This window comes from Oncorhynchus mykiss, chromosome 2 (assembly GCF_013265735.2).
Source record: "Oncorhynchus mykiss isolate Arlee chromosome 2, USDA_OmykA_1.1, whole genome shotgun sequence".
Taxonomy (NCBI): Eukaryota; Metazoa; Chordata; class Actinopteri; order Salmoniformes; family Salmonidae; genus Oncorhynchus; species Oncorhynchus mykiss.
This window is the reverse complement of record NC_048566.1, coordinates 101943670-102182833: the sequence shown is the minus strand read 5'-3', so window position 1 is coordinate 102182833 and position 239164 is coordinate 101943670. Positions and strand designations below refer to the sequence as shown.

Genomic DNA, 239164 nt, shown 5'->3' with positions numbered 1-239164 from the left:
TGGTTTATCACACGGAGCCCTGCTGATCCGTCCGCTGATGTAACTGTACGAGGGGGGCACAACAGATGTGTCATTTCAATAAGCATTTCTCTCCGTCGCGTCATCCCTCTAAGGCCTTTCTGTTAGCCTGCTAGCCCCATGCCGCTAGCTGCTTGAAGCCACGCCCTGGACTTGTATGATCACCCGGCTACGAATGCCTTTCCCAAACGTCACCATGCCGTGTTGATTGCTGTTCTGGTTTGTAACTATTGTTTTATTTCACTGTAGAGCCTCTAACACTGCTCAACAAGCCTCAGCTAACTATTTAGATCCACCCCCCACACACGCAGTGACATCACCTGGTTTAAATGCTATTTCTAGAGACAATATTCCTTTCATTATCACTATATGCACAGGTTTACCCCCACTGTATTCACATCCTACTATACCTTTGTCTGTACATAATGCCTTGAATATGTTCTACCGTGCCCAGAAATCTGCTCCTTTTACTCTCTGTTCTGAACATACTAGGCGTCCAGTTCTGTTAGCCTTTAGCCGTACCCTTATCGTACTCCTCCTCTGTTCCTCCGGTGATGTAAAGGTTAATCCAGGCCCTGCAGTGTCTACCTCCACTCCCATCCCCCAGGCTCTCTCATTTGTTGACTTCTGCAACCGCAAAAGCCTTGGTTTCATGCATGTTAACATTAGAAGCCTCCTCCCTAAGTTTGTTTTATTCACTGCCGTAGCACACTCCACCAATCCGGATGTCCTAGCCGTGTCTGAATCCTGGCTTAGGAAGACCACCAAAAACGTTGAAATTTCCATTCCTAACTATAACATTTTCCGACAAGATGGGACTGCCAAAGGGGGCGGTGTTGCAATTTACTGCATAGATAACCTGCAGAGTTCTGTCTTACTATCCAGGTCTGTACCTAAACAATTTGAGCTTCTACTTCTAAAAATGTACCTTTCCAGAAACAAGTCTCTCACCGTTGCCGCTTCCTATAGACCACCCTCTGCCCCCAGCTGTGCCCTCGACACCATATGTGATTTGATTGCCCCCCATCTATCTTCTGAGCTCGTGCTGCTAGGTGACCTAAACTGGGACATGCTTAACACCCCGGTCATCCTAAATTCTAAGCTTGATGCCCTCAATCTCACACAATTTATCAATGAACCTACCAAATATAAACCCAAATCCGTAAACACGGGCACCCTCATAGATATGATCCTAACTAACTCACCCTCCAAATACACCTCTGCTGTTTTCAACCAAGATCTCAGCGATCACTGACTCATTTCCTGCATCCCTAATTGGTCTGCGAGCAAACGACCACCCCTCATCACTGTCAAATGCTCCCTAAAACACTTCTGCGAGCAGGCCTTTCTAATCAACCTGGCCGGGGCATCCTGGAACGACATTGACCTCATCCCAACAGTAGAGGATGCCTGGTTATTCTTTAAAAGTGTATTCCTCACCATCTTAAATAGGTATGCCCCATTCAAAAAATGTAGAACCAGAAATAGATATAGCCCTTGGTTCACTCCAGACCTGTCAGCCCTTCCCCAGCACAAAAACATCCTGTGGCGTTCTGCATTAGCATCGAATAGCCCCCGTGATATGTAACTTTTCAGGGAAGTTAGGAACCAATATACACAGGCAGTTAGGAAAGCGAAGGCTAGCATTTTTAAACAGAAATTTGCATCATGCAGTACAAACTCAAAGTTCTGGGACACTGTAAAGTCCATGGAGAATAAGAGCACCTTATCCCAGCTACCCACTCCTCTGAGGCTAGGAAACGCTGTTTCAATAAGTATTTCTCTACGGCTGGCCATGCTTTACACCTGGCTACCCCTACCCCGGTCAATTGCCCAGCACCCTCCACAGCAACCCGCACAAGCCCCCACCATATCTCCTTCGCCCATATCCAGATAGCTGATGTTCTGAAAGAACTGCAAAATCTGGACCCCTACAAATCAGCCGGGCTAGACAATCTGGACCCTCTCTTTCTTAAATTATCTGCCGAAATTTTTGCAACCCCTATTACTAGCCTGTTCAACCTCTCTTTTGTATCGTCTGAGATTCCCAAAGATTGGAAAGCTGCCGCGGTCATCCCCCTCTTCAAAGGGGGAGACACTCTAGACCCAAACTGCTACAGACCTATATCTATCCTACCCTGCATCTCTAAGGTCTTCGAAAGCCAAATTAACAAACAGATTACTGACCATTTTGAATCACATCGTACCTTCTCTGCTATGCAATCTGGTTTCCGAGCTGGTCATGGGTGCACCTCAGCCACGCTCAACAAGGTCCTTAACGATATCATAACCGCCATCGATAAGAGACATTGCTCTGCAGCTGTATTCATCGACCTGGCCAAGGCTTTCGACTCTGTCAATCACCACATTCTTATTGGCAGACTCAAAAGCCTTGGTTTCTCAAATGATTGCCTCGCCTGGTTCACCAACTACTTCTCTGATAGAGCTCAGTGTGTCAAATCGGAGGGCCTGTTGTCCGGACCTCTGGCAGTCTCTATGGGGGTGCCACGGGGTTCAATTCTCGGGCCGACTCTCTTCTCTGGATACATCAATGATGTCGCTCTTGCTGATAGTGATTCTCTAATCCACCTCTACGCAGACGACACCATTCTGTATACTTCTTGCCCTTCTTTGGACACTGTGTTAACTAACCTCCAGACGAATTTCAATGCCATACAACTCTCCTTCCGTGGCCTCCAACTGCTCTTAAATGCAAATAAAACTAAATGCATGCTATTCAACCGATCATTCAAATCAAATCAAATTTTATTTGTCACATACACATGGTTAGCAGATGTTAATGCGAGTGTAGCGAAATGCTTGTGCTTCTAGTTCCGACAATGCAGTAATAACCAACAAGTAATCTAACTAACAATTCCAAAACTACTGTCTTGTACACAGTGTAAGGGGATAAAGAATATGTACATAAGGATATATGAATGAGTGATGGTACAGAGCAGCATAGGCAAGATACAGTAGATGGTATCGAGTACAGTATGTACAAATGAGATGAGTATGTAAACAAAGTGGCATAGTTTAAAGTGGCTAGTGATACATGTATTACATAAGGATACAGTCGATGATATAGAGTACAGTATATACGTATGCATATGAGATGAATAATGTAGGGTAAGTAACATTATATAAGGTAGCATTGTTTAAAGTGGCTAGTGATATATTTACATCATTTCCCATCAATTCCCATTATTAAAGTGGCTGGAGTTGAGTCAGTGTCAGTGTGTTGGCAGCAGCCACTCAATGTTAGTGGTGGCTGTTTAACAGTCTGATGGCCTTGAGATAGAAGCTGTTTTTCAGTCTCTCGGTCCCAGCTTTGATGCACCTGTACTGACCTCGCCTTCTGGATGATAGCGGGGTGAACAGGCAGTGGCTCGGGTGGTTGATGTCCTTGATGATCTTTATGGCCTTCCTGTGACATCGGGTGGTGTAGGTGTCCTGGAGGGCAGGTAGTTTGCCCCCGGTGATGCGTTGTGCAGACCTCACCACCCTCTGGAGAGCCTTACGGTTGAGGGCGGAGCAGTTGCCGTACCAGGCGGTGATACAGCCCGCCAGGATGCTCTCGATTGTGCATCTGTAGAAGTTTGTGAGTGCTTTTGGTGACAAGCCGAATTTCTTCAGCCTCCTGAAGTTGAAGAGGCGCTGCTGCGCCTTCTTCACAATGCTGTCTGTGTGAGTGGACCAATTCAGTTTGTCTGTGATGTGTATGCCGAGGAACTTAAAACTTGCTACCCTCTCCACTACTGTTCCATCGATGTTGATAGGGGGGTGTTCCCTCTGCTGTTTCCTGAAGTCCACAATCATCTCCTTAGTTTTGTTGACGTTGAGTGTGAGGTTATTTTCCTGACACCACACTCCGAGGGCCCTCACCTCCTCCCTGTAGGCCGTCTCGTCGTTGTTGGTAATCAAGCCTACCACTGTTGTGTCGTCCGCAAACTTGATGATTGAGTTGGAGGCGTGCGTGGCCACGCAGTCGTGGGTGAACAGGGAGTACAGGAGAGGGCTCAGAACGCACCCTTGTGGGGCCCCAGTGTTGAGGATCAGCGGGGAGGAGATGTTGTTGCCTACCCTCACCACCTGGGGGCGGCCCGTCAGGAAGTCCAGTACCCAGTTGCACAGGGCGGGGTCGAGACCCAGGGTCTCGGGCTTGATGACGAGCTTGGAGGGTACTATGGTGTTGAATGCCGAGCTGTAGTCAATGAACAGCATTCTCACATAGGTATTCCTCTTGTCCAGATGGGTTAGGGCGGTGTGCAGTGTGGTTGAGATTGCATCGTCTGTGGACCTATTTGGGCGGTAAGCAAATTGGAGTGGGTCTAGGGTGTCAGGTAGGGTGGAGGTGATATGCAGTGAAGGAAGGACCGCATGTTTTCGTTGCAGGCCATGTCAGTGGCACTGTATTGTCCTCAAAGCGGGCAAAAAAGTTATTTAGTCTGCCTGGGAGCAGGACATCCTGGTCCGTGACTGGGCTGGATTTCTTCCTGTAGTCCGTGATTGACTGTAGACCCTGCCACATGCCTCTTGTGTCTGAGCCGTTGAATTGAGATTCTACTTTGTCTCTGTACTGACGCTTAGCTTGTTTGATAGCCTTGCGGAGGGAATAGCTGCACTGTTTGTATTCGGTCATGTTACCAGACACCTTGCCCTGATTAAAAGCAGTGGTTTGCGCTTTCAGTTTCACGCGAATGCTGCCATCAATCCACGGTTTCTGGTTAGGGAATGTTTTAATCGTTGCTATGGGAACGACATCTTCAACGCACGTTCTAATGAACTCACACACCGAATCAGCGTATTCGTCAATGTTGTTGTCTGACGCAATACGAAACATGTCCCAGTCCACGTGGTGGAAGCAGTCTTGGAGTGTGGAGTCAGCTTGGTCGGACCAGCTTTGGACAGACCTCAGCGTGGGAGCCTCTTGTTTTAGTTTCTGTCTGTAGGCAGGGATCAACAAAATGGAGTCGTGGTCAGCTTTTCCGAAAGGGGGGCGGGGCAGGGCCTTATATGCGTCGCGGAAGTTAGAGTAACAATGATCCAAGGTCTTTCCACCCCTGGTTGCGCAATCGATATGCTGATAAAATTTAGGGAGTCTTGTTTTCAGATTAGCCTTGTTAAAATCCCCAGCTACAATGAATGCAGCCTCCGGATGAATGGTTTCCAGTTTGCAAAGAGTTAAATAAAGTTCGTTCAGAGCCATCGATGTGTCTGCTTGGGGGGGTATATATACGGCTGTGATTATAATCGAAGAGAATTCTCTTGGTAGATAATGCGGTCTACATTTGATTGTGAGGAATTCTAAATCAGGTGAACAGAAGGATTTGAGTTCCTGTATGTTTCTTTCATCACACCATGTCACGTTAGTCATAAGGCATACGCCCCCGCCCCTCTTCTTACCAGAAAGTTGTTTGTTTCTGTCTGCGCGATGTGTGGAGAAACCCGTTGGCTGCACCGCTTCGGATAGAGTCTCTCCAGTGAGCCACGTTTCCGTGAAGCAAAGAACGTTACAGTCTCTGATGTCCCTCTGGAATTCTACCCTTGCTCGGATTTCATCAACCTTGTTGTCAAGAGACTGGACATTGGCAAGAAGAATGCTAGGGAGTGGTGCACGGTGTGCCCGTCTCCGGAGTCTGACCAGAAGACCGCCTCGTTTCCCTCTTTTTCGGAGTTGTTTTCTTTTGGGGTCGCTGCATGGAATCCACTCAGTTGTCCTGTTTGTAAGGCAGAACACAGGATCCGCGTCGCGAAAAACATATTCTTGGTAGTACTGATGGTGAGTTGATGCTGATCTTATATTCAGTAGTTCTTATCGACTGTATGTAATGAAACCTAAGATGACCTGGGGTACTAATGTAAGAAATAACACGTAAAAAAACAAAAAACTGCATAGTTTCCTAGGAACGCGAAGCGAGGCGGCCATCTCTGCCCGCACCTGCCCGCCCATCCAGCATCACTACTCTGGACGGCTCTGACTTAGAATACGTGGATAACTTCAAATACCTAGGTGTCTAGCTAGACTGTAAACTCTCCTTCCAGACTCACATTAAAACCTTCTGCGACTCTAGGGGCAGTATTTTCATTTTTGGAAAAAAAAACGTTCCCATTTTAAACGGGATATTTTGTCAGGACAAGATGCTAGAATATGCATATAATTGACAGCTTTGGATAGAAAACACTAACATTTCCAAAACTGTAAAGATATTGTCTGTGAGTATAACATAACTGATGTTGCAGGCGAAAGCCTGAGAAAAATCCAATCCGGAAGTGCCCCATATTTTGAAAGCGCTGCGTGCCAATGAGTCCCCACTGAGTTGTGAATGTGCTATGAACCAGCTTACGCTTTCTACATATTCCCCAAGGTGTCTACAGCATTGTGACATAGTTTTATGCATTTATGTTGAAGAATACCCGTAGGGAGCTACATTGCGCAAGTGTTCACATGATGCTCCCGGAGAAAATCTTGCGTAAAGTACAGAGGTAGCCATTATTCCAATCGCTTCTACTGAGAAACCAATTGTCCCGGTGGATATATTATCGAATCGATATTTGAAAAACACCTTGAGGATTGATTCTAAACAACGTTTGCCATGTTTCTGAAGATATTATGGCGCTAATTTGGAATATTTTTCGGCATTGTCGTGACGTCAATTTCCGGTCGATTTCTCAGCCAAACGTGAAGAACAAACGGATCTATTTCGCCTACAAAAATAATATTTTGGGAAAAATGAACTTTGGCTACCTATCTGGGAGTCTCGTGAGTGAAAACATCCAAAGTTCATCAAAGGTAAACAATTTAATTTGATTGCTTTTATGATTTTCGTGACATGGTTGCCTGCTGCTAGCAAGGCATAATGCTATGCTAGGCTATCGATAAACTTACACAAAGGCTTGTCTAGCTTTGGCTGTAAAGCATATTTTGAAAATCTGAGATGACAGGGTGATTAACAAAAGGCTAAGCTGTGTTCCAATATATTTCACTTGTGATTTTCATGAATAGGAATATTTTCTCGGAAGATTTATGTCCGTTGCGTTATGCTAATTAGTGTCAGATGATGACAACGGTCCCGTTCACGGAATGGGGTGTCACTAGAGGTTAAGCATCTCCAATCCAAAACTAAATCTAGAATCTGCTTCCTATTTCGCAACAAAGCTTCCTTCACCTTTCCTTTCAGTTCTCTGCTGCCACTGACTGGAACGAACTGCAAAAATCACTGAAGCTGGAGATTCCCATCTCCCTCACTAGCTTTAAGAACCAGCTAGCTGTCAGAGCAGCTCACAGATCACTGCACCTGTTCATAGCCCATCTGTATAAAGCCCATCAATCTACCTCATTCCCATACCTTATTTATTTTGCTCCTTTTGAAACACATTATCTCTACTTGCACATCCATCTTTTGCACATCTACCATTCCAGTGTTTAATTGCCATATTGTAATTACTTTGCCACCATGGCCTATTTATTGCCTTAACTCACTTATTTGACCTTATTTGCACTCAATGTATATAGACTTTGTTTTCTTTTTTTATTGACTATGTTTTGTTCATTCCAACAACTCTGTGTTGTTGTATGTGTCGAACTTCTATGCTTTATCTTGGCCAGGTCGCAGTTGCAAATTAGAACTTGTTCTCAAATAGCTTACCTGGTTAAATAAAGGTGAAATAAAAAATAAAATAAAATACAAATTTTGAAGGCGAACCGCAAATTCCACTGTTGTGGCTAATCCTTATTGTGGCTAGCTTCGTACAGTTCAAGACTTTTGGGCATCATCTTTGACAGAGTCAGGTCACAGAGTTTCTGAATCCTGAGGGTCAACATCTAGAGACTTCCGGGAACGCTTGCGAAACAGACCTGACAGACCAGTTTGGGGTTTAAGAAGTGAAAAAATATTCCTTATAGTTGTTAATTTTCTCAATCTAAAGGCAAAACCTAGATTTGAGACAATGTCTTAAGTAGTTGGACACGCTATTACTCCAATCTTGTGAAAGTGACAAACTGACACGGTTCAGAAACAACTTTATGTCGAAGGACTGCCTTTGATTTGACGTGCGCAGTTTGGATCGGGACTACCGTTAGACCCGATGACGTGTTACTAGGCATGACATCGCCATGACATCGCCAACAAGTGTGATCGAGGAAATCTATTGGAATTTTAGCCTGTCTTCATACTGTCTTTGGTCAAGTCAATGTTTTTGATTTTGCAAACACAATGTATTGTAGTTTGCTTCGATTATGACTGAGTAGCTACATATGCAGATTCCGTTGTAGTTCCGACAAATGTCCACATAGACATTGTTAGCCACATGCTATGCTAGAACCCTAACTAGCAAGCTGCACTCTGCACGGGCAAGCAAGCGTAACTTACCGTCATATATTTTCTAGGATCTCTATTTCTTCTGTGATACAGTCGTCAGCTGTCCTGCAAATAAAGGACTGATGACAATTTCAATCAAAAACCCAAATAAATCACTATTGCGTTCTACAGTCTGTTCAGTACAGTTCATGAGCTAACTAACCTAGCTATAGAAGGATGGATTCAAAGAGAGACATGAAATATCAAGGTAAGTTCATAGCTATATGGATGGATGGCTTGTTGCTAGTGAAAAATAACAGCAACAGCAGTAGCCTCGAAGAAACTCTGTGGTAGCCTACTGTCCATCCACTTGCTAACGTTGTGCTACTGCACCATCATCAGATAAGCCAAGCAATCTAAGGTATTTTGTTTACATTAGCTAGCTATTGTACATTTGCTGAACCATCACAGACTTAAAACAACATGTTCTTGGTTAGTTTTAGTTCAAAATTATGCCATGAGTAATGACTCAGACAGAAGCCGAAACTCAGCCTCATGCTGCTGCTACTACTGCAGTAATGACTCAGACCGAAGCCTCGGTTCCCAGGAATCTCAGCCTCATGCTGCTACTACTGCAGTAATGACTCAGACCGAAGCCTCGGTTCCCAGGAATCTCAGCCTCATGCTGCTACTACTGCAGTAATGACTCAGACCGAAGCCTCGGTTCCCAGGAATCTCAGCCTCATGCTGCTACTACTGCAGTAATGACTCAGACCGAAGCCTCGGTTCCCAGGAATCTCAGCCTCATGCTGCTACTACTGCAGTAATGACTCAGACCGAAGCCTCGGTTCCCAGGAATCTCAGCCTCATGCTGCTACTACTGCAGTAGTGACTCAGACCGAAGCCTCGGTTCCCAGGAATCTCAGCCTCATGCTGTTACTACTGCAGTAATGACTCAGACCGAAGCCTCGGTTCCCAGGAATCTCAGCCTCATGCTGCTACTACTGCAGTAATGAACCACTCACTGGCTTCCTCCCAAATGACACCCTATTCCCTAAGGGCCCTGGTCAAAAGTAGTGCACTATTAAGAGAACAGGGTGTCATTTGGGACACAGCCGATGGGTTAGTTAGGGGGATAACTATGGTTGGGCGGTATACAGACATCCATACCTTCCTACCGTGCCTGTGCCATCACAGGATATACGGTATTACTGGTGGTGCACACAAGGGGCGATTTTTTTTTACAAAACTTTTTATTGCTGCAGGGGCAGTATTGAGTAGCTTGGATGAAAAGGTGCCCATTGTAAACGGCCAGCTCCTCAGTCTCAGTTGCTAATATATGCATATATATATATATATGCACATTATTAGTAGTATTGGATAGAAAACACTCTGAAGTTTCTAAAACTATTTGAATTATGTCTGTGAGTATTACAGAACTCATATTGCAGGCAAAAACCTGAGAAATTCCCCTTCCTGTTTGTATTTTTCTGGGGGTGGCAGATTTTCAACCAAGCTCTAATTGAAATTACAGCAAGATATGGATGAGTTTTCACTTCCTACACCTTCCACTAGATTTCAGCAGTCAATAGAACTTTGTCTGATGACGCTAATGTGAAGGGGAGTCGAATGAGACAGGAAATAGTCACCAGTGCCACGAGTTGACCATTCTTTCACCATGCGCGTTCACAGGGGAAGGACCTGCGATCCACCGGTCATCTGAAGTTATTCTAATTGTCCGGTTGGAACGTTATTCAAGATATATGTAAACAACATTCTAAAGATTGATTCAGTACATCGTTTGACATGTTTCTACTGACTGTTACGGAACTTTTGGACATTTCGTCACGTTATAGTGGACGCACTTTGTGACTTTGGAACTGTTTACCAAACGTGCTAACCAAGGTAGCTAATTGGACATAAATAACGGACATTTCCGAACAAATCAAGTATTTATTGTGGACCTGGGATTCCTAGGACTGCATTCTGATGAAGTTCATCAAAGGTAAGGAAACATTTATCATGTATTTTCTGGTTTCTGTTGACCCCAACATGGTGCCTAATTTGGCTACTGTTCTGAGCTCCGTCTAAGATTATTGCATGGGTAGCTTTTTCCGTAAACTTTTTTTGTAATCTGACACAGTGGTTGCATTAAGGAGAGGTATATCTATAATTCCATGTGTATAACTTGTATTATCATCTACATTTATGATGAGTATTTCTGTTGAAACAATGTGGCTATGCAAAATCACTTGATGTTTTTGGAACTAGTGAATGTTTGTTGTGTAACTGGGAGTCTCTTGAGTGAAAACATCCGAAGATCAAAGGAAAACGATTAATTTGATTGCTTTTCTGATTTTCATGACCAAGCTTCCTGATGCTAAGTGTACTTAATGTTTTGTTGTGCGATCGATAAACTTACACAAACGCTTGGATTGCTTTTGCTGTAAAGCATAATTTCAAAATCTGACACGACAGGTGGATTAACAAAAGGCTAGGAGGCTGTTTTCCTATCTTGCACTTGTGATTTCATGACTATAAATATTTATTGAATGTAGCACTATGCTATTCAGCAGTTGTTGATGACACTTATCCCGTTGGTGGGATTGCAGCCATAACAAGTTAAGAACACATTCTTAATTTCAATGACAGCCTACCAGGAAACAGTGGGTTAACTGCGTTGTTCAGGGGCAGAACAACAGATTTTTACCTTGTCAGCTTGGGGATTTGATCCAGCAACCTTTCAGTTACTTGTCCGATGCTCTAACCACTAGGCTACCTGCCGCCCTGGACTTGGAACCAGCAGCACAATCTTGTGTATAGGGCGTTTTGTAAGTACAGTCATTGTAAATAATGTGTACATCTTTATTTTTTTTAAACTTTGTGTTTGTGGTGTGTTCACTTATGACATTAGATCAGTGTTGGCTGCTAACTTGGCCCTTATCTTAAATATTTCACCTCTGTGTTTGGAGACATTGGATCAGCATTCTTGTCGGGTCTCCTGTTAGTACATTTTATGTAGGAAAGCTAATGATCCATAATGTATGACACTTCTGGGAGTGTGTAAAGTTTTATTTTTTATTAGAATAGCATTTTTGTATGTTTTCTATAGTTATGTTCTTGAAAATGTATCAATTTAACCATTTGGAAACTTGGGTACATTTGGCCAAATCGTGAAGGACACCTGGGTGACTTCATACTAAATGTCATGTAACTTGCTCATTCTTCAAGTTATCAGTCTGAAACTTTGCACATACACTGTTGCCCTCTTGTGGACACCATCGCATTTACATCCAGCTTCATGGCTAAATGTGCCATCTTTGTCTTCCATTTCAGAGATGATGGTACAACAAAATACAAAAATACATTTTTTTTGTTTTACCAGATCTATTTTGTTATATTATCCTACATTAATTTCACATTTCCACAAACTTCCAAGTGTTTCCTTTCAAATGGTACCAAGAATATGCATATCCTGTTACGCCGAGTGGAACCGGGGAACTCAAGAGCAGACTCAGAAATTAGGATGAAGTAAGAGGTATTTATTGCAACACAGGGGGAAGACGAAGCATCACCGGGGGGAAACTACCTGCCCTCCAGGACACCTACACCACCCGATGTCACAGGAAGGCCATAAAGATCATCAAAGACAACAACCACCCGAGCCACTGCCTGTTCACCCCGCTATCATCCAGAAGGCGAGGTCAGTACAGGTGCATCAAAGCTGGGACCGAGAGACTGAAAAACAGCTTCTATCTCAAGGCCATCAGACTGTTAAACAGCCACCTCTAATATTGAGTGGCTGCTGCCAACACACTGACTCAACTCCAGCCACTTTAATAATGGGAATTGATGGGAATTTATGTAAAACATATCACTAGCCACTTTAAACAATGCTACTTAATATAATGTTTACTTACCCTACATTATTCATCTCATATGTATACGTATATACTGTACTCTATCATCTACTGCATCTTTATGTAATACATGTATCACTAGCCACTTTAAACTATGCCACTTTGTTTACATACTCATCTCATATGTATATACTGTACTCGATACCATCTACGACATCTTGCCTATGCCGCTCTGTACCATCACTCGTTCATATATCTTTATGTACATATTCTTTATCCCTTCACACTTGTGTGTATAAGGTAGAGGTTTTGGAATTGTTAGTTAGATTACTCGTTGGTTATTACTGCATTGTCGGAACTAGAAGCACAAGCATTTCGCTACACTCGCATTAACATCTGCTAACCATGTGTATGTGACAAATACATTTGATTTGATTTGAAGTGCAGGCCAGGGGAAGCTCAGGTGGGAGTAGCAGGATGACGAGACTTTGAACTGGAGACAGGGACCAGAGTCAGAGCGGGCAGAATGAGCAGAGATTATGATCTGGCATTGTGGAAGTGGCAGGACTGAGTATTTGTAGAGGTCTTGATTATGGAACAGGTTGCAGCTGGTGGGGATCTGCTCTGACTCCAGCACACCTGTCTCTGCCCACACAATCACACACACACACACACACACACACACACACACACACACACACACACACACAGAGAGAGAGGAGGGGGAGAGAGTACTGGGGGAGTGGCGGGAGGTCAAGGAGGCACAGGATGAGCAGTAGAGGGCGTTGCCTTAGCAGATGTGACATATCCTTGCTTCAGGCCCTGAGCTACAGGCAGTTAGATTTGGGTATGTTATTTTAGGCAAAATTAAAAAAATGTGGCTAATCTCTAACAAGCTAGCTAAAAGCAAGCTTTAACTAGCAATACAAACCGATTGTCATAGCTAGCTAAAGTTAACCAAATAGGTTCAATGTTAGCTAGTTAGCTAGCTAACATTAGGATATAACTAGCAATGCGAAATGGCATTCTGAGAAAACATTTAAAAAAATGTTTTTACGTAAATTCTGGATTTCCTCATCGTCTGTTTCATTTTCAGTCAGAACGAGTCAGCATGGCACGATTGTCCTCCAGAAAGTAGTCCATCACAACTTTTTCCCACTGACCTTTGTTGAATGCGCCTGATAAATTCAGGATGCTATTGAGAGCAGTAGCAACATATTTGCAGGTCTCCATGGCTAACATATCTTTCGAAAAAACGGCAGCAGAATGGATTATCTAAACATCAGCTCATTTTATAGACACAATATTTTACCCCGCAGACCAATTCAAACTCATCTCACGGCATGTCCGGCCCACTCATTATCTCAGCCAATCATGGCTAGCGGGAAGATTGCAACTTTTTCTGTGGCTAAACCAACTAGGCTCGTACTTTAACAATTGTATTCGTATTTAAAGATGGCATACAAGTTTGTTATTAAGGCACATGAAAGGTCACATTTTCGAGAAGGCATTTCTGTCAAAAAGCGCATTTTGTTTAAAACATTTTTTTCATTTAAACGGCTCTCCTGTGAAGTCGTGACTTGCGACATATGCCTAGTTTCCTGAATCGGTCACATATTACCACGACTAACCGGTGCCTCCGCCCATTGACTCTGTACTGGTACCCCCTGTATATAGCCTCGCTATTGTTATTTTACTGCTGTTGTGTAATTATTTGTTACTTTTCTTTTCTATTTTTTTATTTTCTATGTTTTACTTAACACTATTTTTTCTCTTTAAACTTTTAAAGCTTACTAGGGCTATACAGACCACTAACAAAGACCTCTACCCACAACTAAGGTGGAAAAACAGACTGCCTAAGTATGATTCCCAATCAGAGACAACGATAGACAACTGTCCCTGATTGAGAACCATACTCTGCCAAAACATAGAAACAGGAAACATAGAAATAAAGAAATTAGAATGCCCACCCGAGTCACACCCTGGCCTAATCAACATAGAGAATAAAAGTCTCTCTATGGCCAGGGCGTGACAGCTTGCAAGTAAGCATTTCACTGGAAAGTCTACACCTGTTGGATTCGCTGCATGTGACAAATAAAATCACATTACTACCCTGCATGAATATGCTGGGAGCTAACCAACCAGGTTCAATGTTAGCTAGCTAACATTAGGCTCTGACTAGAAAAGCAAACGACTCTGGGATGCAAATAACTTCAGCTAGGGAGTCATCCAGCTAACGTTAGCAAGCTAGCTAACATCACACTTTAGCTTGAAATGAAACCACTTTCTGTCAAATTTAGAAATGTGTAATATCTGAAAATGTAGCTAGCTAACGCTAGACTATCTTACCTATATACATCATCATGCATGATGGACGTGTCTCCCTGTCACGGACACCATACCACGGTTGCCCTTAGTTTGAAGATGTCATCCGGAGACAGGTGTTACCTCCATCTCATTAACTATCATACTCTATTTCCACCGATTTCAGAACTTGATCCTCCAGATAGTGGAGATTATGCAGGTCCACTACACAATATATATTTTTTTTAAAGTCACGTTTCACAGGATTACCAAAACAGACTGACCAGCTCCAATAGACAGAAGCCTTTTATATACCAATTCCAACTCCTCTCTTGGCATGTCCAGCCCACTCATTATCTCAGCCAATTGTGGCTAGTGGGAAGGTTGCTGTGTTTTTCAGTGGCTTATCCAACAAGGCTGGTAATTTAACAATTTTATTTGTATTTACAGATGGCATACAAGTTTGTTATTAAGGCACATGAAAGTTCACATTTTCCAGAAGACATTTCTGCCAAAAAACGCATTTGGATAAAAAATATAAAAAATAAAAAGTAAAAATGGCTCTCCTGTGAAGTCGTGACTTGCCTAGTTTCCTGAAACGAGTCACAAATATCTGATGACTGAAGGAGTGGGAAGATTTTTATGTGATAATTTGTATTATATACAGTATATATACTGTATATATTTTTTTAATTCATGTAATTTTTTGCCCCTTCCTGTAATGGAATTGACTTTCCATTTGTGAATTTATTCATCCCGTCCAGTTGGTGGCAGCGTTTGTTTCCAGACCGCCATAATACCATAGCAGAAGAAGCTTATATGTAACAGCTGGTCTTTCGTTTTATAGCCCGTATAATGTTTTGTCAAACTATCTAAGTGCTATTTTGCATAGTTTGTATCTACATTTAGCTATTGGTTTTGCTAGATACCAGTTGTTTATGGATAGCTAACCTATCTGTGTTTCAGTCTGTCTATGTAGTCAGCTAGCTGCTTTGTTAATTGTTTTATGAAGTATTGAATACAATGAAATTACACTGTATTGACAACTCCTGAAGCTGATGCAGTAAAACAATCCAAACATGATCATGCTTTCCTGTCAATTAATTTCAAGCCACATTCCTGGTGCCTGTAACATATAGGCCTATACTTGGTAGCACGAGACATACAAACAATTGAATGACCAAACACTGGAATTGCTCGACCCAGATGACAAAGGTCAGAGGTCAGAACCTGGAGAAGGTGAGCTACCTGCCTCGTGGTACACAGACAACACCTGTCCTGTCTGGAGCTGGTTGGTAGGTCTAGGAGCCCAGACATAGTGAAGGGTTTTCAGTAGTCTGACTAACTGGTTTGGTAACAATATTTCCAGGTAACAGTCAGTTAAATGGTTGTGTTTTAATGCTCAGGTAGAGGATGATAGCTAGTACCAGTCATAAGGCAAGCAGTTCAGAGTGTGGTGATGTGAATGCAGCTTCACAAAGGAAGTGGACTAAATGGCAATAGATTATTTATTTTATTCTAATTTTGTAGGTATTACAATGATGTAGTTTTTATTTTTAATCCCCACAATACTATATAGGGAAAATCATTTATTCTGGGAGGTTGATTAGTGAAAAAAGTATTATTGTTGTAGGACAGTTTACATTTGACCGGGACAACAAGTGTTCAGCCGGAGTGCTGGATGATTCTGGAGTATTAGACAGTGGTCCAGTTGTGGATGATTCTGGAGTATTTGACAGTGGTCCAGTGGTGGATGATTCTGGAGTATTTGACAGTGGTCCAGTGGTGGATGGTTCTGGAGTATTTGACAGTGGTCCAGTGGTGAATGGTTCTGGAGTATTTGACAGTGGTCCAGTGCTGGATGATTCTGGAGTATTTGACAGTGGTCCAGTGGTGGATGATTCTGGAGTATTTGACAGTGGTCCAGTGGTGGATGGTTCTGGAGTATTTGACAGTGGTCCAGTGCTGGATGATTCTGGAGTATTTGACAGTGGTCCAGTGGTGAATGGTTCTGGAGTATTTGACAGTGGTCCAGTGGTAGATGGTTCTGGAGTATTTGACAGTGGTCCAGTGGTGGATGGTTCTGGAGTATTTGACAGTGGTCCAGTGGTGGATGGTTCTGGAGTATTTGACAGTGGTCCAGTGGTAGATGGTTCTGGAGTATTTGACAGTGGTCCAGTGGTGGATGGTTCTGGAGTTTTTGACAGTGGTCCAATGGTGGATGATCCTGGAGTGTTTGACAGTGGTCTTTGTCACTGCTAGTGGCTCTTGGTTTCTCTATGCTCTATCCCAGGCTCTTCCCTTCCGGTTGCTGGCGTTCCAGCCCTTAGACCTTAGGGAGAACATCCTCTTCTTCTCAGCCATCAGCAGGTAGCCTTGACTGGGCCAGTAGCCTGCCATACCTGGGTGGGGTCCTCCTCAGTCTGTATGGATGGAATAACTAGTTCAATCTCTATAGCTGGAATAACTAGTTTGTCTCTATTGTTGAAATTACTAATTCAGTCTCAATGGTTGGAATAAATAGTTCAACCTCTTTGGTCTCTATTTTTGGAATAACTAGTTCAACCTCTTTGGTTAGAATAACTAGTTCAGTCTCTATAATAGGAATCACAAATTCAGTCTCACTGGTTGAAATAACAAGATTTTGCAACACTTTCAGAACATCAGCTGTCTGGATTTGGGTGAAGGAGAAATGGGGAAGGCTTGGGCAAGTTGCTGTGGGGGTGAAGGAAATAGTTATTCTATGTTTGGAATAACTATTTAGGTCTATATGGTTGAAACAACTACTTCAGTCTATATAGATAGAATAACTATTTAAATTGCTATTGTTGGAGTAAGGAGATCATTCACTATAGCAAGTTCGGCTAACCTAGTTCGGTCTCTATGGTTGGAATAATGTTTCAGTCTCTGTTGTTTGAGGAACTAGGGCTGGCCTATGCTTCATATTCATCGCCAAACCCATTGGCGCCAGGTCATCTATAAATATTTGCTAGGTAAAGCCCCGCCTTATCTGGCTACCCCTACCCCAGTCAACAGCCCTTCACCCCCACAGCAACTTGCCCAAGCCTCCCCCATTTCTCCTTCACCCAAATCCAGACAGCTGATGTTCTGAAAGAGCTGCAAAATCTGGACCCCTACAAATCAGCTGGGCTAGACAATCTGGACTCTCTCTAAAATTATCCGCCAAAATTGTTGCAACCCCTATTACTGGCCTGTTAAACCTCTATTTTGTATCGTCTGAGATCCCCAAAGATTGGAAAGCTGCCGCGTTCATCCCCCTCTTTAACGGGGGAGACACTCTAGACCCAAACTACTACAGACCTATATCTATCCTGCCCTGCCATTCTAAAGTCTTCGAAAGCCAAGTTAACAAACAGATCACTGACCATTTAGAATCCCACTGTACCTTCTCCGCTATGCAATCTGGTTTCCGAACTGGTCATGGGTACACCTCAGCACACTCAAGGTCCTAAACGAAATCATAACCACCATCGATAAGAGACAATACTGTGCAGATGTATTCATCGACCTGGCCAAGGCTTTCGACTGTCAATCACCGCATTCTTATCGACAGACTCAAAAGCCTTGGTTTCTCAAATGACTGCCTTGCCTGGTTCACCATCTACTTTTCAGACAGTTCAGTATGTCAAATCGGAGGGCCTGTTGTCCAGACCTCTGGCAGTCTCTTTGGGGGTGCCACAGGGTTCAATTCTCGGGCCGACACTTTTCTCTGTATATATCAATGATGTTCCTCTTGCTGCTGGTGATTCTCTGATCCACCTCTATGCAGATGACTCCATTCTGTATACATCTGGCCCTTTTTGGACACTGTGTTAACTAACCTCCAAATGAGCTTCAATGCCATACAACTCACCTTCCTTGGCCTCCAACTGCTCTTAAATGCAAGTAAAACTAGATGCATGCTTTTCAAACGATCGCTGCCCGCACCTGCCCGCTCGTCCAGGATCACTACTCTGGACGTTTCTGACTTAGTATATGTGGACAACTACACATATCTAGTTGTCTAGTTAGACTGTAAACTGTCCTTCCAAACTCACATTAAGCCTATCCAATCATAAACTAAATCTAGAATCAGCTCCCGATTTTGCAACAAAGCATCCTTCACTCATGCTGCCAAACATACCATCGTAAAACTGACCATCCTACCAATCCTTTACTTGGGCGATGTCATCTACAAAATAGCCTCCAACAATCTACTCAGCAAATTGGATGCAGTCTATCACAGTGCCATCCGTTTTGTCACCAATGCCCCATATACTACCCATCACTGCGACCTGTATGCTCTTGTTGGCTGGCCTTCGCTTCATACTCGTTGCCAAACCCACTGGCTCCAGGTCATCTATAAGTCTTTGCTAGGTAAAGCCCCGCCTTATCTCAGCTCACTGGTCACCATAGCAGCACCCACCCGTAGCAAAAATAAATAAAGTGTCTATGGTTGGAATAACTAGCTCAGTCTGTTGTTTGGAATAACTAGTTAAGTCTCTATGGTTGGAATAACTAGTTAACTACTTCAGTCTCTATTGCCGGAGGAACTTTTTCAGTCTCTATGGTTGGAATAACTAGATCAGTCTCTACGGTTAGAATAACTAATTCAATCACTTTGGTAGTAATATGTAGTTCAGTCACTATAGCTGGAATAACTAGTTCAGCCTTTTTGCTTGGAATAACTAGTTCAGTCTCTACAGTTGGAATAACTACTTCAGTCTCTATTGTAGGAATAACTAGTTCAGTCTCAATGGTTGAAATAACTAATTAAGTCTATGTTTGGAATAACTAGTTGTCTCTATGGTTTAAATAACTAGATCAGTTTCTATAGTTGAAATAACTAGTTCAGTCTCAATGGTTGGGGTGATTAGTTCAGTCTCAATGGCTGAAATCGCTTTTTCAGTCTCTATGGTTGGAATAACTAGTTCATTCTCTATGGTTGGAATAATTAGTTCAGTGTCTGTGATTGGAATAGCTAGTTTATTCTAAATGGTTGAAATAACTAATTATATCTCTATTGTTGGATGAACTACTTCAATTTCTATGGTTGGAAAAACTTGTTCAATCTCTATTGTTGGGATAACTAGTTCAGTCTGTAAAGCTGGAATGATTAGTTCAGTCTGTAAAGCTGGAATGATTAGTTCAGTGTATGTAGCTGAAATAACTTGTTCAGTCTTTATATTTGGAATATGTTCAGTCTTTACAGCTGGAATAGCTAATTCAGTCTCTATATGTGGAAAAAATAGTTCAGTCTCTATGGTTGGAAGAACTCGTTCAGTCTATATAGTAGAATAACTAGTTCAGTCCCCATGGTTGAATTAACTCATTCGGTCTCTATAACTGGAATAACTTGTTCAGTATCTATGGTTAGAATAACTAGTTCAGTCTTAATGGTTGGAGGAACTAGTTCAGTCTATGGTTGGAATAACTAGTTCAGTATCTATTGTTGGAATAACTGTTTCATCTCTGTAATTAGAATAAATAGTTCATTTTTAATGGTTGGAATAACTTCATCAGTATATTTTTTTAGAGGAACTATTTCAGTGTCTATTGTATGGAATAACTAATTCAGTGACTATTATTGGAATAACTAATTCAGTGACTATTATTGGAATAACTACTTCAGTATCTATAGCAGGAATAGCTAGTTCAGTCTCTATTGCTGATATAGCTAGTTCAGCTTCATAGTTGGAATAACTAGTTCAGTCACTATGGTTCTAATAACTTTTCAGTCTCTATGGTTGGAATAACTGGTTATGTCTCTAAAATTTGAACAACTAGTTCAGTTTAAATTGTTGGAAAATTAGTTCAGTATCTCTTGCTGGAGGAACTATTTCAATGTATATTGTTGACATAAATAGTTCAGTTTTTATTGTTGGAATAACTAGTTCTGTCTCCATGGTTTGAAACACTAGTTCAGTGATATGGTTGGAATAGTTAGTTCAGCCCCTGTAGCTGGAATAACTAGTTCAGTCTGTATGATTGAAGGAACTAGTGCAGTCTGTAAGGTTGGAATAATTTGCTCAGTCTCTTTGGTTGGAAAAACGTATTCAGTCTCTATTGTTCGAGGAACTAGTTCAGTCAGTATATGTTTGAAATATCTAGTTCAGTCTCTATGATTGAAATAACTAGTTCAGTCTGTATAGCTGGAATAACTAGATCAATCTCTATGACTGGAAACATTATTTAATTTTCTGTGGTTGGAATAACTAGTGCAGTCTCTATAGTTGGAATACTTCAGTCTGTATGGTTGGGGGAACTACTTCAGTCTCTAAGTTTGGAATAACTAGTTTAGTCTCCATGGGTTTTAATAACTAATTCAGTCTATATGGTTGGAGGAACTAGTTCAGTCTTCAGTTTGAATAAGAAGTTCCGTCTCTGGTTGGAATAAGCAGTTCAGTCTTTATGGTTGGAATTTGTAGTTCAGCCTCTATGCTTGGAATATGTAGTTCACTCTCTATACCTGGAATAAGTAGTTCAGTCTCTATGGTTGGTATAACTAATCCAGTGTATATGGTTGGAATACCTAGTTCAGTCTCTATGGTTGGACTAACTTGTTTAGTCTCGGTATCTGGAATACCTAGTTCAGTATCTATAGCTGGAATAACTACTTCAGTATCTATAGCTGGAATAACTACTTCAGTATCTATAGCTGGAACAACTAGTTCAGTCTCTATAGCTGGAATAACTACTTCAGTATCTATAGCTGTAATAAATACTAATGTCTCTATAGCTGGAATAGCTAGTTTGGTCTTTATGGTTGGAATAACTGGTTATATCTCTAAAATTTGAATAACTAGTTCAGTCTTATGGTTGCAATAATTTGTTTAGTATCTCTTGCTGGAGGAACAATTTCAATGTATATTGTTGACATAAATAGTTCCGTTTCTATTGTTGGAATAACTAGTTATTTCTTTATGGCTGGAATAACTAGTTCAAAGTCTATGGCTGGAATAGCTAGTTCAGTCTCTCTTTGAAAAACTAGTTCAGACTCTATAGCTGGAATAACTAGTTCAGTCTGTATGATTGAAGGAACTAGTTCAGTCTCTAATGTTGGAATAACTTTCTCAAGCTCTTTGGTTGGAAAAACATGTTCAGTCTCTTATGGTTCGAGGAACTAGTTCAGCATATATTTGAAATAACTATTTCAGTCTCTGTTATTGGAATAAGTAGTTTAGTTGAAATAACTAGTTCAGTCTGTACAGCTGGAATAACTCAATTTTTCTCTATGACTGGAACATTTATTTCATTCTCTATGGTTGGAATAACTAGTTCAGTCTCTGTTGTTTGAGGAACTAGTTATGTGTATATTGTTGAAATAACTAGTTCAGTCTGTGTGGTTGAAATAACTAGTTCAGTCTCTATGGTTGTTATCACTGGTTCCATCTCCATAATTGCAATAACTATTTCAGTCTTAATGGTTGGAATAACTATGTAAGTATTTACTATTGGAGGAACTAGTTCAGCGTATATTGGTGAAATAACTAGTTCAGTGTATATTATTGGAACAACTAGTTTAGTCTGTATGGCTAGAATAACTAGTTCTGTAGCTATAGTTGGAATAACTACTTCAGTCTTTATGATTGGATGAACTAGTTCAGTATATATTTGGCATAACTATTTAACTCTCTATTGTTAGAATAACTTGTTCAGTCTCAACTTGAAATAAGTAGTTCAGTCTGTATAGCTGGAATAACTAGCTCAGTCTATGTCTCTGGAATAATTAGTTCAGTCTATGTTATTTGAGGAACTAGTTCAGTGTCTATTGTTAGAATAACTAGTTCAGTCCCTGTGGTTGGAATAACTATTTCAGTCTGTATGGTTGGAATAACTAGTTCAGTTTGTTTATTTGGAATAACTAGTTTAGTCTATGGTTAGAATAACCAATTCAGTTTCTGTAGCTGGAATAACTACTTCAGTCTCTATAGCTGGAATAGCTAGTTTAATCTTTATGGTTGTAATATCTAGTTAATTCTCTGTGGTTTGAATACTTAGTTCAGTCTCTATAGCTGGGATAACTAGTTCAGTGTTTATGGTTGGAATTACTAGTTCAGTCTCTATGGTTGGAGGAATTAGTTTAGTTTATGGTTAGAATAGGTAGTTCAGTCTCTACAGCTGGAATAACTATTTTAGTCTCTGGTTGGAATAAGAAGTTCAGTCTCTTTGTTTGGAATTTGTAGTTCAGTCTCTATGGTCGGAAAAAGTTGTTCAGTCTCTATGGTTGGAATACATAGTTCAGTCTCTATGATTGGAATACATAGTTCAGTCTCTATAGATGGAATAAGTAGTTCACTCTCCATAGACGGAATAAGTAATTCACTCTCTATAGATGGAATAAGTAGCTCACTCTCTATGGTTGGAATAAGTAGCTCACTCTCTATGGTTGGAATAATGAATCCAGTGTATGTGGTTGGACCATCTTGTTCAGTCTCTGTAGCTGGAATAACTAGTGCAGTATCTATAGCTGGAACAACTAGTTCAGTCTCTATAGCTGGAATAACTAGTTCCCTCTCTATGGTTTGAGGTACCAGGTGTGTTTTTATGGTTGGAAGAACCAGGTATGTTGCTATAGTTGGAGGACCCAGTGGAAGAACTCGTGGAACCAACTCAGTCTCTGAAGGATCCAGCTCAGTCGGAGGAGGAGGTGACAACTTAATGTCTGGAGGAACCAGCAAAGCCTCTGGTGGAACCAGCAAAGCATCTTGTTGAACCATGTCAGAATGCTGTTTAAGTAGTTCAGTCTCTACAGCTGGTGGAATCAGAGGAACCATGTTAGACTCCAGTTTTTCAGGCTCAGGTTCAGAGAATCTCTGTGTGTCAGGTAGCTGGCCATGAGGCCTGACCACAGAGACCTTGGGCTGTTGTCCGATGTGGATGTGGTGGACCTTGTACTCCCAGCAGGCTGGCAACTGGCCTGGAGCATCGGATACCTGGTCTATCACAGATCTGTAGTCTGCAGCCCAGAGGGCCTCACTCTCATCCCCTGCGGTGGTTGGGGAGATGTTGCTTTTAGCCCTGGTCCTAGTGGATCGAGGGGTAAACGGAGGTGTGGTGTGGTAGTATGGGATAGGATGGATAAACTTCGCCAATGGGGAGGACATGGTTGCCACCAGCTTGGACTTCTCTCTTGGCAGACCTTCTTTAGCTAATGCACTATCCAGAGGATCTCTACTGTCTGGGGATTCCTGTTTAGTATTGTAGTCTGCAACCCAGAGGGCCTCGCAATTGGCAGCAGTTTGGTCGTAGAGGATAGTGCTCTTAGCCCTGCTTCTAGTGGTAATGCAGTGATCCACAGGGTTGCTGGGATAGCATTTAACAGATCTAGACTTCTCCAGCTTGGTCTTCTCTCTTGGTAGACCTGCTTTAGCTAATGCAGCATCCAGTGGATCTGTGGGGTCTGGTACTTTGTCTTTAGGTATGTCAGACTTGTTTTCTCCTCCATCTGTCTCCCCTTCAGCCCTTTGTTCACATGGGGAGATCAGGATGTCCACATAGGAGCTGGGCCGTGTCCTGTCTGCTCTGTCCATGTCTAATGGCTGGCCGTAGTCCTTGGAAACTCTGGTTTGTAGGCTGCCATGTCGCTCCCGGCCTACAGTCAGGGTAGATGCGCTAGACAATTTCTGTAGACTGCCCTGTCTCTCCGGACCTACAGACAGGTTGGATGTTCTGCTGACACTGCCCTGTCTGTCAGACCCTAGACGAGACAGTACGCTGCCCTGTCTTTCAGACCCTAGACGAGACAGCACACTGCCCTGCCTCTCAGACCCTAGGCGAGACCGTACACTGCCCTGCCTCTCAGTGCCAAGCTGGGCTTTCCTCTCAGCCTCCTCCACGTCCATCTGGAAGCGGTACATGCTGTACCCGTCAGCGCTGTTGATGGAGCTGGCTCGGAGCAGGGAGGACGGGTCGCAGTAGGAGGAGTGTGTGGAGTGGGAGCGTTTAAGCTCTGAATGGTCGACCCCAGCCAGCTTCTCTAGGGCGTTCATCATGCGGCTGTGGATGTCTTCCAGCTGAGCCAGGCGAAGGTCCACCGTCTGCAGGGACGCCTTCATGGTGTTCTCCCGCTCATTCACCTCCTCCAGACGCATGGACATGTTCTCCACCCTGGGGAGAGGAATGTGAGACAATACTTTAATATTAGACAAGCTCCTAGAACAACATATTTCTATTCACCCTGAAGGAACAACAGGAGCTTTAGGAACAGACTTACTAATACTAATACTTCACACTTATAAAACACCAGACTCAAAAACACTTTTGGACATGGTCATTTTAATTTAATGAAGCTTCTGTCCCATCTTCAGCAGATGTTTTAATTGGGTGGGAGTGTTTTGCAGTGGGCAATGGGATTGTGTGGGATTGTCTTACCGTTCTGATGTGACCTTGATCCTCTGGTCACTGGATGAATGGTGCTCGTCTTCCTTCTCTCTGAAGTATTCCTCCACACACTGCTCCTCAAACTCAAATAGAGCCTTCAGCTCCTCAGGGTTTAGCCGTAGCTCTGGAGGGAGAAGGCAGGATATCAATATTAGGTGCATTTCTGAAAACTAACATGGACACAGGATATCTATGCTCTAGTCAGTGGAAGTGGAGTGCTTGTACAGACCCATGAATGAATGAATGATTGTTAATAACACTCTAGAGTCTAAGCCCTGTCTAAGCCGGAGGAGGGAGTGGGTGGGGTTCTAAGCTAACACATGGAATTGTTTTAGGATGGTCATACTGAGCATTAATTAGTTATTTGATTTAGAATTTTAAAACCCCTTAAGACATCAAAAATACATTAAAAAAAATAGGATGAAACACTGAATTTGACATTACTGCTATTAGCCAAAAGAAACGCATTGAATAACAGATTCACTAGATGGAAGAACAGATAGTCCCACCAAAAATCAAAAGGAGGTTTGTTCTGAAGTGTCTGTCCTATATCTGAGAGATATAAGAAAGATCAGGAAACTATTTGAATTGTTTTAACATGTATTCTTACCCTTATTTTAGGCACTAAACTACTGTATACAAAAGTATGTGGACACCCCTTCAAATTAATGGATTTGGCTATTTCAGCCACACCCGTTGCTGACAGGTGTATAAACTTCAGCACACAGCCATGCAATCTCCACAGAGAAACACTGGCAGCAGAATGGACTACTGAAGAGCTCAGTGACTTTCAATATGGCACCGTCATAGAGCTGCCCGGTCAAATGTAAGTACTGTTATTGTGAAGAGGAAACGTCTAGGAGCAACAACGGCTCAGCCGCAAAGTGGTATACCACACAAGCACACAGAACGGGACAGCCGGTACTGAAGCACGTAACGCGTAAAAATTGTCTGTCCTCGGTTGCAACACTCACTACCAAGTTCAAAACTGCCTCTGGAACCAACATCAGCACAAACACTGTTCGCCGGGAGCGTCATGAAATGGGTTTCCATGTCCGAACAGCCGCACACAAGACTAAGATCACCATGTGCAATGCCAAGCGTTGGCTGGAGCTGTGTAAAGCTCGCCACCATTGGACTCTGAAGCAGTGGAAATATGGTCTCTGGAGTGATTGATCACGCTTCACTATCCGACAGTCCGACAGATGAATCTGGTTTTGGCGGATGCCAGGAGAACTCTACCTGCCCCCATGCATAGCTCCAACTGTAAAGTTTGGTGGAGGATGAATAATGGTCTGGGGCTTTTTCATGGTTCGGGCTAGGCCCCTTAGTTCCAGTGAAGGGAGATCTTAATGCCACAGCAACCAATGACAATCTAGAGGATTCTGTGCTTCCAACTTTGGCACCAGTTTGGGGAAGGCCCTTTCCTGTTTCAGCATCACAATTCCCCCGTGCACAAAGCAAGGTTCATAAAGAAATGGTTTATTGAAATCAATGTGGAAGAACTTGACAGGCCTACACAGAGCCCTGACCTCAACCCCATTGAATACCTTTGGGATGAATTGGAACGCCAACCGCGAGCTAGGCCTAATCTTCCAACATCAATACCAGACCTCACTAATGGTCTTGTGGCTGAATGGGAAGCAAGTCCCGAATGCAATATTCCAACATCTAGTCGAAAGCCTTACCAGAAGATTGGAGGCTGTTATAGCAGCATGTGAATCAGCCCCAGTGGATTTATTTACATTTATCTTCAATAAGGGACTTAGTACATTATAGACATCAAGTGATTGAAATGATAAAGAGGAATGTGTATCTGGGAATGTATAGTTGTCTGCAACCTGGCTCAAGGTGAGTATAGGACTCCTCTCAGAGTTTTCAGAAGCTATTCTATCAAATAGGTGGCCCTCTGTGGCAAAGTGGTTATTAAAAGCATCACACATTTCCATCTTATCTGTTATGGGAACAGAGGCTGTCATAACATGCTCGGGTAATGGAGTTGTGTTTCAGAGATGTGACCACCTTCCATTAAGCAGCTGGATTCCCACCATTCTCAGATACACAGTTCAAAAAGCCTGTTTATTTTGCTTGTATAACCAGGGATAGACATCTATTTCTCAAGCGTCTGAAGAACTGCCAGTCAGTGGTATAATCAGTCAGCCTTAGCCCAGAAGTAGAATCAGTCAGCCTTAGCCCAGAAGTAGAATCAGTCAGCCTTAGCCCAGACATAGAATCAGTCAGCCTTAGCCCAGATGTAGAATCAGTCAGCCTTAGCCCAGACATAGAATCAGTCAGCCTTAGCCCAGATGTAGAATCAGTCAGCCTTAGCCCAGACATAGAATCAGTCAGCCTTAGCCCAGAAGTAGAATCAGTCAGCCTTAGCCCAGAAGTAGAATCAGTCAGCCTTAGCCCAGACATAGAATCAGTCAGCCTTAGCCCAGATGTAGAATCAGTCAGCCTTAGCCCAAGCTAAATTTCTCTCCGGAGGTTTCTCTGATAGTTCATGCATGCACCATGGATTATCTCTATGTTTTAGCTTCTTGAACGGTGCATGCTTATCAGTAATAGAGTTGAGCAAATGAGCCAACAACGAGCCAGCCTATAGGGAGGAGGTGAGGGCACTCGGAGTGTTGTGTCAGGAAAACAACCTCTCACTCAACGTCAACAAAACAAAGGAGATGATCGTGGACTTCAGGAAACAGCAGTGGGAGCACCTCCATATCCACATCGACGGGACAACAGTGGAGAGGGTGGAACGTTTTAAGTTCCTCGGTGTACACATCACAGACAAACTGAAATGGTTCACGCACACCTCAGGAGGTTGAGGAGGCTGAAGAAATTTGGCTTGTCAACTAAAACCCTCACAAACTTTTACAGATGTACAATTGAGAGCAAACCTGTCGGGTTGTATCACAGCCTGGTACTGCAATGCCCACAACAGCAGGGCTCTCCAGAGGGTGGTGCGGTCTGCACAACGCATCACTGGTGGCAAACTACCTGCCCTGCAGGACGCCTATAGCAACTGATGTCACAGGAAAGCCAAAAAGATCATCAAGGACAACAACCACCCGAGCCACTGCCTGTTCACCCCACTACCATCCAGAAGGCGAGGTCAGTACAGGTGCATCAAAGCTGGGACCCGAGAGACTGAAAATAGCTTCTATCTCAAGGCCATCAGACTGTTAAACAGCCATCATTAACACAGAGAGGCTGCTGCCTACATACAGACTTGAAATCATTGGCCATTTTAATAAATGGATGTTACGTTCCCCAGTTTCTGTGTTGTTGTGGGTTTCTATGTGTTTATGTGTGTATTTCAGGAAATGGCTTTCTGAAGTCCAAAGTAGCTGACTGGTCATCCCCATTGCTAATTGGAGCTCTGACCCCACCCTCTCGTCACGGGATACAGCTGTCTTCAATTACAGACTCCTTCTGCAGCTGGATAAAAGCCAGTGTTTCTTTGTTAGGATGGAGAGAGCTTCTTTGATGTCCTGCGTTGGTTGTTGCTCAGAGAGAGCTTCTTTGATGTCCTGCATTGGTTGTTGCTCAGAGAGAGCTTCTTTGATGTCCTGCATTGGTTGTTGCTCAGAGAGAGCTTCTTTGATGTCCTGTGTAGGTTGTTGCTCAGAGAGAGCTTATTTGATGTCCTGTGTTGGTTGTTGCTCAGAGAGAGCTTCTTTGATGTCCTGTGTTGGTTGTTGCTCAGAGAGAGCTTCTTTGATGTCCTGTGTTGGTTGTTGCTCAGAGAGAGCTTCTTTGATGTCCTGTGTTGGTTGTTGCTCAGAGAGAGCTTCTTTGATGTCCTGTGTTGGTTGTTGCTCAGACAGTTTTTGTAAAGTATTTTGTAGCCGGTCCTGCTGAGGTATGTTTATGTAAAAAAAAAAACTGTTTTTGTTCCCAGGGGGAAGGGGAAGGCACCTTGGGAGTGCTTAGGCAAGAGGCCTGTGGGCCATAACACAACATACATACACCCTTAGGCTCTAACCAATAGTGCAAAAACGGTGTTAGGTGAACAATAGGTATGGAAAGAAATAAAAATAACAGTAGCAAGGCTATATACAGTAGAGGCTACATACAGACACCGGTTAGTCGGGCTGATTTGAGGTAGTATGTAGATATGGTTAGTGGCTATGCAGTTAGCGCTAAGAATAGGTAGATAGTGGGTAGGTAAGAATAAGTGGGTAGGTAAGAATAGGTGGGTAGGTAAGAATAGGTGGGTAGTGGGTAGGTGGGAGAGGGGGCTCTAACTTTAACTTTCTTTGCTTTGGTTCCGTCCAGCCCCTTTTCCCCAAATTAACGTGCAAAGGAAATAAATTCCCTGTAAATGGTAAAATTCTGTCTCTGTCGTCCTTACCAGCACCTGCAATCCCATACCTCTTTCACTCCACGGGGAGGAGTGTATCAGGGTGTTGCGTTGCCCCCTCCAAGAGGCATGCGTAACAATGGATCACTAGTCACTTTAATAATGCCACTTTAATAATGTTTACATATCTGCCATTACTCATCTCATATGTATATACTGTATTTTACATTATCTATTGCATCTTGCCTATGCTGCTCTGTCATTACTCATCTCATATGTGTATATATTCTAACTAATTCTATTCCTTTACTTTGTGTGTATTAGGTAGTTGTTATGGAATTGTTAGATTACTTGTTAGATTTTGCAGCCCTGTCAGAACTAGAAGCACATGCATATCGCTACACTTGCAACAACATCTGCTAACCATGTGTATGTGACCTATAAATTTGATTTGGTCACTGAACTCATTAGCAAACATTTCATTGGCTGTATACTTATGAGGGGAGTTGCTCAAAATAATATCTGAAAGTGTAAGATTTTCAGGGTGTTTGAAGTTGGGGCAGGTTGGTTCAGTTGCGTTAGATTTAGCTCAATGCAGATATATTTCGGAAGCTGGCATCAACCAATTATAATTAAGATCGTCCAAAATGTATAATTCAGGTGTAATATAGTTAGCAAGTCAGACAATCAGCTACGAGCACATATTGAGGGAGGAAGGGAGGGTGATACATTCCTACTAGAGTAAGTTGGGCATTATTACCAAGGCCCAAATTCATGACATTCAAATTGCTTAGGGACAGTGAGATACAGAAACATTTATTAAGTTGTACTTTGTAAATATGGCAACACCTCCAACTCTGTCAGATCAAAAAACATTATAACCAGTCAAAGACTCATCCATGTCCGGCACTGTCACTGGTGTAGAGAGGACTAGGCAGGAGGCAGTCACACGTTTAGATTTACTGAGTTTAAGTACCATAGATCAAAGCGGGACTAAACCCAAATGCTGTTGTGCTCAAATATATCTTCATAAACAAAAAGGCAGAGGGCGAACCGAAAATGCTAAATATAAAGTTATAAAGTACTCAGGAAATATTTGGAGAGATTCCTCTCAGGAAAACAAGTAACTTTGCAATGACCGACAATGGCAGAGGGAGTATACTGTATATACAGTGATAGAGTGAGGATTGGAACCAGGTGTGTGTAATGATGACAAGTCCGGGGTTGAGAGATGCATGAGATGAGGGTGAGATACGGTAATTGGCGGGGAGATGTAATCTGTACGACACCTCATTGACTTTCCTCCAGACTTTGAATGGCCCCACAAACTGTGGGCACAGCTTCCGGCAGGGCATGCGGAGGGTCAGGTCCTTCGTAGAAAGCCAGACCCTGTCACTGGGGTGAAAGACCGGGGCCACACTGCGGTGACGATTGGCCTGACATCGGCCACCGCAGGAGCCTCGATCTGACTCCGGTGCCAGGGCCGGCTGATAGCCAAGAACACACTGAAAGGGTGTGCGGTTAGTGGAGGATTGGCGGAGGGAGTTTTGTGCGTATTCTGCCTAAGGCAGAAATGCAACTCACTCCCCAGTCGGTCCTGACAGTAACTACGAAGGTACCTACCCAGTTCCTGATTTACCCTTTCCACCTGCCCATTTGATTGGGGACGGTACTCGGAGGTGAGACTGACGGTGACAACCAGTCGTTCCATTAAGGCCTTCCAGACACGGGAGGTGAACTGAGGACCACGGTCAGACACAATGTCGTCTGGGATCCTGTAGTGAAGAGAGCCTCTGTAGTCTGCAGGGCTGTAGGGACACCAGGTAGAGGAATCAAATGACAGGCTTTGGAAAACCAGTCCACAACAACCAGGATGGTGGTGTGCCCCTCAGAGGGGGAAGGTCTGTGACATAGTCCACGGAGAGATGGGACCAGGGTCATTGTGGAACCTGCAGCGGGTGGAGTTTGCCATAGAGGAGGTGTCTAGGTGTCTTGCTCTGTGCGCAGGTGGAGCAGGAAGAAATGCAAACCCGGACATCCCGGGCCAAGTTGATTCACCAGTGCTTGGTGGAGAGACAATCGATAGTACGAGTTATACCCGGGTGCCCCGACACAGGTGCTGTGTGTGCCCAGGTGAGTCAGAGGGCACTTAGATACGCCCCTCAGGATGGTGTGCAGTTGAGGGCTCAGTGTCGCAGGGCTCGATGGATGTCCTTGTCCACATTCCACACGACAGGAGCCACAATGTGGGACAGGGGAATAATGGGTGTCAATTTCTCCCTCTACTCCTCTGTGTCATGCACCCGGGACAACACATTGGCTTTATCATTCTTTGATCCCGGGCCGGTAGAAGAGGGTAAAGTCAAACCTGGGGAAAAATAGGGCCCATCTGGCCTGACGCGGTTTCAGCCTCTTCGCTGCTCGAATGCAGTCCAAGTTCCTGTTTTCCATCCAGACAAGGAATGGGTGTTAAGCATCCTCCAGCCTGTGCCGCTATGCTTTCAGCGCCTTCTTGACGGCCAACAACTCACAATCCCCCACGTCGTAATTCCACTCTGTGGGAGACAGCTTCTGTGAGTAGAAGGTGCATGGATGGAGTTTAGGTGGTGATTCAGTGCGTTGGGAGAGAACAGCCCCTACTCCAAACTTGGAGGCGTCCATCTCCACAATGAAGGGCAGAGATGGGTCAGGTTGAGCCAGAACAGGTTCATTAGTAAAACGTTCCTTGAGCGCATAGGTTTTGTTGGCCTCCCCAGTCCAGAGCAGCTGTCAAGGACCTCCCTTCAGGAGGGAGGTGAGAGGGGCCACCACTGTGCTGAAACCCCTAATGAAGTGCCTGAAATATTTGGCAAAACCAAGGAAGCGCTGCACCGCCTTGATGTTGGGTGGAACAGGCCACAACCGTACTACACTGACCCTCTGCTCTTCCATCTCCACTCCCACGGTGGATATCCAATAGCCTAGGAAGGAGAACAACTGCTGGAAGAAAAGGCACTTCTCCACCTTGGCGTACAGGTCAACCTATCAACCTTTCCAAAACGGACCTGACATGAGAGACATGTTGCTCGCTTGTAGTGGAGCACACCAAGATGTTGTCTATGTACACCACTACTACCACTACAGCGACCCACAGCGACTGAACATGTCTCTAAACACCTCGTTAATGAAACACAGAGGGTGCATTTGTCAGGCCGTAGGGCATTACCCTGTATTCGCAGTACCCGTTCTTCCATTCACCCCCCTCTCTGATGGGCACCAGGTTGTAGGCACCTCGTAAATCCAATTTGGTAAAGTACTGAGTACCATGCATCTGTTTGATCATAGTGGGTATGAGAAGCAGGGGATAACTGAATTTAACAGTAGCCTTATTCAGTGTCTGGTAATCGATACAGGGCGGAGACCTCCCTCCTTCTACTTCTTCACGAAACAGAAGCTGGAGATGTGCCATGGCATCAGTTTATGGCACCGGAACATGGAGGTGTGACATGGCTGCGGTGTATGGTGCCGGGTCATGGAGGTGTGGCTATAAGCTAGGCGTTCAGCAGCTTAAGTGGTGGAACATAACCGGTTGCTCCCAGACGAGGATGAAATGGTAATCAAGGCCATCTTGTGGTGAACAAACTCCCTACTGTCATCTTTGTATGCTGGAGCTGAGTAACCAGTAGCAGGTTCAAAGTAGATTGGTGACGGGGGAGGTTCTGAGGGGCAGAGTGACCATCCTCTGGAAGGGCACACCTTAGCCGAGTCGTGACTGTCCTAGGTAGGTCCCACTGATGTGGTGGGGGGCAGACCGGGAGCAGACCCTGTCCAGGCATGGGCGTAGAGGTCCACATGGTCTGAAAGGGTTGCTCGTACCAGTATCTAGGCAGAGTCTTCTGAGGATTGGGGATTGAACAGTGCTTGGAGCTGTTCACAATTGGTCATTTCTCCAGGGTAATTGTCTCTAACCCATCTCAAAGGACCATGAAAAAGAGCACCACCTGGTGGTTGGAGAACTCTGAGAAGTTTACACTAGAGACAATCGACATGTGTCCCCGGTCACGAAACATTCTCAAGTCACTATTTTATTGCAACTAGCAAACACACAGCCGTGAATTGTAGTACTAGGGTTGGTAATGGTGGAAAGGATAATGATAGTCATTTTGGCGCCAGAGGAGACTGCCATTTTACGGTCTCCTAACAAATTGTGCTATTGTGTTTTTTCCCGTTATTTGTAATGTATTTTGTACATAATGTTTCTGCCACCGTTGCTTATGACCGAAAAGAGCTTCTAGATATTAGGACGGTGATTACTCACCTCGTACTGGACAAAGATTTTTCTTTAATGAGTCAGACACAAAATATTTATTTCAGATACCCGATTAAGCCCACATTCCAGTCATTGTTAGGAGAATGAGATGGAGATATCAGGGACGTAGGTCAGAGTGCCTTGTAAGACTCCGATGGCAAGTGGGTAATCTGCCTCTACCATTTGTCCTATTAGCCAACATACAATCATTGGATAACAAAATAGACGAGACACGATCACGAATATCCTACCTACCAACGGGACATTCAAAACTGTAATATGTTGGACAGAGTCGTGGCTGAACGACGACATGAATAACATACAGCTGGCTGAGTTGTCGGTCCATCGGCAAGATAGAACAGGGTGGCGTCTGTGTATATTTGTAAACAACAGCTGGTGCATGAAATCTAATATTAAGGAAGTCTTAAGTTTTTGCTCACCTGAGGTAGAGTATCTCATGATAAGCTATTTTAACAAGAGTTTTCATCTATATTTTTCGTAGCTGTCTGTTTACCACCACAAACTGATGTTGGCACTAAAAGTGCACTCAATGAGCTGTGTAAGGACGTAAGCAAACAGGAAATGCTCATCCTTAGGCGGCGCTCCTAGTGGCCGGGGACATTAAGGAAGGGAAACATTAATACATTTGACCTTTTACGTAACTTCTACCAACATGTTAAATGTACAACCAGAATCTAATGCAGGAAGCACCAATGAAGAAGTCGTCAGATGACGCAGATGCTAAGCTACAGGACTGTATTGCTAGCACAGACTCGAATATGTTCCAGGATTCTTCCGATGGCATTGAGTACACATCTGTCACTGGCTTCATCAATGCATCAATGACATCGTCCCCACAGTGACTGTACGTACATACCGCAAGCCATGGTTAACAGGCAATACTCTCACTGAGCTTAAGGGCAGAGCTGCCGCTTTCAAGGAGCGGAATTCTAACCCAGATGCTTATAAGAAATCCCGCTATGCACTCTGAGAATGAATCGCTAAGAATGAATCGTAGTACACCGGCTCTGACGCTTGTCAAATGTGGCAGGGCTTACAAACTATTAGACTACAAAGGGAAGCACAGTCGCACGCTGCCCAGTGACACGAGCCTACCAGACAAGCTAAATAACTTCTATGCTTGCTTCGAGGCAAGCAAAACTGACGCATGCATGAGAGCATCAGATGTTCAGGATGACTGTGTGATCATGCTCTCCATAGACGATGTGAGTTAAACCTTTCAACAGGTCAACCTTCACAAGAACGCAGGGCCAGACGGATTACCAGGACGTGTACTCTGAGCATGCGTTGACCAACTGCTGTTAGAGATTTTCCAGTCATCTGGTGATTTTTCAGTACATATACTGTTCTCTTTGAAGTAGAAAGAGGAATCTATATAAGTTTAAATATTAGACATGTGTAAGCATAATTAAGGCTGAGGCCATGTGAGTGTACAAAGCTAGATCAACATCGGATTAACCATTAGACATGTAAGAAACAGAACGTAAGCTAAATCTGTATGGATGAGGCAAGGTAGACCAACAAGGTGTGACTGGTCTGAGCCATATCTGATCTTGGACATGCACATGGGTTAATCATACATAGATAACATTGGCCTGAACTTGTGAAGACCTTTGGACAGGAACTTTAGCTAATCAGTTATATGCACCAGTAGGAGTGTGCATGTTACGCCACCAATATAATCTATACCCCAATGTCTGAGCCAAGAAGAGAATGGAAACTAAGCAAGACAACAGATTAATAAAGTGGAGTGACGATGTTAAAAGGATATCAACAAGATTCCTTTTTCTATGGCTTCAGGCTTTTATTTTGAAAAATGAGCGTGAAGGATCACATTGCGTAAGTGGAGAGGTGGGGGCTCTCAAAGTGAGTTGGTGCGCAATTGAGTAAACAGGCCATTGTTCCTCCCGCTGTTATGGAAAAATCTACACACTCGGTTGATATATTATCGAATATATATTTTAAAAACTACCTGAGGAGTGATTATAAAAAACGTTTGACATGTTTCTGTGGACATTATGAAGACTATTTGGAATTTCCGTCTGCGTTGTCGTGACCGCTCTTTCCTGTGGATTTCTGAACATAACGCAACAAACAAACGTCGGTATTTTGGGTATAAAAATAATCTTTATGGAACAAAAGGAACATTTGCTGTGTAACTGGGAGTCTCGTGAGTGAAAACCGAAGATCATCAAAGATCATCAAAGGTAAACGGTTAATTAGATTGCTTTTCTGATTTTCGTGACCAAGCTTCCTGATGCTTAGTGTACATAATGCTATGCTAGGCTATCGATAAACTTACACAAACGCTTGGATTGCTTTCGCTGTAAAGCATAATTTCAAAATCTGAGACGACAGGGTGACTAACAAAAGGCTAAGCTGTGTTTCAAAATATTGCACTTGTGATTTCATGAATATGAATATTTTCTAGTAATATTATTTGACTGTTGCGCTATGCTATTCAGCGGTTTCAGACGGAAAGTATCCCGCTACAGGTTTTGGTAGCGTCAAGAAAATAAGTAAAAAATAGATAAGTAGAAAAATGTAAAATAAAAGTAACATAATTCAACAGCAGCAGTAAAATAACAATAGCGAGGTTATATACAGGGGGTACCAGTACAGAGTCAATGTGCAGGGACACCGGTTAGTCGAGGTAATTGAGGTAATATGTACATGTAGGTAGCATTAAAATGACCATGTATAGATAATGAACAGAGAGTAGCAACAGCATGAAAGAAGGGTCTGGGTAACCCTTTGATTAGCTGTTCAGGGTAGAAGCTGTTAATAACACATTTTTTTTTTACTTCTTAAATAATTGTTGGCTTGTAAGTAAGCATTTCAATGTAAGGTCTGCACATGTGACAAATAACATTTGATTTGAAATTAGACAAACTTTTATGCCTGTTTGCTTCTAAAAATGTGTGCACAGACTCCAACCAGGCAGTGTTGCAGCGTGAAGTGGGATAGGCTATATAGGATTCATAGTTTTTTTGACATTGTGCGATTACTTTACCAGCTAGGAAACAAAACAGCAGAAATACTTTATTTTACTATAAATGTGATCATACTTGACTTATTATTTGCAAACGAGAGTAAAATGCTCGCACTGTGGAGCCCTTATGTGGTCTTGACGTGCATAGGGAAATAAACATCTTACACACCAACATCTACCCACATTTTGCAGGTGGCGGGTGTTCTTTTTAAGTCCTAAACATATTCTATTCTTATTTAAAATAAACGTGACCCAAAAATAATCCCAAAACGGTCATTTTAGATTATGTAGAAATGCAGGAAACAAGCTTTAGATGCCCAGAAAATTCTAAGGGAAGACCTTCAGAAGCCCTGCCAGGTTATGTCCACCCCACTTCTAAAACCAAAGTTGCACCCCTGAGCATGACAATGGTTGGCTGGAACAGGCAACTTACTTCGCATTGATGCACTAGCACCACACTATGATGGCAAAAGTGTTCAGAGTTTGCCGTCCAGTATGCACTCTTCTTTGTAATTCACTTGACTGAAAATATCTACATCACTCTTTAAAGAACTATGCACTAAGGATCATTGGTGGAACTTTTAGTAAACATCCCTGACTAGGAGTTTTTTCAATGCTACTCTAGTTACTTTAATGAAAAATACACTCACTGAGTCCTCTGTCCTTCTCATTCAGATCTCCATCATTCTTCTTGGTGCAGCGAAAGCTTCTGAACAGGAGGTAGAGGTGACTGAACACGATGAGGGGCGGAGGGAGGATTGGACGGTCATGGAAGATCATAATCAGCTGATATCTCTGGAACTTCCAGATCTGGTTGGAGATGGCCTTCACCTCCATAAAAGTGTTGCTGTGGGAGAGGAGGTACAGGTCAGTAGAGTTATAGCTAACCCTGACTCTAACTAATCCTAACCCTGGCCCTAACTAACACTAACCTTGGCGCTAACTAACCCTGACCCTAACTTAACTTAACCCTGACCCTAACTAACCCTGACTAACACTAACTCTGACCCTAACTCTACCTAACCTTGCAAGATGGGGGGGAATAAGACAGATGTCTTATTTTAGATACTATTTGAAGAGGTTTTTGACGATGGCCAGAGACGAGCGACCCACGTGACTAAACAGTGAGCTGTGACTCACTGGTCTGATAACTCAGGCTTGTAAAAGTGGAAGTTAGCTCAAATTTTTTGCAACTTTTTGTCTGGTTCTCATATGCACGCTATTTGCATGCTAGGCCCCCACTAGAGAGGTAAACAAGCCAAGCTAAAGATAGGCTAGCTATTCTAGCGAACTAAAACTGTGGGAAGAAAAACTCTGGACCTTTTCTGAAACGGTGATCGAGACGACACTGCCACATTGTAATGACCAATTTCGGGATTTAATTGAAATAGGAGCAACTTGAAGCATTTCAAGCCTTTGTGTGAGGGGAGGATGTATAGCTAGCTAATTATAGTCTTCAAGAAGCTAGGAAAACAGTCACAGTGGTGTCCCCGCTAAAGGCTGCAAAGGACAGAGGACCACATCCGTGAGGCAATAGCTCTGGGTCTCAGAGCGGTGGTTGTGGAGGAAGACAAAAACACTATATGGGAGGGTTCATGCAACTTTGTCTTCAGAAGTCCAGAGAGCTGGTTGGGGAAGACATTTTACATTTACATTTTAGGCATTTAGCAGATGCTCTTATCCAGAGAGACTTAGTGCATTTATCTTGATAGGATCGGACCCGTTTTTAGAATGTTCTCCTAAAATGACATACAAATGCATATTATTGATACCATGGCTTTCCATACCAACCATACCATGGTTTTCACACATTAGATCTGGTAAAAGATATTCCAAAGAAAAAAACATACATTTAATTTTTTTAATAACCATCTTTGAAATGCAAGAGAAAGGACACAATGTATTATTCCAGTTAAGGGGCAATTTAGATTTTGGCCACTAGATGGCAGTAGTGTGCGCGCAAAGTTTTAGACTGATGCAATGAACCATTATATGTATGTTCAAAATGTTGTATCAAGACTGCCCAAATGTGCTTAATTGGTTTATTAATAAATGTTCATAACTGTGCACCTTCCTCAAACAATAACATGGTATTATTTCACTATAATAGCGACTGTAAATTGGACAGTGCAGTTAGATGAACACTTACACTTACTTACTTACAACCTCATGCTAATCGCATTAGCCTATGTCAGCTCAACCATCCAGCCGGGGGACACCGATCCCGTAGAGGTTTTAAGATAGCTAGGTGGGACAACCACATATCACAGTCATAGTAAGTACATTTTTCCTCAAAGTAGCTATCAGCAGAGTCCGTGCTAGTAGACAGCGAGTTAGTCTCAGTCCTATACAGTTCTAAAATCATTTGAATCTTTGTGGATGAAGTCCATATGTCCTATCTACCTAAACCTTAATTTGATCTATGTCAGGTCCTGACCTTAGTTCCTTTTTTTATGTCTCTATTTTAGGTTGGTCAGGTTGTGAGTTGGGGTGGGCATTCTATGTTTGTATTTCTATGTGTTTGGCCCGTATTGGTTCCCAATCAGAGGCAGCTGTCAATCGTTGTCTCTGATTGAGAACCAAACTTAGGTAGCCTGTTCCCACCTGTGTTTGTGGGTAGTTGTTTTCTGTCTCTGTCCCTGACAGGACTGTTTTGTTTGTTCCGTTTTGATATTTTTGTTCTAGTGTTCAGTGTAATTAAAAGATAATGAAAACGTACCACGCTGCACCTTGGTCCTCTCCTTCTTCCACCTACGATGATCAATGCAATCTACCTACGGTACAATGACCTAGAACTGTACTTTGACAGTAAAGAATGGCACTGAGATGGATACATGTAATGTCAGAATGGAAATTATGGTGACGGTTGCAACAGTGAATTATTGATTGAAAGTTTTGTATCTGTATAAATGTAAGAAGTGTTTGTTTGCATGAGGTATTCGCATGATAGGCCTATAAGACATTGATTAACCTAAATAAAGTGATATAACTGCATCAGAAATGACTGGGGACAGGCAGCATGAGGGCTGAAAGAGGCATTAGAGAAAGTACTTTGGGAACCCCACACGTAACATTGTCTTATGCTAGAACTGCTACTGTAGCATAGTATTCAAATATATTGTTACCAACTATACATGTATTCTGAGTGAGGATGGGAATTACAAGTCTATAGCCTACTTTTTATCACAGTCTGCACTCTAACAATAGTATCTTTCTGTAGAGGTCACAACTCAAAATGATATTGGTCACATGAGTCGAATACAACAAGAGTAGACTTTACAGTGGAATGCTTCCTTACGAGCCCATGGGCAACAGTGTAGCATTAAAAAGTAAGACAAATATAAAAAATAAACAAGTAAAACCATTAAAAAAAATAACATGGCTATATAGAGGAAGTACCAGGTAATAACATGGCTATATACAAGGCATACCAGGTAATAACATGGCTATACACAAGGAGAACCAGGTAATAACATGGCTATATACAGGGAGTACCAGGTAATAACATGGTTATATACAAGGAGTACCAGGTAATAACATGGTTATATACAGGGAGTACCAGGTAATAACATGGCTATATAGAGGAAGTACCAGGTAATAACATGGCTATATACAAGGCATACCAGGTAATAACATGGCTATATACAAGGCATACCAGGTAATAACATGGCTATACACAAGGAGAACCAGGTAATAACATGGCTATATACAGGGAGTACCAGGTAATAAAATTGTTATATACAGGGAGTACCAGGTAATAACATGTTTATATACAGGGAGTACCAGGTAATAACATGGCTATACACAAGGAGAACCAGGTAATAACATGTCTATATACAAGGAGAACCAGGTAATAACATGTCTATATACAAGGAGTACCAGGTAATAACATGGCTATATACAGGGAGTACCAGGTAATAACATGGCTATATACAGGGAGTCCCAGGTAATAACATGGCTATATACAGGGAGTACCAGGTAATAACATGGCTATATACATGGAGTAACAGGTAATAACATGGCTATATACAGGGAGTACCAGGTAATAACATGGCTATATACAGGGAGTACCAGGTAATAACATGGCTATATACAGGGAGTACCAGGTAATAACATGGCTATATACAGGGAGTACCCGGTAATAAGATGGCTATATACAGGGAGTACCAGGTAATAACATGGCTATATACATGGAGTACCAGGTAATAACATGGCTATATACAGGGAGTACCAGGTAATAACATGGCTATATACAGGGAGTCCCAGGTAATAACATGGCTATATACAGGGAGTACCAGGTAATAACATGGCTATACACAAGGAGTACCAGTACTAAGTCAATCTGCAGAGGTACGAGGTAATTGAGGTAATACAGTACGTGGGTAGGGCTATAAAAGACTAGTCAATAAGGAACACAATAAGCAGAGCAGCATGTGTGAGTGTGTGTGGCATTAATATGAGTGTTTCTGTGTGTGTGTGTGTGTGTGTGTGTGTGTGAGCACAGTCGTGGCAAAAGGTTTTGAGAATGACACAAATATTAATTTCCACAAAGTTTGCTGCTTCAGTGTCTTTAGATATTTTTGTCAATGATACTATGGAATACTGAAGTATAATTACAAGCATTTCATAAGTGTCAAAGGCTTTTATTGACAATTACATGAAGTTGATGCAAAGAGTCAATATTTGCAGTGTTGACCCTTCTATTTCAAGACCTCTGCAATCCGCCCTGGCATGCTGTCAATTAACTTCTGGGCCACATCCTGACTGATGGCAGCCCATTCTAGCATAATCAATGCTTGGAGTTTGTCAGAATTTGTGGGTTTTGTTTGTCCACCAGCCTCTTGAGGATTGACCACAAGTTCTTAATGGGATTAAGTTCTGGTTAGTTTCCTGGCCATGAACCCAAAATATAAATGTTTTGTTCCCTGAGCCATTTAGTTATCACTTTTGCCTTATGGCAAGGTGCTCCATCATGCTGGAAAATGCATTGTTCGTCACCAAATTGTTTCTGGATGGTTGGGAGAAGTTGCTCTCAGAGGATGTGTTTTCATGGCTGTGTTCTTTTTTCCGGATGCCCCAAACAATCGGAAAGGGTATTCATCAGAGAAAATGACTTTACCCCAGTCCTCAGCAGTCCAATCCCTGTGCCTTTTGCAGAATATCAGTCTGTCCCCAATGTTTTTGCTGGAGAGAAGTGGCTTCTTTGCTGCCCTTCTTGACACCAGGCCATCCTCCAAAAGTCTTCGACCTCACTGTGCATGCAGATGCACTCACACCTGCCTGCTGCCATTCCTGAGCAAGCTCTGTACTGGTGGTGCCCCGATCCTGCAGCTGAATCAACTTTAGGAGACGGTCCTGGCGCTTGCTGGACTTTCTTGGGCGCCCTGAATCCTTCTTCACAACAATTGCACCGCTCTCCTTGAAGTTCTTGATGATCTGATAAATGGTTGATTTAGGTGCAATCTTACTGGCAGCAATATCCTTGCCCTTTTGTGCAAATGTAACCATGATTGACAGAAGAAGAACAATGATTCCAAGCACCACCCTCCTTTTGAAGCTTCCAGTCTGTTATTCGAACTCAATCAGCATGATCTCCAGCGTTGTCCTCATCAACAGTGTTAACGCGAGAATCTCTGACATGATGTCAGCTGGTCCTTTTGTGGCAGGGCTGAAATGCAGTGGAAGTGTTTTTGGGGGATTCAGTTCATTTGCATGGCAAAGAGGGACTTTGCAATTAATCTGTTCACTCTTCATAACATATATATATTTTTTTGTACCTTTATTTAACTAGGCAAGTCAGTTAAGAACAAATTCTTATTTTCAATTACGGCCTAGGAACAGTGGGTTAACTGCCAGTTCAGGGGCAGAACGACAGATTTGTACCTTGTCAGCTCGGGGATTTGAACTTGTAACCTTCCGGTTACTAGTCCACCGCTCTAACCACTAGGCTACCCTGCCACCCCTGGAGTATATGCAAATTGCCATCAAACAACTGAGGCAACAGACTTTGTGAAAATTTATATTTGTGTCATTTTCAAAACTTTTGGCCACGACTGTAGAAGGTGTGTGTTGGAGTGCGGTGTAGTATGTGTGAGTGGGTAGAGTCTAGTGAGTGCAAGGGAGTCGGTGCTATACAATTAAGATTAATTAATTAATTAATAAGGGTGGTCAATGTAAATAGACCGGGTGGTCTATACTACTGTACTCAATCCCTTTAATTTCTTTGCGTCTCCCAGTATCGTTCCTCACAGAATGCTGACACAAATATTGGAGGCATCGGGGAGTTTCGTTTTTTGTTTAGCTGGTGATGTCGGGTCCGGGTGCCGCTGCCAAAGGAACCGGGGCTACCACAGCTGGCTCGTCAGGCTTCCACACCTTAGCTGGCTCAAGAGGTTCCCTTGCCTCGGTTGGCTCGACAGGCTCCCACCCCAAGTCATGCCTCAGCCAGCTCGTCGGGGTCCCACACCTCAGCCGGCTCGTTGAGCTCCCACGCCTCAGCTGGGAGCTGTTTGGACCATGATAGGTCCTTAGCGATGTGGACACCAAGGAAATTGAAACTTTCAACCCTCTCTACTACAGCCCCTTGGTCGTGTTCGGCCCTCCGTTTCCTGTAGTCCACAATTAGTTCCTTTGTCTTACTAATGTTGGGGGAGAGGTTGTTGTCCTGGCTCCACACTGCCAGGTCTTTGACCTCCTCCTCCCTGTAGGCGGTCTCATCGTCGTCAGTGATCAGGCCTGCTACTATTGTGTCGCCAGCGAACTTGATGATGGGGCTGGAACTGTATGAGGCCAAGCAGTCATGGGTATACAGGGAATGCAGGAGGGAACTTAGGACGCACCCTTTGGTACTTCATGAAAACGGAAGTGACCGCTACTGGACGGTTGTCATTCAGTTCAGTTACCTCCATTTCTTGGGCACATGGATGATAGCGGACATCTTGAAGCAGGTGGATATAGTGGCCTGAGCTAGGGAGAGATTGAAAATGTCAGAGAATATAACAACCATCTGGTCTGCTCTAAGGGCATGGCTAGAGATGCCAACCGGCTAAAACATTTGAATTACTTCCATACGTCCTCAGTGGAGACTTTTAGTGTGTACCCCACGTTGTCATCGTCGGCAGCTCGGGGTCATTGTGCTGCCCCCTCGGCAGCTCGGGGTCATTGTGCTGCATCCATGGCAGCTCGGGGTCATTGTGCTGTCTCCTCGGCAGCTCGGGGTCATTGTGCTGTCTCCTCGGCAGCTCAGGGTCATTGTGCTCGAATCATGAGAAAAAGGTGTTCAGCTCTTCCGCAAGAGTGGCATTGGTGACCGTGATGTGGCTGGAATTATTTTTTAACCCGTGATCGTGAGGAGCCCCTGTCATATACACCTTGTGTCTGACCAGTTGAATTGCTCCTCCAGTTTCTCTCTATACTTGTGTTTCGCCATCTTGATCTGTCTGCGTAAGTCAGATTTGTACTGTTTAACCAAACTATTGGACTTGCCATAGAAAAGGTGTTGGATACTTATTGACTCAAGACACTTCAGCTTAATTTTTGATATTCATTTAAAAAATGTTCTACAAACAAAATTCCACTTTGACCTTATGGGTCATTCAACAACATAGTACCCTCCAATCTCATCACTAAGCTAAGGACCCTGGTACTGCACACTCCCCTCTGCAACTGGATTCTGGACTTCCTGCCGGGCCGCCACCAGTTGGTAAGGTTAAGCAACAACACATCTACCATGCTGATCTTCAACACAGGGGCCCCTCAGGGGTGAGTGCTTAGTCTCCTCCTGTTCTCCCTGTTCACCAATGACTACGTGGCCAAGCACGACTCCAACACCATCAATTATGTTTGCTGACGACACGACTGTGGTAGGCCTGATCACCTACAACGATGAGACAGCCTATAGGGAGGTGATCAGAGACCTGGCAGTGTGGTGCCAGGACAACAACCTCTCCGTCAGCGTGAGGAAGACGAAGGAGCTGATTGTGTACTACAGGAAAAGGAGGGCTGAGCATGCCCCAATTATCATCAATAGGGCTGTAGTGGAGAGGGTCGAGAGCTTCAAGTTTCTCGGTATCCACATCACTAAGGACCTATCATTGTGAAGAGTGCATGACAATATATACATTTATTTTTAATTTCACCTTTATTTAACCAGGTAGGCAAGTTGAGAACAAGTTCTCATTTACAATTGCGACCTGGCCAAGATAAAGCAAAGCAATTCGACACATACAATGACACAGAGTTACACATGGAGTAAAACAAACATACAGTCAATAATACAGTATAAACAAGTCTATATACGATGTGAGCAAATGAGGTGAGATAAGGGAGGTAAAGGCAAAAAAAGGCCATGGTGGCAAAGTAAATACAATATAGCAAGTAAAACACTGGAATGGTAGATTTACAGTGGAAGAATGTGCAAAGTAGAAATAAAACATCTTCTCAGGAGGCTGAAAAATGTGGCATGATCCTCAAAAAGTTCTACAGTTGCACCATCGAGAGAATCTTGACTGGTTGCATCACCGCTTGGTATGGAAACTGCTTGAATCTGACCGAAAAGCGCTAAAGAGGGTAATGTGTAAAGCCCAGTAAATCACTGGGGCCGAGCTTCCTGTCATCCGGTACCTCTATAACAGGCAGTTTCAGAGGAAGCCATTAAGAAGTGGGACTGCTGAACAGTTAATCAAATTGCTACCCGGACTATTTGCATTAACCCCTTATTTTTTAGCTAGCAGCAGGCAACCTGGTCACAAAATTAAATAGTTTACATTGATGAGCTTTGGATGTTTTCACTCACAAGACTCCCAGTTACATAGCACATGTTCCTTTTTTCCCAAAATATTATTTTTGTACCCGAAATAACTCTGTTAGTTCTTCACGTTTGGCTGAGAATTCGACCGGAAATTGCGGTCATGGCATAATATCGACAGAAACATGGCAAACGTTGTTTATAATCAATCCTCAAGGTGTTTTTCAAATATCTATTCGATAATATATTCACCGGGACAGCTGTATTTTCAGTAGGAACGGGAGGAAAAATAGCTACCTCTGTCTATTACGCAAGAATTACTCTGAGAGCCCTCAGCCGGACACTTTGTTTACGCTCATTCTTCAACATAAAGGCGTGAAACTAGGTCAAAAGGATGTGGACACCTTGGGGAGTACGTAGAAAAAGGAATCTGGCTGATAGCCCATTCACTGCTCAATAGGGACGCATAGGAACGCAGAGCTTTCAAAACATGAGTCAATATTTTTACAGTTCTGGAAACTTTAGAGTGTTTTCTATCCTAAGCTGTCAATTATATGCATATTCTATCATCTTGTCTTGACAAAATAGCCCGTTTACTTTGGGAACGTTATTTTTCCAAAAATGAAAATAGTGCCCCCTAGTTTCATTACTCTTCGTTGTGGGCTTGTCAGTAAGGCAAGGTCTACACCTATTTTATTCGGCGCATTTGACAAATAAAACAATATTTAGCTTTGATTTTTTTTGTTCATGCATTGACAAAATTGGGGGCAGTGGGAAACTTGCCAGAAGTGAACATGGGTAGTACAATAGTAGCTAGCTAGAATGCATGGGTAATTCACATCATTGCCCTACTATTTAATTAAACAGAGGACATCCAAGAAGGAAAATGTGTAACTTCATTGCAGTAAGGAAATGTTCAATCTATAATTAGCTAACTAATTAAACTAACATGTATAACTAAAACATACATTTTATTAGCTAGCCAATTTCAAGTTGTTAGCAAGCAAGCTAAAGTTATTAGCTGTCTGGCTTTCTATGGGCTTAACAATGCAAGCTAAAATTAGCTATGCTAGCTAACATTAGTACCTACTTACTAGTCAAAGGACGGTAACGTTTAACAGGTGGCAGTTGTCTAATGTCACTCATTTTAGTGTAGACAGGTTTTTATAACGTTTTGAAAATGATGATTTATGTGCCTTATTCATGATCTTAGCAACAAACGATGTCCGAACTTAGAAGGTTTGCTTTAGCTAGCAAGCTACTGTGTTTGCTTATCCCGGAAGGGCTGGCTGAAGCAGAAGGGCTGGGGCGGTCCTATGTAAAATAATAGATCATGATTCGTTCAATTCAAATCGGGGCTATCCAACCAGCGTAGGGTGTAGCCTTGAAGTCTGAGGCCACAGCCCCTTCATTATCGATGCTTCGTGCCAACACATCAAAGCTGCCTTTCCAGACTCTCAAGTCAGAAAGACTGGTGTCAGCCAGACTAGGGACTCTGCTGTTCTAGCACCAAGGGAAGCAGGTTCCACCATTTGGGTGCAAGGACATAGAAGAGTTTTGACTGGGTTGACTAGCTAACCAACTAACCTCCGCAAAACAAAGATAGGTGTAGATGTGGCAACCTCATGAGAGTTTTCTAAAGACAAAGTTATCTGTAGGGTGTGTAGGTGTGGTGTAGTTGTGGCCATCTCATGAGAGTTTCCTAAAGACAAAGTTATCTGTAGGGCGTGAGTTTCTGCTGTTGTTTACATGGAAGAAACAAGCCTACATCCCTGAGGTCAGACACAGTAAGTACTAATAACTTGTGTCCAACGTTTGTACTAATCTCGGAACCCAGAGTCAAATATTTCCTGCGCCAGCTAGCTAGCTGTCACAAGAGACTAGTTGTCAACATGGCAATGTAAAAATGTTCCTGTTTATGTCAACTTACTTGAAGACAGCAATCAACAGGTTGACCAGCAGGATGTTGGCCACCAGTAAATAACAGGCCATGATGGCCGGGGTCAGCCAGGCTCCAGGGATACACGGAGGCAGCTTCTTACCATCCTCATCGTACAGGTTCTCACCACACGGCGCTAGGAGGTTAGCGGAAGAAGAACAAGAATGCTTTAGTATTCAAAATAACACTCTCCACATTGCCACTTTGAAAATAAACAACTTATTGAAGAATACTCACGGTTGATTTCCATTGCATAGACTTGAAGCAGTTCCAGAAATAAGGAAATAAAGACAGAGAGGCAGAATAAAAGGCATGAATACAAAGACAACAACATACTTATGTCATGGTCAAGACCAGGTGCACGTGAGGTCAAAGACTGTCCTGTGCTGCTGGGAGACCAGGTGAAGTCAAAGACTGTCCTGTGCTGCTGGGAGACCAGGTGAAGTCAAAGACTGTCCTAAGCCGCTGAAAGACCAGGTGAAGACAAAGACTGTCCTAAGCTGCTGAAAGACCAGGTGAAGACAAAGACTGTCCTGTGCTGCTGAAAGACCAGGTGAAGTCAAAGACTGTCCTAAGCCGCTGAAAGACCAGGTGAAGACAAAGACTGTCCTGTGCTGCTGGGAGACCAGTGAAGACAAAGACTGTCCTGTGCTGCTGGGAGACCAGGTGAAGACAAAGACTGTCCTGTGCTGCTGAAAGACCAGGTGAAGACAAAGACTGTCCTAAGCTGCTGGGAGACCAGGTGAATACAAAGACTGTCCTGTGCTGTTGGGAGATCAGATGAAGACAAAGAATGTCCTGTGCTGCTGGGAGACCAGGTGAAGACAAAGACTGTCATGTGCTGCTGGGAGACCAGGTGAAGTCAAAGACTGTCCTGTTCTGCTGAGAGACCAGGTGAAGTCAAAGACTGTCCTAAGCCGCTGAAAGACCAGTAAAGACAAAGACTGTCCTGTGCTACTGGGAGATCAGGTAGAGTCAAAAACACATTATGGATAAATACAGGACAGATCAAAACATGGGCAAACAGGACAGATCATCTGCCCGTGAAACAGGAAACAGAATCTTACTATAAATCTGAGTCTTACGGTCGATCGAGTCAGCAAACACCTCTCCATAGATCATCCAGTAGGGCATGTAGAAGATGTTCCTGGCCAAACGCCATGTTGGCTCCTCATCAGGGTGCAAGATGGCCTGCCGCGACACCCCGAAACTCATCAACACCACCAACATGATTATCACGAAGTACAGCATGTCGATCATCTACAGAACATAGAACACAGCATGTTAATCATTCTAATATAGAACATAGAACACAGCATGTTAATCATTCTAATATAGAACACAGCATGTTAATCATTCTAATATAGAACACAGCATGTTAATCATTCTAATATACAACACAGCATGTTAATCATTCTAATATACAACACAGCATGTTAATCGTTCTAATATACAACACAGCATGTTAATCATTATAATATACAACACAGCATGTTAATCATTCTAATATAGAACACAGCATGTTAATCATTCTAATATACAACACAGCATGTTAATCTTTCTAACATAGAACATAGAACACAGCATGTCAGTAATTCTAATATAGAACATAGAACACAGCATGTCAGTAATTCTAATATAGAACATAGAACACAGCATGTTAATAATTCTAATATAGAACATAGAACAAAGCATGTTAATAATTCTAATATAGAACAAAGAACACAGCATGTTAATCATTCTAATATAGAACATGGTACACAGCATGTTAATCATTATAATTTGGAACATAGAATGTCAGTCATCTGGAATAAATTATTTGTAATTAAGCCAATGGGATGCCATTATTTGTTTTGTTTCTAACATGTCCTCAACATTTGGAGCAGTACCCTCCTCCTCTTCCTCCTCTGGTATCTTCAGAGGTAGTAGGCCTCAAGACAAGCAGACTGAGTATCTTCTGTATGGGGGGCTAACCCCCTGTAACCTGTGCTGTATGACACACTACTTTTTGATTGGGGAATATTAGTGATGTAAGATGAGGAGAAAGCAGCTGGATGAAGTTATAAAACCACCATAGTAATAATCTTTCAGGATTTATTGTGGTTTTATCCTCTATAATATTTCATGTATGTAATGTTGTCTCTGGAGCAGCCTACTAACTTTGAAATATCAAACAAAAATCAATCAATCAATGATGTTACCATTTTCCCAATCATCATGACATAGGGTCCCAGGTACTTGTTGACCCCGAAGATGTCGAGCACCCTGATGTACCAGAAGATGATGTCTATGCAGTAGATGACACGTCCGATGCCCAGGAGGGGTTCGTTCTGCAGCCTCAGCAGAAGGCCAACCAGGAAGGTGGAGATGGCTGCCAGGTCAGTGATGTTCCAGACCTCTTGCAGCCATACGTTGATCTTCTGCTTCAGCTTCCCAGGCTCTGACATTAGGATCTATGGGTCAAGGTCAAAGTTAGTAACCCAGGCTCAGACATCAGGATCTAAGGGTCAAATTCAAAGTAAGGCTCTGACATCAGGATCTATGGGTCAAGGTCAAAGTTAGTAATCCCAGCTCTGACATCAGGATCTATGGGTTAAGGTCGAAGTTAGTAAGTAAGCCTTGTCAGAGCCAGAACCGGGCATGGGGTAGGATGTCCTATTTCTGTAGCGAAGCATCTTGATGTACACTACACCCTGTCTGACTTCAGGGTCGATGAAGGAAGTACAAAGCATCAATCAATGCTCACATACAGTACAGCTGCATCTGAAATAGCCTATTACCTATAACGTATTTATATAGGAGGTAAGATGGTATATAGTGCACTATAGATGCAATATTGTTGGGAATATTTTATTTTCAGTTGAGAATGAATTCCCCAAGCTTACTTGAATTTGACGTTGAACTTAAACTTAAACTACTAATTTACCTGTCTGACTTTCTCGAAGCCGAGCGTTAGGATGTAGGCAATGACGGTCCACTCCTGGATGGACGGCCATCGCTCCATCTTCACCAGGATTATGTAGTTATACAGCATCAGGTAGCCCAGGTAGGAGATCTAACAGAGAAATAGATAAACCACATAACATAACACAACATGCCGCTAGACATCAGGTAGCCCAGGTAGGAGATCTAACAGAGAAATAGATAGACCACATGACATAACACAACATGCCGCTAGACATCAGGTAGCCCAGGTAGGAGATCTAACAGAGAAATAGATAAACCACATAACATAACACAACATGCCGCTAGACATCAGGTAGCCCAGGTAGGAGATCTAACAGAGAAATAGATAGACCACATAACATAACACAACATGCCGCTAGACATCAGGTAGCCCAGGTAGGTCTGTTTAGTGTTTTATTAGGATCAGGTAGGAGGTCTGTTTAGTGTTTTATTAGAATCAGGTAGGAGGTCAGTTTAGTGTTTTATTTGGATCAGGATCCGGGTTGGCACCCCCCCCCCCCTGGGTTGTGCCGCGGCGGAGATCTTGGTGGGCTAAACTCAGCCTTGTCTCCGGATGGTAAGTTGGTGGTTGAAGATATCCCTCTAGTGGTGTGGCGGCTGTGCTTTGGCAAAGTGGGTGGGGTTATATCCTTCCTGTTTGGCCCTGTCCTGGGGTGTCCTCGGTTGGGCCACAGTGTCTCCTGACCCCTCCTGTCTCAGCATCCAGTATTTATGCTCCAGTAGTTTGTGTCGGGGGGCTAGGGTCCGTTTGTTATATCTGGAGTACTTATCCTGTCCTATTCGGTGTCCTGTGTAAATTTAAGTGTGCTCTCTCTAATTCTCTCTCTCTTTCTTTCTTTCTCTCTCTCGGAGGACCTGAGCCCTAGGACCATGCCTCTAGACTACCTGACATGATGACTCCTTGCTGTCCCCAGTCCACCTGGCCGTGCTGTTGCTCCAGTTTCAACTGTTCTGCCTTATTATTATTGGACAATGCTGGTCATTTATGAACATTTGAACATCTTGGCCATGTTCTGTTATAATCTCCACCCGGCATAGCCAGAAGAGGACTGGCCACCCCTCATAGCCTGGTTCCTCTCTAGGTTTCTTCCTAGGTTTTGGCCTTTCTAGGGAGTTTTTCCTAGCCACCGTGCTTCTACACCTGCATTGCTTGCTGTTTGGGGTTTTAGGCTGGGTTTCCGTACAGCACTTTGAGATATCAGCTGATATACGAAGGGCTATATAAATACATTTGATTTGATTTGATCAGGTAGGAGGTCTGTTTAGTGTTTTATTAGGATCAGGTAGGAGGTCAGTTTAGTGTTTTATTAGGATCAGGTAGGAGGTCTGTTTAATGTTTTATTAGGATCAGGTAGGAGGTCTGTTTAGTGTTTTATTAGGATCAGGTAGGAGGTCTGTTTAGTGTTTTATTAGGATCAGGTAGGAGGTCTGTTTAGTGTTTTATTAGGATCAGGTAGGAGGTCTGTATACTCTTTTATTACTTTAGTGATACTTACGGTGTTGAACCAGAACTTGGTGAACGGGGCATCATAGAACTCATAGATCCTCCGTCCAATGGGCTTCCTCCTGACATTACTGCTGCCCTCCTCTTCATCCCCCTTCCTTGACACAACGTCATCCTGAAACAATAAATTGATCAATCAACCAATAAATCAATCAATACAAAATAACACCAGGAATCACTGGTACTAGGGGCCTATCTGTTACTCTGTTATTATCGGCCTATCGGCCCACCTGTTACACTGTTATTATCGGCCTACCTGTTACTATCAAATCAAATCAAATGTTATTGGTTGCATACACATGGTTAGCAGATGTTAATGCGAGTGTAGCAAAATGCTTGTGCTTCTAGTTCCGACTGTGCAGTAGTATGTAACAAGTAATCTAAAAATTTCACAACAAATACCTTACAAGTGTAAAGGAATGATTAAGAATATGTACATATAAATATATGGATGAGCGATGGCCGAACGGCATAGGCAAGATGCAGTAGATGGTATAGAGTACAGTATATATACATATGAGATGAGTAATGTAGGGTATGTAAACATTATATAAAGTGACATTGTTTAAGTGACTAGAGAACTTTATTACATCCAATTATTTAATTATTAAAGTGGCTAGAGATTGAGTGTGTATGTTGGCAGAAGCCACTCAATGTTAGTGATGGCTGTTTAACAGTCTGATGGCTTTGAGATAGAAGCTGTTTTTCAGTCTCTCGGTCCCAGCTTTGATGCACCTGTACTGACCTCGCCTTCTGGATGATAGCGGGGTGAACAGGCAGTGGCTCGGGTGGTTGTTGTCCTTGATGATCTTTTTGGCCTTCCTGTGACATCGGGTGGTGTAGGTGTCCTGGAGGGCAGGTAGTTTGCCCCCGGTGATGCATTGTGCAGACCTCACTACCCTCTGGAGAGCCTTACGGTTGTGGGCGGAGCAGTTACCGTACCACGCTGTGATACAGCCCGACAGGATGCTCTCTATTGTGCATCTGTAAAGGTTTGAGTGCTTTTGTTGACAAGCTAAATTTCTTCAGCCTCCTGAGGTTTGAGAGGCGCTGTTGTGCCTTCTTCACCATGCTGTCTGTGTGGGTGGACCAATTCAGTTTGTCCGTGATATGTAAGCCGAGGAACTTAAAACTTACTACCCTCTCCACTACTGTCCCGTCGATGTGGATAGGGGTGTGCTCCCTCTGCTGTTTCCAGAAGTCCACAGTCATCTCCTTTATTTTGTTGACGTTGAGTGTGAGGTTATTTTCCTGACACCACACTCCGAGGGCCCTCACCTCCCTGTAGGCTGTCTGCTTGTTGTTGGGAATCAAGCCTACCACTGTAGTGTCGTCTGCAAACTTGATGATTGAGTTGGAGGCGTGCATGGCCATGGGTGAACAGGGAGTACAGGAGAGGGCTGAGAACACACCCTTGTTGGGCCAAAGTGTTGAGGATCAGCGGGGTGGAGATGTTTCCTACCCTCACCACCTGGGGGGCGGCCCGTCAAAGTCCAGGATCCAGTTGCACAGGGTGGGGTTGAGACCCAGGGTCTCGAGCTTAATGGCAAGTTTGGAGGGTACTATGGTGTTAAATGCTGAGCAGATGGATTAGGGAGGTGTGCAGTGTGGTTGTGATTGCGTTCGTCTGTCGACCTATTGGGGCGGTAAGCAAATTGGAATGGGGCTAGGGTGTCAGGTAGTGTGGAGGTGATATGATCCTTGACGAGTCTCTCAAAGCACTTCATGATGACGGAAGTGAGTGCTACGTCCCGTAGTCGTTTTGGCTCAGTTACCTTAGCTTTCTTGGGAACAGGAACAATGTTGGCCCTCTTGAAGCATGTTAGAACAGCTGTTGACCCTGCCACATATGTCTCATGTCTGGTCCGTGGAATTGAGACTCTACTTTGTCTCTATACTGAAGCTTAGCTTGATTGATTGCCTTGCGGAGGGAATAGCTACACTGTTTGTATTTGGTCATGTTTCCGGTCGCCTTGCCATGATTAAAAGCCATGGTACGCGCTTTCAGTTTTGCGCGAATGCTGCCATCAATCCACGGTTTCTGGTTGGGGAATGTTTTAATGGTCACCGTGGGTACCACATTGCTGATGCACTTGCTAATAAACTCGCTCACCGAATCAGCGTATTCATCAATGTTATTGTCTGAGGCAATCTGGAACATATCCCAGTCCACTTGATCGAAGCGATCTTGAAGCGGGGAATCGGATTGGTCAGACCAGTGTTGAACAGACCTGAGCACAGGCATTTCCTGTTTTAGTTTCTGTCTATAGGCTGAGAGCAACAAAAGGGAGTTGTGGTCAGATTTGCCGAAAGGAGGACGAGGAAGGGCTTTGTATGTATCTCGGAAATTAGAGTAGCAATGATCCAGGGTGTTGGACAAAAGGACTTGAGTTCCTGTATGTTGCTATGATCACATCACGACTCGTTAATCTTAAGGAAAACAGCACCCTTCTTCTTACCAGAGAGATGTTTGTTTCTGTCGGAGCGATGCGTGAAGAACCCGGGTAGCTGTACCGACTCTGATAACGTATCCCGAGTGAGCCATGTTTCTGTGAAACAAAGAATATTACAATCTCTGATGTCTCCCTGGAAGGCACCCCTTGCTCGAATTTTGTCTACCTTGTTGTCAAGAGACTGGACATTGGCGAGTAGTGTACTCGGGAGCGGTGGGTGGTGTGCCCGTCTACGGAATCTGACCAGAAGTCCCTTCTGCAGTGCCGTTGTTTTGGGTCGCCTGCTGGGATCCAATCCATTGTCCTTGGTGGTGGTCCAAACAGAGGATCCACTTCGGGAAAGTCGTATTCTTGGTCGTAATGTTTGTAAGTTGAAGTTGCTCTTATATCCAATAGTTCCCCCCCGGCTGAATGTAATAAGACTTAGGTTTCTTCCTAGGTTTTGGCCTTTCTAGGGAGTTTTTCCTAGCCACCGTGCTTCTACACCTGCATTGCTTGCTGTTTGGGGGTTTTAGGCTGGGTTTCTGTACAGCACTTTGAGATATCAGCTGATGTACGAAGGACTATGTAAATACATTTAATTTTTCTTCGAAAAGTTTGAAGCCTTTTATCCTGTTACTATCGACCTATCTGTTAAACTGTTACTGAGGGCCTATATATTACACTGTTACTATGGGCCATTCTATTACAGTGTTACTAGGGGCCTACATTTTACACTGTTACTAGGGGCCAATCTTTCACACTGTTACTAGGGACCTATCAGTTACACTGTTACTTGGGTCCTATTTGTTATCCTGTTACTACCGACATATCTGTTACACTGTTACTAGGGTCCTATATTTTACCCTGCTACTATGGGCCAATTGGTTACATTGTTACTAGGGGCCTATCTTTTACACTGTTGCTATGGTTCTATCTGTTTGATGTAATTTTTTTGTTGTTGTATTTTTTGGGGGCCCCTGAGTAGCGCTACTGTCTAAGGTACTGCTTTTCAATGCAAGAGGTGTCACTACAGTCCCTGGTTCGAATCCAGGCTGTATCACATCCGGCCCTGATTGGGAGTCCCATAGGGTGGTGCACAATTGGCCCACAATTGGCCCCCAAACTCGTCTGGGTTTGGCCGGGGTAGGCCGTCATTGTAAATAAGAATTTGTTCTTAACTGACTTGCCTAGATAAATAAAGGTTAAATAAAAAAAAAGATAATTGTTACAAGTAGTGACTTTGCTGATAGGTCACTCTGGAGCGCCTGCTAAATGACTAAATTGTCAATATAAGTTCAAGGAACAGAGTCTTGTGGATGAACATCTCATCACTCTGACAAGCATTTTATGATATGTTGGTCAACCAGAGTCTTCTGTACCTTGCCAGCGTCATCGTCCTTGTCTTTCCCTTCTTCAGAGTCAGCTGTGTAGGACTGGTCTTCTCCTTTGAAGTCCACCAGCAGCAGAATTGATGGAGGGAATATGATGCCCAGAATCACCTAGAAAGACAAGAATCCTCAAACAGTAACCCGGCCCAGACCCCAAAGAGCTTGCAGAGCAGATCTGCAGAACTGTCTGTACCGTATAGATATGAAGGGTATTGTCCATGTGGTCATGAAAGTCAGTCTGTTTCTGAACTCATGGGGTTGTTTCTGTTCTCCAGCAAAGAGTAAAGGAGCATGAAAGTCTGTTTCTGAACTCATGGGGTTGTTTCTGTTCTCCAGCAAAGAGTAAAGGAGCATGAAAGTCTGTTTCTGAACTCATGGGGTTGTTTCTGTTCTCCAGCAAAGAGTAAAGGAGCATGAAAGTCTGTTTCTGAACTTATGGGGTTGTTTCTGTTCTCCAGCAAAGAGTAAAGGAGCATGAAAGTCTGTTTCTGAACTCATGGGGTTGTGTGACGTAGAAGTCCGTCACTGGCCGCGGGCAGCATTTGGTTCTTTAACGCACACACATATTCATCACTCCTCCCTGCGCCATTATACCATAAGTTAACAATGTGGGTCGACACACAAATTAACTTCTGTCTTGGTGCAGGCATTTCACACTTGTCAATGTTCATATTTGAGAGATACAATAATTATTATACTTATCAATGTTGTGGATGAGCGCATTGTTTGTTTGTTCTGTTCCTCTCTCTCCATCTCTGTAGCTTCCGGGTATGCTGGAAAAGGACCCGAGCTAAGGGAATTGGGTTGGCTTTATAGTGCCTGTCCCAAATGGCTCATTAATGCATATGGGCATATTGAAAGATATTGTCAGTAGTGATGTAATGTTGTAAATGTTATGTTGTGATATTGTTTAAAACCGTGTTGCAATGTATATCCTTTAGTATGTTTAGTTCATGGAAAATGTAGGTTTGTATTGTTAATTGATTAATTAATTAGGGTTAATTGTTCTGAGGGGAGGGGCTAGCCCTACAAAAGGAGCCTCTCTCCAGTCTCTGAGGGCATTTTTTTGGATTGAGCTGTGGATGGGGCAGCATTGTTTTAAGCTGTCCCATAAGGTAGACGTTGATGGCAGTACTGTTGTTTTTTGTTCCGGAATCACTTGTAAATAAACACCTTTGCACAGAAGAACTTTTGCGGCTCCGCCATCTTTTTATTTTGATAGAGGTTAGGTTATCCAGTTTAGCCTTCTGGCCTACTCTACGTGACATATGGTGGCAGTGGTGGGATGGCGTACCGCAAATCAGTGAATTCCAACAAGAGAGGTAAAGGAATGCGTACAGGATTGCGTTCTCAGCAACAGCAGCAACTGTCAGAAAAGGTACCTGAAGTTGAACCGGGGTGGAATACCATGGAATCGTCTGGAGAAGAAGAGGTCAAGTATGAGAAACTAGGAGCCCGACCGCGGGGCCAAAGACAACCAGAACTGGGTGAGCTGCTGACTGAAGGAGCAGTTGGGGGACCAGAACCACACCCAACCATGGTAACCCTTTTTCAGCAACTTTTCACCTGCCTTGAGAGGAGGGACGAAGACCTCAAGCAGGAGTTACGTGGCCTACGCCAATCTATCCTCACAGCTCCCCACCAGGCGGAACTCGTCAGTGAGAGCCGAAGATTGGGTCTTCCAACACCAGGACGACAAAGGCTCGATGCAGCAGGGACTTCAACTCCACAGCAGGCACCCCAAGCAGTAATGAGGCCAGCGCCAGGAGACCAGTCCAGCAGTGTTAACGTCCATCTTCCAGCATTCCTGAGGAAGGAGCCAAAGATGCCCTCATACCAGCAGGGGGAGGACATTGAAAACTACCTGCTGAGGTTTGAGCGCATGGCTAAGACGTGGCAGTGGCCTGAGGTAGAGTGGGCCTGCAGGCTTGTCCCATTGCTCACGGGCAAGGCCTTAGAGGCTTACACAGCAATGGATGAGGGGCTGGCCAATGTCTACAAGGGCTTGAAGGAAGCGCTGCTGGTGAAGTTTGACATATCACCGGAAACCTACCGTCAACACTTCAGAGCTGCATCAACGCCATCGGGTGAGTCACCGACAGAGACGTACCACCGCCTCAAGGGTCTCTACCGACGATGGGTTCGACCGGGGGAGAAGACACAGGACGAAATCGGGGAGGTCATCATCCTCGAGCAACTTCTACACGTTCTACCACACGACATTCGAACCTGGGTCCGAGAGCACGAGCCCAAGGACGGGCTTATGGCGGCCAAGCTTGCACTGCAGTACCTAAATGCACGTAAAGGGGGCCCACCACAACCTGCAGCACCCGCTCCAAGGAGTCTCAGAGACACAAGGGACATCAGAAACGCCAGAGATGGTGGAGGTAACTCTGGGGGTTATGTGTCTGGGAGGGAGGTAAGGGATCATGCAGTTCGCTCTGATGGGAGGGGTCTGACCTGTTTTTATTGCCGGCAGCAGGGGCACAAAGCTTCAATGTGTCCTCTACGTAAATCCAAGCTCTCAGGTTACTGTTATGTACCCAGAGAGGGGGATGGTGTTCAGAATAGACAGACTCGGGAAGGGTCATGCTTGGTACCTGTAAGTAAAAGTGAATGGTAAAAGTCTTACTGCAATGATTGACACCGGCAGTTCCCTGTCATTGATCAGAAAAGGTAATGTACCTGTTAATGACATTGATTATGGTCATCAGACACTGATCCAATGTGTCCATGGTGACCAGTCACAGCAGCCCACAGCTGAGCTCACAGTTGAGATTCAGGGTCAGAAATACCTCCTCAAAGTTGGGGTAATGGAGAAGCTACCTTTTGAGATGATTTTGGGGAGGGATGTGCCTGTACTCTCTGATCTGTTGGGAAGTGTGGGGGGTCAGCTATATGAGCAGTCAGTTTGCCAGTCTGATGTTCAGATGGCATGTTCAGTTGTCACTCGTGCCCAGGCCAAAGCTGGTTTACAACCTCTGCCTGACTTGTGTGATAGTCTGTGCGAGGGGGGAACCAAAGGGCCCAGAAAGTCACGCCGCCAGCGGCGTCTTGAGAAGTATGTGGGAACCCCTGTACCTGTAGCTGATGTGTCTGGGTTAGAGGTGCAATGGGATGTTCCACAAAATTTTGCTACACTGCAGAAGTCTGACGCAACCTTGAAATGTTTGTTTGACAAGGCCTTAGCTGGGGACAGTCAATCTTCATGTGGGGGGATTTACACAGTAGACAACCACATACTCTACCTTGGGTCAGAGGCAGATAGCAGGAAGTTGGTGGTGCCATCTACCTGTAGACCACTTGTTCTCAACCTTGCACATACAGTTCCATGGGCAGGCCATCTAGGGCAACATAAGACCTATCTTAGGCTAGGCTCCCGTTTCTTTTGGCCCTCCATGTATACTGATGTACAAAAATACTGCAAATCATGCCCCACGTGCCAGAAAACCAGTGCTGTCCGTAGGTCTGAACGGGCTCCTCTATGTTCACTGCCAGTTATCTCTACCCCATTCAAGAGAATTGCAATGGACATTGTTGGACCCTTGGAGAAGAGTAGTGCAGGTTACAAGTATATATTGGTGATCTGTGACTATGCCACCCGGTTCCCAGAAGCCTTCCCACTCCGTTCCATAACCACTCCAAAAATAATCAGTGCTCTTGTTCAGCTCTTCTCTCGTGTAGGAATCCCAGATGAAATCCTGACGGACCAAGGGACAAACTTCACCTCGCGACTGATGGTTCAACTCCACCGACAGCTGGGCATTAAAGGCTTGAGGACTACTCCCTACCATCCCCAAACGGATGGGCTCGTAGAGAGATTCAATCAAACGCTCAAGAACATGCTGAGGAAGTTTGTGGCTGACACTGGTAAAGACTGGGATAAGTGGTTACCCTTTCTGCTTTTTGCTTACAGGGAGGTGCCTCAGGCATCGACAGGTTTCTCGCCATTCGAACTCCTCTATGGATGGCCAGTGCAAGGACCACTGGACCTGCTGAAGAAGTGCTGGGAAGGTTCCCCAGTAGCTACCTCAGGACAGGGGATTGTCCAGTATGTCCTCCAGATGCGAGACAGGTTGGAACGGTACCGAGAGGAAGCTAGAGCAAACCTTCAGCAAGCCCAGAAGGCCCAGAAGAGAGGCTATGACCAGCACGCTCGCCACAGAGAGTTTGAGCCAGGACAGAAAGTCCTGCTCCTCCTTCCCTCGGCTACCAGCAAGCTCCTTGCGCAATGGCAAGGACCGTACCTAATCGGGAGGAAGATGGGCCCAGTGACCTACGAGGTGCTGCACCCGGACAAGGGTAAGAAGAAGCAAACCTACCATGTGAACCTTCTCAAGGCCTGGGAGGAGAAAGAGGAACTCTCCAAAGGAAAGTCCTTTCTGGTCCGCAGAGTAGAAGAGGATGAGTCGGATGGGGTCACAGAGGCATGGAAAGAACGAGCAGAAGTCATACTGGCTCACCTGGAAGAAGACAAGCAAGATGAGCTGAAACAGCTGTTTGGCAGGTATCCGGCCCTCTTCAGTCAGACCAGGAAGAACCAAAGTCCTGGAACACGTCATTCGTTTGAAACCTGGCCAGAACCCTGTCCGCCAGCATCCTTACCGTGTGCCTGAGAGGCTGGTGGTAGCCCTCAAGGAAGAGGTCCACACCATGATAGAGATGGATGTTGTCGAGCCATCTTCAAGTGAATGGAGCAGCCCTATTGTCATTGTCCCAAAGAAAGATGGCTCTTTGCGTGTCTGCATGGACTTCCGTAAGGTGAATGCCATCTCCCAGTTTGATGCCTATCCCATGCCCCGCATTGACGACTTACTGGAGAGAATAGGTAGAGCTCATTACATCACCACATTGGATCTCTGCAAAGGGTACTGGCAGGTGCCCCTGGATGAACAATCCAAGGCCTACACTGCATTCCGGACGCCAATGGGCCTGTTCCAGTTCAAGGTCATGCCGTTTGGCCTTCATGGGGCCCCTGCGACTTTCCAGAGGCTGATGGACAAGGTCCTCCAGGACTGTGACGATTACTGTGCTGCTTACTTGGACGACGTGGTGATCTACAGCCACTCCTGGGAGTAGCACATACAGCATCTTAGCAGCGTCCTGGGGAAGATCCATGAAGCAGGCCTCACGCTTAACCTCCTGAAGTGTGAGTGGGCGAAACAGGAGACAAAGTACCTGGGGCTGTAGGAATTGGAGCTGTACTGGCCCAAGGGGAGCCAAGAGAAGAGCTTCCTGTGCTGTACCTGAGTCGGAAGCTGTTGCCCAGGGAAACCAGGTATTCTACAATCGAAAAGGAGTGCCTGGCTATAAAGTGGGCCCTAGATAGCCTCCGTTACTACCTTCTTGGGAGGGAATTTGACCTGCACACGGACCACAGAGCACTTACCTGGATCCAGACCATGAAGGACCGGAATTCTCGTGTGACCAGGTGGTATCTGGAGCTCCAGCCCTTCAGGTTTTGTGTCCGTCACAAGGCAGGAAAAGAGAACGTTACTGCGGACTACCTATCAAGGCTCCCGAACATGGTCGCTTCAGGAGAGGAGGAAGGTAATGTGACGTAGAAGTCCGTCACTGGCCGCGGGCAGCATTTGGTTCTTTAACGCACACACATATTCATCACTCCTCCCTGCGCCATTATACCATAAGTTAACAATGTGGGTCGACACACAAATTAACTTCTGTCTTGGTGCAGGCATTTCACACTTGTCAATGTTCATATTTGAGAGATACAATAATTATTATACTTATCAATGTTGTGGATGAGCGCATTGTTTGTTTGTTCTGTTCCTCTCTCTCCATCTCTGTAGCTTCCGGGTATGCTGGAAAAGGACCCGAGCTAAGGGAATTGGGTTGGCTTTATAGTGCCTGTCCCAAATGGCTCATTAATGCATATGGGCATATTGAAAGATATTGTCAGTAGTGATGTAATGTTGTAAATGTTATGTTGTGATATTGTTTAAAACCGTGTTGCAATGTATATCCTTTAGTATGTTTAGTTCATGGAAAATGTAGGTTTGTATTGTTAATTGATTCATTAATTAGGGTTAATTGTTCTGAGGGGAGGGGCTAGCCCTACAAAAGGAGCCTCTTTCCAGTCTCTAAGGAGGGCATTTTTTTGGATTGAGCTGTGGATGGGGCAGCATTGTTTTAAGCTGTCCCATAAGGTAGACGTTGATGGCAGTACTGTTGTTTTTTGTTCCGGAATCACTTGTAAATAAACACCTTTGCACAGAAGAACTTTTGCGGCTCCGCCATCTTTTTATTTTGATAGAGGTTAGGTTATCCAGTTTAGCCTTCTGGCCTACTCTACGTGACAGGTTGTTTCTGCTTTACAGCAAAGAGTAAAGCAGCATGAAAGTCTGTTTCTCAACTCATGGGGTTGTTTCTGCTCTACAGCAAAGAGTAAAGCAGCATGAAAGTCTGTTTCTCAACTCATGGGGTTAGGGTTAGAGTTCAGTGATGCTGGTGTTGGTATGTCAAGCTAAGGAGGGAGGTTTACCAATTCAACTCCGTTAATTTACCTTAAGCCCAGGGTTCTTCCCCATTCTCAGATTTCCCATCCACATGTCGGTCAGCAGCATCTGACTGCAGGTGTGGGCGATGAAGTCTCTGTGCTTGGCGGCCACGGCCAGCTTCAGACAGGTAGAGTTGCTCCAGTTGGTCAGCTCATACGTCAGCAGCTTCATGGCCACCTGTTCATCGTGCTTATAGGACTGGTCCAGGAGCTCGTAGGCAAGCTGGCCAAACTCCCTGTGGAGAAAGAGTCATCTCCTTTTACTAAGGCTATATGGCCTAAAAAATCTGATCTTAATCCGGCTTGCTATACTAAGCACAATGGGAAATGGTGTATGGAACTATAGGTTGAAATATGCCGTCATTGTAAATAAGAACTTGCTTGAAGGACCATGAAAATTAGGAGACCGTAGGTGAGGCAAAAGTAGAACTATTTTAGGGATTGTGTAACGTTTTAATCAGGGACAACGACCTGCCTGTCTGATGATCACAAGAGGAAGCACTACCTCAGTGGGAGAAGTATAAGAGAGGAACCACTATCTCAGTAGTGGGAGAGGTATAAGACAGGAACCACTATAAGTAGAGGGAGAAGTACAAGACAGGAACCACTATCTCAGTAGTGGGATAAGTACAAGACAGGAACCACTATCTCAGTAGTGGGAGAAGTACAAGACAGGAACCACTATCTCAGTAGTGGGATAAGTACAAGACAGGAACCACTATCTCAGTAGTGGGAGAAGTACAAGACAGGAACCACTATCTCAGTAGTGGGAGAAGTACAAGACAGGAACCACTATCTCAGTAGTGGGAGAGGTATAAGACAGGAACCACTATAAGTAGAGGGAGAAGTACAAGACAGGAACCACTATCTCAGTAGTGGGAGAAGTACAAGACAGGAACCACTATCTCAGTAGTGGGAGAAGTACAAGACAGGAACCACTATCTCAGTAGTGGGAGAGGTATAAGACAGGAACCACTATAAGTAGAGGGAGAAGTACAAGACAGGAACCACTATCTCAGTAGTGGGAGAGGTATAAGACAGGAACCACTATAAGTAGAGGGAGAAGTACAAGACAGGAACCACTATCTCAGTAGTGGGATAAGTACAAGACAGGAACCACTATCTCAGTAGTGGGAGAAGTACAAGACAGGAACCACTATCTCAGTAGTGGGAGAAGTACAAGACAGGAACCACTATCTCAGTAGTGGGAGAAGTACAAGACAGGAACCACTATCTCAGTAGTGGGAGAAGTACAAGACAGGAACCACTATCTCAGTAGTGGGAGAAGTACAAGACAGGAACCACTATCTCAGTAGTGGGAGAAGTACAATGCAGGAACCACTATCTCAGTAGTGGGAGAAGTATAAGACAGGAACCACTATCTCAGTAGTGGGAGAAGTACAAGACAGGAACCACTATCTCAGTAGTGGGAGAAGTACAAGACAGGAACCACTATCTCAGTAGTGGGAGAAGTACAAGACAGGAACCACTATCTCAGTAGTGGGAGAAGTACAAGACAGGAACCACTATCTCAGTAGTGGGAGAAGTACAATGCAGGAACCACTATCTCAGTAGTGGGAGAAGTATAAGACAGGAACCACTATCTCAGTAGTGGGAGAAGTATAATACAGGAACCACTATCTCAGTAGTGGGAGAAGTATAAGACAGGAACCACTATCTCAGTAGTGGGAGAAGTATAAGACAGGAACCACTATCTCAGTATTGGGAGAAGTTTAAGACAGGAACTCACTTGGAGTTGTTGTCCAGGTCCTGGGCGATATCGTCCACCAGTTCAGATGACTCTTTAGCCATGGCTGTGTATAGCTTACAGGCCACCAGAGCCTTGGCCATGGCCTCCTCCCCACGTTGCCACAGAAACAGCGCCATCTTCTGGCGCTTCATGAGAACGGCCCACACCATCAGCTCGTGGAAGGGGTAGGTGAAGCGACAGACCTCAGGGTCGTCCACATCTATCTCTACCTCCTCCTCTTTCTTCTTCTTCCCTTTCTTCTTCTTTCCCCTCGGTTCGTCATCCTGGTGACACAGGAAGTGACACGGGTGAAGTGAGGATGTTAGGGCAGATAACGCACAGAGGGGAACTTTTAGAATAGTGTTGTGCACATAACTTTATTCATAATAGTTTTGTGTTTGTGAACTGTACCCTCTAACATCTCTCATTGTAAAGAAAAATAACGTTTCCAGCATGGTTGAATGGAAATATGTACAGTATTTATTGAACAAAGACTTGCTATTACCTCCAGCCCCAGCATCTTCAAGGCTTTTGGCTGCAAACAACCAGAAGAAGATAGGTAGGTATATGTTAGAAAGTGTCAATAACATCACATGATAAAGACACGTGTCATAAACATCACATGATGAAGACACGTCTGTTACATGGTGAGGCTTTCTACTGTGTTTGTTTTCAGATCTAGTTTCTAATGTCACCCGTCTTACCCTCTTCAGCCCGTAAAGGTTGTTATAGCGCTAACTAGTCTTATCCTCTTCAGCCCGTAAAGGTTGTTATAGCGCTAACTAGTCTTGTCCTCTTCGGTCAATACAGGTTGTTATAGTGCTAACTAGTCTTGTCCTCTTCGGTCAACACAGGTTGTTATAGAGCTAACTAGTCTTGTCCTCTTCGGTCAATACAGGATGAGACAGAGTGAACTAGTCTTGTCCTCTTCGGTCAGTACAGATTGTTATAGAGCTAACTAGTCTTGTCCTCTTCGGTATATACAGATTGTTATAGAGCTAACTAGCCTTGTCCTCTTCGGTCAATACAGATTGTTATAGCGCTAACTAGTCTTGTCCTCTTCAATCAATACAGATTGTTATAGAGCTAACTAGTCTTGTCCTCTTCGGTCAACACAGGTTGTTATAGAGCTAACTAGTCTTGTCCTCTTCGGTCAATACAGATTGTTATAGAGCTAACTAGTCTTGTCCTCTTCGGTCAATACAGGTTGAGACATAGTGAACTAGTCTTGTCCTCTTCAATCAATACAGATTGTTATAGAGCTAACTAGTCTTGTCCTCTTCAATCAATACAGCTTGTTATAGGGCTAACTAGTCTTGTCCTCTTCAATCAATACAGATTGTTATAGAGCTAACTAGACTTGTCCTCTTCGGTCAATACAGATTGTTATAGAGCTAACTAGTCTTGTCCTCTTCGGTCAATACAAGATTGTTATAGAGCTAACTAGTCTTGTCCTCTTCGGTCAACACAGGTTGTTATAGAGCTAACTAGTCTTGTCCTCTTCGGTCAATACAGGTTGAGACAGAGTGAACTAGTCTTGTCCTCTTCGGTCAATATAGTTTGAGACAGAGTGAACTAGTCTTGTCCTCTTCAATCAATACAGATTGTTATAGAGCTAACTAGTCTTGTCCTCTTCAATCAATACAGATTGTTATAGAGCTAACTAGTCTTGTCCTCTTCGGTCAACACAGGTTGTTATAGAGCTAACTGGTCTTGTCCTCTTCGGTCAATACAGATTGTTATAGAGCTAACTAGTCTTGTCCTCTTCGGTCAATACAGATTGTTATAGAGCTAACTAGTCTTGTCCTCTTCGGTCAATACAGATTGTTATAGAGCTAACTAGTCTTGTCCTCTTCGGTCAATACAGATTGTTACAGCGGTAACTACTCGTCCTCTTCGGTCAATACAGGTTGAGACAGAGTGAACTAGTCTTGTCCTCTTCGATCAATACAGATTGTTATAGAGCTAACTAGTCTTGCCCTCTTCAGTCAACACAGGTTGTTATAGAGCTAACTAGTCTCACCCTCTTCAGCCCGTTGAGGTAGTTATAGAGCGAACTAGTGTTGCCCTCTTCAGCCCGTAGAGGTTGTTATAGAGTGAACTAGTGTTGCCCTCTTCAGCCAATAGAGGTTGTTATAGAGATAACTAGTCTTACCCTCTTCAGCCCGTAGAGGTTGTTGTAAAGCGCCCTGAAGTTCTTCCTGGTGTAGTTACAGCGGTAAGCCCCACCCATCAGGTACTCCATCACCAGACCAATGTCAATCAGAGTGATCTGGTAGTCTGGCGGGAGGTTGCCCTGGAACACCACAGATTATATTCACAGATGACATTTCTGTAATCCCTGATTACACACCTGGCTGTAACAGCACAAACCACAGTTTAACTCAGCTGAAACAGGACAAATAATGTTGAATGAGGAAGAATAGGTTCCATGAATCAGAGAGATCATCTTACCTTCTTGACATCTCTCACCACAACATGCAACGTGTTAGCAGGACCCAGTCTCTGTGTGTTAGGAAGAGAAAGTTGTTCAATATGAATAACCCTACAACTGGATATGGGGTTGATTTGGGATTCAGGGCAAGTCTCTACATTAGCGTGGTCTTGTCTCATCTAAAAGTGTTGTACAGCTCCTCCAGACGAGAAATGGTGGACGTTATGATCTGTCTGTCTGTCTGTCTGTCTGTCTGTCTGTCTGTCTGTCTGTCTGTCTGTCTGTCTGTCTGTCTGTCTGTCTGTCTGTCTGTCTGTCTGTCTGTCTGTCTGTCTGTCTCTCTCTCTCTCTCTCTCTCTCTCACCGTGTTGTACAGCTCCTCCAGGCGAGGAATGGTGAGGAAGTGGTGGATGTTGACGCCGTTCTCTATCAGCAGCTTGACAAAGTCCACCCTGTCCAGCACCAAGGCATCCATCATGGCCTGCTCCAGAGAGTTCACCTGGGAGACACATTCATGAGTGGTGCCACTACTCTTTCAATTTAGATGCCGGTGCTCATGGTATTTCAGAGCTAATATTCCATAGAAAGTCCAAGTACTCAAGCAGTATAAAATGTTAAGCACCGGGCCAACTCAGGTCTTACCCATCGCATTAGTTCTATCTTCCTAGGGTCAGTCTCCTCTGGTGGTTCAGGCTTGGCCTTCCCTCCCTTCCCCTTTTTCCCCCGGGCCTTGGCCTTGTTCCTGGGGGCAGCGGCTGGACTCTTCGGCCTCTCTGTGGTAGTGGCTACGGTACCACTGCTGTTAGCTAGGGCACTGGCAGGCTGGGGGAGGAGGGGTGGTTCATTTTCATTAAAACGGGATTGGTTTTTGTGTTCATGTTCATAATCAACTAGTAGGATTAATCTTCTTTATCCAGAAAGATGAGGGGAAATGTTCAATTCCTCCAATTCCTTAAATGGTGATTTAATAGGAATATAGAGGGTCCTTACAAAGCCTTAATACCCTGGTGTGATCACTGTACCTATTGGATCATATAGGGATCATATTACGGCAGGTTATGATCTGCTGTTCAGGATGTTCCTAGATCTCTGCCGTTAAACCTGTGTGTCTGTCTGTATCAAAAATCATTTCAGTTAGTGCGGTCTGACATCCTTCCTGTTAATACTGTACATGTAAAGGTGATGCTTCATGGCAGGTTTGTATGGTGTTTTCTCTGAACAGCAACAGATGAGGTGGTCTTAGCCAGGGTTGCAACATTCCTGTAACCTTCCCAACATTCTTATTTTCCAGAAATGCTGTTTAGAGTATTCTGAATTGCATGCTTAAATTATCCACCTGGGGTTTCTGGATTTTGCAACCATAAGTGGACTACAAGTGGACTGCAGGGTAGCCTGGTGAATGACTCACTGGTAGATGGTGACCGTAGACAAAGATCTGGTTGCGTGCTATGTCCACTCTGTTCCAGGCCAGAGCTAGACTCAGCTGGTCCGGCGCAGAGGCGTTGGTTCCTGTGAGTACACAACATAGACACTGTCATTGGTAGAGGCCTCGATGCCTAGCAACTCACAGGACATCACATCTGCTATACACTGAAGAACTGTGTGCCATGACTTCACAGGGCAGTTATGGAATTCTGTTTTAAAACAGAAAAGTAAGTAAGTACATAGAAAACATCTCCTTAGTGATGTTAACACCCACAGAGTTAAAAACACAATTTTCAAAGTGTACATCTGAAAAGTGTTACATTTACAAAAATATAGAAATCTAAAAGGATGATGTTCAGAAATAGATGGTTAAAGGGTAACGGAAGGATAGGAGTAAAAACAAACAAAAGATAACTATTGTAAAAAAGATTGTGTCCATAAAATGCATATAGTGTGTATAAGCTGGAAGTAGAAGCATACAGTGGCAAGAAAAAGCATGTGAACCCTACAATTAGATCTGATCTTCATCTAAGTCACAACAACAGACAAACACAGTGTGCTTAAACTAATAACACAAAAATATTGATTTTTCTTGTCTATATCAAATACATCATTTAAACATTCAGTGTAGGTTGAAAGAATTGTGTGAACCTCTATGCAAATGACTTCTCCAAAAGCTAATTGGTATTCAGGAGTCAGCTAACCTGGAGTACAATCATTTAAACAAGATTGGAGATGTTGGTTAGAGCTGCCCTGCCCTATAGAAAACACTCACAAAATTTGAGTTTGCTATTCACAATATGCATTGACTGCTGTGAACCATGCCTCGCACAAAAAAAGATCTCAGATGATAAGAATTGTGGACTTGCATAAAGGGTTACAAAAGTGTCTCTAAAAGCCTTGATGTTCATCAGTCCTCGGTAAGACAAATTGTCTATAAATGGAGAATGTTCAGCACTGTTGCTACTCTCCCTAGAAGTGGCTGTCCTGCAAAGATGACTGCAAGAGCACAGCGCAGAATGCTCAATGAGGTTGAGAAGAATCTTAGAGGGTCAGCTAAAGACTTACAGAAATCTCTGGAACATGCGTGTCTACGATACGTAAATTACTAAACAAGAATGGTGTTCATGGGAGGAAACCACGGAAGAAGCCACTGCTGTCCAAAAAAACAGTCTAAATTTCGCAAACGAGCATCTGGATGGTCCACAGTGCTACTGACAAAATATTCTGTAGACAGATGAAACTAAAGTTGAGTTGTTTGGAAAGAACACGCAACACTTTTTGTGGTAGAAATATTTTATTGTGAACAGAGCAACATGGTTTGGAGCTGCTTTGCTGCCTCAGGGTTTGGACAGCTTGCTATCATCAATAGAACAATTTATTCCCAAGTTTATCAAGACATTTTGCTGGAAAATGTAAGGCTATCTGTCTGCCAATTGAAGCTCAACAGCATTTGGGTGATGCATCAAGACAACAACCCAAAACACAGAAGTAAATCACCAACAGAACGGCTTCAACAGAAGAAAATATGCCTTCTGGACTGAACCAGTCAGAGTCCTGACCTCAACCTGATTGAGATGCTGTGGCATGACTTCAAGAGAGCGGTTTACACCACACATCCTAAGAATATTGCTGAACTGAAACAGTTTTCTAAAGAGGAATGGTCCAAACTTCCTCCTGACCGTTGTGCAGGTCTGATCCGCAACTACAGAAAATGTTTGGTTGAGGTTATTGTTGCCAAAGGAGTGTCAACCAGTTTTTAAATCCAAGGGTTCACATAATTTTTCCATCCTGCACTGTGAATGTTTACACGGTGTGTTCAATAAAGACATGAACATGTATAATTGTTTGTGTGTTATTAGCAGACTGTGTTTAAGCAGATTGTGTTTGTCTATTGTTGTGATTTAGATGATCAGATTAAATTTTATGACCAATTTATGCAGAAGTTCAGGTTATTCCAAAGGGTTAGCATACTTTTTCATGCCACTGTAAGTGATATTGTCCATTAGTTTAATCCAATTAGGGGAGAGGTGTTAGGGTTAGGGGAAAATAATAAAGGAAAATATATTTTGAAAGATGTGTATGTACACAGTACCAGTCAACTGTTTGGACACACCTACTCATTCGAGTGTTTTTCTTTATTTGTACTATTTTCTACATTGTATAATAATAGTGAAGACATCAAAACTATAAAATAATACATATGGAATAATGTAGTAACCAAAAAGTGCTAAACAAATCAAAATACATTAAAGATTTTAGATTCTTCAAAGTAGCCTCCATTTGCCTTGATGACAGCTTTGCACACTCTGGGCATTCTCTCAACCAGCTTCACCTGGAATGCTTTTCCAACAGTCTTGATGGAGTTCCCGCATATGCTGAGCACTTGTTGGCTGCTTTACCTTCACTTTGCGGTCAAAATCACCCCAAACCATCTCAATTGGGTTAAGGTCGGGTGATTGTGGAGGACCAGTCATCTGGTGCAGCACTCAACAGGCTCTCCTTGGTCAAATAATCTCTTACACAGCCAGGAGGTGTGTTTTGGGTCATTGTCCTGTTGAAAAACAAACTATAGTCCCACTAAGCGCAAACCAGATGGGATGGCGTTTCGCTGCAGAATGCTGTGCTAGCCTTGCTGGTTAAGTGTGCCTTGAATTCTAAATAACAAACAGACCATGTCACCAGCAAAGCACCCCCACACCATCACACCTCCTCCTCCATGCTTCTCGGTGGGAACCACACATGCGGAGATCATCCGTTCACCTACTCTGCGTCTCACAAAGACACGGCGGTTGGAACCAAAAATCTCAAATTTGGACTCAACAGACAAAAGGACAAATTCCCACTGATCTAATGTCCAATGCTCGGGTTTCTGGCCCAAGCAAGTCTCTTCTTATTATTGGTGTCCTTTAGTAGTGGTTTCTTTGCAGCAATTCGACCATGAAGGCCTGATTCATGCAGTCTCCTCTGAACAGTTGATGTTAAGATGTGTCTGGTAACTCTGGGTCTTACGTTCCTGTGGCGGTCCTCATGAGAGCTAGTTTCATCATAGCGCTTGATGGTTTTTGTGACGGCACTTGAAATGTTTTGGATTGACTGAACTTGTCTTAAAGTACAAAATAGTACAAATAAAGAAAAACCATTGACTAAGTTGGTATTCAAGCTGGTAAAGTACATACATACATACATACATTGCATGCATACATACATACATACATACATAGTTAGGATACACGTACTCATTCCATGGTTTTTCTTTATTTTTACTATTTTCTACATTGTAGAATAATAGTGAAGACACCCACACTATGAAATAACACATATGGAATCATGTAATTACCCCTGCAAAAACCCTGGAATGAGTAGGTGTGTCCACACCTTTGACTGGTACTGTATATACAGTGTATATATATATATTTACAAAAATAGGGGGATTGGAAATGAATTGGAAATGATGCAGAAAATTACATTAATGGAAACGACAATCTGCAATATTACAGCTGATCTAACCCCTAAAAATAAAAAAAATCTAAGAATAATTAAAAGAGTTACCTTTTAATAAAGCAGTCAGAATGGCCATTTCAATATCTTGCTGTCCTTCAGAACCCATTCGAAACACTGTTATCTATGGAAGAGATGAGGAATAGAATAAACATTCACCACATTCTGTTCTTGATAGAGTTAAGAAAATATTTTAAAAATCAAGTAAAAACATTTCAAATACAAATAACACAATAAAATAACTACAATGAGGTTATATACAGGGGGTACCGGTACCGAGTGAATGTGCGGGGTTACAGGTTAATCGAGGTAATTTGTACATGGGGTAAAGTGGCTATGCATTGATAATAAACAGCGAGTAGCAGCAGTGTAAAAACAAAGGTGGGGGTGGCCATTTGATCAATTGTAGCCAATTGTGGCTCGGGGGTAGAAGCTGTTCAGGAGCCTTTTGGAACTAGATTTGGCGCTCCGGTACCGCTTGCCTTGCGGTAGCAGAGAGAAAAGTCTATGACTTGGGTGATGAGTTTTTAGGCACATTTTTGGGCCTTTCTCTGAGACCGCATATTAAATAGGTTCTGGATTGCAGGACACTTGGCCCCAGTGATGTACTGGGCTGTACACACTACACTACCCGTAAAGCCTTACGTTTGGATGCCGAGCAGTTGCCATACCAGGCGCTGATTCAACCTGTCAGGATGTTCTCAATGGTGCAGCTCTAGAACTTTTTGAGGATCTGGGGACACTTGCCAAATCTTTTCAGTCTCCTGAGGGGGAAAAGGCGTTGTAGTGCCCTCTTCATTACTTTCTTGGTGTGTTTGGACCATGATAGTTTGTTGGTGATGTGGACACCAAGGAACTTGAAACTGTCAACCAGCTTCACTACATCCCCGTCAATGTGAATGGGGGCGTGTTCGGCCCTCCTTTTCCTGTAGTCCACGATTATCTCCTTAGTCTTGCTCACTTTAAGGGAGAGGTTGTTGTCCTGGCACTATACTGCCAGGTCTCTGACCTCCTCCCTATAGGCTGTCTCATCGCTAACGGTGTTCAGGCCTACCACCGTTGTGTCGTCAGCAAACTTAATGATGGTGTTGGGTCGTCCTTGGCCATGCAGTCATGGGTGAACAGGGAGTACATGAGTGGAGTAAGCATGCACCCCTGAGGGACCCCGTGTTGAGGATCAGCGTGGCAGATGTGTTGTTGCCTACCCTTACCACCTGGGGGCGGCCCGTCAGGAAGTCCAGGATCCAGTTGCAGAGGTGGTGTTTAGTCCCAGGGTCTTTAGCTTATTTTTATTATTTTTTTCACCTTTATTTCACCAGGTAAGCTAGTTGTGAACAAGTTCTCATTTGCAACTGCGACCTGGCCAAGATAAAGCATAGTAATTCGACACATACACCAACATATGGAATAAACAAAACACAGTCAATAATACAGTAGAACAAAAGAAAACAAAAAGTCTATATACAGTGAGTGCAAATGAGGTAAGATAAGGGAGTTAAGGCAATAAATATGCCAAGTAATTACAATATAGCAATTAAACACTGGAATGGTAGATGTGCAGAAAATGAATGTGCAAGTAGAGATACTGGGGTGCAAAGGAGCAAGATAAATCAAATAAAAAATACAGTATGGGGATGAGGTAGGTAGATAGATGGGCTGTTTACAGATGGGCTATGTACAGGTGCAGTGATCTGTGAGCTGCTCTGACAGCTGGTGCTTAAAGCTAGTGAGGGAGATATGAGTCTCCAGCTTCAGTGATTTTTGCAGTTCGTTCCAGTCATTGGCAGCAGAGAACTGAAAGGAAAGACGACCAAAGGAGGAATTGGCTTTGGGGGTGACCAGTGAGATATACCTGCTGGAGCACGTGCTACGAGTGGGTGCTGCTATGGTGACCAGTGAGCTGAGATAAGGCGGGGCATTACCTAGCAGAGACTTGTAGATGACCTGGAGCCAGTGGGTTTGGCGATGAGTATGAAGCGAGGGCCAACCAACGAGACCGTACAGTTCGCAATGGTGGGTAGTGTATGGGACTTTGGTGACAAAACGGATGGCACTGTGATAGACTGCATCCAGTTTGTTGAGTAGAGTGTTGGAGGCAATTTTATAGATGACATCACTGAAGTCGAGGATCGGTAGGATGGTCAGTTTTACGAGGGTATTTTTGGCAGCATGAGTGAAGGATGCTTTGTTGCGATATAGGAAGCCAATTCTAGATTTATTTTTGGATTGGAGATGCTTAATGTGATTCTGGAAGGAGAGTTTACAGTCTAACCAGACACCTAGGTATTTGTAGTTATCCACGTATTCTAAGTCAGAGCCGTCCAGAGTAGTGATGCTGGACAGGCGAGCAGGTGCGGGCAGTGATTGGTTGAATAGCATGCATTTAGTTATACTTGCGTTTAAGAGCAGTTGGAGGCCACGGAAGGAGAGTTGTATGGCATTGAGGCTCGTCTGGAGGTTAGTTAACACAGTGTCCAATGAGGGGCCAGAAGTATACAGAATGGGGTCGTCTGCGTAGAGGTGTACCAGAGAATCACCAGCAGCAAGAGCGACATCATTGATGTATTCAGAGATGAGAGTCGGCCCGAGGTTTGAACCCTGTGGCACCCCCATAGAGACTGCCAGAGGACTGGACAACAAGCCCTCCGATTTGATACACTCAACTCTATCAGAGAAGTAGTTGGTAAACCAGGCGAGGCAATCATTTGAGAAACCAAGGCTGTCGAGTGTGCCAATAAGAATGTGGTGATTGACAGAGTCGAAAGCCTTGGCCAGGTCGATCAATACGGCTGCACAGTAATGTCTCTGAACGATGGCGGTTATGATGTCGTTTAGGACTTTGAACGTGACTGAGGTGCACCCATGACCAGCTCTGAAACCAGATTGCATAGCGGAGAAGGTACGGTGGGATTCGAAATGGTCGGTAATCTGTTTGTTAACATGGCTTTGGAAGACCGTAGAAAGACAAGGTAGGAAAGATATAGGTCTGTAGCAGTTTGGGTCTAGTGTCACCCCCTTTGAAGTGATGAGCTTTTTGGGCACTATGGTGTTGAATGCTGAGCTGTAGTCAATTAACACATAGGTTTTCCTTTTGTCCAGGTGGGAAAGGCAGTGTGGAGTGTGATTGAGAGTGTGTCATCTGTGGATCTGTTGGGGTGGTATACGGTTTGGAGTGGGTCTGGTGTTTCTGGGATGATGGTATTGATGTGAGCCATGACCAGCCTTTCAATGCACTTCATGGCTACCAACGTGACTGCTACGGAGCAGTAGTCATTTAGGCAGGTTGCCTTTGTGTTCTTGGGCACAGGGACTATGGTGGTCTGCTTGAAATATGTAGGTATTACAGCCTCGGTCTGGGAGAGGTTGAAAATGTCAGTGAAGACATTTGCCAATTTGTACAGGTCCTGGTAATCCGTCTGGTCCCGCTGCCATGTGAATGTTGACCTGTTTCACCCTTGTGTGATGTTCATGTTTTTGTTATTCACCCAATATTTGCAGGTCTGATGGACCCACAAAATTATTGGGTTTAAAAAAAAATACAACCATAACAATTTACACAAAAATACGTCATACTTAGATGTTGGCTTATATCAATTAAAATAAATATAGAGAGCATATTTACAATTGACCTCTGCTAGATCACATTTATCAATAAAAGCACTATTCATTTATTTTTTATAAAATGTGATTTTTGCAAGCATAAATCAATTATAATCAAGACATGGGTGAAATAAATAATGTATATCTTGAAGAAATATACATGAAACAAGGTTATCATTATTGATGTTTATTGCTTTGAACTGAACAAATTGGAAGAACAAATTGTACATACAGTATTTTATGTAAATGATAAATGAGCCCCATTGAACAGAAATGTAGGCCGGTCTATACACAACATGAGGGACAGAGTTTTACTGTTTGTGTGTTGAAAATGTATTACTTGCACTTGATGCATGTGCACTGTGTCTTCCAGTCCTTCTTGGGTCCACACACATCTCAGCGCTACTTCTTTTTGCTTCCGGCTGCAATCTACAATGATGAAAACACTTAGTTCAGGAATTTTACTGACATCTCACTCACTCACATATTTAGTTACAGCAGGCCAAGGTAGGAGAGTCAGACACCAACACATGCAACAGCATCACTCACACTTACTTCTGGTATTGGAGTTGTTGGTTTGTGGGTTGAGTGGATGGGGCACCAGCATCCTCCTCCCGAATCCTCCTCATGATGCAGAAGCTGGGGTCCTTGGGATATGTTTCCTCCTCTGGATTTTAGGTCTTACCAATGTCTTGCTCAGCTACTTGATGAAATGATCTCCTCTGGGGCACCCCTCTGTTCCAATCTGGGTTCAACGCCATCCAGAGGACAAATGCATATTACGCTGAGATGTCCAAGAAGTTGAAGAATATCACAAGTGGCCAGCATAGGGTCTGTAGGCAGTCACCACCTTGTCTAAATTGTCCACCTCTCCTTTTGTGGCATTGTAATCCTTTATGACTTCTGTTTGATGTTCCTGGCCATTTATTCTCCCATCCCTATGCAGCGTACTCATGAGTACCACATTTTTGCCTTTCTTTGGTACTTAGGACACTAGGGAAGTTTTGGCCCTGAACACAAACTTAGAGGAATTGATAGGCCTGTTCTGTGAATTCAACAGCTGAGGTGGAGCTCTGGCTTATTTTTCATACTGTTCCTAACATCGTCAGCTTCCTCTTGAGGAGCTCCTGTCCCAGCTTGTGCGAAGCAAAAAAAGTTATTGCATGTGATGTTTTGGCCTCGGAGTCCATGTGTTACATACAGGACACCTCGCATCCCTTGGTTCTTCTCAGGGGCTTCTTCATCTGGCTTCCCCGAATACACTTACAAGTTCCACGCATATGAGGAAGCAGCATCACAGGCAGCCCAGATCTTGATTCCATATTTTGCGGGTTTAGAAGGTATGTGCTGCCTGAAGGTGCAGCGACCCCTGATCAACAGTAACGTTGGGCCCAGGGTTGTAAAACAGGGGAAGGCTGTCCACCCACTTGTCCCACACTGATCTGATTGCAGCTAGCTTGTCTCTCTGCACTGACCTGATAGCAGCTAGCTTGTCTCTATGCACTGACCTGATTGTAGCTAGCTTGTCTTTCTGCACTGACCTGATTACAGCTAGCTTGTCTCTCTGCACTGACCTGATTACAGCTAGCTCATCTCTCTGCACTGACCTGATTGCAGCTAGCTTGTCTCTCTGTACTGACCTGATTGCAGCTAGCTTGTCTCTCTGCACTGACCTGATTACAGCTACCATGTCTTTCTGCACTGACCTGATTACAGCTAACTTGTCTCTCTGCACTGACCTGATTACAGCTAGCTCATCTCTCGGCACTGACCTGATTGCAGCTAGCTTGTCTTTCTGCACTGCCCTGATTGTAGCTAGCTTGTCTCTCTGTACTGACCTGATTGCAGCTAGCTTGTCTCTCTGCACTGACCTGATTGCAGCTAGCTTGTCTCTCTGCACTGACCTGATTACAGCTAGATTGTTTCTCTGCACTGACCTGATTACAGCTAGCTTGTCTCTCCGCACTGACCTGATTACAGCTACCATGTCTCTCTGTACTGACCTGATTACAGCTAGCTTGTCTCTCTCTCTGCACTGACCTGATTACAGCTAGCTTGTCTCTCTGCACTGACCTGATTGCAGCTAGCTTGTCTCTCTGCACTGACCTGATTGCAGCTAGCTCATCTCTCGGCACTGACCTGATTGCAGCTAGCTTGTCTTTCTGCACTGACCTGATTGCAGCTAGCTTGTCTCTCTGTACTGACCTGATTGCAGCTAGCTTGTCTCTCTGCACTGACCTGATTACAGCTAGCTTGTCTTTCTGCACTGACCTGATTACAGCTAACTTGTCTCTCTGCACTGACCTGATTACAGCTAGCTCATCTCTCGGCACTGACCTGATTGCAGCTAGCTTGTCTTTCTGCACTGCCCTGATTGTAGCTAGCTTGTCTCTCTGTACTGACCTGATTGCAGCTAGCTTGTCTCTCTGCACTGACCTGATTGCAGCTAGCTTGTCTCTCTGCACTGACCTGATTACAGCTAGCTTGTCTTTCTGCACTGACCTGATTACAGCTAACTTGTCTCTCTGCACTGACCTGATTACAGCTAGCTCATCTCTCGGCACTGACCTGATTGCAGCTAGCTTGTCTTTCTGCACTGCCCTGATTGTAGCTAGCTTGTCTCTCTGTACTGACCTGATTGCAGCTAGCTTGTCTCTCTGCACTGACCTGATTGCAGCTAGCTTGTCTCTCTGCACTGACCTGATTACAGCTAGATTGTTTCTCTGCACTGACCTGATTACAGCTAGCTTGTCTCTCCGCACTGACCTGATTACAGCTACCATGTCTCTCTGTACTGACCTGATTACAGCTAGCTTGTCTCTCTCTCTGCACTGACCTGATTACAGCTAGCTTGTCTCTCTGCACTGACCTGATTGCAGCTAGCTTGTCTCTCTGCACTGACCTGATTGCAGCTAGCTCATCTCTCGGCACTGACCTGATTGCAGCTAGCTTGTCTTTCTGCACTGACCTGATTGTAGCTAGCTTGTCTCTCTGTACTGACCTGATTGCAGCTAGCTTGTCTCTCTGCTCTGACCTGATTGCAGCTAGCTTGTCTCTCTGCACTGACCTGATTACAGCTAGATTGTCTCTCTGCACTGACCTGATTACAGCTAGCTTGTCTCTCCGCACTGACCTGATTACAGCTAGCTTGTCTCTCTGTACTGACCTGATTACAGCTAGCTTGTCTCTCTCTCTGCACTGACCTGATTACAGCTAGCTTGTCTCTCTGCACTGACCTGATTGCAGCTAGCTTGTCTCTCTGCACTGACCTGATTGCAGCTAGCTTGTCTCTCTGCACTGACCTGATTACAGCTAGCTTGTCTCTCTGCACTGACCTGATTACAGCTAGCTTGTCTCTCTGTACTGACCTGATTGCAGCTAGCTTGTCTCTCTGCACTGACCTGATTACAGCTAGCTTGTCTCTCTGCACTGATCTGATTACAGCTAGCTTGTCTTTCTGCACTGACCTGATTACAGCTAGCTTGTCTCTCTGCACTGACCTGATTACAGCTAGCTTGTCTCTCTGCACTGACCTGATTACAGCTAGCGTGTCTCTCTGCACTGACCTGATTGCAGCTAGCTTGTCTCTCTGTACTGACCTGATTGCAGCTAGCTTGTCTCTCTGCACTGACCTGATTGCAGCTAGCTTGTCTCTCTGCACTGACCTGATTACAGCTAGATTGTCTCTCTGCACTGACCTGATTACAGCTAGCTTGTCTCTCCGCACTGACCTGATTACAGCTAGCTTGTCTCTCTGTACTGACCTGATTACAGCTAGCTTGTCTCTCTCTCTCTGCACTGACCTGATTACAGCTAGCTTGTCTCTCTGCACTGACCTGATTGCAGCTAGCTTGTCTCTCTGCACTGACCTGATTACAGCTAGATTGTCTCTCTGCACTGACCTGATTACAGCTAGCTTGTCTCTCCGCACTGACCTGATTACAGCTAGCTTGTCTCTCTGTACTGACCTAAATTACAGCTAGCTTGTCTCTCTCTCTGCACTGACCTGATTACAGCTAGCTTGTCTCTCTGCACTGACCTGATTGCAGCTAGCTTGTCTCTCTGCACTGACCTGATTGCAGCTAGCTTGTCTCTCTGCACTGACCTGATTACAGCTAGCTTGTCTCTCTGCACTGACCTGATTACAGCTAGCTTGTCTCTCTGTACTGACCTGATTGCAGCTAGCTTGTCTCTCTGCACTGACCTGATTACAGCTAGCTTGTCTCTCTGCACTGATCTGATTACAGCTAGCTTGTCTTTCTGCACTGACCTGATTACAGCTAGCTTGTCTCTCTGCACTGACCTGATTACAGCTAGCTTGTCTCTCTGCACTGACCTGATTACAGCTAGCTTGTCTCTCTGCACTGATCTGATTACAGCTAGCTTGTCTTTCTGCACTGACCTGATTACAGCTAGCTTGTCTCTCTGCACTGACTTGATTACAGCTAGCGTGTCTCTCTGCACTGACCTGATTGCAGCTAGCTTGTCTCTCTACCGCCAAACTGGTCTGGTGTCTTTATCATCGAAGCGGATAATCCTGGAAATAATGTGGAGGTTTTCCAAAGACATTGTTATTCAGAAAGGTTCTTTGCCAGTTTTTGCATTCCACAAGGATTATGTGGATTCCCCATTGGACCTGAAACACCAGCAATGATAAGAACCCTGAAGTATGCATGCAAATGAGTTTGGTCCATCTCTCTCCATAAACACGCCTTCCCTCCAAATGAGTCCAGTCCAGAATGATTTTCTGGATGGTGTCTGGGATGAACAGTTCAAAAGAAGCCTATGTTCTGCACATGAGTAACCGCCATCTGTGTCAGCCCTGGTTGCATTCTTTTCACATTGGTAGCCATGCGGTGTGGTTCATTCCTTGGGAAAGAAGACCATTCAATTTCAAAATATTTTGACATACATATTTCTCCTCCTGCAGGCTGCTGATGAGTTATTATTATTTCTAAGTGCTCTGAGCAGAGATTATTTTTACCTTACTGATTGATTGTGGTAAGGAGCCACACACGCAAAGCTATTCATTCGTTTTGTCCCTCCCCCAATTTGCATCTGGCTGGTGTAGTGTGTGTAGAACATACTTTTTTACAATGTATTGAAATAATGTAATGTAATAACATTGTGCAGGTTCCTCAGGGCATTGTGTAGTTTCACACACTACAAAGGGTAAAGAGTGCGAGAAAAGCGGGAGACAGGCATGTACTTGGTGCTGTGTTGAAACAGCAGGCCCAGGAAGGAGAGGAAGACAGAGTGAGGGCACACATTAAACCTTTTTGTTTCATTTTTACTTGTTTTCACCTAATCACTCAATTTCCACACTTGTATTACCCCGGTCACCACATATGTAATATAAATGTGTAGGGGGGTGCACAGTGTTATTTGACATGTTCTTCACAGAAAATGAGCCAAGGCCAATAAATTATTCATTGTATCATTTTTATTTTAGTAAACTTTTAAAATGGATCCCACATACCCGAACTCCACACAAGGGTTAAAGTTCTTGCTCACATCGGCTACGGAGAGTGTGATCACACAGTCATCCGGAACAGCTGGTGCTCTCATGCATGGTTCAGTGATGCTTACCTCGAAGCAATCATAAAAGGCATTTAGCCCATCTGGTAGGCTCGCGTCACTGTGCAGCTCGGAGCTGGGTTTCCCTTGCAAGTCCGTAATAGTTTGCAAGCCCTGCCACATCCTGCGAGTGTCAGAGCTGGTGTTGTAGGATTCAATCTTAGTCCTGTATTGATGCTTTGCCTGTTTGATGGTTCGTCTGAGGGCATAGCGGGATTTCTTACAAGCGTCCGGATTAGTGTCCTGCTCCTTGAAAGAGGCAGCTCTAGTCTTTAACTTGGTGCGGACGTTGCCTGTAATGCATGGCTTCTGGTTGGGATATGTACGCGCGGTCACTGTGGGTATGTCGTCGCTGTACTCATTGATGAAGCCGGTGACTGAGGTGGTGTACTCCTCAATGCCATTAGATGAATACCGGAACATATTCCAGTCTGTGCTAGCAAGACAGTCCTATAGCGTAGCATCCGCGTTATCTGACCACTTCCATATTGAGCAAGTCACTGGTACTTCCTACTTTAGTTTTTGCTTGTAAGCAGGAATCAGGAGGATATAATTATGGTCAGATGTGTCATATGGAGGGCGGGGGAGAGATTTGGATGCGTCTGTGTGTGGAGTAAACGTGGTCCTCAGTTTGCACATGTGCCATGCTGGTAGAAATGAGGTAAAACGCATTTAAGTTTGCTTGCATTAAAGTGTTACGGTGAGTGAATGAGGACCCAAAAGCGAACTAACTTAAACAGAGCTTCTTTAATAACCAAACATAGGTAGGCTCAGATAGACCGGCAGATTCCGACAGGACAGGACAAGGTTACAGCAAACATGACGATAGTCTGGCTCAGGCATGAAACACAACAAACAAGAATCCGACAAGGACAGGAACAAAAACAGAGAGAGATATAGGGGACTAATCAGAGGGAAAAGGGGAACAGGTGGGAGAAGGGGTGACGAGGTAGTCAAGAGGAGACAAGGAACAGCTGGGGGAAAGCGGGGGAGAAAAGGTAACCTAATACGACCAGCAGAGGGAGACAGGGTGAAAGGAAAGGACAGAAAGACACAACATGACAATACATGACAGTACCCCCCCACTCACCGAGCGCCTCCTGGCGCACTCGAGGAGGAAACCTGGCGGCAACGGAGGAAATCCTCGATCAGCGCACGGTCCACCACGTCCCGAGAGGGAACCCAACTCCTCTCCTCAGGACCGTACCCCTCCCAATCAACGAGGTACTGGTGACCACGGCCCCGAGGACGCATGTCCAAAATCCTGCGGACCCTGTAGATGGGTGCGCCCTCGACAAGGATGGGGGGGGGGGGGAGACGAGCGGGGGCGCGAAGAACGGGCTTAATACAGGAGACATGGAAGACCGGGTGGACGCGACGAAGGTATCGCGGAAGAAGAAGTCGAACTGCGACAGGATTAATGACCCGAGAAATACGGAACGGACCAATGAACCGCGGGGTCAACTTGCGAGAAGCCGTCTTAAGGGGAAGGTTCTGAGTGGAGAGCCAAACTCTCTGACCGCGACAATATCTAGGACTCTTAGTTCTACGCTTATTAGCAGCCCTCACAGTCTGCGTCCTATAACGGCAAAGTGCAGACCTGACCCTCTTCCAGGTGCGCTCGCAACGTTGGACAAAAGCCTGAGCGGAGGGGACGCTGGACTCGGCGAACTGAGATGAGAACAGCGGAGGCTGGTACCCGAGGCTACTCTGAAAAGGAGATAGCCCGGTCGCAGACGAAGGAAGCGAGTTGTGGGCGTATTCTGCCCAGGGGAGCTGTTCTGACCAAGACGCAGGGTTGCGAAAAGAAAGACTGCGTAAGATGCGACCAATAGTCTGATTGGCCCGTTCTGCTTGACCGTTAGACTGGGGGTGAAAGCCGGAAGAGAGACTGATGGAAGCCCCAATCAAACGGCAAAACTCCCTCCAAAATTGAGACGTGAATTGCGGACCTCTGTCCGAAACGACGTCTGACGGAAGGCCATGAATTCTGAAAACATTCTCGATGATGATTTGTGCCGTCTCTTTAGCAGAAGGAAGCTTAGCAAGGGGAATGAAATGAGCCGCCTTAGAGAACCTATCGACAACCGTAAGAATAACAGTCTTCCCCGCTGACGAAGGCAGTCCGGTGACAAAATCTAAGGCGATGTGAGACCACGGTCGAGAGGGAATGGGAAGCGGCCTGAGACGGCCGGCAGGAGGGGAGTTACCGGACTTAGTCTGCGCGCAGACCGAACAAGCAGCCACGAAACGACGCGTGTCATGCTCCCGGGTGGGCCACCAAAAACGCTGGCGAATGGAAGCAAGCGTACCCCGAACGCCAGGGTGGCCGGCTAACTTGGCAGAGTGAGCCCACTGAAGAACGGCCAGACGAGTAGGAACGGGAACGAAAAGAAGGTTCCTAGGACAAGCGCGCGGCGACGGAGTGTGAGTGAGCGCTTGCTTTACCTGCCTCTCAATTCCCCAGACAGTCAACCCGACAACACGCCCCTCAGGGAGAATCCCCTCGGGGTCAGTGGAGGCTACTGAAGAACTGAAGAGACGAGATAAAGCATCAGGCTTGGTGTTCTTAGAGCCCGGACGATAAGAAATCACGAACTCGAAACGAGCGAAAAACAGCGCCCAACGCGCCTGACGCGCATTAAGTCGTTTGGCAGAACGGATGTACTCAAGGTTCCTATGGTCAGTCCAAACGACAAAAGGAACGGTCGCCCCCTCCAACCACTGTCGCCATTCGCCTAGGGCTAACCGGATGGCGAGCAGTTCGCGGTTTCCCACATCATAGTTACGTTCCGACGGCGACAGGCGATGAGAAAAATACGCGCATGGGTGGACCTTGTCGTCAGAGAGGGAGCGCTGAGAAAGAATGGCTCCCACGCCCACCTCTGACGCGTCAACCTCGACAACGAACTGTCTAGAGACGTCAGGTGTAACAAGGATAGGAGCGGATGTAAAACGATTCTTGAGGAGATCAAAAGCTCCCTGGGCGGAAACGGACCACTTAAAGCACGTCTTGACAGAAGTAAGGGCTGTGAGAGGAGCTGCCACCTGACCGAAATTACGGATGAAACGACGATAGAAGTTCGCGAAGCCGAGAAAGCGCTGCAGCTCGACGCGTGACTTAGGGGCGGGCCAATCAATGACAGCTTGGACCTTAGCGGGATCCATCTTAATGCCTTCAGCGGAAATAACAGAACCGAGAAATGTGACGGAGGAGGCATGAAAAGTGCACTTCTCAGCCTTCACAAAAAGACAATTCTCTAAAAGGCGCTGGAGGACACGTCGAACGTGCTGAAGATGAATCTGGAGTGACGGTGAAAAAATCTGGATATCGTCAAGGTAAACGAAAACAAAGATGTTCAGCATGTCTCTCAGGACATCATTGACTAATGCCTGAAAGACAGCTGGAGCGTTAGCGAGGCCGAAAGGAAGAACCCGGTATTCAAAGTGCCCTAACGGAGTGTTAAACGCCGTCTTCCACTCGTCCCCCTCCCTGATGCGCACGAGATGGTAAGCGTTACGAAGGTCCAACTTAGTGAAAAACCTGGCTCCCTGCAGGATCTCGAAGGCTGAAGACATAAGAGGAAGCGGATAACAATTCTTAACTGTTATGTCATTCAGCCCTCGATAATCTATGCAGGGGCGCAGAGACCCGTCCTTCTTCTTGACAAAAAAAAAACCCCGCTCCGGCGGGAGAGGAGGAGGGGACTATGGTACCGGCGTCAAGAGCTACAGACAAATAATCCTCGAGAGCCTTACGTTCGGGAGCCGACAGAGAGTATAGTCTACCCCGGGGGGGAGTGGTTCCCGGAAGGAGATCAATACTACAATCATACGACCGGTGTGGAGGAAGAGAGGTGGCCCTGGACCGACTGAACACCGTGCGCAGATCGTGATATTCCTCCGGCACCCCTGTCAAATCACCAGGCTCCTCCTGTGAAGAAGAGACAGAGGAAACAGGAGGGATAGCAGACATTAAACATTTCACATGACAAGAGACGTTCCAGGAGAGGATAGAATTACTAGACCAATTAATGGAAGGATTATGACAAACTAGCCAGGGATGGCCCAAAACAACAGGTGTAAAAGGTGAACGAAAAATCAAAAAAGAAATGGTTTCGCTATGATTACCAGAAACAGTGAGGGTTAAAGGTAGCGTCTCACGCTGAATCCTGGGGAGAGGACTACCATCCAGGGCGAACAAGGCCGTGGACTCCCTTAACTGTCTGAGAGGAATGTCATGTTCCCGAGCCCAGGTCTCGTCCATAAAACAGCCCTCCGCCCCAGAGTCTATTAAGGCACTGCAGGAAGCTGACGAACCGGTCCAGCGTAGATGGACCGACAAGGTAGTGCAGGATCTTGAAGGAGAGACAGGAGTAGTAGCGCTCACCAGTAGCCCTCCGCTTACTGATGAGCTCTGGCTTTTACTGGACATGAAGTGACAAAATGACCAGCAGAACCGCAATAGAGACAGAGGCGGTTGGTGATTCTCCGTTCCCTCTCCTTAGTCGAGATACGGATACCTCCCAGCTGCATAGGCTCAGCTCCCGAGCCGGCAGAGGAAGATGGTAGTGATGCGGAGAGGGGGGCAACGGAGAACGCGAGCTCCTTTCCACGAGCTCGGTGACGAAGATCAACCCGTCGCTCAATGCGAATAGCGAGTTCAATCAGGGAATCCACGCTGGAAGGGACCTCCCGGGAGAGAATCTCATCCTTTACCTCTGCGCGGAGACCCTCCAGAAAACGAGCGAGCAAAGCCGGCTCGTTCCAGCCACTGGAGGCAGCAAGAGTGCGAAACTCAATAGAGTAGTCTGTTATGGATCGATTACCTTGACATAGGGAAGACAGGGCCCTGGAAGCCTCCTCCCCAAAAACAGATCGATCAAAAACCCGTATCATCTCCTCCTTAAAGTCCTGATACTGGTTAGTACACTCAGCCCTTGCCTCCCAGATTGCCGTGCCCCACTCACGAGCCCGTCCAATAAGGAGAGATATGACGTAGGCGACACGAGCAGTGCTCCTGGAGTAAGTGTTGGGCTGGAGAGAAAACACAATATCACACTGGGTGAGGAACGAGCGGCATTCAGTGGGCTCCCCAGAGTAACACGGCGGGTTATTGATTCTGGGCTCCGGAGATTCGAAAGCCCTGGAAGTGGCCGGTGGATCGAGGCGGAGATGGTGAACCTGTTCTGTGAGGTTGGAGACTTGGGTGGCCAGGGTCTCAACGGCATGTCGAGCAGCAGACAATTCCTGCTCGTGTCTGCCTAGCATCGCTCCCTGGATCTCGACGGCTGAGTGGAGAGGATCCGAAGTCGCTGGGTCCATTCTTGGTCGGATTCTTCTGTTACGGTGAGTGAATGAGGACCCAAAAGCGAACTAACTTAAACAGAGCTTCTTTAATAACCAAACATAGGTAGGCTCAGATAGACCGGCAGATTCCGACAGGACAGGACAAGGTTACAGCAAACATGACGATAGTCTGGCTCAGGCATGAAACACAACAAACAAGAGTCCGACAAGGACAGGAACAAAAACAGAGAGAGATATAGGGGACTAATCAGAGGGAAAAGGGGAACAGGTGGGAGAAGGGGTGACGAGGTAGTCAAGAGGAGACAAGGAACAGCTGGGGGAAAGCGGGGGAGAAAAGGTAACCTAATACGACCAGCAGAGGGAGACAGGGTGAAAGGAAAGGACAGAAAGACACAACATGACAATACATGACATAAAGTCCCTGGCCACTAGGAGCACCGCTTCTGGATGAGCATTGACTGTGGTCTTGGTGCCAGCGTACGTAAGTGGTGGTAGATAGACTGGTACAAAAAATATTGATGAAAACTCTCTTGATAGATGGTGTGGTCTACATCTTGTCATGAAGTACTCTATCTCAGGTTGGCAATACCTCAAGTGCTCAGGCTCTCAGTTTAAGGTTCAGGTCAAAAAACAACATCCAGGTCAGATACTGTATGTGAAAGTCTGATCATGTGAGTGAATAAATAAATGAGTGAATATTATATACGTTTTTCTTCATGATATTTGCTTATATGGAGACTAAGGGCTCTATTAATTTTGTTTCCCTGAAGTGTTACAGACTTCACAATTGAAATGTAAAGATCATTTAAGATTAAGCCGACATATGCGACGTTTACTGTGAATGCAGTCTCTGCTAATGTGGGATAATTGCCTTTAAATGTCAGTTAAAAAAATCATAGCAGGGACTGTTGGTCTTAACATGGTCAGCTTAAATAAGTCTGATATGAGAGGGCTGGAAAGTCTGCTGTGTCGGTCAAGGGAATTAAGGTATATTACTCCAAGGATACAGACATTGGTGATAGTGATATCACATCACTGTCTTTGTGAGACAGCTCTGCACTCTGGGGATGGACCGGGACAGGCTTGGGTATATTAGCATGAGCTGAGGAACCTCTGGGTGGATTAGGGAGATGGATCCTCTTTTCTATCTGTCTGGCTCAGTATGTAATATACTGTAGGTCAGGACTGCTCAGAGCAGGGCTGTCCAGGTTATTGCTACTGTGGATGGATGGGCTGAGGCCTGGCTGTTGGCAGACCAGGTGGTCCTGTGCTCTGATCTGTCCAGTCCAGATGTATGAAGGGAGGAGTGAGTCTCAGATGGATTATCTTCCCTGAGTTTTAAACCATTAATCACATCACTTAGTACAACTAAGGATCTGCTGCAGGTGCATAAATGGTGCCGCTGCACTGCCCTATCAGGCTGTCCATTGCTGACTTATCAACCTTTCAGGCTGGTTGCAGTTGACCTATCAGCCTATCAGACTGCTCCATACTGATCGATCAGTACTCTGCTGACTGTGAAGGCACTTAGGCTGATGGATTGTCAGTACTTTATACTGATTACATCAATAATTCCCCAGGGCAGCTGTCTAGGCCCTTTCCTTTTTTCAATCTTTACTAATGGTATGCAGATGATTCAACACTATACACGTCAGCTACTACAGTGAGTGAAATTACTGCAACACTTAACAGCTGCAGTTAGTTTCAGAGTGGTTGGCAAGGAATAGGGGTGGCAGGTAGCCTAGTGGTTAGAGCGTTGGACAATTTTTTAAATTAAAAATATATATATATATTTATCCGTTATTTTACCAGGTAAGTTGACTGAGAACACGTTCTCATTTACAGATGATAGTGATAGTAACTGAAAGGTTGCTAGATCGAACCCCCAAGCTGACAAGATAAAAATATGTAATTCTGCCCCTGAACAAGGCAGTTAACACACTGTTCCTAGGCTGTCATTGTAAATAAGATTTTTTTCTTAAGACTTGTCTAGTTAAATAAAGGTTAAATAAAAAGTTTGTCCTAAATATTTCTACAACTAAAAGCATTGTATTTGGGACAAATCATTCACTAAACCCTAAACCTCGACTAAACATTGTATTGAATAATGTGGAGCAAGCGGAGGTGACTAAATTGCTTGGAGTAACTCTGGATGGTCAAAACATATTGATACAACAGTAGGTAAGATGGGGAGAAGTCTGTCCATAATAAAGCGCTGCTCTCTTCTTAACAGCACTATTAACAAGGCAGGTCATACAGACCCTAATTTTGTTGCACCTGGACTACTGTTCAGTCATGTGGTCAGGTGCCACAAAAAAGGCCTTAGGAAAATTGTAGTTGGCTCAGCACAGGGCAGCAAGGCTGGCCCTTGGATGTACACAGAGTGCTGAAATTAATAATATGCATTTAATCTATCACGTCTCAAAATGGAGGAGAGACTGACTTCATCACTACTTGTTTTTGTAAGAAGTGTTGACATGCTGAATGCAGCGAGGTGTCTGTTTGAACTACTAGCACACAGCTCAGACACCCATGCATACCCCACAAGACATGCTACCAGAGGTCTGTTTGAACTACTAGCACACAGATCAGACACCCATGCATACCCCACAAGACATGCTACCAGAGGTCTGTTTGAACTAATAGCACACAGATCAGACACCCATGCATACCCCACAAGACATGCTACCAGAGGTCTGTTCACAATCACCAGAACAGACTATGGGAGGCGCACAGTACTACACAGAGCCATGACTACATGGAACTCTATTCCAGGTAACTGATGCAAGCAGTAGTATCAGATTTAAAAAAATACCTTATTTTATTTATTTTAACTTTTTTAACTAGGCAAGTCAGTTAAGAAGAAATTATTATTTACGATGACGGCCTAGGAACAGTGGGTTAACTGCCTCTTCAGGGCAGAACGACAGATTTGTGTGCAAAGCTGTCATAAAGGCAAAGGGTGGCTACTTTGAAGAATCTAAAATATAACATTTTAATTTGTTTAACACTTTTTTGGTTACTACATAATTCCGTATGTGTTTTCACTATTATTTTACAATGTAGAAAATAGTAAAAATAAGAAAAAGCCTTGAATGAGTAGGTGTTTCCAAACATTTGACTGGGACTGCACATTGCGGGGTGGCAGGGTAGCCTAGTGCTAAGAGTGTTGGACTGGTAACCGAAAGGTTGCAAGTTCAAATCCCTGAGCTGACAAGGTATAAATCTGCCGTTCTGCCCCTGATCAGTGTTAGGCTGTCATTGAAATTAAACATTTGTTCTTAACTGACTTGCCTAGTAAAATAATTGTTGTATGGTGGTATTATACATGTTATATTGTAGTGGTGTAATGATGTTTTGTCTTGTTTTATATGTAATGTAAGTGCCTTAATGTGTTTGAACCCTAGGAAGAGTAGATGCTGCCTTGGCATTGACTAATGGTGATCCCTAATAAATACAAATACAAAATACATGGACTTAAAAAGATCTACAGTGTAGATTAGAACCTTTCCACTCTAGTCGCGGGTTGTAAGCTCTACATTACTGGTGGTGATGAGATATGATTCACTCAGGGCTGGGAGATAAATCCTTACATTACTGGTGGTGATGAGATATGATTCACTCAGGGCTGGGAGATAGATCCTTACATTACTGGTGGTGATGAGATATGAATCACTCAGGGCTGGGAGATAAATCCTTACATTACTGGTGGTGATGAGATATGAATCACTCAGGGCTGGGAGGTAGAGCTGTATGAGTGATACACACAGGCCTGATTACATGATGAAAAACACGTGACATAATGACCAACCTGTTACTGCAACAGACAGATATGGGAGAGTTGTAGGGAACATGTTTATTCATAATACCAATGGAGGAAGTCCACAGATGAGGGAATGAATGGGTGAACACATTTTTCAACAGTACAATAGGTCCAATGCACCCATTTTATCTCAATTTCAAATCATTTCTGGGTAGCAATTAAGAACCTTTCTGTAATTGTTATCAATTAAAATTGTAAAAAATAAACAACAATATCTTCTTAGCAAAGAGCAATTTCTCAAGCAAGAATTTGGCTAGAACTGTCTGCAAGTGGTCTGAGTGAGGATGGGGTCATCTGAAAACTACATAGAGAGATTTGGAACTTTCTTTTTCATTTGTCTATTAACTCATTTATCACCTGGTGATGTTACCAGTTATGCCAAAACCACATCCCACCAAAACATGCAGACATTTCTTTATCATAATATTCACAATTTCACAGTATTATTCCAACCTTATAGTGTGGAAATATATATATCAAATAAAGGTACCATAGCAGCACCCACTCGTAGCACGCACTCCAGCAGGTATATCTCACCGGTCACCCCCAAAGCCAATTCTTCCTTTGGCCGCTTCTCCATCCAGTTCTCTGCTGCCAATGACTGGAACGAACTGCAAACATCTCTGATGCTGGAGATTCCCATCTCCCTCACTAGCTTTAAGCACCAGCTGTCAGAGCAGCTCACAGATCACTGGAAATGTATATATCTCATCTGTAAATAGCCTATCCAATCTACCTCATCCCCATACTGTATTTATTTATCTTGCTCCTTTACACCCCAGTATCTCTACTTGCACATTCATCTTCTGCACACGCTACCATTCCAGTGTTTAATTGCTATATTGTAATTACTTCGCCACCATGGCCTATTTATTGCCTTACCTCTCTTATCCTACCTCCTTTGCAGATGCTGTTTAAAGATTTTTCTACTGTATAATTGACTGTATGTTTGTTTTACTCCATGTGTAACTTCTGTGTTGCTATATGTGTCGAACTGCTTTGCTTTATCTTGGCCAGGTCGCAGTTGTAAATGAGAACTTGTTCTCAACTAGCCTACCTGGTTAAATAAAGGTGAAATAAAAAAGATAAACCACGTTTTTGACAGCAACTGGGCCTTTAAAGTAAATATTTTAAGTACATTGAGTTCAATGATGTATATTTTTTATGTAATCCAATGTAATTAGTTATATACATGTATTTTATGTCATTGAATTTAATTAGCTAAAAAGTAGATCCTATTTGAGTTATTCCTCTACTCACCAGCTCCTTCTTCTTCATGCACTCCATGACCATGAGCAGGATCTGCTGTGATTGGCTCTTACTATAGTTGAAGGTCTTCTGTATGGTCACCAGTAGCTGGTCCCTCACGTCGTCAGTTATCAGACTTTAGAAGGAGGGAGTGATTTAGTAGTAGTACAGGACAAAGAAGAATGAGAACAAGAAGAAGAAATGAAGAATTGATTGAAGAAGAAAGACTAGAAGCAGTAGATAGACAGGTCTATCCTCACCCTCCCTCCTCGCAGTATTTGTGAGCGAAGGACATGATGTCCGATGCCCTCCCGCTGCCATCACAGACCACCACGGGGACGGGAGGTTCCTCCTTCAGACTCTCCAGGGTGATGGAGATGACATTAGGACCTCCCTCTACTATCAGACACACCAACGGGACCCCCTGGCCAAGGCCTGCAACACACAGTAACACACACAAAATGAAATGAAATGAATTATCACAGTGAAATATTATAATGTTTGTTAATGTGCCAATTATTTGCATAGGGGATGGTTTACCAACTGGCGATTTCATACAAAAATAAAATGTCATTCAAAAACGTAATTCATACAACACAAGAATGGATATTGGCATCCCGGCAACATAACTACAGGATGGCCATCTTGGTCAGAGAATGGTTCATTTGATCATCTCTTTGAGGTTTGGCCAGACCATCAGTGTTGGGGGGGTTGAAGTCAGAGGTGAAAGCTGAGCATCCCTTTGCTGTCCCTGCCTTATCACAATCTCCAGGCATAGGATGACAAAGGGAAACCCACAGGTCACAGAGAATAACACGCTCCAGGACTCCACATTGGGGAAGAATGGTGGCGGAGGGGAGGGCTGCCGTTCTACGGGCTCCTAACCAACTGTACTATTTTGTGTGTTTTTTCACATTGTTTGTAACTTATTTTGTACATGTTGCAGCAATCGTCTCTTATGACCAAAAAGAGCTTCTGGATATCACAACAGTGATTACTCACCTCGAACTGGACGAAGATTTTTTCTTGGCTGAATGACGAAACAGATAATATACAGTTGGCTTGGTTTTCCATGCATAGGCAGGACAGAACAGTTACGTCTGGTAGACGAGGGGTGGGGGAGTGTGTCTATTTGTCAGTAATAGCTGGTGCGTGATGTCTAATACTAAAGAGATCTCCAGGTATTAATCACCTGAGGTAGAGTATCTCATGAGTAACTGTAGACCACACTATCTACCAAGAGAGTTTTCATGTACAGTGCCTTGCGAAAGTATTCGGCCCCCTTGAACTTTGCGACCTTTTGCCACATTTCAGGCTTCAAACATAAAGATATAAAACTGTATTTTTTTGTGAAGAATCAACAACAAGTTGGACACAATCATGAAGTGGAACGACATTTATTGGATATTTCAAACTTTTTTAACAAATCAGAAACTGAAAAATTGGGCGTGCAAAATTATTCAGCCCCTTTACTTTCAGTGCAGCAAACTCTCTCCAGAAGTTCAGTGAGGATCTCTGAATGATCCAATGTTGACCTAAATGACTAATGATGATAAATACAATCCACCTGTGTGTAATCAAGTCTCCGTATAAATGCACCTGCACTGTGATAGTCTCAGAGGTCCGTTAAAAGCGCAGAGAGCATCATGAAGAACAAGGAACACACCAGGCAGGTCCGAGATACTGTTGTGAAGAAGTTTAAAGCCGGATTTGGATACAAAAAGATTTCCCAAGCTTTAAACATCCCAAGGAGCACTGTGCAAGCGATAATATTGAAATGGAAGTATCAGACCACTGCAAATCTACCAAGACCTGGCCGTCCCTCTAAACTTTCAGCTCATACAAGGAGAAGACTGATCAGAGATGCAGCCAAGAGGCCCATGATCACTCTGGATGAACTGCAGAGATCTACAGCTGAGGTGGGAGACTCTGTCCATAGGACAACAATCAGTTGTATATTGCACAAATCTGGCCTTTATGGAAGAGTGGCAAGAAGAAAGCCATTTCTTAAAGATATCCATAAAAAGAGTTGTTTAAAGTTTGCCACAAGCCACCTGGGAGACACACCAAACATGTGGAAGAAGGTGCTCTGGTCAGATGAAACCAAAATTGAACTTTTTGGCAACAATGCAAAACGTTATGTTTGGCGTAAAAGCAACACAGCTCATCACCCTGAACACACCATCCCCACTGTCAAACATGGTGGTGGCAGCATCATGGTTTGGGCCTGCTTTTCTTCAGCAGGGACAGGGAAGATGGTTAGAATTGATGGGAAGATGGATGGAGCCAAATACAGGACCATTCTGGAAGAAAACCTGGTCTTTGTGGGCCATACTCAGCCTTGTCTCAGGATGGTAAGTTGGTGGTTGAAGATATCCCTCTAGTTGTGTGGGGGCTGTGCTTTGGCAAAGTGGGTGGGGTTATATCCTTCCTGTTTGGCCCTGTCCGGGGGTGTCCTCGGATGGGACCACAGTGTCTCCTGACACCTCCTGTCTCAGCCTCCAGTATTTATGCTGCAGTAGTTTATGTGTCGGGGGGTAGGGTCAGTTTGTTATATCTGGAGTACTTCTCCTGTCCTATTCGGTGTCCTGTGTGAATCTAAGTGTGCGTTCTCTAATTCTCTCCTTCTCTCTTTCTTTCTCTCTCTCGGAGGACCTGAGCCCTAGGACCATGCCCCAGGACTACCTGACATGATGACTCCTTGCTGTCCCCAGTCCACCTGGCCGTGCTGCTGCTCCAGTTTCAACTGTTCTGCCTTATTATTATTCGACCATGCTGGTCATTTATGAACATTTGAACATCTTGGCCATGTTCTGTTATAATCTCCACCCGGCACATCCAGAAGAGGACTGGCCATCCCACATATGCTCTCTCTAATTCTCTCTTTCTTTCTCTCTCTCGGAGGACCTGAGCCCTAGGACCATGCCCCAGGAATACCTGACATGATGACTCCTTGCTGTCCCCAGTCCACCTGACCGTGCTGCTGCTCCAGTTTCAACTGTTCTGCCTTATTATTATTCGACCATGCTGGTCATTTATGAACATTTGAACATCTTGGCCATGTTCTGTTATAATCTCCACCCGGCACAGCCAGAAGAGGACTGGCCACCACACATAGCCTGGTTCCTCTCTAGATTTCTTCCTAGGTTTTGGCCTTTCTAGGGAGTTTTTCCTAGCCACCGTGCTTCTACACCTGCATTGCTTGCTGTTTGGGGTTTTAGGCTGGGTTTCTGTACAGCACTTTGAGATATCAGCTGATGTACGAAGGGCTATATAAACACATTTGATTTGATTTGATTTGTATGGTTGACTTACGTGTGTTGATCTTCTGCAGTGAGATGTGTTTTTCCAGCTGGCGGCGTAGCTTCACCTCCGCTCCGTACTTCCCTGTAGTGCCGTTGTCGGCCAGGATGAAGTGGGAGTGGCTGTTGTTCAGGACAGACAGCTTGGAGAGCGGGTTGGACATGGTCTGGTATGGCCGTGTTACCTGGTGAGAAGGAAGAAGAAATACAATATCACTGACTGAGGAACACATACCAAAAACAGCACACTGGAAAACACTTTCTCTCGTGATATAGGCCTGGGTATGCTTTACAACAGATAACTGGTGCTTGGAGTAATGGAGTGAATGGTCACAGGTGTGAATGATTCATGGCTGATTGTGGTGCTAAGAGGGGGACTGAGCAACTGGCTTGTAACACTTACATCTCTACCGATGAGGTCCTCCTTGTTCTCTATGATGCCCCAGGGAGCGATACCGATGGCACATACCTTCCCTCTGGACTTAGAGGAGTGGTCCTTCAGGGCATCCCCCACGTGACGAATCACACCTATAGGACAGAAGAAGAACAACAATTAAGAACCAGGGGACATAACCAGAAGGATGAACCAGAATGAGGAAGCAGAATGATGAACCCAAATGAGGAAGCAGAATGATGAACCTGAATGAGGAAGCAGAAGGATGACCAAGAGTGAGGAAGCAGAAGGATGAACCCGAATGAGGAAGCAGAAGGATGAACCTGAATGAGGAAGCAGAAGGATGAACCTGAATGAGGAAGCAGAAGGATGAACCAAAAGGAGGAACCAGGAGGATGCACCAGGGTATGGAACCAGAATGAGGAACCAGAAGGATGAACCAGAAGGATGAACCAGAAGGATGAACCCTGGGATGGAACCAGAATAAGGAACCAGAAGGATGAACCAGAATGTTGAAACCTGGGATGGAACCAGGATGAGGAACCAGAAGGATGAACCAGAATGTTGAAACCTGGGATGGGAACCAGAATGAGGAACCAGAAGGATGAACCAGGCGGGGGAACCAGATGGATGAACCAGAAGGATTAACCATAATTAGGAACTAGATGGATGAACCAGAAAGACAAACCAGGGGATGGAACAAGGTGGATGAACCAGAAGGAAGCTAGGTAACTTATATGAGACAATGGACTTAGAGGAATGGTCCTTCAGGACATCCCTCATCTGACGGATCACACCCATAGGCCATAAGAAGAAGAATGAAGAACCAGGGGATATAACCAGAATGAGGAACCAGAAGAATGAAACAGAACGAGGACCTGAGCCCTAGGACCATGAACCAGGACTACCTGACATGATGACTCCTTGCTGTCCCCAGTCCACCTGGCCGTGCTGCTGCTCCAGTTTCAACTGTTCTGCCTCATTATTATTGGACCATGCTGGTCATTTATGAACATTTGAACATCTTGGCCATGTTCTGTTATAATCTCCACCCGGCACAGCCAGAAGAGGACTGGCCACCCCACATAGCCTGGTTCCTCTCTAGGTTTCCTCCTAGGTTTTGGCCTTTCTAGGGAGTTTTTCCTAGCCACCGTGCTTCTACACCTGCATTGCTTGCTGTTTGGGGTTTTAGGCTGGGTTTCTGTACAGCACTTTGAGATTTCAGCTGATGTACGAAGGGCTATATAAATACATTTGATTTGATTTGATTTGATGAACAAGGATGAACCAAAACTGAGAAATTGGTGAGGGCGGTGACCAAGAACCTGATGGTCATTCTGACAGAGCTCTACAGTTCCTCTCTGGAGATGGGAGAACGTTCCAGAAGGACAACCATCTCTGCAGCACTCCACCAACCAGGCCTTTATGGTAGAGTGGCCAGACGGAAGCCACTGCTCAGTAAAAGGCACATGACAGCCTGCTTGGAGTTTGCCAAAAGGCACCTAAACACTAAGACCATGAGAAACAAGATTGTCTGGCCTGATGAAACCACAATTGAACTCTTTGTCCTGAATGTCAAACGTCATGTCTGGAGTAAACCTGACACCATCCCTACGGTGAAACATGGTGGTGGCAGCATCATGCTGCGGGGATGTTTTCAGGGGTAGGGACTGGGAGACTAGTCAGGATCAAGCAAATATGAATGAAGCAAAGTTCAGAGAGATCCTTGATGAAAACCTGCTCCAGAGCGCTCAGGACCTCAGACTGGGTCGAAGGTTCACTTTACAGTGAACAGGACAACAACCCTAAGCACACAGCCAATACATCGGAGGAATCACTTCAGGATAGGTCTCTCTATGTCCTTGAGTGGCCCAGTCAGAGCCCGGACTTGAACACGATCAACATCTCTGGAGAGACCTGAAAAAGGCTGTGCAGCAAGGCTCCCCATCCAACCTGACAGAGCTTGAGAAGATCCTCAGAGGAGAATGGGAGAAACTCCACATATACAGTTGTGCCAAACTTGTAGTGTCGTATCCAAGAAGACACGAGGCTGTAATCACTGACAAAGATGCTTCAACAAAGTACTGAGTAAAGGGTCTGAATATTTATGTAAATGTGATATTTCAGATTTGGTATTTTTTATGAATTAGCAAACATTTCTAAAAACCTGTTTTTGCTTTGTCATTATTGGGTGTTATATTGATTGTTGAGGGATAAAAAATGAAGTGATCTGCTGCTAAACAGCAGCTCTGCAGAGTGTAGGTCGTGGAGTGATCTGCTGCTAAACAGCAGTCCTGCAGAGTGTTGGTCGTGGAGTGATCTGCTGCTAAACAGCAGTCCTGCAGAGTGTTGGTCGTGGGGTGATCTGCTGCTAAACAGCAGTCCTGCAGAGTGTAGGTCGTGGAGTGATCTGCTGCTAAACAGCAGTCCTGCAGAGTGTTCGTCGTGGGGTGATCTGCTGCTAAACAGCAGTCCTGCAGAGTGTAGGTCGTGGAGTGATCTGCTGCTAAACAGCAGTCCTGCAGAGTGTTGGTCGTGGAGTGATCTGCTGCTAAACAGCAGCCCTGCAGAGTGTGGGTCGTGGAGTGATCTGATGCTAAACAGCAGCCCTGCAGAGCGTAGGTCGTGGAGTGATCTGCTGCTAAACAACAGCCCTGCAGTGTGTGGGTCGTGGAGTGATCTGCTGCTGAAATACAGCCCAGCAGAGTGTGGGTCGTGGAGTGATCTGCTGCTGAAAAACAGCCCTGCAGAGTGTGGGTCGTGGAGTGATCTTCAAGAAAACTGCATAAAAAAATATATCCTGCAAAACATGAAGTACATTCTTCTTCCACCCAATAGCGCAGCTGTACAGAGATCACTGAACACAGAGCGCACTGAACACAGAGAGCACTGAACACAGAGCGCACTGAACACAGAGAGCACTGAACACAGAGCGCACTGAACACAGAGCGCACTGAACACAGAGAGCACTGAACACAGAGCGCACTGAACACAGAGCGCACTGAACACAGAGAGCACTGAACACAGAGAGCACTGAACACAGAGAGCACTGAACAGAGAGCGCCGTTGCACTTGGTCAAACTCAATTCCAGCAATTAATAATAATAATTATAAATGTCATCTGACTCGTCGTGGCCCAGAAAGGCTGCTTTAGAGAGATCATCATAAACCTCAACTATACTACAAACACATGGCTCTGGCCATGATCTTATTCACACTTTGAGGTGCCACATGTACTGTACTACTGTCTCAAACGGACCATGCAGAGTAATTATCTGAACACACATACACATACTGTACCATGACCTACACTATACTACAGTAGATGTATGTAACCTCTGTATACATCAATTATGTCAGTCTTGCTGCTGGTGATTCTCTGATCCACCTCTACGCAGATGACACCATTCTGTGTACATCTGTCCCTTCTTTGGACACTGTGTTAAATGGCTGCAGGGGCACTATTGAGTAGCTCGGATGAAAGATGCCCAAAGGTGCCCAGAGTAAACGGCCTGCTCCTCAGTCTCAGTTGCTAATATATGCATATTATTATTACTATTGGAAAGAACACACTGCCGTTTCGGAAACTGCTTGAATGATGTCTGTGAGTATAACATAACTCATATGGCAGACAAAAACCTGAGAAGAAATCCAAACAGGAAGTGAGAAATCTGAGGTTGGTATATTTTCAAACCATTCCCAATTGAAATCCCATTGCGATATGAATGAAGATTCACTTCCTAGGGCTTCCACTAGATGTCAACCGTCTATACAACTGTCTATTTGAATGAGGCTTCTACTGTGTTGTGGGACTGAATAAGAGCAGAATGAGCCATGGCAGTCAGCCATTTCCTGGTCACACGCATTCCACACGCATTCCTCCTCAAGAAACAAAGGAATTCTCTGGCTGGAACATTATTGAAGATTTATTATAAAAACATCCTAATGATTGATTCTGTACTTAGTTTGAAATGTTTCTTCGACCTGTAATATAACTTTTTGAAGATTTTGTCCGAAAAAATGATCGACCAGCACCAGCGTTTGGATAGATGTACCAAACGCACTAACAAAAGTAGCTAATTGGACACAAATAACGGACATTATCGAAGAAATCAATAATTTATTGTGGACCTGGGATTTCTGGGAGTGCATTCTGATGAGGATCAAAGGTAAGGGAATATTTAGCATGTAATTTATGGTTTATGTTGACTACAACATCGTGGCTAACATCGTGGCTAACATCGTGGCTAATTTGACTTGATTGTTCAGATTTTTGAATGTTTTGCTTTTTCCGTAAAATCTGACACAGCGGATGCATTAAGGACAGGTATATCTATAATTCCATGTGTAGAACTTGTATTATCATCTACATTTATGAAGAGTATCTGTTGAATCGATGTGGCTATGCAAAATCACTGGCTGTTTTTGAAACTAGTGAATGTAACGCGCCAATGTAAACTCAGATTTGTTGATATAAATATTAACTTTATCAAACAAAACATACATGTATTGTGTAACATGAAGTCCTATGAGTGTCATCTGATCAAGATCATCAAAGGTCAGTGATTAATTTTATCTCTATTTGTGCTTTTTGTGACTCCTCTCTTTGGCTGGGAAAATGGCTGTTTTTATTGTGGTTTGGTGGTGACCTAACATAATCGTTTGTGGTGCTTTCGCTGAAAAGCATATTTGAAATCGGACACTGTGGTGGGAATAACAACAAGACTACCTTTAAAACGGTATAAAATACATGTTTGTTTGAGGAATTTTAATTATGAGATTTCTGTTGTTTTGAATTTGGCGCCCTGCAATTCCACTGGCTGTTGTCATATCATCACGTTAACGGGATTGCAGCCCAAAGAGGTTTTAACTAACCTCCAGACGAGCTTCAATGCCATACAACTCTCCTTCCGTAGCCTCCAACTGCTCTTCAACGCAAGTAAAACAAAATGCATGCTATTCAACCGATCGCTGCCCGCACCTGCCCACCCATCTAGCATCACTACTCTGGACGGCTCTGACTTAGAAAACACAACTACAAATACCTAGGTGTCAGGTTAGACTGTAAACTCTCCTTCCAGACTCACTTTAAGCATCTCCAATCCAAAATTAAACCTAGAATTGGCTTCATATATCGTAACAAAGCATCCTTTACTCATGCTGCCAAACATACCCTCGTAAAACTGACTATCCTACCGATCCTCGACTTCGGTGATGTCATCTATAAAATTGCCTCCAACACTCTACTCAGCAAACTGGATGTAGTCTATCACAGTGCCATCCGTTTTGTCACCAAAGCCCCATACACACCCACCATTGCGACCTGTACGCTCTCGTTGGTTGGCCCTCACTTCATATTATTCGCCAAACCCACTGGCTCCAGGTCATCTACAAGTCTCTGCTAGGTAAAGCCCCGCCTTATCTCAGCAGACTGGTCACCATAGCAGCTCCCACTCGTAGCACGCGCTCCAGCAGGTATATCTCACTGATGTACCCCCAAAGCCAACTCCTCCTTTGGTCGTCTTCCCTTCCAGTTCTCTGCTGCCAATGACTGGAACGAACGGCAAAAATCACTGAAACTGGAGACTCATATCTCCCTCACTAGCTTTAAGCACCAGCTGTCAGAGCAGCTCACAGATCACTGCACCTGTACATAGCCCATCTGTAAACAGCCCATCTATCTACATACCTCATCCCCATACTGTATTTATTTATTTAGCTTGCTCCTTTGCACCGCAGTATCTCTACTTGCACATTCATTTTCTGCACATCTACCATTCCAGTGTTTAAATGCTCTATTGTAATTACTTCACCACGATGGCCTATTTATTGCCTTAACTCCCTTATCTTACCTCATTTGCACTAACTGTATATAGACTGTTTTCTTTTGTTCTACTGTATTATTGACTGTGTTTTGTTTATTCCAAATCAAATCAAATCAAATCAAATCAAATTTTATTTGTCACATACACATGGTTAGCAGATGTTAATGCGAGTGTAGCGAAATGCTTGTGCTTCTAGTTCCGACAATGCAGTAATAACCAACAAGTAATCTAACTAACAATTCCAAAACTACTGTCTTGTACACAGTGTAAGGGGATAAAGAATATGTACATAAGGATATATGAATGAGTGATTGTACAGAGCAGCATAGGCAAGATACAGTAGATGGTATCGAGTACAGTATATACATATGAGATGAGTATGTAAACAAAGTGGCATAGTTAAAGTGGCTTTATTTCCATGTGTTGTTGTATGTGTCGAATTGCTATGCTTTATCTTGGCCAGGTCGCAGTTGCAAATGAGAACAACTAGCCTACCTGGTTAAATAAAGGTGAAATAAAGAAAATAAATACAAAACCTGACCTACACTACTGTAGATGAATATACAGATCGAACACACGATCTTTAGTACTATCTGACCTCTGACATGTGTAATCCATGTTTCCCTTCCGACATGGCTGAATTAATATCATGTGTATCACCATGGGAAGATTTGATGTGAGTGATATTTAAGCAGCAGGCCAGGATTCAAGAGACCTGTGCACGGTAAATGCCTTTAAAAGGTGATTTCTGTTTGAGCCGACTTCAGAGTTTACAGCGAACTTGATTTCTGTGAATATATGGGATGTGGCCTATATCTATCACTTTGCTCAGGTTGTTAATCATGTTGAATCTGTGTTGAATTGAATCTGGGCCTCATTCTCTCAATGGTATTCCTGTTCTGAACTATAAAGTGAGTCTCCAATGTTAAGGGTCAGGGTAGCTTGTTCAGAGCATTATGGGTAATGTAGTTCATCATGCTAAGGCAGGTACCCACCAGTGCTGACTCCACCAGTGAAGATCCATGCTCCGGTGGTGACTGCAGCCTTGATGAGTCCCTTCCCTAACACCTGTTTGAGTTTGGGCTGCAGGTCAAAGTTCTGCAGCCCTCCGTGAATGGAGATGAGCAGGTTGGGGAGTTCCAGCTGCCAGTCTTTCACCATCAGTTGGAGGAGATTGTCTGGCTTAGAGTCATGGGACACTCTGATGTACTGGAAGGGGAGGGAAGGGGAGAGGAAAATAGTTAAACTCTGTGCTCTACACATTGCAGAAATGATTCTACCTAAAAACAATAAAGGGCTCTCCTGCAGGGACAAGCACGCATAATAAAATATTTTGGTTGGTTTGGGGGACGTTTGTTGAATTCTGTATGCAAGCTCTTGTGGTTGTGTTGTGGATGTACCATAACTAGTCTAGTGTAGTTATAATTGTGGGTGTGGTGTGTTGGATTCATTTGATTGTCCTTATTTTGGGGACGGTGCAGTTATGGTGTGGTTGTGGTATTTAGTGGTTGTGGTGTAGTTGTGGTGTGGTTGTGGTATTGAGTAGTTGTGGTGTAGTTGTGGTGTAGTTATGGTGTGGTTGTGGTATTGAGTAGTTATGGTGTGGTTGTGGATTTGAGTAGTTATGGTGTGGTTGTGGTATTGAGTGGGTGTGGTGTGGTTGTGGTATTGAGTAGTTGTGTGGTTGTGGTATTGAGTAGCTGTGGTGTGGTTGTGGTGTGGTTGTGGTATTGAGTAGTTGTGGTGTGGTTGTGGTATTGAGTAGCTGTGGTGTGGTTGTGGTGTGGTTGTGGTATTGAGTAGTTATGGTGTGGTTGTGGTATTGAGTAGTTATGCTGTAGTTATGGTGTGGTTGTGGTGTGGTTGTGTTGTGGTTGTGGTACTGAGTAGTTATGGTGTAGTTATGGTGTGGTTGTGGTGTGGTTCTGATGTGGTTGTGGTATTGAGTAGTTATGGTGTGGTTGTGGTATTGAGTGGTTGTGGTGTGGTTGTGGTATTGAGTAGTTATGGTGTGGTTGTGGTATTGAGTGGGTGTGGTTGTGGTATTGAGTAGTTATGCTGTAGTTATGGTGTGGTTGTGGTGTGGTTCTGATGTGGTTGTGGTATTGAGTAGTTATGGTGTGGTATTGAATAGCTGTGGTGTGGTTGTGGTGTGGTTGTGGTATTGAGTAGATGTGGTGTAGTTATGGTGTGGTTGTGGTATTGAATAGTTATGGTGTGGTTGTGGTATTGAGTAGTTATGTTGTAGTTGTGGTGTGGTTGTGGTGTGGTTGTGGTATTGAGTAGTTGTGGTGTGGTTGTGGTATTGAGTAGCTGTGGTGTGGTTGTGGTATTGAGTAGTTGTGGTGTAGTTGTGGTGTAGTTGTGGTGTGGTTGTGGTATTGAGTAGTTGTGGTGTGGTATTGAGTAGTTGTGGTGTAGTTGTGGTATTGAGTAGTTATGGTGTGGTTGTGGTATTGAGTAGTTATGGTGTGGTTGTGGTATTGAGTGGTTGTGGTGTGGTTGTGGTATTCAGTAGTTGTGGTGTAGTTGTGGAATTTAGTAGTTGTGGTGTGGTTGTGGTGTGGTTGTGGTATTGAGTAGCTGTGGTGTGGTTGTTGTATTGAGTAGTTGTGGTGTAGTTGTGGTGTGTTTGTGGTATTGAGTAGTTGTGGTGTGGTATTGAGTAGTTGTGGTGTAGTTGTGGTATTGAGTAGATATGGTGTGGTTGTGGTATTGAGTGGTTGTGGTGTGGTTGTGGTATTCAGTAGTTGTGGTGTAGTTGTGGAATTTAGTGGTTGTGGTGTGGTTTTGGTGTGGTTGTGGTATTGAGTAGTTATGGTGTGGTTGTGGTATTGAGTAGCTATGGTGTGGTTGTGGTATTGAGTAGTTATGGTGTGGTTGTGGTGTGGTTCTGATGTGGTTGTGGTATTGAGTAGTTATGGTGTGGTTGTGGTATTGAGTAGTTATGGTGTGGTTGTTGTATTGAGTGATTGTGTTGTGGTTGTGGTATTGAGTAGTTGGTGTGGTTGTGGTATTGAGTAGTTGTGGTATAGTTGTGGTATTGAGTAGTTATGGTGTGGTTGTGGTGTGGTTGTGGTATTGAGTTGTTGTGGTGTGGTTGTGGTATTGAGTAGTTATGGTGTGGTTGTGGTATTGAGTAGTTATGGTGTGGTTGTGGTATTGAGTAGTTATGGTGTGGTTGTGGTGTGGTTGTGGTATTGAGTAGTTGTGGTTGTGGTATTGAGTATTTGTGGTGCAGTAATGGGATTGAGTAGTTATGGTGTGGTTGTGGTATTGAGTAGTTATGGTGTGGTATTGAGTAGTTGTGGTGTGGTTGTGGTATTCAGTAGTTATGGTGTGGTTGTGGTATTGAGTTGTTATGGTGTGGTTGTGGTATTGAGTAGTTATGTTGTTGTTGTGGTATTGAGTAGTTATGGTATGGTGTTGGTTTTGAGTAGATATGGTGTGGTTGTGGTACTGAGTGGTTGTGGTGTGGTTGTGGTATTTAGTTGTTTGTTTTGTTTATTTATTTGTTTATTTTATTTTTTTACAGGGACAGTGCACATTAATCAACGTTTCAGTAAAAGTGCCGGTTTTAGCCAGTCGGCTAATTTTAAACCGCAGTCCCTGTGCAGGTTATTAAAAACAATTACAATATAGACAATAGCAACATAGAACAAGCAAGACATAGCAACATAGGACAAGCAAGACATAGCATACAGACAGAGCAACATAAAACAAAAAGCAGCAAGACAAAATTCATAAAAGTAACAAAGTGTTTCCACACCTCACAAGCTACAGACAACAGACAACATGGAAAGCGGCAACACACAGCTAGGGACCATGTTCACAAATCTGATTGACCTTTAGCCATGTCTTCAAGCATTTTGTGAAAGTGTGATATGTGGTGCAGTTATGTGTGTCTGATGGCAGTGTATTCCAGACATGCGAAGCTCTCACAGAGAATGCAGATTTACTAAAGGTGCTTTTCCTTAGGGGAACTATACAGTCACCTCTCATGGCAGACCTTGTGGATCTTCTGCCATATGTCTGGATTTTCTGTTTAACAAAAATATTGAGTGGAGGGGGAGCCAGGCCATTAAGGATCTTGAATACAAGACATGCGTCAGTGTATTGCACAAGATTTTCCCAACTCAAGAGCTCATGCTTTCTAAGGATGTGACAATGATGATGGCTATTAGGCTTCCTATCAAGCACTTTGAGAGCCTGTTTGTAGACAGACTGAATAGGTTTTAATGTTGTACAGCAAGCTTGGGCCCAACTAGTCAAGCAGTATGTTAAGTGGGGGAGTATCATAGATTTGAAGTACAGTTTTGCTACCTCTGTAGTCAAACAATTTCGTATAAATCGGAAATTAGCTAGGTTGGTTAATTTGGTTATTTGAATTACCTTTTTCACATGCTTTTTAAAAGAGAGGTTGGAATCAAGTATGATGCCAAGGTACTTAAAATCGGATACCACCTGGAGCTTCTCCCCTGACACATAGACATCTGGCTCAGTAGCATCTGTTGCCCTCTTTGTGAAGAACATGCAAACAGTTTTTTTCACGTTGAGATGCAAACACGAGTCACTGAGCCACTTTGTAACCTGGACCATTACAGTAGTGAGTTCTTGTGCAGCTTGTTGTTTGCTCTTTGCATGCACATATATCACTGTATCATCTGCATACATTTGAACTTCAGACCCAGTACAGACAGAAGGCAGATCATTAATGTACAGGCTGAACAGGAGGGGCCCCAGTATTGACCCTTGGGGCACGCCCACATCATAGCTACGAGTGGGCGACAGCTCATTGCTCACTCTGACACACTGAGTTCTGCCTTCAAGGTATGATTTCATCCATCTCAAGGCATCAGGGGAAAAGTTGAACTTGGACAATTTTGTGATGAGAATCTCATGGTTAACAGTATCAAAAGCCTTCCTTAGGTCCAAAAACACAGCCCCAACAGCACCCCCTTTGTCCATCTTGGACTTCACATTTTCCAGAAGAAAGCAGTTGGCCGTTTCTGTGGAGTGTTTCGCTCTGAAGCCAAACTGCATGGAGTGTAATGTGAAGGGGCTGTTGTTGAGGTGGGCAATCAGTTGTTCTGCTACACACTTTTCAACAACCTTTGACACCACAGGTAGTATACTAATGGGTCTGTAGTTACTCACGTCAGCAGGGTCGCCTGATTTAAAGATGGCCGTTATTATGGCCGACTTCCATACCCTTGGAAACACACCGAGACCAATAGATGTGTTGGTGACCTTAGTAATGGGGCCAATGAGTGACTCTTTGTAGTTTTTAAGAAAGGTAGAGTCCATCCCAAACACAGCTTTGGCTTTAGAGTTCTTTAGTGAGCTAATCACCTTGTTCACCTTTGACTCAGAAACCTCCCTTATGATGAAGACAGGTTGAGTGTCATTCACTAGCACTGAGCCCAAGAAACAGTGTAGTTGTGGTATTGAGTAGTTGTGGTGTGGTTGTGGTGTGGTTGTCGTATTGAGTAGTTATGGTGTGGTTGTGGTATTGAGTGGTTGTGGTGTGGTTGTGGTATTGAGTGGTTGTGGTGTGGTTGTGGTATTGAGTAGTTGTGGTGTAGTTGAGGTATTGAGTAGCTGTGGTGTGGTTGTGGTATTGAGTAGTTGTGTTGTAGTTGTGGTATTGAGTAGTCATGGTGTGGTATTGAGTAGTTATGGTGTGGTTGTGGTATTGAGTGGTTGTGGTGTGGTTGTGGTATTGAGTAGTTGTGGTGTAGTTATGGTGTGGTTGTGGTATTGAGTAGTTCTGGTGTGGTTGTGGTATTGAGTAGTTATGGTGTAGGTGTGGTATTGAGTAGTTATGGTGTGGTTGTGGTATTGAGTAGTTATGGTGTGGTTGTGGTATTGAGTGGTTGTGGTGTGGTAGTGGTATTGAGTAGTTGTGGTGTAGAGTTATGGTGTGGTTTTGGTATTGAGTAGTTATGGTGTGGTTGTGGTATTCAGTAGTTGTGGTGTAGAGTTATGGTGTGGTTTTGGTATTGAGTAGTTATGGTGTGGTTGTGGTGTGGTTCTGATGTGGTTGTGGTATTGAGTAGTTATGGTGTGGTTGTGGTATTGAGTAGTGATGGTGTGGTTGTTGTATTGAGTGCTTGTGTTGTGGTTGTGGTGTTGATAAGTTGGTGTGGTTGTGGTGTGGTTGTGGTATTGAGTAGTTGTGGTATAGTTGTGGTATTGAGTAGTTATGGTGTGGTTGTGGTATTGAGTAGTTATGGTGTGGTTGTGGTATTGAGTGGTTGTGGTGTGGTAGTGGTATTGAGTAGTTGTGGTGTGGTATTGAGTAGTTGTGGTGTGGTTGTGGTATTGAGTAGTTATGGTGTGATTATGGTGTTGAGTAGTTATGTTGTAGTTATGGTCTGGTTCTGGTATTGAGTAGTTATGATGTGGTTGTTGTATTGAGTAGTTATGGTGTGGTTGTGGTATTGAGTAGATGTGGTGTAGTTGTGGTATTGAGTGGTTGTGGTGTGGTTGTGGTGTGGTTGTGGTATTGAGTAGTTATGGTGTGGTTATGGTGTTGAGTAGTTATGTTGTAGTTATGGTCTGGTTCTGGTATTGAGTAGTTATGGTGTGGTTGTTGTATTGAGTAGTTATGGTGTGGTTGTGGTATTGAGTAGTTATGATGTGGATGTGGTATTGAGTGGTTGTGGTGTGGTTGTGGTATTGAGTAGTTGTGGTATGGAGTATTTGTGGTGCAGTAATGGGATTGAGTAGTTGTGGTGTGGTTGTGGTATTGAGTAGTTATGGTGTGGTATTGAGTAGTTGTGGTGTGGTTGTGGTATTGAGTAGTTGTGGTGTAGTTGTGGTATTGAGTAGTTATGGTGTGGTATTGAGTAGTTATGGTGTGGTTGTGGTATTGAGTGGTTGTGGTGTGGTTGTGTTATTGAGTAGTTGTGATGTGGTTGTGGTATTGAGTAGCTGTGGTGTGGTTGTGGTATTGAGTAGTTGTGGTGTGGTTGTGGTGTAGTTATGGTGTGGTTGTGGTATTGAGTAGTTATGGTGTGGTTGTGGTATTGAGTAGTTATAGTGTGGTTGTGGTATTGAGTGGTTGTTGTGTGGTTGTGGTATTGAGTAGTTGTGGTGTGGTATTGAGTAGTTATGGTGTAGTTGTGGTATTGAGTAGTTATGGTGTGGTTGTGGTATTGAGTAGTTATGGTGTGGTTGTGGTATTGAGTGGTTTTGGTGTGGTTGTGGTATTCAGTAGTTGTGGTGTAGTTGTGGAATTTAGTGGTTGTGGTGTGGTTGTGGTATTGAGTGGTTTTGGTGTGGTTGTGGTATTCAGTAGTTGTGGTGTAGTTGTGGAATTTAGTGGTTGTGGTGTGGTTGTGGTATTGAGTAGTTGTGATGTAGTTGTGGTATTGAGTAGTTATGGTGTGGTTGTGGTATTGAGTAGTTATGGTGTGGTTTTGGTATTGAGTAGTTATGGTGTGGTTGTGGTGTGGTTCTGATGTGGTTGTGGTATTGAGTGGTTATGGTGTGGTTGTGGTATTGAGTAGTTATGGTGTGGTTGTTGTATTGAGTGCTTGTGTTGTGGTTGTGGTGTTGAGTAGTTGGTGTGGTTGTGGTGTGGTTGCTGTATAGAGTAGTTGTGGTATAGTTGTGGTATTGAGTAGTTATGGTGTGGTTGTGGTATTGAGTGGTTGTGGTGTGGTTGTGGTATTGAGTAGTTGTGGTGTGGTATTGAGTAGTTGTGTAGTGGTTGTGGTATTGAGTAGTTATGGTGTGGTTATGTTGTTGAGTAGTTATGTTGTAGTTATGGTCTGGTTCTGGTATTGAGTAGTTATGGTGTGGTTGTTGTATTGAGTAGTTATGGTGTGGTTGTGGTATTGAGTAGTTATGGTATGGTGTTGGTATTGAGTAGATATGGTGTGGTTGTGGTACTGAGTGGTTGTGGTATGGTTGTGGTATTGAGTTGTTGTGGTGTAGTTGTGGTATTGAGTAGTTGTGGTGTGGTTGTGGTATTGAGTAGTTGTTGTGTGGTTGTGGTATTGAGTAGTTGTGGTGTAGTTGTGGTATTGAGTAGTTGTGGTGTGGTTGTGGTATTGAGTAGTTGTGGTGTGGTTGTGGTGTGGTTGTTGTATTGAGTAGTTATGGTGTGGTTGTGGTATTGAGTGGTTGTGGTGTGGTTGTAGTATGTAGTAGTTGTGGTGTAGTTGTGGTATTGAGTAGTTATGGTGTGGTATTGAGTAGTTGTGGTGTGGTTGTGGTATTGAGTAGTTGCGGTGTAGTTGTGGTATTGAATAGTTGTGGTGTGGTTGTGGTATTGAGTAGTTGTGGTTGTGGTATTGAGTAGTTGTGGTGTGGTTGTGGTATTGAGTAGATGTGGTGTGGTTGTGGTGTGGTTGTCGTATTGAGTAGTTATGGTGTGGTTGTGGTATTGAGTGGTTGTGGTGTGGTTGTAGTATGTAGTAGTTGTGGTGTGGTTGTGGTATTGAGTAGTTGTGGTTGTGGTATTGAGTAGTTGTGGTGTGGTTTTGGTATTGAGTAGATGTGGTGTGGTTGTGGTGTGGTTGTGGTATTGAGTAGTAACGGTGTGGTTGTGGTATTGAGTAGTTGTGGTGTGGTTGTGGTATTGAGTAGTTATGGTGTGGTTATGGTGTTGAGTAGTTATGGTGTGGTTGTGGTATTGAGTAGTTATGGTGTGGTTGTGGTATTGAGTAGTTATGGTGTGGTTGTGGTATTGAGTAGATGTGGTGTAGTTGTGGTATTGAGTGGTTGTGTCTCCTGATCCCTCCTGTCTCAGCCTCCAGTATTTATGCTGTAGTAGTTTATGTGTCGGGGGGCTAGGGTCAGTTTGTTATATCTGGAGTACTTCTCCTGTCCTATTCGGTGTCCTTTGTGAATCTAAGTGTGCGTTCTCAAATTCTCTCCTTCTCTCTTTCTTTCTCTCTCTCAGAGGACCTGAGCCCTAGGACCATGCCCCAGGACTACCTGACATGATGACTCCTTGCTGTCCCCAGTCCACCTGGTCGTGCTGCTGCTCCAGTTTCAACTGACCTGAGCCCTAGGACCATACCCCAGGACTACCTGACATGATGACTCCTTGCTGTCCCCAGTCCAACTGACCGTGCTGCTGCTCCAGTTTCAAATGTTCTGCCTTATTATTGTTCGACCATGCTGGTCATTTATGAACATTTGAACATCTTGGCCATGTTCTGTTATAATCTCCACCCGGCACAGCCAGAAGAGGACTGACCACCCCACATAGCCAGGTTCCTCTCTAGGTTTCTTCCTAGGTTTTGGCCTTTCTAGGGAGTTTTTCCTAGCCACCGTGCTTCTACACCTGCATTGCTTGCTGTTTGGGGTTTTAGGCTGGGTTTCTGTACAGCACTTTGAGATATCAGCTGATGTATGAAGGGCTATATAAATACATTTGATTTGATTTGATTTGTGGTGTGGTTGTGGTATTGAGTAGTTGTGGTGTGGTTGGGGTATTGAGTAGTTGTGGTGTAGTTGTGGTATTGAGTAGTTATGGTGTGGTTGTGGTATCGAGTAGTTGTGGTGTAGTTGTGGTATTGAGTAGTTGTGGTATTGAGTAGTTGTGGTGTAGTTGTGGTATTGAGTAGTTATGGTGTAGTTGTGGTATTGAGTAGTTGTGGTATGGAGTATTTGTGGTGCAGTAATGGGATTGAGTAGTAATGGTGTGGTTGTGGTATTGAGTAGTTATGGTATGGTGTTGAGTAGTTGTGGTGTGGTTGTGGTATTCAGTAGTTATGGTGTGGTTATGGTGTTGAGTAGGTATGTTGTAGTTATGGTGTGGTTGTGGTATTGAGTAGTTATGGTGTAGTTGTGGTATTGAGTAGTTGTGGTGTGGTTGTGGTATTGAGTAGTTGTGGTGTGGTTGTCGTATTGAGTAGTTATGGTGTGGTTGTGGTATTGAGTGGTTGTGGTGTGGTTGTAGTATGTAGTAGTTGTGGTGTAGTTGTGGTATTGAGTAGTTATGGTGTGGTTGTGGTATTGAGTAGTTATGGTGTGGTATTGAGTAGTTGTGGTGTGGTTGTGGTACTGAGTAGTTATGGTGTGGTTGTGGTATTGAGTAGTTATGGTGTGGTTGTGGAATTGAGAAGTTATGGTGTTGTTGTGGTATTGAGTGGTTGTGGTGTGGTTGTGACATTGAGTAGTTGTGGTGTGTTTGTGGTATTGAGTAGTTGTGGTGTGGTTGTGGTATTGAGTAGTTATGGTGTTGTTGTGGTGTTGGTGTGGTTGTGGGATTTAGTAGTTGTGGTGTGGTATTGAGTAGTTGTGGTGTGGTTGTGGTATTGAGTGGTTATGGTGTGGTTATGGTGTTGAGTAGTTATGTTGTAGTTATGGTGTGGTTGTGGTATTGAGTATTTGTGGTGTAGTTGTGGTGTTGAGTAGTTATGGTGTGGTTGTGGTTTTGAGTCGTTGTGGTGTGGTTTTGGTGTTGAGTAGTTGTGGAGTGGTATTGAGTAGTTGTGGTGTGGTTGTGGTATTGAGAAGTTATGGTGTGGTTGTGGTATTGAGTAGTTGTGGTGTGGTATTGAGTAGTTGTGGTGTGGTTGTGGTATTGAGTAGTTATGGTGTGGTTATGGTGTTTAGTAGTTATGTTGTAGTTATGGGTTGGTTGTGGTATTGAGTAGTTATGTTGTAGTTGAGGTGTGGTTGTGGTATTGAGTAGTTATGGTGTGGTTGTGGTATGGTTGGGGTATTGAGTAGCTGTAGTGTAGTTGTGGTGTAGTTGTGGTATTGAGTAGTTATGGTGTGGTTATGGTATTGAATAGTAATGGTGTGGTTGTGGTATTGAGTAGTTATGGTGTGGTTGTGAAATTGAGTAGTTATGGTGTGGTTGTGGTATTAAGTGGTTGTGGTGTGGTTGTGGTATTGAGTAGTTATGGTGTGGTTGTGGTATTGAGTAGTTATGGTGATGTTGTGGTATTGAGTGGTTGTGGTGTGGTTGTGATATTGAGTAGTTGTGGTGTGGTTGTGGAATTGAGTAGTTGTGGTGTGGTATTGAGTAGTTGTGTTGTGGTTTTGGTATTGAGTAGATATGGTGTGGTTGTGGTATTGAGTGGTGTTGGTGTGTTAGTGGGATTGAGTGGTTGTGGTGTGGTATTGAGTAGTTGTGGTGTGGTTGTGGTATTGAGTGGTTATGGTGTGGTTATGGTATTGAGTAGTTATGTTGTAGTTATGGTGTGGTTGTGGTATTGAGTATTTGTGGTGTAGTTGTGGTATTGAGAAGTTATGGTGTGGTTGTGGTATTGAGTGGTTGTGGTGTGGTTGTGGTATTGAGTAGTTGTGGTGTGGTTTTGGTATTTAGTAGTGGTGGTGTGGTTGTGGTATTGAGTAGTTATGGTGTGGTTGTGCTATTGAGTAGTTGTGGTATGGAGTAGTTGTGGTGTAGTTGTGGTATTGAGTAGTTGTGGTATAGAGTAGTTGTGGTGTGGTTGTGGTATTGAGTAGTTGTGGTGTGGTTGTGGTGTGGTTGTGGTATTGAGTTGTTATGGTGTGGTTGTGGTATTGAGTGGTTATGGTGTGGTTGTGGTATTGAGTGGTTGTGGTATGGAGTAGTTGTGGTGTGGTTGTGGTATTGAGTAGTTATGGTGTGGTTGTGGTATTGAGTGGTTGTGGTGTAGTTGTGGTATTGAGTAGTTATGGTGTGGTTGTGGTATTGAGTAGTTATGGTGTGGTTGTGGTATTGAGTAGTTGTGGTATGGAGTAGTTGTGGTGTAGTTGTGGTATTGAGAAGTTGTGGTATGGAGTAGTTGTGGTGTGGTTGTGGTATTGAGTAGTTATGGTGTGGTTGTGGTATTGAGTGGTTGTGATGTGGTTGTGGTGTTGAGTAGTTGTGGTGTGGTTGTGGTATTGAGTAGTTATGGTGTGGTTTTGGTATTGAGTTGTTATGGTGTGGTTGTGGTGTTGAGTAGTTATGGTGTGGTATTGAGTAGTTGTGGTGTGGTTTTGGTATTGAGTAGATATGGTGTGGTTGTGGTATTGAGTGGTGTTGGTGTGTTAGTGGGATTGAGTGGTTGTGGTGTGGTATTGAGTAGTTGTGGTGTGGTTGTGGTATTGAGTGGTTATGGTGTGGTTATGGTATTGAGTAGTTATGTTGTAGTTATGGTGTGGTTGTGGTATTGAGTATTTGTGGTGTAGTTGTGGTATTGAGAAGTTATGGTGTGGTTGTGGTATTGAGTGGTTGTGGTGTGGTTGTGGTATTGAGTAATTGTGGTGTGGTTGTGGTATTTAGTAGTGGTGGTGTGGTTGTGGTATTGAGTAGTTATGGTGTGGTTGTGCTATTGAGTAGTTGTGGTATGGAGTAGTTGTGGTGTAGTTGTGGTATTGAGTAGTTGTGGTATAGAGTAGTTGTGGTGTGGTTGTGGTATTGAGTAGTTGTGGTGTGGTTGTGGTGTGGTTGTGGTATTGAGTTGTTATGGTGTGGTTGTGGTATTGAGTGGTTATGGTGTGGTTGTGGTATTGAGTGGTTGTGGTATGGAGTAGTTGTGGTGTGGTTGTGGTATTGAGTAGTTATGGTGTGGTTGTGGTATTGAGTGGTTGTGGTGTAGTTGTGGTATTGAGTAGTTATGGTGTTGTTGTGGTATTGAGTAGTTATGGTGTGGTTGTGGTATTGAGTAGTTGTGGTATGGAGTAGTTGTGGTGTAGTTGTGGTATTGAGAAGTTGTGGTATGGAGTAGTTGTGGTGTGGTTGTGGTATTGAGTAGTTATGGTGTGGTTGTGGTATTGAGTGGTTGTGATGTGGTTGTGGTGTTGAGTAGTTGTGGTGTGGTTGTGGTATTGAGTAGTTATGGTGTGGTTTTGGTATTGAGTTGTTATGGTGTGGTTGTGGTGTTGAGTAGTTATGGTGTGGTTGTGGTATTGAGTAGTTGTGGTGTGGTATTGAGTAGTTGTGGTGTAGTTGTGGTATTGAGTAGTTATGGTGTGGTTTTGGTATTGAGTAGTTATGGTGTGGTTGTGGTGTTGAGTAGTTATGGTGTGGTTGTGGTATTGAGCAGTTGTTGTGTGGTATTGAGTAGTTGTGGTGTGGTTGTGGTATTGAGTAGTTGTGGTGTGGTTGTGGTGTGGTTGTGGTATTGAGTGGTTGTGGTATGGAGTAGTTGTGGTATGGAGTAGTTGTGGTGTGGTTGTGGTATTGAGTAGTTATGGTGTGGTTGAGGTATTGAGTTGTTATGTTGTAGTTATGGTGTGGTTGTGGTATTGATTAGTTATGGTGTGGTTGTGGTATTGAGTGGTTGTGGTGTAGTTGTGGTATTGAGTAGTTATGGTGAGGTTTTGGTATTGAGTGGTTGTGGTGTGGTTGTGGTATTGAGTAGTTCTGGTGTGGTATTGAGTAGTTATGGTGTGGTTGTGGTATTGAGTAGTTGTGGTGTGGTTGTGGTATTGAGTAGTTATGGCGTTGTTGTGGTATTGAGTAGTTATGTTGTAGTTATGGTGTGGTTGTTGTGTGGTTGTGGTATTGAGTGGTTGTGGTGTGGTTGTGGTATTTAATAGATGTGTTGTGGTTTTGGTATTGAGAAGTTGTGGTGTTGTTGTGGTGTGGTTGTGGTATTGCTTAGTTGTTTTGTAGTTGTGGTATTGAGTAGTTGTGGTACTGAGTAGTTGTGGTGTGGTTGTGGTATTGAGTGGTTATGGTGTGGTTGTGGTATTGAGTAGTTATGGTGTGGTTGTGGTATTGAGTAGTTATGGTGTGGTTGTGGTATTGAGTGGTTGTGGTATTGAGTAGTTACGGTGTGGTTGTGGTATTGAGTGGTTGTGATGTGGTTGTGGTATTGAGTAGTTATGGTGTGGTATTGAGTAGTTATGGTGTGGTATTGGGTAGTTATGTGTAGTTATGGTGTAGCTATGGTGTAGTTATGGCACAGTTTTGGTGTAGTTGTGGTGTGGTTGTGGTGTAGTTTTGATGTTGTTGTGGTATTGAATAGTTATTGTGTAGTTATGGTTTAGTTATGGTGTAGTTATGGTGTAGTTATGGCGCAGTTATGGCTCAGTAGTGGTGTAGTTGTGGTGTGGTTGTGGTGTAGTTTTGATGCAGTTGTGGTGTAGTATTGAGTAGTTATGTTGTAGTTATGGTGTGGTTGTGGTGTGGTTGTGGTATTGAGTAGTTATGGTGTGTTTGTGGTATTGAGTAGTTGTGGTGTAGTTGTGGTGTAGTATTGAGTAGTTATGTTGTAGTTATGGTGTGGTTGGGGTGTAGTATTGAGTAGTTAGTTATGTTGTAGTTATGGTGTAGTGATGGCGCAGTTATGGCGCAGCTATGGTACAGTTATGGCGCAGTTGTGGTGTAGTTATGGTGTAGTTATGGTGTGGCATTGAGTAGTTATGGTTTAGTTATGGTGTGGTATTGAGTAGTTATGTGTAGTTATGGTGTAGTTATTGTGTAGTTATGGTGCAGTTATGGCGCAGTTGTGGTGTAGTTATGGTGTAGTCATGGTGCAGTTATGGCGCAGTTGTGGTGTAGTTGTGGTGTAGTTGTGGTGTGGTTTTGAGTAGTTATGGTATAGTTATGGTGTAGTTCATTAACTTATGTTTTTCATGTCGAGGTGATGTAATGTTTCTAGTCTCAAAGCAATCTGGTCTCCAATTTAACTTGGATGAAAACATTTTGTTTTGTTATTATGGTTTTGTTATTTCACTGGATGAAAACAGTTTGTTTCGTTTTGTTATTATGGTATTAATAACTCTAGGGAGTTTTTCCTAGCCACCGTGCTTCTACACCTGCATTGCTTGCTGTTTGCGGTTTAGGCTGGCTTTCTGTACAGCACTTTGAGATATCAGCTGATGTACGAAGGGCTATATAAATACATTTGATTTGATTTGATTTAGTTATGGTGTGGTATTGAGTAGTTATGGTGTGGTATTGAGTAGTTATGTGTAGTTATGGTGTAGATATGGGGTAGTTATGGCGCAGTTTTGGTGTAGTTGTGGTGTGGTTGTGGTGTAGTATTGAGTAGTTATGTTGTAGTTATGGTGTGGTTGGGGTGTAGTATTGAGTAGTTAGTTATGTTGTAGTTATGGTGTAGTGATGGCGCAGTTATGGCGCAGCTATGTTCCAGTTATGGCGCAGTTGTGGTGTAGTTATGGTGTAGTTATGGTGTGGCATTGAGTAGTTATGGTGTAGTTATGGTGTGGTATTGAGTAGTTATGTGTAGTTATGGTGTAGTTATGGTGTAGTTATGGGGTAGTTATGGCGCAGTTTTGGTGTAGTTGTGGTGTGGTTGTGGTGTAGTTTTGATGTTGTTGTGGTGTGGTATTGACTAGTTATGGTGTAGTTATGGTGTAGTTATGGTTTAGTTACGGTGTAGTTATGGCGCAGTTATGGCTCAGTTGTGGTGTAGTTGTGGTGTGGTTGTGGTGTAGTTTTGATGCCGTTGTGGTGTGGTATTGAATAGTTATGGTGTAGTTATGGTGTAATTATGGTGTGTTTGTGGTATTGTTCTTGTATGGTTGAGGTGTAGTTATGGTGTAGTTATGGCGTAGTTATGGTGTAGTTATGGTGTGTTTGTGGTATGGTTCTGGCATGGTTGAGGTGTGGTAAAGGTGTTTATAGTTACACAGGTCATAGGTCCTACCATTGCCTTGTTGATGAGGCCTCCACCCTGGAAGTCGATGGTCCCGAAGGCATCCGTGGGGGAGGTCTGTGTGTTTTTGGCCACAGACCACCTCTCCTGCTGGGGCGGGTCGATCTGGACTAGCTGATGGTTCTCTTCCGACAGCTTGTTGGTCAGAGCGCCCAGCGGGATCACCACGTGCTGCGTTATCAGCTGACCACACGAACATCTACCGGGGGAGAGGGCACTAGACTAGTTAAGACAGCAGTGGACTGACGTGGCCCCATAGGGAAGCTGCCTGAAAGTAGTGTACACAGATCAAAACAAAATGTATTTGTAGCGTTCACAGACCTGCAGACGTTATGACAGGTTCAATTCTTATGTTTCTAGCTCCAACAGTGCAGCAATATCTAGCAATACAATAACAATACCATTGTTTGCCCAAATAATCATACATTATTCATTTAGATATGCAAGGTTTTTTATACATATTTTTTTCAATAACTATATACAATCCAGATGGGTGCGTTGGAAATGCTTGTGGCAGTTAATCTGCTTCTGATCTGTGGATGGCACTGTGTGCTCTTTTTAAAGGATGGGTCCCAATCTCTCGAAGGCCTTAGGACCCAGGTGGACAGAGGTGGTCTGCCAGTCACTGTGACGGCAATCCAAATTGGGATGGGGAAGGTTTAGCGGGTGGAATAGTGGCGAACAATTGGAGGTTTCTCAGTAGCAGTGCAAATACCATGGTATGGCTATATGGACACTCAATCATCTTGGTACTTTTTATTGGCATGTCAACAAAATACTGAGTAAAGGGTCTGAATACTTATGTGTCATGACATGGCCCTCACCCAAGAAGACTCGAGGCTGTAGGCGCTGCCAAAGGTGTTTCAACAAAGTACTGAGTAAAGTGTCTGGATACTTATGTAAATGTGATGTTTCAGTTTTTATTTTTAATACATTTGCAGAAAATTCTAAAAACCTTGTTTTTGCTTTGTCATCATGGGGTATTGTGTGTAGATTGATGAGAGGAAAAAACGATTTAATCAATTTTAGAATAAGACGGTAACGTAACAAAATGTGGAAAAAGTGAAGAATATTTTCCAAATGTACTGTATATTATGAGAAAAATACTTTAATCTTGTATCATTATGGTAAAAGGTAGCAGTTATAATTATAATGGCTTAGCAGATAATAAGAAAAGACGATCAGTATTTACCTGGCTAAAAGAGAAGGAATATAATATCTAATGTATAGGAAACTCACTATTGTAGAGGAAAGTGAGTAGAAAGTTGACTGGGGGGGTGAAATACACTTCTCCCATGGGTAAACAAACTCAAAATGGGTGACGATATTAATTAACAGTAATTTTGATCTGAATGTGCAAATTGTTAAAACAGATATGCAATTAGATGGACTTTTTTGAATATGTTATCTGACCATAAACATATTTGGCTCATGTCCAAATAATGATTATCCACTTTTTGGAAAATATATATAATAGTTTATCAACCCTACAAGCAAAACAAGAATATATTATTATGATGGGAGATTATAATACGGTTTTAAATACCTCAATGGACCGTAAAGGAAATCATAGTACCACAGTCATTTTTCTATTTTATTTAACTCGTTAAGTCAGTTAAGAACAAATTCTTATTTACAATGAGAGCCTCTCAGGAAACAGTGGGTTAACTGCCTTGTTCAGGGGCAGAACAATAGGTTTTTACCTTGTCAGCTCAGGGAGTCGATCCTGGAACCAACGTTCTAACCACTAGGCTACCTACCGTCATGCACTTTAGGAAATCACATATCATGGGTATAATGGTACATACAGGCACCGGTTAGTCGGGCTGATTGAGGTAGTATGTACATGTACAGTGCATTGCGAAAGTATTCGGCCCCCTTGAACTTTGCGACCTTTTGCCACATTTCAGGCTTCAAACATAAAGATATAAAACTGTATTTTTTTGTGAAGAATCAACAACAAGTGGGACACAATCATGAAGTGGAACGACATTTATTGGATATTTCAAACTTTTTTAACAAATCAGAAACTGAAAAATTGGGCGTGCAAAATTATTCAGCCCCTTTACTTTCAGTGCAGCAAACTCTCTCCAGAAGTTCAGTGAGGATCTCTGAATGATCCAATGTTGACCTAAATGACTAATGATGATAAATACAATCCTCCTGTGTGTAATCAAGTCTCCGTATAAATGCACCTGCACTGTGATAGTCTCAGAGGTCCGTTAAAAGCGCAGAGAGCATCATGAAGAACAAGGAACACACCAGGCAGGTCCGAGATACTGTTGTGAAGAAGTTTAAAGCCGGATTTGGATACAAAAATATTTCCCAAGCTTTAAACATCCCAAGGAGCACTGTGCAAGCGATAATATTGAAATGGAAGGAGTATCAGACCACTGCAAATCTACCAAGACCTGGCCGTCCCTCTAAACTTTCAGCTCATACAAGGAGAAGACTGATCAGAGATGCAGCCAAGAGGCCCATGATCACTCTGGATGAACTGCAGAGATCTACAGCTGAGGTGGGAGACTCTGTCCATAGGACAACAATCAGTCGTATATTGCACAAATCTGGCCTTTATGGAAGAGTGGCAAGAAGAAAGCCATTTCTTAAAGATATCCATAAAAAGTGTTGTTTAAAGTTTGCCACAAGCCACCTGGGAGACACACCAAACATGTGGAAGAAGGTGCTCTGGTCAGATGAAACCAAAATTGAACTTTTTGGCAACAATGCAAAACTTTATGTTTGGCGTAAAAGCAACACAGCTCATCACCCTGAACACACCATCCCCACTGTCAAACATGGTGGTGGCAGCATCATGGTTTGGGCCTGCTTTTCTTCAGCAGGGACAGGGAAGATGGTTAAAATTGATGGGAAGATGGATGGAGCCAAATACAGGACCATTCTGAAAGAAAACCTGATGTACTCTGCAAAAGACCTGAGACTGGGACGGAGATTTGTCTTCCAACAAGACAATGATCCAAAACATAAAGCAAAATCTACAATGGAATGGTTCAAAAATAAACATATCCAGGTGTTAGAATGGCCAGGTCAAAGTCCAGACCTGAATCCAATCGAGAATCTGTGGAAAGAACTGAAAACTGCTGTTCACAAATGCTCTCCATCCAACCTCACTGAGCTCGAGCTGTTTTGCAAGGCGGAATGGGAAAAAATTTCAGTCTCTCGATGTGCAAAACTGATAGAGACATACCCCAAGCGACTTACAGCTGTAATCGCAGCAAAAGGTGGCGCTACAAAGTATTAAAACCTGTTAGGGATGATGCAAATTTTCGCAGCTTTTCGCAACTTTTTGTTAAAAATCGCGCAACATTTCAATGTCCTGCTACTCATGCCAGGAATACAGTATATGCATATGATAAGTATGTGTGTATAGAAAACACTCTGAAGTCTCTAAAACGGGTTAAATCATGTCTGTGGCTATAACAGAACGTGTTCAGGAGTAAAAATCCCAGGGAAAATTGTTCACCAAAAACACAAAAAAAATATTCTTCCGCCAGTCTTTGAATTGTCTAAGGCGATAGAAAATAGCTTCTTTGTTGGCACTCCTATATGTCCCATAAACATCACAATTTGGTCTTTTTCCCAATTAAATCCATCATTGTATACCCAAAATGTCCATTTATGAAGCCTACAGCTTCCACACGATGTCGCCAGTACTGGCATTTCATTGCAGGTTTATCCTTGGTGGGATGACGTATAGGCACTTCCTGTCTTGGGGTGCACCGAGGAAATTATGAAAGTGAAAAAAATGGACGATGATTTCAAGGCTTGCTGCTATCGAATACAGATCACCCCGTGATCAATTTGATCGATTATTAACGTTTATTAATACCTAAAGTTGGTTTACAAAAGTCGTTTGAAGTGATTTGTAAAAGTTTATAGGCAACTTTTTTAATTTTAAAAAGTGACGTTGCGTCTTGTAAAGGTGAATTTTCCTTGGATCAGACGGCCTTCATAAATGGACATTTTGGGTATACAATGATGGATTTAATTGGGAAAAAGACCAAATTGTGATGTTTATGGGACATATAGGAGTGCCAACAAAGAAGCTCGTCAAAGGTAATGAATGTTTTATATCTTATTTCTGCATTTTGTGTAGCGCCGGCTACCGCTAAATCTTTTGTTTAGGTCTCGTTCAGGTATTTCGGGGGGTGCATGCTATCAGATAATAGCTTCTCCTGCTTTCGCCGAAAAGCATTTTACAAATCTGACATGTTGGCTAGATTCACAACGAGTGTAGCTTTAATTGAGTACCTTGCATGTGTGTTTTAATGAAAGTTTGAGTTTTATCGAGTACTACATGTGGCGCTCTGAAATTTCCGCTGATTTTGGTTCCTGTACAGGAACCACAATACATAAGAGGGTTTAACTTAAGGGGGCTGAATAATTTTGCACGCCCAATTTTTCAGTTTTTGATTTGTTAAAAAAGTTTGAAATATCCAATAAATGTCGTTCCACTTCATGATTGTGTCCCACTTGTTGTTGATTCTTCACAAAAAATACAGTTTTATATCTTTATGTTTGAAGCCTAAAATGTGGCAAAAGGTCGCAAAGTTCAAGGGGGCCGAATACTTTCGCAATGCACTGTATATATGCTTAAAGTAACCATGCATATATAGGTTGGGGGGGGCACACAATGCAAATAGTCCGGGTAGCCATTTGATTACCTGTTCAGGAGTCTTATGGCTTGGGGGTAAAAAAAATATTTTTTCTAGACTTGGCACTCCGGTACCACTTGCCATGCGGCAGTAGAGAGAACAGTCTATGACTGGGGTGGCTGGAGTTTGACAAGTTTTAGGGCCTTCCTCTGACACCGCCTAGTATAGAGGTTCTGGACGTCAGGAAGTTGGACCCCGGTGACGTACTTGGCCATACAGACTACACTCTCTGGTGCCTTGCGGTCAGTGGCAGAGCAGTTTCCATACCAGAAAGTGATGCAACCTGCCAGGATGCTCTCGATGTTGCAGCTGTATAACCTTTTGGGAATCTGAGGACCCATGCCAAATCTTTTCAGTCTCCTGAGGGGGAATATACTTTGTCTCTTCACATCTTAGTGTGTTTGGACCATGATAGTTTGTTGGTGATGTGGACACCAAGGAAATTGAAACTCTCAACCTGCTCCACTGCAGCTCAGTCGATGAGAATGGGGTCATAGTTGGTCCTCCTTTTCCTCTCTTCCACAATCATCTCCTTTCTCTTGATCACATTGAGGGATAAGTTGTTTTTTAGGCACCACACGGTCAGGTCTCTGACCTCCATGTAGTCTCATCGTTGTTGGTGATCAAGTTTACCACTGTCGTTCCATCGGCAAACTTGATGTTGGTGTTGGAGTCGTGCCTGGCCATGCAGTCGTGGTTGAACAGGGATTACAGGAGGGGACTGAGCACACACCCCTGAGGGGCTCCGTGTTGAGGATCAGTTTGGCAGATGTGTTGTTGCCTACCCTTATCACCTGGGGGCGGCCCGTCAGGAAGTCCAGGATCCAGTTGCAGAGGGAGGTGTTTAGTCCCAGGGTCCTTAGCTTAGTGATGAGCTTTGAGGGTACTATGGTGTTGAATGCTGAGCTGTAGTCAATGAATAGCATTCTCACATAGGTGTTCATTTTGCCCAGGTGGGAAAGGGCAGTGTTGATTGCAATAGAGATTGCATCATCTGTGGATATGTACACAAATTAGAGTGTGTCGAGCATTTCTTGGATAATGGTGTCGATGTGTGCCATGACCAGCCTTCAAGGCTACAGACGGTTGGTAGTCATTTACGCAGGTTACCTTAGTGTTCTTGGGCATAGGGACAATGGTGGTCTGCTTGAAACATATTGGTATTACAGACTCAGTCAGGGACAGGTTGAAAATGTCAGTGAAGACACTTGCCAGTTGGTCAGTGCATGCTCGGAGTACCCATCCTGGTAATCTGTCTTGCCCTGCGGCCTTGTGAATGTTCACCTGTTTACAGGTCTTACTCACATCGGCTACGGAGAGCATGATCACACAGTCGTCTGGAACTGCTGATGCTCCCATGCATGCTTCAGTGTTACTTGCCTCGAGGCGAGCATAGAAGTAAAAATAGATACGATTGTGCAATCATGAAAAAGATCATACCTGTCTATTTGTAGAAAAATCACCCTGATTAACTTTTTAGTCATATCCCAGTTTACGTATTTGCTTATGGCCTTGCATTCACCAAGCTACTTGTTTTATAATATGAGTAAAAATTATTCAACTTTATTTGGAACAGCAAGCCAGACTAAATTAAACAAGCTCATTTATATAATGAATTCAATGGGCAGAAATTAATAATAAAGCATGAGACCTCTCACTGAAGACATCAATCATAAAAAAGTTATACTTAAAATCGAACTGGTTCTCTAGCAGATTAGTAAGAATGGCCATTTTCCCTTTATTCAAATTACAACCTCTCACTTTCGGTTATTTGAAAATGAAATAATCTCCAAAATATCCCAAAAAAATTTAAAAGCCATAGAAAACGCATTGCAATTTCAGTTTAATCCACCAGAAAAGACAGAACAAATATTAATATTGTATATTAAACTCAAATATACTAATTCATTAAAAAAACATATTATTATAAATAAATATATTATATTATTATATTGTAAATATTATAAACATAATATTTTAAAATAAAGTTATAATCTTAAAGTTATAATCTGTAAATTATGCCATAAGTAGGACTGGGGGAGTTATGTCACACATGCAACAGAAATATATTAAAATGTCTGCTCTACTCAAAATTGCAACCAACTAATTGCAGCACTACCGTAAAAATGTAAGAGGCAATTGGAAGGGGGATAAGGTAAGGAACTTGTCTGTCGGCCCTCCATTAAAGACCACAATTGTCAAAGAAAGTATTGTGATTAATGAAAAGTAAACCAGCTTCATTTAAGGACCAAAAAATTGACAGCTGTTCCATATAGATTGCAAAATAGTTGGGAAGAGATTTGATGTACCGATTCCATGGCACATGGATTATGATCTAATATACAAAACAATGCTGGATTAAACACTTAGAGTTTTTTTATTGAAGTTATTATACAAAATTCTTACAAACAATATATTGTTATCTATATGAGGGTTACAAAGATCCCAGCTCTGCAGATTTTGCTGCAAAGAGAGAGAGTCATTAGATCATTTATTTTGGTACTGTTACGGTTTTCTTGCGGTGAAGGAGAGGAGGACCAAAACGCAGCGTGGTTATCTTGATACATGTTTAATAACGAAATAAACACGAACAATACAAAACAAGAACCGTAAAGCAAAAACCTATACAGCCTCTCTGGTGCAAACAAACACAGAGACAGGAACAATCACCCACGAAACACTCAGAGTATGGCTGCCTAAATATGGTTCCCAGTCAGGACAACGATAAACACCTGCCTCTGATTGAGAACCACTTCAGGCAGCCATAGACTTTCCTAGAGAATCCCAATATACCACAATCCCAATACCTACAAAAAAGAAGACAAAACACACCCAAGACAAAGCACACCACAAAATAAACCCATGTCACACCCTGGCCTGACCAAAATAATAAAGAAAACACAAAATACTAAGACCAGGGCGTGACAGGTACTGTCCATATGTAGCTTGTTTTTGGTCACAGGTTTAGGAATGGCTGAAAATTCCAATATTTACCTGGAGCTAACTCTGCATATAGCACTGCTGGGTGATTTGAAAATTCATAGTCATTCGATCAATAATATCATAATACTGTTAGCAAAAATTGTATATTTAACTTATAATATGTAGACTCTATGAGAATAGAAAGGTTCAGAATGTTTGTGAAACATCACTGTACTGTTGAAAAAATATAGGACAAATAGAAATCAAAACTGGATGGTGTTCAGAGATAGATGGGAGAGGTTGAGGGTAGCTGAAGGATGGACTAAAAATAAACAAAAAGATAAATACTGTAAAATACACTGTTCGTAAAATGTAAAATGTATATAAACTCAGCAAAAAAGAAAAGATAATTAGTAAAAATCAGACGGAAGGCAATTAAGGTCACAGTTATGAAAAAACTTAGGACACTAAAGAGGCCTTTCTACTGACTCTGCAAAACACCAAAAGAGTGATGCCCAGGGTCCCTGGTCATCTGCGTTAACGTGCCTTAGGCATGCTGCAAGGTGGCATGAGGACTGCAGATGTGGCCAGGGCAAAAATTGTCTGTACTGTGAGACGCCTAAGACAGTACTACAGGGAGTCAGGACGGACAGCTGATCATCCTTGCAGAAGCAGACCACGTGTAACAACATCTGCACAGGATCGGTGCATCCCAACATCACACCTGTAGGACAGGTACAGGATGGCAGCAACAACTGCCCGAGTTACACCAGGAACGCACCATCCCTCCATCAGTGCTCAGACTGTCCGCAATAGGCTGAGAGAGGCTGAACTGAGTGCTTGTAGGCCTTTTGTAAGGCAGGTCCACACCAGACATCACCGGCAACAACGTCGCCTACGGGCGCAAACCCATCGTCGCTGGACCAGACAGGACTCGCAAAAAGTGCTCTTCACTGACGAGTCGCAGTTTTGTCTCACCAGGGAGGGGTGATGGTCGGATTTGCGTTTATCGTCGAAGGAATGAGCATTACACCGTGGCCTGTACTCTGGAGTGGGATCGATTTGGAGGTTGGGGATCCGTCATGGTCTGGGGCGGTGTGTCACAGCAACATCGGACTGAGCTTGTCGTCATTGCAGGTAATATCATCACTGCCGGTTACAGGGAAGACGTCCTCCTCCCTCATCTGGTACCCTTCCTGCAGGCTCATCCTGACATGATCCTGTTGCATGACAATGCCACCAGCCATACTGCTCGTTCTGTGCGTGATTTCCTGTTCTGCCATGGCCCAGCGAAGAGCCCGGATCTCAATCCCATTGAGCACGTCTGGGACCTGTTGGATTGGAGGGTGACGGCTAGGGCCATTCCCCCCAGAAATGTCCGGGAACTTGCAGGTGCCTTGGTGGAAGAGTCTCACAGCAAGAACTGGCAAATCTGGTGCAGTCCATGAGGAGTAGATGCACTGCAGTACTTAATGCAGCTGGTGGCCACACCAGATACTGACTGTTACTTTTGATTTTGACCGCCCCTTTCTTTAGGGACATATTTTTCCATTTATGTTAGTCACATGTCTGTGGAACTTGTTCTGTTTATGTCTCAGTTGCTGAATCTTGTTATGTTCGTACAAATATTTACACATGTTAAATTTGCTGAAAATTAACACAATTGACAGTGAGAGGACGTTTCTTTTTTTTCTGAGTTTAGTATATATAAGCTGGAAGTAGAAGCCTAAGTGTGGGTTTGGGGAAAATAATGAAGTAGAGTATTTAAAAAAGAAATATTGCAAGTTTTATAACACCTACTCATTCAAGGGTTTTTTAATAATAGTGAAGACATCAAAACTTTGAAATAACACATATGGAATCATGTAGTAACCAAAAAGGTGTTAAAATAGTCCAATAGCCACCCTTTGCCTTGACGACAGCTTTGCACACTCTTAGCATTCTCTCAACCAAGCAAGGTAGTCACCTGGAAGGCATTTCATTTAACAGGTATGCCTTGTTACAAGTTCATTTGTGGAATTTCTTTCCTTCTTAATGCGTTTTAGCCAATCAATTGTGTTGTGACAAAGTAGGGGTGGTATAGACACTATGGGCAGTTTATAATGGTGTGTATAGAAGGTATAGACAAAATATAAAGGTGTGTGTCTAGACAGTATATAATTGTTGGTATAGACAATATATAATGGTGGGTATAGACAGTATATAATGGTGGGTATATACAATATAGACCGTATATAATGAAGTGTATAGACAGTATATAATGGTGTTTATAGACAGTATGGATTGTATATAATGGTGTGTTTAGACAGTATATAATGGTGTGTATAGACAGTGAATACTGTATATAATGGTGTGGCCAGACAGTATATAATGGTGTATGAAGACAGTATATCATGGTGTGTATATAATGTTGTGTACAGACATTATATAGTGGTGTATAGACAGTACATAGTGGTGTGTATAGACAGAATATAATGTTCTGTATATACAGTTTAAAGCAGTGTGTATCAACATAATATAATGGTGTGTATAGACATTATAGACAGTATATATATAATGGTGTGTATATACAGTATATGAAGGCATGTATAGAGAGTATATAATGTTGTGTACAGACAGTATATAATGGTGTGTATATATGGTATAGACATGCAATGGTGAGTATAGACAGTGTGGAGAGTGTATAATTGTGGGTATAGAAAGTGTATAATATTGTGTATAGACAGTGTAGACATATTATGGTGTGTATCATCAGTATAGAAAGTATTTAATGGTGTGTACAGACGGTATATAATGGTGTGTATTGTCAGTATAGAGAGTATTTAATGGTGTGTACAGACAGTATATAATGATGTGTATAGATGGTATAGACATGCAATGGTGAATATAGACAGTGTGGAGAGTGTATAATGGTGGGTATAGAAAGTGTATAATAGTGTGTAAACATATCATGGTGTGTATCGTCAGTATAGAGAGTATTTAATGGTGTGTATAGACAGTGTGGACAGTATATACTAGTGTGTTTATACGGTATATAATGGTGTGCATTGGCAGTATATAGTGACGTGTGTAGACAGTATATAATGGTGTGTATAGACAGCATGGACAGTATATAATGGTGTGTATAGACAGTATATAATGGTGTAAAGAGACAGTATATATAATGGTGTGTATATACGGTATATAATGGTGTGTTTATACGGTATATAATAGTCTCTATAGATGGTAAATTACAGTGTGTATAGACGGTATATACAGTATATAATGGTGTGTATAGACAGTATATAATGGCGTAAAGAGATAGTATATAATGGTGTGTATATACGGTATATAATAGTCTGTATAGATGGTATATTACAGTGTGTATAGACGGTATAGACAGTATATAATGGTGTGTATAGACAGTATATAATGGTGTAAAGAGACAGTATATATAATGGCGTGTATATACTGTATATAATGGTGTGTATAGACAGTATATAATGGTGTAAAGAGACAGTATATATAATGGTGTGTATATACAGTATATAATAGTCTGTATAGATGGTATATTACAGTGTGTATAGACGGTATAGACAGTATATAATGGTGTAAAGAGAGTATATAATGGTGTAAAGAGACAGTATATATAATGGTGTGTATATACAGTATATAATAGTCTGTATAGATGGTATATTACAGTGTGTATAGACAGTATGGACAGTATATAATGGTGTGTATAGACAGTATATAATGGTGTAAAGAGACAGTATATATAATGATGTGTATATACGGTATATATACGGTCTGTATAAATGGTATATTACAGTGTGTATAGACAGTATATAATGGTGTGTATAGACAGTATATAATGGTGTAAAGAGATTGTATATAATGGTGTGTATATACGGTATATAATGGTGTGTATATACTGTATATAATAATCTGTATAGATGGTATATTACAGTGTGTATAGACGGTATAGACAGTATATCATGGTGTAAAGAGAGTATATAATGGTGTAAAGAGACAGTATATATAATGGTGTGTATATACGCTATATAATAGTCTGTATAGATGGTATATTACAGTGTGTATAGACGGTATAGACAGTATATAATGGTGTGTATAGACAGTATATAATGGTGTAAAGAGACAGTATATATAATGGCGTGTATATACTGTATATAATGGTGTGTATAGACAGTATATAATGGTGTAAAGAGACAGTATATATAATGGTGTGTATATACAGTATATAATAGTCTGTATAGATGGTATATTACAGTGTGTATAGACGGTATAGACAGTATATAATGGTGTAAAGAGAGTATATAATGGTGTAAAGAGACAGTATATATAATGGTGTGTATATACAGTATATAATAGTCTGTATAGATGGTATATTACAGTGTGTATAGACAGTATGGACAGTATATAATGGTGTGTATAGACAGTATATAATGGTGTAAAGAGACAGTATATATAATGATGTGTATATACGGTATATATACGGTCTGTATAAATGGTATATTACAGTGTGTATAGACAGTATATAATGGTGTGTATAGACAGTATATAATGGTGTAAAGAGATTGTATATAATGGTGTGTATATACGGTATATAATGGTGTGTATATACTGTATATAATAATCTGTATAGATGGTATATTACAGTGTGTATAGACGGTATAGACAGTATATCATGGTGTAAAGAGAGTATATAATGGTGTAAAGAGACAGTATATATAATGGTGTGTATATACGCTATATAATAGTCTGTATAGATGGTATATTACAGTGTGTATAGACGGTATATACAGTATATAATGGTGTGTATAGACAGTATGGACAGTATATAATGGTGTGTATAGACAGTATGGACAGTATATAATGGTGTGCACCTCCTCCATCCCTCTCCACTCCCTCCATCTCCCCTCCTTCCCTCTCCACCCTCCATCCCCATCTCCCCTCCATCTTCCCTAAATCTTCCTTCCACCCCCTCCATACCCCCCCCCACCCTCCATCTCCCCTTCATCCCTTTCCATCACCATCTACCCTTCATCTCCAATCCACCCCTCCATCTCACCTACATTTCCCCTCCATCTCCAATCCTCCCCCTCCATCTCCTCTTCATCCCTTTCCATCTCCAATCCACCCCCTCTCCACCCTCCCCCTCCCCGCCCACTCAACACCTTTGACCTCCCCACCATAATGTGTGGTGTATGTCAGTTCATCTTACCTTGTAGGGTCCTTGCTGGGGAATATGTGAATACATTCTCTCTTCTGAAAGATCCTCTCGATCCACGCTTTCTGGGCCTGAAAGAAGGTAGAAACATGTCAGTGATCGTCATAATGTACAGAAGGAAGACTCAACAGAACTACAAGGCCTGAAGGAAGTAGAAACCGAGCGAATGTATACAACTGTGTCATCATAGCGTCTTGTTCCTTCTCCTCTTTCCTTTAAATGATTGTTAAATCTAACTGCACTGTCTGATTTAGGGTGGCTATTACATTAAAATAATACCATGCTATTGTTTGAGGAGAGTGTACACTTATGATCTTGAAAATGTATTAATAAACCAATTAGCCACATTTGGGCAGTCTTGATACAACATTTTGAACAGAAATGCAATGGTTCATTGGATCTGTCTAAAGCTTTGCACATACACTGCTGCCATCTAGTGGCCAAAATCTAAATAGTGCCTAATCTGAAATAATACATTATGGCCTTTCTCTTGCATTTCAAAGTGGAGGAGACCAAGGCGCTGCGTGATATGAATACATGTTGCTTTAATGACGACGAAGAAATACAAACTACAAAAACAACGTGAAGCTAAATATAGTCCTGACACAGGCAACTAACACATAGAGAATAACCCACGAAATACCCAAAGAAGATGGATGCCTAAATATGGTTCCCAATCAGACAACGATAAACAGCTGCCTCTAATTGAGAACCAATCTAGGCAACCATAGACATACATATACACCTAGATGGTAAACAACCTCATAAACCTACAAAACCCCTAGACAGTGAAAACACATACATGACCTATGTCACACCATGACTTAACCAAAACAATAAAGAAAACAAAGAATACTAAGGTCAGGGCGTGACATGATGGAACTAAAAACAAACAAAAAATGTATGTTTTTTATTTGTAATATCTTTTACCAGATCTAATGTGTTATATTCTCCTACATGAATTTCACATTTCCACAAACCTCAAAGTGTTTCCTTTCAAATGGTATCAAGAATATGCATATCCTTGCTTCAGGTCCTGAGCTACAGGCCGTTCTATTTGGGTATGTCATTATAGGAGGAAATGGAAAAAAAGGGTCCGCTCCTTAATTAATAAGACTGATTCACATGAAGGGTTTAGTGTACAGTAGTGTGGTGGCTACTAGACCAGGCAGACTGAAGAAGCTGAGATCTGACAACTCATAGCCCTTTACTAATACCTAATGCCCATTAACGCAAGATACCAGCTTTTAGCCAAGTTTCACTATCCAGAACCTTCTAAATCCTCTTAGCTCTGAGGCTGATAAAGGCTGATCATCATAATCCAGACAAAATTCTACGGACGGCTGAGGGACTAGGGGAAGTAGGTGGTGCAGGATGGAGAAAACCCACCAAACATATCGCTAGTTATTTACAGGTTCTAGCTGTAGAACCATGTCTCATTCTGTTGAGGAAAATATATTTTAAACCTAGATTATGAACTGATTATGTACAGCTCTTGAAAAAATGAAGAGACCGCTGCAAAATGACCAGTTTCTGTGGTTTTACTGTTTATAGGTATGTGTTTGGGTAAAATAATTATTTTTTGTTTTATTCTATAAACTACTGACAACATTTCTCCCAAATTCCAATTGTCATTTAGAGCATTTATTTGCAGAAAATGACACTGGTCAAAGTTACAAAAATAGATGTAGTGTTGTTAGACCTCAAATAATTAAAAGAAAAATAGCACAATTCTAATGTTTAAAAATAGGAATAGTTCAGAAATCAAAATTTGGTGGAATAACCCTGATTTTCAATCACAGCTTTCATGCGTCTTGACGTGCCCTCCACCAGCCTTTCACATTGATGCTGGGTGACTTTATGCCACTCCTGGCACAAAGATTCAAGCAGCTCGGCTGTGTTTGATGGCTTGTGACTATCCATCTTCCTCTTGATCACATTCCAGAGGTTTTCAATGGAGCTCAGGTCAGGAGATTGGGCTGGCCATGACAGGGTATTGATCTGGTGGTCCTCCATCCACACCTTGATTGACCTGGCTGTGTGGCATGGAGCATTGTCTTGCTGGAAAAACAAATCCTCGGAGTTGGGGAACATTGTCAGAGCAGAAGGAAACATGTTTTCTTCCAGGACAACCTTGTACATGGCTTGATTCATGTGTCCTTCACAAAGACAAATCTGCCCGATTCCAGCCTTGCTGAAGCAACCCCAGATCATCACTGATCCTCCACCAAATTACACAGTGGGTGCGAGACACTGTGGCTTGTAGGCCTCTCCAGGTCTCGCACCCACTGTGAAATTTGGAGCTGTATGTCTTGTGTTATAACTGTCTGTCTGTCTGCCCTAGAAACCGACCCTGAGTCTAGCAGCAGTACTATGTATTATAGAATGGATGAGGCTGGTTTGAAGGGTAGATAGAAGGGTCAGAAGATGAGGCTGGTTTGAAGGGTATAATAATGACGTCATAACATGGCATGACTTGTTATGTCTGTGGTTATTAGATCAAACCAGTACCCAGTCTGACTCTCTGTTTGTCTTATTAGTACATAGCAAATGAAACAACATACCAGTACCCAGTCTGACTCTGCTTGTTATTTCAATTGAGAGAAGGAGAGCCAATGAAATTCACTCAAACAAGAGCACTGCTCTGTCTCGATAGGTCACGTCGTGCTGTGAGATCGACTGATGTGGTTCCAGAGAACTGGGCTAAAATAACATCCTTCAAAGTTGTGCACTATATATGGAATAGAATGCTATTTGGGACATAGAAGACGTGATCTGTCTGTCTAGGTCAGGGTTGATGCTGAAGCCCAAAGGCTCATGTATTATATCTCCCATAGAGGGCTGGATACATGATACAGCACTGTCCATGTTTGGCCAAAACACATGTTCAGCTGCAGTAGTTTCAGAAGAATCCACAGTACTAAATCGCCCCTATTGCTAAAAATCCAATTGTTGGATTATTTTTAATCCATTATTTTTAATCCAACAAAACAAAAATAAATCGTCCAGAATTGTATTACTTGCCATTAACAAAATTAATTTAAAAAATCAGGCAAAGTATAGTACTAATGCTCCCACAATTTTAGTGCCCTTTCCAGCCAGATTATTTACGGTCCAAGAATCACAGCCTTTGCTAAAACACCATGAGACATCACAGAGTTTCCATCTTCAAGCAAAGACATACAATTACCTTTCACATAATTATATTAGTTAGAAAGTCTTAAAATAGTATATTTGGTGGTGTCTTGGGCCATTACATAAAATAGTATATTTGGTGGGGTCTTGGGCCATTATATTAATACATTTGTATAGTAGTAAGTATTTCTTGGAGCTTCAGTGCTGACTTCACAAATGTTGATCTGCTCCAACAAAACAAGCCTCTGCTACTGAATTTCATATTTATAATAATGATAAATTAATTTAGTCTTCTAGTTAAAACCATCTCAACTACATCTGCTTAATAAATCCTCTTGGGGATAGGGGGAAGAATTTTTTCCCCTCGCTGTTCCCTGAATTGTCTTTGCGAAAGGATATTTCATAGGAACCTATTTTCAGTTCCTACCGCTTCCACTGGATGTCACCAGTCTTTGGAATTTGGTTGAGGTTATTCCTTTGTGCAATGAAGAAGTAGGCCAACTCGGAACTGGGGACACTTTTGTGAGTTGCGCAAGACGTGAAAAGCAGCGCTGGTTTGTTTTCTTTCATGTATTGAATACGGATTTCCCCGTCTACAATTTGATCGATTATTGACGTTTAAAAATACCTAAAGTTGTATTACAAAACTAGTTTGAAATATTTTGGCAAAATTTATAGGCAACTTTAGAAATATTTTGTAGTGACGTTGCTTTTTTTGTAAGCTGTTTTTTCTGGATCAAACGCGCCAAATAAATGGACATTTTGGATATATATGGACAGAATTAATCGAACAAAAGGACCAATTGTGATGTTTATGGGACATATTGGAGTGCCAAAAAAAGAATCTTGTCAAAGGTAATGCATTTTTTATATTTTATTTCAGTGTTTTGTGTAGCGCCTGCAGGGTTGAAATATGCTATCTCCTTTGTTCACTGCTGGTGCAGATGGTGCAGGCTATCAGATAACAGCTTCTTATGCTTTTGCCGAAAAGCATTTTTAAAGTCTGACATGTTGGCTGGTTTCACAACGAGTGTAGCTTTAATTGAGTATCTTACATGTGTGATTTAATGAAAGTTTTAATTTTATAGCATTTTTTTTTTTTTATCTGGCGCTCTGCATTTTCCCTGGTAATTGGCCAGTTGAGACATTTGTGTCCCGCCTATCCCTAAGAGGTGTTAAATACCGATTATATGAATAATAGGCATATCATCATAATCTGTTCCATCAAGTCTGTATGAGTCCTGCAATGTGGAGCAACGTAATGTATATAGCCAAGTTATTACCTGGTACCCATGTATATAGCCAAGTTATTACCTGGTATCCGTGTATATAGCCAAGTTATTACCTGGTGCCCGTGTATATAGCCAAGTTATTACCTGGTATCCGTGTATATAGCCAAGTTATCGTTACTCATTGTGTATCTATTATTACATGTATTATTGTGTGTAATTACGATTATCTTTCTAGTATTTCTCTATTTTCTTTCTCTCTGCATTGTTGGGAAGAAAATAAGCATTTCACTGTTAGTCCAGACTTGCTGTTTACGATGCCTGTGATGAATCAAATTGGATTTGAGTTACCGGACAGTATGTATTCATGTCTGGGGAAAGCAGTTCTGCGAGGGGAGTCTCTCACACACACTCTCTCACTCTCTCTCACTCTCTCTCACTCACTCACTCACTCACTCTCTTCCCCCCTTTCCCCGTTGTCTCTCTCTCCAGTACAGCAGTAAAACCCCTGGTAGTGGTCCAGTGTGACCACCAGAGGCGGCAGACTGATTCTTTCTAATGGCTGCTGCACTCCTGTGATTAAGTCACTCTGAAATGTGCTTGAAAGCAGTTCGCTATATATCACGGTTTGTGTGCCAGTACAGTACGGTAACAGTACGGTTTCACTATCTTTATATTTAAGAAAATAATAAAAACACATCACCCTTTAAACAATGAACTCTTTATTTTGCCTTAAGACAAATAAAACATTCCATTCAGAAAAATGGCAGCATGACTGACTAGGCCTGATTTTTGTCTCTACTGTGGGAAATCAAGAGGAGAAAAACATAAAAAATTACAAAGTGCAACATCAAGTCAGCTACCTATTCCTTTACATAGTGAACCGTCACAGTGAGGTAGCTTTGAGTTACTGTGGAGATCCAGCTGTCAGTGGAGAGAGCTAGATAGGGTGTCTGTGTCAATTCCTTTTCAATTTCTCTCTGTGGTGTTTCATAGTTTGGGAATTACTTTGCTGCTGAAATGTGTGCTGGAGGGGACATTGTAACAATTTTTTTCATCAGGTGACGAAATCCCGGGTAAGTAACCACCGCATAGGGCTGCAAATCTTTGGCTATGAATACTCCCACTGCTTTCGTTATTTATTTATGTTTTTCTGAATTTGTAGCAAATTGCTGTCGGAAGGCTGCAGCGAGAGATTGTTGTGTTTTCGCTAAGGAGTTGACTCCTTGCTCCAGCTCCACCTGCAAGGGATACTGTCCGGTGATGGCCAAGTCAATGACACATCCTGTTAGAAGTGTTTCCAGTAGCCGACAGTGGCAAAGCAATGCTTGCAGAATCTACTTTGTTTACGGTCTTCTTACCCTCGTCATTGTATTAAACGCTGAATACAAAATGTTCCCACACAGCAGCTTTGAAAGACGGCGGTACCTCTTCAAATGTGCTTCTCTCGGTCTCACTAGCACTTGCCATTGTCACGTTGGAGCTGAGAGAATATTTGTTTTTAGTTTCCCTTCTCTTCATGGGGCCCATGGGCCCATCTCCTACTGAGATATAATTGCAAGTCGTCCATAGTTTTTTTTAGGGGAGGGGGTTGCAATCACTGCGGTTGCCACATTTTGAGACTTTGCTGTGAAGTAAAGTTTGTCAGCGCTCAGGAGCCCCCTATAACGGTCAGGGGCCCCAAGCAGTTGCCTGCCTTGCCTGTTCACAAGCTGCGTATCTGGTTCTGTGGATCTGAATGTACAATGTGTGTGTAGTCTGCAGCGCAATAAGCAAGATTTGGAAGTTATAGGAAAATAAAAGGCTTGTCTTAATTCCGCTCTCAAACCCCTCTTTTACGCTACTGCTACTCTCTGTTCATCATATATGCATAGTCACTTTAACCATATCTACATGTACATACTACTTCAATCAGCCTGACTAACCGGTGTCTGTATGTAGCCTCACTACTTTTATAGCCTCGCTACTGTATATAGACTGTCTTTTTACTGTTGTTTCACTTCTTTACCTACCTATTGTTCACCTAATACCTTTTTTTGCACTATTGGTTAGAGCTTGTAAGTAAGCATTTCACTGTAAGGTCTACTGTAACTAATCACTGTATCATCACCTCACCTAGTGTCTTGTCGCTCAGTTGGTAAATGTTGGGTTTGATTTACCACTGGGGCCATCCATATGATAAAAAGCATCTAGTAAATGGCATACATATTTTATTATCTTTCTGTTACAAATATCAACATTGATATTAGAGTAGATAGTGGCAGGTAGCCTAGTGGTTAGAGCATTGGACTAACTGAAAGGCTGCAAGATCGAATCCCCGAGCTGACAAGGTAAAATCTGTTGTTCTGCCCCTGAACAGGCAGTTAACCCACTGTTCCTAAGATGTCATTAAGAATTTGTTCTTAACTGACTTTCCTAGTTAAATAAAGGTAAGATAAAAATGTAAGGGTTATCCTTACAATACAGTAACTATGCACACATTAAACTTGTTTTGCAGCCCAGCTGCTCAGATAAAGAGAGACAGAGGAGAAAAGAATACAGCCCAGCTGCTCAAATGAAAATGTCTGTTGACATTGTGACCGTTAATCCTGGATTGTGTTTTTTCAGACATTGTGTAGAGTTTTTATTACATTAGGTCATGACATCTAGTTTTGGTGCCAGGAGATACCTGTATGTATATTCATGATGTGCTGTAGCCTACTACATGTAGAGGAAGTATTGCTGTAACAGTCCCTGTACTGTAGTATAGTCATGATGTACTATATGTAGAGAAAGTAGTGATGAATGTACTGTGTCTGTAAATAGAGTAACTTTCCTGGGGATTGCACGCTACTTTTAATCTGTGGATACCAGAGTCAGGGGAACGAGTTGGTACTAGAGTACTGTTTTCTCAGCACCTTCAAGATAGGAAGCTGAATTTAATCCAGGTATGCTTCTCCTGGCTGGGGTCCACATCCAAATCCTAATAGGCTTTATGATATGCTGTAAATTAGGATGATTTCTGATGCATTTCTGACTTTTCACCACATGCTCAATAAATTTGACAAATATGATTAAAAAATATATATATATATTCGTCTGCAAATAATTTTTGGATTCCCTCCAGATATCCTGATTCCTTAGATATCCTGAGATAGGCATGTGTGGACATCTTGTTTTGGAGACTAAATGTTCATCTTTAAATGTTTCCTATCAAAACATCCAAGAGGACCATAATGGGACCTTCCTGGACTATGATCAGTTTCCCCCACTGCACCCCTCTACTACATAGAACCAGGTAATGGCTTCTTCACCACACTCTCTGTGTGTGTGGACCATTTCAGTTTGTAGGTGAAATGCACACCGAGTAACGTAAAATGTTCCACCTGCTCCACTGCTGTCCCGTCGATGTGGATAGGGGGGTGCTCCCTCTGCTGTTTCCTGGAGTCAACGATCATCTCCTTTGTTTTGCTGACATTGAGTGAGAAGTTATTTTCCTGACACCACACTCGGAGGGCCCTCACCTCCCCCTTGTAGGCTGTCTCGTTGTTGTTGGTAACAACACTGCCGTACAATCCTTACAGTGTTGTGTCGTCTGCAAACTTGATGATTGAGTTGGAGGCGTGCATGGCCACGCAGACGTGGGTGAAAAGGAAGTCCAGTACCCAGTTGCACAGGGCGGGGTCGAGACCCAGGGTCTCGAGCTTAACGATGAGTTTGGAGGGTACTATGGTGTTGAATGCTGAGATGTAGTCAATGAACAGCATTCTTACATAGGTATTCCTCTTGTCCAGATGGGTTAGGGCAGTGTGCAGTGTTATGGTGATTGCATCGTCTGTGGACCTATTGGGGTTGTAAGCAAATTTGAAGTGGGTCTAGGGTGCCTGGTAAGGTGATATGTCTCTCAAAGCACTTCATGATGACAGAAGTGAGTGCTACAGGGCGAAAGTAATTTAGTTCAGTTACCTTGGATTTCTTTGGAACAGGAACATGTTGAAGCATGTGGGGACAGCAGACTGTGATAGGGATTGATTGAATATGTCCGTAAACAAACCAGCTAGCTTGTCTGCGCATACTATGAGGACGCGGCTAGGGATATCGTCTGGGCCGGCAGCATTGCGAGGTTCAACACATTTACATGTTTTACTGACGTCGGAAACAGAAAAGGAGAGCCCAAAGTCTTTGGTAGCGGGATGCATCAGTGGCACTGTACTGTCCTCAAAGAAGTTGTTTAATTTGTCTGCAAGCAAGACGTAGATGTCTACAACGGGGCTTATTTTCTTTTTGTAATCCGTAATTGTCTGTAGACCCTGCCACATACGTCTCGTGTTTGAGCCGTTGAATTGCGACTCCACTTTGTGTCTACTCTGGCACTTTGCTTGTTTGATTGACTTATGGAGCGAATATCTACACTGTATTCAGCCATATTCCCAGTCGCCTTGCCATGATTAAATTCAGTGGTAAGTACTTTCAGTTTTGAGCAAATGCTGCCATCAACCCACGGTTTCTGGTTAGGGAAGGTTTTAGTAGTCACAGTGGTTGCAACATCTCCTATGCCCTTCCTTATATAAACTCGCTCACGTACATGTCAGTGTTGTTCTCTAAGGCTACCCGGAACATATCCCAGTCCATGTGATCTAAGCAATCTTCGAGCGTGGAATCCAATTGGCTACGAGTCTATTACAGCTCTGTGGGTGTAAGATTAATTGACCATTTTGATACCTTCTGGAAACAAAGCTCAAATATTAACGAGGATGGGATCCACCCAAATCATTTGCATTATAAGGCTGCAATGAGACAGTGACTTATCATTGTCCCAATCCCAGCACATTTAGTCTTTACCATTGTGTCGCTGAGTTATCATAATGCTTCAGCAAATGTACAATATCCCAGGGGCGTTGGAAGACACAATGTAAGTAACCTAATTTATGTCCCTCTTACAACCCTGAATTCCTGTACTGATCGTACAGCTAGTGTATGCAGTAATCATATGCTTATGAACCAGAGTTATACTGTTAGCGCTGAGGTGGTGTGCCATAGGAGGAAGTCCACTGTGTGCAGCTCAACCTGCACTAACATAAATAACCTGAGCATGTCTACCTCTGCTAAGCTTCCCAGTAAAGCAAGAAAAACAATCAAGACAGAAAAGTATTAAAAATAGCCCACGTTAACATATGTGGCTTAGGAAACAAGGTTCATAAAATCAATAATTTGCTAGCAACAGATGAAATTCATTTTCTGACAGTCTATGAAACTCACTTAGATAACACCGTTGATACAGTGGTAGCAATACATGGTTATAAGATCTACAGAAAATACAGAAATGCCAAAGGTGGAGGTGTGGCTGTTTGTATTCAGAACCACATTCCAGTAAAGCTTAGAGAGGATTTCATGTTAAATATTGTTGAAGTAATATGGCTACAGGTTCATCTGCCTCACCTGAAGCCCATTCTGGTGGGAAGCTGCTATAGACCACCAAGTGCTAACAGTCAGTATCTGGGTAACGTGTGAAATGCTTGATAATGTATGTGATATCAATAGAGATATATTTTCCGGGTGATTTAAATACTGACTGGCTTTCATCAGGCTGCCCACTCAAGAGAAAGCTTAAAAATGTAGCTAGTGCCTGCAACCTGGTTCAGGTTATCAATCAACCTACCAGGATAGTTACAAACAGACAGGTGTCACGCCTGCTCCCGTTCTCCCTTTCTGGAGAGGGAATCCTGACTAGAACCAAAAAATGTGATCATATTACTCCAGTGCTAGCTTCCCTACACTGGCTTCCTGTCAAGGCAAGGGCTGATTTCAAGGTTTTACTGCTAACCTACAAAGCATTACATGGGCTTGCTCCTACCTATCTCTCTGATTTGGTCCTGCCGTACATACCTACACACACGCTATGGTCACAAGACGCAGGCCTCCTAATTGTCCCTAGAATTTCTAAGCAAACAGCTGGAGGCAGGGCTTTCTCCTATAGAGCTCCATTTTTATGGAACGGTCTGCCTACCCATGTGAGAGACGCAAACTCGGTCTCAACCTTTAAGTCTTTACTGAAGACTCATCTTCAGTGGGTCATATGATTGAATGTAGTCTGACCCAGGAGTGTGAAGGTGAACGGAAAGGCGTTGTAGCAACAAACTGCCCTTGCTGTCTCTGCCTGGCCGGCTCCCCTCTTTCCACTGGGATTCTCTGCCTCTAACCCTATTACAGGGGCTGAGTCATTGGCTTACTGGTGCTCTTTCATGTCGTCCCTAGGAGGAGTGCGTAACTTGAGTGGGTTGAGTCACTGATGTGATCGCCCTGTCTGGGTTGGTGCCCTCCCCCTGGGTTGTGCCGTGGCGGAGATCTTTGTGGGCTATACTCTGCCTTGTCTCAGGATGGTAAGTTTGTGGTAGAAGATATCCGTCTAGTGGTGTGGAGGCTGTGCTTTTGCAAAGTGGTGGGGTTATACCCTTCCTGTTTGGACCTGTCCGGGGGTATCATCGGATGGGGCCACAGTGTCTCCTGACCCCTCCTCTCTCAGCCTCCAGTATTTATGCTGCAGTAGTTTATGTGTCGGGGGGCTAGGGTCAGTTTGTTATATCTGGAGTACTTCTCCTGTCTTATCTGGTGTCCTGTGTGAATTTAAGTATGCTCTCTCTAATTCTCTCTTTCTCTCTTTCTTTCTCTCTCAGAGGACCTGGCAAATAGGTCTCTGTACAACCGACTGGCAAACGTCCTGAAAATTATTGAGAAATCATGTGACTAAACTGAATAAAAAGAAGAAACTACACTATGAAACATAGATAAGTTACAAAGAATGATAGTAAAAAAAGTTGAGCACCTTAAATTAAATTTTGGCCAAAAAGGAAAACTGCTCTCCATCATTCATTGAATCAGATGGCTCATTCATAACAAAACTCACTGATATTGACAACTACTTCAATGATTTATTAATTGGCAAGATTAGCAAATTCAGGCATGACATGCAAGCAACAAACGCTGACACCACATTCAAGTATATCTAACCAAATTATGAAAGACAAGCATTGTAATTTTGAATTCCGTAAAGTATATTTGGAAGAGGTGAAAAAAGTATTGTCTATCAACAATGACAAACCTCCAGGGTCTGACAACTTGGATTGAAAATTACTGAGGATAATAGCAGATGATATTGCCGCTCCTATTTTCCACATCTTCATTTTAAACCTACTAGAGAGCTTGTGCACTCAGACCTGGAGGGAAGCTAAAGTTATTCCCCTACCTAAGAATAGTGAAGCCCCCATTACTGGGTCAAACAGCCGACCAATCAACCTGTTACCAACACTTTATAAAGTTTTGGAAAAAATGGTGCTTGACCAGATACAATGTTATTTTACAGTTAACAAATTAACAACAGATTTTCAGCACGCTTATAGGGAAGGACATTCAACAAGCACAGCACTTACAGAAATGACTGAGGATTGGCTGAGAGAAATTGATGATAAAATGTGGGGGCTTTATTGTTAGACTTAAGTGATACTTTTGACATTATCGATTATAGTCTGTAGCTGGAAAAATGTATGTGTTATGGCTTTACACCCCCTTCTATATTGTGGATAAAGAGTTACCTGTCTAACAGAACACAGAGGGTGTTCTTTCACGGAAGCCTCTCCAACAAAATCCAGGTAGAATCAGGAATTCCCAAGGGCAGCTGTCTTGGTCCCTTTTTAAAATCTTTACGATTGACATGCCACTGGCTTTGTGTCTATGTATGCTGATGACTAAACACTTTGCACGGCAGCTACCACAGTGAGTGAAATGACTGCAACACTTAACAAAGACCTCAGGAGGCTGAAGAAATTTGTCTTGTTACCAAAAACACCCACAAACTTTTACAGATGCACAATCGAGAAGGCAAGGTCAGTACAGGTGTATCAAAGCGGGGACCGAGAGACTGAAAAACATAATCTATCTCAAGGTCATCAGAATGTTAAACAGCCATCATTAACATTGAATGGCTGCTTCCAACATACTGACTCAACTCTAGCTACCCTAATCATGGAAAAATTGATGTAATAAATGTATCACTAGCCACTATAAACAATGCCACTTTATAAAATGTTTACATAGCCTACATTACTCATCTCAAATGTATATACTGTACTCTATACCATCTACTGCATCTTGCACCTTTCGGCCATCACTCATTCAAATATTTTTATGTACATATTCTTAATCAGTCCTTTACACTTGTGTGTATAAGGTGGTTGTTGTGAAATTGTTAGGTTAGATTACTTGTTAGATATTACTGCATGGTCGGAACTAAAAGCACAAGCATTTCACTTCACTCGCATTAACATCTGCTAACTATGTGTATGTGACAAATAACATTTGATTTCATTTGATTTGAAGAGCTGCAGTTAGTTTCAGAATGGGTCGTAAGGAATACGTTCATTCTAAGTATTTCAAAAAACTAAAGGCATTGTGTTTGGGACAAATCATTCACTAAACCCTAAACTCAACTAAATATTGTAATGAATAATGTGGTAATTAAGCAAGTTGAAAAGTCTAAACAGCTTGGAATAACCCTTGATTGTAACTGTCATGGTCAAAACATATTGATACAATAGTAACTAGGATGGGGAGAAGTATGTCCATAGAAGCGCTGCTCTACATTCTAAACAGCGCTATCAACTAGGCAGGTCCTACAGGCCCTAGTTTTGTCGCATCTGGACTACTGTTCAGTCGTGTGGTCAGGTGCCACAAAGAGGGACTTAGGAAAATAGCAATTGGCTCAGAACAGGGCAGCATGGCTGGCCCTTGGATGAACACAGAGAGCTAATTTAATAATTTGCATGTTAATCTCTGCTGGCTCAAACTGGAGGAGAGATTGACTTCATCACTACTTGTATTTATGAGCGGTATTGACATGTTGAATGCAAAGAGCTGTCTGTTTGAACTACTGGCACATAGGTCAGACACCCATGCATACCCCAAAATACATACCACCAGACGTCCCATCACAGTCCCCAAGTCCAGAACAGCAGCAGCTAATTGGCAAACCAATAATCTATCCTGTTGCCGAGTCACTTTATCCTTACCTATATGTACAAATCTACCTAAATTACCTCGTACCCCAGCACATCGACTCAGTACTGGTACTCCCTTTATATAGACATGTTATTACCTCGTACCCCAGCACATCGACTCAGTACTGGTACTCCCTTTATATAGACATGTTATTACCTCGTACCCCTGCACATCGCCTCAGTACTGGTACTCCCTTTATATAGACATGTTATTACCTCGTACCCCTGCACATCGCCTCAGTACTGGTACTCCCTTTATATAGTCATGTTATTACCTCGTACCCCTGCACATCGCCTCAGTACTTGTACTTCCTGTATATAGACATGTAATTACCTCGTACCCCAGCACATCGACTCAGTACTGGTACTCCCTGTATATAGTCATGTTATTACCTAGTACCCCAGCACATCGACTCAGTACTGGTACTCCCTGTATATAGTCATGTTATTACCTCGTACACCAGCACATCGACTCAGTACTGGTACTCCCTGCATATAGTCATGTTATTACCTCATACCACTGCACATTGACTCAGTACTGGTACTCCCTGTATATAGTCATGTTATTACCTCGTACCCCTGCACATTGACTCAGTACTGGTACTCCCTGTATATAGGCATGTTATTACCTCGTACCCCAGCACATCGCCTCAGTACTGGTACTCCCTTTATATAGTCATGTTATTACCTCGTACCCCTGCACATCGCCTCAGTACTTGTACTTCCTGTATATAGACATGTATTTACCTCGTACCCCTGCACATCGCCTCAGTACTGGTACTCCCTGTATATAGCCATGTTATTACATTAAACTTCCTGTACATACCCATGTTATTACCTGGTACTTCCTGTATATAGCTATTGTTTTACCTGGTACTCCCTGTACATAGCCATGTTATTACCTGGTACGCCCTGTATATAGCCATATTATTACCTGGTACGCCCTGTACATAGCCATATTATTACCTGGTACTTCCTGTACATAACCATGTTAATAACTGGGACTCCCTTTATATAGCCATGTTATTACCTTGTACTTCCTGCATATAGTCATTTTATTACATTGTACTTCCTGCACACAGCCATGTTATTTTTACTTGGTATTACTATTCACTGTGTATTTATAACCCCTGTCACTTTCTATTTATTTTCATTTTTTTTATCTTGAACTCTACATGGTTGGAAAATGACCCATAAGTAAGCATTTCACTGGTAGTCTACACCTTTTGTTTACAAAGCATGTGACAAATACATTTTTATTAGATTAGAACTCATGAAGGAGATGCTGAGCACAGCCAATCACTAACACTACAGGCAGAATCACCTGTTGAACATCAGCCAATCACTAACACTACAGGCAGAATCACCTGTTGAACATCAGCCAATCACTAACACTACAGGCAGAATCACCTGTTGAACATCAGCCAATCACTAACACTACAGGCAGAATCACCTGTTGAACATCAGTCAATCACTAACACTACAGGCAGAATCACCTGTTGAACATCAGCCAATCACTAACACTACAGGCAGAATCACCTGTTGAACATCAGTCAATCACTAACACTACAGGCATAATCACCTGTTGAACATCAGCCAATCACTAACACTACAGGCAGAATCACCTGTTGAACATCAGTCAATCACTAACACTACAGGCATAATCACCTGTTGAACATCAGCCAATCACTAACACTACAGGCAGAATCACCTGTTGAACATCAGTCAATCACTAACACTACAGGCATAATCACCTGTTGAACATCAGCCAATCACTAACACTACAGGCAGAATCACCTGTTGAACATCAGTCAATCACTAACACTACAGGCAGAATCACCTGTTGAACATCAGCCAATCACTAACACTACAGGCAGAATCACCTGTTGAACATCAGCCAATCACTAACACTACAGGCAGAATCACCTGTTGAACATCAGCCAATCACTAACACTACAGGCAGAATCACCTGTTGAACATCAGTCAATCACTAACACTACAGGCATAATCACCTGTTGAACATCAGCAAGACACTAACAGGCAGAATCACCTGTTAAACATCAGCCAAACACTAACAGGCAGAATCACCTGTTAAACATCAGCCACACACTAACAGGCAGAATCACCTGTTAAACATCAGCCACACACTAACACTACAGACAGAATCACCTGTTGAACATCAGCAAGACACTAACAGGCAGAATCACCTGTTGTACATGGAGCAGTGACAGCTCCATGCATGACAAGAGACCATTGGTTAGCCAGCTAGTCAACAAGCCAGTCATTCAGAAAGTCAGTTAGCCAGTCAGTCAGCTAGTCAGTCAGCCAGTCAACAAGTCAGTTAGCCGGTCAGTCAGACAGTCAGCTAGTCAGTCAGACAGTCAGCTAGTCAGTCAGACAGTCAGTTAGTCAATTAGCCAGTTAGTCAATTAGCCAGTTAGTCAGTTAGTCAATTAGCCAGTTAGTCAGTTAGTCAGTCAGACAGTCAGTTAGTCAGTCAGACAATCAGTCAGTTAGTTAGTCAGTCAGACAATCAGTCAGTTAGTTAGTCAGTCAGACAATCAGTCAGTTAGTTAGTCAGTCAGTGAGTCAGTCAGTCCGACAGTTAGTTAGTTAGTCAGTTAGTTAGTCAGGCAGTCAGTCAGTCAGACAGTCAGTCAGACAGTTAGTCAGTTTGTCAGTCCGACAGTCAGTCAGTTAGACAGTCCGACAGTCAGGCAGTTAGTCAGTTAGTCAGTTCGACAGTCAGATAGTTAGTCTCCTCTTACCTTATTGGAGGCACTGGATGCCGAGCGTTTGATGGAAACTCGTTTAAAGGAGCCGCTGCCCCACTTCCCTCCGGCTCCCTTCTCCATTCTCGTGTCAGTTCTCCATGTGTCTGGTAGCACCTCACAGGTGGGCCTTGTCTGGTAACACCTCACAGATGGGCCCTTTCTGGTAGCACCTCACAAATGGGCCTTGTCTGGTAACACCTTACAGATGGGCCCTTTCTGGTAGCACCTCACAGGTGGACCCTTTCTGGTGGCACTTACAGAAACATAGTCTCTGGTTCTAATTCACAGCAACGTAGCTCAGTATCTTATCTCAGCACAGCATGCCGTGTCAATAGAGATGTCCTCTGTCTGCTGTTTAAAAGTCAGCAGTAGCAGCAGCGAATATTCAGCAGAACTATGGCAGAGCAGAGTCACCGGGAGTCAGAGCAGAGAGAATTCAAGCGTTGGGGAGACAGTCCAGAATAGAGCATCCTATCCCTCCTTTCCTCAGCCCTCTCTGCCACTCCAGAAGCAATTGACAAAATACAGAGACAGAGGATAGAAATCACTAGATGACATGTGGCTGGGATGCAGCTTTGGACCTCTCTCCTCTCCTCTGCAGTACGGCGCTCTAATCGGGCTTAATGCCACAGCTGTTGGAGCTTCAGTCTAATGGATGGAGATTTAGCAAATGGTTATTGAAGATAAATCTACTTTGGCACAATGCTGCCCCCCCCCCCCCTCGCACCACTGCCCCAAAAAAAGGCTTATAAAGAGAGAGGGCATGGAGGCTAGGGAGCTAAGAGACCAGGGTTAGCAGTGTCAGAAAGAGTTGGGACAGTCCTAAGTCTCATGCCTGCTGAAATTCAGCATCACTACTTCAAGGGAAATATCGTATTCTTCTAACAAAGATATCTAAATATATTTCAGGAAGTTGTGTATCTCTTGACAGAATAGCTTCTGACACCATTTACTCCTTCTAAAATACTTTGACACTATTTACCCATTCTTGTCACGCCCTGACCATAGTTTACTTTGTATTTTCTATGTTTTGATTGGTCAGGGTGTGATCTGAGTGGGTATTCTATGTTTCATGTCTTGTTTGTCTATTTCTATGTTCAGCCTGATATGGTTCTCAGTCAGAGGCAGGTGTTCGTCATTGTCTCTGATTGGGAACCATATTTAGGTAGCCTGGGTTTCACTGTGTGTTTGTGGGTGATTGTTCCTGTCCTTAGTGTTAGTTTGCACCAGTTTAGGCTGTTTCGGTTTTCATTACGTTTATTATTTTGCACTGTTTGTATTTAGATTCGTGTTGCTATAGTCAATAAACATGGATCGTAATCTACACGCGGCATTTTGGTCCGACTCTCCTTCACATACAGAAAACCGTGACAGAATCACCCACATTAAAAGGACCAAGCAGCGTGTCAACAGGCAGGAGCAGCGCGAGGAGATGCGCAATAGGGATTTCTGGACATGGGAGGAAATCCTCGACGGGAGAGGACCCTGGGCTAAACCAGGGGAGTGTAGCCGCCCAAAGGTGCAGCGGGAGAAGAAACAACAGGAGCAGCCCAAAGAGGAGTGCAGTATCGAGTATACGACTAGGGAGGAGATCGACAGGTGGGCGGCCGACCCAGGGAGAGTGCCGGAGCCCGCCTGGGATTCGATGGAGCAGTGCGCGGAAGGATATAGGAGAATGGAGTTTGCGAAGCAAGCAAGGCGGCGCGGACGGAGGCCCCATAGTCAGCCCCAAAAATTTCTTGGGGGGGGGCTCAGGGAGAGTGTGGCAGAGTCAGGAGCCAGACCTGAGCCAACTCTCCCTGTTTATCGTGAGGAGCCAAGGAGGAGACCAGAACCAGAGCCGGTGTTGGAGGTGAGTGAAACAGAGACTGTGAAGGAGTTAATGGGGAAATTGGAGGAGAGAGAAATGAGGGAGTTGCTGTGTTGGTGCATTTTGCATAGAATTCGCCTGACGGAACGTGTCAGGGATTTGATGGCACCTGGGTTAGCGCTCCATACTCGTCCTGAGGTCCGTTTTAGTCGGCTGGTGAAGTTGGTTCCAGTCTCACGCATCAGGCCTCCTGTGCCCATCCCTAGCCTTGCACGTCCTGTGCCAGCACTATGCATCAGGCCTACAGTGCGCCTCGCCTGTTCAGCGCAGCCAGAGCCTCTCTCATCTCATGCGCTATCGGAGTCTTCCGCCTGTTCAGCGCAGCTAGAAACTCTTTTCTCTCCTGCGCTATCGGAGTCTCCTGCCTGTTCAGCGCAGCCAGAGCTTTTCTCCTCTCCTGCGCTGCCGGAGTCTCCCGCCTGTTCAGCGCAGCCAGAGCCTCTCTTCTCTACTGCGCTATCGGAGTCTCCCGACTGTTCAGCGCAGCCAGAGCCTTTCTACTCTCCTGCGCTGCCGGAGTCTCCCGCCTGTTCAGCGCAGCCAGAGCCTTTCTGCTCTCTTGCGCTGCCGGAATCTCCCGCCTGTTCAGCGCAGCCGGAGCCTCTCTCCTCTCCTGCGCTGTCGGAGTCTCCCGCCTGTTCAGCGCAGCCAGAACTGCCAGTCTGCATGAAGCAGCCCGAGCTGCCAGTCTGCAAGGAGCTGTCAGTCTGCATGGAGCAGCCTGAGCTGTCCGTCTGCATGGAGCAGCCTGAGCTGTCAGTTTGCAAGGAGCAGCCAGAACTGTCAGTCTACATGAAGCAGCCAGAGCTGCCAGTCTGCAAGGAGCTGCCAGTCTGCAAGGAGCTGCCTGTCTGCAGGATGCCGCTAAAGCTGCCAGCCTGCAAGGAGCTGCCAGCCTGCAAGGAGCTGCCAGCCTGCAAGGAGCTGCCAGCCTGCAAGGAGCTGCCAGCCTGCAAGGAGCTGTCAGTCTGCATGGAGCAGCCTGAGCTGTCAGTCTGCATGGAGCAGCCTGAGCTGTCCGTCTGCATGAAGCAGCCCGAGCTGTCAGTTTGCAAGGAGCAGCCAGAGCTGTCAGTCTACATGAAGCAGCCAGAGCTGCCAGTCTGCAAGGAGCTGCCAGTCTGCAAGGAGCTGCCAGTCTGCAAGGAGCTGCCAGTCTGCAAGGAGCTGCCAGCCTGCAAGGAGCTGCCAGCCTGCAAGGAGCTGTCAGTCTGCATGGAGCTGCCAGTCTGCAAGGAGCCGCCAGAGCTGCCTGTCTGCAAGGAGCCGCCAGAGCTGCCAGTCTGCAAGGAGCCGCCAGAGCTGCCAGTTAGCATGGAGCAGCCAGGGCCGCCAGTCAGCATGGAGCAGCCAGTCAGCATGGAGCAGCCAGAGCTGCCAGTCGGCATGGAGCTGCCAGTCAGTATGGAGCAGCCAGAGCCGCCAGTCAGCATGGAGCAGCCAGTCAGCATGGAGCAGCCAGAGCTGCCAGTCGGCATGGAGCTGCCAGTCAGCATGGAGCAGCCAGAGCTGCCAGTCAGCATTGAGCAGCCAGTCAGCATGGAGCAGCCAGATCTGCCGGTCGACCAGACTCTCCCAGATCTGCCGGTCGACCAGACTCTCCCAGATCTGCCGGTCGACCAGACTCTCCCAGATCTGCCGGTCGACCAGACTCTCCCAGATCTGCCGGTCGACCAGACTCTTCCAGAGCTGCCAGTCGACCAGACTCTTCCAGATCTGCCAGTCGACCAGACTCTTCCAGATCTGCCAGTCGACCAGACTCTTCCAGATCTGCCCGTCGTCCAGACTCTTCCAGATCTGCCAGTCGTCCAGACTCTTCCAGATCTGCCAGTCGTCCAGACTCTTCCAGATCTGCCAGTCGACCAGACTCTTCCAGATCTGCCCGTCGTCCAGACTCTTCCAGATCTGCCCGTCGTCCAGACTCTTCCAGATCTGCCAGTCGTCCAGACTCTTCCAGATCTGCCAGTCGTCCAGACTCTTCCAGATCTGCCAGTCGTCCAGACTCTTCCAGATCTGCCAGTCGTCCAGACTCTTCCAGATCTGCCAGTCGTCCAGACTCTTCCAGATCTGCCCGTCGTCCAGACTCTTCCAGATCTGCCAGTCGTCCAGACTCTTCCAGATCTGCCAGTCGACCAGACTCTTTCAGATCTGCCAGTCGACCAGACTCTTTCAGATCTGCCAGTCGACCAGACTCTTCCAGATCTGCCAGTCGACCAGACTTTTCCAGATCTGCCAGTCGACCAGACTCTTCCAGATCTGCCAGTCGACCAGACTCTTCCAGATCTGCCAGTCGTCCAGACTCTTCCAGATCCGCCCGTCGTCCAGACTCTCCCAGATCCGCCAGTCGACCAGATTCTCCCAGATCCGCCAGTCGACCAGATTCTACCAGATCCGCCAGTCGACCAGATTCTCCCAGATCCGCCAGTCGACCAGATTCTCCCAGATCCGCCAGTCGACCAGATTCTCCCAGATCCGCCAGTCGACCAGATTCTTCCAGATCTGCTAGTCGACCAGGATCTGCTGAAACCGCCAGCCAGCCAGGTTCTGGTAGTTTCTACTACCTGCCTTGGCTTCCTCTCAGTGCTGAGCTTCTTCTCAGTGCTGAGCTTCCTCTCAGTGCTGAGCTACCCATCTGTCCCGAGTTACCTCTGTCCCGAGCTGTCCCTCTGTCCCATGTTATCATTGTGGTGGGTAACTTATTTAGGGACGTTTAGGAGGGGGATTAAAACTGTCATGGAGTGGGGTCCACGTCCAGCGCCAGAGCCGCCACCGCGGACAGATGCCCACCCAGACCCTCCCCTATAGGTTCAGGTTTTGCGGCCGGAGTCCGCACCTTGGGGGGGGGGGGTACTGTCACGCCCTGACCATAGTTTACTTTGTATTTTCTATGTTTTGATTGGTCAGGGTGTGATCTGAGTGGGTATTCTATGTTTCATGTCTTGTTTGTCTATTTCTATGTTCAGCCTGATATGGTTCTCAGTCAGAGGCAGGTGTTCGTCATTGTCTCTGATTGGGAACCATATTTAGGTAGCCTGGGTTTCACTGTGTGTTTGTGGGTGATTGTTCCTGTCCTTAGTGTTAGTTTGCACCAGTTTAGGCTGTTTCGGTTTTCATTACGTTTATTATTTTGCACTGTTTGTATTTAGATTCGTGTTGCTATAGTCAATAAACATGGATCGTAATCTACACGCCGCATTTTGGTCCGACTCTCCTTCACATACAGAAAACCGTGACAATTCTACAATATCTTATCACACAATTTATTCATTCTACAATGTATTCTGACACTATTTACCTTCTGACACTCTGTGCGGCAGGTAGCCTAGTGGTTAGAGTGTTGGGATAGTAACTGAAAGGTTGCTAAATTGAATCCCTGAGCTGACAAGTTAAAAATCTGTCTTTCTGCCCTTGAACAAGGCAGTTAACCCAATGTTCCTAGGCTGTCAATGTAAATATGAATTTGTTCTTAACTGACTTGCCATGTAAAATAAAATAAATATCTACTGACAATATGTACCGATTCTACAATATCTTCATACCCTTTTACATATTCTATAATGCCTTCTGACATTACTTACATTCTGACACTATTTACCCATTCTACTTGCATATTGAACAATATATTCTGACACCACCTCCATCAGGCAGTGGAAAGCAAGGGCTACCTTTTTCAAACAGAAATTTGCATCCTGCAGCACAAACTCCAAAAGGTTCTGGGACGCTGTAAAGTCCATGGAGAATAAGAGCACCTCCTCCCAGCTGACCACTGCACTGAGGCTAGGAAACACTGTCACCCCCGATAAATCCATAATAATTGAGAATTGCAATAAGCATTTTTCTACGGCTGGCCATGCTTTCCACCTGACTACCCCTATCCTGCTCGACAGCCCTGCACCCCCCACAGCAACTTGCCCAAGCCTCCCCTATTTCTCCTTCACCCAAACCCAGACAGCTGATGTTCTGAAAGAGCTGCAAAATCTGGACCCCTACAAATGAGCAGGACTAGACAATCTGGACCCTCTCTTTCTAAAATGATAAGCCAATATTGTTGCAACTAACCTCCAAACGAGCTTCATTTTTTAATTGTATTTATTTATTTCACCTTTATTTAACCAGTTAGGCTAGTTGAGAACAAGTTCTCATTTGCAACTGCGACCTGGCCAAGATAAAGCAAAGCAGTGTGACACAGACGACAACACAGTTACACATGGAGTTAACAATAAACAAGCCAATAACACAATAAACAAGGCAATGACACAGTAGAAAAAAGAAAGTCTATATAACAGTGTGTGCAAAAGGCATTAGGAGGTAGGCAATAAATAGGCCATAGGAGCGAATAATTACAATTTAGCAGATTAACACTAGAGTGATAAATTAGCAGATAATGATGTGCAAGTAGAGATACTGGTGTGCAACAGAGCAGAAAAGTAAATAAAATAAAAACAATATGGGGATGAGGTAGGTAGTTTGGGTGGGCTATTTACGGATGGACTATGTACAGCTGCAGCGATTGGTTAGATTAAACCTCTTGAAAGGGATATCAACCAGATCCCTTTTTCTACGTATTCCCTAAGGTGTCTACAGCATTTTGACGTAGTTTCTCGCCTTTATGTTGATGAAGGAGCGTCAACGACTACATTGCGTAAGTGGCCAGCTGAGGGCTCTCAGAGTGATTCTTGCGTAAAAGACAGAGGTAGTCATTTTTCCTCTCGCTCCTAGTGAAAAGCCAATTGTCCCGGTTGATATATTATCGAATAGATATTTGAAAAATACCTTGAGGATTGAATATATAAAAAAACTTTTTCCATGCTTCTGTCGATATTATGGATATAATCAGATTTTTTTTCCGGCGTTGGCGTGACAGCTATTTCCGGTGGATTTCTCAACATAACGTGACCAACAAACGGAGGTATTTTGGGTATAAAAATAATCTTTATGGAACAAAAAGGAACATTTGCTGTCTAACTGGGAGTCTCGTGAGTGAAAACATTAGAAGCTTATCAAAGGTAAACAAATAATTTGATTGCTTTTCTGATTTTCGTGACCAAGCTTCCTGCTGCTAGCTGGACATAATGCTATGCTAGGCTATCGATAAACTTACACAAACGCTTGTCTTGCTTTGGCTGTAAAGCATAATTTCAAAATCTGAGATTACAGGGTGATTAACAAAAGGCTAAGCTGTGTTTCACTATATTTCATGAATATGAATATTTTCTAGTAATATTTTTTGACCGTTGCGCTATGCTAATTAGTGTAGTTGATGACAATTCTCCCGGATCCGGAATGGGTTAAGGAGAAGTCTATCTTTAATTCTGTGAATAACAGTTGTATCTTTTATCAATGTTTACTATAATTATTTCTGCAAAATCACCGGATGTTTGGAATCAACATTACTGCACGAAAGGCGCCAATGTAAACTGAGATTTTTGGATATAAATATGCACATTATCGAACAAAACATACATGTATTGTGTAACATGATGTCCTATGAGTGTCATCTGATGAAGATCATCAAAGGTTAGTGATTAATTTTATCTATATTTCTGCTTTTTGTGACTCCTATCTTTGGCTGGAAAAATGTCTGTGTTTTTTTCGACTTGTCTATGACCTAACATATGTTGTGCTTTAGGTGTAAAGAATTTTTGAAATTGGACATGGTGGGTAGATTAACAAGATGTTTATCTTTCATTTGCGGTATTGGACTTGTTCATGTGTGAAAGTTACATATTTCAAAAAAATATTTTTGAATTTCGCTCTTTTCAGCGGAATGTTGTCGAGGCGTTCCGCAAGATGGGAGCTGTGGTGAGGCGATATTTGAGGTCCCGGAACTCCCGGTCAGCAAATGGAGACCACGTGAACGGGACCTTGGGCAAGGTCAGTGCGGACAGGGGAGAAGCCAAGATGCTATAACCCCAGATAAAGCACTGATAGAAGTTGGTGAACCCCAGGAAGCATTGCAGCTGCACCCTGGATGTAGGCTGGGGCCAATCCACCACGCTCTCACCTTCCTGGGATCAATTTGCACACTAACTGCGGCGATGATGAAACCCAAAAAAGGGATGGTGGAATGATGGAACTAGCACTTCTCTGCTATTACAAACAGCTGGTTCTCCAGGAGGCGTTGAAGAACCTGTCGGACGTGGAGCACGTGTTCTTCACAGATCCGCACCAGTGGGTAGGCGTTCCGTAGATCACAGATTGGAAAACACGGTGGCCCCCTGGAGCGGCTCTAAGGCCGAGGAGATGAGTGGTAGCGGGTAGCGGTTCTTCACCGTCATGTCATTGAGATCCCTCTAGTCAATGCACGGGTGCAGTGTCCTGTCCTTCTTCTCCACAGAGAAGAACCCTGTGGAACCTGGTGGGAGAAGAAGACAGACGGCAAGGGAGTCCCCAATGTAGTCCCCAATGTAGGTCTCCATCACGTTGGTCTCTGGTCCCGACAGTGAGTACAGTTGTCCCCGAGGCGGAGTCGGGAGAATCCTAATACCACGGGAATCTGAGTGGACTTGATGAACAGGAACTGGATAGCCTCGCTGTTGGTTGGTGGGAGTTGTGTTGTGGGTGACTACACCTATAGAGCACCCGTCCAGCGTTCTACCATCCATGGGAATAGAGAGGGGCTGAGTGGGGATGTTCAGATTATACGCCAGGGTAGCGTCCAAAAGCCTCTCGCCGGCCCCAGAGTCACGGAGAGATTTGGACTGGTCTCCCAACAGCAGAATCACATGAAAAGGGGTGCGTACAAGGGAAGCAGGAACGTTTTCCATATGGCCCACCAGAGTACTCGCTTCTACCGGTGAGCCTGTTTTTTTAATGGACAAGAGGACACGAAATGACCATGAGTCCCGCAATACAGACAACTCTTCGTGTCGAGCCTTTATTGCCGTTCTGCTGGCGACAGCACAGCTCTACCTAGTGGCATAGGCCCATCGATACGGATGGTCAAAGCAATGAGGGAATCGAGCTCCGTAGGTAACTCTGGGGCTGCTAGCTCATCCTTGACCTCCTCCGAGACGCCGTGCAGGAACATATCAAACAGTGCCTCTTGATTCCAAGCACTCTCCACTGCCAATTTCCGGAAATCCATCGCATAATCAGCGACACTGCGGGAGTCCTGCCAAAGCTGGATTAGCTTCCGGGCGGCCTATCGCCCGGAGAATGGGCATCAAAGACCTTCCTCACTTCTCCCATGAACCACTCCAGACTAGCACATGTGGCCGGCTGTTGTTCCCTCAAGGCAGTAGCCCAGCTTGATGAGGTCAGCTATCTTGGAGTGTTCCAATGGGATGGAGAAGGGCTGAACCTCAAAGACGAGGGCACACTGAGCTAGAAACACCCAATAGGTGCTCGGCTCTCCATTGAAGCATTCTGGAGGAGGTAAGCAGGGCTCCCGAGAAAGTGGAGTGACCGATGAGACAGCGCTGCTAGCAGCTAAGTCACTGAGGGGCTGTTGGGTTACCACCGTGGTAGGTGGCCTCCCAGACAACCCGTGGAATGCTGGCCCGGGTCTGCTGGGTCAGGCATGGTCAGTTCGTACTATCAGGATTGAGGGTAAGACCCAGATGCAAACACGTCGAATTGACAATGGTTTAGTAATATTGTTTGTACAGATAAACGTGGTACCTTCAGGCATTTGTAAATTGCTCCCAAGGATGAGCCAGACTTGTGGAGGTCAACAGTTTTTGTTCTGAGGTCTTGGTTGATTTATTTTTATTTTCCCATGATGTCAAGCAAAGAGGCACTGAGTTTGAAGGTAGGCCTTGAAATACATCCACAGGTACACCTCCAATTGACTCAAATTATGTCAATTAGTCTGTCATAAGCTTCTAAAGTCATGACATAATTTTCTGGAATGTTCCAAGCTGTTTAAAGGCACAGTCAACTTAGTGTATGTAAACTTCTGACCCACTGGAATTGTGATACATTGAATTATAAGTACATCACCAGTACAGAGCTTGCTCAGGAATGGCAGCAGGCAGGTGTGAGTGCATCTGCATGCACAGTGAGGCAAAGATTTTTGTTGGATGGCCTGGTGTCAAGAAGGGCAGCAGAGAAGCCACTTCTCTCCAGGAAAAACCTCAGGGACAGACTGATATTCTGCTAAATGTACAGGGATTGGACTGCTGAGGACTGGGGGAAATGTCGTTTTCTCAGATGAATCCCTTTTCCAATTGTTTGGGGCTTCCGGAAAAAAAAAAAAAAAAAAAAAGCTTGTCCGGAGAAGACAAGGTGAGCGCTACCATCAGAACGGTGTCATGCCAACAGAAAAGCAGCCTGAGACCATTCATGTGTGGGGTTGCTTCTCAGCCAAGGGAGTTGGCTCACTCACAATTTTGTCTAAGAACACAGCCTTGAATAAAGAATGGTACCAACACATCCTCCGAGAGCAACTTCTCCCAACCATCCAGGAACAGTTTGGTGACAAACAATGCCTTTTCCAGCATGATGGAGCACCTTGCCATAAGGCAAAAGTGATAACTAAGTGGCATCAATATTTTGGGTCCATGGCCAGGAAACTCCCCAGACCTTAATCCCATTAAGAACTTGTGGTCAATCCTCTAGAGGCGGGTGGACAAACAAAAACCCACAAATCCTGACAAACTCCAAGCATTGATTATGGAAGAATGGGTTGCCATCAGTCAGGACGTGGCCCAGAAGTTAATTAACAGCTTGTCAGGGCGGATTGCAGCGGTCCTGAAAAAGTTTTGACTCTTTGGATCAACTTCATGTAATTGTCAATAAAAGCCTTCGACATTTACGAAATGCTTGTAATTATACTTCAATATTCCATAATAACATCTGACAAAAATATCTAGATACTGAAGCAGCAAACTTTGTGGAAATTAATATTTGTGTTATTCTCAAAACTTTTGGCCACGACTGTATGTAAACCTCCAACTTCAACTGTACATATATCTGAGAACAATGCAAAATTTTACACATGAACGGCCGCTTATTCGACAGAATTGCAATGTAGATATTTAAGTGTGTATGTCTTTGATGTCTCTCCGTTGAAAACACTCAATCCGTCAGGGAGTAATTCAGAAAGTATCTTGTTTCTTCACCAGAGATCAAAGTATTTCGTAGTTATAGCCTGTTATAATAGATAGGTCAGATGTACCAATGGTTGTTTGATTGGGAAAATGGCATTAAAATGGGTCTTTCCGAGTACCAACCGGTGGTTCTCGGTCGCTTTTACCAGACTAAAGAACAGCTACAGACTGAATGTTCCTGTGTAGTCGACTGGCATCACTACTCTGGACAGTTCTGACTTATACTATGTGGACAACTACAAATACCTAGGTGTCTGGTTAGACAGTAAACTCTCCTTCCAGACTCACATTAAGCATCTTCAATCCAACATTAAACCGAGAATCGGCTTCATATTTCTCAACAAATCCGACTTCACTCATGCTGCCAAACATACCATCGTAAAACTGACTATCCTACTGATCCTTGACTTCATTTACAAAATAGCCTCCAACACTCTACTCAGCAAATTGGATGCAGTCTATCACAGTGCCATCCGTTTTGTCACCAAAGCCCCATATACTACCCACAACTGCGACCTGTATACTCTCGTTGGCTGGCCCTCACTACATATTCGTCGCCAAACCCACTGGCTCCAGGTCATCAATTTCAATCAATCAATCAATCAAGTTTTTGCTAGGTAAAGCCCAGCCTTATCTCAGTTCACTGGTCACCATAGCAACACTCAACCATAGCACAGGCTCCAGCAGGTAAATTTCATTGGTCATCCCCAAAGCCAACACTTTCTTTGGCTGCCTTTCCTTACAGTTCTCTGCTGCCAGTGACTAGAACAAATTGCAAAAATCACTGAAAGCGGAGTCTTATATCTCCCTCTCTAACTTTAAGCATCAGCTGTCAGAGCAGCTTACCGATCACTGTACCTGTACACAGCCAATCTGTAAATAGCACACCCAACTACCCCCTCCCCATATTGTTATTTATCCATTCTCTTTTGCACCCCAGTATCTCTACTTGCACATCATCATCTGCACATCTATCACTCCAGTGTTAATGCTAAATTGTAGTTATTTCACCTCTATGGCCTATTCATTGCCTTACCACCCTATTCTTCTACAATTACACACACAGTACATAGATTGTTCTGTTGTGTTTTTGACTGTACGTCTGTTTATGTGTAACTCTGTGTTGTTGATTTTGTCACATGGCTTTGCTTTATCTTGGCCAGGTCGCAGTTGTAAATGAGAACTTGTTCTCAACTGGTCTACCTGGTTAAATAAAAGTGAAATAAAAAATAAAATAAAATTAGTCTTTTATCTTCTTCAATGGAGAAAGTTTCAGTTCACGCTGTTGGTCTCGCTGGCCTATAGGGTGGTAACCATTTCAGCGTGGGGACGCACTTCCTCACGTTCTCTGTCTTTAGTCTTGTCGATTTCATAACCATTTGTGACGTCGGGTACACACCGTCCACCTGCTTGGTGTAATGTAAATTTCATCACGAGTCCTATTTAAGCACTTGGGGAAAAGAGTGTTCCCTCCTTTTGTCTGTGCTCAAGTGGGCGTGGCTTGGTTAAGACTTCATATGAAAAACATATGAAAAACAATTCTCTCATTTAGACGTCTAACATCACATTACATCTTATCACAAATAGTTTCATATTTAATCATATAAATTCCCCATCATTTGGATGTCATTTTGATCCCTGGGAAATATACACATTCAATGATACAGTTAATTTGCTCTACTGTCCTTAGTTACTGTCACGACTCTGACCGAAGGTGGCTCCCCTTCCCGTTCGGGTGGGGCTCGGCGGTCGTCGGCGCCGGCCTACTAGCTGCCACTGATTATTTTCTCCCCATCCTTATGTGTTTATTGAGTACACTTGTTTTGAGTTGGTGATAATTAGTGAGGCTTTATTAGTCAGCCGGCCCGCCTGGTTCTTTGTGCGGGATTGATTATTGTAACCCTGGTGTTTGCATTAGATGTACATGTTTGTGTATTTAGTGCTAGACTGTTTTCGTTTCCCTGTGTCTGGGGCATTTGGTTTGAGCACCCGTAATTCACCGTGTGTGCATTAAAGTAGCACTTTATTGAACTCTGCTTTCCTGCGTCTGATTTCACCCTCAAGACACCCAGGACCTTACAGTTACAGTGGGGCAAAAAAGTATTTAGTCAGCCACCAATTGTGCAAGTTCTCCCAGAGAGAGGCCTGTAATTTTCATCATAGGTACACTTCAACTATGACAGACAAAATGAGAAAAAAAATCCCGAAAATCACATTGTAGGATTTGTAATGAATTTATTTACAAATTGTTGTGGAAAATAAGTATTTGGTCAATAACAAAAGTTTATCTCAATATATACCCTTTGTTGGCAATGACAGAGGTCAAACGTTTTCTGTAAGTCTTCACAAGGTTTTCACACACTGTTGCTGGTATTTTGGCCCATTCCTCCATGCAGATCTCCTCTAGAGCAGTGATGTTTTGGGGCTTTTGCTGGGCAACACGGACTTTCAACTCCCTCCAAAGATTTTCTATGGGGTTGAGATCTGGAGACTGGCTAGGCCACTCCAGGACCTTGAAATGCTTCTTACGAAGCCACTCCTTCGTTGCCCGGGCGGTGTGTTTGGGATCATTGTCATGCTGAAAGACCCAGCCACGTTTCATCTTCAATGCCCTTGCTGATGGAAAGAGGTTTTCACTCAAAATCTCACAATACATGGCCCCATTCAATCTTTCCTTTACACATATCAGTCGTCCTGGTCCCTTTGCAGAAAAACAGCCCCAAAGCATGATGTTTCCACCCCCATGCTTCACAGTAGGTATGGTGTTCTTTGGATGCAACTCAGCATTCTTTGAGCTCCAAACACGACGAGTTGAGTTTTTACCAAAAAGTTATATTTTGGTTTCATCTGACCATATGACATTCTCCCAATCTTCTTCTGGATCATCCAAATGCTCTCTAGCAAACATCAGACGGGCCTGGACATGTACTGGCTTAACCTCTCTGATCTACCCATCCCGGATCCGGTATCGTGAATACAGACTCAAGCTCATTACCATTACGCAACGTTAACTATTCATGAAAATCGCAAATGAAATGAAATAAATATGCTAGCTCTCAAGCTTAGCCTTTTGTTAACAACACTGTCATCTCAGATTTTCAAAATATGTTTCTCAACCATAGGAAAACAATCATTTGTGTAACAGTAGCTAGCTAGCATAGCATTTAGCGTTAGCATTATCGTTAGCATTTAGCAGGCAACACTTTCACAAAAACCAGAAAAGCATTCAAATAAAATAATTTACCTTTGAAGAACTTCAGATGTTTTCAATGAGGAGACTCTTAGATAGCAAATGTTCAGTTTTTCCTGAAAGATTATTTGTTTAGGAGAAATCGCTCCGTTTGGTGCGTCACGTTTGGCTACCAAAAAAACCTGTATCCAGGAGTGTATTTATCCCGGCAAGCTCATTAGCATAACGCAACGTTAACTATTCATGAAAATCGCAAATTAAATGAAATAAATATGCTAGCTCTCAAGCTTAGCCTTTTGTTAACCTGTTAAGCCTATAGGGGCGCTATTTCATTATTGGAGAAAAAAACGTGCCCGTTTTAAGCGAAATATTTTGTCACGAAAAGATGCTCGACTATGCATAGAATTGACAGCTTTGGAAAGAACACAGTCTAACGTTTCCAAAACTGCAAATATTTTATCTGTGAGTGCCACAGAACTCATTCTACAGGCGAAACCAAGTTGAAACGTCAAACAGGAAATGAGCAGAATCTCTGAAGCTCTGTTTTCAAATGTCTCCTTATATGGCTGTGAATGCAGCAGGAACGACCATGTGCTTTCTGTGGTTTCTTCAAGATGTCTGCAGCATTGTGACGTATTTGTAGGCATATCATTGGAAGATTGGCCATAAGAGACTACATTTTCCAGGGGTCCGCCCGGTGGCCTTTATCTAAATTCGTGCGTAATCTCCAGTTGCGGTCATTTTGTCCTGGGATTCAGAATGGAACGCACACTTCCACGAAGGATATATCATCGAAGAGATATGTGAAAAACACCTTGAGGATTGGTTCTAAACAACGTTTGCCATGTTTCAGTCGATATTATGGAGTTAATTTGGAAAAAAGTTTGGCGTAATTGATGACTGGATTTTCGTTTTTTTTTGGTAGCCAAACGTGACGCACCAAACGGAGCGATTTCTCCTAAACAAATAATCTTTCAGGAAAAACTGAACATTTGCTATCTAACAGAGTCTCCTCATTGAAAACATCTGAAGTTCTTCAAAGGTAAATGATTATTTGAATGCTTTTCTGGTTTTTGTGAAAGTGTTGCCTGAAAAATGCTAACGATAATGCTAACGCTAAATGCTACGCTAGCTAGCTACTGTTACACAAATTATTGTGTTCCTATGGTTGAGAAGCATATTTTGAAAATCTGAGATGACAGTGTTGTTAAGCAGGGGGAAACGTCTGGCACTGCAGGATTTGAGTCCCTGACGGCGTAGTGTGTTACTGATGGTAGGCTTTGTTACTTTGGTCCTATCTCTCTGCAGGTCATTCACTAGTGTGGTTCTGGGATTTTTGCTCACCGTTCTTGTGATCATTTTGACCCCACGGGGTGAGATCTTGCGTGGAGCCCCAGATCGAGGGAGATTATCAGTAGTCTTGTATGTCTTCCATTTCCTAATAATTGCTCCCACAGTTGATTTCTTCAAACCAAGCTGCTTACCTATTGCAGATTCAGTCTTCCCAGCCTAGTGCAGGTCTACAATTTTGTTTCTGGTGTCCTTTGACAGCTCTTTGGTCTTGGCCATAGTGGAGTTTGGTGTGTGACTGTTTGAGGTTGTGGACAGGTGTCTTTTATACTGATAACAAGTTCAAACAGGTGCCATTAATACAGGTAACGAAAGGAGGAAAGAGGAGCCTCTTAAAAAGAAGAAGTTATAGGTCTGTGAGAGCCAGAAATCTTACTTGTTTGTAGGTGACCAAATACTTAATACCCTTATTTAAAAATCCTACAATGTGATTTTCTGGATATTTTCTTCTCATTTTGTCTGTCATAGTTGAAGTGTACCTATGATGAAAATTACAGGCCTCTCTCATCTGTTTAACCTCTACTGACTCCCCATCCCACATGCGGGAGCGTAATGATCGCCTGACACTAATTAGCATAACGCAACGGACATAAATATCCCTAGAAAATATTCCTATTCATGAAAATCACAAATGAAATATATTGAGAAACAGCTTAGCCTTTTGTTAATCACCCTGTCATCTCAGATTTTCAAAATATACTTTACAGCCAAAGCTAGACAAGCATTTGTGTAAGTTTATCGATAGCCTAGCATAGCATTTTGTCCAGCTAGCAGCAGGTAACTTGGTCACGGAAATCAGAAAAGCAATCAATTAAATTGTTTACCTTTGATGAGCTTCAGATGTTTTCACTCACGAGACTCCCAGTTAGATAGCAAATGTTCCTTTTTTCCCCAAAATATTATTTTTGTAGGCGAAATAACTCCGTTTGTTCTTCACGTTTGGCTGAGAAATCGCCCGGAAATTGCAGTCACGAAAACTAAAAATATTCCAAATTAGCTCCATAATATCGACAGAAACATGGCAAACGTTGTTTATAATCAATCCTCAAGGTGTTTTTCAAATATCTATTCGATAATATATCCATCGGGACAATTCGTTTTTCAGTAGGACCGATTGAAGTAATGGCTACCTCTGTATTTTACACGAGAATCTCTCTGGGGGCATCAGGTGACCACTTGTGCAATGTATCCGCCTATGGCTAGACTTCAACATAAATGAGTAGAATTACGTCACAATGCTGTAGACACCTTGGGGAATATGTAGAAAGCGTAATCTGGTTGATAGCCCATTCACTGCTCAATAGGGACTCATTGGAATGCAGCGCTTTCAAAACATGGGGCACTTCCGGATTGGATTTTTCTCAGGCTTTCGCCTGCAACATCAGTTCTGTTATACTCACAGACAATATCTTTACAGTTTTGGAAATGTTAGTGTTTTCTATCCTAAGCTGTCAATCATATGCATATTCTAGCATCTTGTCCTGACAAAATATCCCGTTTACTACGGGAACCTTTTTTCTTCCAAAAATGAAAATACTGCTCCCGACTCACAACAGGTTTTAAGTGGGAGAACTTGCACAATTGTTTTGCCCCACTGTACATCACAAATTATTAATTCGACATGATTGTTCTGTAAGTACCCACGGAGCATTCCAACTGTTTGGAATACAGAAATATTGTTTCATTCCCCACTTTGGATGATGGTGTTTTGGCGGGAAGAATGTCTTTGTTCTTTGTGTAACTAGGATGTTATTGTTGTATTGTAACATATCTAGGATGTTACTTGGTAATAGAAATTGGATGTTTATGTGGTATGGTAAGATACCTTGGATGTTATTGTGGTATGGCAATATTACTAGGATGGTATTGTGCTATGTTAATATATCTAGGATGTTATTTAGTAATACCCTTTCTTAGCAAGTAGGCTAACCCTAATGTGATGTATTATAAATATGAATTTAGTTGGTAATATACAATCTAGGATGTTACTGTGGTATTTTAATATTTTACCTTTATTTAACTAGGCAAGTCAGTTAAGACCAAATTTTTATTTTCAATGACAGCCTAGGAACAGTGGGTTAACTGCCTGTCCAGGGGCAGAACGACAGATTTGTACCTTGTCAGCTTGGGGGTTTGAACTTGCAACCTTCCGGTTACTAGTCCAACAACTAGGCTACCCTGCCGCCCCAATGTCACAATATCACAATATAATGTTATTGTCATATGGTAATATACATTCTAGGATGTTTTGGGGTATGGTAATTTACACAGGATGTTGGTTGGTAATATAACTAGGATGTTATATAGCACTAAATAAACTTCAGTTAGTGCTAAATACGGCTGCTAGAATCCTGACTAGAACCCATAAATTTGTTCATATTACTCCAGTGCTAGCCTCCCAACACTGGCTTCCTGTTAAGGCAAGGGCTGATTTCAAGGTTTTATTGCTAACTTACAGCAGCTCCTACCTATCTTTCTGATTTGGTTTTGCTGTACATACCTACACGTACGCTACGGTCACAAGACACAGGCCTCCTAATTGTCCCTAGAATTTCTAAGCAAACAGCTGGAGGCAGGGCTTTCTCCTATAGAGCTCCAATTTTATGGAATGGTCTGGCTACCCATGTGAGATACGCAGACTCGGTCTCAACCTTTAAGTCTTTACTGAAGTCTCATCTCTTCAGTGGGTCATATGATTGAGTGTAGTCTGGCCCAGGAGTGTGAAGGTGAACGGAAAGGCTCTGGAGCCGCCTTTGCTGTCTTTGCTTTGTGCTTTGTGCCGTGGCGGAGATCTTGTGGCTATACTCTGCCTTGTCTCAGGATGGTAAGTTGGTGGTTAAAGATATCCCTCTAGTGGTGTGGGTGCTGTGCTTTGGCAAAGTGGGTGGGGTTATATCCTCCCTGTTTGGCCCTGTCTGGGGGTATCATCGGATGGGGCCACAGTGTCTCCTGACCCCTCCTGTCTCAGCGTCCAGTATTTATGCTGCAGTAGTTTATGTGTCGGGGGGCTAGGGTCAGTTTGTTAAATCTGGAGTACTTCTCCTGTCTTATCCGGTGTCCTGTGTGAATTTAAGTATGCTCTCTATAATTATCTCTTTCTCTCGGAGGATGCCTCAGGACTACCTGGCATGAAGACTCCTTGCTGTCCTCAGTCCACCTGGCCGTGCTGGTGCTCCAGTTTCAACTGTTCTGCCTGCGGCTATGGAACCCTGACCTGTTCACCAGACGTGCTACCTGTCCCAGACCTGCTGTTTTCAACACTCTAGAGATACTCCTAATGAATGAAAAGCCAACTGACATTTACTCCTGAGGTGCTGACTTGCTGCACCCTTCGACAACTACTGTGATTATTATTATTTGAATATGCTTGTCATTTATGAACATCTTGGCCATGTTCTGTTATAATCTACACCTGACACAGTCAGAAGAGGACTGGCCACCCCTCATAGCCTGGTTCCTCTCTAGGTTTCTTCCTAGGTTTTGTCCTTTCTCGGGAATTTTGTTTCTACATCTGCATTGCTTGCTGTTTTAGGCTGGGTTTCTGTACAGCACTTTGAGATATCAGCTGATGTAAGAAGGTCTATATTTTTTTATTTTACCTTTATTTAACTAGGCAAGTCAGTTAAGAACAAATTCTTATTTTCAATGACGGCCTAGGAACAGTGGAACTGCCTGTTCAGGGGCAGAACGACAGATTTGTACCTTGTCAGCTTGGGGGTTTGAACTTGCAACCTTCCGGTTACTAGTCCAAAGCTCTAACCACTAGGCTACCCTAAATACATTTGATTTGATTTGTTTAATTCATTAGTGGATCATGATCATGAATCTCTGAAACTGGAAACACTTATCTCCCTCACTAGCTTTAAGCACCAACTGTCAGAGCAGCTCACAGATTACTGCACCTGTACATAGCCCACCTATAATTTAGCCCAAACAACTGCCTCTTTCCCTACTGTATTTAATTAATTAATTTATTTTGCTACTTTGCACCCCATTATTTTTATTTCTACTTTGCACATTCTTCCATTGCAAATCTACCATTCCAGTGTTTTACTTGCTATATTGTATTTACTTTGCCACCATGGCCTTTTTTGCCTTTACCTCCCTTATCTCACCTCATTTGATCACATTGTATATAGACGTGTTTATACTGTATTATTGACTGTATGTTTGTTTTACTCCATGTGTAACTCTGTGTCGTTGAATGTGTCGAACTGCTTTGCTTTATCTTGGCCAGGTCGCAATTGTAAATGAGATCTTGTTCTCAACTTGCCTACCTGGTTAAATAAAGGTGAAAAATAAAAATAAATAAATGATGTTATTTTTGGAGGAGAAGATGTTTTTTAGTAACTTGTAACTGTTTTTAGTCAGAAAGGCTCCACCCTTCGTTGGATGGAGAATGGTGAAACGCAAGTATTATTTAATGAGCTTCTTGCGTCCCTGATCCTAGTACTCTCCTAAATTTGGTAAAATTAGATAGTAGATATTTCACTGTGATTGATTTGGTAAATTAGTTTTTCTTAAATTTAGTTCACCCAGATAGTTAGGGGTGGTTTGGATTTATATTTTTGGGGCAAAGGTGGGTTTGTAAGAGATTGTTATAAGGTTATTTTGAAAGTCCCACTATTAAGTAATGTTTAGTAACCTAGCCAAGTTGTATTCTCCCTTAGGGAGTGAGCTGTTGTTGTTATGCAGATTATATTTTTGTGTGAAATTTAACACAACAAGGCTGTGAAATTGATTTTATAGTATTATTATATTTTTAGCTGAATAAGGTTATAAAGTTAGCAAGAATACGTTTTAATTATGGTAGACTTATGCTAAGTATTTAGGACATATTTTAAAACAACAGGGCAGAGAAATAATTGGAGATAGAAAACAGTGATTATATAAGCGTTAAAATGAATTATGAAAAGAAACATGATGCAGTTCTTAGGGATGGTCAATTACTGTAGATAATGGATCCCACACTATGCTATATTAAATATAAACTACATTAACTTTTTATGGCTGCAGGGGCAGTATTGAGTAGCTTGGATGAAAAGATGCCCATTGTAAATGGCCAGCTCCTCAGTCTCAGTTGCTAATATATGCATTTTATTATTAGTATTGGATAGAAAACACTCTAAAGTTTCCAAAACTGTCAACATATTGTCTGTGAGTATAACATAACTGATATTGCAGGCAAAACCCTGAGGAAAATCAAAATAGGAAGTGGCTTCTATTTTGAAAACTCCATGCTACATAGCCTCCTTTTGCTGGATTTAAAGGGATTCGAACCAGATTCCTTTTCCTATAGCTTCCTCAAGGTGTCAACAGTCTTCAGACATAGTTTCAGGCTTTTATTTTGAAAAATGAGCCAGAACGATAACATCGCGTCAAGTGGTCACATGAGTTTTGCTCGCGCAACAGAATTTGGACAGCAATTATTTTCCCCTTTCCTACTGTGAAAGACATTTGCGGTTGATATATTATCGATTATATATTTTGATTATAAAAAACATTTGACATGTTTCTGTGGACATTATGGAAACTATTTGGAATTTTCGTCTGTCTTGTTGTGACCGCTCTTTCCTGTTGATTTCTGAACATAACGCGACAATAATATTTATGGAACAAAAGGAACATTTGTTGTGTAACTGGGAGTCTCGTGAGTGAAAACATCCAAAGATCATCAAAGGTAAACGATTAATTTGATTGGTTTTCTGTTTTCGTGACCAAGCTACCTGATGCTAAGTGTACTTAATGTTTTATCATGCAATCGATAAACTTACACAAACTCTTGGATTGCTTTCGCTGTAAAGCATAATTTCTAAATCTGACACGACAGGTGGATTAACAAAAGGCTAAGCTGTGTTTTCTTATATTGCACTTGTGATTTCATGAATATAAATATATATAGTAATGTTTATTGTATGTAGCGCTGTGCTATTCAGCAATTGTTGATGACACTTATCCCGATATCGGGATTGCAGCCATAACAAGTTAAATTATTGATGAGACTGATTTATGATTAACTTTTTATGGCTGCATGGGCAGTATTGAATAGCTTGGATGAAAGGTGCCCATATCAAACGGACTGCTCCTCAGTCATAGTTGCTAATATTTGCATATTATTATTATTATTGGATAGAAAACACTCTGAAGTTTCTGAAACTGTTTGAATTATGCCTGTGAGTATAACAGAACTCATATAGCAGGCAAAAACCTGAGAAATTCCACTTCCTGTTTTTTTTCTGGAGGTGGCGGATTTTCAACCAAGGTCTCATTGAAATTACAGCGAGATATGGATAAGTTTTCACTTTCTAAGCCTTCCACTAGATGTCAGCAGTCAATAGAACTGTGTCTGATCACTCTAATGTGAAGGGGGGTCGATTGACACATGAAATAGTCACCACAGCCATGAATGGACCATGCTTTCACCAGGCGCGTTCACAGGGGAAGGACTTGCGTACCACTGCTCATCTGAAGTAATTCTAATTTTCCGGTTGGAACATTATTCAAGATATATGTAAACAACATTCTAAAGATTGATTCAGTACATCGTTTGACATGTTTCTACTGACTGTTACGGAACTTTTGGACATTTCGTCACGTTATAGTGGACGTGCTTTGTGACTTTGGAATTGTTTACCAAGCCCGCTAACCAAAGTAGCTAATTGGACACAAATAACAGACATTTTCGAACAAATCAAGCATTTATTGTGGACCTGGGATTTCTAGGACTGCATTCTGATGGTTTCTGTTGACTCCAACATGGAGGCTAATTTGGCTACTGTACTGAGCACCATCTCAGATTATTGCTTGGGTTGCTTTTTCCGTAAACTTTTTTTGAAATCTGACACAGCGGTTGCATTAAGGAGAGGTATATCTATAATTCCATGTGTATAACTTGTATTATCATGTACATTTATGATGAGTATTTCTGTTGAAACGATGTGGCTATGCAAAATCACTTGATGTTTTTGGAACTAGTGAATCTAACGCGCCAATGTAAACTCAGATTTTTTAAATATAAATATGAACTTTATCAAACAAAACATGCATGTATTGTGTAACATGAAGTCCTATGAGTGTCATCTGATGACGATAATTCAAGGTTGGTGATTCATTTTATCTTTATTTATGCTTTTTGTGAATGCTATATTTAGCTGGAAAATGGCTGTGCTTATTGTGGTTTGGTGGAGACCTAACATAATCGTTTGTAGTGCTTTCGCTGAAAAGCCTATTTGAAATCGGACACTTTGGTGGGATTAACAACGAGAATAGCTTTAAAATGATATGAGATACATGTATGTTTTAGGAATTGTAATTATGAGATTTCTGTGGTTTGAATTTGGCACCCTCTTTTTTTCACTGGTAGTTGTCATATCGATCCCGATATCGGGATTGCAGCCATAACAGGTTAACCCATGTTATTTTTAGATAAAATACAATGGACTCCCGAAGGAGAGATTTAATTTGTACAGATTAAACATATGCTATGTTTAGCATTAATTTTTGTTTTATTTAATTACGACAATATTTTTATTTAAATAGTAGATAGGGATATATGGCAAAACAAAACGAGACCGGTAAAAAGGCGATACCGGTGGCCTATTACTAAAATTAAATTAGACGCTGTTTCTCTATTACTATAAGAACAAAACATATCTTATGTTCCCAGCGAGACATTTGTGGTGTACAGCTATCCTGTTAGGACAACCGAACGTTGCAATCGAGAGATGCACAACTCTAAACATGGCCACACTCCTCCCTATCGCTGAGGATGGGGAGCCACATGATTTTGTAGCTAAGACAAACACAAGTGATGACCAGACAGGATCTAAAGGGTGTGCCATTAACTAGGGCGGAATTTACCATGTTTGTGGATGGTTTTCACTATTCGGCACAGCAAGCAGAACTGATAGCTTTAACTCAAGCATCAAATCAAATCAAAATGTATTTGTCACATGCGCCGAATCCAACAGGTGTAGATCTTACAGTGAAATGCTTACTTAATAGCTCTAACCAATAGTGAGGAAAAAAGGTGTGTGTGTGAGTGTAGGTAAGTAAAGAAATAAAACAACACAGCGAAGCTATATACAGACACCGGTTAGTCAAGCTTATTGAGGTAGTATGTACATGTAGGTATGGTTAAAGTAAATATGCATATATGATGAAGAGAGAGTAGCAGTAGCGTAAAAGAGAGGTTGGCGGGTGGTGGGACACAATGCAGATAGCCCGGTTAGCCAATGTGCGGGAGCACTGGTTGGTCGGGCCAATTGAGGTAGTATGTACATGAATGTATAGGTAAAGTGACTATGCATATATGAAAAACAGAAAGGAGCAGTAGCGTAAAAGAGGGGTTGGGGGAGGCACACAATGCAAATAGTCCGGGTAACCATTTGGTTACCTGTTCAGGAGTCTTATGGCTTGGGGGTAAAAACTGTTGAGAAGCCTTTTTGTCCTAGACTTGACACTCCGGTACCACTTGCCATGTGGTAGTAGAGCGAACAGTCTATGACTGGGGTGGCTGGGGTCTTTGACAATTTTTATGGCCTTCCTCTGACACAGCCTGGTGTATAGTTCCTGGATGGCAGGCAGCTTTGCCCAAGTGATGTACTGGGCTGTACGCACTACCCTCTGAAGTGCCTTGCTGTTGGAGGCCGAGCAATTGCAGTACCAGGCAGTGATGCAACTGGTCAGGATGCTCTCGATGTTGCAGCTGTAGAACATTTTGAGGATCTCAGGACCCATGCCAAATCGTTTTAGTTTCCTGAGGGGGAATAGGCTTTGTTGTGCCCTCTTCATGACTGTCTTGGTGTGTTTGGACCATTCTAGTTTGTTGTTGATGTGGACACCAAGGAACTTGAAGCTCTCAACCCGCTCCACTACAACCCCATCGATGAGAATGGTGGCGTGCTCGGTGATCCTTTTCCTGTAGTCCACAATCATCATCCCTAGTCTTGGTTACGTTGAGGGATAGGTTGTTATTCTGGCACCACCCGGCAAGGTCTCTGACCTCCTCCCTATAGGCTGTCTCTTTGTTGTCAGTGATCAGGCCTACCACTGTTGAGTCGTCTGCAAACTTAATGATGGTGTTGGAGTTGTGCCTGGCCATGCAGTCGTGGGAGTACAGGAGGGACTGAGCACGCACCCCTAGGGAGCTCCAGTGTTGAGGATCAGCGTGGCAGATGTGTTGTTACCTACCCACACCACCTGGCGGTGGCTTGTCAGGAAGTCCAGGATCCAGTTGCAGAGGGAGGTGTTTAGTCCCAGGTTCCTTAGCTTAGTGATGAGCTTTGAGGGTATTATGGTGTTGAACGCTGAGCTGTAGTCAATGAATAGCATTCTCACGTTAGTGTTCCTTTTGTCCAGGTGGGAAAGGGCAGTGTGGAGTGCAATAGAGATTGCATCATCTGTGAATCTGTTTGAGTGGTATGCAAATTGGAGTGGGTCAAGGGTTTCTGGGATAATGGTGTTAATGTGAGCCATTACCAACCTTTCAAAGCACTTCATGGATACGGACGTGGGTGCTACGGGTCTGTAGTCATTTAGGCAGGTTGCCTTTGTGTTCTTGGGCACAGGTACTATGGTGGTCTGCTTCAAACATGTTGGTATTACAGACTCAATCAGGGACATGTTGAAAATGTCAGTGACGACACCTGCCAGTTGGTTGACACACGTCCTGGTAATCTGTCTGGCCCCGCAGCCTTGTGTATGTTGACCTGTTTGAAGGTCTTACTCACTCTTACGTCCGGAACAGCTGATGCTCTCATGCATGCCTCAGTGTTGCTTGCCTCAAAGCGAGCAAAGAAGTGAATTAGCTCGTGTGGTAGGCTCGTGTCACTGGGCAGCTCGCGGCTTCCCTTTGTAGTCTGTAATAGTTTGCAAGCCCTGCCACATAAAACGAGCGTCGGAGCCGGTGTAGTATGATTCAATCTCAACCCTGTATTGACGCTTTGCCTCTTTGATGGTTCATCGCAGGGCATAGAGGGATTTCTTGTAAGCTTCCGGGTTAGAGTCCCGCACTTTGAAATCGGCAGCTCTACCCTTTAGCTCAGTGTGAATGTTGCCTGTAATCCATGGCTTCTGGTTGGGGTATGTACGTACAGGCACTGTGGGGACGACGTACTCGATGCACTTATTGATACAGCCAGTGACTGATGTGGTGTATTGCTCATTGTCATCTGAAGAATCCCGGAACATGTCCCAGTCTGTGATAGTAAAACAGTCCTGTAGTTTAGCATCTGCTTCATCTGACCACTTTTTTATAGACCGAGTCACTGATGCTTCCTGCTTTAATTTTTGCTTGTAAGCAGGAATCAGGAGGATAGAGTTCTGGTTTGATTTATCAAATGGAGAACGAGGGAGAGCTTTGTACGCGTCTCTGTGTGTGGAGTACAGGTGATCTACAATTGTTTTCCCTCTGGTTGCACATTTAACATGTTGATAGAGATTTGGTAGAACTGATTTGAGTTTCCCTGCATTAAAGTCTCCGGCCACTAGGAGCGCCGCCTATATTTAAAACAATTTATTTCACCTTTATTTAACCAGGTAGGCTAGCTGAGAACAAGTTCTCATTTGCAACTGCGACCTGGCCAAGATAAAGCGTAGCAATTCGACACATACACATACAACAACACATGGAATAAACAAAACATACAGTCAATAATACAGTAGAACAAAAGAAAACAAAAAGTCTATATACAGTGAGTGCAAATGAGGTAAGTTAAGGAAATAAATAGGCCATGGTGGCGAAGTTATTACAATATAGCAATTAAACACTGGAATGGTAGATTGGCAGAAGATGAATGTGCAGGTAGAGATACTGGGGTGCAAAGGAGCAAAATAAATAAATAAATAAATACCAGTATGGGGATGAGGTAGGTAGATAGATGGGCTGTTTACAGATGGGCTATGTACAGGTGCAGTGATCTGTAAGCTGCTCTAACAGCTGGTGCTTAAAGCTAGTGAGGGAGATGTGAGTCTCCAGCTTCAGAGATTTTTGCAATTTGTTCCAGTCATGGGCAGCAGAGAACTGGTAGGAAAGACGACCAAATGAGGAATTGGCTTTGGGGGTGACCAGTGAGATATATCTGCTATGGTGACCAGTGAGCTGAGATAAGGCGGGGCTTTACCTAGCAGAGACTTGTAGATGACCTGTAGCCAGTGGATTTGGAGACGCGTATGAAGCGAGGGCCAACCAACGAGAGCGTACAGGTTGCAATGGTGGGTAGTGTATGGGGCTTTGGTGACAAAACGGATGGCACTGTGATAGACTGCATCCAGTTTGTTGAGTAGAGTGTTGGAGGCTATTTTATAGATGACATCACCGAAGTCGAGGATCGGTAGGATGGTCAGTTTTACGAGGGTATGTTTGGCAGCATGAGTGAAGGATGCTTTGTTGCGATATAGGAAGCCGATTCTATATTTAATTTTGGATTGGAGATGCTTAATGTGAGTCTGGAAGGAGATTTTACAGTCTGACCAGACACCCAAGTATTTGTAGTTATCCACGTATTCTAAGTCAGAGCCGTCCAGAGTAGTGTTGCTGGACGGGCAGGCAGGTGCGGGCAGTGATCGATTGAATAGCATGCATTTAGTTTAATTTGCGTTTAAGAGCAGTTGGAGGCCATGGAAGGAGAGTTGTATGGCATTGAAGCTCGTCTGGAGGTTAGTTAACACAGTGTCCAAGGAGGGGCCAGAAGTATACAGAATGGTGTCGTCTGCGTAGAGGTGGATCAGAGAATCACCAGCAGCAAGAGCAACATCATTGATGTATACAGAAAAGAGAGTCGGCCCGAGAATTGAACCCTGTGGCACACCCATAGAGACTGTCAGAGGACCGGACAACAGTCCCTCCGATTTGACACACTGAACTCTATCAGAGAAGTAGTTGGTAAACCAGGCGAGGCAATCATTTGAGAAACCAAGGCTGTCAAGTCTGCCAATAAGAATGTTGTGATTGACAGAGTCGAAAGCCTTGGCCAGGTCGATGAATACGGCTGCACAGTAATGTCTCTTATCGATGGGGGTTATAATGTCATTTAGGACCTTGAGCGTGGCTGAGGTGCACCCATGACCAGCTCTGAAACCAGATTGCAAAGCGGAGAAGGTATGGTGGGATTCGAAATAGTCAGTAATCTGTTTGCTAACTTGGCTTTCGAAGACCTTAGAAAGACGGGGTAGGATAGATATAGGTCTGTAGCAGTTTGGGTCTAGAGTGTGACCCCCTTTGAAGAGGGAGACTGGTTTCCTGTTTGCTTATTTCCTCATACAAGGAAAGGAAAAAGAGTTATGCTTACAATGTTCTACATGTAATTTGCAGCACAATGGAGGAATAGGGGTATGGTAAATACTATGGGCAAGCAGATTACACATGCAAATCTGATATGAGATCTATTAGTTGCAGTCACATTACCAACGGAAACACTGTAGGTAAATGTGCTGCACACACCTCGAACAAAGACCCAGTTTCAAGAGGAAATATGAAGGCGGATGTAGCAGCAAAACTGGCATCTCAAAAACCACAGAAGCAGCTATTGCTCAATCTAGAAGAGGAACTAACATTATACTTATTTAAAGACATGCAAAACAGTGTAGCACTGAAAGAGCAAACAAAATGGACCAAGAAAGGTGTCGTAAAAGACAGAGGGTTATGGAAATGACCAGATGATAAATGCATTCTACCACAATCTCTGTTTAGATATGTAGTGTTGTTGACACATGGAGCTAGTCATGTCAACCGTGGGGGATGTATAATATGGTAAACAAAGTATTTACAGCGTATGGACTAATAACTTACCTAAAAAAAAATTGTGCTACATGTGACATCTGTGCAAAACACAATCCTCAAGGGAGAATAAAACAAGACTAAATTCCCTGAAGCGACATATTAATTTCAGAAAATGGAGATGGATTTTTTTGAGATGTCAAAATGTGAAGGCAAGAAATGGTGCTTAATTGTAATGGATACATTTACTAAGTGGGTTGAAGTGTTTCCAACTGGAAAAATAAAAATTGGACTCCGACGTGGGAGGGGCCCTACCAAGTGTTGCTGACCACTCCATTTGCAGTAAGAATTCAAGTACGATCCACCTGGGTACATGTGACACATTGCAAAAAGGTAAAGAGAGGAGATCTCCCCAGGTCGATATTCCACAATATTCCTGGGGGGGGAAGGCCGCTACAAAGGGTGGCGGTACCAATAGGTTTAGAGTCCTGTCTCAACCTGGTGAAGAAACCAACTGAACTCCTAGGGATTTAGACGTGGAGTGAAATTCGGGGTCGAGGGAGGAGGATCGTTTTTTGGGGACGCTGCACCTTAGTGATATTAATCCTCACCACATAGCCTGGTTCCTCTCTAGGTTTCTTCCTAGGTTTTGGCCTTTCTAGGGAGTTTTTCCTAGCCACCGTGCTTCTACACCTGCATTGCTTGCTGTTTGGGGTTTTAGGCTGGGTTTCTGTACAGCACTTTGAGATATCAGCTGATGTACGAAGGGCTATATAAATAAATTAGATTTTTGATTTGATTTGATCACAGTCATAACCTCAATACTGTGGTGTGAAATACAGGAAGCCAAGAGGGCATCTCCGACGGTAATCACACAAAGGGAGAAAAGAAATACAGATGCTGAGGGACACCAGGTTTACGTTAGTTTGAACGGAGAAGTGACGTTTGCATTTTATCTAGATTAGCAGGGAAATTGCCATCATGGCAAATGTTATGGATACAGGTATCCTGTGTGTGTATTTTCTTTCCTGCCCTATTCACAGGTGCAGGTTTTCTCACTAGCTCAATCTCTCTCTCCAACTCTCTCTGTCTCTCTCCCTCTCTCGCTGGATAGAGTGATCTCTCTCTTAGTTGTTAGTCCTACATGTCACATTTGTCCATAATCATGTGAGTTTGTATTGTTGTGCTTCATGACTGTTTGTTTGTTGGTGGTACCAAGACAAGTCGCCCATGGGTATAGACTACCCGTAGGTAAATATTGTCTAAAGAACACTAGGTAGAACTGGGCGGCACACCCACTGTATTTTATTGTTTAGTGAGCTAGCTGTTGTTGAAGCAGGTGGTCTAGCTTAGGGGTTTTTGGATACTTATTATTTATTTCCTTTGGGTCCAGCTCAGTCCCCCCCATTACCCTGTGTTTATCAAATAAACCACGAGTGTTTGATGGTAGATTTAAGTTGTCTGTGGTTTTTTGTTCTCACTGTTACTTTTTCACTATTATGATTTGCATGAGATATGTTACGGGTCTCGTTTCCATCCCCCCTAGACTGCAGGGAAAAAGGGGTTCATAACAGTAAACCAGGAGTCTTACAACCTAGGGAAGATATATCTGCATGTCACCCTGTAACTCATGGAAGCATGTGATTGCACACACTGAAAGGGAAGGGGTGGCAGGGTAGCCTAGTGGTTAGAGCGTTGGACTAGTAACCGGAAGGTTGCGAGTTCAACCCCCCGAGCTGACAAGGTACAAATCTGTCGTTCTGCCCCTGAACAGGCAGTTAACCCACTGTTCCTAGGCTGTCATTGAAAATAAGAATTTGTTCTTAACTGACTTGCCTAGTTAAATAAAGGTAAAAATTAAAAAAGGATATACACACTAGATATGGATAAGGTGGAGCATAGTGAAGGACCCTTAGCTCAAGGGACTGTAATCAAGAAAGGGGAAGATATTGCTGAAAGACTAGAATCACCATTAAGGGGTTCAAATCAGAAGATTATGGAAAGTGGTTGTTAGAATTATTATGAATAAACAATATCCCCATTTCAAATAGAACTGTAACTGTCACGACTCCGACCGAAGGTCGCTCCCCTTCCCGTTTGGGTGGCTCGGCGCCGGCCTACTAGCTGCCACTGATTCTTTCCTCCCCCTCCTTATGTGTTTATTGAGTACACCTGTATTGAGTTGGTGATAATTAGTGAGGCTTTATTAGTCAGCCGGCCCGTCTGGTTCTTTGTGTGGGATTAATTATTGTGACCTTCTGTTTTGTGTAACTTGTGTGCACGTCTGTGGGTAACGTGTTTTCCCATTTCGTGGGTTTTGCTGGACAGTTTAAGTCCCCGTGTTTGGGGCGTTTGTTTTGTTATACGCCCTGTGTTTTCGTGGGGTTGGCTTATGTTCGCCGTTTGGTGCATTAAAATAGCACTACCCTGAACTCTCTGCTTCCTGCGCCTGACTTCTCACCCACTACACTCAGAACGTTACAGTAACTAAGTAAACTTATACTCTGTTTTATTATATCTGATTAACAATATGAGTTCATAAGAAGGGATTGTGTGACACGGACAAGGAGTAATTAAAGTTAATGAACACCATTCCAACTAGGAAGAAAGAAATGGTTTGTGGATTAAGTAAACAGATAAGGTAGTTAACCTATGATTGAACCAACGAAACTGAGCTCTGGGGTGTTTTAGATAAGGAAGTGAGTGCATTCCTAGGTTTTCTGTTAATTAGAACTGTCAGCTAAGTGGTGATCGATAATGTTGAGGGGTCAAAAAGTTAATTCAGTTGTGTTGTGTGTCCTGTGTATGTGCTGGGGCGGTCAGAATGAACTCAGAATGAACCTTTAAAGTTCCCTTTGACCCGGTCTGGAGGAGGAGATTCATTTTAGGAGCAATGAAATGACGTCATGTTATTGTATATAAACTGTAGCTCGGGGTAACGTGGCAGCGCGCTCAGAGAATAAATTATGTTACCTATTATTGAAATGGCTGGTCTACGTCTATTTTATGCAAACAAGAATCTTACAAATTCTCATAAAATAGATTAAGGGTTTTCAATTAATGAAAACACATTGGCATAATTAAATTACAGTAACAGTGGTATGTTGGGTTCGACCAAAGAGGACAGGATACTCTAGTGTCATTCTAGGTTAGCCCAAAAGCTGGGATGGTTACAGGAGCTGCTGTAAGCCAAAGCCCCAGGTTACCTCTAAATCCATCTGAGAAACATGTAGTGGTTCAAATAGTTCAGACAAAGGATCTCCATGAGGTCTTAGAGGAAGAAACATGATACCAGGATTCCAACCTATGGTTAGAGTGGATTCAGTACACAGCTAAGACCATAGCTAAAGAAGAATGTTATGCATGTGGGCCTGCAAGACCAAAATTAACTACCATTCCATTTCCTCTAGATGGAACAAATTCACCAAAAGGTTTAACCTGTATGTTAGTTTTGTTCCAGGATAATAACAAACCAAGTAATGAGAGTTGTAGTGATTTGCATTCTGTGCCCACCTGTGTTCTCCAGGTGACTGCCACGATTTCAGATTTCTGATGCACTGTACTACTATTTTGCCAGGTACCTGTCTGATGTTTACCCCTTAGGGAAGGTGAAGACCTGTTCCGAAACTGAAAATGTAACAACAGGTAGCACAATGACTCATCTTTCTAGTTTTCTATCCCCAGAAGATTTTAACAAACTCCGACAGGCCTGTGCTGATGTCTCGTGGCTACGTGGAGGGAACCGGTTAAGTGCTCAGCTGCCAGTAAACTGGACAGGTATATGTGCTCTGACCCAACTGGTAATGCCTTTTACTCTCATTAAACAACAATTACTTCAAGTGTCGAAGACATCGGGCGGAGCAGGAGGAGCTTGCCCGAGGGGTCATTTGATGGTGGGGTATATAAAGATGACATAGGCGTGCCTCGAGGGGTGCCAGAAGAAATCAGAGCCAGGAATCAGATATTAGCCAGACTGGAGTCTAGCATCTTCTGGTGGTCAACTCTTAAGATTGTTGATTGGATCAATTACATTTATTATAATCAACAAAGATTCATTAATCATTTTAGGGATACTACCAAGGGCCTGGCAGAACAGACAGCGGCTCCTAGTCTTATGGCATGGCTGTTGGCAGAGAAGGGAGGTGTGTGTGTTATGTTTGGATCGATATGTTGTACTTTTATCCCAAATAACACAGATGGATGGATCCGTGACTAAGGCGCTGCAAGGTCTCACCACATTGGCACATGAGATGGCTGACAATTCAGGAGTAGACACCACGTTTACAAGCTGGTTTGACTCATTGTTTGGAAAATGGAAACCGTTTATCTTGCCTGTATTAAAACTTATTTGGGATAGGGGGCAGCATTTTCACTTTTGGATGAATACCGTGCCCAGAGTGAACTGCCTCCTACTCAGTCCCAGATGATAATATATGCATATTATTATTAGTATTGGATAGAAACACTCTGAAGTTTCTAAAACTGTTTGAATGATGTCTGTGAGTATAACATAAGTAATATGGCAGGCTAAAACCTGAGAAAAAAATCCAAACAGGAAGTGGGAAACCTGGGGTTTCTAGTTTTTGAACTCACCCCTATTGAACACATTATTGTGTTATTATATACATTATTATTATTACACGTTATTTTGCACTTCCTATGGCTTCCACTAGATGTCAACTGTCTTTAGAAACTTGAATGAGACTTCTACTGTGTTGTGGGAATGAGTGGGAGCTGAATGAGCCAGGTGTCTGGCAGAGAGCCAAGGGCTGGTCACGCGCAATTCACATGATAGCGACCTTCGTTCCATTGGGATGGATTGGGAACCCAATCGAATCGATATGACAACAGCCAGTGAAAGTGCAGGGGGCCAAATTCAAAACAACAGAAATCTCATAATTAAAATTTCTCAAACACACATGTATTTTATACCGTTTTAAAGGTAATCTTGTTGCTAATCCCACCACAGTGTCCGATTTCAAATAGGCTTTACAGCAAAACCACAAACGATTATGTTAGGTCACCACCAAGCCACAGAAAAACACAGCCATTTTCCCAGCCAAAGATAGGAGTCACAAAATGCACAAATAGAGATCAAATGAATCACTAACCTTTGATGATCTTCATCAGATGACACTAATATGACTTCATGTTAAACAATACATATATGTTTTGTTTGATAAAGTTAATATTTATATAAAAAAATCTGAGTTTACATTGGCGCGTTACGTTCAGTAGTTCCAAAAACATCCCGTGATTTTGCATAGCCACATCAATTTTACAGAAATACTCATCATAAATGTTGATGAAAATACAAGTGTTAAACATGGAATTATAGATATACTTCTTCTTAATATCAGATTTAAAAAAAAGCTTTATGGAAAAAGCAAACCATGCAATAATCTGAGAACGGAGTCAACAGAAATCAGTAATAACATTATAAATATTAACTTACCTTTGATGATGTTCATCAGAATGCACTCCCAGGAATCCTAGTTCCACAATAAATGTTTGATTTGTTCGATAATGTCAATTTTTTATGTCCAAATAGCTACTTTTCTTACGCCGTATAGTACATAAATGCAAATGCTCGTGCAGGTCCAACCGAACGTCAGACAAAAAGTACAAAAAGTTATATTACAGGTCGTAGAAACATTTCAAACTAAGTACAGCACAATCTTTAGGATGTTTTTATCATAAATCTTCAATAATCAACCGGAGAATTCCAATGTCTGTAGAAAAGCAATGGAATATAGGTCGCTCTCATGTGAAATGTGCGTGACCAGCCGTGGCTCTCTGTCAGACCACTGACTCAAAGAGCTCTCATCCGGTCCCAATTCACAGTAGAAGCCTCATTTAAGTTTCTAAAGACAGTTGACATCTCGTGGAAGCCTTAGGAAGTGCAACTTGAACCATATCCCACTGTGTTTTCGATAGGGGCTGAGTTGAAAATCGACCAACCTCAGATCTCCCACTTCCTGATTTGATTTTTCTCAGGCCTGCCATATGAGTTCTGTTATACTCACAGACATCATTCAAAAAGTTGTAAAAACACGCACCCACTTTCCCGCCCGCCCGACTAGCATCACTACTCTGTGCGGTTCTGACTTAGAATATGTGGACAACTATAAATACCTAGATCTCTAGCTAGACTGTAAACTCTCCTGCCAGATGCAAACATCTCCAATCCAAAATTAAATCTAGAATCGACTTCCTATTTCGCTACAAAGACTCCTTCACTCACTCCGCCAAACTTGCCCTGGTAAAACTGACTACCCTACCGATCCATGACTTCAGCGATGTAATTGACAAAATAGCCTCCAACACTCTACCCTCTACTTTGTCACCAAAGCCCCATATACCACCCACCACTACAACCTGTATGCTCTCGACGGCTGGTCCTCGCTACATATTCGTCGCCAGACCCACTGGCTCAAGATCATCAAAAAGTCTTTGCTAGGTAAAGCCCCGCCTTATCTCAGCTCACTGGTCACGATAACAGCACCCACCTAATACCATACCCCGTTCAAGGGCTGAAATGTCTTAAGTCATTAAGTATTCAACTCCTTTGTTCTGGTAAGCCTAAATAAATTCAGGAGTAAAAATGTGCTTATCAAGTCACATAATAATTTCAATGGACTCACTCCGTGTGCCATTATAGTGTTTATCATGATTTTAGAATCATTGCCTCTTCTCTGTACCCCACATATACAATTTTCTGTAAGGTCCCTCAGTCAAGCTGTAACGATCTTCGTCTTCATCGGATGAGGAAGGATCGGACCAAAACGCAGCATGGTAAGTTGGGGCGGCAGGGTAGCCTAGTGGTTAGAGCGTTGGACTAGTAACCGTAAGGTTGCAAGTTCAAACCCCCAAGCTGACAAGGTACAAAATCTGTCGTTCTGCCCCTGAACAGGCACTGTTCCTAGGCCATCATTGAAAATAAGAATTTGTTCTTAACTGACTTGCCTAGTTAAATAAAGGAAAAATAAAAAGTGTCCATGATTATTAATTATACCAGAACCCAAAATTACAACGTGAACGTAAGAATTTTTTATTTTACCTTTATTTAACTAGGCAAGTCAGTTAAGAACAAATTCTTATTTTCAATGACGGCCTAGGAACAGTGGGTTAACTACCTGTTCAGGGGCAGAACAACAGATTTTGTACCTTGTCAGCTTGGGGGTTTGAACTTGCAACCTTACGGTTACTAGTCCAACACTCTAACTACTAGGCTACCTTGCCGAAGCATTGAAAATACAAAACAGGAAAAACTACCCACAAATACCAGGTGGGAAAACGCTACCTAAGTATGGTTCTAAATCAGAGACAACGCCTCTGATTGGGAACCATACCAGGCCAAACACATAGAAACAAAAACATAGAATGCCCACCCCAACTCACGCCCTGACCAAACCAAAATAGAGACATAAAAAAGGAACTAAGGTCACGACGTGACACTGAGTATTTTTCTTCCTCTCCGGCATCTGAGTTAGGAAGGACACCTGTATCTTTTTAGTGACTGTGTATTGATAACCATCCAAAGTGTAATACATAGCAGCGCCTCGTATCGGCCGGGCTAGAGTGGGCATCGAGCCAGGTGCCATGAAGCCGGCTCAGCGCATCTGGTCTCCAGTGCGTCTCCTCGGGCCGGGGTACATGGCACCAGCCCTACGCACGGTGTCCCCGGTTCGCCAGCACAGCCCAGTGCGGGCTATTCCACCTTGCGGCACTGGCCTGGCTACGGGGAGCATTCAGCCAGGTAGGGTTGGGCAGGCTCGGTGCTCGAAACCTTCAGTGCGCCTCCACGGTCCGGTCTATCCGGTGCCGCCTCCACGCACCAGGCTGTCTCTCGGTCTCCTCCCTACTGTTGCTCCCGCCTGCTCAGCGCTGCCAGAGTTTTCCCCCTGTCCAGCGCGGCCAGAGTCACCGCGGAGAGACGCCCACCAAGACACTCCCCTATGGGGGGGAGGGGTACTGTCACGTTCTGACCTTAGTTCTTTTGTTATGTCTTTGTTTTAGTATGGTCAGGGCGTGAGTTGGGTGGGTTGTCTATGTTTCTTTTTCTATGATTTGGGATTTCTGTGTTAGGCCTGCTATGGTTCTCAATCAGAGGCAGCTGTCAATCGTTGTCCCTGATTGAGAACCATACTTAGGTAGCCTGGTTTCACTTTTGAGTGGTGGGTGAATGTTTCCTGTGTCTGTACCATACGGGGCTGTTTCGATTTTCGTTTGTTCATTCACGTTGTTATTTTGAATTTTGTAGTGTTCAGTTTTATATATTAAAATTGACACTTACCACGCTGCACATTGGTCCTCCAATCCTTCCTACTACTCCTCTTCGTCACTCTGCATGAGGCAAATGGTGATCACACAAGATACTGCCTGGATTTCTGATCCATGCCCCTACCTTTTCTTTAAGGTATCTGTGACCAATGGATGCATAGCTGGACTCCCAGTCATGTGAAATCCATAGATTGGTCCTAATGAATTGATTTCAATTGAGTGATTTCCTTATTTGACCTGTAACTCAGTAAAATCTCTGAACTTGTTGCATGTTGCGTTTATATTTTTTTACAGTGTATATATAACTTATCTTCACCCTCAGCTCTGCCTTTTGTTTATCATGATTCAATAAAGTTGGTTGCTGTCTGTCGGTGGTAATATGATGTCTAAGATGTTAGTCAAGGATATTTACTGATGAAAATGAAGGGAAATGCCCAGACAACATTGCTAACCAAAATAAACGGAGGTGATCCTTCACATGGATTAATACATCTAGTGTTTTGTAACTGCTGACACCTGTAACATAGGAGAGAATAGGTATTTAATCCATGTGAAGGATTTCTGTTTCTCTGCTGCTCAATGACATAATTCCCATTATAATTGTCATGGTTTCTAAACAGGTCAAGTTACAGTGAGGAGAGAGGAAGTTGACCTTTATCATTTATTTCAAACAGGGGTTGGAACAGATCCGAAAACCAGAAAATAACAAACATTTTCAAGGAACAGAACCGAGAAAGAAAGTGATCTGTTCCGGAACAGAACTGTTATTTTAAGAGCATGGGACCCGGTCAATAACGTTCTTTTACATTCCATTTTTTTTCTCCAGTCCCACAAAAAATGCAACGAAGTCATTATGCAAAGCCCTCAAAGCCACTATAAAAGTTATTGCCAGTGTTTGCCTGCCAGCTGAACATCTTTACCAGTGTGTGTGTAGGCTACCTGCCCCTCGCCAATTCAGTAATATTTATTTAGAGAACAGCGGATTAACTTTTTCAATGCTAGTTAAGGATATGATAGTTTTCATATTTGGATAGTTATCACATGATAGTTATCACATTGGATTTATTAACTACATAAAGGTAAGACATGTTTTTATTTGAATTCTGGTGCCAGTCTGCACAAACATGTTTGTTAGCTTATTGCTAGCTTGTTAGCTAACTCTGGTCTAGCTCTGTAAAACTCTAGGCAGTATTATGTGTAATGTAATGGAACTGAGTCATGATCAATTGTTAGCTCTGGTCCAACATTAGTTGAGCCAACTCTCTGAAGTTCAAAGACATTCAAATTTCTTCCCAAATTGCCGCTCCTCCGTAGGTAAAAGTCTGTTGTAATGCATGTCATAGCAACAAGATGTCCAGCGCTCTCCTCGCCCACAAAATGTCAGTCGCACATCGACCAGCAAATGATCCATGTACAGGGGAAACCATGCATAGCGTACTACAGGTTGAGCCACTCTTGAGCCACTCCCATGCCAGCTAGAGTGTTTACCCCATGCACACAGACAATGCCCACTAAAGTCAATGATACAAATGTCATTTTATACTGAGGTGTGAGACTTGTCATTTGTTTTAGCTCTGAGGTATGAGCATTACTCAGTTGAGCAGCAGTGGGCAGCTCCTTGGATGTAGATACTAATACCACCACATAGACCGTCACTGCTACAGAGAATAATACATCATAGATAATACAAGACTAGGCATGTCTCTACTTCGGTTGTCAAGCTCTCAGAGAGTCTTCAGGAACTTATCTCTGATCATACTGAGTGGCTCTGTCTGTTTGTTCCTGTGGGCAGCTCTCAGACCCTGCTCTGACAGGAAGCCTCTCCGCTCTCCAGACCTCCTCCCTCTGCACTACGCTGTAGACTTGCCTGCCTGCTCAGCCATCATCCGAGGAGACATAGAGGGTCTGGAGAAGGAACAGCTCAGGAGACTGCTGAAGACCAAAAAGAAGATCCAGCTGCTGTCGGAGGCATTCTACCACAACGTGACACAGGACTGCCAGAGATTCGTCACAGACAGAGAGTTCATTACCATGCCTCTCAGCCCAGAGGAGGAAGAGTTCCCCATTGCATTCTCCATGGTCATCCACGAGAAGATTGAGATGTTTGACCGGCTCCTGCGTGCTTTATACACTCCTCAGAACGTCTACTGCGTCCACATCGACCAGAAATCATCCGAGGACTTCAAGAGTGCAGTGAGGGCTATTGTGTCCTGCCTACCCAATGTGTTTGTGGCCAGTAAGATAGAGAGCGTCATCTATGCCTCCTGGTCCAGAGTGCAGGCTGACCTGAACTGCATGGAGGACCTGCTAAAATCACCTGTCCAGTGGCGGTACCTTCTCAACACCTGTGGATCCGACTTCCCCATTAAGACCAATGCTGAGATGGTTCAGGCCCTCAAGCTGCTGAACGGAAAGAACAGCATGGAGTCAGAGGTCACCAACGGCTACAAGAAGGGCAGATGGCAGTTCCACCACAACGTCACCAACACCGTGGTCAGGACAGAGGTTAAGAAGACCCCTCCACCTATCAACACCCCCATGTTCTCTGGCAACGCATACTTTGTGGCATCCAGGGCCTTCGTCCATCACGTGATGAAGAGTCAGGAGGTCCAGGTTCTACTGGAGTGGGAGAAGGACACCTATAGTCCTGATGAACACCTTTGGGCCACTCTGCAGCGCATGACCGCTGTCCCAGGCTCCAACCCCTCCAACAGTAAGTACCAGCAGTCTGATATGAACTCCATAGCCAGGGTAGTGAGGTGGAGCTACCTGGCTGGGGATGTGAGGAGCGGAGCCCCCTACCCCCACTGCTCCGGGACCTACAGGAGAGCTGTGTGTGTCTATGGAGCTGGAGACCTGCAGTGGCTCCTAAACCAACACCACCTTATCGCTAACAAGTTTGACCCCGAGGTGGATGATGTGGCTATTAGATGTCTGGAGTCATACCTGCGCTTCAAAGCAACACACCGTGTATCATTAAAGACAGTGGAATCTGGGAGTATCGTACCAAAACTATTAAATGTTAACAGGTTGTAAATACGGTAATACACATTTATTTATAATATATGATATATTTCTGATTTGTACAGAATATTCATGTTTATACTGTATATTTATGATTGCCATGCTTATTTAAAATATGTTTTGGATTGTATTGACATTTTAGTTATTATCCAGAGCAACTTAACATTAGTGATTGTTGTATATTTCTGATGGTACTGTATTGAAGGTTGGAAATACAGTCATGTATGTTTATTTATGTTTATTTAACTGTTGGGGTTGCACTGTAGATTTTTCTGAATGCCATCTACTGTATTTCCTAGATATATGTCCTCCTGTACTCGTTATTTATTACGCAGCACCGCCATCTAGTGGAATGACTTGTCTAACTGGACACAGCAGTACTGTAGCCTCATTATAACAGTTATATATGTGTACTCAACAATGCCGGGGTGAAGGTTGTATATCATGATAAGTTATTGATTACAGAATCAGCTAATCTTCTCTCAGTGTTTTAATCAATGTCACTTTAATTAATGTCAACAATATATTGAGTTACACCAAGGTACTAAGGCTGCTTGTTACTTTGCCTACTCATAAAAAAAAAAAATTGTTGTTGGAACCATCATCAATCATTTTTGCACAGCGTACTGTATGTTGACTGTATACCTAAGACATGATTGTATCTAAATTGAGTCCAACATGAAACCCAGTCTTGTCATGTAATTTAGTGTTACTGTAGTATATCATTTATTAAGAATAAATATGCCTGTCACGCCCTGGTCTTAGTATTTTGTGTTTTCTTTATTATTTTGGTCAGGCCCTGGTGTGACATGGGTTTATTATGTGGTGTGTTTTGTCTTGGGGTTTTTTGTAGGTATTAGGATTGTGGTATAGTGGGGTTATCTAGAAAAGTCTATGGTTGCCTGAAGTGGTTCTCAATCAGAGGCAGGTGTTTATCGTTGTCTCTGATTGGGAACCATATTTAGACAGCCATATTCTTTGAGTGTTTCGTGGGTGATTGTTCCTGTCGCTGTGTTAGTTTGCACCAGTAGAGGCTGTTTAGGTTTCATGGTACGTTTTGGATTTGTTCGTGTTTATCTTTTATTAAACATGTATCAGAATAACCACGCTGCATTTTGGTCCGATCCTTGCTACACCTCCTCTTCAGAGGAGGAGGAAGAAAACCGTTACAATGCCAACTGTATGCATTGCCAACTGCTGTAGTAACTATATGTCATACACTTGGGAAGCAGTGTGCTCTTCTGTACAATCCTTCCTCATAAATACAGACAGTTAGACTGGCGTCACATTCAGTTCTAGCCTCTCTTTTCTGTTTTCACATGAAATATACAGACACAATATCATCCTTCCAGGCAGACAGACAGGCGGAGAGAACACATTCAGGGGAGAGGGGACAGTTGGGACAGCAACTTTTTTCATGCAGGATTCTTACAAAGACATCAGCAGTAAAGCCTTTCCAGGTGCTGTGAAACCTGCTCTATTTAACTCTGTGGAGGTCATGTGACCTAGAATTAGGCTCAAATCAAAGAAACCATAAAAATATATGAACCTGTCCTTTCTCACCTGAAAATAAAGATTTAAATGTAATGAATAATATGCATCAAGCCTTAACAGAGTGCCTTAAATACATTGAAGATACAACAGTAACTAAGACAAAGTCAACATCTCTACCTTTGGCTTGATACATAAAAGGTTATCAAAATTCAACAGAGCATGGTGGAGAGATTAGCCAGAGATTAGAGATCAGGAGGTTGGCATTGTAGGCTAGTGGCCAATCCTTAAAAATTGTGTTAATTTGAGATACCCCTACACGAAGGTAGAGCAAAACACAACCATCTTTTTTTCATATTGTTACATTTTAGTAATTTAGCAAATGCTCTTATCCAGAGGGACTTACAGTTAGTGCATTCATCTTAAAATAGCTAGGTGGGACAACCACATATTAGATTCATAGTAAGTACATTTTCCTCAAAGTAGCTGTCAGCAAGGTAACCTTAACCCTAACCCTATCAGCAAGTTAAGGGGGGGGGGGAATGTTAGTAAAGTATACTTTTGTGAACTAACAGATGTTTTTGGAAGATGGGCAGGGACTCTTGGTTTGACATGACAGAGATGAGCTTGGACTGGGCTGAGCGCAAGATGCCCTCCTGTAGGGGTGGGATGGCTAATCGACCAGTGGTGGCAGAATGGAGTGCTCGGGTTGGGTTGTATGGTTTGAGCAAAGACTGAAGGTAGGGAGGAGCAGTTCCTCTTGCTGTTCCGTATGCAAGTACCATGGTCTTGTTGTGGATGTGAGCTTTGACTGGAAGCCAGAGGAGTGTGTGGAGGAGAGAGGTGACATGGAAGACCTAGGGAAGATTAAACACCAGGCTGCAGGGTTCTGGATAAGTTGGGAGGGGGGTTGATGGCACAAGCAGGGAGCCCAGCCAAACAGAGATTTGCTGTAGTCCAGATGGGAGATGACAAGTGCCTGGATTAGGACCTGCGCTGCTTCCTATATGAGGTAGGGTTGAACTATGCAGATGTTGTAGAGCATGAACCTGGAGGAGTGAGTCACTGATTTGATGTTTGCAGAGAACAACAGGGTTTGGTCAAGGGTCACGGCAAGTTTCTTTGCACTCAGGAAGGGGGACAAGATGGACATGTCATTCTTGATGGAGAGGTCTTGAAGCAGGTAGGCCTTCCCCGGGAGGAAGCAGCTCCGTCTTGTCGAGGTTTAGCTTGAGGTGTTGGGCCGACATCCAAGCTGAGATATCAACTAGGCACGAGGTGATGGGTGTTGCCACCTGGGTGTCAGAAAGGGGGAGGAGAAAGGTTGTTCAGTTTCATCCGCATAGCAATGCTAGGAGAGACCATGTGAGGATATGATGGAGCCAAGTGACTTGGTGTAAAGAGAGAAGAGGGCCTAGAACTGAGCCCTGGGGGACACCATTAGTGAGAGTACGTGGTGCAGACACAGATCCTCTACATGTCACCTGGTAGGAGCGTCCTGCCAGGTAGGATGCAATCCAAGAGTGTTTCAGAGCCTGAGATGCCCAGCCCTGAGACGGTGGAGAGGAGGATCTGATGGTTCATGGTGTTGAAGGCAGTGGACAGAACTAGGATGAAAACAGAGGATAGAGATGTAGCTTTGACAGCCTCTGTGACACAGAGAAGAGCAGTCTCATGTTGAGTGACCCATCTTGAAGCCTAACTGGTTAGGGTCAAGAAGATTGATATGAGAGAGATAGTGAGAGTTGGTCAGAGACACAACGCTCAAGTGTTTTGGAAAGGAAATAAAGAAGGGATGCTGGTCTATAGTTTTTGACGTCAGAGGAGTCAAGTGTTGATTTCTTGAGAAGGGGAGGGACTCGGGCCATTTTGAAGCCAGAGGGAATGCAGCCAGTGGTCAGGGATGAGATGGTGCGGGAAGTGAGGAGCGGGAGAAGGTCTACAGAGATGGGGATGGGGTCGAGCGGGCAGGTTGTTTGCTGGCTCACTAGTCGTAGGATTTCATCTGGAAAGAGATGTGAGAAAGAAGTCAAGGCGTAGAGTAGTTCTGTGTGAGTGGGACAAGTGAATAAAATGCGAGGAGCAGATGAGGAGCGGATGAGGAGCGGATGATGAGCGGATGTCGCCAACCTTATTTTCAAAGTGGTTGACAAAGTCATCTGTAGAGAGGGAGGAGGGAGGGGGAGTGGGGTGAAGGAGCGAGGAGAAGGTGGGAAATAGTTTTATAGGGTTAGAGGCTGACGCAATACATTTTGAGTGATTGAAAGTGGCAGATACAGAAGAAGAGAAGTGTCATGACTTGCCAGTCCTGAGATGGAGATCGTGGGTGCTGATCGGGGGTGCTCCCCCTCCTGGTGATGTTGGCCAGTTTTATGACGGTTGTAAATACGTTCCTTGCCAAGCAGTGTGGAGGGAGAGACCTTTGTTGAACAAAGGGTTTTCTCCCACCAAAACTCATACCTCCCTGAAATTGGAGAATTGAACAATATTTAGGTGGAAATGGTCAGTGGAGACTAAAATATATATATTTTTTATGTTGTGACATCATGAAAGACGGTAGAACCACATAACTGTATCTCTGTTTGTATACACTTCTCAATTATGAGGTTTACATCTGAATGTTGTATAAAATCAATCATTAAGTATAAGAAAACATTTGAAAAAGATAGAAATGTGATTTTAGTCTTCTAAATTAGAAAATATTTTTTCATGTAAAGTTCATCAAGTCAATAACCACACCCAAGTATGCACAAAGATTATGCAAAACATAATGGAACACGCTTTTTCCTCAAGTGTTTAAAAGGATGCGCTGAAGAATTAACATATTAGACCAGTTGCATGAAGCACCAGGGAGAGCTCCTGGTCGTGGTAGTGGTAAGAATGGATACTTTGACGTACCCTGTACAGTATTTCTTAGAGTTGATCTCATTAGAATGCTTCAGAGGTTGTTGATGTTCTCTTCCTAGGCTGTGTACATTTTCAGCTGCAGACTGATAATGCGACATCTAGGATTTGCTTCTGTAGGGATCAATAGATTCAGAGTTTATAACAATTTTGCGACATTCGGCTTACATCTCAGTCTACTTGGTCTATAGGGTGGTAAACATTTCAATGTGGGGAACAGCGTCCTCACCTTCTCTGGCCTTGTCCTTTGGTAGAGTTGTAGTTTTAAACCATTTTGCCACATCCAGCTCACGCCTTAGTCTGCTTGGTCTATAGAGTGGTAGTTTTCTTAGGACATGGTGATCTTTGGTGGCCGAACCAGTCGGACACCCAACATCTCCATGACCAAAGGAATGGACGATTAAGGACAGCTCAATCATAAATTTATAAATTGCAATCTCTTTTTCCAAATGAGCAGTTAGAGTAAATATTTAGTATTTTCATGAGCGAAGCTCAATGTCCGATAGAGTAACTCATTTGTCTAAACCCCACGCGCTCTCTGAATTCACCACCGTGTTACAACCAATCTGTCCTGTCTTCTCGAGACTATTTGCTGTATATTGTTAGTGTCTATTTGTGTATTCTGTAATTGTTTAATTCGATCGTAAATAAATGATTGAGCCACATTGTGTATCGCTTTTTCATGAATAGAGAAGGGTTTGTGCAGACTACAAGAAATGACGACGTTCAGAATGACTGATGAGGTGATAATACATGAACCTCTTGAGACTAGGGAGCAGTATTTTCAGTTTTGGAAAAATAATGTTCTCAAAGTAAACGGGCTATTTTTCAGGACCAGATGCTAGAATATGCATATAATTGACAGCTTAGGATAGAAAACACTCTAAAGTTTCCAAAACCATAAACATATTGTCTGTGAGTATAACAGAACTGATATTGCAGGCGAAAGCCTGAGAAAAATCCAATCAGGAAGTGACTCTTATTTTGAAACCTCTGCGTTCCTATGCCTCCCTATTGAGCATTGAAAGGGATATCAACCAGATTCCTTTTTCTATGGCTTCCCTAATGTGTCTACAGTCACAATACATAGTTTCAGGCTTTTATTTTGAAAAATGAGCGTGAACGACAACATTGCGTCAGTGGTCAGCTGGTGGCTCAGAGTGATTTGTGCGTAATAGATAAAGGCGGCCATTGCTCCTCTCGCTCCTACTAAGAAGCCAATTGTCCCGGTTGATATATTATCGAATAGATATTTGAAAAACACCTTGAGAATTGATTATAAAAAACGTTTGCCATGTTTCTGTCGATATTATGGATATAATTTGGAATATTTTTTGGCGTTGTCGTGACCGCAATTTCCGGTGGATTTCTCAACAAAACATGAAGAACAAACGGAGGTATTTCGGCTATAAAAATTATCTTATGGAACAAAATGAACATTTGCTGTCTAACTGGGAGTGAGTGAGTGAGTGAAAACATCAGAAGCTCATCAAAGGTAAACAATTTAATTTGATTGCTTTTCTGATTTTTGTGACCAAGCTGCCTGCTGCTATCTGGACAAAATGGGCTAGGCTATCGATAAACTTACACAAATGCTTGTCTTGCTTTGGCTGTAAAGCATAATTTCAAAATCTGAGATGACAGGGTGATTAACAATAGGCTAAGCTGTGTTTCACTCTATTTCACTTGTGATTTCATGAATATGAATATTTTCTAGTAAGATTTTTTTGTCCGTTGTGTTATGCTAATTAGTGTAGCTGATGATAATTATTCCGGATCCGGGAGGGGTAGTTTCAAGAGGTTATTAATAAGTGATTGTAATAAGATCTGAGTGAGTTAAATTCTGGAAATAGTTTAAACAACATTTTCCCGTAGTTCCCCGACTTCTTAGTTCATTCATGTTTACATGATTAGTTTAATCACGTAATAATAATTACACATTGATTTGATATAACAGTCTTCACATTAATGAATAGTCACTTTACGACATATGGTGCCACGAGTGAAGCGTCTAAGAGCGAGACTTAACTGTTGAATTAAGTACTGTAAATATATGAATTGTGCAAACAGACTGTTGTATAGGAAGAGAGCCACTGGCAGGATTTTGGTGTGTCTGTGTAACCATCAAAGTTGTCCCCGGTGTTGTGTATCTGAAGACATCAGAGTTACATGAGATGTTACATTTCAGATATAGTCCGTTAGACCAAACGTGTACTATTTCTGTCACTCGCGTCTTAGGAGCAAGTGATTCGGTCAGTCGTAATTTCTAGAGCGAGGGCATAGATCCAGCAATGTTAGAAATTTGAGGATAGCTCTATTCGTTAACCGGGCCGGAGTATTATATATCCGTCTACCTCACTTGCGGGTAGGCCCCAAGCGTATCTCTTTTTAAATTACCGTGCATCCCGGTAATAAAGGGCTAGCAAAGCAGAATGCCGAATGGGTTGAATGTGAGACGTCACTTGCAAACCCTCTTCCCATAGTGTAAATTATTCTGTTGTGTGCTTGGAACAGTATATGAACAGCTAGCTGTGCACGAGATGCTAAAGCTAACAATGGGAGAGCAGCCATTTTGTTTCCTGTGTCACGTTGAAATTCCCCCGTCTTGGGTGACGGGAGTCCCACCCCTCTGTACTTCTGTTTGATTTCAGCTTTCTGCGATCAGTGAAGAATCGGCAGTCATTTAAAAAAAAAAAACATTTAGTTCTATTTGCCACCCAAAGTGGTCTCACATTTATAACAAGTGGTTACTCTTCTGATATGGCTAATCTCAACTGATTAGATGTCGTTGTCTCATTCAATTTAACTAAGAGGTAAATTTGCCAGACTTACCTTTTTCAAATTGACATTTTGAATAATATCCAAATTTATTTGGTTTGATCAAATGAGACAATTTAAACGTTTTCACATTGACCTTGATACAGAATGCTTTCCGGTTAATTCAAGTTCAATTCCCAAATAGCCTAAAAAGGTTTAATTTATCATTAACATTGATTAATCAATCAAATGTATTTTTGCAAAGCTCACCGAATCTCTCCCCAGTTCTGACGGAAGTCCCGCTTTCGTGGGAATCCAATGTGGTTTCAGCTTTAGGGATAATGACCTTGGTGGTGAATGTACCCTCACATTTGAACTACTGGTTACACATTTTAAACTTTTCCATATTAACCTAGATGAAGGAATGCTCTCTGGTTAATTCATGTTTAATCCCCAGATAGCCTATGATTAATGATTAATCATTATCACTGACTAATGAATTCAAATTGCTTTTAAAAGATAATTGGAACCAAACCCCCAGTACTGCTCCAGTATTGACAAAGTCCTGCCTTCACGGGAATCCCACGTGGCTTCAGCCTTAGCGATAAGTGACCCTGGTGGTGAAAGTACCCTCATAGTTAAACTACTGGTTACACTTATTATAATCCAGTCAATCTCAATCGATTGGATATCATCGTCTCATTAAATTTAAGAAGTTAAGTTGCTGAACATACCTATTCAGGTTCTTCCAATTAAATTAGATATTTTAAATTTTCCAATATTAACCTAGATGAACCAACTTGTCAGGTTAATTAAAGTTTAATTTCCAGATTGCCTATTCAGTTATAATTAATCATTATCATTTATTAATCTTTCTAGGGCTACATTCGGCTTAAAAGGCAGCGCTCAAAATTCAAAAATATGTTTTAGAAATATGTAACTTTCACACATTAACAAGTCCAATACAGCAAATCAAAGATAAACATCTTGTTAATCTACCCATCGTATCCAATTTCAAAAATGATTTACAGCAAAAGCACAACATATGATTATCCTAGGTCATAGCCAAATCAAAAAAACACACAGCCATTTTTCCAGCGAAAGAGAGGAGTCACAAAAACAGAAATATAGATACAAATGAATCACTAAGATACAAGTGTTATTCACAGAATTAAAGATAGACTTCTCCTTAATTAATGCAACCGCTGTGTCAGAGTTTTTTAAAACTTTACGGAAAAAGCATAATCTGAGAACGGTGCTCAGAACCCAAAACAGCAAGAGGAATATCCGTAATTTTGGAGTCCACAAAGTTAGAAATAACACCATAAATATTCACTTACCTTTGATGATCTTCATCAGAAGGCACTCCCAGGAATCCCAGTTCGACAAGAAATGACTGATTTGTTCCATAAAGTCCATAATTTGTCTAGCCACTTGTTGTTAGCGTGTTCAGCCCAGTAATCCATCTTCATGAGGCATAGGCACTTCGTCCAGATAGAAACTCAAAAGGTTCTGTTACGATCCTTTAGAAACGTGTCAAACGATGTATGGAATCAATCTTTAGCATCTGGGACAGAGTAGGAGGCAGTTCACTCTGGGCACGCTATTCATCCAAAAGTGAAAATGCTGCCCCCTATCCCAAAAAGGTTAATCAATTAAATTTGCTTTGCATATTTATTCACGTCCAACTCGTACTTTACTGATGCAGTATTGATGAACATTAAAGTCTATAAATAGATTAAAATCGTTTTCCACGCCTAACTAGATGCATCTGACGAGTTATCTACAAACAGGAATGCACAACTTGATAATACGCATGCAGTTTTGTTGAACGTTACTCAAAGTAACAATGTTCTCCTCCAAATGATGCAGACCAAAGACAATCCATTAATGACCACAATGATTAAGTTGGATGACAAATCAGCAGAACTCATTGAAGTTGCTGACCAAATGAATGAAGAGAGAACTCAGGTGATGTATATGGAAATATTGATTTCTAAGCAAGCGGAGGAATTCTCATCACTGAATTTCTCGCTCCGTACTCAAGACCTCTATCTGAAAACCGAGGCCGAATGGAGAAAATGCAACACTCACGTGTCGAAAAATAAGTGCTCTAAGTGCTTAAATGGACTCTACGATGACGCAGAATACCACCCTTAGGTACCATCGGGTGGAATTCCAGAATGATCAGGTGCTACAGCGTGACTACCCAAACCAAGCACCGGAGCCCGGTTGGAGTGAAGACGATAAAAGGTTTCAGACATTGCAACCCTCATGTGTCCCTCAGTTTTCTACTCTTGGCCACAGAGAAATATGGCGCCTCTTCGCCAACAAAGCCAAGGCTTGGCTTCTCCTCTTTGACTTTCGGCCCTAATTTTCCCACAGGATAAAGCCAACCTTCTCCGCCCACTTGGCACGGAACGCCTTGATATACTTGTCAAAACCTTCCGCACCTTTGACCCCGTTACAGGTCAGTCAAACGATACTGAGACGTTCATGGCTGACATTGAGAATATATTGAATGGCTACTCGAACGCTACTGGTTCTGACAGGCTTTACCTGTTGATGCGAACATCGAAAAGACACATGACGAGGTTCAGTGGTCTACAGCTGCAACACGTGCTAAACAACTACGCTAAACTTGCCACAGCTTTGAGAGTAGAATTCAGTTGTTCTGCGACTCGCAAACACAATAGCTCACTGGCTTAAACTTGTCAAACATGCTAGGGAATGAACACCCACAAGCATACTTTCATAGGCTTCATTCAGCTTACTTTGGCCTACTCACTAAAACAGGAATGGAAGAGCTGTTACCATTCAAACAAATGTTTCTGTCGAACATGTATCCCACCTTCATTACCTACTTGGGCCATACAGCCCACTTTGGCTTGCCTATCTTACAACTTACAGCTTGCAAGCACAGCTTTTGAGGCATCAAAAGCATGCAATGCTAAGAGCCCTGATATCTTGGGTTTGAAGTTTGACCAGGAGCACTCACTCCAGTTAGAGGGTGCATTATCAGGTATTGGAGAGTTGAGACATGATGCACAACAACGGTTTCAACCACAAACCCCGATTCCAATGACCACTGCGGTCAAAATAACTGTAAAGTACGTCGACATTGAAACAACTACCACTACAATCGACCTGTTCTCTACGTTCCTGCACCCAACTTACACAAAGAGTCAGAGCACAAGGGTAACAAAAGGTTCAAGGATGATCAAAACATAGACCAATGTTCTCTAGAAGTTCTACTACATGAAGAACTAAAACGACAAAAATGTGAGAATATGGAAAAAGATATGTCACAGGGACTAAGCAGGGAATTGCCACACACCAGGTCCGCAGGTATTAAAACCCTTAGCAAGGACGTTAAAAATCGAATTTCTCCCATTCTTATTCAAGACCCTATCCAGGACCGGCTCGATCAAGAAATAAGCCCACAGGCTTTGTCTGTAAACTCTGACTAAAAGGCTGCGAAGAAAGAGGTCAAAAGCTTCGCAAAAGCCAAGTCCATTCAAATTCTGATAAGTCGATCTGCTTTCAAATTGAACATAAATTACACATCACACCACTCCACTAAACGCAACTCTAAAAGGCCATACCTGGAAACAGTCCTAGAGGACTGCTTAACTTGTCATGCGCAAATTATTTTGCGTATGACAAATATTAGCATAGCTCTCAAACATTGTTCAATGATCTCAAATGGGCTTTGAAGCCATCTAAACGTTGGTTAAAAGTGAAACGATGCTACACTACACTTCAAGGTTTCACTCAGACTACCTCGCCTCTCACATTGAGTCATGCTGAAGCTACATTTCCAGGACGTATCCCTTGTTCACTCTGTGTATATTACCAGCCACGAATCAGAAACCCTGCAACTTGGAGCAAACTTGATTGATGGGTTACTCCCACTGATGTATTGCAAAACATACCACATATTGTCACAGGTCACAGTGCCTTCTCCACTGACCACACTGTCCTCCCCCAACGCTAACTGAAACGCAGTAATCCACGATGGGTATCTGTCGAAAGCACCCCTTGGGAAAAAGATGTTTCGTAACCTCTTGGTGCAGAATCCGATCCAAAGAGATATTACGATATCTCGACACATTCCATCAGTAAACCTGATTGACCATTCTTCTCATGATTTCAAGCCATCAGTCTCTGTGAATGAGCAACTTCCTTCTTCTTTGAAGTCGTGCAATACTGTGGTTGAGATGAACTTTTCTTGCCCTTTGGACACTTCCGCAAGTACTGCGGCCATCTCAGCAAAAAAAAATATATAAGCACAGTGTCACGGTCTTCCTCCTCTTCATCTGAAGAGGAGAGGCGAGAAGGATCGGAGGACCACAATGCGGCGTGGTATGTGTTCATGGTGAATATTTAATTAAAGAAAGTACTGAACACTGAATACAAAAACAATAAACCAATAACGACCGTGAAGCTATAAATGAGACTTGTGCTGACACAAGCAACTAGCATAGACAATCACCCACAAACAAACAGTGCAACCCAGGCTACCTAAGTATGATTCTCAATCAGAGACAACTAATGACACCTGCCTCTGATTGAGAACCATACTAGGCCGAAACATACAAATCCCCAAATCATAGAAAAACAAGCATAGACTGCCCACCCCAACTCACGCCCTGACCATACTAAATACTTACAAAACAAAGGAAATAAAGGTCAGAACGTGACACACAGAGTGTACCATGCTTCCGATGATACATCTTCCTCTTTGTGGGGGACTGTCACACCTTACAATGACACTAATGGCATCAGTCCCACAACTGACCCGATGACTCCCACTGGTGAAACACTTTGTAATATCACAAGACAGATATCCTCGCCTCAGTTTGCAGGTACTGAAGAGGTTGCCACAAGTGGACACTGTGGTGAATGACAGGCCTCGAGAGCCACTAAGCGTTTTCAACCACAAATACCAGGAGATTTGATTGAAAGGTTACAGCCATTCTAATGACAAAGCGGCCGCTGACAACTCGTACACAGGGTCCGATCTTTTCGTTCGTGCCTCAGACACAAACACTAACCGCTGGTGGAAGGATCCCGAGATGCAAAGGGGGGAACACCAGCCCAGACCCATGATGAGCCTCATCAAGGCCAGTGGGGGGGGGTCAAGACTACGTGCAACAGATAACCTTAGAACACATCTACGATATCATTGAGGCGTACCACACTGGTAGTAAAAGAAGTCCAGTGGACGTTCCACCTCCAACACAAATAGCAAAAATGCATCAGTCCATATCATGTGTAGTTTCAACTACAATGCACCTAGCAAAATCTCTAATCATGTATTCCAGAATATATCAGTAGGATACCTGGTCCACTTGAGTACCAGTATCAATGTCAGCAACAGTCAGTCCAGCAACATTCAATGAGAAGGTTAAAGACATATCAAGTCAAATGGCCCTAAATCAAATCAAATAAAATTTAGTTATATAGCCCTTCGTACATCAGCTGATATCTCAAAGTGCTGTACAGAAACCCAGCCTAAAACCCCAAACAGCAAGCAATGCAGGTGTAGAAGCACGGTGGCTAGGAAAAACTCCCTAGAAAGGCAAAAACCTTGGAAGAAACCTAGAGAGGAACCAGGCTATGTGGGGTGGCCAGTCCTCTTCTGGCTGTGCCGGGTGGAGATTATAACAGAACATGGCCAAGATGTTCAAATGTTCATAAATGACCAGCATGGTCGAATAATAATAAGGCAGAACAGTTGAAACTGGAGCAGCAGCACGGTCAGGTGGACTGGGGACAGCAAGGAGTCATCATGTCAGGTATTCCTGGGGCATGGTCCTAGGGCTCAGGTCCTCAGAGAGAGAGAAAGAAAGAGAGAATTAGAGAGAGCATATGTGGGGTGGCCAGTCCTCTTCTGGCTGTGCCGGGTGGAGATTATAACAGAACATGGCCAAGATGTTCAAATGTTCATAAATGACCAGCATGGTCCAATAATAATAAGGCAGAACAGTTGAAACTGGAGCAGCAGCACGGCCAGGTGGACTGGGGACAGCAAGGAGTCATCATGTCAGGTTGTCCTGGGGCATGGTCCTAGGGCTCAGGTCCTCCGAGAGAGAGAAAGAAAGAGAGAAGGAGAGAATTAGAGAACGCACACTTAGATTCACACAGGACACCGAATAGGACAGGAGAAGTACTCCAGATATAACAAACTGACCCTAGCCCCCCGACACATAAACTACTGCAGCATAAATACTGGAGGCTGAGACAGGAGGGGTCAGGAGACACTGTGGCCCCACCCGAGGACACCCCCGGACAGGGCCAAACAGGAAGGATATAACCCCACCCACTTTGCCAAAGCACAGCCCCCACACCACTAGAGGGATATCTTCAACCACCAACTTACCAACCTGAGACAAGGCTGAGTATAGCCCACAAAGACCTCCGCCACGGCACAACCCAAGGGGGGGGGGCGCCAACCCAGACAGGATGACCACATCAGTGAATCAACCCACTCAGGTGACGCACCCCCTCCAGGGACGGCATGAGAGAGCCCCAGTAAGCCAGTGACTCAGCCCCTGAATAGGGTTAGAGGCAGAGAATCCCAGTGGAAAGAGGAGAACCGGCCAGGCAGACACAGCAAGGGCAGTTCGTTGCTCCAGAGCCTTTCCGTTCACCCTCCCACTCCTGGGCCAGACTACAGTCAATCATATGACCCACTGAAGAGATGAGTCTTCAGTAAAGACTTAAAGGTTGAGACAGAGTTTGCGTCTCTGACATGGGTAGGCAGACCGTTCCATAAAAATGGAGCTCTATAGGAGGTAAGCCCTGCCACCAGCTGTTTGCTTAGAAATTCTAGGGACAATTAGGAGGCCTGCGTCTTGTGACCGTAGCGTGCGTGTAGGTATGTACGGCAGGACCAAATCAGAGAGATAGGTAGGAGCAAGCCCATGTAATGCTTTGTAGGTTAGCAGTAAAATCAGCCCTTGCTTTGACAGGAAGCCAGTGTAGAGAGGCTAGCACTGGAGTAATATCAAATTTTTTGGTTCTAGTCAGGATTCTAGCAGCCGTATTTAGCACTAACTGAAGTTTATTTAGTGCTTTATCCGGGTAGCCGGAAAGTAGAGCATTGCAGTAGTCTAACCTAGAAGTGACAAAAGCATCGATTAATTTTTCTGCATCATTTTTGGACAGAAAGTTTCTGATTTTTGCAATGTTACATAGATGGAAAAAAGCTGTCCTTGAAATGGTCTTGATATGTTCTTCAAAAGAGAGATCAGGGTCCAGAGTAACGCCGAGGTCCTTCACAGTTTTATTTGAGACGACTGTACAACCATTAAGATTAATTGTCAGATTCAACAGAAGATCTCTTTGTTTCTTGGGACCTAGAACAAGCATCTCTGTTTTGTCCGAGTTTAAAAGTAGAAAGTTTGCAGCCATCCACCTACTTATGTCTGAAACACATGCTTCTAGCAAGGGCAATTTTGGGGCTTCACCATGTTTCACTGAAATGTACAGCTGTGTGTCATCCGCATAGCAGTGAAAGTTAACATTATGTTTTCGAATAACATCCCCAAGAGGTAAAATATATAGTGAAAACAATAGTGGTCCTAAAACGGAACCTTGAGGAACACCGAAATTTACAGTTGATTTGTCAGAGGACAAACCATTCACAGAGACAAACTGATATCTTTCCGACCGATAAGATCTAAACCAGGCCAGAACTTGTCCGTGTAGACCAATTTGGGTTTCCAATCTGTCCAAAAGAATGTGGTGATCGATGGTATCAAAAGCAGCAATAAGGTCTAGGAGCACGAGGACAGATGCATAGCCTCGGTCCGATGCCATTAAAATGTAATTTACCACCTTCACAAGGGCCGTCTCAGTGCTATGATGGGGTCTAAAACCAGACTGAAGCATTTCGTATACATTGTTTGTCTTCAGGAAGGCAGTGAGTTGCTGCGCAACAGCCTTTTCTAAAAATTTTGAGAGGAATGGAAGATTCGATATAGGCCGATAGTTTTTTATCTTTTCTGGGTCAAGGTTTGGCTTTTTCAAGAGAGGCTTTATTACTGCCACTTTTAGTGTTTGGTACACATCCGGTGGATAGAGAGCCGTTTATTATGTTCAACATAGGAGGGCCAAGCACAGGAAGCAGCTCTTTCAGTAGTTTAATTGGAATAGGGTCCAGTATGCATCTTGAAGGTTTGAGGCCATGATTATTTTCATTATTGTGTCAAGAGATATAGTACTAAAACACTTCAGCGTCTCTCTTGATCCTAGGTCCTGGCAGAGTTGTGCAGACTCAGAACAACTGAGCTTTGAAGGAATACGCAGATTTAAAGAGGAGTCCGTAATTTGCTTTCTAATAATCAGCATCTTTTCCTCAAAGAAGTTCATGAATTTATCACTGCTAAAGTGAAAGTCATCCTCTCTTGGGGAATGCTGCTTTTTAGTTAGCTTTGCGACAGTATCAAAAAGGAATTTTGGATTGTTCTTATTTTCCTCAATTAAGTTAGGAAAATAGGATGATCGAGCAGCAGTAAGGGCTCTTCGGTACTGCACAGTACTGTCTTTCCAAGCTAGTCGGAAGACTTCCAGTTTGGTGTGGCGCCATTTCCGTTCCAATTTTCTGGAAGCTTGCTTCAGAGCTCGGGTATTTTCTGTGTACCAGGGAGGTAGTTTCTTATGAGAAATGTTTTTAGTTTTTAGGGATGCAACTGCATCTAGGGTATTGCGCAAGGCTAAATTGAGTTCCTCAGTTAGGTGGTTAACTGATTTTTGTCCTCTGGCGTCCTTGGGTAGACAGAGGGAATCTGGAAGGACATCAAGGAATCTTTGTGTTGTCTGTGAATTTATAGCACGACTTTTGATGTTCCTTGGTTGGGGTCTGAGCAGATTATTTGTTGCAATTGCAAACGTAATAAAATGGTGGTCCGATAGTCCAGGATTATGAGGAAAAACATTAAGATCCACAACATTTATTCCATGGGACAAAACTAGGTCCAGCGTATGACTGTGACAGTGAGTGTGTCCAGAGACATGTTGGACAAAACCCACTGAGTCGATGATGGCTCCGAAAGCCTTTTGGAGTGGGTCTGTGGACTTTTCCATGTGAATATTAAAGTCACCAAAGAATAGAATATTATCTGCTATGACTATAAGGTCCGATAGGAATTCAGGGAACTCAGTGAGGAACGCTGTATATGGCCCAGGAGGCCTGTAAACAGTAGCTATAAAAAGTGATTGAGTAGGCTGCATAGATTTCATGACTAGAAGCTCAACAGATGAAAACGTCATTTTTTTAATTTTTTTTTTGTAAATTGAAATTTGCTATTGTAAATGTTAGCAACACCTCCGCCTTTGCGGGATCTACGGGGGATATGGTCACTAGTGTAGCCAGGAGGTGAGGCCTCATTTAACACAGTAAATTCATCAGGCTTAAGCCATGTTTCAGTCAGGCCAATCACATCAAGATTATGATCAGTGATTAGTTCATTGACTATAATTGCCTTTGAAGTAAGGGATCTAACATTAAGTAGCCCTATTTTGAGATGTGAGGTATCATGATCTCTTTCAATAATGACAGGAATGGAGGTGGTCTTTATCCTAGTGAGATTGCTAAGGCGAACACCGCCATGTTTAGTTTTGCCCAACCTAGGTCGAGGCACAGACACGGTCTCAATGGTGATAGCTGAGCTGACTACACTGATTGTGCTAGTGGCAGACTCCACTATGCTGGCAGGCTGGCTAACAGCCTGCTGCCTGGCCTGCACCCTATTTCATTGTGGAGCTAGAGGAGTTAGAGCCCTGTCTATGTTGGTAGACAAGATGAGAGCACCCCTCCAGCTAGGATGGAGTCCGTCACTCCTCAGCAGGTAAGGCTTGGTCCTGTTTGTGGGTGAGTCCCAGAAAGAGGGCCAATTATCTACAAATTCTATCTTTTGGGAGGGGCAGAAAACAGTTTTCAACCAGCGATTGAGTTGTGAGACTCTGCTGTAGAGCTCATCACTCCCCCTAACTGGGAGGGGGCCAGAGACAATTACTTGATGCCGACACATCTTTCTAGCTGATTTACACTGTACATGCAGAAGCTATGTGATCTTGAGATCTTGGTGATCTTGGTGATCTCTGACTGTTTCATCCTAACATTGTTGGTGCCGACGTGGATAACAATATCTCTATACTCTCTACACTCGCCAATTTTAGCTTTAGCCAGCACCATCTTCAGATTAGCCTTAACGTCGGTAGCCCTGCCCCCTGGTAAACAGTGTATGATCGCTGGATGATTCGTTTTAAGTCTAATACTGCGGGTAATGGAGTCGCCAATGCCTAGAGTTTTCAATTTGTCAGAGCTAATGGTGGGAAGCTTCGGCGTCTCAGACCCCGTAACGGGAGGAGTAGACACCAGAGAAGACTCAGCCTCTGACTCCGACCCGCTGCTTAATGGGAAAAACCCTAGACAACAGCGACAGAGTAGTTAGTAGTCACTCAGATTGCAAATCTCCAAAACACTCTTCTGATGGTTAAGACTTAGTTAAATAAAGGTTACATTTTAAAAATGTTATAGTTTTGTTGCTGTATTGTTATGGTTTGTTATTGAATTGTTGTCATATTGAATTGTTGTCATATTCTTCTTGTCTTGTCTTGTCTTCTTGTCTTGTTATTGGATTGTTATTATATTTTGATTGTATTGTTATAGTGTGGTTATTTTATCGTTTTTTTATTGTAATGGTATTGTTCTGGTATTTTAATTTTATTGTTATAGTTTTGTTCTGGTATTTTGATTGTATTGTTCTGGTGTTGTTATGGTATTGTAATTGTATTGTAATGGTATTGTTATGGTGCTGTTGTTGTATTTTAATTGTATTGCTATGGTGTTGCTAGATATTGCTGCATTTCTGAACTAGAAACATAAGCATTTTTGCTGCACCTACAATAACATCTGGAAAACTGTGTGTGTGACAAATAAACTTTTATTTGGGCGTCTGGGATTTTCAAGGACAGGCTCTTCTCCCAGATGAAACAGCATTCAGTCTCTGTCAAACGGCCTCGCTTTGCCCCCCAGCTGCATCCCAACTCGTCCCAGCTCTAAACCCACCCAGTCAGGGGACAACCAGCCCTTCACGGCCCTCCCCTCCTCTCTGTATCTGCATGACAGGACAGAACACAGGACAGACCTGCCTGAAGGAGACTCAGAATAAGGAAATCATATTTAATCTCTGTCCCTCCTAGGCATGGTGAACACCTGTTATCCTTGATGACTCTGTCAAAGAGGGCAGAGCAAAAACTCATGTTCACTCTGGTAATTACTTGGCTAATTATTCACCGTAGAGGAGGGAGATTCCCAGGTGAAGTTACAGGCCGTTAGACACACTGGAACACCAGCAGAGGCCAAGTTTGCAGCAGCAGCATCTCCCTCTCTCTATTTCTCAGAGCTTGAGTCAATCAGATCTGCTTCAGCCGACATCCGCATAGATTATGTTTTGATGGTGTTGGAGGAGGAACTGCGTTAGAGCTGTCAAATCCACAAGTGGCTCCTGGCATTATTCTTAAAGAGGACATTGCCATTCGCTTCATGGAGTCACAGTAACGTAAATCCCAGGCAGCCTTTCTTACAAGATCTAACACTGGAATGTCATATGTAATCTACACGTCGATTAGGATGATTTAGGATTCTAAATTTGAGCATAATAATTTCTATATAGCCTGCATCTTCTCGTTCTGAACTTCTAACAGGACTGGAATGGGTGTGGCTTCGTGACCATGATGACAAGAGCAGCTGCTCACAGATTTCATAGCTCCAATGTTCCACCTCTGACACAAAACACCAGCTATGCGGGTGTCGGCTATCACCGGTTAACGGTTGATCTGATTGAATCTAGGCCTCTCTGTCTCTCTCTTTGTCTTCTATCTCTCTTTCAAATTCAAGCTGCTGTATTGGCATGAACAACATTGTGTCAATATTGCCAAAGCAACAATCTATACAATATACATTGTAATAAAATAATGAAGAATACTAATATAAAATGGTAGTAAATATTAATACATATAAATAAAACATTGAAATAACAACAATAGCCTAGCAACAGTTAATCAAAATATAATCCATATGTAACGATTCTCTTCTTGTGAAGTAGAGGCGGACCAAAGCGCAGCGTGGTGGTTGTTCATTGTAATTTATTGACGACACTATACATGAACAAACTAACGAAAAAACAAGAAACGTGAGAACTCAAAACAGCCCTGTCTGGTGCAAACACAAAAACAGGAACAATCACCCACAAACACAGTGAAACCCAGGCTACCTAAATATGGTTCCCAATCAGAGACAATGACGAACACCTGCCTCTGATTGAGAACCATATCAGGCCGAACATAGAACTAGACCAAAACATAGAAAAACAAACATAGACTGCCCACCCAACTCACGCCCTGACCATACTAAATAAATACAAAAACAAAGGAAATAGAGGTCAGAACGTGACAGTACCCCCCCCCAAAGGTGCGGACTCCGGCCGCAAAACCTTGACCTATAGGGGAGGGTCTGGGTGGGCGTCTGTCCGCGGTGGCGGCTCTGGCGCGGGACGCGGACCCCACTTCGCCATTGTCTCAGTCCGCCTTATTGTCCGCCTCCGTGGCTTACTCACCATGCCCACCCCTCTCAATGACCCCACTGGACAGAGGGGCTGCTTGGGACAGAGGGGCAGCTTCTCGGGACAGAGGGACAGCTGCTCGGGACAGAGGGACAGCTGCTCGGGACAGAGGGACAGCTGCTCGGGACAGAGGGACAGCTGCTCGGGACAGAGGGACAGCTGCTCCGGGCAGAGGGACAGCTGCTCCGGGCAGAGGGGCTCTAGCGGCCCCTGGCTGACTGGCGGCACTGGCGGCCCCTGGCTGACTGGCGGCCCCTGGCTGACTGGCGGCACTGGCGGCCCCTGGTTGACTGGCGGCGCTGGCGCTGGGCTGACTGGCGGCACTGGCGGCCCCTGGCTGACTGGCGGCCCCTGGCTGACTGGCGGCACTGGCGGCCCCTGGCTGACGGGCGGCATTGGCGGCTCCTGGCTGACGGGCGGCACTGGCGGCGCTGGGCAGACGGGCGGCGCTGGGCAGACGGGCGGCACTGGCGGTGCTGGGCAGACGGGCGGCGCTGGCGGCGCTGGGCAGACGGGCGGCGCTGGCGGCGCTGGGCAGACGGGCGGCGCCGGCCAGGCGGGAGGCGCCGGACAGGCGGGAGGCGCCGGACAGGCGGGAGGCGCCGGCAGAGGCGCCGGACAGGCGGGAGGCTCCGGCAGCGGCGCCGGACAGGCGGGAGGCTCCGGCAGCGGCGCCGGACAGGCGGGAGGCTCCGGCAGCGGCGCCGGACAGGCGGGAGGCTCCGGCAGAGGCGCCGGACAGGCGGGAGGCTCCGGCAGAGGCGCCGGACAGGCGGGAGGCTCCGGCAGAGCTGGAGAGGAGGAAGGCTCTGGACGGATGGGCCGGAGAGACAGCCTGGTACGGGGAGCTGCCACCGGAGGGCTGGGGTGTGGAGGTGGTGACGGATAGACCGGGCCGTGCAGGCGCACTGGAGCTCTTGAGCACCGAGCCTGCCCAACCTTACCCGGTTGAATGGTCCCGGTCGCCCTGCCAGTGCGGCGAGGTGGAATAGCCCGCACTGGGCTATGCAGGCGAACCGGGGACACCGTGCGCAAGGCTGGTGCCATGTAAGCCGGCCCAAGGAGACGCACTGGAGACCAGATGCGTAGAGCCGGCTTCATGGCACTTGGCTCGATGCCCACTCTAGCCCGGCCGATACGCGGAGCTGGAATGTACCGCACCGGGCTGTGCACCCGCACTGGGGACACCGTGCGCTCCACAGCATAACACGGTGCCTGCCCGGTCTCTCTAGCCCCCCGGTAACCACAGGAAGTTGGCTCAGGTCTCCTACCTGGCGTAGCCATACTCCCTGTTAGCCCCCCCCCAAGAAATTTTTGGGGCTGACTCCCGGGCTTCCATCCACGACGCCGCGCTGCCTCCTCGTACCAGCGCCTCTCCGCTTTCGCCGCCTCCCGTTCTTCCTTGGGGCGGCGATATTCTCCTGGCTGAGCCCAAGGTCCTTTACCGTCTAATTCGTCCTCCCATGTCCATACCTCCTCGCGCTGCTCCTGCTGCTGCTTTCTCCTTTGCCCATTACCACACCGCTTGGTCCTGTTGTGGTGGGTGATTCTGTAACGGTTCTCTTGTTGTGAAGTGGAGGCGGACCAAAGCGCAGCGTGGTGGTTGTTCATTGTATTTTATTGACGAAACTATACATGAACAAACTAACGAAAAAACAAGAAACGTGAGAACTCAAAACAGCCCTGTCTGGTGCAAACACAAAAACAGGAACAATCACCCACAAACACACAGTGAAACCCAGGCTACCTAAATATGGTTCCCAATCAGAGACAATGACGAACACCTGCCTCTGATTGAGAACCATATCAGGCCGAACATAGAACTAGACCAAAACATAGAAAAACAAACATAGACTGCCCACCCAACTCACGCCCTGACCATACTAAATAAATACAAAAACAAAGGAAATAGAGGTCAGAACGTGACACCATAATAGGACAATAAAAGGCTAAACATGGACAATGAGCATGCTACTATTTTTACTACTAACATGAACATGCTACTATTATTATTACTAACATGAACATGAACATCTGTCGGCCCCAGCCTCGAACTCAGGCCCCGTGTGTAGCTAACTGACCATCTCTGCCCATTCATCGCCATTACCCGTTGTTGTTGTCCTAGTTGATTACCTGTTGTTGTCTTAGCTCTCCCAATCAACACCTGTGATTGCTTTATGCCTTTCTGTAATGTCAATATGCCTTGTATACTGTTGTTTAGGGCAGCTTTCATTGTTTTATTTTACTGCTGAGCCCCTAAGCCTGCTCAACATGACTCACATAGCCCCCTTGTCCCACCCCACACACATGCGGAGACCACACCGAGCTTAACTGGCACCTCCAGAGATGCAATCTCTCTCATCATCACTCAATGCCTAGGTTTACCCCCACTGTACTCGCACCCTATCGTACCCTTGCCTGTACACTATGCCCTGAATCTATCCTACCACATCCAGAAATCTGCTCCTGTTACTCTCTGTTCCGAACGTACTAGACGACCAGTTCTTATAGCCTTTAGCCGTACCCTTATCCTACTCCTCCTCTGTTCCTCTGGTGATGTAGAGATTAATCCAGGCCCTGCAGTGCTTAGCTCCACTCCTATTCCCCAGGCGCTCTCATTGACTCCTGTAACCGTAAAAGCCCTGGTTTAATGCATGTTAACCCCCCTAAATTTGTTTTAATCACTGCCCTAGAACACTCTGCCAACACAGATGTCCTAGCCATGTCTGAATCCTGGCTTAGGAAGACCACCAAAAAGCCTGAATTCCCATCCCTAACAATAACATTTTCCGACAAGATAGAACTGCCGAAGGGGCGGAGTTGCAATCTACTGCAGAGATAGACAGAACTCTGCAGGCTAACTATCCAGATCTGTGCCAAAACAATTTGAGCTTCTACTTTTAAAAATCCACCTCTCCAGGTAACAAGTCTCTTACCGTTACCGCTTGTTATAGATCAACTTCTGCCCCCAGCTGTGCACTGGACAGCATGTGTGAATTGATTTACCCCCCCCCCCATCTATCTTCAGAGCTTGTGCAGTTAGGTGACCTAAACAAGGACATGCTTAACTTCTTATGGTATAGGGGATGGTTGCGTCCCACTTGGAAAAAAAACAGGGAAAATGCTGCGCGGCAAATTCAAATAATGATATAAAAATCAAATTTCATTAAATCACACATGTAAGATAGTCAAATAAAGCTACACTCGTTGTGAATCCAGCCAACATGTCCAATTTTTAAAAGCTTTTCGGCGAAATCATAAGAAGCTATTATGTGATGATGTCACAATGTCAACAAAGAGAGTAGCATATTTCAACCCAACTGGAGCAGCAGCACGGCCAGGTGGACTGGGGACAGAGAGGAGTCATCATGCCAGGTAGTTCTGAGGCATGGTCTTAGGGCTCAGGTCCTCCGAGAGAGAGAAAGAAAGAGAGAAGGAGAGAATTAGAGAGAGCATACTTAAATTCATACAGGACACCGGATAAGACAGTAGAAGCACTCCAGATATAACAAACTGACCTTAGCCCCCCAACACATAAACTACTGCAGCATAAATACTGGAGGCTGAGACAGGAGGGGTCAGGAGACACTGTGACCCAATCCGAGGACACCCCTGGAAAGGGGCAAACAGGAAGGATATAAACCCACCCACTTTGCCAAAGCACAGCCCCCACACCACTAGACGGATATCTTCAACCACCAACTTACCATCCTGAGACAAGGCCGAGTATAGCCCACAAAGATCTCCGCCACGGCACAACCCAAAGGGGGAGCCAACCCAGACAGGAAGATCACGTCAGTGACTTAACCCACTCGAGTTACACACCCCACCTAAGGACGGCATGAAAGAGCACCAGTAAGCTAGTGACATAGCCCCTGTAAAAGGGTTAGAGGCAGAGAATCCCGGTGGAGAGAGGGGAACCGGCCAGACAGAGACAGCAAGGGCGGGTTGTTGCTCCAGAGCCTTTCCGTTCACCTTCCCACTCCTGGGCCAGACTACACTCAATCATATGACCCACTGAAGAGATGAGTCTTCAGTAAAGACTTAAAGGTTGAGACAGAGTTTGCATCTCTGACATGGGTAGGCAGACCGTTCCATAAAAATGGAGCTCTATAGGAGAAAGCCCTGCCTCCAGCTGTTTGCTTAGAAATTCTAGGGACAATTAGGAGGCCTGCGTCTTGTGACCGTAGCGTACGTGTAGGTATGTACGCAGGACCAAATCAGAGATATAGGTAGGAGCAGGCCCATGTAATGGTTTGTAGGTTAGCAGTAAAATCTTGAAATCAGCCCTTGCTTTGACAGGAAGCCAGTGTAGGGAGGCTAGCACTGGAGTAATATGATCAAATTTTTGGGTTCAAGCAGCTGCAGAGCATTGCAGTAGTCTAACCTAGAAGTGACAAAAGCATGGATACATTTTTCTGCATCATTTTTGGACAGAAAGTTTCGGATATTTGCAATGTTACGTCGATGGAAAAAAGCTTTCCTTGAAATGGTCTTGATATGTTCTTCAAAAGAGAGATCATGGTCCAGAGTAATGCCGAGGTCCTTCACAGTTCTATTTGAGACGACAGTACAACCATTAAGAATAATTGTCAGATTCAACAGAAGATCTCTTTGTTTCTTGGGACCTAGAACAAGCATCTCTGTTTTGTCCGAGTTTAAAAGTAGAAAGTTTGCAGCCATCCACTTCCTTATGTCTGAAACACATGCTTCTAGCGAGGGCAATTTTGGGGCTTCACCATGTTTCATTGAAATGTACAGCTGTGTGTCATCCGCATAGCAGTGAAAGTTAACATTATGTTTTCGAATAACATCCCCAAGAGGTAAAATATATAGTGAAAACAATAGTGGTCCTAAAACGGAACCTTGAGGAACACCGAAATTTACAGTTGATTTGTCAGAGGACAAACCATTCACAGAGACAAACTGATATCTTTTCGACAGTTAAGATCTAAACCAGGCCAGAACTTGTCCGTGTAGACCAATTTGGGTTTCCAATCTGTCCAAAAGAATGTGGTGATCGATGGTATCAAAAGCAGCACTAAGGTCTAGGAGCACGAGGACAGATGCAGAGCCTCGGTCCGATGCCATTAAAATGTAATTTACCACCTTCACAAGTGCCGTCTCAGTGCTATGATGGGGTCTAAAACCAGACTGAAGCATTTCGTATACATTGTTTGTCTTCAGGAAGGCAGTGAGTTGTTGCGCAACAGCCTTTTCTAAAATTTTTGAGAGGAATTCGATATGGGCCGATAGTTTTTTATATTTTCTGGGTCAAGGTTTGGCTTTTCCAAGAGAGGCTTTATTACTGCCACTTTTAGTGAGTTTGGTACACATCCGGTGTTTAGAGAGCCGTTTATTATGTACAACATAGGAGGGCCAAGCACAGGAAGCAGCTCGTTCAGTAGTTTAGTTGGAATAGGGTCCAGTATGCAGCTTGAAGGTTTAGAGGCCATGATTATTTTCATCATTGTGTCAAGAGATATAGTACTAAAACACTTCAGCGTCTCTCTTGATCCTAGGTCCTGGCAGAGTTGTGCAGACTCAGGACAACTGAGCTTTGAAGGAATACGCAGATTTAAAGAGGAGTCCGTAATTTGCTTTCTAATAGTCATGATCTTTTCCTCAAAGAAGTTCATGAATTTATCACTGCTAAAGTGAAAGTCATCCTCTCTTGGGGAATGCTGCTTTTTAGTTAGCTTTGCGACAGTATCAAAAAGGAATTTCGGATTGTTCTCATTGTCCTCAATTAAGTTAGAAAAATAGGATGATCGAGCAGCAGTAAGGGCTCTTCGGTACTGCACGGTACTGTCTTTCCAAGCTAGTCGGAAGATTTCCAGTTTGGTGTGGCGCCATTTCCGTTCCAATTTTCTGGAAGCTTGCTTCAGAGCTCGGGTATTTTCTGTGTACCAGGAAGCTAGTTTCTGAGTAACACAGGAAATAGGAGTCCACAGAGGACAGGATTCCAAAGAGGACTGGAGTAATACAGGAAACAGGAGTCCACAGAGGACAGGATTCCACAGAGGAGATGATTAATACAGGAAACAGGAGTAAACAAACAGAGGACAGGATTTATACAGGGCACAGGAGTCCACAGAGGACAGGATTCCACAGAGGACAGGAGTAATACAGGAAACAGGAGTCCACAGAGCACAGGATTCCACAGAGGACAGTAGTAATACAGGAAACAGGAGTCCACAGAGGACAGGAGTAACACAGGAAACAGGAGTCCACAGAGGACAGGAGTTATACAGGAAACAGGATTCTACAGGATTCTACAGAGGACAGGAGTAATACAGGAAACAGGAGTCTACAGAGGACAGGAATTATACAGGAAACAGGAGTCCACAGAGGACATGAGGAACACAGGAAACAGGAGTCTACAGAGGACATGAGGAACACAGGAAACAGGAGTCTACAGAGGACATGAGGAACACAGGAAACAGGAGTCCACAGAGGACAGGAATTATACAGGAAACAGGAGTCCACAGAAGGCAGTAACCGAGCTAGGAGTATGGGTTGCTTTGGAATTCATGACTTTGACTTTCCCCAGTTCCACTGTTAACAGTAGAGTCACATGGTCCTTGTTCAGGAAGTGAAATATCAGATCATTACTGCTCAGTTACAGAGTCAATTAATCAATCCAGACACACAATTAATCACAATAGACACAGGATTCATTAATCAAACTAGACACAGGATTAATTAAGCCTGCAGTCTGAATTACCCATTCAGATACTCATCAAGGTGTAGCACAGGCTGGGGCTGGGTAAAGGAGGGTTGGTAGGGGCTCTGAGGAATCCAGGGAGAGGTGGGGGTTAGAGGGATAGGGCTCTGTGGAATCAGGAGAGAGGTAGGGGTTAGAGGAATGGGGCTCTGAGGAATCCAGGGAGAGGTGGGGGAGAGAGGTAGGGTTCTGTGGAATAAGGGGAGAGGTGGGGGAGAGAGGTAGGGGTTAGAGGGGTAGGGTTCTGTGGAATAAGGGGAGAGGTGGGAGAGAGAGGTAGGGGTTAGAGGGATAGGGTTCTGTGGAATCAGGGGAGAGAGGTACGGTTTAGTTTAGGTTAGTTTATTAGTTTGACCATTTTATAAAACAAGCACACAAACTTGAAAATGCTGTACATGCACATAAATAAAATCATAGAGGATAACACACAGTAAAGTCTGGGACTTATTTCCATTGTGGTCCTCTTGAGACAAGATGGCTAGACAAGATGGAACACAGTATGGCAGTGAAATAATAAAACAAAAATAGAGGCTGCAGGGTAGCCTAGTGGTTAGAGCGTTGGACTAGTAACCGGAAGGTTGCAAGTTTAAACCCCTGAACTGACAAGGTACAAATCTGTCGTTCTGCCCCTGAACAGGCAGTTAACCCACTGTTCCTAGGCCGTCATTGAAAATAAGAATTTGTTCTTAACTGACTTGCCTAGTTAAATAAAGGTAAAAAAAAAAAGAATGTCTATCTCATCATTCCAGTTACATCATAAGGGCACAGAAGACATCAAATGTATTTTTATTTTTAAAGCTGCCCATAGAGGATGTTGTTTTTATGGGCAGAGGAAAATCATTCCATTCTGAGGCTCCAGTATACAAGAAAGTACCTTTCCCAGCATTACTCCTGAACCCGTATAAGCACACAGCAACAACAACTGATCTGGTGCTGTGATTGTGTGCATCCCTAACACGAGGAAAGTAATCACTTAGATTACTGGGCGTAGGACCATAAATACTCCTGTAAACCAACCTAGTCTAATCTGGGACACCGTAGCCTCAACAGGCAGCCAGTTTAGTTTCTGAAAGCAGCTCCTGCCTATGTGAGTACGTGGACTCATCTTCAATACTACCCCGATCAGCTTATTCTGGGCTATCTGGAGCTTCCCCTTCATTAGTTTAGATAAGCACCCAAATCAGGAAGTACTAGCATAGTCAAGATGGCATTGAATGAGGGCAGTAGCTAGCACTTTCATGGAGTCCTTATCAAGCAGCTTGGACTTTCTAGACAAAAACTTAGTCCTGGCATTACCCTTCCCTAGCACTTTATTGGCCATGCTCACGCCTCCCAAGCTTCCATCAAGGATACATCCCAATTAGCTAACAGAGGTTTTAGTAGTCAGCACCTCACCCCCTAACTCCACTCTGATTTCAGAGGACATATTCAATGTAGATCTGGATCCAAAAATAATTTATTCAGTTTTCCCTAAGTGCAGAGATAGCTTGTTATTTGCCATTTGCTAATGTTAGCAGGCTCTGTGCTAAGTATTCTCTCCAACGTAGTTTTACTTTTGTGAGACACCAGAAGTGTTGAGTCATCCGCATAAAGAAAAAGACGGCAAGAACAAGCATCTTTCATATGGTTAATATACAATAAAAACAGAAGAGGCCCAAGCACTCTCCCCTGCGGAACGCAGATGTTACACAGAGGATAGATACAGGCCTATAATTCCCAGGGTCAGACTTCATCCCCTTCTTATACAGAGGTATAACTTTAGCTTGTTTCATGTCCCTGGGAAAGGTACCTTGTTCAAGAGAGAGATTAACGATGTGCACAATATACAAGGGCCAATTTGCTCAGCAGAATCTATAACAAATATTATCCAGGCCTCTGGCTTTGGAGCATTTAAGCTTAACTTCATCCATCCTGCTCTGTGCTTCATCCATCCTGCTCTGTGCTTCATCCATCCTGCTTTGTGCTTCATCCATCCTGCTCTGTGCTTCATTTCTGTGACGTTTACATAGGACAACATCATGCTGCTCTTGAGAGTTCTTACATTTCTTAAAGGCCCTATTCCTTAATTGGATAGATTTTAGAATCTCATGATTAAACCAAGGGCTTGATCTCTGCTTTACCCTGGCCCGTCTAATGGGAGCCATCACATTCACCACATCAATGAATCTACATTTAAAGTCTTCCCAGGCACTGTCTACACCTACACTATCTATCACAGGTGACCAGTCATTTTTACCCACTTCCTCCCTAAACTTTTTAACATAGTATTTTTTGAGTCCTCTGATTCTAATGGTTTTGTGACACTTAAAAATATCTTTAATAATCCTCCTTGTGCAAAATGTAATAAAATAATCACTGGTTTTCTGGCGAAGCACGGCTCACTGAAGGTGTACATGTGCGGCCTCCCATGTCTCCTCCGCAAGCCTGAACCAGTCGTCCACCGCAGGAGCCTCGGTCTGACCCTGATGAAACAACGCCAGAACCGTCTGTTACCCAAATACGCACTGAAAGGGGTAGAGATTAGTGGAGGAGTGGCGAAGCGAGTTCTGTGCCATCTCGGCCCAGGGCACAAACACCGCCCACTCCCCTAGCCGGTCCTGGCAATAGCACCTCAGAAACCTGACCACATCCTGGTTGACTTTCTCTACCTGCCCGTTACTCTCGGGGTGAAAACCCGAGGTAAGGCTGATCGAGACCCCCAGACGTTCCATGAACGCCTTCCAGACTCTTGACATGAACTGGGGACCCCGATCAGACACTACATCCTCAGGAACCCCGTAGTGCTGGAAGACGTGAGTAAACAGGGCTTCCGCAGCCTATATGGCCGTAGGAAGACCGGGCAGATGGAGGAGACGACAGGACTTAGAGAAACGATCCACAACGACCAGGATCGTAGTGTTTCCCTGTGAAAGAGCTAGATCAGTTAAAAAATCCCCAGACAGGTGTGACCAAGGTTGTTGTGGAACTGGTAAGGGGTGTAGCTTACATCTGGGCAGGTGTCTCGGAGCCTTACTCTGGGTACACACCGAGCAGGAGGAAACATAGATCCTCACGCCCGACCGGACACTGGAGGGGAGCGGGTTCTGTACGCAACGCCTGCTCAATGACCGTGTCCAACTCCCACACGACCGTCGCTACCAGGCAAGAGACTGGGAGTATGGGAGTCTGATCCATGGGCTGCTCCTCTGTGTCATACAGCCGTGACAATGCGTCTTCCTTCGTATTCTGAGAACCTGGTCTGTGGGACAGGGTAACGAGGATTCCTGACAAGGTGGTCAGTCCAGATGAGGAAAGAGTGTTTAACCTCCTCCAGCCAATGTCTCCACGCCTTCAACGCTTTAACCACAGCCAACAGCTCCCGGTCTCCCACATCATAGTTATGCTCCGCTGGGCTGAGCTTCTTTGAGATGAAAGCACAGGGGCGGGGTTTTGGTGGCGTACCCGAGCGCTGAGCACGGCTCCTATCCCAGCCTCGGACACGTCCACCTATCCCAGCCTCGGACACGTCCACCTATCCCAGCCTCGGACACATCCACCAATGCTTGTATTGCTTTTGCTGTAAAGCATAATTTCAAAATCTGAGACGACAGGTGGATTAACAAAAGGCTAAACTGTGTTTTGCAATATTGCACTTGTGATTTCTTGAATATTAATATTTTCTAGTAATATTATTTGACTGTGGCGCTATGCTATTCAGCGTTGCTGATGACAATTATCCCGTATCCGGGATGGGTGGATCAGAAAGGTTACACAGGTCAGCATTCACAAGGCTGCGTGGCCAGACAGATTACCAGGATGTGTGCTCCGGGCATGTGCTGAACAACTGGCAGGTGTCTTCACTGACATTTTCAACATGTCCCTGATTGAGTCTGTAATACCAACATGTTTCAAGCAGACCACGATAGTCCCTGTGCCCAGGAACACAAAGGCAACCTGCCTAAATGACTACAGACCCGTAGCACCCACGTCCGTATCCATGAAGTGTTTTAAAAGGTTGGTAATGGCTCACATCAACACCATTATCCCAGAAACCCTAGACCCACTCCAATTTGTATACCGCCCAAACAGATCCACAGATGATGCAATCTCTATTGCCCCTCCACACTGCCCTTTCCCACCTGGACAAAAGGAACACTTATGTGAGAATCCTATTCATTGACTACAGCTCAGCGTTCAACACCATAGTGCCATCAAAGCTCATCACTAAGCTAAGGATCCTGGGACTAAACACCTCCCTCTGCAACTGGATCCTGGACTTCCTGACGGGCCACCCCCAGGTGGTGAGGGTAGGTAGCAACACATCTGCCACGCTGATCCTCAACACTGAAGCTCCACAGGCGTGCGTGCTCAGTCCCCTCGTGTACTCCCTATTCACCCACGACCGCATGGCCAGGCATGACTCCAACACCGTCATTAAGTTTGCAGACAACACAACAGTGCCTGATCACCGACAACAACGAGACAGCCTATAGGGAGGAAGTCAGAGACCTGGCTGTGTGCTGCCAGAATAACAACCTATCCCTCAAAGTAACCGAGACTAAGGAGATGATTGTGCACTACAGGAAATGGAGTACCGAGCACGCACCCATTCTCATGGACGGGGCTGTAGTGGAGCAGGTTGAGTGATTCAAGTTCCTCGGTGTCCACATCAACAACAAACTAGAATGCTCCAAACACACCAAGACAGTCGTGAAGAGGGCACAACAAAGCCTATTCCCCCTCAGGAAACTAAAAAGATTTGGCATGGGTCCTGAGATCCTCAAAAGGTTCTACAGCTGCAACATCGAGAGCATCCTGACTGGTTGCATCACTGCCTGTTACGGCAGTTTCTCGGCCTCTGAGCGCAAGGTACTACAGAGGGTAGTGCGTATGGCCCAGTATATCACTGGGGCTAAGCTGTCTTAGCATCCAGATCCTCTACACCAGGCGATGTCAGAGGAAGGCCCTAAAAATTGTCAAAGACCCCAGCCACCCCAGTCATAGATTGTTCTCTCTACTACCACATGGCAAGTCTAGAACAAAAAGGCTTCTCAACAGTTTTTCCCCCGAAGCCGTAAGCCTCATGGACAGGTAACCAAATGGCTACCCGGACTATTTGCATTGTGTGCCCCCCCAACCCCTCATTTTTATGCTGCTGCTACTCTCTGTTTATCATATATGCATAGTCACTTTAATTATACATTCATGTACATACTTCCTCAATTGGGCCGACCAACCAGTGCTCCCGCACATTGGCTAACCGGGCTATCTGCATTGTGTCCCGCCACCCACCCCCGCCAACCCCTCTTTTACACTACTGCTACTCTCTGTTCATCATATATCGCCAGGTCGCAGTTGCAAATGAGAACTTGTTCCCAACTAGCCTACCTGGTTGAATAAAGGTGAAATAAATAAAAATAAATATATGCATATTCACGTTAACCATTTCCACGTACTACCTCAATCAGCCTGACTAACCAGTGTCTGTATGTAGCCTCGCTACTTTTATGGCCTCGCTACTGCATATAGCCTGTCTTTTTACTGTTGTTTTATTTCTTTACCGACCTATTGTTCACATAATACCTTCTTTACACTATTGGTTAGAGCCTGTAAGTAAGCATTTCACTGTAAGGTCTACCTACACCTGTTGTATTCGGCGCACGTGACAAATAAACTTTGATTTGATTTGAGCTACAACGAATGCGTCCTCAGGATATGTGGTTTCCAGTTTGGATAAACTCCTGTGTATATCTTTGAGGGCTGTCGTGGTATCAGCTTGTGGGCGAATATACACCGCTTTGACTATAACCAAAGATAATTCTATTGTGAGGTATTCTAGATTGGGAAAACAAAAGGACTTGAGGTTCTGTTTGTTATCACAATCACACCATCAAATCATATGTACATGTAGTTGGAGTTATTAAAGTGACTTTGCAGCGATAATAAGGGTAGTCGAGGAGGCGGGGCAATTCAAATAATCTGGGTAGCCGTTTGATTAGCTGTTCAGGAGTCTGAGGGCTTGAGGTTAGAAGCTGTTTAGAAGCCTCTTGAACATAAACTTTGTGTTCTGGTACAGCTTGCGATTCAGTAGCAGAGAGAACAGTCTATGACAATTTTTTTGGGGGGGCTTTTTTGGACCTTCCTCTGACACTGCCTGGTAAATATATGTATTTATTTAACTTTTATTTAACTAGGCAAGTCAGTTAATAACAAATTCTTACAATGACGGCCTACCGGGGACCAGTGGGTTAACTGCCTAGTTCAGGGGCAGAACAACATATTTTTAACTTGTCAGCTCAGGGACTCGCCCAACGCTCTATCCACTAGGCTAACTGCCACGCCGTATAGGGGTACTGGATGGCAGGAAGCTTGGCCCTGGTGATGTACTGGGCCATACTGTAATACGTTGAGGTCGGAGGCTGAGAAGTTGCAATAACAGGCAGTGATGCAACTTGTGAGGATGCTCTCAATGGTGCAGCTGTAAAACCTTTTGAGGATCTGAGTACCCAAACCAAATATTTTCCGTCTACTGAGGGGGAATAGGTTTTGTTGTGCCCTCTTCACGGATGTCTTGGTGTTTGGACCATGTTAGTTTGTTGGTGATGTGGATGCCAAGGAACTGGAAGCACTCAACCTGCTCCACTACAGCCCCGTCGATGAGAATGGGGGCGTGTTCAGTCCTCCTTTTCCTGTAGTCCACAATCATCTCCTTTGTCTTGATCATGGTGAGGGAGATGTGGTTGTCCTTGCACCACACGGTCAGGTCTCTGACCTCCTCCCTATAGGCTGTCTCATCGTTGTCGGTGATCAGGCCTACCACTGTTGTGTCATTGGCAAACTTAATGATGGTGTTGGAGTCGCACCTGGCCTTGCAGTCCTGTGTGAACAGGGAGTACAGGAGGGGACTGAGCATGCAGCGAGCATGGAAGTTATTTAGCTCGTCTATTAGGCTCGTGTCACTGGGCAACTCTCGGGTGTGCTTCCCTTTGTAGTCTGTAATAGTTTGCAAGCCCTGCCACATCCGACATGTGTAAGAGCCGGTGCAGTACGATTCAATCTTAGTCCTGTATTGATGCTTTGCCTGTTTGAAGGTTCATCGGAGGGCATAGCGGGATTAATTATAAGTTTCCGAGTTAGAGTCCCGCTCCTTGAAAGCAGCAGCTCTACCCTTTAGCTCAGTGCGAATGTTGCCTGTAGTCCATGGCTTCTGGTTGGGGTTTGTACGTATAGTCGCTGTGGGGACGACGTCCTCGATGCACTTATTTATGAAGCCAGTGATGTGGTGTACTCCTCAATGCCATTGGAAGAATCCCGGAACATATTCCAGTCTGTGCTAGCAAAACAGTCCTGTAGCTTAGCATGTGCTTCATCTGACCACTTTTTAATAAACAGAGTCACTGGTGCTTCCTGCTTAAATGTTTGCTTTTAAGCAGAAATCAGGAGCATACAATTATGGTCATATTTGCCAAATGGAGAGCGAGGGAGAATTTAGTACACGTCTCTGTATGTAGAGTATAGGCGATCTAGAATTGTTTTCCTTCTGGTTGCACATTTAGCATGTTGATAGAAATGAGGTAAAATTGATTTAAGTTTCCCTGCATTAAAGTCCCCGGCCACTAGGACTGCCGCCTTTGGAGGAGTGTTTCCCTGTATGCTTATGGCCGTATACAGATCATTGAGTGTGGTTTTAGTGCCAGCATTGGTCTGTGGTGCTATGTAGGCAGCCCAAAAAAAATACAGATGAAATTACAAATTACAGCTTATCATGAGATACACTACCTCAGGCCAGAAAAACCTTGAGACTTCCTTAGATATCGTGCACCAGCTGTTGTTTACAAATATGCATAGGCCCCCGCCCCGTGTCTTACCAGAGGCTGCTGTTCTATCCTGCCGATAGAATGTTTAACCCACCAGCTGTAGGTTATTAATGTCGCTCCAGTGCATTTCCGTTCACCTTCACATCCCTTTAAGTCAGTAAAGACTTAAAGGTCGAGACCGAGTCTGCGTCTCTCACATGGATAAGCAGACCATTCCATAAAAATTGAGCTCTATAGGAGAAAGCCCTGCCTATAGCTGTTTGCTTACAAATTCTTTGGACAATATGAAGGCCTGTGTCTTGTGACCGTAGCATACGTGTTGTTATGTACGGCAGGACCAAATTGGAAAGGTAGGTAGGAGCAAGCCCATGTAATGCTTTGTAGATTTGCAGTAAAACCTTGAAATCAGCCCTTGCCTTGAAAGGAAGCCAGTGTAGGGAGGCTAGCACTGGAAAAATATGATCAGATTTTTTGGTTCTAGTCAAGATTCTAGCAGCCGTGTTTAGCACTAACTGATGTTTAATTAGTGCTTTATCCGGGTAGGCAGAAAGTAGAGCAATGCAGTAGTCTAATGAAGAAGTGACAAAAGCTTGAAGAATTTGTTCTTAACTGACTTGCCTAGTTAAATAAAGGTAAGAAAAAAAAATGTGATGGGGTCTAAAAACAGACTGAAGCGTTTCGTAAACATTGTTTGTCTTCAGGAAGGCAGTGAGTTGCTGCGCAACAGCTTTTTCAAAATTGTTTGAGAGGAATGGGAGATTTTGATATAGGCCGACAGTTTTTGATATTTTCTGGTCAAGGTTTGTCTTTTTCAAGAGAGGCTTTTCTTACTTCCACTTTTAGTGAGTTTGGTTCACATCCGGTGGATAGAGAGCCGTTCAACATAGGAGGGCCAAGCACAGGAAGCAGCTCTTTCAGTAGTTGGGATAGGGTCCAGTATGCAGCTTGAAGGTTTATTTTCATTATTTTCATCAATGTGTCAAGAGATATAATATTAAAAAACTTGAGCGTCTCCCTTGATTCTAGTGCCTGGCAGTGTTGTGCAGACTCAGGACAACTGAGCTTTGGAGAAATACGCATTAATTTGCATTCTAATGATCAAGATATTTTTGTCAAAGAAGTATATCGATTTATCACTGCTGAAGTGAAAGCCCTCCTTTCTTGGGGAATGCTACTTTTTAGTTAGCGTTGCGACAGCATCAAAAATACATTTAGGATTGTTCTTATTCTCCTCAATTAAGATGGAAAAATAGGATGATCGAACAGCAGTGAGGGCTCTTCGATACTGCACGGTACTGTCTTTCCAAGCTAATCAGAAGACTTCCAGTTTGGTGTAGCGCTATTTCCATTCCAATGTTCTGGAAGCTTCAGGGCTCTGTATACCAGGGTGCTAGTTTCTTCTGACAAATGCTTTTTGTTTTTAGGGGTGCGACTGCATCTAGAGTATTACGCAAGGTTAAATTAAGTTCCTCAGTTAAGTGCTTAACCGATTGTCGTACTCTGACGTCCTTGGGTAGGCGGAGGGAGTCTGGAAGGGCATCTAGGAATCTTTGGGGGCTCCGAGAATTTATTGCATGGCTTTTGGTGATTCCTGCTTGGGGTCTGAGCAGATTATTTGTTGTGATTGCAAACATAATAAAATGGTGGTCCAACAGTCCAGGATCATGAGGAAAAACATTTAGATCCACAATATTTATTCCACTGGACAAAACTAGGTCCAGAGTATGACTGTAGCAGTGAGTAGGTCCAGAGACATGTTGGACAGAACCCACTGACTCGATGATGGCTCTGAAAGTATTTTGGAGAGGGTCTGTGGACTTCTCCATGTGAATACTATCTGCCATGACTACACGGTCCAATGGGAATTCAGGGAACTCAGTGAGGAACGCTGTTTACGGCCCAGGAGGCCTGTAAACAGTATCTATAAAAAGTGATTGAGTAGGCTGCATAGATTTCATGACTAGAAGCTCAAAAGACAAAAACATTTTTTTTTTGTATATTGAGATTTGCTATTGTAAATGTTAGCAAATCATCTGCCTTTGCGGGATGCACAGGGGATATGGTCACTAGTGTAACCAGGACGAGAGGCTTCATTCAACACGATGAATTCATCAGGCTTAAGCCATGTTTCAGTCAGGCCAATCACATCAAGATCGGGATCAGTGATTAGTTAATTGACTATAACTGCCTTGGAAGTGAGGGAATCTCTTTCAATAATGACAGGAATGGAGGAGGTCTTTATTGCAGTAAGATTGCTAAGGCGAACACCGCCATGTTTAGTTTTTCCCAACCTAGATCGAGGCACAGGCATGGTCTCAATGGGGAAAGGTGAGCTGAACACACTGACTGTGCTAGTGGCAGTCTCCACTAAGCTGGCAGGCTGGCTAACAGCCTTCTGCCTATCACATTGTGGAGATAGAGGAGTTAGAGCCCTGTCTATGTTTGTAGATAAGATGAGAGCACCCCTCCAGCTAGGATGGAGTCTGTCACTCAGCAAACCAGGCTTGGTCCAGTTTAGGAGTTAGTCCCAGAATGAGGGACAATTATCTACGAATTCTATGTTTTGGGAGGAACAGAAAACATTTTTCAACCAGTGATTGAGTTGTGAGACTCTGCTATAGAGCTCATTACTCCCCCTAAATTGGAGGGGAACAGAGACAATTACTTTCTAGCTGATTTAAACGCTGAGGCTATGCTGTGCTTCCTGACCTCTAGTGTCTAGTGTACTCGTGATTAGGGTACTAGTGTCTTTTGCACTTATGTCTAGGGTTCTAGTATCTAGTGCACTCATGTCTAGTATCTAGTGTACTAATGACTAGTGTACTAGTATCCAGTGGACTCATGTCTAGGGTTCTAGTATCTAGTGTACTCATGTCTAGTATCTAGTGTACTCATATCTAGGGTACTAGTATCTATTGTATTCATTTCTATGGTTCTAGTATCTAGTGTACTCATGTCTAGGGTACTAGTTTCTAGTGTACTCATGTCCATTATCTAGTGGACTCATGTCCAGGGCACTACTCTCTATTGGACTCATGTCTAGTATCTAGTGGACTCATTTCTAGGGTACTAGTATCTAGTGTACTCATGTCTAGTATCTAGTGACCTCATGACTATTATCTAGTGGACTCATGACTAGTATCTAGTGGACTCATGACTAGTATCTAGTGGACTCATGTCTAGTATCTAGTGTACTAATGACTACTGTACTGGTATCTAGTGGACTCATGTCTAGGGTTCTAGTATCTAGTGTACTCATGTCTAGTATCTAGTGTACTCATATCTAGGGTACTAGTATCTATTGTATTCATTTATATGGTTCTAGTATCTAGTGTACTCATGTCTAGGGTACTAGTTTCTAGTGTACTCATGTCCATTATCTAGTGGACTCATGTCCAGGGCACTACTCTCTATTGGACTCATGTCTAGTATCTAGTGGACTCATTTCTAGGGTACTAGTATCTAGTGTACTCATGTCTAGTATCTAGTGACCTCATGACTATTATCTAGTGGACTCATGACTAGTATCTAGTGGACTCATGACTAGTATCTAGTGGACTCATGTCTAGTATCTAGTGTACTAATGACTACTGTACTGGTATCTAGTGGACTCATGTCTAGGGTTCTAGTATCTAGTGTACTCATGTCTAGTATCTAGTGTACTCATATCTAGGGTACTAGTATCTATTGTATTCATTTATATGGTTCTAGTATCTAGTGTACTCATGTCTAGGGTACTAGTTTCTAGTGTACTCATGTCCATTATCTAGTGGACTCATGTCCAGGGCACTACTCTCTATTGGACTCATGTCTAGTATCTAGTGGACTCATTTCTAGGGTACTAGTATCTAGTGTACTCATGTCTAGTATCTAGTGACCTCATGACTATTATCTAGTGGACTCATGACTAGTATCTAGTGGACTCATGACTAGTATCTTGTGGACTCATGACTAGTATCAAGTGGACTCATGTCTAGTATCTAGTGTACTCATGTCTAGTATCTAGTGGACTCATAGTAAACTAGATACTAGACATGAGTACACTAGATAATAGTACCCTAGAAATGAGAACACTAGATACTAGACATGAGTACACTAGATACTAGACATGAGGACACTATATTCTAGATATGAGTAAACTAGATACTAGACATGAGTACACTAGATAATAGTACCCTAGAAATGAGTACACTAGATACTAGACATTAGTACACTAGATACTATGTATGAGTATACTAGACATGAGTACACCAGATACTAGACATGAGTACACTAGATACTAGACATGAGTACACTAGAAACAAGTACCATAGACATGAGTACACTAGATACTAGACATGAGGACACTATATTCTAGTCATGAGTAAACCAGATACTAGACATGAGTACACTAGATACCAGTACCATAGTCATGAGAACACTAGATACTAGATACCATGTCTAGAATATAGTGTCCTCAAGTCCAGTATCTAGTGTACTCATGTCTAGTGGACTCATTTCTAGGGTGCTAGTATCTAGTGTCCTCATGTCTAGTATCTAGTGTACTCATTTCTAGTATCTAGTGTACTCATTTCTAGGGTACTAGTATCTAGTGTCCTCATGTCTAGTATCTAGTGTCCTCACATCCAGTATCTAGTGTACTCATGTCTAGAATCTAGTGTACTCATTTCTAGTATCTAGTGTACTCATGTCTAGTATCTAGTGTACTCATGTCTAGTATCTAGTGTACTCATGTCTAGTATCTAGCGTCCTCATGTCTAGTATCTAGTGTACTCATGTCTATTATCAAGTGTCCTCATGTCTAGTATCTAGTGTTCTCATGTCTAGTATCTAGTGGACTCATGTCTAGTATCTCGTGGACTCATGTCTAGTATCTCGTGGACTTACGTCTATGGTACTAGTATCTAGTGTACTCATGTCTAGGGTACTAGTAATTATTGTACTCATGTCTAGGGTACTAGTATCTAGTGGACTCATGTCTAGTATCTAGTTTCCTAATGTCTAGTGTTTAGTGTCCTAATGTCTAATATCCAGTGGAATCATGTCTAGTATCCTCATGTCTTGTATCTCATGGACTCATGTCTAGTGTACTAGTAATTATTGTACTCGTGCCTAGGGTACTAGTATCTAGAGGAGTCATGTCTAGGGTACTAGTAATTATTGTACTCATGCCTATGGTACTTGTTTCTAGTGTACTCGTGTCTTGTATAAAATTGGACTCATGTCCAGGGAACTAGTATCTATTGCACTCTTGTCTATGGTTCTAATATCTAGTTTACTCATGTCTAGTATCTATTGGACTCATGTCCAGGGAACTAGTATCTATTGCACTCTTGTCTATGGTTCTAGTATCTAGTGTACTCATTTCTAGTATCGAGTGGACTCGTGTCCAGGGTACTAGTACCTATTCCACTCGTATCTATGGTTCTAGTATCTAGTTTACACATGTCTACTATCTAGTGGACTCATGTCCAGGGCACTACTCTCTATTGTACTCATGTCTGGTATCTAATGTACTCATGTCCAGGGCACTACTCTCTATTGTACTCATGTCTAGTATCTGGTGTACTCATGTCTAGTATCTAGTGTACTCATGTCTAGTATCTAGTGTCCTCAATTCTAGTATCTAGTGTACTCATGTCTAGTATCTCGTGCACTCATTTCTAGGGTACTAGTATCTAGTGTACTCATGTCTAGTACATAGTGTCCTCATGTCTAGTATCTAGTGTACTCATGTCTAGTATCTAGTGTACTCATGTCTAGTATCTAGTGTCCTCATGTCTAGTATCTAGTGTCCTCATGTCTAGTATCTAGTGTTCTCATGTCTAGTATCTCATGGACTCATGTCTAGGGTACTACTAATTATTGTACTCATGTCTAGGGTACTAGTATCTAGTGGACTCATGTCTAGTATCTAATTTCCTCATGTCTAGTATATAGTGGACTCATGTCTAGTATCTAGTGTTCTCATGTCTAGTATCTAGTGTTCTCATGTCTAGTATCTAGTGTTCTCATGTCTAGTATCTAGTGTACTCATCTCTAGTAGCTAGTGTTCTCATATCTAGTGTACTCATGTCTAGTATCTAGTGTTCTCATGTCTAGTATCTAGTGTTCTCATGTCTAGTATCTAGTGGACTCATGTCTAGTATCTAGTGGACTCATGTCTAGGGTACTTATCTCTATTGTTATCATGTCTATTGTTCTAGTATCTAGTGTTCTCATGTCTAGGGTACTAGTATCTAGTGGACTCATGTCTAGGGTACTTGTTTCTAGTGTTCTCATGTCTATTATCTAGAGTCCTCATGTCTAGTATATAGCGTCCTCATGTCTAGTATCTAGTGGACTCATGTCTAGTATCTAGGGTACTAGTATATAGTGTACTAATGACTAGGGTACTAGTATCTAGTGTATTCATGTCTAGGGTTCTAGTATCTAGTGTACTCATGTCTAGTAGCTAGTGTTCTCATGTCTAGTATCGAGTGTACTCATGTCTAGTAGCTAGTGTTCTCATGTCTAGTAGCTAGTGTTCTCATGTCTAGTATCTAGTGTCCTCATGTCTAGTATCTAGTGTACTCATGTCTAGTAGCTAGTGTTCTCATGTCTAGTATCTTGTGTACTCATGTCTAGTATCTAGTGTACTCATGTCTATGGTAGTTCTCTCTATTGTTATCATGTCTATTGTTATAGTATATATTGCTCTCATGTCTAGTATCTAGTGTCCTCATGTCTAGTATCTAGTGTTCTCATGTCTAGTAGCTAGTGTTCTCATGTCTAGTATCTAGTGTACTCATGTCTAGTTTCTAGTGTACTCATGTCTAGGGTAGTTCTCTCTATTGTTATCATGTCTATTGTTATAGTATATATTGTTCTCATGTCTAGTATCGAGTGGACTCATGTCTCGTATCTAGTGGACTCATGTCTCGTATCTAGTGGACTCATGTCTAGTAGCTAGTGTTCTCATTTCTAGTATCTAGTGTTCTCATGTCTAGTATCTAGTGTACTCATATCTAGGCTACTAGTATCTAGTGTTCTCATGTCTAGTATCTAGTGGACTCATGTCTAGTATCTAGTGGACTCATGTCTAGTATCTAGTGGACTCATGTCTAGTATCTAGTGGACTCATGTCTAGTATCTAGTGGACTCGTATCTAGTATCTAGTGGACTCATGTCTAGTATCTAGTGGACTCATGTCTAGTATGTAGTGGACTCATGTCTAGTATCTAGTTGGACTCATGTCTAGTATCTAGTTGACTCATGTCTAGTATCTAGTGGACTCATGTCTCGTATCTAGTGGACTCATGTCTAGTATCTAGTGGACTCATGTCTAGTATCTAGTTGGACTCATGTCTAGTATCTAGTTGGACTCATGTCTAGTATCTAGTTGACTCATGTCTAGTATCTAGTTGGACTCATGTCTAGTATCTAGTGGACTCATGTCTAGTATCTAGTGGACTCATGTCTAGTATCTAGTGGACTCGTATCTAGTATCTAGTGGACTCATGTCTAGTATCTAGTGGACTCATGTCTAGTATGTAGTGGACTCATGTCTAGTATCTAGTTGGACTCATGTCTAGTATCTAGTGTTCTCATGTCTAGTATCTAGTGGACTCATGTCTCGTATCTAGTGGACTCATGTCTAGTATCTAGTGTACTCATGTCTAGGGTACTTCTCTCTATTGTTATCATGTCTATTGTTCTAATATCTAGTGTACTCATTTCGAGGGTACCAGTATCTAGGGTACCCATTTCTAGTATATAGTGTCCTCATGTCTAGTGTCTAGCGTCCTCATGTCTAGTATCTAGTGTCCTCATGTCTAGTGTTCTCGTGTCTAGTATCTAGTGGACTCATGTCTAGTATCTAGTGGACTCATGTCTGTATCTAGTGTACTCATTTCTAGGCTAATAGTATCTAGTGTTCTCATGTCTAGTAGCTAGTGTTCTCATGTCTAGTATCTAGTGTTCTCATGTCTAGTATCTAGTGTACTCATGTCTGGTATCTAGTGTTCTTATGTCTAGTATCTAGTGGACTCATGTCTAGTATCTAGTGTACTCATATCTAGGCTACTAGTATCCTCATGTCTAGTATCTAGCGTCCTCATGTCTAGTATCTAGTGTCCTCATGTCTAGTAGCTAGTGTCCTCATGTCCAGTATCTAGTGTTCTCATGTCTAGTATCTAGTGTTCTCATGTCTAGTATCTAGTGTTCTCATGTCTAGTATCTAGTGTTCTCATGTCTAGTATCTAGTGTTCTCATGTCTAGTATCTAGTGGACTCATGTCTAGTATCTAGTGTACTCATGTCTAGTATCTAGTGTTCTCATGTCTAGTATCTAGTGTTCTCATGTCTAGTATCAAGTGTACTCATGTCTAGTAGCTAGTGTTCTCATTTCTAGTATCTAGTGTTCTCATGTCTAGTATCTAGTGTACTCATATCTAGGCTACTAGTATCTAGTGTTCTCATGTCTAGTATCTAGTGGACTCATGTCTAGTATCTAGTGGACTCATGTCTAGTATCTAGTGGACTCATGTCTAGTATCTAGTGGACTCATGTCTAGTATCTAGTGGACTCGTATCTAGTATCTAGTGGACTCATGTCTAGTATCTAGTGGACTCATGTCTAGTATGTAGTGGACTCATGTCTAGTATCTAGTGGACTCATGTCTAGTAGCTTGTGTTCTCATGTCTAGTATCTAGTGGACTCATGTATAGTATCTAGTGGACTCATGTCTATTATCTAGTGTCCTCATGTCTAGTATCTAGCATCCTCATGTCTAGTATCTGGTGGACTCATGTCTAGCATCTAGTGTTCTCATGTCTAGGGTACTAGTATATAGTGTACTAATGACTAGGGTACTAGTATCTAGTGTATTCATGTCTAGGGTTCTAGTATCTAGTGTTCTCATGTCTAGTATCTAGTGTTCTCGTGTCTAAGATCTAGTGTACTCATGTCTAGGGTACTATTATCTAGTGTACTAATGAATAGGGTACTAGTATCTAGTGTACTCATGACTAGGGTACTAGTATCTAGTGTTCTCATGTCTAGTATCTAGTGTACTCATATCTAGGGTACTAGTATCTAGTGGACTCATGTCTAGTATCTAGTGGACTCATGTCTAATATCTAGTGTTCTCATGTCTAGGATCTAGTGGACTCATGTCTAGTATCTAGTGTACTCATGTCTAGTATCTACTGTTGTCATGTCTAGTATCTAGTGTTCTCATTTCTAGTATCTAGTGTTCTCATGTCTAGAATCTAGTGTACTCATATCTAGGCTACTAGTATCTTGTGGACTCATGTCTAGTATCTAGTGGACTCATGTCTAGTATCTAGTGGACTCATGTCTAGTATCTAGTGGACTCATGTCTAGTATCTAGTGGACTCATGTCTAGTATCTAGTGGACTCATATCTAGTATCTAGTGGACTCATGTCTAGTATCTAGTGGACTCATGTCTAGTATCTAGTGGACCCATGTGTAGTATCTAGTGGACTCATGTCTAGTATCTAGTGGACTCATGTCTAGTATCTAGTTGACTCATGTCTAGTAGCTAGTGTTCTCATGTCTAGTATCTAGTGGACTCATATCTAGTATCTAGTGTACTCATGTCTAGTATCTAGTGTCCTCATGTCTAGTATCTAGCATCCTCATGTCTAGTATCTAGTGTCCTCATGTCTAGTGTTCTCATGTCTAGTATCTAGTGGACTCATGTCTAGCATCTAGTGTTCTCATGTCTAGGGTACTAGTATATAGTGTACTAATGACTAGGGTACTAGTATCTAGTGTATTCATGTCTAGGGTTCTAGTATCTAGTGTACTCATGTCTAGTATCTAGTGTTCTCATGTCTAGTATCTAGTGTTCTCATGTCTAAGATCTAGTGTACTCATGTCTAGGGTACTATTATCTAGTGTACTAATGACTAGGGTACTAGTATCTAGTGTACTCATGACTAGGGTACTAGTATCTAGTGTTCTCATGTCTAGTATCTAGTGTACTCATATCTAGGGTACTAGTATCTAGTGGACTCATGTCTAATATCTAGTGTTCTCATGTCTAGTATCTAGTGGACTCATGTCTATTGTTCTAGTATCTAGTGTTCTCATGTCTAGGGTACTAGTATCTAGTGTTCTCATGTTTAGGGTACTAGTATCTAATGTTCTCATGTCTAGGGTACTAGTATTTAGTGTTCTCATGTCTTGTATCTAGTGTTCATAAATCTGGGGTACTAGTATCTAGTGGACTCATGTCTAATATCTAGTGTTCTCATGTCTTGTATTTATTGTTCTCATGTCTATTGTTCTAGTATCTAGTGTTCTGATTTTTAGGGTACTAGTATCTAGTGTTCTCATGTCTAGGGTACTAGTTTTTAGTGTTCTCATGTCTTGTATCTAGTGTTCTTAAATCTGGGGTACTAGTATCTAGTGGACTCATGTCTAATATCTGGTGTTCACATGTCTAGTATCTATTGTTATAATGTCTATTGTTCTAGTATCTAGTGTACTCATGTCTAGTATCTAGTGTTGTCATGTCTAGTATCTAGTGTTCTCATGTCTAGTATCGATTGTTCTAGTATCTAGTGTTCTCATGTTTAGGGTACTAGTATCTAGTGTCCTCATGTCTAGTATCTAGTGTTCTCATGTCTAGTAGCTAGTGTTTTCATGTCTAGTATCTAGTGTACTCATGTCTAGTTTCTAGTGTACTCATGTCTAGGGTAGTTCTCTCTATTGTTATCATGTCTATTGTTATAGTATATATTGTTCTCATGTCTAGTATCGAGTGGACTCATGTCTCGTATCTAGTGGACTCATGTCTCGTATCTAGTGGACTCATGTCTAGTATCTAGTGTACTCATGTCTAGGGTACTTCTCTCTATTGTTATCATGTCTATTGTTCTAATATCTAGTGTACTCATTTCGAGGGTACTAGTATCTAGTGTACCCATTTCTAGTATATAGTGTCCTCATGTCTAGTGTCTAGCGTCCTCATGTCTAGTATCTAGTGTCCTCATGTCTAGTGTTCTCGTGTCTAGTATCTAGTGGACTCATGTCTAGTATCTAGTGGACTCATGTCTAGTATCTAGTGGACTCATGACTAGGGTACTAGTATCTAGTGTTCTCATGTCTAGTATCTAGTGTACTCATATCTAGGGTACTAGTATCTAGTGGACTCATGTCTAGTATCTAGTGGACTCATGTCTAATATCTAGTGTTCTCAATTCTAGGGTACTAGTATCTAGTGTTCTCATGTTTAGGGTACTAGTATCTAATGTTCTCATGTCTAGGGTACTAGTATTTAGTGTTCTCATGTCTTGTATCTAGTGTTCATAAATCTGGGGTACTAGTATCTAGTGGACTCATGTCTAATATCTAGTGTTCTCATGTCTTGTATTTATTGTTCTAATGTCTATTGTTCTAGTATCTAGTGTTCTGATTTTTAGGGTACTAGTATCTAGTGTTCTCATGTCTAGGGTACTAGTTTTTAGTGTTCTCATGTCTTGTATCTAGTGTTCTTAAATCTGGGGTACTAGTATCTAGTGGACTCATGTCTAATAGCTAGTGTTCTCATGTCTAGTATCTATTGTTATCATGTCTATTGTTCTAGTATCTAGTGTACTCATGTCTAGTATCTAGTGTTCTCATGTCTAGTATCTAGTGTTCTCATGTCTAGTATCTATTGTTCTAGTATCTAGTGTTCTCATGTCTTGCATCTAGTGTTCTGAAATCTAGGGGACTAGTATCTAGTTTATGTTTATGGTTCTAGTATCTAGTGTACTCATTTCTAGTATCTTGTCTACTCATTTCTAGTATCTAGTATACTCATGTTTATGGTTCTAGTATCTAGTATAGTTATGTCGTGTATGTAGTGTTCTGAAATCTAGGGTACTAGTATCTAGTGTACTCATGTTTATGGTTCTAGTATCTAGTGTACTCATTTCTAGTATCTAGGGTATTTATGGTTCTAGTATCTAGTGTACTCATTTCTAGTATCTTGTCTACTAATTTCTAGCATCTAGTGTACTCATGTTTATGGTTCTAGTATCTTGTCTACTCATTTCTAGTGTCATCATGTTTATGGTTCTAGTATCTAGTGTACTCATTTCTAGTATCTTTTCTACTCATTTCTAGTATCTAGTGTACTCATGTTTATGGTTCTAGTATCTTGTCTACTCATTTCTAGTGTCCTCATGTTTATGGTTCTAGTATCTAGTGTACTCATTTCTAGTATCTTGTCTACTCATTTCTAGTATCTAGTGTACTCATGTTTATGGTTCTAGTATCTTGTCTACTCATTTCTAGTATCTAGTGTACTCATGTTTATGGTTCTAGTATCTAGTGTACTCATTTCTAGTATCTAGGGTACTCATGTTTATGGTTCTAGTATCTAGTGTACTCATTTCTAGTATCTTGTCTACTCATTTCTTGTATCTAGTATACTCATGTCTTGTATCTAGTGTTCTGAAATCTAGGGTACTAGTATCTAGTTTACTTATGTTTATGGTTCTAGTATCTAGTGTACTCATTTCTAGTATCTTGTCTACTCATTTCTAGTATCTAGTGTACTCATGTTTATGGTTCTAGTATCTAGTGTACTCATTTCTAGTATCTTGTCTACTCATTTCTAGTATCTAGTGTACTCATGTTTATGGTTCTAGTATCTTGTCTACTCATTTCTAGTATCTAGTGTACTCATGTTTATGGTTCTAGTATCTTGTCTACTCATTTCTAGTATCTAGTGTACTCATGTTTATGGTTCTAGTATCTAGTGTACTCATTTCTAGTATCTTGTCTACTCATGTCTTGTATCTAGTGTTCTGAAATCTAGGGTACTAGTATCTAGTGTACTCATGTTTATGGTTCTAGTATCTTGTCTACTCATTTCTAGTATCTAGTGTACTCATGTCTTGTTTACTGGTATCTATTGTACTGACACTTATTTAGGCCACCAGTGGTACAGCCTTTGAGAGGGCATCTGCTACCACTGATGTTGACAAAGGAGTTTGTGGAGGTACTGAATCAGTTGGAAGAACAAGACATATGGATGTTATGTGTTTCGCTTTCGTGCAAGCTGAATAGTTTGACGTCTTTCTCACAGATTTGAAATTAATAGCAGCTACATGTAATTTTGTAGACCTAACCTCATCTACGTTTAGAGATCAGTTTGTGTTTGGTATAAATGACTCCAGAGTTAGAGAAAGATTGCTGCGGGAAAGTGAGTTGCATTTGGAAACTGCAGTAAAAATATATAATGCAAATCAGCTGGCAGAATTGCATATTAAAACCTTTAGCTCAACACCAACAAACACTGCCTTCGAGGGGGAGAGCGCACCAGTGGATTATGTAGACAAGGACACAAGGGGGCGGTACGAGCAAAGGAATCACATGCAATATGACTTTGATCAAAGGAGTCACAGGAAATATGATTGTAACAGGTGTGGCACCAAGCGCCAGGCCAGGAAGTGCCCTGATTGTGGAAAAATGTTCAAGTGCAAGAGAAAAAATTGTTTTGGAAAACTGTTTTTGGTAAAGGACAGGTATAGGAGAAAAAAATGTTCACACCATTGAAATGGGGGAGAATGAACAAAGTGATTTGTTCCTGGGCGCTGTGGATTCCATGGAGGATGTGCAAGAACCATCACAGGTCCATACTGTAGCTAGTGTCCACTGGGTTGTACCACTCGTGGTCAATGGTATAATTCTGACCTTAAAGCTGGATACACCTGATCAACATGAGGGATTTTCATGAGCGAAAGTACAAACCAGCCATCATGCAAAAGGCGGTGGCTCTCAAAGTGTACAATGGCCAAGCAATTGAGACTCAAGGTTTGTGTCTGCAAACTGTAAAGGAGAAAACAAGAACTAAGTGTTTATCAATCAAAAGTATTTATAAAGCCCTTTTTCACATCAGAAGATGTCAAAGCAGTTGTATGTATTATGGATCCTGTCACACCCTGTCCATAGTTTACTTTGTATATTTATATGTTTTGGTTGGTCAGGGTGTGAGCTGAGTGGGCATTCTATGTTTCATGTCTAGTTTGTCTAGTTCTATGTTTGGCCTAATATGGTTCTCAATCAGAGGCAGGTGTTCGTCATTGTCTCTGATTGGGAACCATATTTAGGTAGCCTGTTTGGTGTTGGGTTTTGTGGGTGATTGTCCTTAGTGTCCTGATGTCCTTGTTCTGTGTTAGTTTACACAAGTATAGGCTGTTTCGATTTTCGTTACGTTAATTGTTTTTGTAGTGTTTAGTGTGTTTTTTCATTAAACATGAATCGCAATCGACACGCTGCATTTTGGTCCGACTCTCTGTAACAGTACTCGTCTTGCGTTGTGTACAATCAGTCATCGACACGGAACTCCAACATGTAGCACCAGTCATGCAGCTTTATTCTGATAAGAACGACACAAAATTGCACGTCATGCAATGCACGTCTCACCATCCAACTCTGCACTCACGCACTGTACAAAATATATGAACCCCCCCACCAGACACAGTAAGTTGCTAGCTAATACTGGCGGGAATTCTCTACAACAAAATGCACAACAAATATTCTCCAAAAACTGCTACATCTTATGTGTGATGTTCGAATAACATTTACAAACAATTTGATATAAATTGTACGTTTAAATCATCACTTGAGAGTATAAAAATCACTTTTGATGTACAGTGCTTTGCAACCAACAACTTACCGCTGGTTTGGTGCTTGTTCACTGGGACGATTCTAACTGGAACATCCCCCCTCGTAAGCAAGCTACGCAAACCAGCCAATAAGATGCCATGTTGAGTAGGTGAAGGCAAAACAAACTCAAACCAAAAACCCATTGGCTTAACAATAAAGTGGCAAGGGGAATCACCAATATAACCCTGTTACACTCCCCCCTACTGAATTCCACTTGCCAAGAAAAATAACAAAAAATACAAAACGGCACTGTGCAAACATACCAGATACAGAGACACTCAACATATGTACAGAATAATCCAGAGAAGAAAAAAAAAATATATATATATATATACTACCTAATAGAGAAAACTAAAAGGTAAAGCTGTGTATATCAAGGATGCAGACCCTGCTTTAAATCAGTCACTAAATATTCCAGTCATTAGACTATTCTCCTTGAGAATTAGAGTGAAAATCGGTTGATCAAACCCCTTAGCCCTCATAGGTAAACATGCCTGTCCATAACCTCAACTGCTTGGTCCATCACAGACACGCCCCTCTTACGCATGTAAACCCTTACCATATCCTCCCACTTATGCACTGTGCACATTTCAGAGCCATCCCCCCGAAAGTACACCGGTTCCCTGATATCAGACTTCAATACCAGGTTCAGGCCTGACACATCCATACCCCTCGAGCTGCATACACTCCCCATAACATTGTCCCCAACATGTCCAACAATTGCCTTTGACTCCAAACAGGAGGCAATGTTCTCCCCAATGGAATGACCAATCTGCTGTACTATGTCTGCTATCAAATCCATGGAGACCTCCCCACTCCCTGTATTTGGCAAAACTCTTTCATACACATCCTTGGGCGTGTCCATGGGTAACCTATCATCAAAACCCTCCAGTTTGGGCATAGGTGTAGAAGTAACTGGAATTTTGGCTGAACCCCTACCAACAGATGGTGACATATTAAATGACAGGAAACCCCTACCTCTCCCAACACCTTCCATTTTAACAATGGGAAATCCACACCCTAATAAAAATGTAAATAGCAAAACATGTATATATATATATATTTTAAACCTCAAGTCAAAATCTAACCTATATCTAGTACACTGGTAAAACTCACCCTACTTATATCAGATATACATTAGAATTGCAATTAAACAAGTAACACAAAAGTTCATCAATTTCGATAATAAAACGTTCTAGTGGCGCCCTCTTGTGGCGAAATGTGATATCGCCATAAACTGCACCAGCAACGTCTTATCTGATTCTTCAACGGCAACCACGGCGAAGTTCTGAGATGGAAATCCAGCGAAGGATGATCCGATCCAGAAGAACGGTAACGGCACCACTGTAACAGTACTCGTCTTGCGTTGTGTACAATCAGTCATCGACACGGAACTCCAACATGTAGCACCAGTCATGTAGCTTTATTCTGATAAGAACGACACAAAATTGCACGTCATGCAATGCACGTCTCACCATCCAACTCTGCACTCACGCACGCTGGTTTGGTGCTTGTTCACTGGGGTAGTTACCAAAATAATACAATTACAATATACAATATAATATATTTAACAATGTACCTGATAAGAACGACACAAAATTGCACGTCATGCAATGCACGTCTCACCATCCAACTCTGCACTCACGCACTGTACAAAATATATGAACCCCCCCACCAGACACAGTAAGTTGCTAGCTAATACTGGCGGGAATTCTCTACAACAAAATGCACAACAAATATTCTCCAAAAACCGCTACATCTTATGTGTGATGTTCGAATAACATTTACAAACAATTTGATATAAATTGTACGTTTAAATCATCACTTGAGAATATAAAAATCACTTTTGATGTACAGTGCTTTGCAACCAACAACTTACCGCTTGTTTGGTGCTTGTTCACTGGGACGATTCTAACTGGAACATCCCCCCTCGTAAGCAAGCTACGCAAACCAGCCAATAAGATGCCATGTTGAGTAGGTGAAGGCAAAACAAACTCAAACCAAAAACCCATTGGCTTAACAATAAAGTGGCAATGGGAATCACCAATATAACCCTGTTACATCTCCTTCTCACCAAGAAAACCGTGACAGATCCCCATTAGTTCCTGCCAAAGCAGAAGCTACTCTTCCTGGGCTTTATTATGGATCCCCCTGAGGGCACACAGTGTGTTGTGAAAACTGTGAATGTAATGTAATCTTTTTAAAAATGTATAAACTGCCTTAATTTTGTTGGCCCCCAGGAAGAGTAGCTGCTGCTTTGTCAGGAACTAATGGCCACTACCACATATCTACAGTACTAGATCCATGTGTATGTATAGTATGTTATTGTGTGTGTGTGTGCCAATGTTTGTGTTGCTTCACAGTCCCCACTGTTCCATAAGTTTTTTTTTTTTTATATAAATATATATTTTTTTTAATCTAATTTTACTACTTGCTTTACAGAAACCCAGCCTAAACCCCAAAACAGCAAGCAATGCATATATAGAAGCATGGTGGCTAGGAACCCCCCCCCCCCCGGAAAGGCCAGAACCTAGGAAGAAACCTAGAGAGGAACCAGGCTCTGAGGGGTGGCCAGTCCTCTTCTGGCTGTGCCGAAGGGAGATTAGAACAGAACATGGCCAATATGTTCAAACGTTCATTGATGACCAACAGGGTCAAATAATAATCACAGTAGTCGTAGAGGGTGCAACAGTTCAGCACCTCAGGAGTAAATGTCAGTTGGATTTTTATAGCCGATCATTCAGAGTTAGAGACAGTAGGTCCGGGAGAGAGAAAGAGTCGAAAACAGCAGGTCCGGGACAAGGTAGCACTTCCAGTGAGTAGGTCAAGGTTCCATAGCCGCAGGCAGAATATTTGAAACTCGAGCAGCAGCACGACCAGGTGGACTGGGGACAGCAAGAAGTCATCAGGCCAGGTAGTCCTGAGGCATAGTCCTAGGGCTCGGGACCTCCGAGAGTAGAAGGAGAGACAGACAGAGTGAATTAGAAGGACCATACTTAAATCCACACAGCACAAAGGATAAGACAGGAGAAATACTCTAGATATAACCCTAGCACCCCGACACAGCGTAACTACTGGAGACAAGAGGGGTTGGGAGACACTGTGGCCCTGTCCGACGATACCCCCGGACATGGCCAACCAGGCAGGATATAACCCCACCTACTTTGCCAAAGCACAGCCCCCACACCACTAGAGGGATATCTTCAACCACCAACTTACTACCCTGAGACAAGGCTGAGTATAGCCCACAAATATCTCCTAAACACAGCACGAACCCCAGGGGGCACCAACCCGGACAGGAAGTTCACGTCAATGACTCACACTCAAGTGACGCACCCCTCCTAGGGACGAGCACCAGTAAGCCAGTGACTCAGCCCCTGTAATAGGGTTAGAGGCAGAAAATCCCAGTGGAGAGAGGGAACCGGCCAGGCAGAGACAGCAAGGGCGGTTCGTCGCTCCAGTGCCTTTCTGTTCACCTTCACACCCCTGGGCCAGACTACACTCAATCATAGGGCCTATTGAAGAGATGAGTCTTCAATGAAGACTTAAAGGTCAAGACCGAATCTGCGTCTCTCACATGGATAGGCAGACCATTCCATAAATATGGCGCTCTACAGGAGAAAGCCCTGCCTCCAGCTGTTTGCTTAGAAATTCTAGGGACAATTAGGAGGCCTGCGTCTTGTGACCGTAGCGTACGTGTAGGTATATATGGCAGGACCTAATCTGAAAGGTAAGTAGGAGCAAGCCCATGTAATGCTTTATAGGTTAGCAGTAAAACATTGAAATCAGCCCTAGCCTTAACAGGAAGCAAGTGTAGAGGCTAGCACTGGAGTAGTGATACATTTTTTGGTTCTAGTCAAGATTCTAGCAGCCGTTTTAAGCACTAGCTGATGTTAATTTAGTGCTTTATCCGGGTAGCTGGAAAGTAGAGCATTGCTATAATCTAACCTAGAAGTTTTTGGACATACAGTTTCTGATTTTTGTAACATTACATGGGAAAAAGGTGTCCTTGAAACAGTCTTGATATGTTCATCAAAAGAGAGTTCAGGGTCCAGAGTAACGCCGAGGTCCTTCACAGTTTTATTTGAGATGACTGTACAACCATCAAGATTAATTGTCAGATGCAACAGAAGATCGGTTTATTGGGACCTAGAACAAGCATCTCAAAAGTAGTCAGGAGAGGAAAATTGTCTAATTCACACACTTATCAAGAGAACATCACTGGTCATTCCTACTGCCTCTGATCTGGCAGACTCACTAAATAGAAATGCTTCATTTGTAGATGACGTCTCAGTGTTGTTGTAGTGTGCCCCTGGCGATCTGTAAATAACATTTAAAAAAATGTGCCATCAGTTTTGCTTAATAAGGAATTTTGAATGATTTATACTTTTACGACTTAAGTCACTTTAAAATCAAATACTTTTACTCTAGTAGTATTACTTTCACTTGAGTCATTTTCTTATAAGGCATCTTTACTTTTACTCAAGTATGAACATTTGGTTATTTTTCCACAACTGGCCTGGGTCAACTTTAGCGGTAACAGATGCCCTTTCAAGGGCTCCACCAGGGGTTAGCCCAAATCAGCCTCAGTCAGGAGTCTATGGAGGAGGTTGCCTTGCAAGTTCGTATGGTCATGGAGTCACTTCCTGTTTCTGATCAGCAACTAAGGACAATAGCTGAAGAGACCACAAAATATCCCATTCTTTGCAAGATCAACGGTGTGCTGTTGAAGAACAACAGAAAGGTGATACGTACTCGGGGTGGCAGGTATCCTAGTTTTTAGAGCATTGGGCCAGTAACTGAAAGATTTCTAGATCGAATCCCTGAGCTGACAAGGTAAACATCTGTCCTTCTGCCCCTGAACAAGGCAGTTAACCCAATGTTCACAGGCCGTCATTGTAGATAAGAATTTGTTCTGAACTGACTTGCCTAGTTAAATGAAATAAAACACTTGTCAGGCGATGCTGCAGAGAGTGCATGAAGGACATCTGGGAGCTGAGAAATGTGAGGGCCAGAGAGTCATTTTTCTGCGCCAAATACAAATTCTGACATCAAAGACTTTAATTTTGCATTTGAAAACATTTGTTTTGCTCAGTATGGGATAACCCTAGTGGTGGTTTATGATAATGCACCTTAAAATGCTCTGCAAACATCTTCAACTCACTGCAAGCAAGCTGTGGCATTAATCAGAAACTACCACTAGGGAGATGCCATGACGAGTAAAAAAATATTTCAAATGCAAAATGACAGTCTTTGCTGTAGTCCTGGACAAGAGTGCAATTTCAGGGTAATTTGACAAGTAGTCCATAGTCAAGAAGTAGTCCTTACAATTGCATATATATACACATGCACATATGTACACATCTACTCATTCATTTTTTTTCTTTATTTGTACTATTTTCTACACTGTAGAATAATAGTTAAGACATCAAAACTATGAAATAACACATATGGAATTATGTAGTAACCAAAAATGTGCTAAACCAAAATATATTTTAGATTTTAGATTCTTCAAAGTAGCCACCCATTGCCTTGATGACAGCTTTGCACACTTGTCATTCTCTCAACCAGCTTTACCTGGAATGCTTTTCCAACAGTCTTGAAGGAGTTCCCACATACGTTGAGCACTTGTTGGCTGCTTTTCCTTCACTCTGCTGTCCAACTCATCCCAAAACATCTCAATTGGATTGAGGTTGGGTGATTGTGGAGGCCAGGTCATCTAATTCAGTCAAATAGCCCTTACACAGCCTGGAGGTGTGTTTTGAGTCATTGTCCTGTTAAAAAACAAATTAAAGTCCCACTAAACGCAAACCAGATGGGATGGCGTATCGCTGCAGAATGCTGTGGTAGCCATGTCGGTTAAGTGTGCTTTGAATTCGAAACAAATCACTGACTGTCTTTTTCCATTTGAAAATCTGACACTTGATAACACAACTATCTAGTAAAAGTGCCCACAACCTTTAGCTTATTTTACCAGGTCA

General features: G+C 43.3%; 2 protein-coding genes across 2 annotated transcripts; one reads left to right on the top strand and one right to left on the bottom strand.

The window, feature by feature from the left end:
• Positions 1–15012: 15012 nt before the first annotated feature.
• On the bottom strand, positions 15013–144796 carry LOC110502669 (transient receptor potential cation channel subfamily M member 1). Its single transcript, XM_036934561.1, is given in 29 exon segments — positions 15013–16783; positions 16786–16896; positions 22632–24592; positions 24857–24989; positions 37120–37316; positions 47146–47290; positions 47392–47412; positions 48240–48414; positions 49356–49607; positions 50081–50209; positions 51618–51740; positions 55440–55559; positions 61973–62201; positions 63716–63999; positions 64221–64250; positions 65871–66011; positions 66170–66220; positions 66514–66648; positions 66792–66971; positions 67558–67658; positions 71127–71199; positions 90646–90769; positions 90894–91068; positions 93949–94120; positions 94339–94463; positions 101150–101363; positions 115715–115922; positions 128543–128619; positions 144710–144796. Coding segments are annotated over 29 exon segments (6435 nt in total). The 3' UTR covers positions 15013–16121.
• Positions 144797–182746: 37950 nt separating this feature from the next.
• LOC110501416 (beta-1,3-galactosyl-O-glycosyl-glycoprotein beta-1,6-N-acetylglucosaminyltransferase 3-like) lies at positions 182747–185035 on the top strand. Its single transcript, XM_021578971.2, has one exon. It carries the CDS (start codon positions 182878–182880, stop codon positions 184213–184215), a length of 1338 nt encoding a protein of 445 aa, XP_021434646.1. The 5' UTR covers positions 182747–182877; the 3' UTR covers positions 184216–185035.
• The last annotated feature ends 54129 nt before the right edge of the window (positions 185036–239164 follow it).

What these genes read in the sequence shown, in the direction of transcription:
- LOC110501416 (XM_021578971.2), top strand. Translation starts at nt 182,878, where the DNA reads ATGTCTCTACTTCGGTTGTCAAGCTCTCAGAGAGTCTTCAGGAACTTA.